At 41.7% G+C, this 243835-nt stretch overlaps 4 protein-coding genes across 12 annotated transcripts; all 4 read right to left on the minus strand.

Moving 5' to 3' along the window:
• Positions 1-48525: 48525 nt before the first annotated feature.
• LOC129710820 (rab effector Noc2-like) lies at positions 48526-154879 on the minus strand. Of its 4 annotated transcripts, none has more exons than XM_055658076.1 (9): positions 154635-154879; positions 126165-126253; positions 123848-123991; positions 118428-118557; positions 94951-95037; positions 77901-78072; positions 53327-53440; positions 51991-52101; positions 48526-49222 (listed from the first exon to the last, which is right to left on the minus strand). In XM_055658076.1, the coding sequence occupies exons 2-9, from the start codon at positions 126239-126241 to the stop codon at positions 49218-49220; spliced, it is 840 nt and encodes a 279-aa protein (XP_055514051.1). In that variant the 5' UTR covers positions 126242-126253; positions 154635-154879; the 3' UTR covers positions 48526-49217. The 4 variants fall into 4 exon arrangements, with proteins under 4 accessions (XP_055514051.1, XP_055514049.1, XP_055514052.1 ...); XM_055658074.1 differs by lacking the exon at positions 154635-154879 and adding an exon at positions 154313-154530; XM_055658077.1 differs by lacking the exon at positions 154635-154879 and adding an exon at positions 128358-128490.
• A 2603-nt stretch (positions 154880-157482) lies between these two features.
• On the minus strand, positions 157483-178512 carry tmem248 (transmembrane protein 248). 3 transcript variants are annotated; one of them, XM_055658080.1, is made up of 8 exons: positions 178238-178512; positions 176288-176391; positions 171094-171270; positions 169467-169752; positions 166890-167040; positions 163427-163610; positions 160708-160949; positions 157483-159533 (listed from the first exon to the last, which is right to left on the minus strand). In XM_055658080.1, the coding sequence occupies exons 3-7, from the start codon at positions 171250-171252 to the stop codon at positions 160722-160724; spliced, it is 1008 nt and encodes a 335-aa protein (XP_055514055.1). In that variant the 5' UTR covers positions 171253-171270; positions 176288-176391; positions 178238-178512; the 3' UTR covers positions 157483-159533; positions 160708-160721. The 3 variants fall into 3 exon arrangements, with proteins under 3 accessions (XP_055514055.1, XP_055514056.1, XP_055514054.1); XM_055658081.1 differs by lacking the exon at positions 176288-176391 and having other exon boundaries at positions 160806-160949; XM_055658079.1 differs by lacking the exon at positions 176288-176391.
• An 8660-nt stretch (positions 178513-187172) lies between these two features.
• On the minus strand, positions 187173-217346 carry rabgef1 (RAB guanine nucleotide exchange factor (GEF) 1). 3 transcript variants are annotated; one of them, XM_055658084.1, is made up of 11 exons: positions 217205-217326; positions 213178-213276; positions 211347-211529; positions 210078-210235; positions 201648-201817; positions 200139-200226; positions 197043-197175; positions 195985-196076; positions 194068-194324; positions 192819-193258; positions 187173-188139 (listed from the first exon to the last, which is right to left on the minus strand). In XM_055658084.1, the coding sequence occupies exons 3-10, from the start codon at positions 211523-211525 to the stop codon at positions 192860-192862; spliced, it is 1476 nt and encodes a 491-aa protein (XP_055514059.1). In that variant the 5' UTR covers positions 211526-211529; positions 213178-213276; positions 217205-217326; the 3' UTR covers positions 187173-188139; positions 192819-192859. The 3 variants fall into 3 exon arrangements, with proteins under 3 accessions (XP_055514059.1, XP_055514058.1, XP_055514057.1); XM_055658083.1 differs by lacking the exon at positions 213178-213276 and having other exon boundaries at positions 217205-217346; XM_055658082.1 differs by lacking the exons at positions 213178-213276; positions 217205-217326 and having other exon boundaries at positions 201648-201814.
• A 6298-nt stretch (positions 217347-223644) lies between these two features.
• Positions 223645-238149, minus strand: kctd7 (potassium channel tetramerization domain containing 7). 2 transcript variants are annotated; one of them, XM_055658087.1, is made up of 5 exons: positions 237520-237649; positions 232743-232799; positions 230912-231081; positions 229904-230082; positions 223645-225548 (listed from the first exon to the last, which is right to left on the minus strand). In XM_055658087.1, the coding sequence occupies exons 3-5, from the start codon at positions 231046-231048 to the stop codon at positions 225172-225174; spliced, it is 693 nt and encodes a 230-aa protein (XP_055514062.1). In that variant the 5' UTR covers positions 231049-231081; positions 232743-232799; positions 237520-237649; the 3' UTR covers positions 223645-225171. The 2 variants fall into 2 exon arrangements, with proteins under 2 accessions (XP_055514062.1, XP_055514061.1); XM_055658086.1 differs by lacking the exon at positions 232743-232799 and having other exon boundaries at positions 237520-238149.
• Between the last annotated feature and the right edge of the window lie 5686 nt (positions 238150-243835).

Genomic DNA, 243835 nt, shown 5'->3' on the forward strand with positions numbered 1-243835 from the left:
TTCCGCTCTGTATCACTAAACTAAACTGATAAGTGCAGTTCGAAGATGCTGCAATATGCTTGCTCTGCCATTTAATGCAGGGGAACCAAGGGAAACAATTCCCAATTTTGAGATATTATTTAGCATTAGCTCCACATCAATATGGTGGAAATCCAATTTCCAGTCAATTACCTGGTCACAATCAACTCCTTTTTGTGGAAGCTTGCTCAGCAAAAACTGTCTTCTTCAATACAATTCAAAAGGTACCTCAAATAAAAACACTTCTCCACATCCCAATGTTATGCCAAGGCTGTAGACAATAGGTGCAGGAGTAGGCCATTCAGCCCTTTGAGCCAGCACCACCATTCAATGTGATCATGGCTGATCATCCAGAATCAGTACCCCGTTCCTGCCTTATCCCCATATCCCTTAACTCCGCTATCTAACCATATTCTCCACATTCACTCTATCCAAGCCTTCACTATTCTGTACGTTTCGATGAGGTCTGCCCGTCATTCTTCTGAACACCAGCGAGTACAGGCCCAGCGCTGTCAAATATCGTATGTTAACCTATTAATTCCTGGGCTTCCATGTTGTATGAATCTGTGGCTCTAACACAGGTCGCCCTGGTTCATTTTGATTTTCGGGGATGATCAATAATCTCTCAGCGATTTGCTAACAAAATTTTAATAGCAAGTGAAGGAAGGTGTGGAAGGATTCATGCCTCAACTTTAACAAGAATGTTGCTTAATATTTAGAGGACAGCGTCCCTGAATCTGAAGGTGTTTGTTTTCACACTTCTGTAGTCCCTACCATCCACCTCATTGGTACCCTCGAACTATCCTTGATCGGACTTTGCTGGCTTTACCTTGCACTAAACGTGATTCCCTTATCATGTATCTATACACTGTAAATGGATCGATAGTAATCATGTATTGTCTTTCTGCTGACTGGATAGCACGCGACAAAGGCTTTTCACTGTACCTCGGTACACGTGACAATAATAAACCTAAACACTGGTGTAGCTGAGACCTGTTGGCCAGTGTGGGCAAGTTGGGCCAAAGGGCCTGTTTCCACACTGTATCGCTCTATATATGAAGTGTTGTGTCTTGAATTTACACTGAGCTTCACTGGAACAATGTCAGAGGTTTAAATGGATTCTCTCAAATTACCAGTAACACGGGTAATGAGTGGCTCACCCTTAGTGAATATATCAGATTTATATAACTTCTCTTTTAAAAAAAAAGAATCACTTTCAGTTACTCCATAGATGCTGCCTCACCCGCTGAGTTTCCCCAGCAATTTTGTCTACCTTCGATTTTCCTTCTTAAATTTTCAGTTATTTAGTTGGATTCACATTATCGAAGGACTTCACAGCCAGTTTAATGTTTTTTTAACGTGTGTCACTTTGATCCCACTACCAGCAAAGTGATAACTAATTATAAAGTCAATTTTGGTGGTAATAATAAAAGATAAATATTCACCAGGCTCTTACATTCCTTCATACAGAAATATCATGCAGGGGTTTGCATGCAATTTAATTTTTAAAAAGTAATTAGGTTTAGGTGCATTATTTTCACGTGTACTGAGGTACAGTGAAAAGCTTTGTTTTTCATGCTATCCACACAGATCAGATATGCCACACATCAATACAATCTGTTCTTCTTCTTCTTGCATATGCATGCACAGCCTAAAGCTGTATGACAACTTGTTCTATTTGATCTTATTTGATTGTGCACGCCGGGTTGATTGCATTTGTCGATCCAGGGCGGACCACGTGAAGGTTGCAATCTCCCACCCCACAATCAGTTCAAACTCAAGTACAATAGGTAGAGTAAAGGGGATGATACAGCGTGCAGACTATATATCAGCTTGCAGTGCATCAGTTCCTGACACAAAGTCCAACGTCCTCAAGGAGGTAGTTGCCAGAATATTTACATTTGGTAGAAAATCCATGGATTGGTAACAAAATGAATGAAAATACTTGAATTTTAAAAGACCGTGTCAATGATTGTAATTATTCATTACACAATAATACTTTGGACAGGCTTTGTGGAGAAGCAGGAAGTGGTACAGGCTTAACTACAAGAGACCCACAAGGTCTCCTCTGTTGCAACTTCCCCGTTGCAATGAAATTTGCAGGGACTGCACGGAAGTTATTGTCCATCTATCGAACATAGAAATGAACAGCACAGGAACAGGCCTTTTGGCCATGATGTCTATGTCAAAATAAATGAATCTCGTCTGCCTGCACCAGATCCAGACTCCTCCATGCCCTGCATGTGCCTATCCAAAAGCCTCTTAAATACCATTTATTGGACATGCATTTTCTGAGATGTAATCATAAATTGGATTGGTAGTGACCGGGGGAGAAATAACTCTTTTTACGAACATATAGTTTTCTTTTTCTCTCAGGCTCCTAATTGGTGCATGTGACAACAAATGTGGTCTTGAACTTGACTTTATAGATACAGTGCAGAAACAGGCCCTTCAGCCCACCGAGTCCACACCGAACAGCAATCAATCCGTTCTATTCACAATTTTAATTAGTTCTTTCAAAGTTTGATTTTCCTCCCACTAATTTTGTTATCTTCAACTGCAGAAGGATGAATACTTTGTATCACCAAGAAATTTCATTGCTATGACTAGATGCATGTTGTGTGTCAAGGTATTTGTTATCAGCCAAAAAGGCCTTGGGAAGGGGAAAGAGAAATGATTGTAACAGCCTGACAAAACCCTGTCAGCAAAGCTTGAAAGAATTGGACTACATTGTGAAGTGAAGTGTCAGCCTGGAAGGGGGGTATTGTTAAAATGGCAATGAGGCATTGACGTGTATTGTCGACTGGATTCCAACGCATCAAGGGCGGTGAAAGGAAAATACATCTCCGAGTTTCACTTCAAATCTCAAGGTTCCAGAAACACATGTTTTGCTAATAATTGTCAGGTCAGGGTTGAATTTAATTATTTTTGCAAGGACACTTTGCTTGAACGGGGAATAGTGCAGTCAAATTACAGCTTTTAGTCCTACACATTTTCTCATCATCCAATCGTTGTATCATTCAGAAAATTATATAGGACGGGCGCAGGTCATTTGTTTTCTGAAATAGTTACCCATCTAGTCCCACGCAATTGCCCTTCACTCATTTCCTTAATTCCCCCTTTTTTTCCCCAATGTTTATCAATGTGCTTTTTAAAAGCCACCATAAATTCTGCTTCCATCGCCATGCCGCTTCTGGTCTTCATTTACTGTCAACCTTTTAGTGGTTAAGTCAGAAGGGAATCGATGAGAATATACAGAGATTTTTTTTTTAAAAACAGGATGGACGTATGGTTAGTGTAAAAGGGCGGTAAATCATTGCTGTCGATTCCTTGGACAGAGAGTCTGTCTCCATAATTAATCTCCCATGACTCTATGAGCCTAATGAGAAGAAGAACAAGGCCGGCCTGCCAGAGGACTCAAGATTATGTAAAGGATTGATAGCAAGAATGTAGAGAAGAATATCTCGGGCTGTGCAGTGGCATAGCAATAGAGGTGCTGCACTTACAGCGCCAGAGACCCGGGTTGCAGGGAGATGGTTCGATCTTGACTACGGGTGCTGTCTGTACAGAGTTCGTACCATCTCCCTGCAACCGCGTGGGTAATTCTCCGGGTGCTCCGGTTTCTTCCCGCACTCCAAAGACGTACAGGTTTGTAGGTTAATTGACATCGGTAAAATTGTAAATTGTCCCCGGTGTGTAGGATAGTGTCGGTGTAGGTGGCAATCGCTTGATGGGCCGAAGGGCCTGTTTCCGCGCTGTATCTTTAAAGTAAAACTCCAATAAAGTAAGTATAAATATATTTCTATTTTTAGATGGGTCAATCATCGGGAACCACATATGCAGGGTAATTGCTGGTAAAATGTATACAAAATTCAGAAGAAATCAGTTTGGTTCAGTTTCTTGTCACGTGTACTGAGGTACAGTGAAAAGCTTTTGTTGCGTGCTGACCAGCCAGCGGAAAGACAATACGTGATTACATCTGGGCCATCCACAGTGTACAGATGCATGATAAGGGAATAACGTGTAGGAAAGAACTGCTGATGCTGGTTTAAATCGAAGGAATGGGTGACGTTTCGGGTCGCGACCCTACTTCAGATAACATTTAGTGCAAGGTAAAGCCAGTAAAGTCCGATCAAAGATCGTCCGAAAATAGTTCAGGGCCGCTCTTTGGTTGTGGCTGGATGGTTCAGTTGCCTGCTAACAGCCGGTCTCCTCTCCATCCACAAATCCAACCTCCGCAGTTTTGGGGACAGAGCCTTCTCCAGGGCAGCTCCCAGCCTCTGGAATTCCCTCCCCCAACTGATCCACAATTCCGTGTCCCTCACCATCATCCAGTCCCACCTCAAGACCCATCTCTTCACCTCTGCCTATCCTTCGCCCCACGTCCCCCTCCCTTTTCATCTGTGCTTGAATTGCCTCATATTGTGTTTTGAATTGAATTCTGTCTTTAATTTGTGTACTAGTCATGTCTCTACTATTTATTTCATTCCGCATACATGTTTTTCCCTCCCTAGCTCTCTCTTGAAAGTATCTAGAGAACCGGCCTCCACCGCCCTCTGAGGCTGAGAATTGTGAGTCTGTGGAATTCGCTGCCTCAGAGGGCGGTGGATGCCGGTTCTCTGGATTCTTTCAAGAGAGAGCTAGATAAGGCTCTTAAATATAGTGGAGCCAGGGGATATGGGGAGAAGGCAGGAAGGGGGTACTGATTAGGGATGATCAGTCATGATCACATTGAATGGCGATGCTGGTTCGAAGGGCCGAATGGCCTACTCCTGCACCTATTGTCTATTGTCTATAAGGCATTTAAAGATATATTACTAACACATAGTTAAATGAGATTAGAGTGGGCAAAAAGGTTAGCATGGGAATGTTGGGCTGATGGCCCATTTCGTTGCTATACAAATCTATGACTATGACATTCATCTTGCTGGCTGGATATTTTGTACGATTCTGAGCACAATATTGTTCTAATGTGGCTCCTTTCCCAGAATGTAACACCACAGGTGATATACAGCATCTGTGAGCAAGACAAGAGATCTACAAACAATCAATCAGACTTTATTTCCCTGTGCATGAGAGTATGGCACTGCAGGAAAGGTTGGCGTCTATTACTAGTCCCTGATTGCCCTTGAGACCGAATGGAATGCCAAGCATTTGTGGGGGCAATCAAGAGTCATATTCATAAGTTCAGAAGTTCTAGAAGCAGAATAAGGCCATTCGGCCCATCAAGTCTACTCCACCATTCAATGGCTGATCTATCTCTCCCTCTCAACCTCATTCTCCTGCCTTCTCCCAATAAACCCTGGCACCCATACTAATCAAGAATCTGTCAATCTCCGCCTTAAACACATCCATTGACTTGGCCTCCACAGCCGTCTGTGGCAATGAATTCCACAGATTCACCACCCCCTGACTAAAGAAATTCCTTCTCATCTCCTTTCTGAAGGTATGTACTTTTATTCTGAGGCTCTGGCTTCTGGTCCTAGACTCCCCCACTAGTGGAAGCATGCTCTCCACATTCACTCGATCCAGGCCTTTCCTTACCTAAAGATCATCAGAGAACCACACCAATTTTACATTAATACGATCACAGTCACAATTTAATTTAGTTTGGAGATGCAGTATGCCCTTCGGACCAGTATGTCCAAGTCAACCATCATCAATCACCTCTTCACACTAATATCCTATGTTATCCCACTTTCTCATCCACTGCACAATAGGGGCAATTGACAGAGGCCAATGAACCTACAAACCCCCGGGTCTTTGAGATGTGGGAGGAAACCGGAGCACCCAGCAGAGTCCCCCGTGGTCAAACAGCGAAAATGCAATTCTCAAGGTCACAATGCAATTGATTGCAATGACTGATCCTGGGCTTTTGATGAAAGGTTCATTTAATTAACTTATTACTAACCTTGCCGCCGACACACTGGAACCCAGCACAGCAACATAACTTAGATGTCACCTCAGCACACACGTTTGCAGAATCTTCATTAAGCAAAGCAATATCCAAACCAAAATATGTAATGCAAAAAGTCCAATTTAAAGTATGTACAGAAAATAATGATTGGCACCTGCAGATGGAATCGCATGAAATATAATGTTTGGAAAAAGTACCAAAAAAATCAATTTTCATTTCCAAAAAACACATTAACATCCGGATTTTTAAGTCACATTTTCAGGGCTAACAGGGTATTTGCTTGACACTAAAAATAGACCATTGCCTGAATGCTCTGCCATCCCTACACCTCACCAGCATCTTTAATGTGAATTCCGTGTATGTACCCCAGCTTTCTGACCTGATAGCAACTCCGGAGCTCAGCTGCAGAGAGTCTCACTGTGCTATGCACAGGGTCACGTGTTACCTCAGATTGCAACTCCTGAATTTAGCTCTGCATGTGCCCACCACAGAGACCGCCGCTTGGTTTTGTTCAATAGGATGGAAAGTTCATAAGTTCACAAGTGATTGGAGCAGATTTGGACCATTCGGCCCATCAAGTCTACTCCATCATTCAATCATAGCTGATCTATCTCTCTCCCTCCTAACCTCATTCTCCTGCCTTCTCCCCATTTTCCCGGACACCCATACTAATCAAGAATCTGTGTATCTCTGGCTTTAAAATATCCATTGACGGCCTCCACAGCCTTCTGTGGCAAAGAATTCCACTGATTCACCACCCTCAAGAAATTCCTCCTCATCTTCTTCCTAAAGGAACCTCCTTTAATTCTGAGGCTTGTACTCTGGTCCTAGACTCTCTCACTAGTGGAAACATCCTCTCCACATCCACTCTATCCAGGTCTTTCACTATTCGTTAAGTTTCAATGAGTTTCCCCCTCATCCTTCTAAACTCCAGCATGCACAGGCCCAGTGCCTTCAAACGCTCATCATATGTTAACCCACTCATTCCTGGGATCGTTCTCATAAACCACCTCTTGAGCCTTTTCCAGCGCCAGCACATTCCTCCTCGCATATGGGGCCCAGAATTGCTCACAATACTCCAATTCTGGCATGACTAGTGCCTAACAGAGCCTCAGAAGTGCTGTTAGCCCCACCACCATAGAAACATAGAAACATAGAAAATAGGTGCAGGAGTAGGCCATTTGGCCCTTTGAGCCTGCACCGCCATTCAATATGATCATGGCTGATCATCCAACTCAGTATCCTGTACCTGCCTTCTCTCCATACCCCCTGATCCCTTTAGCCACAAGGGCCACATCTAACTCCCTCTTAAATATAGCCAATCAACTGTGGCCTCAACTACCTTCTGTGGGAGAGAATTCCAGAGATTCATCACTCTCTGTGTGAAAAATGTTTTCCTCATCTCGGTCCTAAAAGATTTCTTAAACTGTGACCCCTTGTCCTGGACTTCCCCAACATCGGGAACAATCTTCCTGCATCTAGCCTGTATGACTACCGTTTCCATACCTTTCAATACCAAAAGTGGCTGATAGGTAGCCATCTTCTACTGTTGGGGTATAAACCTCAAGCACACAATCTGGCCAAGAGCATCAAGGATAAATTAGATTCACCAGCGATAAGGTAAGCCATCAGACATTGTCTCTACTACTGCCATTGAAAAGAATGGCTCAAAGCAAATGCTTTAGCCACTAAAGATCAGTCAAGCACACAAATCAAATCCTGCAGCAAGAAAACCTTTTCGACTCCAAATTACATGCAATTTTATACCTACATTCCAAGTTTCAATTTCAAATGAAAATGAAGTTACACGCAGGCAGATTGTCATAGTAATTGTTAAGTCAATATCACAAAGCTGGGAACAGACAAATTGGATGGTTTCAAGGCACATAAATATAATTTACGATTGTTTTCTGATGCTGTGCATTAGGGCACAGACATCTCGGCAACAGCGATTGACTGAGCTAAACATGCTGTGATAACATTATTAATATAAGACAAATAGAGGTAACCCCATACCACAAACCAAATCCCAAATGGACACATTAAAATGGACTAACTTCGATGGAATAGGAATGGAGGCATATCAACTTTTGACCAGGGGAAGAAGAATAATATGTCAAATGATTCTATCGTGAAAAGTATCTCCAATGGTATACTGAGTAAATTAGTTTTTACTGTACTTGTGGAAGATGCTCCCAATCAAAATGGATCTGCTCCCATCTCTGGGTGTGATACGTCTGGCTTTTCCCTGGTTCCCTTCAGCCCCTAGACTGCCTCTAGGGTCAGCACAGCGGTAGAGTTGTGGTCCTACAGCACTTGCAGCGGCAGAGACCCGGGTTCGATCCTGACTACGGGTGCTGTCTGTACAGAGTTTGTACGTTCTCCCCATGACCGGGGAGGTTTTCTCCGAGATCTTCGCTTTCCTCCCACACTCCAAAGACGTACAGGTATGTAGTTAAATTGGCTTGGTATAAATGTAAATTGTCCCTAATGTGTGTAGGATAGTGTTAATGTGCGGGGATCGCTCGTCGGTTAGGACTCGATGAGCTGAAGGGCCTGTTTCCGCGCTGCATCTCTAAATTAAACTATGCTGTTTGAACCAGGCACCTTTTCCAAATCAACATTGGGAATATTGGAGCTGTCATTTTAAGACCCTTTCACAAACTCTATTGACATGGTGCTGTTTCATCCCTTTCCTCGTCCTTGGGTTCGGATAATTCACCAAACACAGAGTGCTGGAGCAACTCAGCGGGTCAGGCAGCATCTGTGGAGGAAATGAACAGGCGATGCTTCAGTTCGGGACCCTTCGAGTCGCCCTCTGCCATCGAGCAAAAGAAATGTGAAAATGAACACCTCCAGATTCAGAGACAGTTTCTTCCCAGCTGTTATCAGGCAACTGAATCATCCCACCACAACCAGAGAGCAGTGCTGAACTACTATCTACCTCATTGGTGACCCTCGAACTATCCTTGTTCGGACTTAGCTGACTTTACCTTGCACTAAATGTTATTCCCTTATCTGTAATGGCTCGATTGTAACCATGTATTGTCTTTCTACTGACTGGGTAGCACGCAACAAAAGCTATTCACTGTACCTCGGTACATGGGACAATAAACTAAAATGAACTGATTCTTCAGTATAACCTGTCTGAAGAAGAGCACCAACCTGAAATGTCCATTCCCTCCACAGATACTGTCTGACCTGTCGAGTTCCTCCAGCACTGTTTTTTACTCAATACCCTATAATACTTTGATACCTTGCCTAGAACAACTTAAAGCCGCGGTCTCCGGTGAGGAAGAGCCGATCCTGGACAGACTCTGGACTCTGGTCCTGTCCACGGGGGGGGAAATGGAGGAGGACTGGCCAAATTTTTGTGCCTTCCACCACAGTGATGAATGCTGTGGTGGATGTTTGTGTTACATTTTTTATTGTGGTTGTGTGTTCTTTATTATTGTATCGCTGCTGACAACCCAAAATTCCACCAGCCTGGCTGTGTGGTCATTAAAATACAATACATTACAATACAATACACACCTACATTGTTTCATGGTATTACCTCTTTTAATGCATAGATTCTGATGATGTTTTCTTTCATTTTCAAACAAAGCTAATGAAATAAATGCAACATATTGTTTGTAATTTAAAGGAAATTTAAAAAAAAGCAACTTCAAGAGATCTCACGAAGCAGGTGAGGCAGATTGTGTCAAAACATGAAATTTGCTATTTGAATACATTCATAAAATGCAATATTTACTTCTCATCAATAACCATTTTTTTATGCACAATATAATAAATGTTACTTATTCAAGTCAACCGTGTGAGTGCATTCTCAACTTTCACCTGAAGAATCTGTTGTCAGTGCACAATTAATTTTCGGAACAGCTTTAGCATTGTGCCGAGGGAAGTAAATAAATGTAGCAATCCACAGAAAAGTGTCTGTGTAAATTAGGAGAATTCATTGCAGCCACTTGAAAAATATTCTCAAATACCAAATCCCCACTTAACGAAAACACATTTAATATTGCTCATTACCGTCTGCGATAATGAACCAAAGTTCAGTCATTCTGAACTTTGTGAACTTATATCCAGTGGCTTTTGTCATTGGATAAAAGTTCAGAAAGAGAAAATTGGAGTCATTATCTCTGAAATAACAACGACACTCATCTGCCTTCATTGGGAACGAGACCACTGAACTGTTACCGTGCAGTCAGACTTCAGAGTTAAATAACTCACAAGACAGCTTCCTCTCTCATGAGACTTCTAACAATTTCGAGGATATTTATACATCTGAACGATAGACCATTTTTATCTCTGTTTCAATTGCTTTCACCTTTATAAAGTCACTGTCACTCTCAGGCATATTTTGCAGCAAAAATTGGCATCGCCTTAACATGTTACTCCTTCTCCGGATGAGAAATTAATTTTTCCATACAGGGCAACCAGGTTTTAAAAAAAAACCTGAATTACACTCTTCAACCTGTGTGTTGTAGACAAAGGGCTTTTGTCTTCATATAAAACATGTCTCCATCCAAAATTGATAGCAGTCTTCGGGATCCATCATAAATTGAAGATGAATAATGACTATGCTGTCTGAACTTTAAAGTCTTTGTGTCTCTTCGTAGGCAGGAACAGGATACTGAGTTCGATGATCAACCATGATCATATTGATTGGCGGTGCAGGCTCGAAGGGCCGAATGGCCTACTCCTGCACCTATTTTCTATGTTTCTATGTTTCTAAACCCAAAAAATGAGAATTATTTAAAAAAATTGTGATTGCAATTAATTGCAGGGATCGCTGGTCGGCGCAGACACGGTGGGCCAGAGAGCTGGTTTCCGAGCTGCATCTCTAAACTAAACTAAATTTTAAAACCCTGAGAAACAGATCTTTATGTAGTTTCTAACTCAATTACATCAAAATTGGTCCTGGCACGAAGGCGTTTCTTTCTGTAAAATTCAATTTTGTAAGAATGTGTAGAAGGAACTTCAATATTCAAAAACCATTAGTTCTCTCACTGGCATGATTAATATAAAAGCAAAAGCAAGATTCAATTCAGCTGTGAACAGGAATAAAAATAGTCTGCAATAAAGCCAAGGATGAATGGTTAATTGACAGACTTGATTGAAAGATACAGTATGGAAACGTGACTTTTGGCCAACCGAGTCCACGGCAACCATCAATCACCTGTTCACACTAGTTCCATGTTATCCCACTTTCTCATCCGCTCCCGACACACGAGAGAAATTTACGGAGGCCAATTAACCTACACGCCCGCATGTCTGTGGGATCTGGGAGGAAACCGGAGCACGTGCGGAAAACCATGCTTCATGCAAACTCCACAAAGAAAGCACCTGATGTCAGGATCGAATCAGAGCCTCTGGCGCGCTGAGGCAGCTGCTCTATCAGCTACGCCACTGTGCTGCGTTGAAGGACGTAAATGATAATGAATACTCATAATTATCAAGTATTTTGATAAAGGAAACAAAGTTATGAAGCAGTGCAAGGAGATTGAAGCATAAGATTACAGAGACATCACAGATCTATGGCTGGTTTCATTAATAGCCAGTTTAAAATATTTTATGACAGACATACTAGGCATGTAATATATAATTATTTTCCATCTGCAGTTAACAATTGTTTATAGGTTTTATGAGGAATCCTTTCAATCCAAATAGAATGGTAATTACATAGTTTAAAGGATGTATGATATGCCCACCTTACTTGGAGTGATAAATTCAGGTCAGGATCACAGCTTCAGTCTTGGATCACAGGACCGGTCCTAAGTGCCATTATTTATGCCTCAAGTCTAAATGATCCAACCACCATTAAAAAGAGAGCATCAGAATTACAGCCAAGGGAAAGATATGCTGGAGTATTGAATGTGACCTGCTGTTTTTTCCTGCACTATTACAAAAAGGTAATGATCTTGAAAAGGTGATGGATGCAGTCTTGTGTATGTTCTTGAAAAGGAAAAGTTTGTAATGCTGAGCGAATATGAGATTTGGGCAAAATGAATGGATCTTTCAAAAGACGGTGCAGGTACAAAGGACAGCCGGGTCTCATCCTGCATACACAATGCTATACATAGCTGTCTTACTTTATTTTGCCGGTTTTTCACTCTTATGATGCTGCTTGTTGCATTTAGAAATTCGTCCAAAGTCTTGTTTGTTAACAGATTTTCTCTAAAATGAAGGCAAACTCTATTTTCCCCAATAGGGTGCCAGAGATAGTGGGTTCGATCCTGACTATGGGTGCTGTCTGTATGGAGTTCGCACGTTCTCCCCGTGACCTGCGTTGGGTTTCTCCGGGATCTCCGGTTTCCTCCCACACTCCAAAGATATACAGGTTTGTAGGTTAATTGGCTTGGTAAAATTAGAAATTGACCCTAGTGGGTGTAGGATAGTGTCAGTGTGTGAGGATCACGGACCGGGTGGGCCAAAGGGCTTGTTTCCGCTCTGTATCTCTAAACTAAGAAAACTAAACTAATGAAGATTCTTGTTTTTACTGCTTTGGTGGAGTGGAAAAAATGAGACGAATGCAGGCAACCTGGGAATTTCAGCTCATTAGATACCACCTCTGAGGATGCAACCTTCCCTGCAAACACGGAACCACAAAGATTAACTTTTAATTCAGATAAATGCAGGGCATTTCATTTAGGGTGCGTCAAACCAGGAGATAAACAGGAAATGTTAGGTTCCTGAGGAGTGTTGTAGAATAAAGAGAATGAGGGGACCCAGGTACATAGTTTCATGAATGTGCTGCTGACACAGATAGGTGGGATGGTGAAGAAGGCATTAGGCTTAATTCCTTTAACGGCCAGTGTAATGAGGACACGGGTTGGGACTTGATGTTACAGTTGTACAAGACGACTACAAGCCCACATTTGGAGTAGGAAAGAACTGCAGATGCTGGTTTAAACTGAAGATAGGCACAAACAGCTGGAGTAACTCAGCGGGACAGGCAGCATCTCTGGAGAGATGGAATGGGCGAGGTTTCGGGTCGAGACCCTTCTTCAGACCCTGTCGTTCTTCCTTTCACTCACACACCCATAATCCATTGTCTGAAGAAGGGTCTCGACCCGAAACGTCACCCATTCCTTCTCTGCAGAGATGCTGCCTGTCCCGCTAAGTTACTCCAGCTTTTTGTGCCTATCTGTCCAACATTTGGAGTGCTGTGGACAAAAGTAATGACCACGTTATGGGCTTCTACTTCGTCTTGCATATGGAGTGCACAGCCTAAAGTTGTAGGACAACTTGTTCTATTTGAGCTTATTTGATTGTGTACGCCAGGTTGATTGCATTCGTCGAAACAGGGCGGACCTCGTGAAGGTTGCAATCTCCCACCGCACGTTATGGACTAATCAAGGGCAGGTGCGACTAGTGTAGATGGGGCATCTTGGTCAGCATAGGCCAGTTGGGCCGAATGGCCTTTTTCCATGCTGTATGAACCTATCCTCTGACTTTATAACTTGTCCACTTGTTCGGCTTGATTGTACTCATGTGGAAAATTATCTGATTTGATTGGTTGACAAGCAAACCAAAGCTTTTCACTGTACCTTGACAAATCTAGATGTATGTAGGAGAACACAATCTTACATGGATTTCTCCCCACTTTGGTTGGTCGGTGAATCTATTGTGGGCACAAGGAACTGCAGATGCTGGTTTACAAAAAAAGACACAACATGCTGGAGTAACTCAGCGGGTAAATCTACTGCTGAGTTTGGCACAGGTCCAGCAGACTCATTTCAATTAGAAAAACCACTGCAGGCAGAAGTACAAACTAATTTTGTTCTTCTACTTAATGGAATTATTTAAATGTGTTTAATTGTTTTCTAGCGTTTAAGTGTTTTACCTGCTTTTGTTTTCAGCTTTCGATAATCTTAAAAAATAATATTTCTCAATGGTTTTGACATGAGATTGGGAACAGGGTTGAATCAGTCCGCTCAGAGACCAGCGCAGTTCTGTAGCTGGAGTCTGTCAGCTTCATGTGGAAAAGCCCCAGACTCTGTGCTAGGCTTCACTGGAGCCGGATTGCCAGCAGAACTCTGTCACAAGCATTCTTCACTCTCGTTGAAAATGCACTTTGAGGGAATGGCAACCAGCAGGTGTGGCCAGTTTGCCAGTTAGTGCAAGGCCCACCTGCTACTGTCCTCCATACACGAGGGGTCATTTACAATTATACCAAGCCTATTAACCTACTAACCTGTACGTCTTTGGAGCGTGGGAGGAAACCAGAGAAACCCCACACAAGGTCACAGGCAGAAAGTCCAAACTTCGTACAGACAGCACCCGTAGTCAGGATCGAACCCAGGTCTCTGGTGCTGTAAGTCAACAACTATACCGCCTTTATTTGGCGTATTGCACACCCCGTTACAGGAAGGATGTGGGGCCTTTGGGGAGGGTGCAGAGAAGGTTTAGCAGAATGGTTGACACAAAATGCTGGAGTAACTCAACGGGTCAGGCGGCATCTCTGGATAGAAGGAATGGCTGACGTTCCAGGTCGAGATCCTTCTCCAGACTGATTCCTGGATTAAAGGGTAGTAGCTACTTGGATTGTCTTCTCTGGAACGCCTGAGGTTGCAGAGAGAGCTGACAGAAGATGTATAAGTTTGAGAGGCATAAATAGGCGAGGCAGTCAGAAACTATTTTCCAGGATGGAAATATCAAATGTTGGCAGGCATACATACCGTAGCTTTAAGGTGAGTGGTGCAAAGCTTAAAGGAGATGTGCAGAACAAGTCTTTTTTTTACACAGAGGATGATGAGTGCCTGGAATGCATTGCTGAGGGTTGTGGTGGAGACTGACACAAAAGTGGTATTTAAGAGACTTTTGGATAAGCACATGGATATGCAGGGAGTGGAGGGATATAGATTATGTGCAGAATACATAAGTGTTGGTCTCAGCAATACATTCAGCACAGACAGAGATAGATAGATTGTTGGTTAATACAGATGTCAGGGGTTATGGGGAGAAGGCAGGAGCATGGGGCTAGGAGGGAAATATAGATCAGCCATGATTGAATGGCAGAGTAGACCAGATGGGCCAAATGGACTAATTCTACTCCTATCACTTATGGCCTGATGACATTGTGGGCAGTTCCTAGGCTGTGCTGTTCTATGTTCTATTCTGAACTTGTGAAGCCATACACTGCCTGCACAGAGGGTTAGGAAGTTGCTACTCTCAACCTAGGCTGAATCTTTCTTCACTGCTTGCATTGGCATCTCTATTGCCATCTGTTTTCATGTTGCATTCCTCATCCAACTCTACCTAGTTGCAGTTGAGTGTCATTTCCATGCATCTTCCTGAAGCACGTGTCCCATTTGCCACAAGTTCACAAGTCGTAGGAGCAGATTTAGGCCATTCGGGCCCATCAAGTCTACACCGCCACTCAATCATGGCTGATCTATCTTTTCTTCTCAACCCCATTCTCCTGCCTTCCCCCCATAACCCCCGACACCCATACCAATCACAAATCTGTCAATCACCGCCATATAAATATCCATTGACTTGGCCTTCAAAGCCTTCTGTGGCATTGAATTCCACCCATTCACCACCCTCTAACTAAAGAAATTCCTCCTCATCTCCTTTCTGAAAGTACGTCTTTTTATTCTGAGGCCATGGCCTCTGGTCCTGGACTCTCGCAATAGTAGAAACATCCTCTCCACATCCACTCTATCCAAGCCTTTCACTGTTAGGTACATTCCAAAGAGGTGTCCCCTCATCCTTCTGCTAAAGTTTCTTCTGCCCTTGGACGAGCACCATTGTAGTCTTGTACACCACTCTCCTATGTAATTTCCTCTGCCATGCTGCAGTTCCTAATGCCCCTGTCCCACTTAGGAAACCTGAACGGAAACCTCTGGATACTTTGTGCCCCACCCAAGGTTTCCGTGCGGTTCCCAGAGGTTCCCGTCAATCTCATCACCTGCTTCCACTACCTGCAACCTCTGGCAACCACCTGCAACCTCCGGGAACCGCACGGAAACCTTGGGTGGGGCGCAAAGTCTCCAGAGGTTTCCGTTCAGGTTTCCTAAGTGGGACAGGGACATTACTTCCTCTGCCAACGTTTATTGCTTATGAAATAAACACCCTGTCCCACTTTACAATGTTAAAACAAAGTTTTCTAACAGGGGTCAATGGGCAGTGGGTGAAGAGGTGGTAAAATGCCGTACAAAAATGGAACAAATAAATTGTTACAGTGCGGTTTCTGGATTCATACATCTCCAGATTAATTATTTGTCTTTTTGTCAAATTTTAGAAACTTATCGGTTTTCCAGCAATATATCAGGCGTGTAAGGTGAGGGGGGGAAAGATTTAATAGGAACCTGAGGGGTAGCTTTATTTTGTTACACCAAGGGTTGTGAATGTATGGAACAAGCTGTCAGTCGAGGCAGGGAAAATCGCAATGTTTAAGAAACATTTAGACTGGCACATGGATAGGTTAGGTTTAGAGGGATATGGGCCAAACGCAGGCAGGTGGCACTAGTTTAGATGGGGCATGCTGGCCGGCGTGGGCAAGTTGGGCCAAAGGGCCTGTTTCCACGCTGTATGACTCTATGACTATCACAAAATCTAAATGTTTAACATTGTAATTGACAATTCCACTGATACACATACTGAAAAACTTAGCTCATAGATGTTTTGAAAATGAACACAGTAATGGGCCTGTCCCACTTAGGCGACTTTTTCGGCAACTGCCGGCACCCGTCATAGGTCGCCAAACATTTTCAACATGTTGAAACTTCAGCAGGGACCAGAAAGACGCTACGACTCTTTAGGAGACTGAGGAGACGACTCACGACCATACAGGCGACACCTTGGCGACATGCCGCGGGGTGAAGCCTGTACTGGCGTGAGTAGTCGCCCAAAGAGTCGTATATTGGTCTGATCGCTGCTGGATTTTCAACATGTTGAAAATTTTCGGCGACCTGCTGTGACTATGACGGGTGCCGGCTAGTCGCCGAAAAAAAATCGCGTAAGTGGGACAAACAAAATTCTAAAAATGTCAGGAAAATATAGGCAAAAGCATGAGGAGAAATATTATACCTTAACATGTACATAGATATTTAAGTGTACGGTGTAGGTTCCAATGCAGCTACTTTTATTTCAAAAGAATTGCACCAAATTTCCATTCAGGTCCCAAAGGCAACTTGATTAGAGAATAATTGATTAGCAGTTTCCACGCTGGAGTATCAGGTGGTTTGTTTTGAAATTCTGTGCTATTTAATCCTGACATGTAGGTTTTTCAAACAATTAGACACTCCAATACTTTCAAGGAAATTACTAATTAAGGCAGGTTACACAGAAAAGCTGGAGAAACTCAGCGGGTGCAGCAGCATCTATGGAGCGAAGGAAATAGGCAACGTTTCGGGCCGAAACCCTTTCTGTGTAACCTTCGATTCTCCAGCATCTGCAGTTCCCTCTTAAATACTAATTAAGGCAAATGGGTTTTGAAAACAAAATCCCTGTACGTGGTGACGTTCTTTTGACTAGTGGAATCACTGGTATATTGAGAAATCTATTTGATTGTAACATTGGTGAACAAAATATACAGAGATAGACAAAAATGCTGGAGAAACTCAGTGGGTGAGGCAGCATCTATGGAGCGAAGGAAATAGGCAACATTTCGGGCTGAAGGAAATAGGCAACGTTTCGGGCCGAAACCAAGGGTTTCGGCCCGAAACGTTGTCTATTTCCTTCGCTCCATAGATGCTGCCTCACCCGCTGAGTTTCTCCAGCATTTTTGTCTACCTTCAATTTTCCAGCATCTGCAGTTCCTTCTTAAAGATATACAAAGAAAATCAAATCAGATAAAGACTCAAATGAAGTGCATCTAACTCCTAACACTGCCCCACTGCTGTCCAGTTTTTGATGTTGGTTTAGTTTAGTTCAGAGATACAGGCGCAGGAACAGGCCCTTCGGCCCACCCGAGTCCATGCCGACCAGCGATCCCCGCACACTAACACTATCCTACACACACTAGGGACAATTTACATTTATACCAAGCAATTAACCTACAAACCTGTACGTCCTTGGAGTGTGGGAGGAAACCGAAGATTTCTGAGAAAACCCACGCAGGTCACGGGGAGAAACGTACAAACTCTGTACCGACAAGCACCCGTAGCCAGGATCGAACCCGGGTCTCTGGTGCTGTAAGGCAGTAGCTCTACCTCTGCCCCATGGTGGTGGATTGTAATCGTGACTGGAAAAACACAGTGTTCCTTACTCACTTAAATTTAAATTCATTTTCAAAAATTGCCAGTGCCCTCAATCTCTTGGGGTTAATCCTGTTATAATACTGCAATCTCATTGAAAAGGAACGAAAGGTTTCTGTTCAGAGATTTGTTAAAGTACTAACAAGAAATGTTAGCAAAACATCTTCTTCCACCCTAAAACTCAATAGCCAATGCCATAAACCAAAAAAGTACACCACCCACAAGAGATATTGAAATTAATATTGAAAATACATTTGATATCAATAGAGAACCACAAACCAGTGGCCTCTCATTCCATTTACTAACCAAGTGGCTAACGATGGCTAACCGAATTTCTGTTCTGTCTAAGAACAGAAATCCTTATGCCCCCTTACGTTTTGGGGCATAAGGATTTCTGTTGTTAGGAGTTAGATGCACTTGATTTGAGTCTTTATCTGATTTGATTTTCTTTGTATATCTTTAAGAAGGAACTGCAGATGCTGGAAAATCGAAGGTAGACAAAAATGCTGAACGATGGCTGCCTCGCCAACGGTCTGTCTTGCCTTTTTCCTTCTTTGTTGTTTTTAGTTTGTTGTCTAATGTGGGCTTTGGTGTACCTTTAGTTTTGCATTATGTGGGGGGTGGTGGGGGAAACTTTTTTTTTAATCTCTTTCCTCGACGGAGATGCAACTTCATTTCGTGTCGTATCTCTGTCTGCACTGCGGCCTAACGTTGAGGAGTTGGCGGCCTCTTGCTGGGGACCGGCTTTGGGAGCTGGAGCCTGCGGACTCGACATCGTGGGACTCGCGGTCCCTTTGTTAGGGGTCGGCTTCGGGAGCTCCAAGCCGCAGGAGCTCCGACCACCCCGATCGTGGGAGCTTCGATCGCCGACTGCGGGAACTTCAATCTCCCCGACTGCAGATGGCTCGATTGCCCCAACGGCGGGAGAAGAAGGAAGAATATAAGACTTTATTGCCTTCCATCACTGTGCACTGTGGTGGATGTTTATGTTAAATTTTATGTAGTTCTGCGTCTTGTTGCTTTTTCTTATAATGACTGAAAATGGCAAATCAAATTTTTTGTATGTTCTTCGTACATACTTGGCTAATAAATGTCCTTGTAATCATTGCAATCCTTGTAACAATTACACCCAAACTACACTGACCTCTTGTCCGTAATCACCTGAAATGAAACAGCTTCAACACTTCCATTTCCTCTTCAATTATATTGATTCCTCAAACATCGCTTGAGATCTGCTTTTTCCAATGAAGTTGGCACATCTAAATCTCACAAGATAATTACTCTCTCCTTGCAGTCGACTTTAATTTACTCCCAATTATTTAATTAAAATCACTTGGATTTTCAAGATGAAAAAAAAACTGAGTAGTTTTAAAAAAAAAAGATTTTAACCTTTAAAATTCCAATTCGTTTATTTGAGAGTCAGGATGATGGCCCAACCAAGTCATTTAACTGAGGACCTTGAAGGCAATGGAAACTCGGCACTCTATCCGTTGTACAGAAATTGAGAAACTAGACTATTAACAGCTTCCATCTCTATTCCACCTGGAAAGCTTCTAGCATTCAAAATTACAAGTAGTATACTCAAGAGATACTTGCCACCTCTCCAGACCTTTGGAAGAATGCTCAACAACACAATACTATAATACCCAAGAGAGCTCTGGAGAACACCCGATTAGTCCCACTGAAAAAACATGAGAACGCAAGAAAGAACAAAGGAGTTGTGGGTCATTCAGCCCCATAGGTCTGCTCCATCATGGCTAATTTTCTATCTCATATCTAAATGCCATTTTCCAATCCTATCCCCATATCTCTTCGAGGTAGACGAAAATGCGGGAGAAACCCAGCGGGTGAGGCAGCATCTATGGAGCGAAGGAAATAGGTGACGTTTCGGGTCGAGACCAAGGGTCTCGACCCGAAACGTCGCCTATTTCCTTCGCTCCATAGATGCTGCCTCACTGAGTTTCTCCAGTATTTTTATCTACCTTCGATTGTCCAGCATCTGCAGTTCCTTCTTATAAACCCATATCTCTTGGTATCTTTGATATCCTTTGCTGGCAATTGATGACGGGGTCTCTACAACCCTCTAGTGTAGAGAATTCCAAACATTTGCTGGCCTACAAATGAAGACAATTATTATAATTTTGGTTCTTTATTTGGAGACAGTGAGCCCTAATTCTGGATACCTGAACCAAGGCAGGGTTATGGTCTGAGTGCAGGTAGATGGGACAATGTGAAAATAAGTGTTCGGCATGGACTTGTAGGGCCGAGATGGCCTGTTTCCGTGCTGTAATTGTTATATGGTTATATAGTTAAGGGAAACATCCTCTGCAATTTTATCTTATGAATCCTGTAAGTATTTTGCATGATTCATGAAGCTCAGCAACAACAATGATTCATTTTGTAATCTAGATTGGGGATACTGGGATCACACTCCACCATCAAACACCATCCTGACTTGTTCTTTCCCTGGAGCCTTGGAAAGAATTTTCCGATACGATCTACCTCTTTGATGCCCCCTCGGACTATCCTGGATCGAACCTTGCTGGCTTTACCTTGCACTAAACGTTATTCCCTTATCACATATCACTGCAAATGGATCGATTGTAATCATGTATTGTCTTTCTGCTGACTGGTTAGCACGCAACAAAAGCTTTTCACTGTACCTCGGTACACGTGACAATAAACTAAACCGAACTTCAAATATTTAACCAATTACTTTTTTGAAAGTCATCGCTGGATCTGCTTGTGTTGCCCTTTCATGCAACAAATTTTAAATCGTACAACTCAATGTGCAAAAGCAATTTTTTCAGTTCCTCTGGAACATTTTGTCAATCATAATTAATGTGCAATCTGCAAGCACAGATTCATCTGCTACTGAAAACAGTTTCCTCCTATTTATTTTTACAAAACCATTCATGGTTTTGCAGACTCCTATCAATTCCCCCCCTAATCTTCTCTACTCTCCAGAAATAAGAGATCCCTCTTCACTGGTACCATTCTAATAAATCTGATCTGCACCATCACTATGACCTTGACATCTTTCCCAGGGTGCAGGGCCCAATATTAAAGACACCGAGGCCTAAACAATACTTTAGACAAGTGAAGCAGACCCTTTATTTTGGACATGTGTGCTTTTAATCATAGATCCAAAAGAACTGTAGATTTGCTAAAGGATTTTCATTGCTATCTTCAAAAGCCCCTTAAGAACCAATTTTGTTCTTTAAAGACTGCAGTTTATATCACCCCTTTTCATTCTTCCACAAAATGAAATCACAGAAGATTTACGACAAAAGAGGAGGCCATTTTGCGCAGGCCGTCGCTGCTAGTCAGGAAAAAAAGCATTTGCGCAGCCTAACCCAACCCCCATGAAGCAAGCGGGAAACAAATGTCAACTGCAACTGCTGGACATCGAAAATAAAAACAGTAAACGCATGAAATATTCAGCAGAACAGGCAGCACCTGTGGGAAAAGAAACAGCGTTAATGTTTCAGTTTGAAGTCTCTTCCACTGACAAAGAGTCTTCCATCTGAAAAATTAGCAGGTTTGCTTGAAACTTATGGGTATTGATGTGTTACTCTGAAGGATCTGTGGACTTACAGGTCAAAACCCCACATTTTTACCACATCTCACAATATCCTCCTCCATATTTCTCTGCCTTGAGGAACGTCCCGAACTGCTCTCTATCTCTTAGTCTAATTTTGTTCAGTTTCGTTTAGAGATACAGTGCGGAAACAGGCCCCCACAGAGTCCATACCGACCAGCGATCCTCGCACATTAACACAGCAGGGACAATTTGACACTTACCAAGTATACAAACCCAAGCCAATTAACCTGCAAACCTGTACGTCTTTGGAGTGTAGGAGCAAACTGAAGACCTAGGAGAAAGCCCACGTGGTCACGGGGAGAATGTGCAAACTCCGTACAGACAGCACCCGTAGTCGGGATCGAACCCGGGTCTCCGGCGCTGCAAGAGCTGTAAGGCAACAACTCCACCGCTGCTCCACCACGCCGCCCTTCGTCTCTGGATAAATTCTATCTGCCACTTTCCTGTGCAGGAATTTCCTGCAGTCTACAGCTTTACCCAGTTAACCACACGGCCAGTTTATTCTCGTTTGCAAATTTCTTTCTCACATTTCCTTCACTCGTGCTTAAATTAGTATATGTTGCAAAGTATATAGGATGGAGTACTGAGGCCTCATAGAACCATCCAAGTAGCTGTCTTCCAGTTACTAAAAGCAGTTCTCATGCCCCTGTCCCACTGAAAGAGGTAATTCAAGACTTCTTCCGAGTTTTCCCCTGATTCGAACTCGGAGAATGTCCGTAGCGGGTCCGTAGGAGTTCGTGGATGCCTCGTAGCGGCTCGTACGAGTAACGGTGGGTACTCGGGACATCCGGTTACTCGTGATGTTTTTTCATCCCTGCATAAAATGTCCACGAGTAAAAAAAATACTAGTGATGAAAAAAATGGTTACATTTTTATACCGACCGTTAGCATTACGAGCCGCTGCGAGACATCCACAAACTCATCCGGGCATTCTCCGAGTTCGAATCCGGGGAAAACGCAGGAGAATTACCTCGTACAGTGGGACAGGGGCTTTAACCTCCTGTCACTGAGCCAATTTTGGTTCTAATTTTCACAGAGTTGTGAGTCTGTGGAATTCTCTGCCTCAGAGGGCGGTGGAGGCCGGTTCTCTGGATACTTTCAAGAGAGAGCTTGACAGGGCTCTTTAAGATAGCAGAGTCAGAGGATATGGGAAGAAGGCAGGAACGGGGTACTGATTGGGGATGATCAGCCATGATCACATTGAATGGTGGTGCTGGCTCGAAGGGCCGAATGGCCTACTCCTGCACCTATTGTCTATTTGTCACTCTCAATTTTAATCAAGTGGAACCTTGTCAAAGGCCTGGCCAAAATCCATGAAGACCACAACAAACTGTCCACAACCATCCACCCTATCATTTGCACAAAAATCGGTCAAGTTAGTCTGACTCAACATTTCCTTAACAAAGAAGTATTGATCATTCTCAATCAATTTGTGCCTTTCCAAAAGAAGGATTATCTTGTTCTAAGAATTGATTACAACAATTAGTCCACCAACAAAGTTAAACTGACTGGCCTTTGATTACTTAAATTATGCCTTAATTAAATCCTCCCTTTATTTAATGAACGTATAACTTTAACAATCCCTCAAACTACTCTTGTACCTCGGATATAATTATATTGATGGTCAGATCCTCCAAAATCTCCTCCCTTGCTTCTTTTTATCAGCTTAGAATATACAACCTGGCAATTTATCTATTTCAAATATGCTAAAGCCTTCAATACTCCTATTCAGTTTATCTCATCCAAAACAGCAAAACCTTGGCCCTTTAACAACAATGGCATTTATTTCATAAAGTCAGCTGTAAAGTACGAATTCAAACCGTGCCTGAAACCTGTGCTCAGTCCTGATGTCGGATACTGTCTGTGGGGTGTTTGCAAGTTCTCCCCGCGACCACATGGGTTTGCTCCAGGTTTCCTCTGCTTTCCTCCCACACCCCAGAGATGTTGGCCTCTGTAAGTTGCCCTTGGTGTGTCTGGAGTGGGGGCAAAAGTGGGATAACATAGAACTAGTGTGAACAGGTGACCAATGTTCAGTATAGACCCAGTGAAAAAAACCTGTATCTATGCTGGCTTGAGACCCGAAATGTCATCTATCCATGTTTTCCAGAGGTGCAGCCTGACCTGCTGAGTTACTCCAGCACTTTGTGTCCTTTTGTGTATTAACCAGCATCTGTTGCTCCTTGCTTCTATGAAAACTGCACCCTTGTGCTACGCAGAGAGACCAAAAGGTAAACTAACCACCACCCACTTAACTATGTTCTTGATCTTTATATATTTTGTTAATTTGCTGATTTTCTTTCACTTTATCTCACGGTATGTGTCTCATGTCTTTGCTTTCTTAATTTCTCTTTTAATTTCACCTTTTATTTTCTGTACTCTGCTATGCTTTCTGAAGTATCGAAATACTGAGTCTTTTACTCAAGGCAGGAGAATCAAGAACCAGAGGACATGGGTTTAAGGTGAGAGGGGAACAATTTAATAGAATCCTGAGGGGCAATTTTTTCACTCAAACAGTAGTGGGTATATGGACCTGAGCTGCCAGAGGAGGTAGTTGAGGTAGCTACAATAACAACATTTAAAAGACACTTGGATAGGTACATGTTTAAGAAAGAACAGATGCTGGAAAAATTGAAGGTAGACAAAAATGCTGGAGAAACTCAGCGGGTGAGGCAGCAGCTATGGAGCGAAGGAAATAGGTGACGTTTCGGGTCGAGACCGATGTGGGGGGGGGCAGGATGAAGAAAGGAAGATGCGGAGACAGTAGGCTGTGGGAGAGCTGGGAAGGGGAGGGGGGGGGGGGGGGGGGGGGGGCATAGGTACATGAATAGTCGAGGTTTAGAGGGATATGGACCAAATGCAGGAAAATGGAGCCAGCTGAGATCGGTATTGGTGAGTTGGGCCAAAGGGCCTGTTTCTATGCTAGACAGGGGCTGGCAGGATAGGTGAGGGGTGGGGGGAAGGATGGGCCGGTGGAAGCAGGTAGGTGGTGGGAGGGGATAGAGTAGGAGGCGGAGGAACTGGCAGACAGCAGCTGGCGATGATGATAGGTGAAAACAGATATGGAGAAGAGAAAAATAAGAATGTAAAGAAAAGGGCAGAGAACAAGGTACGAGAAGTGGAGGAAGAGGCTGAGGCAGGAAGGTGATGAGCAGAGACACAAGTCACTGCAGATGCTGAATTCTGTTATAGACTTTCTCCAGCAGATTGCTTTTTTTTTTTTAAAGCACCATCTGCAAATCTCTGCAATCTGCAATCTCTTGTGTCTCCAAGAATGAAACATGATGACTTAAATCTCTGCAGCTTCAGCCCTTGGGATCCTCACCTCCACATTATTGGAGTGGCTGAATTCTTTAACGTGAAGACTGGCAACCTCTTAAATGTCTCATCTTGATCTATTATAATCGCACAGCAAGGAGCAGCGGAGTTGCTGTAACGGGACATCGGGCATATATCGCAAGGCCAGGACCACCCCTGCCCAGTTCCATCGCCGGGGAAACGGCCCTTTATGGCCAAGTTAAGACTCTTAACATTTTGTGTTACATTTTGGACTTGAGGTGTACAAGATGCCACCCAAAACCTGGGGACTCGTGCATATGGTCTCAGTGTGGTCTACTAGCTCACACTCTTATATTTAGTAGGTACACAAAATTGCTGGAGAAACTCAGCGGGTGCAGCAGCATCTATGGAGCGAAGGAAATAGGCAACTTATATTTAGTATGATTGTGTTAATGTCACTAAACTGTGAGCAAAAAAAAAGAAATTTAGTGTACATGTGAGGTACACATGATAATAAGGCGCCATTGAACATCTATTATCCTATCTAATGGCGCTACTGGTTCTGTCTTTACCGACTCGCTGCATTGACAACGTTCTCTTATCTAGTTAAAGATTTAAATTACTCAATTAGAATGCCATGCACAATCTATATTGCCTTTTAGGTCTTTAATTAGTCTAATCCTCCCTTGATAATGCATTTGTTATTTATGCGTGACTCTGGCATTCTCATTTCCACCTTTGAACCACAAGAATTATTGTGCCCTGAAGACTATTCACTCATCACTTTCACATGTGTAAGTCTTAAAAAGCCGAGCTCAATCCTGGGAAAATATTTAATGAGTTGCTTTTAATAGTTAATTTAATAGTCTGTTTCAATAGCTTTCAAACTGTGAATCATCTCACCTATCAACAACATTGCACAGGTTGGGGGTCTAATTTATTCTGATCTTTAACTTAATTTAAGGTTAATTTTGAAACAATGACATTCAATTCCGTAATTAGAACATAAGTCAAAAAAAATGCTCACCCCCGGATGTGCAGGGAGGGGCTGCAGATGCTGGTTTAAACCGAAGATAGACACAAAAAGCTGAAATAACGCAGCGGGTCAGACATCATCTCTGGAGAAAAGGAGTAGGTGACGTTTATGGTCGGGACCCTTCTTCAGACCTCACACCTATATCTGTATCTCTCAACACCTATAATTTTCTTTTCTCTTGGTTCGGCTTGCAAAGTTTCTCCTCGTAAATGTGAGCCCAATTTCCCACAATCTTCTCTTTTCTGAACTATCACCACCATAAAAACAGAAAAATAGGTGCAGGAGTAGGCCATTCGGCCCTTCGAGCCAGCACCACCAGTCAATATAATCATGGGTGATCATCCAAAATCAGTACCCCATTGCTGGGTTTTTTCCCCCATATCCCTTGATTCCTTTAGCCCTAAGAGCTAAATGTAAGTCCTTCTGTGGCAGGGAATTCCACGGATTCACAACTCTCTGGATGAAAAAGTTTTTCCTCATCTCAGTCCTAAATGGCCTACCCCTCATTCATAAACTGTGACCCCTGGTTCTGGACTCCCCCAACACTCAGAGCATTTTTCCTGCATCTAGCCTGTCCAATCCTTTAAGAATGGATATGTTTCTATAAGACTTCCTCTCATCCTTCTAAATTCCAGTGAATACAAGCCCAGTCAACCCGTTCTTTCATCACATGGGTCAACACATTGAATTTAATTGAATTCCTTTATTGTCATTCAGACCTTACGGTCTGAACGAAATTTCGTGCCTGCAGTCATACATACAATAATACAATAATAAACAACAATAAACACAAATTAACATCCACCACAGTGAGTCCTCCAAACACCTCCTCACTGTGGTGGAGGCAAAAATCTTAGGGCTGCAGTCTCTTCCCTCCTCTTCTCCCTCTGCACTGAGGCGATTCCCCACCGGGCGATGGTACAAACAGTCCCGCGGCTCACCGAACCCCGCGAGCGGGCCGGTTCAAACACCGCGGCCCGGGGTGGTCGAAGCCGCTGCACCTCCAGTCCAGCACACGCAGCCGCCGGCCTGCGGCTGAACCCAGGACTCTGGACACCGCCGTCAGAACGTGATTGTCCTTGCCAATCACTACACTATTCCAAATGTCACCCCACCAACAATCTATACAGGTCAAAATGAAATAGTCTTAAAAGAGTCCAAAGCCTTTGAGAGAGTTTCTAGACTTGACTAACTTTGTTGATAGCAGCTTCAAAATGTCTGTGCTAAAATCCATTTCCCTTTCGACTTTTCCAAATTAGCAACCTTTCATCATTGACTTGGTGCTGATTACAGTTTCAAATTAATTCGAAGCTTACTCATTGATAGATGTTTTTAAAAAATGAGTGCAGGGACAGAAATAACTGCATTAGATAGAATAGATGGAAGTGGAGGGATTCGATCAGTCTAAGATCACGTTCCACCCTTCCTTCCTCATCCAATGTGTTGTTCTTCACCCTTTCTTTCTCATATGTTTATCCTTTCTTTCCCGGTACATTTATTATAAAATCATCACTCAACCACAACCGTAACTAACTCACTGTATGTCATGTTGTCACTTGCGGGCGGAGCACCAAGGCAAATTCCTTGTATGTGAATACTTGGCCAATAAACCTATTCATTCATTCAAAAGCCATAAATTGTAAATAACCATTAGCTTCGAGATACAGCGCTGAAACAGGCCCTTCGGCACATCGAGTCCCGACTGACCAGCGATCCCCGCACAATAACACTATCCTACACACACTCGGGACAAGCCAATTAACCTACATCAATCTGTACGACTTTGGAGTGTGGAGATAACAGTAAAATTAGCATGGCTGTATTGCAACTCAAATCTCAATGTACCTTAGTTGGTACATGTCACAATAAACTGACCTTTAAACCTTGGACCTTGAACCCACGCAAGTCATGGGGAGAACGTACAATCCCCCTACAGACAAGCACCCGTCGTCAGGATCGAACCCAGGTCTCTTGCGCTGAAGGCAGCAACTCTACCGCTGCTCCACCATGCCACCCCTAGCTCTTGGAGAACACTTTGTGGGTGGGGTTTGCAAGGCTAAATGACTCTTTTACTTTTTGGGATGATTGCATCAAGGTGGTAGGTTCTGTTTAGTTTACTGTCACGTGTACCGAGGTACAGTGAAAAGCTTTTGTTGCGTGCTATCCAGTCAGCAGAAAGACTATACATGATTACAATCAAGCCATTTGCAGCGTATAGATACAAAGTCCGATCAAGGGTAGTCCGAGGGTCACCAAACAGGTAGCTCAACACGGCTCTCTGGTTGTGTCACCTGGACCAACATAAAACATAGAGGAATACAGCACAAGAACCTCAACCCTTTGGCTCACAAAGTCTGTGCCGACCATGATACCAAGATAATCTCTCATCTTCCTGCACATAATTCATATCCCTTCATTCACTGCATATCCATATGCCTATCCAAACGTCTCTTAAATGCCACTATGTATCTGCCTCATCCACCAACCCCCACACTCACCACCCTGTGTAGAAAAGTTGCCCCACACATCTCCTTTAGACTTCACCCCTCTCACACTTTCCAAATGGGATGTCATTGGTACATTTAATATTTACTCATAAGAGAACACCTGAGAGGGAAGGGATGGTGTGGGATTAAATAAGGGGTTTATTTTCACAGAATGAGATGGAGGTAAACCCTTGACCTAACCACACCCCATTTTATTTTAATTCACTGTATGCTTTTTTGGTGACCACCTTACAATGATGGCATCTTAGACACAAAATGCTGGAGTAACTCAGCGGGACAAGCAGCATCTCTGGAGAGAAGGAATGGGTGACGTTTCGGGTCGAACCCCTTCTTCAGACTGGGCGGTACAGAGATAAAATGAAGTCAGAGACAGTAAGACTATTGTATTGTACTTCCGGTGGCGCTGGTGCCAGCAGCCTCCACCTACAGCCCGGTATCTTTTTGTTTTTTTTGTTTATTTAGTTATGAAAAAGTGTATTTTTGTGTTTTTATGTGGGGGAAGAGGGCACGGTGCGGGGGATACCGTCCTTCAGCCGCTTCCTGGTGAGGACGCGACTATTATTCGAGTAGCGTCCTCGCCCCCCCCCCTCCCCCCACAGCGGCCTACCTGCCTGGATTGGCGCGGCCTTTCCTGCCGGGATCGACCGGAGCTCCAGCAGCGGCGGGACAGCGTTGAAACATCGCGGGGCTGGCGATGCCTTACCGGGGATCGCCGTCTGGAGCCCGGAGTGCTGGATCTGCTGCACCAACATCATGGAGCTGCGGTTTGCGGAGCTCCCAACGCGGGCGGCGCTGATGGACAGCGCGGGGACCTGCGACTCTGCCCGGCTCGGCCTGCGGACTCAGGAGCTGCAGACTCCGGGAGCGGGAGGCGGCTGATCAGAAGGTCCGGGCCGCTGAGGAGGAGGCTGCTCACCGTCGGGGTTCGGCGTCGGCGTCCCACCAGCCCGGCGTGAGGGCCTGAACATCGGGCCACCCGGGGCGGTGGGCTGGCACTATGGTGCCATCCTCACCTTGGTACCATTTATGTTATGTTGTGTCGTGGACTTCTGTATTTGTGCTTTTTTTACATTTTAATTCAATTTCAATTTTATTTTTAATATGTTTTATTATTTATTTATTATTTATTTTTATTATTTCTTTGTGATTTTTTTTATGATACTGCCTGTAAGGGAAATTCATTTCATTGTCTCAAATTGAGACAATGACAATAAATTTGAATACAATACAATACAATACAATACAATTCAACTGGTAGAAGAACTGGGAAGGGGGAGGGGATGGAGAGAGAGGGAAAACTAAGGTTACTTGAAATTAATGTTCCAGAACTTGTTGAGGTGGAGGCGGAGGGGAACAAAAGTGAGGCCTCTGCTGAGGACAGACCGTTCTGTATCAGAAAGGGTGAGGTCAGAGGGATGGCGAAGACACAACAAGGGTGGGGATTGAGGTTGGATGGCCTCTAACTTTGTTCTCAACTGCAAGTTCAAAGTGGGTCGCTTCAAGGTTTAATTTTAGAATTCATTATATCACTAATTAAACCTGCTGAATATATCTACAGAGAAATCAAAGTGCTTTACCACTTGAAAACGTACAAGATAATTTACTTTACAAGTGTCAGAAGAGATTTGCCATGTCAGTTTCCAAAGCAAATCTCTTAAATAGCCTCCTGCTGTGAACCAATAATTATAGGAATATATCCATTGACTTGGCCTCCACAGCCTTCGGCAGCAATGAATTCCACTGATGCACCACCCTCTGACTAAAGAGATTCCTAGTCATCTCTTTTCTAAAGGTACGCCCTTTTATTCTGAGGCCGCTGGTCTTAAACTCTCCCAACATCCCCTCCACATCTACTCTATCCAGGCCTTTCGCTTTTCGGTAAGTTTCAATGAGGACCCATATAACCATATAACAATTACAGCACAGAAACAGGCCATCTCGGCCCTTCTAGTCCGTGCCGAACACGTATTCTCCCCTAGTCCCATACACCTGCGTTCAGACCATAACCCTCCATTCCTTTCCCATCCATATACCTATCCAATTTATTTTTAAATGATAAAAACGAACCTGCCTTCACCACTTCTACTGGAAGTTCATTCCACACAGCTACCACTCTCTGAGTAAAGAAGTTCCCCTTCATGTTGCCCGTAAACTTTTGTCAAATCAGACTCCCACTCATCCTTCAAAACTCCAGCGAGTGCAGGCTCTTTGCTGTCAAAGGCTCGTTATATGTTAACCCAATCATTCCTGGGATCATTCTCGTAAAACTCCTCTCCAATGCCAGCATTTGTTACCACATCACAGCCAAAGGTGTTCTAGGCATAAACACAAGGGGAAAACTGGATGTTGAGATATGTGTCACCATTCCGGGGGTCAAAGACTTGAAACCAATACATCTACTGTAAAGATGGGAATCCAATAAAAGTAATTTCAAAGGCTTCATCGGTGTAAAACTCTGCATTTAATTTATCTCTTGATATCTTTTTACATGAAGATTTTAATTATTATTAATTATTAATTTTTTGCAAGATTTCCTTTTCTAACTTTGTAAATTGATTTGTTTGTCGTTCTTGAACAAAGCATTTGTAAAGTGTAATAAACAGTAACCGCAGAAATGACCAACAACAACCCATTGCATTTTTCCTCCAATAGTATAGAGCCTTTGTTAGGATTCTTTTGAAGTACGATGCTCATTTTTCAAGACTTAAGACTTAAGCACGTTCAACAAAATAGATTCAACAGGGCAGGAAGAGCCTGATTGAATAATTTTTTTAATTTTTTTTTAATTGAATAATTGATTCATATTTCCTGAAGTTCTGAAATATTTATGGGTGTTCTAATTAAAGGACTTAGTACATATAAAAATATAGTAGCGTCGGTAGAAAGAAATCATCTCGCAATTATTCGGTGGATGAAGTGATGGGGAATGAGGGGTAAGTGGGTGGGAGATGGAGATAGAGAGACACTGTTCAAGATGGATAGGTGCAGTGGATATCCTGAATAAGGCCATTTCATTTTCAAACGCTGAATCAGGACATTTTGAAGTGAAATACGTAGGTAATGGAAATCTGGAATTGCACACAACACTTTTGGAAAAAGAAAACAATAGATGCCTGAGGCTGAGGAGAGACCCGATAGAAGTTTATACAATTATGAGGCATAGATAGGGTGGACAGTTTGGAACTTTTTCCCAGAGTAGATATGTCAAAGACCAGAGATCTTTAAGGTGAGAGGGGCAAGTTTTTAAAGAAGATTTGCATTTTTATACACATAGATTTCAGTCTGAAGAAGGGTCTCAACCCGATAACGTCACCTATTCCCTTTCTCCAGAGACGTTGCCTGACCCTCTGAGTTACTCCAGCATTTTGCATCTATATTTGGTGTAAACCAGCATCTGCAGTTCCTACCGGCACAAGATTCTCGTTGTGATGTCTTTGAGATCAACATGTTCGAGGAAAACCATGATTGCTTTTAAATGGTGAGGGGGGCATTGCAAATAAAAATGTTTGCTTGACTGCAGCACAGTGCATGGTTGTGTCATAAATTAACTGATGTAACAACTGCCGTGTTATTGTGACAATGAATGACCTTCAACGTGAAATGATCCCTCCCTTGGAAGCTTCTATGCTGATTGATTTCCTCTCCCCAAACCAACATAACAATCTGTGACAGAGGGACTGAGGCCTACGAATAAGGTTGCCTGGTGAAACAACTTTCCACGCTGTAGAGATACAGTGCGGAAACAGGCCCTTCGGCCCACACCGACCAGCGATCCCCGCACTATCCTACACACACTAGGGACAATTTATATTCATACCAAGCCAATTAACCTTCAAAGCTGTACGCCTTTGGAGTGTGGGAGGAAACCAACAATCTCGGAGCAAACCCACATGGTCACGGGGAGATTGTAGAAACTACATACAGACAGCACCCGTAGTCGGGATCGAACCCGGATCTCTGGCGCAGGTAGTGCTTTAAGGCAGCAACTCTACCGCTGCTTCACTGTGCCGCCCTTGAACTGCTCAGTGCCAGACATTTTCTAGCAGCTCCTCTTTACTTTAAACCAAAAGTAATTTATTCAACTATTTACAATAATATGCACAATAATAAATGATTCAAAACAAAACCCACCACCATAGTACAAGTAAAACAAATATTCTTAAATTACCAAATTACCTATTGAGGATGTCTCCCACCCGCCCGCGGTGCCCAGCGGTCCAGGAACTCCTCCTGGGTGCCCGCGGACAGCGCGTATCCCTCTATAACACCCCCAGGCACGGACGTAATCCCCAGAAAAGGGGGCGGGCAGCCGGCTCGGGCAGAGTCCTCTTCTGCCTGCCGCTGTGACTCGCTGATGGCCAGCTTGGCCAGGCCCAGGAGAAACCCACCAAGACATCTTCAGCCTCACCCTCTCCCCTATGCACAGGGAGTCCAAAGATGTGAAGTGCAGCCAGAAGGCAAGGAGCAGCCCCTTTCAGTGAGCAGCTCCTCTTTATGGAGGCGAATGGCTGCGTGAGTCAGAAGTGATTGCCGGAGCAGGATAGTGTTGACACTGCAGTGACCACACACAATTGTAGTGAGCAGTAAGGATTGTGACGTGACTGACACTGAAACATTATCAGCTGAGTTTAGTTTATTGTCGCGTGCAGCGAGGTACAGTGAAAAGCATTTGTCGCATGGTAACCAGTCAACGGAAAGACAATACATAGAAACATAGAAACATAGAAATTAGGTGCAGGAGTAGGCCATTCGGCCCTTCGAGCCTGCACCGCCATTTAATATGATCATGGCTGATCATCCAACTCAGTATCCCGTACCTGCCTTTTCTCCATACCCTCTGATCCCCTTGGCCATAAGGGCCACATCTAACTCCCTCTTAAATATAGCCAATGAACTGGCCTCAACTACCCTCTGTGGCAGAGAGTTCCAGAGATTCACCACTCTCTGTGTGAAAAAAGTTCTCCTCATCTCGGTTTTAAAGGATTTCCCCCTTATCCTTAAGCTGTGACCCCTTGTCCTGGACTTCCCCAACATCGGAAACAATCTTCCTGCATCTAGCCTGTCCAACCCCTTAAGAATTTTGTAAGTTTCTATAAGATCCCCTCTCAATCTCCTAAACTCTAGAGAGTATAAACCAATTCTATCCAGTCTTTCTTCATAAGACAGTCCTGACATCCCAGGAATCAGTCTGGTGAACCTTCTCTGCACTCCCTCTATGGCAATAATGTCCTTCCTCAGATTTGGAGACCAAAACTGCACGCAATACTCCAGGTGTGGTCTCACCAAGACCCTATACAACTGCAGTAGAACCTCCCTGCTCCTATACTCAAATCCTCTTGCTATGAAAGCCAACATTACATGAATACATGATTACAATCGAGCCATTCACAATGTATAGATACTTGATAAGGGAATAACGTTTTGGTGCAAGGTAAAGCCAGCAAAGACCATTCACAGATAGTCCGAAGGTCACCAATGAGGTAGGTAGTGAAGTAGACAGTGAACATCAATGAGGTGGAGTGTTGACATCAGTTCTTCCCCTTTGTACATCGTCAAATGGTTCAATACCTTGAATTCAGCCACACTTTAATTTAGTTTATTGACAAATGTATCGAGGTACAGTGAAAAGCTTTTTGTTACATGCTAACCAGCCGGTAGAAAGGCTATACTGGATTACAATCGAGCCACAGTGTACAGATAAATAGAATATTGTTTATTGCAAGATAAAGTCCAGTAAAGTCTGATTAAAGATGGGCCTGAGGTAGATAGTAGCTCAGGACCGCTCCCTAGTTGTTGATATGTTGGTTCCATTGCCGGATAACAGCTGGGAAGAAACTGTCCCTGAATCTGGAGGTGTACGTTTCCACACTTTAAGAACGTAGAACGCAGCACAGAAACAGGCGCTTTGGCCCACAATGTTCCAGCCAAACATAATGAAGAATTTCATGAAGAATTTCTCATGAATAAAGGTGCATTGTCTTCAAATGTTAGCTCCTCGCTGAATCTTCCTTCCACAAAATCACTCATTTATTGCGCTGGGTGTTGTTGCCAAGTATTTCTGCGTAACTGCTGAATGACCAGACCCAGTGTTGAACTGTACACTAAAGTGTTCCAGCTCTTGGTCGCTATCTACACCTGCAGTGTGGCGTTTCTCTGAGAATATTCCATTTTGTGGAGAGGTCAGAATGCCATCCATGAGGTTGCCTTAATCAGGACATACTGAGATGCTGCACCAAGTCATTGAAGAAATCAGAACAGGATCCATTCACTGACACCATGTGGTCTTTGGTTTTAGTTTTTACAGAGATACACAGGACCTTCGGCCCACCGAGTCCGTGCCGACCAGCGATCACCCCATACACTAACACTATCCTACACACCAAGGACAACTTACAATGTTAACAAAACCAATTGACCTACAAACCTGTACGTCTTTGGAGTGTGGGAGGAAAACTGAGCATCTAGAGAAAACCAACGCAGTCACAGTGAGACCGTACCAACCCAGGTTTCTGATACTGCGAGGCAGCAACTCTACCGCTGCACCACTGTGCCACCAGTCATTGCCAGTGGATCTGAAAACCAATGTATCATCTGGGATCATTCAATGGTTTATTGGTGGATTATAATGGTGATAACAGATGAAATGTGAGGGTTTGCATTGGAAACTCTGTGCAGTATGTTTAGTAGAAGTGTCTCTCAAAAAGAGAATCACTTAGTTTGCCTGAACATCTTAACTGGAACGTGGGGCTACTGGCATTGAGCATACGTATCCCTTGGTAGCTTTCATTGTCCTCCACCCCTCTTGCTCCTGCTGGTCTTCTGCATCTGCTTCCAGACTCTGGTTGACTGACCCCTCACTGTTATTTCTCAGGCATCAGATGTTCTCCACACTGTGCTGCGTTGTACCTGTGCCAGTACATGTGGAATGCCAGAAATGCCAAAAAAATCTCACTGGTCTTGACGGTAGACACAAAATGCTGGAGTGACTCAGGGGGTGAGGCAGCATCTACGGAGAGAAGGAATGGGTGACGCGTTTTGCGTCTACCTTCGATTTCACACAGCATCTGCAGTTCTTTCCCACACATTACTGATCGTGACGATGTTCTCCCCATTGTACGGCGCTGTGCAGCCTGTACCTCGTGGCTGTGAGGATTCAGCGTCTGTTGGAGGAAGCAGAATCTTCTACAGGAGACTACCGCCATTGCCCACCACTGTCCTCAAACCAGCATGGCTCGAGTTGTATCTCGCTCATCTGGAACGCCAGGAGTACAGACACATGAGAAAAACCACGTCAGTATTTGGTGTCCTTTACCCCTTGGAACAGTGTTGTCCACACAAAAAACATGGTGAATGGTGTTGGCTCTCTCCGAATAAAGGAGTCCTTAGAATTACCAGAAGACATCATGATCTGGACATGTTAATTAAGAAATCCGGATCCCTTCCAGGAATCTGAGGGCTGCCAGTACTTGTGGAATGCCAGAAATCCCAGCAAATCTTACTGATCTTGACACCACTTATCCCTCGTTAAATTAGAAACGTCATTGATCCATATGTTCAAGACCCTGGATGCAGCATCGGGCAGCAAACGGAGAAGCAAGCCAACAAACAGTAGTGGCTCTCTGGAATGATCGAGGGGCCGGGAAGATAAGTGTTACATCCCCTTCACATTGGGTGTTCACGTCGCGGCCCTGTTTCCATCAATCTTTCCACTACCAGGCACAAGAAGTACAAGAAAGACACCATTGTATGCAGATGCCGAGAGATGTGTTCAGCTCTGGCTGAATAACATCTAATCTTGTGTGTGGACTCGATAAGAAGAAGAAGATCTTCAGAGAGTAATCCAAGCTTGAGAGTGTGGCTGAAAATAATGCCATGCCTCTGTAACAACAGCCTTCGAAAACCTGAGCCTGTGAAAACATCGCTGGTCGGAGAGGACCAGATACAATGTCACCTCTTGGAAGATCTTCTGCCTGCAGGCCTTTCCCCATGGACATTTCCATGTCTTCAGCACGGTGGTCTCGGACGCTCTCTCAGTTGTCTGCAATGGACATTCCAATCCTCCATTGATTAAATGCTACCAGTGGTGACAACACAAGGACATCCACTGAATGTGGCGCTCAGCAACTACCTGCTGGAACAACCTTGCTTGGATGCTACGGCACAATTCTACGACATTAAGAGTTGTTTGTGTGGTCTGTCGTCAATTCCAAACTAGCCTTGAGGACGTCCAATGCCAGCAGGATGTCCTTTTAAACGGCTCCACAGACGGCTGTGGGGCCCAAGTCAATGGATATTTTGAAGTTGGAGATTGACAGATTTGTGATTAGTACGGGTGTCAGGGGTAATGGAGTGAAGGCAGGAGAATAGGGTTGAGATGGAAAGATAGATCAGCCAGGATTGAATGGCGGAGCACACTTGATAGACCGAATGGCCTTATTCTGCTCCGAGCTAGAACTTATGAATGTTTAAACTAAGAATACGGCAGTAGTATTGTTTGATTTGCTGAGACTATTCTAATGCAGCTCCAGTTTATGTTCGTATGGGCTCAAGTGTACTTTACATGATTAATGTTATTTGGTTGCACCGAGTTGCTGTGATTTCACCAAGGAATGATTGCTGATATGATTTGCTCTGGGTAAAATCACCTTGGATCACACAACATTGCAAGAGGATCCAATTTCCAGAATTGTAGAGGGCACTGAGATCAGATTATCCAGAGCAGAATTCATGGAGTTAAAGTATAGATCAGAATGGGGACTATTAGGGAATAAATTACATACTCCTGTTACTGTACAACTGGAATAAGACTCGAGCACATTTTTCATTCAGGACTGTGCTCGCCACTGATCTCTAGAAGTTTGCAAACAAAGACTTTATGGCATGGATTTTCTCTTTTCTAACTTTACTTGATGTCAGGCTCCCTGTTCAACATGAACTCTGGTGGCTGGATACAACGCTGCCATCAAATAGGTTGAGTGGATACACACAACAAAGAATTCTGGCTGACAGCAAAAGAAGACAGAAGAGAGCAGGGCACCATGTTATAGGAAAGATATTGTCAAGCTTGAAAGGGTTCAGAGAAGATGTACAAGGATGACGCCAGGACTAGAAGGTTGGAGCTATAGATCGGGTAGATGCACAGAGTCTCTTGCCAAGAGGGGAATCGAGGACCAGAGGACATAGGTTCCAGGTGAAGGGGAAAAGATTTAATAGGAATCTGAAGGGTAACTTTTTCCACACAAAGGATGGTGGGTGTGTGGAACAAGCTGCCAGAGGAGGTAGTTGAGACTGGGACTATCCCAATGTTTAAGAAACAGTTAAGGCCCTGTCCCACAATACAAGTTTACCCAAGAGCTCTCCCGAGTTTAAAAAAAAAAAAATCAAACTCGTGGTAAGTGTGTAGAATGTACGTAGCGGGTACGTTGGAGCTCGTGGATGTCTCATAGCGGCTCGTAACGCTAACGGCAGGTACTAGGGAAACGCGGAAACTCGTGAAGTTTTTTCGACAGTGTGAAAAATTTCCAAGAGTAAAAAAATACTCGTGATGAAGTATCACAGTTTGATTTTTTTTTTTAACTCGGGACAGCTCTTGGGTAAACTCGCCTCGTGAGACAGGGGCTTTAGACAGGTGCATGGATAGGACAAGTTTGGAGGGATATGGACCAAGCGCAGGCAGGTGGGACTAGTGTAGCTGGGAAATGTTGGTCGGTATGGGCAAGTTGGGCCGAAGGGCCTGTTTCCACACAGTATCACTCCATGCCCATAAAAGAGTTACCCACACACAAAATAACAATGAAAAGTCTTTGTTTCACTCCCCCTGCAGATGCTGCCCAAACAGCTGAATATTTCCTGCATTTTAAGCTTTTATTTCAAATTTACAGTATGTAGTGAGTTAGGGTTTTTTTGCATTAAACACCAACCAACATATTTTTTAAAGCATTTTGACAGAGAAAAGTATGAAAAATAAACATGCATTGATTAAAGTAGAAGATGAAGTAACAAATCTGTTTTAAATTATTTTGTTTCAGTGTGTTAAAAATCAAAGGAACTTTGAAATAAATATTCCAAATGAATTAGATTCTAATCATGCATTGGATTGTCAGGAATTAAAAGATTATTCAACAATACTTACACCAAATAAAATCGTTGCACCTTATTCAACGAGAACTGCTGACAATTTTTCCAGTATTACATCCACAAATTCTGGGCTGCAGATTAGTTTCAATCTCTGATGTGGAAAAGAGAGCGGACTACCGTACATATTTTCAACTCAGCTGCAAGACAACAAAAATTCTCCACATCGCCAAAATCCTCAGTGAAATTCAGGTTGATACAATAAAATTTATATGTTGTCATTGGAACCTCAGAGGTTCAAACTAAATTTTGTTTCTGCAGTCATACAAACAAGTAGAAGAACCAAGACACAACACAATTTACACAAACATCCATCACAGCGAATCTCCTCCCCACTGTGATGGAAGGCAAAGTCTTATCTCTCCCCTCCACTCCCCATTCTCCTCCCGATGTCCGAGTCAAAGCCCCCGGCGGGCGATGGTAAATAAGTTCCGCGGCCATTAAAGCCGCGCCGGGCGATGCAAGGCCACGCTCCGGGTCTTGATGTTGGAGCCCCCGGCGGGCGCTAGATCTACGCGGCTGTGAATGGAATTTGTTCTCATGGTTTGAGGTTTGTGTCTGCAGATGGTGTTTGAATCATCGAATCAGCAGGGCTGTTATCTCTGATATGCACTGTAGACTAGCTGTGTGTGTCAAACACTGTGTTGAGCACATTTCACACATGGCGCTTGCAATGAATTTGGAAATGTTCCTTGTGTAGAAGTGCTATCCCGGCATCATGGAAAAGGCTTGGGGAAAAGACTTTAATGGATGTGATCAAAAATTATTTTAAAAAATAAGTGTGCCACATATGCAATGCACAATAACTTGAGCAACCCACTGTTTAATGCCGTGACTGTAGCATTATGTAACGGCAACAATTTCTCTTGTTTTCCCCCCCAAGTTGTCAATTTTGAACCAGTTGGAGAATATGTGGTCTGAAGAAAGGTCTCGACCCAAATCGTCACCCATTCCTTCTCTCCAGAGATGTTGCCTGTCCCGCGGAGTTACTCCAGCATTTTGTGTCTGTCTTCGGGCAATATGCTTATTTATCTGTTGTGCTGCTGCAAGTAAGAATTTCATTGTTCTGTTTCTGGAGTGACATATGACAGTAAAACACTCCTGGCTGTTGAATATCCCAACACAATCTGTTGGGAGTTCAAGACTTTTTTTTTTTTTCTCCATTCAAAGAAAGGTAGTAAACCTCTGCCAACGAAAGTGGCCTCAAAGGTTATTTTGATTTATTGCTGGCTAAATCTCCAAAGGCAAGAAATAATCTCATATATTTTGCTGCATGTTAATGGCTTTGTGGGTGACCATGATGTTCTTTACAAGTGTCCTAAACAACTGTTGTATCGTTTCTCTATGTCACTTCGCATGGTATCAGGTTATGTACTGATCTTGTCTGAAGAAGGGTCTCGACCCAAAACGTCACCCATTCCTTCTCTCCAGAGATGCTGTCTGTCCCGTTGAGTTAGTCCAGCTTTTTGTGTCTATCTTTTGTGTACTGATCTTTATTGATTTATTCCTAGTTCTTGAAGCTGCTGTCCGTGGTCCCATCACCCTGCTCTTTGGGCAGCGTTATTGATGGACTTGATTAGTACGAGTATCAGGGGTTAGGGGGGGAGAAGGCAGGAGAATGAGGTTGAGAGGGAGAGATAGATCAGCCATGATTGAATGGTGGAGTAGACTCGATAGGCCGAATACCTAATTCTGCTCCACAGTTCCACGGGTACTTAACAAATGTATGCTGCAATAATGGAAGAGGTAGTTGAGTATTCCCAATGGCTTCAGAATGGACTATACATGCTGGTGGAGTGCAGCATCCACCAAAGGCATCTTCCTTTGTGCAGGTTGGAATTAAGAGTATCATGGAAACTGTGTAGGCCTCCAAGCAGGTGGCCCTGCCAGTGGGTTCGCAGGGGAGTCTCAGGAATAAATGATACATTTTACTACTTTGCACTCTGATTAGTTGCTAAACTGAATTCTGTTGTACCTGTACTCGTATTTGTGCAATGACAATACATTTGAATCTAATCGAATCTAATCGAATCATACTTCTTGTGGATTGTGGAAACGTGTAATGCCAGTAAACCACCACCCTCCCTCCCCCCCCCTTGCCCACTCTGCCTTCTCTGTGGAATGAGAAAAGAAGATGAACTTTTCTCTCCTCTGTGTGCAAGTAGAGATACAACAGATGGCAGTAGCAGACGTAGTCTGGAATTACTCTGAGAGTGACAATGCCGTTAGCCATGGAGCCTAGATATATGTGTAAGGCAGTTTATAGGCGATGGGTGGGGTAGTCATTCTACGCGGGGTGCTTGGAACGCGCTGCCAGGGGCGGTGGTGGGGGCAATACGAAAGTAGCGTTTAAGAAGCTTTTAGATCGGGACATGGATATACAGCGAATGGAGGAACATGGGTCATATGCAAGAGATTAGTATATTTTGGCACAGCACAGACATTGTGGGCAGAAGGGTCTGTTCCTGAGCCATGTTCCACTTCCAGTACTACAAGACCACCAGTTACAAACATCAGGGAAGACAAAGACTGCAAAATGGAGTGCAGTTCGTTTAAACATCAGAGTTTCCGGGAAAATTGAGATGTTCTTGGTATATAGTTCAGTTTTATCTATGATCAATCATCTATGTTTAGATTATTGTCACGTGTACCGGGGTACAGTGAAAAGCTTTTGTTGCGTGCTAGCCAGTCAGCGGAAAGACAATACATGATTACAACCGAGCCATTCACAGTGGACAGATACATGATAAGGGAATAATGTAAGGGGAAAATAATTTTTGATTTTCAGATAGACACAAAATGCTGGTGTAAAGGGTCAGCAGCGTGAAGTTCCTAGGACTCCACCTGTCTGATGACCTGACGTCCACGACCAACACCACAGCACCGGTCAAGAGAGCCCAGCAGCGACTACACCCTCTCCGAAGACTACGGAAAGCAGGTCCCCCCACTACACACCTACGGACTTTTTATAGGGGGACAATCGAGAGCACATTAACCTACGGCATCACTTCCTGGTTTGGGAGCTGCAAGACGTACGAACGGCACCAACTAGACAGGATTGTGAAGACTGCCAGCAGGATTATTGGTGCTCCACTCCCCTTCCTGCTGGACATATACAGGAAGAGATGTATCAGCAGAGCCATCTCCATCATCAAAGACCCCTACCACCCATCGCATCACATATTCTCCATCCTGCCATCTGGGAAGAGGTACAGGAGCATTAGCTGCAAAACCAGCAGGATGCTCCTCAGCTTCTTCCCGCAGGCTATAAGACTGATAAACGGACTTTGCCCCCTGCCAAAGTATTGTGCACCAACCACCAACCTGGACACACTGCAGCAGAGCCACTGTCGTGCCACTGCCGATCGGAACGCCTGTTGATGTTTAGTAGAGAGTAGAGTGTTTAATTTGTTCATGATATATGTATTTTTATTTCTATTTATTTTTTACTGCACACTGAATGGACACTGGTTGAGCAACGGTTTTTTGTTTCCTCTGTTTATGCGAGTACTCAGGAAAATGACAATAAAGATATACTATACTATACTATACTATACTAACTCAGCGGGACAGGCAGCATCTCTGTACTGAAGGAATGGGTGATGTTTCGGGTCGAGACTCTTCTTCAGACAGTGACGTCAAACTGGTGATAAATATGTGATATTGCGTGACAAATGGCATCAATTGGTGACATTGCACAAAAAAAAGTGCTGAGACTAATGAAAATCTTGCATAATTTTCCATTGGGAGCTAAACATTCCAGAAATTGTTCCACATTAATCTACCCGGGTTAGGCTGATTTTCATATTACTTTAGTTCAGTGATACAGAGCGGAAACAGGCCCTTTGGCCCACAGTCCACGCTAACCAACGATCACCCCGCACACCAGCACTATCCAACACACACGAGGGACAATTTACAATTTTACTGAAGCCAATTAACCTACAAACCTGTATCTCTTTGGAGTGTGGGAGAAAACCGGAGCAAACCCACGCAGGTCACGGGGAGAACGTACAAACTACGCACAGACAGCACCCGGAGTTAGGATCGAACCCGGGTCCCAGAGACTCCAACTCCGGTTGCTGTCTGTACGTAGTTTGCACGTTCTGCTGCTGCGCCACTGTGCCGCCCTTATGAAGACACAAATTGGGAGCAAGACCCCCTGCAAGCCTGTTCTGCCCTTTAATAAAATCGTGGCTGATTTCCAACTGCACTTTGCCATTTTGTTTTAAGCTGTACAAATAAAGTTCCTGGGGCCCAATGGGTTACGCACATGCCAATTCTACTTCCATTCTGTTAGAATTTATAAGTTCAAGACCTGAATAAATTGCCCCAGGCAACAAAGTTATGATTGCACTGCCCAATCAAATTCTATATTTACACATACTATTAAAGTGATGGAAGCATCTCCCTGGTAAGTCATTACATTTGTGTCACGTAAAGGACCATTATGCAGTTTTGTGCTATCTTTCCAATTAATAATTGAATCACAGCATTAAGTTATACGTGTCTGCAACAATCACCAGTTCAGATTACTACATATATATCAGTGTTTATTTTTGAAAGGATTCTTATAATTCAGTATTAAAATAATAAACCATGGTTGATGAGAGGATTGGGAAGCTGGTCCTTTATTGATCTGTATAGAAATTGGATCTATGATGTATAGAGCTTAGAAGATGAGTAGTGACTTAATCGAAACATTCAAGAGCCTGAGTATTGATGTTAAGATGTTTCCACAAGATCTTGAACGTGGAGACAGAGTTGCAATATTAGGGGCAATCAGTAGTGTATCAGAATCTCTGCTCGTAGAGGATTAATTTAGTCGAGTATAATTTATTGTCACGAGTACCGAGGTACAGTGAAAAGCTTTTGCTGCGTGCTAACCACTCAACAGAACGACAATACATGATTACAATTGAGCCATCCTCAGCGAACAAATACATGATACAGGGAATAACGTGAATAATGCTTAGTGTGAGATGAACTCCAGCAAAGTTCAATCAAAGATAGTCTAATGACCCTACCCCACTTAGGAAACCTGAACGGAAACTTCTGGAGACTTTGCGCCCCACCCAAGGTTTCCATCCGGTTCCCGGAGGTTTTTGTCAGTCTCCCTACCTGCTTCCACTACCTGCAACCTCCGGCAACCACCTGCAACCTCCGGGAACCACACGGAAACCTTGGGGGGGGCGCAAAGTCTCCAGAGGTTTCAGTTCAGGTTTCCTAAGTGGGACAGGGGCATAAGGATCACCAATGCGGTAGAGTGTAGCTCAGTTGTCGGTAGGATGGTTCAGTTGTCTGATAACAGCTGGGTGGTGAATCTCAGAAATGTCTCTGCCCCACTAGGATGTGAGGCTATTCAGAGATGAAGTAAATAAACCCTTTGAAAGATCAGGATAATGAACTCACGGGAGAACTGGCGCAGAAAAAGGAGATGGTATTGTTATTTTATTGAAAAGCGGGGCAGTCTCAATGGACAGAGAGAACTACTGAACGACTCCAATCCTGCCCTCTGATATTCTTATCTTTATTGCACCTCCTTGCATTAATTTCAATGGAGGTGACACTACAATTAAAAACTTCCAATTCAGTTTTGCAAAGAAACTAATCTCGATTTATTCAACCACTTTATGCCTCCCATGTATACGTGACAAAACCAGGCTAGTTCTACTACATAAAATCATACTAAAGTGATAGAAACATAGAAACATAGAAAATAGATGCAGGAGTAGGCCATTCAGCCCTTCGAGCCTGCACCACCATTCCATATGATCATGGCTGATCATCCAACTCAGTATCCTGTACCTGCCCTCTCTCCATACCCCCTGATCCCTTTAGCCACAAGGGCCACATCTAACTCCCTCTTAAATATAGCCAATGAACTGGCCTCAACTACCTTCTGTGGCAGAGAGTTCCAGAGACTCACCACTCTCTGTGTGAAAAATGTTTTTCTCATCCCGGTCCTAAAGGATTTCCCCTTTATCCTTAAACTGTGACCCCTTGGCCTGGACTTCCCCAACATCGGGAACAATCTTCCTGCATCTAGCCTGTCCAACCCATTAAGAATTTTATAGCAGCAGAATTAGGCCATTCGGCCCATCAAGTCTACTCCACCATTTAATCATGGCTGATCTATCCTTTCCTCTCAACCCCATTCACCTGCCTTCTCCCCATAACCCCTGACAAACGTACTAATCAAGAATCTATCTATCTCTGCCTTAAAAATACCAATTGACATGGCCTCCACAGCCTTCTGTGGCAATGAATTCCACGGATTCACCACCCTCTGACTAAAGAAATTCCTCCTCATCTCCTTCCCAAAGGAACGTCCTTTTGTTCTGAGGCTACGACCTCTGGTCCTAGACTCTTCCCACTAGTGGAAACATCCTCCCCACGTCCACCTCAGAATTACACTAGGCATTTTCTCTCTTTCAGAATGATTTTCAAACTACATTTAAATGCCAGATCTGATTGGTAATCATCAGACTCCAGATAATGTTTAGATTTCTGCACACTTGAAGGAAAATGTCAGGGATCTTATCTTTGGGCACCTAATTTGTTTTAAAATACAGCTTTTCATTAAGCAGAAGCCAGGCTTGATGTGACCACGTAGCTGGCTGCTCAGCATTCCACTCTAAATTAGCTGTAATGGTGGCTTGATTGAAGCTAACCAGTTCGAAGACTCATAAGGCTTACTGCAGCAAATGATGTATTAACTTAATGACAAGTGCATTTGCAAAATGTTCTTCATCAAAGAAAAAAAATCAATGTTTACAGTTACAGGAAATTCCCCACAACAGGGACAGGGGCTGTACGTATAACTAAGTTATTGCCAGTCATTCATGTTGAGATCACATTTGTTTGTGCTTTTATGCCAATGATTTATGAATGCAAATGTATTGGGGTCTATTCAGATTTAATTTCTCCTGTTGCACATTAAAGAACTGGCAGGCATTTTGCTCCCAAGTGTAGAGTAAAAACTCACCTTGTTTAGCATCGATGTGATTGATCGTGGTACTGGTGTGTTATTCAAAATGTTCTTATTGTTGCCGAGCATTTGACTTCACTTAGCATCATTAGAATGTTCCACCCTAATGCTTCAGCACTTGCAATGAACAATGCATCTGTAAAGTAAATCTTTTAATAGTTCAAGTTTATTTGTAGAAGGAAACATACAGGTTACTATTTATTACTGTGTTGCAATTAGTCTGAAGAATGGTCGCAACCTGAAGCATCACCAATTCCTTCTCTCCAAAGATGCTGCCTGTCCCGCTGAGTTACTCCAGAACAACAGACAGCCAACCATGTCATCTCTGGGTGCCCGCTCTACCACCCACCAAATGGAGCTCAGAGCCTGGCAGACATTGACGCAGAGACAACAACCTGGCTGCTCAACACCCGGCTTGAGATCTAACTATTCCTTTTGGTTTATGTTTCATTTACAAGAAGAAGACTCCAGCACCTCGTGTGTCTATCTTCGGTGTAAACCAGCACCTGCAGTTCTCTCCTACACACTGAACTAGTTAAGCTGCCCTCAAGGAATCCAATCAACTCAACATCATCTTCCTGTACAAATGGGTTGAGTACGAGGAATTCAGATGAAATATGGGCAAAATAAGCTTCAGAGGTTTTGAACTGCAGCAAAACTTCACCTCAGTTATTTTTCAATGAAAGTAACATTTCCCAGTCTGAAGAAGTCTCGGCCCGAAACGTCACTCATTCCTTCTCCCCAGCGATGCTGCCTGTCCCGCTGAGTTACTCCAGCATTCTGTGTCTGCATTCAACCGCTTGAAAAATTAATAAAATATATGCTGGTAATTATCACTGATCACCAACATTCCAGAAACCAATTATTTCAAAATGCAAGCTCTCATTATAATTACAAAAAAGAGATCTGATGGATTTGATTGTTTGCGCTGTTGATTACTGTTACAATAATCTTTGAGTTACAAGTCGAAGGAAGCTATGTCATGTATCTTCTGCTGTCATAGATGAAAACTTATTTTCTTTTACCCAATTCACTGCAATGGTTTGATTCTTCCGATCATTATATATCTATCTCCTTTGTTTTTCAATTGTATTGTCAATGACCAATCTCTCTCTCTTTATTTGGATTCTCAATGTTTAGGGACATCTCTAGAATATAACCATATAACCATATAACAATTACAGCACGGAAAACAAGCCATCTCGACCCTTCAAGTCCGTGCCGAACACGTATTCTCCCCTAGTCCCATATACCTGCGCTCAGACCATACCCCTCCATTCCTTTCCCGTCCATATAACTATCCAATTTATTTTTAAATGAATATCTCCTGTGAACCATCTGCGCTCCAACAATCTATCAACAACCCGGAAGTCTCTTTTCCTTGAATTATTCCAAAATTTTCAAACACATTAAACGTATTAAACAACATACTCCAGTTAAGGCCAAATCACTATCTAAAAGGGGATTGGCACAACATTCTTGTTTCTGTATTCTGTAGAACACGTCTACTTATAAAGATCAACATGCCATTTCCTCGTGTGTCGGAAGTGCAGATGCTGGTTTACATCGAAGATTGACACAAAAAGCTGGAATAACTCAGTGGGTCAGACAGCATCTCAAGAGAAAAGGTATAGGTGACGTTTCGGGTCGAGACCCGTCTTCAGACCATTCTTTTCAGACTTCAATCCTTTTCTCCAGAGATGCCGTCTCTCCTGCTGAATTGCTCCTGCCTTTTGTGTCAACTTCATCTCCTTAAACTGTCTTCCACATACAAAGGCATTGTCCATACATTCCTGGGTCATCCCACTTCTGACCACCCTTTAGAATTTCATCCTTGGTCGTACAACCTTCCTTTCAAAAAATCCACTTTATGTATCTCAGCTTTAAATTTAATCTCCCATCTTCCTCCACATTTTCTATATATTCAAGCTTTGTGCCATCTGTATATTATGAAAATGTTCCTGAGCATCCAACTTCAAGTTTAAAGCATTAACATGCATCAGCAAAAGCAGCAGAACTAGTAGTAATGCCTGCAGGGCATTATAGCACATTTGCCCCAAGTCCATGAAGCAATCAAACTGCACCACCCTCCTTATGCCAATTCCATTTCGTTTTTTTTCACTGCCCTTTTTATTCCGTGGATTCCAACTATGTTGAGATGTCTTTTTTGTTCTATCGTCCACGAACCCGAGGAGGTTGTGAGGATGTTGCAGCCAATAATTTCAATTCTTAGAGTAGTAGACGTTGTCCAACAACTTGGGATGCATTCCAAGTTATCCGGTACACCCCCTCTATCCTACATTCCCTCATTCGCTGTAAAAAGCCAAAAACTTAATGAAATCAAATCTAATCCTAATCAGACATAAATGTATATAAATGTGTATCCATTATTAAGGAATCATACAAAAAACTATCTTAACAAACTTCCGAATCTAATATGAATTCTTTAGGGTGTGCAGCAGTGCAGCTGATAGAGCACCAGAGACCCAGGTTCGATCCTGACCTCAGGTGCTGTCTGTGTGGAGTTTGCACGATCTCCCTATGACCACGTGGGTTTCCTCCAGGTGCTACGGCTTCCTCCCACATCCCAAAGACGTGCGGGTTTGTAGGTTAATTGGCCTCCGTAAAATTGCCCCTGGTGCGTAGGAGATGGATGTGAAAGTGAGATAGAACTATTGGGAACAGGTGATCGAAGTTTGGCGCAGACACGATGGGCCGAAGGGCCCGTTTTCATGCTGTATCTCTAAACTAAACTAATTATAAATCAGAAATGTTTAAAAGGAAAGGAAACCAAAGGGAGTAAACAGAAGCACCACATGCGAAGTGAATATAATACTTTTTAAACATTTATTTCGACAACTTCACATCATGAAATAGTTTATTTGAGCATAACAGGGAGCAATTAGAACATTAGGGTTCAACCATAAATTACCATAGTATTGCAAGCTAACAAATACAATTACAAATACAACACCATCCAGCCACAAGTTAGATTTTAGCTCCTCCACCATCCCTTCTTAGTGAAGTACAGAATATAAAACTAACCCCATTTCGCATTTAGTCACAAAAATGATTATCTGCACAAAATCACCCACCAATTATTCATTTTGACACTCAATGGCTATTCCATAAACCTATGGTCTTTGTGATCTCAGTGACAGGTAGCAGCCAAACCTTCGCGACAACAAGGACTTTTGCTTTTAATGATGGTCTGAAAACAATGTGTAAGCTTGGATATCTCATGAATATAGTAGAATAAGTCATCGGAACATGCGAGATTAAGCTACGAATTATGACAGCACAGATTTTTCCACATATCCAACCAAACATCCAATACACATTCCAGAGTTAAAACTGCCTGGTAAAAAAAAAAAAATATATGGACTATAGGACTTGTTAGGTATGTCTTTTATTTGAATGGCACCGGAATCCACAGCTCCAGCCCGGATGTCTTGGGAAGGGGAAATGGGCAATCCTTGGATGATAGAGACCAGGAGCATGCCTGGACCCTGTACCCACTCACTGTCAACCTGTAGCAGACATAAAGAGATGGAATTTAAAACAATTTACAGAGCAGACAATACACCCAACAATTTAAGATGCATCGGGTCAACTCACTGCTGAAGGACCACTCACAGAAAATAAACTTCTATTTTGAAACATTACACTTGATCCTAAAAGGACGAAAACTGTGGATTCATGGAACTGGAAAGACAATTTGCAGCATCCAACACAGTAATTGCACAATGGCACAGCAGTAGAGTTGCTGCCTTAAAGAGACCCGGGTTCAATCCTGTCTGTACGGAATTTGTACGTTCGTCCGTGACCACGTGGGTTTTCTCCGGGAGCTCTGGTTTCCTCCCACACTCCAAAGACGTACAGGTTTGTAGGTAAATTGGCTTTGGTAAGAATTGTAAATTGTGCCTTGTGTGTAGGATAGTGTTACGCTACAGGGATCACTGGCATGAACTCAATGGGCCCAAGGGCCTGTTGCCACACTGTATCTCCAAACTAAACTCATAAGATTTTAATTCATCATTTAAAACAAAACTCTCATTGGAGGTTAGTAATATTCAGAGCACCATTTTAATTTAATTACTCATCTTATCAGAATGACAACATTGCAACATGCTACTTGGCCCAAATAAGTTGGTGATGGCCACATTTACGATCCCTTTATCTTTTTTTGCTGTGAAGGCAAACTTTCCGATTGGAATAAAGAGAGAATTTTACTCGTATTTGACAATGGTTCCTAACTAAAACTGTACACAGGCATTTTTCACGGCACTGCTAACAAACATATTAAACTCCACATTGCAATATATACAAAGTCAGAGCTTATAATTAACATTTAAATAGCAACACTAATAATGGTTGTCATGTTGTTTTGTCAGTGACTGTAAATTGCATCATTATTGCCATGGTGAGAGAAACTCGAAAATATCCACAACAAACCAACATGGAAGTTACCGGCACTAATTGCATTTTTTAAACAAAGATATACAAAGGTGGTTCTGACAGGAACAGCAATCAAAAAGAAATGTCATATTTTTGCCTTCCGAAGTCATGAAAAATGACTGTATGATGAAAATTACTGCACAAAGGGGAAAAAAAATTAACACCAGCCTGAACCAAAACACAGATATGCACTACACAGATTTACACTGCACCAACCAGATATCTCTGCAGCCCCACAAGGAAATAATGGAATTATTCTCAACACCAATATGTTGATTACAAACTGATTTGTTGCACAGAGACATTTGTTAATAAAAAAACTAATTTTATTCCAGATTAAGTTACATGACAGACTTTTCCAGAGTGTTTATGGTAAACGTGAACATCTGTAATTGAGCTTGATTGGCGTGGAATGTTTATTAAATTTTTTATGCATAAAATATGGAGAATTCTGGATAACAACTTTTATCAATAAAGGTGTAACATCAATTACTTAAACAATTTGAGAGAATCTTTTTCCATGTGCAAATTTCTAAAAAACAAATGCATTAGGAACTTTCTATGAAGACAAACATTTTTGATTGCAAAGCAATAGAAAAGTGAAGTTGGAGAATTTTCTGATTCTCATACCAAAGATTTCATGTAAATCTGTGCTCATTTTCCACAGAAACATTTTTTTCTCATAACCAATCAACTGCTTAAAAGATATTTTCCCTTTTCATTCAACATAAGCAATCAAACTTAGAACATTCACAAAGTTAACCAAACGATTGCCAGATACTGTTTAAACATAGCAATAATAATAATAATAATAATAATAATAATAATATATTTTATTGTCATTGCACATAAGTGCAACGAGATTTGGGTTTGCCGCTTCCATCCGATGTCATTACTTAAATAACTAATAAAATTTAGATTTAGATACCCCGAGAACATGGTTTGTAAAAAGAACATTTCAACAGTAAAACAGACAAGATATATACAGCTGTATAATCATGCTTGAAACCATGTAATGGCATCAAACTACTATGTTTGATTTTGTCTTCAAACACGAGACAAATCTGCACGTTAATGTGTGTGTGTGTGTGTGTGTGTGTGTGTGTGTGTGTGTGTGTGTTTAGTGAGTGAGTGAGTATGTGTGTGTGTGTGTGTTTATGTGAGTGAGTGAGTGAGTGTGTGTGTGTGTGTGTGTGTGTGTGTGTTTATGTGAGTGTGAGTGAGTGAGTGTGTGTGTGTGTGTGTGTGTGTGTGTTTATGTGAGTGAGTGAGTGTGTGTGTGTGTGTGAGTGAGTGAGTGTGTGTGTGTGTGTGTGCGTGTGTGCGCGTGAACAAGCAGCATTCTGATAGATGAGTGTTGGTTTCAGTGGAAGAAAGCCCTTACTCATCTATACTTTGATAATCCCCATGTCTTCAACTTATTTGTTCAGCTGGTGTTATATTATTGTTTAATTAAATCGTTTTTTTAAAACATATTACCCACATGATGCCGTTCAATATCATAGATGGCAACATACGCTCCTTGATAGAACTTAACTACATTCCACAACTTTAATAAGCCGACTGTGTATGTACAAACTAAATCATCAAACTCCCAGGATTACTCTGGCCTTTGCTCCATTGTTACTCAGGATCAGGCACGGAAATCACTATCAAAACATGGAGGGGACCGGGGGACACAATTTCTTGGCCGCCGCGCATGCATGCGCATACTCACACTCACACGTACAAGGCTTTGGAGGCTGTAGCCGTGGGCCCTATGGATGGTAATTTAGTGACGGGTGCCAGCAGTCGCCAAAATGAATTAGAGAAACCTGAAAGGTAACTTTGTGGTACTAACCTAGTGATTTCTTGCCAAAACCAATCTTATTGTCAGCACTTAAACCTCTTCCACGCTCAGTACGGAGGTTGGATGGATCTGCAACTGAGGGGCTGGCCAGATGATGGCTACCTGTAATATTATCAGTGGATCCATGGTTAACATGTGTAACACACTGCAGGACTGTTTACAGAAAATATAAATAGTAATTTAAAGCAATAAAATAAAATTTCAGCAGCCCAGTGTCCAATGGACTTTTTACCTGTACAGCATATGTTGTGCATGTAAACAGGAAATGCTAGAAATACCTATCAGGTTTGACAAGGCCTGTCCAAAGAGATACAGGATTTATGTTTCAAATCCATAGCCTTCTATCACCTGAAATGTCAATTCTGTTTCTTACGCCAGATGCACCTGGCCAGCTGAGTATTTACAGGATTACTATATTTACTTCAAATTGCCACTTTTGTACTTTTATTTTAGTGTGCAGACTGACTGAGGCACTCAACACTTCCGGGCTTTATAGTCCCTCCGGAAGGGGTGTGGCCTTCAGGAGAGAGAATCTCAACATTTTTTAAACACTAATAACTCTTTTATTTTTCATTGATGGGAAAAATTGTCTTGCGCAGCGTAGTGGGACTCTGAGTAAGATGGCCAAAAATCACAGCCGTAATTGGCGGCGCTTTTTCTAAAATCAATATACAGACCAACAGGAAGTGGTCAAGATCAGACTTTTAGCAATATAGATATCAATTGATCCCATGGAATGATGGCCCAGAGCTTGTTTCAATGGCCGAGAGCTTGTTTAAATACCCTGGTTATTTATTCAGTACCTTCTCAGTTCCAGTATCAGCATTGGAAGTCTCGTTAGTGCTTCTATATCCTTTTAAGAAGATGGAGACTGACCTGCACACCATATTCTAAGTGTGATCTACTCAACTGTGTTTTGTACCAATGAATATTTATGGAGAACACTCAATATGAATATAACAAATGGCTCTCTAGGCACTCTCACATTTTATCTTACAAATGTATCCATTCTTGGAAAAGTAATCTCCATGGACCAAGTTACCCTTACTTTCTTTTCCGTTATATGCAAAGTGGAATACATTGAATGCAAAGTGCGGGTCTGGCTCCAATGAAATAGTTTAATCATTTAACTCTTCAGTTAATTGCTGATCCTTATATCAGTGGATCTATGATGGAGTCAAGTTGTTTGTTCGTTTTGTCGTTTGTACTTAACAGTGTATAATTAACTAAAGGGCAACCATTTGTCAAAAGGGTTTTCTATTGAGGCACGCCTTTTTTAATACAAACTGCTCGGAATAAAAGACTATTGTGCCTTTCGGTTTCCTACCCAATTCATCCTTTTGTTTTCTTCCCTTGTAATTTGTCGAGTTGCTCGTGGAATCTTTACCATCTTGACTCGATGAACTGCAATCAGACTCACTTTCACTGTCACTGGAAACAACTAAAACAGAAGCAAAAGATTAATGGCGTTTCCAAATGAGCTTAACATATTTTTGCAATAAAATTGTAATGCAGCAGAAATTCAAGTGAAGAGTTTAGGATTATAATGAAGGGAGGTGCTGTGGCTGAAGTGTGAAGCATGCATTAACTAAATGCTCCAGCACAGTATTGTTCAGTTAGAGAGTGCCTTCTCCACACATTGTATTGATTGATTGATTGATTGATTGATTGATTGATTGAATGAAAGATACAGCATGGATACAGCCCTTCAGTTCAGCGGGTCTACACTGACCATCGATCACCCAGTTCTATGTTATCCCCACTCCTTACACGCCATGAGCAATTTGCAGAGGCCAATTGGCCCATAAACCAGCACATCCTTAGGTTGTGGGAAGAAACCGGACCACCCGGAGGAAACCCACGTGATGACAGGGAGTTGTTTAAGAAGGAACTGCAGATACTGGAAAATCGAAGGTAGACAAAAATGTTGGAGAAACTCAGCGGGTGAGGCAGCATCTATGGAGCGAAGGAGAATGGCAACGTTTCAGGTCGAAACCCTTCTTCAGACATGTCGACACACAGACAGCAAGCACCCGAGATCAGGATCGCGCCTGGGTCTCTGGTACAATTTACAATTTTACCGAAGCCAATTAATCTACAAAACTGTATGTCTCTGGTCCTGGGCAGCAGCTCTGCCACCTCACATACTTCAAGACAGTGCAAATCGAGTCTACGTTGCCACTAACACAACTGATTGATTGATTGACGAGTCTACGTTGCCACTAACACAACAGATTTTACCCCTCAACTCCATTCTCCTGCCTTCTCCCTGGATCCTACAGCAAACTGCTGATTTGGAAAGGGCTATCTTTTTTCACACAACAGCAAAACAAACCTCAATAATAAGTAACAGTTCCCTATATATTTTTGTTATCACAAAAACTATTTTAACTGGCCAAGTCAATGGATATTTTTAAGGCAGAGATAGATAGATTATTGATTGGTACGGGTGTCAGGGGTCATGGGGAGAAGGCAGGAGAATAAGGTTTGGAGGGAGAGATAGATCAGCCATGATTGAATGGCGGAGTAGGCTTGATGGGCCGAATGGCCTAATTCTGCTCCTATCACTTACGACCTTATGAACTTAACATGCTGCTGAACAGCTATTAAGATGTCCAGCATAATAACACGAATAAAATTTAAAAGACAAATAAATGGTTTTGGTTCTGTGTAGCTGACCAATGTACTCATCGTTTATTCAGATTGCTTACTGCCAGGCGATGCAGTATCATTCCATTAAAACCAATGGAATATTATACTTTATCAATTTCCTTTCAAACCCTTTTACAATAGTTTTCAAGCAGTTACAATTGACAATACAATTCTCATTTATTTATACAATGCCAGTCTGCATGTAATTCTGAAACAAAAAGGCCTGAATTTTTATGTGAAATACAAGATGTTGATAGCATAAGTGAAATAATAGTTTATACTTTGTATTCTTACAAATGATCAAGATATCAAATTATGTTTGCACAATTTGGCGCCATATAATTTGGTTGCAGGCTCAATCCACCATTACAGACACAGCCGCAAAATATCTTTGCTTTGGTCGGACCATTTGTGTTAATTGTGGAACCTTTTTATTGACAAGCAAGTGCGATATGGTGGCGCAGTGGTAGAGTTGCTGCCTTAGAGCTCCAGAGATCCGGTTCGATCCTGTCTGTATGGAGTTTGTATGTTTTCCCCGTTTTCCCCGTGACCTGCGTGGGTTTTCCCCGGGAGCTCCGGTTTCCTCCCACATTGCAAAGACGTACAGGTTTGTAGATTAATTGGCTTTGGTAAAATTGTAAACTGTTCCAGAGAATCGCTGGTCAGCATGGACTCGACGGGCCGTAGGGCCTGTTTCCGCGCTGTATTTGAGGAAGGACAATCTTGCTATTGAGGGAGTGCAGCGTAGGTTAACAAGGTTAATTCCCGGGATGGCGGGACTGCCATATGATGAAAGAATGGAGCGACTGGGCTTGTGTTTACTGGAATTTAGAAGGATGAGAGGGATTCTTACAGAAACATATAAAATTATTAAGGGATTGGACATGTTGGATGTGGAATCCTCTGCCTCAGAGGGCGGTGGAGGCTGGTTCTCTGGATACTTTCAAGAGAGAGCTAAATAGGGCTCTTAAAGATAGCGGAGTCAGGGGATATGGGGAGAAGGCAGGAACGGGGTACTGATTGTGGATGATCAGCCATGATTACATTGAATGGCGGTGCTGGCTCGAAGGGACGAATGGCTCCTGCACCTATTGTATCTAAACTAAACTAAACTAACCAATGATGTCTTCAGTATGATTAGCTGTGTGGTGCAAGACCAGAAGCTATTGACAACTTAATTCATTGCCTGCTCTCCAGTTCACATGACCACAGAAAGAACTACTATTCCCATAAGGTCTTGTATGAACCTCCACATTGCACAATATTTCTCTTTAGCTGAGGCAGAGAAAGGGATCAATAACAGTGACAAGCTCTCATATATTTTTCATGCAAAAATGAATATTTCAATGTTTAAAGTAGTAACATGTATTAATACTGACAGGCAAGAATCGATTTTCATACCATTTTATGAAATAATCAGGCATTTGAAAAACATGACATTTTTTAGCATGTAATTATCAGTTAATGCACGATTAAATCTACAAATTACAGTGACAGGTCATTGGTCATTAATTTTGTTTTATTGTTAAGGACACGCAAACAGTCCCAAAGCTACGGTTTAACAATTTCCACCTGATCCAAGACCTTTGCACGGTGAGTGACCCGGTCGATATTAGGGAAATTAAAATCTCCCAGTAAAATCACCCTACAAATTTTACAACTATCTGTGATCTCCCTGCACATCTGTTCCAATTCCCGCTCATTATTGGGAGTGCCTTTAACACAGTCTCATGAAAGTGATGGCTTACCGCTTTAGAACAGAGCCGAGGAAACACTTTTTCCACACAGAGAGTTGCGAGTCTGTGGAATTCTCTGCCTCAGAGGGCGGTGGAGGACGGTTCTCTGGATGCTTTCAAAAGAGAGCTAGATAGGGCTCTTAAAGATAGCGGAGTCAGGGGATATGGGGAGAAGGCAGGAACGGGGTACTGATTGTGGATGATCGGCCATGATCACATTGAATGGCGGTGCTGGCTCGAAGGGCCGAATGGCCTACTCCTGCACCTATTGTCTATTGTCTATCACCCCATTCTTGTTTCTGTTCCACCCATATATCCATACCGAAAGATCTCCCAAGAATATTCTCTATACTTTCACATCTTCCCGCTGCTGCTCTGCTCATAAAGTCACAGAATGATACATTGTGGAAACAATGCCATTCAGCCCAACTTGCCCACACCGGCCAACATGTCCCAACTACACTAATCCCACCTGCCCACATTTGCCTCGCATCTCTCCAAACCTGTCCTATCCATGTACCTGTCTAACTGTTTCTTAAACACTGGGACAGTCCTTGCATCAGCTACCTCCTCTGGCAGCTTGTTCCATACACCCACCACCCTTGTGTGAAAATGTTACCCATCAGATTCCCATCAAATTGTTTTCACTTCACCTTAAACCTATTTCCTCTGGTCTTTAAATAACCTACTCTGGGCAAGAGACTCGGTGCATCTACCCGATCTATTCCTCTCATGATTTTATACACCTCTATAAGATCACCGCTTGTCCTCCTGCACTCCAAAGAATAGAGTCCCAGCCTACTCAACCTCTCCCTATAGCTCAGACCCTCCAGTCCTGGCAACATCCTAGTAAATCTTCTCTGCCTTACAGCGCCAGAGACCCGGGCTCGATCCTGACTACGGGAGTTGTCTGTACGGAGTTTGTATGTTCCCCCCATATCCTGCGTGGGTTTTCTCCGAGAGTTCAGGGTTTCTTCCCACACTCCGAAGAGCATACATAATAATCTGTGGGCTAACAGGCCCTTTGTCCTGAGTCCGCGGACCAACAAAAATTCATACCGTTGTCCATATTTTTGTACAGTACACAGAATAGAACCCAATTAACCTGTTACGTCTTGTGTGGGATCGCAGGTCCACAGCGTACAGACTCGTGACAACACCCGAAGGGCACCCAAATTTCCACGCAACACTGTATCACTCTAATAACTAAAAAACTAAAATTTTTTCTGATGTTCACTACAATGTTCATCCCTCTAAAAGTCATCTGCAACATGGTCATTTCCCTCATTCCCAGAAAGCCAGTACAAACATTTGCACACACTTTTCTTAAAGACTAATAGGTAGACAAAAAAAGCTGGAGAAACTCAGCGGGTAAGGCAGCATCCATGGAGCGAAGGAACAGGCGACGTTTCGGGTCGAGACCAAGTTAGCTGCCAAAAAGAAAAACCTGCTAACATTGCACCCGTAGTCGGGATCGAACCCGCATCACTGGCGCTACAAGTGCTGTAAGGCAGCAACTATCCCGCTGCGCAACCGTGCCGCACCAGTCCAAGACTAGTATCGCTATCTGCTGCAAGTTGAATCACCAGCTCTAACTCTCTGGTCGCTTGAGACAACGTCTGGCATTTCCGACACAGATGGTGCCCGGTCCCACCCTCCAGCACTTTGTGTTTACAGCAGTTCCATGCGTCTAGACGCGTACTTCAGCTTCTCAGTCCCAAATCCTCTCCCCATTCACTAATCAACTGTGATCAATAACACACCACATCCACATGCCCACACAACTTCTTTACAGTCTCATGGTCATTAGAGCTTCTGTGGTACATATTGCACCATGGGCTGATTTTACTATTTTTTCAATAATGATAGAAACATAGAAAATAAGTGTAGGCCATTCAGCACTTCGATCCAGCATCGAGAATCAATATGATTATGGCTAATCATCTCACTGAGTTTATGTCCACCATTTATTCTTATATTCTCCTAAAACCCTATAAACCTCTCCAATAATATTTGTTTATTCATTCTTCATTCTCCAGGTATTCATTTCCTGTTATTTATCATCATTTGAGAAGAACTCGTCAAGTAACTCACCTAATGGATATCACTCCAAGGATATCACTCCAACAAAGATCATAAAAACTTGCATCAACATTGCTCTAAGTCACAGCGAGAAATTGCAAAGTTGGTTGAGGTGAGCCAAGCTTCTGCATCCAGGATACAGAAATAGAAAACACCATAGAAAGCATTTTATCAAGATGCTTCATAGCTTGGTTTAGGAACAGCTCCAACCAAGACCGCATGAAATTGCAGCGAATTGTGCATGCAGCCCAGACCATCACACAAACCAACCTCCCTTCCATTGACTCCAGCTATACCTCATGCTGCCTCGGGCAAAGCCAGCAGCATAATCAAGGATGAGCTACACCCTGGCCACTCCCTTTTTTCCACCTCTCATCAGGCAAAAGATATAGAAGTGTGAAAACGCACACCACCAGATTCAGAGACAATTTCGTCCCAGCTGTTATCAGGCAACTGAACCATCCAACCACAACCAGAGAGCAGAGCTGAACTATTATCCACCGCATTGGTGACCTTGGACTATCCTTAATCGGACTTTGCTGGGTCTACCTGACACTAACTGTTATTTCCTTATCATGTATCTGTACACTGTAAATGGCTCGATTGTAATCATGCATTGTCTTTCCGCTGAGTCGCAACAAAAGCTTTTCACTGTTTCTCGGTACATGTGACAATAAACTAAACTGCAAAAGGACTGTCAAGCAAGGGTCCAAAACCGGATCGCTATCTCCCAAGAGGATGGACACGTGTGGCCGCAAAATAAAGACGACTCCAAGAGATGAGGCCTTGCTGATTTGGGAAAGTAAGGAGGATCTGAGAAAGACGAGCAATGCCCTGAAGTCTCAATAAGTTCAAGCACTGTACGCCATGCCTTTATTGAAGCTGGTCTTATAGTCAGAAGACCTGGGGGGGGGGGATAAAACCACCTAACTGCTGCAATGAAGAAGAAACAATACCAGTGGGTCTTGTAATATAAAGATTGGACATGTGAACACTGGGGTAAGGTGATGAAAGCCATTTAGAAACATAAAAACATAGAAAATAGGTGCAGGAGTAGGCCATTCGGCCCTTCGAGCCTGCACCGCCATTCAATATGATCATGGCTGATCATCCAACTCAGTATCCCATACCTGCCTTCTCTCCGTACCCCCCGATCCCCCTAGCCACAAGGGCCACATCCAACTCCCTCTTAAATATAGCCAATGAGCTGGCCACAACTACCCTCTGTGGCAGAGAGTTCCAGAGATTCACCACTCTCTGTGTGAAAAATGTTCTTTTCATCTCGGTCTTAAAGGATTTCCCCCTTATCCTTAAGCTGTGACCCCTTGTCCTGGACTTCCCCAACATCGGGAACAATCTTCCTGCATCTAGCCTGTCCAACCCCTTAAGAATTTTGTAGGTTTCTATAAGATCCCCCCTCAATCTCCTATATTCTAGCGAGTATAAGCCGAGTCTATCCAGTCTTTCTACATATGAAAGTCCTGACATCCCAGGAATCAGTCTGGTGAACCTTCTCTGCACTCCCTCTATGGCAAAAATATCCTTCCTCAGATTTGGAGACCAAAACTGTACGCAATACTCCAGGTGTGGTCTCACCAAGACCCTGTACAACTGCAGTAGAACCTCCCTGCTCCTATACTCAAATCCTTTTGCTATGAAAGCTAACATACCATATGCTTTCTTCACTGAATTTCTGGGTTGTGGGCCAACATAGCCAACATGCTCGGAGATCAGTTGGAGGGCCGGTGTGAAAATGTCACATCGACCCCTTCATCTAACATCCTGAGAAGAAGATGTTCTGAGATTGCTTCATCCGTGACGGTTTTGGTCTGCTGCACCGAGTTGACGGAATGATGAGATCAGTGCAACACATCGTTGCATTGCAGAGAAGAGCAGAGTCGGAGATGGGGATGAGTTTTCCAGATGGATTCGGGCTATTCCAGCAAGACCTTGCACCGTCCTCACATCAAAGATAGTGACCCAATTGTCAAGCAGAAGGTGATCTGTCTTGGACTGACCCGGTAACTGTCCCGACCCAAATCCGACTGAGCACTTGTGGTCAATCAATAAGGAGAGCCTGAAAGGAAAGGGCTGTACCATAAGAAATTCAAAGAGGCCATTATACAGCTGTGGTAGAGAGATTAATAAAATCCTCAGAGACGGTCAGAATCTAGCTGATTCCATGCCAAATCATGTCAAAGACTTGATCAAGAACCATAGTGGACATATAATGTGCTAAAGACATAATGGCATGGTGATAATGAATAACAGGTAGCTCTGTGACATATATATTGACTTGTTATATCCGGTTGATTGAATTCATTTGCACAAGGATGTAATAAAAGCAAATGCAGCAGGTAATTCACCCAACAGGATCCGAGAAATAGTTTATGCGCTCATGATTTAAATGACACTGCATATTGCTTGGGACGATATAAATAATTCATCCCTCAGTATGATGCATTGTGTGCAGTTTCACACATGAAACGATTAACGATCTGCTCAATACTAATGAAGACTTTCATTATTTTTGAAGACCAGGGCAGCACGGTGGTGCAGCAGTAGAGTTGCTGCCTTACAGCACTTGGAGCACCGGAGACCCAGGTTCAATCCCGACTACGGGTGCTGTCTGTACAGCGTTTGTACGTTCTCCCCGTGGGTTTTCTCCGAGATCTTCGGTTTCCTCCCACACTCCAAAGGCGTACAAGCATGTAGGGTAAATTGGCTTGGTACAAGCGTAAAATTGTCCTTAAGAGTTGTGTAGTACAGCTTTAATGAGCGAGGATCGCTGGTCGGTGCGGACTTGGTGGGCCGAAGGGCCTGTTTCCACGCTGTATCTCTAAACTAACAAGTGCCTCTCCGTCAACTGCAGAGAGTTGTAATTCTTTGTGGAAATATTGTTTGGAGGAACTCAGCGGGACAGGCAGCATCTCTGGAGAGAAGGAACGGGTGACGTTTCGGGTCGAGACCCTTCTTCAGATATAGTCTGGGTATATCGTTCTGAATCACTAGGGTTATTAAAATGCACAGGTTACATGGAATGTATAACGTTAATTATTGCGTTTATTGGTGGGCACAGTGTGCCTATTGATTATATATTATTCATTCCACCGAAATTTTACAATATACTTTAAATAATTCAATCTGTTTTTAACACTAAACTATGGGCCAAAATAATCACCTCCAGATTTCACACAGTGTCTTCTTTCAGCTTCCACAACAAGTTTTACACGTGTATCATGAGCACCACTATAAATACACATACAAATTATCCGCAAATCCGTTAATCTTCACTAGGCATGAGTTTGAGAGAAAGAACTGGCTTGTACCTTCCTGCTGGATAGCATACAATGTATGTCTGAATGTTGTGGGTCTGTACTCGCTGGAGTGTAGAAGAATGAGGGAGGAATTCATTGAAACCTACAGAAGAATGAAAGGCCTAGATAGAGTGGATGTGGAGAGGATGACTCCATTATTGGGAGAGTCTAAGTCCATAGAGCACAGCCTCGGAATAAAAGGTCGTATCCTCTAGAATGGAGATGAGGAAGATTTTTTTTTAGCCAGAGGGTCGTGAAACTGTGGAATTCGTTGCACTAATAGTTGAGTTGGCCAAGTCATTGGGTATTTTTAAAGCAGATATTGATAGGTCCTTGATTAGTCAGGGTGTCGAAAGTTAAGGGGAGAAAGCAGGAGAATGAGAGGGAAAGATAGATCAGCCAAGATTGAATGGTGGAGCAGACTTGATGGGCCAAATGGCCTAATTCTGCTATGTCTAGTGGATTCCTCATGCTACATTCAATTTCCAACTTGTAAACGTTAATGGTGTCATTTTAATCGTCGCCAGTTGCGAAAAATAAGCTGCATTTTTAAGGCCTTGTTTAATCCTTCACAAAATGCAGAAATTTGGATTTATGCTTTTAACATAAGACATAGAACCGTACAACACAAGAACAGACCCATAATGTCTGTGCCGAACAAGATGCCAAGACCATCACGTGTTCCACGGGAAAATCATTTTCAGGGGATCATGTTCCTCCTCGTGACTACTCACCAGCAGCCTCTAAAAATGATCCAACTATCATAAAAAAACAATTTACACCAGAACTCTGCTATCATGAAGACATCAATGCTGGGGAGCCTGCGGGGATGGTAGGAATGTCTGTGCTGTTATGGAATCCTGCAAGCTGAAGAATTATCATGACTCCCCGGGATAGTTCATATTCTATTCGGCATACTTCAGCAATCATAAGAGCTCTTTCAAAATTGTATTAATTTACAAGGTGTCTGTTCCTAAATGGACCAGTCACTGCCGGTAAAAGGCATTTACTAAAAGCATTATCTTGTGAGTGACAAATTGGAGTTGTAATGTCTGGTAAATGTACTTCCACTTCAGTTTCTGTCAAGGTCATTGCATTAGGAGGGGAAATTGGTGCAAGTGAATCAGTCAAATGGGCAAACTGAGCATGGAGGAATTTGCTCATTAATGCCTTAATGTTAAGGTCCATCGACCCCAGGTTCACCTCAGGGGAGCGACCACTTTGAGTGTCACGCTGTGTCATAAAATAGCAAAGGATCTGCATACTTTAAAGAAATAGGCAAGAGTACCCTGCAATGAATGCTATGTTTGGAGAAGCTCTGCTCTATCTGGGTAAGAATAAATTTACTCAAACAAGCACAACCAAACAACAAACATAAAACATCGTCCCAAAGCATTTCCAGATTACGGAGAACCATCCCAATTTCAACTTTGATGTAAAAAACACACAAAGCGTTGGTGTAACTCATCAGGTCAGGCAGCACCACTGGAGAACATGGATAGGGTCAGACTCCTTCAGAATAGCATCTACAGTCCCTTTTGTCACCAGCATCTGCAGTTCCTTGTGTCTACATTAAACTATGAAGAGGAGGTTTTGGAGAAATAAGAATGGGAATGGGATAAAAAGGATGGGTGATGTTTTGGGTTGGAACCCTTCTTCAGACTGAAAGCGGGGGGGGGGCTGGAGGTAGGAAAAGTTCTTCCAAGCCCCAGTTCCCTCCCTCCACTTTCAGTCTGAAGAAGGGTTATGTCGCGAAACATCATCGATCCTTTTATTGTCAAGAGATGGTGCCCGTCCCTCTGAATTACCAGCACTGTATCTCTATCTTCGCTATAAACAGATCTGATTCTCAAAAACTCGTGATTCATAAGGTTAATGGCCCAGAATTTGCAGCAAAAAAATTGCAAAGTTCTGAAGTTGAAGTAAGCTGCTGGCAATAATTTTCCGATATTGGTTTCTGATAAAGGAGACCATTTTGATTAAAAAATGGCTGCAAGGATCAAAGGTGGTTTATTTTCATTTATTCCAATGTATATTTGTGTGTGCTGTGAAGTCAAATTCCACTGTGCCTTAATTGGTGCATGTGGCACTAAATGTGAACTTGTGTGTAAATGTCAAGTGTCATAATTTTTAATAATCATCGATGTTTTTCTATTTTAAGTTTAAATCATTTTCAACATCTTTTGAATGGTTCTGAATTCTAGACCCCCCCCCAATTCCAACACTTCATGTAGAATCAAGGAACTGCAATGCTGATTACAAAGAAAAGATACAATGTGCAACGTACGAGGCAACTCAGCAGGACAGGCAGCATCTCTGGACAACAAGGATAGGTGATGTTTTGGTTCGGGACCCTTTTTCAGTCTGAAAAACGTGAGTCTGGAGAAGAGTCCTGGCCTGAAACGTCACCTATCCATGTTCTCCAGAGATGTGGCCTCACCAGCTGGGTTCTTCCACCACTTTGTATCCTTTTCCGTAATACAGCCCCTACAGTTCCTCGTTTCTACATTTTGTCTGCTCCATTGCAAAATCTCCTCAATGTATGCCCACTTAGAAACATAGAAAATAGGTGCAGGGGTAGGCCATTTGGCCCATCGAGCCTGCACCGCCATTCAATATGATCATGGCAGATCATCCAACTCAGTATCCTGTACCTGCCCTCTCTCCATACCCCCTGATCCCTTTAGCCACAAGGGCCACATCTAACTCCCTCTTAAATATAGCCAATGAACTGGCCTCAACTACATTCTGTGGCAGAGAGTTCCAGAGATTCACCACTCTCTGTGTGTAAAATGTTTTTCTCATCTCGGTCCTAAAGGATTTCCCCTTTATCCTTAAACTGTGACCCCCTTGTCCTGGACTTCCCCAACATCGGGAACAATCTTCCTGCATCTAGCCTGTCCAACCCCTTAAGAATTTTTTGAAGACGTTCTCCTCCTCTCTCCGACAGAAGATCTGCTGGACCCTCTCTCAATGTTCCCCCTCTGTGATTCCTGCTACTCTCAGAGTCTGAACAAAGGGTCCCAACCCAAAACGTCACCTATCCCTGTTCTCCAGAGATGAACACTTTCACACAGTCTGTCTTAGCCTACGTGATCTCCCAGTTGCCAAAAACTGTAATTCCCATTCCAATTCCCATTCCAACATTTCAGTCTTGGGCTTCCTCCACTGTCAGACTGAGGCCAAACGTAAATTGGAGGAACAGCACCTTATATTTTGCTTGGTCAGCTAACAACCTGGCGGTATGAATATTGAATTATCTAACCACGTAACCCTTGCATTCCCTCTTTCCATCCTTCCCCCACCCTAGTCGTCCAACGAGTTTCACTGTCAACCTGCTCAGTTCACACTCTGTATCCTCTTGTTATCACCTTCTCCACGGCCAACAATGAACCGCTCCTTGATCATCTTGCTGGCTTTGATTGGCTCTTTGTCACACCTTTCATTCATTTGTTCTTTGTGCCTTTTCATATCTCTAGTTTCCATCTACCCAGACTCGCAGTTTGAGGAAGGGTCCCGACCCGAAACGTCACCTCATTCGTTTTCTCCAAAGATGCTGCCTGACCCGTTGAGCTACTCCAGCAAACATAATGCTCACATTTATTTCAAGTGGGCTTGTATACAAAAACAGCGATGTAATGTTGAGGCTCTATAAGGCACTGGTAAGGAATACTGTGACCAATTTTGGGCACCATATCTGAGGAAGGATGGTGTTGGCTCTGGAGAGGGTCCAGAGGAGGTTTACAAGAATGATCCCAGGAATGAGTGGGTTAACCTATGCTGAGCGTTTGTCGGACACTGGGCCTGTACTCACTGGAGTTTAGAAGAATGAGGGGGGACCTCTTCGAAACATACAGAATAGTGAAAGGCTTGGATAGAGTGGATGTGGAGAAGATGCTTCCATTAGTGGGAGAGTGTAAGACTAGATGCCATGGCCTCAGAATTAAAGCACATTCTTTTCGGAAGGAGATGAGGAGAAAAGTCTTTAGTCAGAGGGTAGTGGAATTCTTTGCCATAGAAGGCTGTGGAAGCCTTGTGTTTATAGATTCTTGATTAGTATAATGATAGATTCCTGATTAGTACAGGTGTCAGGGGTTATGGGGAGAAGGCAGGAGAATGGGGCTAGGAGTGAGAGATAGATCAGCCATGATTGAATGGCGGAGTAGACCTGATGGGCCGAATGGCCTAATTCTACTCCTCCTGACCTGATGACTATGACCACTTTGTGTCTAACACCTCATGTGATGACTTTCCATCATGAATGCCCCAGTAAATTGCTTGACCGCAGTACAGCTGACGGAACTGCCTTCTATCTACCCATGGGAAATGCAAGAGGCTTGCGACATTCATTCCTTTTATAAGCAACATTCTAGACGGAATCCAGAACAATAAAGTGTGAGAATGCTTCTAAAAAATCTCTTATAAAGATTCAGGAATCAAATATCACAGATTGATCCTGACAAACACTTCATCAGAAATACAATCTCAGAATCAATTCCAATCTTTGCCAACATAAAAAATGTATGAATTGAACTTAAGGCATCACCGTTGAATCTGAAACGATAGATTTCGATGATATTTGGCCGCAAAAAAATGAATGATTCAAAGGATAAAATTTAACAGGACTGATTTATTCAAAAACCAAACACTAAAGAAGTTGTGTGAATTACATGTTGGTAACAAAACCTTTTGCTGTCACTGTTGTGGCTCAGCATTGCTCACCTGGTAATACTTCAAGTTATGGTTCAAGTGCCAAATCACTGAGCATAAAAATCGAGGCTGACATGCCAGTGCTATGCTGTCAATGTGCTACACTGTTCGAGATGCAGTCATACAAGAGAGAGATTAGCCCAACCCTGGGATGCTCTTCTAATTAAACATAAATGCATCATTTTGAAGGGAAGTTGAGAATTTTCCCAGTGTCTTGCCTAATACTTATTTAAATATTGATCTTATATAGGAGTGTATAACATCATGAGGGGAATGAATAGATCAGGGAGACAGATGCAGAGAGCCTCTTGCCCAGAGTAGAGGGAATCAAAAAACACAGGTTTAAGGTGAAGGGGGAAAGATTTAACAGGAATCTGAGGGGTAGCTTTTTCACACAATGGATGGTGGGTGTATGGAACGAGCTGCCAGAGGAGGTGGTTGAGGCAGGGACTATTGCACCATTTAAGAAACAATTGGACAGGTACATGCATAGGACTGGTAAGAGGAATAAGGGCCAAATGCAGGCAGGTAGGACCAGTGTAGATGGGACCTGTGGTCGGTGTGGGCAAGTTAAGCCGAGGGCCTGTTTCCACGCTGGATGACTCCATTGCTAAAATCAGATTAATTGATAAATTGTTACATCACTATTTGCCGCCACATTTTCTTAAAAGTAACTACATTTCAAAAACATTTTTATTGGCTATCAAATGCCGGGTAATCCTAGGATCATGAAAGATACTGCAGGAAAATGAACGTACAAATTTAAGGCCACTCAATCCTTCAAACCTGCTGCAATATTTAATAACATCATGGCTGATTTGTTTACAAACTCAACACTGCATTTTCGTCCATCCTTGGTGACTTTCACCCACCACTTCTGAATTTACTTTAGAGATACTGTGCGTGGAAAACAGGTCCTTTGGCCCACCAAGTCCGCGATGACCAGCAACCACCCCGCCACCAGCACTATTCAACACACCAAGGACAATTTACATTTACAGAAGCCGGTAAACCTACAAACCTGTATGGCTTTGGAGTGTTGGAGGAAACCCATGCAGGTCACGGGGAGAACTTACAAACTCCGTACAGACAACACCCATAGTCAGGATTGAACACGGGTCTCTGCCGCTGTAAGGCAAGTTTCAACAACTAAGTTACAGAGATAGGTTGAATAAGTTAGGTCTTTATTCTCTGGAGCGCAGAAGGTTAAGGGGGGACCTGATAGAGGTCTTTAAACTGATGAGAGGGATAGACAGAGTTGATGTGGACAAGCTTTTCCCTTTGAGAATAGGGAAGATTCAAACAAGAGGACATGACTTCAGAATTAAGGGACAGAAGTTTAGGGGTAATATGAGGGGGAACTTCTTTACGCAGAGAGTGGTGGCGGTGTGGAATGAGCTCCCAGTGGAAGTGGTGGAGGCAGGTTCATTGGTATCATTTAAAAATAAATTGGATAGGCATATGGATGAGAAGGGAATGGAGGGTTATGGTATGAGTGCAGGCAGGTGGGACTAAGGGGAAAAAAAAAATTTGTTCGGCATGGACTTGTAGGGCCGAGATGGCCTGTTTCCGTGCTGTAATTGTTATATGGTTATATGGTTATAAGCCAGCAAATATAGCCAGCGCCACCATGCCACCCCCAACTTACAAATAGTCAAAGGCTCAACTTCCACCAGCCTTTCAGCAAGAGTCCAAAAGACTCATTGTGCATTAAGAGAAAGACACTTCATATATGTCTTAAACGGATCATTGATTACTTTAAACAGTCATTTCTATTTACAGATTCTCCCACTGATTCAAAGCGACTGATTAAATTCATCTTGTTTTCCATTATTAATTCCACAGACTTCTATAGATGCGCCGTAGAAAGTAATTTTGTCGGGATGCATCACAGCATGGTTTGGGAACAGCTCCATCCAAGACTGCAAGATATCGCAGAGAATTGTGGACGCAGCCCAGGCCATCACACAAACCAACCCTCCCTTCCATTGACTCCATCTACACTTCATGCTGCCTCAGCAAAGCCACCGACACAATCCAGGTCAAGTCACACCCTGGCCACTCCCTCTTCTCTCCTCTTCCATTGGGCAAAAGGTGTAGAAGTGTGAAAAGACACACCTCTAGATTGAGGGAAAGTTTATCAGGCAACTGAACCATCCAACCAACAACTAGAGAGCAGTCCTGAGCTACTGTCCATCGCAGTGGAGACTCTCAGACTATCTTCGATCAGACTTTACTGGACTTTATCTTGCACTAAACGTTATTCCCTTTATCATGCATCTGTACACTGTGGACGGCTCGATTGTAATCATGTATTGTCTTTCCACAAATTGGTTAGCACGCAACAAAAGCTTTTCACTGTACCTCACTACATGCAACAATTAACCAAACTAAACTAAGACTTATTTTCTAGAGGAACAATGCTCAAACTGTTAACTTTTTTTAAGTGCCTTTGGAAACTCACTATCAGTCTTCACATTTCTGACTAGCTTTATTTCTAACCCAATTTTCCTTCACATAGCCATTATCATTAACATGTTAGGCTATTCCCTTGATGTGTCTCTTTCTTATTGGAATTAATCTATTCTGTGTATTCCAAAAGATTTTACCAGTATATACATTGTTTAAATTCCCCCATTATTTATTTCTGCTGCACTTCTCTGACAACATCCAGTTATTCCAGCCTTTGTCATACTGTGTGGTTACTGTTTGGTGACCTACACATCACCACCACTCCCACAAGTGACTTCTTGCCTTTCTTACTTCTCATCTCCATTCAAGTCAAGTCAAGTCAAGTTTATTTGTCACATACACATACGAGATGTGCAGTGAAATGAAAGTGGCAATGCTCGCGACTTTTGTGCAAAAGACAAACAACAAAAAAACCAAACAAATTATAAACACAATCATAACACACATATTCTTTTACATAATAAATAATGGAAGGAAAAATGTTCTGTAGAGTTAGTCCCTGGTGAGATAGGCGTTTAGTCCGAATTGCTTCTGGGAAGAAACTCCTTCTCAACCTCTCCGTTCTCACCGCATGGCAGCGGAGGCGTTTGCTTGACCGTAGCAGCTGGAACAGTCCGTTGCAGGGGTGGAAGGGGTCTCCCATGATTTTATTAAACCATTCAAACCTCATAGATCAGCCATGATTGTTGAACGGCGGAGTAGACTTGATGGGCCGAATGGCCCTAATTCTATTCCTATTCCTTATGACTTTATGCTCAAACAAACTTCAAACCAGTAAAAGAATACTATTGCATTCTGGAATCGGTACATTTTATTACAGTGTAGGTGAATAGTGCACCACTGTTTGAAAGTGTTATCTTTTAACATCAAAGTACTTTCATTTGTTTTCAATTATTATATTTTTCTAACAGCTCGCAGAAGAGAAAACGACACAAAAACATCTGCAATATTGTTGGCTTCTCCACTGATCTGACTTTGATTTTTTTTTTACAGCAGAGATTGGGTAAACGCAGTCTTACGCTCAGAGTAGGGGAAATAGAGAACCAGAAGACACAGGTTGAAGGTGAGAGGGGAGAGATTTAAAAGAAGCCCGTGGGGTAACCTTTTTTTTTTACACAGAAAGTGCTGGGTGTATGGAACGAACTGCTGGAGGAGGTAGTTGAGGCAGGTACTATAGCAATGTTTAAGAAACATTTAGGTGCATAGATTAGATAGGTTTTTAGGGATATGGGCCAAACACAGGTATGTGGATTATGTGGATGGGGCATGTTGGTCAGCATGGACAAGTTGGGCTGAAGGGCCTGTTTCCACGCTATATGGCTCTATAACTTTCTAAAGGCATGAGTGGTCTGGTGAAAGTCTGGTGAAAATCGTTACAGTCAGTCACAGTGTTAAATAATGTCCTCAAAACATGAATTTGAAACACAACTCAGCTGCAATAATCGAATGTGGTTACTTCATTCAAAACACAATATTTTTTGGGAGCTTTACATGATTAGGGTTTAGAAATTTACATGAATCTAGAAAAGGTTTAAATATTGACCAAGATAATCTCACACAAAAATTAATATGTCAAATCAAAATACTTGACTAAAATATGGATCCCCCACTGGGTTTTCATGATAGCTGCAGGCTTGATTGATCAGCTGGGTAATTTAATTCAATGGAACAAGTAAAGATTAGTGAGGTAAAATCCCCCAATATTTGATGTTCTTCATAACAGCGAGAGGAAAACCTTTAACATTTGCATGAGAAATTAATTAACTGAAATTCATCACTTGATTTATAACAACGCACAGTAATTTGGCACTAGATTATGTGTATAATTTACTGGTATTAATATATTCATAAAAGGGCTTTTGATTTTGTAGATAATACAGAGTTGTGTACACTCAGACCCTGAGGTTGTGTCCTTAGATTAATAATCCAGCAGGTAATATCACTGCAGGTAGAGTGCAGTGATATTAATCATATCATCGGCTAGAATATTCTGCATGCAGTCAGCATCATTAATAATCCCCCCCAGTTTACAAATGCACAACTTATATAAAACCCACACACATGAACAAAAGAATGAATGATACTTTGCACACATGTGACAAGTCACAGTGATATTCTTTGATACCCAATGTATGCATAGAGTTGTCACATAAAGGGCACCAACAAAATCAAGTCAAGTCAAGTCAAGTTTCATTCGTCACTTGCACATAAAGTGCAGTGAAATAAACTTGCCAACAGTGGTACGATAAAAAAAAAAAGAACACACAATATACAATAAAAATTTAACACAAACATCCACCACAGCATTCATCACTTTTGTGGAAGGCACAAAAATTGGCCAGTCCTCCTCCATTTTCCCCCGTGGTCGGCACCTAAACCCTCCGCAGTCGTTGCTGCGGGTGTCCAGAGTTACAAATTTACAAAGTATTCAATTTTGGTGCCCAAATGGCTTCCTCCTGCTTCTATTTTCTATGTTTCTATCAGAGACTGCACAACATCAAATTTAAAACCAACTTTATATCATCTCTGGGCTGGGAATGGTAAATGGAGTTTAATTCAGATAAATGCAGGGTGTTACTTTATGGAAAGCCAAACCAGGGCAAGATTTTCACAGTGAAATATAGGGCCCTGGGGAGTGTTGGAGAACACAGAGACTTATGAAAACTGTATTTGGTTCCCCCTTTGAATGGTGTCACAGGTGGACAGGGTGGTGAAGAGAACTTCCTTCGTCGGTCGGGCATTGAGTGTAGGAGTAGCGATGTAATGTTGGAACAAACTACCAGAGGAAATTATTCAGGCAGGTGCGATAACAATATTTAACAGACAGTTTGACAGGTATGTGGATGAGGAAAGGTTTAGAAGGACATGGGTCAAATGCAGGTAAATGGGCCTAGCTTAGAAAGGCATCATGGTTGGTATGGACAAGATAGGTCAACGGGAGTCTGTTTCCCTGTAGTATGACTCTATAACCATCCATCAAGAGCATTCACTCAAATAACTTTGAAACAATTACAATTAATGATGATTGATCATTACAATCATAATTTATTCAAAAATATTCTTATTAATGCCAGAGTAAAGAAGTCAGTACAAAATATGTGGCTAACTAAACAATACGCATTTGTAATTTAAATCACAAGGTCACAAGTGATAGGAGCAGAATTAGGCCATTCGGCCCACCAAGTGTATCCCACCATTCAATCATGGCTGATCTATCTCTCCATCCTAACCCCATTGGCCTGCCTTTTCCCCATAACCGCTGACACCGTACTAATCAAGAATCTATCCATCTCCGAGTTAAAAATATCCATTGACTTGGCCTTCACAGCCTTCGTTGGCAAAGAATTCCACAGATTCACCACCCTCTGACTAAAGAAATTCTTTCTCATGTACTGCATTTCCTAAAGGAACATCCTCTAATTCTGAGGCCATGATCTCTAGTCCAAGGCTCTCCCACTAGTGGAAACATCCTCTCCTCATTCACACTATCCAAGCATTTCACTATTCGGAACATTTCAATGAGGTCCTCCCTCATTCTTCTAAACTCCAGCGAGTGCAGGCCCACTGCCGTCAAACGCTCTTCATCCCATCATCTTCCCATTCCTGTTATAGCCAGTTACAAAGCGTAACTCCTGTGAGAGAATTTCAAAACCTTTCATGCACAGCAAAATGTCAATGTGCCTCAAACGATAACAGGTTCTTTTTCAGCTTAAACATTGCAACATCAACTTTCAACCAGAACCAGTACATGAATCCAACAAGAACTCGTACTCTCAGCTTCTGCTGAGTGTTCTCTCCCACGCACGGCCACCGCACATCCACAGCGCTGTGCGTTCCCTGTTCCTCTCCCCAAATACGTGTCTTGGGGTTCATCTGCTGATGGTTTTCCAATGCATTCCATTCTGCCACCTCATTCTTTCCACATTTCTGCTTACCTAGCTGCACCGCGACAAGGTGACAAGTATTGGGAACTGTTCAATATGCTCTTTAGGGTGGTATGGGGGCGCAGCGGTAGAGTTACTGCCTAACAGCGCCAGAGACCCGGGTTCGATCCTGACCACGGGTGCGCGTCTGTACGGAGTTTGTATGTTCTCCGCGTGACCTGCGGGGGTTTTCTCCACGGTCTTCGATTTCCTTCTATGGTGATAATTTGATCACAAACACAACAGAAATGATCCAAGTGTGCTGCTAATAGCAAATTGGAGCACACAGTGGAAGGGATGCAAGACAAAAAGGCAGCTTGGGAAAGTCAGCAGATGCAACAGTGCAGAGAAATGTAATGTTAAAAAAATATTTTTGCAAACAAGGCAGTGAAAAAAACTGTATCGTAAATTGTAATATTACTGAAGCTGTGAAAGAAGATGTGCAGGTGGATGGATCTTATGCCTGTTACTTCAAAGCGTGGGATTCTGAGCTTTGTTGAAGATAGTGAGTATAAAAGTAAAGCTAAATTTGAGCCTTACGTTTAAAGTATACGTGTAGATCCTGGCTCCTTGTTCAACAATATGACATTTGGAAATGCATGGCTGTGAATACTACCAGGGGGGAAAAAATGGCTTTTCTTCACTGAAACCTGGGAAGTGCAGCAAAGTATTTTCAAAGTTCTTCAAAAAAATGTTAAGAACTGATCGCAATGTTGACCTAAAATGCCCTGCAGAAAACTCTGAGGATTTAATAAAATGCCAACTTGGAGCCCTAGCTAATGTTACTCACCACTGACATCAACACTAACACAGTTCAAATCCTCCCACCTAACAGAGTTTGCAATGTGACCAAGTCCAGAAAATACCTCTTTAAACAGGAGGCATTACTGAAAAAAAGCGTTACCTCTCAATTTCTCTTTATCATTCGACTCTGAGCAATTTTACCGTCAGCTCTCCCTGACATTTTAGAAGAGCTTTTGATTTTTATAGTGTGTCATGAACTCTTGTCATTGATGATTAATTATGGCGAGAGAAGTGTCAATGTGAACAACAGCCTCGGAAGGAAAATGTTTCCTTCAAAACAGCAGATGAAATTGCTTTCATCCTGCACTTCCACTGTCCCTTATCTCAAAACTGCCAAGCCACTGATTTATGGAACATCAAGATGCGTGAAGCTACGCACCCTGCCATCTCAGCAAACAACCAAACCACATTGTCAGCAAAACTGTACCATAACAAATCAAACTGTGGCACAGTGGTAGAGTTGCTGCCTTATGCCCCTGTCCCACTTAGGAAACCTGAACGGGAACCTCTGGAGACTTTGCGCCCCACCCAAGCTTTCCGTGCAGTTCCCGGAGGTTGCAGGTGGTTGCAGGTAGTGGAAGCAGGTAGTGGAGACTGACAAAAACCTCCTGACTACGGGCACTGTCTGTACAGAGTTTACACCTTTCTCCGTGACCTGCGTGGGTTTTCTCCGAGATCTTCGGTTTCCTCCCACAATCCAAAGACGTACAGTTTGTAGGTTAATTGGCTTGGTAAATTAAAAAAATATCCCTAGTGTGTGTAGAATAGTGTTAATGTGTGGGGATTGCTAGCGAGGCAGCATCTATGGAGCGAAGGAAATAGGCAACATTTCGGGTCGAAACCCTTGCATGTTGAAGTATGAGGTCCTAATATCTTCACTTAGTCCCACACTCAACAGTGGAAATAATCTCAAAAACCATTGCAATAATTTATCCTCTACAAGCTTCAGCCAATAGTCTCTTACTGATTCAGTGGCAGTGACTGATTCAGTCGCAGTGGTAGAGTTGCTGCCTCACAGCGCCAGAGACCCGGGCTCGATCCAGACTACGGGTGCTTGCCTGTACAGAGTTTATACGTTCCCACCGTGACCTGCGTGGGTTTTCCCCGAGATCTTCGGTTTCCTCCCACACTCCACAGACGTACAGGTTTGTAGGTTAATTGGTTTGGTGTTTAATGTAAATTGTCCCTAGTGTAGTAGGATAGTGTTAGTGTACGGGGATCGCTGGTCGGTGCGACTCGGTGGGCCTGTACCCACACTGTATCTCTAAACTAAACTAAACTATTAAAAACGCAAAGATGACTTAATATAAACTTTTACAAACTATGAGTAGGCAGGAGAGACGAAATGTGAGAAACAGTGTTTCCACTTGAGGGACAATCAATAATTAAAGGGTAATCATTGTAGATAGTTACGCAAATGCACCATCTTTAGCTGTGGTAAATCTGGGCTGCCTGCAAAGTCGTGTGCCCAACGCATCACCTCAGTTAAAGCATGAATCGCTGATTTCCTCGCACCCAGTGCTGGGACCAGTCGCAAAACAGGGGGTCAGACATGCAGCTCATTGCACACTTGCCTTCACCAGTCACAATCTCGTTAAATGTCACTCTCACCTCCTTCTTACCTCCTGCCACTTGTTCCTTACACTTAACTCCCCCATCTGTTCCTGAATTTACAAGTGAAGTTGTATTTAAGGTAAAGAGCTGGTCCAAGAAATCCAAGGCCCATGGAACAAACAACAACCCTGGCAGATTCAGAACTAGTTCAGATGAGTGCGGTGTAGAGCATAGTGTCGTGATGCAGCGTGAAAACAGGCCCAACAGCCCACCAAGTCCGCACCGATCAGCGATCACTCGTACACTAGTTTAATTCAGACGTAAGGGACAATTTACAGAAATCAATTAACCTGTAAATCTGCACGTCTTAGGAATGTGGGGAAAAACGTAGCACCCGTAGAAAACCCACGTGGTCATAGGGAGAGTGTGTAAACTCCATACAGACAACACTCAGTCAGGCTCAAACCCAGTTCTCTGCCACTGTAAAGCAGCAATTCTACCGATGGGCCACATGATGTACTCCATAAAATAGAAACTCAGCCTTTAATTCGACCATCTAGTGGGCACAGAAGTCATTTTTCACATTACTACTAAACTGAGAATAGTCACTGGCATGAAACAAAAACTATTATTTTAAGTCATGACAACACACACATTGAGGCAGTACAACAACATAAATCACCCGTTTCATTGCACCAAGAATGTATGCATCTCTCTCCACCGATAAATACATTTCATACATTTATCGCAACTTCACTTTATTTAGATGCCAAAGTGGGTCACAGGCATACTCTCAAACGTAATAACTAATCACACGAGTTCCCTATTCAGGTAGTTCATTCAAACTAATGGTTTCACCCCTTACCCGACTGCTTATTTCCCATGTGTCCCTGTGCCCACGCAGTTTCAAAAAGCCCAAATCCTTCTTAACCTAGCATCGATAATTTTGAGTAGGAAGGAACTGCAGATGCTTTTTTACACCAAAGATAGACACAAAATGCTATAGTAAATCAGAGAGTCAGGCAGCATCTCTGGAGAAAAGGAATAGGTGATGTTTCGGGTCGAGACTCTTCTTCAGACAGAGAGTCAGGTGAGAGGGAAAAGGCATGCATTTGCCTAATTCTCCACGAGTCTTTAAGTATAGGCATGGTGGCGCAGCAGTAGAGTTGCTGCCTTACAGTGCCAGAAACACGGGTTCGATCCTGACTACAGATGCTGTCTGTACAGAGGTTGTCCATTCTCCCTGCGACCGTGTGGGTTTCCTCCAGGTGCTCCGGTTTCATCCCACACTCCAAAGACGTGCGGGTTTGTAGGTTAATTTGCTTCTGTAAATTGTACCTAGAGTGTAGGATAGAACTAGTGTACGGGTGAACGTTGGTTGGTGTGGACTCGGTGGGCTGTTTCCGCGCTGTATCTCTAAAACTAAGGAGGAGTAAGCAACTCTTTACATTCACCCCGTACTATTACTGGGGAATCAGTGATCTGGGAGCTCACCACTGATTGAAATTAAGATGATCCCACGAAAAATGTAATATTCATCGACAATTAACCTGGGTCTGTGGCGCTGCAAGGCAGCAATTCCTGCCGCACCACCGTACCACCCAAAATTTGTTTGAGGACAAAATTATTGGTTGCTTTGACAAGAGCTGGAATGAGTACGGTATCTGCATCAAGGGGTTACACAGAGGAATCAAAGGCAAATAAATCATGAGGATAATAAGATCACGGTAGTTGCAGATTTCATCGGGGGAGAAAGCCAACCATTTTTTTAAAAAGGTAATTTACGATTCGAAGTTTGTCCACTGTTGCCCAGTTGATGAGATAAAGGATATCACATAAAAGATGGAACTACACATCAAAAGTGATGGGAGATTATTTAAACCCGTGTACGTGAAGAGTGATCATTTCGGGTTTACTAGAAGATAAATGATGGTCTTAATTCTAGGCTGAAAAAGATAACTTGTTTCTGGGTGGTGGATATTAAAGAATGACGGGGTAGGAAATATCGATGCTTGCATGTTAAAGTGATAACGAATGTTCTCAGACACTGGAGCAGGTTGAAACAAAGGATATTTGGAGTAGGATATTTTTCAATTGACACCAACCTGCCTGCAGAAAAGTGAAAAAAACCCCAGAAGAGGTATACAGGAATAATTCCACAGGAATTAGTGGTTAGTTAGCATATGATGAGCATATGATGAGCATATGATGAGCATTTGACAGCACTAGGCCTCAACTCGCTGGAGTTTAGAAGGTTGAGGGGGGACCTCATTGAAACTTACAGAATATTGAATGGCATAGATAGAGTGGATGTGGAAAGGATGTTTCCACTGGTGGGAGAGTCTAGGACCAGAGGTCATAGCCTCGGAATTAGAGGGCGCTCTTTTAGAAAGGAGGTGAGGAGGAACTTCTTTAACAGAGGGTAGTTAATCTATGGAACTCATTGCCACAGAGGGTGGTGGAGGCCAAGTCAGTGGATAGTTTTAAGGCAGAGATAGACAAATTCTTGATTAGAACGGGTGTTATGGGGGAGAAGGCAGGAAAATGGGATGAGGAGGCAGAGATTGGCCATGAGTGAATGGCGGCGAGGACTCGATGGGCCGAATGGTCGAATTCTACTCTCATAACTTGTGAACACCAAAATAACTAACCTCTTCCTCTTGCCCAGCTGTACGAGCGGTTGACAATGACACTTCTCCCATGTTGCAAGGTTTCCAATCGAAGGGGCCGTAAATGTAGCTCACTGTTTCCAGCAGAGCCTTTGGATGGTAGGATGTATTTCGGCAATCCCTTGTAAAACCAAGCACCAGATCTCTTCCAAATCTGCAAAACATGATTACAATTTTTTTTTTTTTTAATTAGCTCTGTGCCAAAGTTCTATTGTTAAACATAATATAATTGCAAATAGTTGTGAAGCGTGTATAGGGATTTTCCATGAAATTGGTTATATTAAACATTTTTAATTAAACTTCCATCAATCTGTAAAATGTGCAAATCCACCACTAATTGTGGAAATTGTTCCCAGGGTGGACAAGTCTAAAAGTAGGTGAGAATGGAGCAGTGGAACACCGTTTTCTACACAGAAGATGGTGCATATGGGGAACAAGTAGTCAGCGGAAGTGGTAGAGACAGGTAATAACTACAACATTTAAAAGACAATTGGATAGGCACATGAATAGGAGAGGTTTGGAGGAAAATGGCCCAAGCACAGGAAAGTGGGACAAACTCAGTCAGACAACTTGTTCAGGAAAGAACTGCAGATGCTGGAAAAATCGAAGGTAGACAAAAATGCTGGAGAAACTCAGTGGGTGCGACAGCATCTATGGAGCAAAGGAATAGGTCGAGACCCGAAACGTCATCTATTCCTTCGCTCCATAGATGCTGACTCGCCCGCTGAGTTTCTCCAGCATTTTTGTCGACAGTCAGATAACCTGGTTGGCATGGACATGTAGGGCCAAAGGGTCTGTTTCCATGCCAAGCAAGGTCTGTATAGCTCCGTGATTGTAATACTCAGTAAATAACATTTGGAAGCTCAGTAGGATTATAGAAAAAAAGATGAAAAAAAGCTGATGCATTAGATATAGTTTTGGAAGAAACAAAGAAAGAATTGTCAGCAGTGATGCTAACTACTGGGATGACTGAAATCTGTTTGTTCTTTGACCGTGTTTTTTTTAAAACATGTGACTATCTTCTTTTGGAACTACATCCAAAAAATCCTCTGATGTAATGATACGGTTAAGAGGGCTTGATAGAGCAAGCAGATCTGTCCCTGTCTGTCATTCCCAGATAGTCATACAGCACAGAAAGAGGCCATTCAGCCCAACTTGTCCACACCACTGATGCCCCATCTAAACTAGTCCCGTTTGCCCCATATCCCTCTAAATCTTCCCTGTCCATATACCTATCTCAATGTCTAAGCTGTGATAGTACCCGCCTCAACTACCTACACTGGCAGCTTGTTCCATATACTCCCCACCCTTTGAGTGAAAATATTGCCCTTCAGGTTTCTCTTAAATCGGCACTGCTGAGATTCGAACTCAGTTTACTAGACAGGCGCTTTAACCAACTAAGCCACAGCACCAGCTGATGTCTATATAGATGATGGCTATGGGGAAGTCCCATTATAACCATGAGTATACAAAGAGCATACTAAATATAGGAGGTGAACAGATGAACAATGTAAATCCATGGAATCATTCATCTGATTTCTGGTGGTTCTATGACTGTACAATTAGGGGGCGGACGGCGGAACAGAGGCGGAGTTGCTGCCTTGCAGCGTTGACAGCGGCAGATACACGGGTTCGTTCCCGAACAACGAGTGCTGCCTGTACGTAGTTTGTACGTTCTCCCCATGACCAACGTGGGTTTTCTCCAAGATCTTCGGTTTCCTCCCACACTCCAAAGACGTACAAGGTTATTGATGGGGGACGATCAGCCATGATCACAATAAATGGCGGTGCTGGCTCGAAGGGCCAAATGGCCTCCTCCTGCACCTATTTTCTATGTTTGTAGGTTAATTGCCTTGGTATAATTGTAAAATTGTCCCTACTGTGTGTAGGATAGTGTTAACGTGTGGGGATTGCTGGTTGGTGCAGACTCGATAAGCCGAAGGGCCTGTTTCTGCACCGTTCCTTTAAACTAAACTAAAGGGAACTGGGTCAAGTACTTTTCCCAAAGCAATTATCTTTTTCAAAAATTGCAATTCTCTAAAAAAATAGTCCTATAAACCTTCCTATTTACTTACTTAGAGGGAAGACTTAGAAGCAGAACACAGTATTTAATCATAATAACAAATACAAGTGATACACAAATGTGGAGAAAACTATTTATTTCAAGGTTGTGATCCCCAAGTAAATAAAAACAAACGATCAAGTTGCTTGCTTGAAAGTGATAAAACTTACAAAGGCATTTAAAATGAAAATTCAAGTTTGGAAAATAACGTTCCTGTTATTTCTTTGGAGGATATCCTTTAAAGCATATTTCCCACAAAGAAATTTCCAATTCAACAAGCCTTGCTTGCCAGTGTTACAGTCCAAGATTGGATACAGTGATGGTCAATAGTCCTCACAATGCCAGAGGCCCAGGTTCGATCCTGACCTCGGGTGCTGTCTGTGGGCAGTTTGCACGTTCTCCCTGTGACCGCGTGGGTATCCTCCAAGTGCTCCAGTTTCCTCCCACATTCCAAAGATGTGCAGATTCGCAGGTTAGTTTTCCACTATAAAATTGCCCCTGGTGTGCAAGGAGTGGATACGAAAACGGGATGACATGGTACTTGCCTGAACGGGTGATCGATGAAAGCGTGGACTCCAGGACACGTTCACACATCCTGTGGTTCTTTCACTGGTTGGGAATAACTCAACTCCTCTCTGCACAACGGGTATTAGTTCTCCAGTGCAATAAAATGTCTGTGAGTGAACCCTGCCAACTGGCACAATCCAGGCTGCACAAGTTCGCACTAAAGGATGCACTAAAGCTTGATGCAGCCAACACAAAGGATTTGTCCCCCCTGTAACAACCTCTGAAACATTTGATGAGTATATTGTTCAAAAAGGACACATAGCAAGGGTGCTCAGCAAGTGGAATGTACTGATTTGATCGACACGATGAATATATTGATTCTATGAATGCAAAGAAAGAAATGAACTGATTGTATTGTGTTCCCTGTATATATTTTCAGGAGTAAGCGTTATTTTGAAGTAAAAAATTCAAGTTATATTAAATATTACCAGGTGTAGGTCGTTGCTGATTCCATCCCATTAAGTCAAGGCCATTATATATTGTCGTTGACAAGGTGGTGGTCACTGCAAGACCATATGACATCGGAGCAGAATTAGGCTATTCAGCCCATCGAGTCTGCTTCTTGATTAATAAGGGCATAAGGTTACATGGGGAAGGTAGTGGTGAGCCACCTTCTTGAATCACTGCTGTCCTTCTGGTGACAATATTTCCATGGCATTGCAGGTAGTGAATATCAGGATTTAGACCACTTTCAACCATTAGGGAGAGTGACCAAAACCTCCGGTGGTGGGCAAGGTCACTAGAGCTTGCTGTTTAGGTCTAAGTGGGACATGGGCTTTAGGAGACCTAAACAGCAACCTCTGGTGACCTTGCCCACCACCCAAGGTTTCCATGAGGTCACCGGAGGTTTTGGTCACTCTCCCTAATAGTCAAAAGTGGTTTCCACGTGGTGGAGGCTTCATCTAGGTTGCTGCTATTTTTTCATCATGTTTAAAACCGGGCTCGACTAAAAATAGGTTGCCGTTTTAAAAATCGATTATTTTTTAGTCACATGTCGTCAAAGCCGGTTTTCTTCACAGTCGAGGAAGGTTTTCAACATATGCGTGGGAGGGGGTAGGAGGCTGCAGGTCACCTCGACCTTGATTTTTTTTTTGGGTGGCGGGCAAGGTCATCAGAGGTTGCTGTTTAGGTCTCCTAAGTGGGACAGGGGCATTAGGAAGTCTTCTTCCCTCAATCCATACTGAACATTCCCACCTATCCACGAGGGTGGGGTCACGATAGTTAGCCAATCGGTTGCGTTTACAGTACTTACTGCCCATGCAAGCCCACAGTGATTCAGCGCACACGTTATTGTTGCCATTACATGCAAGTGCATAAACTCACGATTGACTTGAGATGACAGTCTCTCTAGTGAAACATCACAAAGTCAAATGCAGTCAACGTCACCACCCATTTCTGCATTATAGCCAAGGCCAGCAGATGTATTCGCTTGGATTGACAAAAAACACCCCACAGCGGCTTATGCTCTACAAAAATCATTTACATTCTGGCCAAACACTCTTGTGGAACATCTTCACTCAGCAGATGATAGCTAAACCCTTATTGCCTTGTGGTGAGTAGTATGACTGCCTTGGAAAAGACAACCTGATGCAAAGCCAATCTGTCACTCATATCTATTCTCCAGACAGTGTGATTGGAACTTGCAATGAATAAATTAGCTGCTATATTTCTCTTGATAACAACAGTGATGACACTTCAAACTAACAACAACCTGTTTGCAAATCCAATAAAAGCTAAAGGGAGTTATTGATGAGTGCGTTGATATAAGCGAGTTCACATTTTCCTGCATGTATCAGAATCAAACGATACCTGAAAGTGATGTTACCATATGTCATTGCACATTTTATATCAAACATTCAAACAATCACTTCCAAGTCAATCTCAGAATTGGGGCTTGGGATGTGGCAGTGCAATCATAGCTTGTTGTCATCATCCTACAAATAGAGCGGCTGGGTGGCGCAGCGGTAGAGTTGCTGCCTTACAGCACCAGCGACCCGGGTTCGATCCTGACTCTGGGTGCTGTCTCCACGGAGTTTGTTCGTTCTCCCCATGACCTGCGTGGGTTCTTTCCGGGTGCTCCGGTTTCCTCCCACACTTAAAAGATTTAATAGGAATCCGAGGGGTCACCTTTTCCACACAAAGGGTGATGTGGGTATGGAACAAGCTGCCAGAGCAGGTACGTGAGGCAGGGGCTATCCCAACATTTAAGAAGCAGTTAGACAAGTACATGGATAGGACAGGTTTGGAAGGATATGGGCCAAACGCTGGAAGGTGGGACTAGTGTAGCTGGGACATTATATCCGCTGTGGGCAAGTTGGACCGAAGGGTCTGTTTCCACCCTGTATATCATTCCATGACTCTACCAATAAAAGATGAGCAATGTGGGATTCAGCTGATCCTGATATTTTAGTTTTAGTTTAGTTTAGAGGTACAGCGCGGAAACAGGCCCTTCGGCCCACCGAGTCCACGCCGACCAGCGATCTCCATGCAATACCCTACACACACTACGGATAATTTACAATTTTTTTTAACCAAAATCAAAATAACCTACACGCCTTTGGACTGTGGGAGGAAACCGGAGCACCCGGGGAAAACCCACGCAGGTCACGAGGAGAACGTGCGAACTCTGTACAGGCAAGCACCCGTAGTCAGGATCGAACCCGGGTCTCTGGCGTTGTGAGGCAGCAACTCTACCGCTGCGCCACCAGAAGTTCATCCCCACACTAGTGGGGTAATAAACTGCATCAACAAATGGTAAATCTTTCGGGGGGGGGAGGGGGAAGGCTGCAGAATATGTGGAGGTGCTGGGAGGAGGGCGAAAGTTTGTCCGACATTGCAGCATTCGTCTTTAAAGCCAGAATCGCAGAGCAGAAACATCAAGATGAAGATGTGACTTCACGGGGAAACAAGAAAAGGACACTGTGATATTGATGTACGTCTGGTGATAACTAAAAAAGCAGAACGATGTGAAAGGAATTGGTTCAAGGGTTGAGTGGCAAACGTTTAATTCCCCCAAAATTGTACTCCAGTGCAGAAAGATCTCAATTAATTCATAAGGTCAGTAACTCTGATGGCATTAAATAGGAATGCATCTATCTTTCACACATTCAAACAGTAGAGCTCTACTTACTTTATTTCTGTACAAACAAAATCTTGGTTCTTCACCATATGGGGAGAAAGCAATTGTTGTTAACAAATTAACAACACGATGATCATATTATCCTTCACACCTCATGCCTAATTATGGACGAAGAATGGTTCTTATCTGCTAATCCAAGATTCACCGTGATGCTCTGCAAATGGCTACATGGCTATTTTGCTTTATAAACTGTACATCATAAAACATGAAGATAAAAACCCCCAAAATATTACACAAGATAGCCAATCTGATTTCAATAAAACAACTCAACCATATTTTTAAACCAGGAAACATAATACCACTACTGCCACCAAGTGGTTCCATGTTGAGTTCAACAAAATCTGGATACAATTGCATGTGTAGTAGAATATTTGGGATGTTTCAATATTTATTGGAACGCCTTTAATACTTTAACTTGTGAAAAATAAATTACATGGGCTTAATTTTCAGCCAAGCAGAATTTCATCCCAGTGTGCTGATTATATGCCTTCATCTCTGATCCTTTCAGAAAATGTCAGGAAAAAGACCCCTGTACAATATGCAATAAACTGAAGACACATTTGCTGTTAAAATTGGATTCTAAAATATTGGGATCCTGAATAGTGCTGATCCGCACATTTCAATGAAAACAATTTGGCTTCAGGCTCCAAGTTCAAGATCACAATACGTTTTGTTTAATTCAGCATATGGACTCGGCCCAGAAACAAGACCTTTGGTCCACCGGGTCCACGCAAACCATCGATCAACCATTCACGCTAACTCTAGGTTATTCCACTCTTCCATCCAATCCCAACACATTAGGAGCATTTTAGCAGAGGCTAATTAACCTACCAACCTGCAGGACTTTTGGGATGTGGAAGGAAAACAGAGCACTGGGAGGAAACCCACATGGTCACTGTAAGAACGTGCATACTCCACACAGACAGCACCAAATGCCAGGATTAAACCCGGGTCTCTGGCGCTGTGAGGCAGCAGCTCCACCTGCTGCACCACTGCTAGAAAGGAAAATGTGTCTACTTGTTAAAGTAAATTCTCTTTTCCATGAAAACGGCTTAAGTATGACCAAAACATTCAAATAATTAAACCCTGGTGGAGTTGCACGGTGGCGCAGCGGTAGAGTTGCTACCTTTCGGCGGCAAGAGACCCGGGTTCGATCCTGACTACGGATGCTGTCTGTATGGAGTTTGTACGTTCTCTCTGTGACCACGTGGGTTTTCCCCCCCGAGTGCTCTGGTTCCCTCCCACACTCCAAAGACGTACATTGTTCCCAGTGTGTAGGATAGTGCTAGTGTACGGGGTGATCGCTGGTTGGCGCGGACTCGGTGGGCCCAAAACACCCATTTGGCCTTGTTGCGTGTGGGTATACCGTCTTCATAATGTAAGTCAACAGACAAAAATATCTGATAATAATGCCTCATCTTAAAAAAAAATAATAATTCTGTTGACTGAATACATTAGTGAACTCACCAATGTAAACAAATGAACCATTAATTTACACCTCGTCACTCCTACGTATCTCAGAGAACTTGACAACCAACACTTTTTCTTATCGAAAGGATTCGTTGCTGTTGGCAAGCATTCAGCAGTTGCTCACAGAGGGGGCATGAAAATCAAGAATTTGTGTACAAACGAGATTATTTAGTAAATTCTTCTCAGATTAATAGCAAAGATCCTTTTACAACAAATCAGATCAAACAGACGGGACAAGAATGCAATGTCTCATCTGAAAGACTTCAGCACTGGTAATGTAACACTCCTTCAATAATGCAGTGAAATGTCAGCTTAAATTATACACTCAAACCCTGGTACTGGGGTGGAAGTCACAATTCACTCATTCACAGGTGCCATCGATGCCCACTGAGCTAAATTGAGCAGGCAATTTTCCAACCCAACAAAGACCCTTTCTGTTGGAATCTGCTGTTGAAAATCATTCAGGTTTAAATTTCTGAAGTCAGAAAATCCCCTTCCTGTTTCAACAGATTTCAATAACATAAATGCTTACACCAATTTAAAACAGCAGTTAATTACTCGTTTCAATTTCCTGGGTGTACTTTGAATTAGCTAAATTACACATTGGGGTACAATGTACTGGGGATGCAGTGCAAACTAATATGTTTAAATCAGAAAATCACATTATTCCACATTCAGCTCTAAAAATAGAGAATATGGTGAACAGCACCGGGGCGGCACGGTGGTGCGGCGATAGATTTACCGCCTTCCAGCGCCAGAGACCCGGGTATGATCCTGACTACGGGTGCTTGTCTGTGCAGAGTTTGTACATTCTCCCTGTCACCTGCGTGGGTTTTCTCAGAGATCTTCAGTTTCCTCCCACACTCCAAAGACAGAGAGTGGTGGATCTGTGGAATTCTCTGCCACAGAAGGTAGCTGAGGCCACAGTTCAATGGCTATATATAAGAGGGAGTTTGATTGTGGCCCTTGTGGCTAAAGGGATCAGGGGGTATGGAGAGAAGGCAGGTACAGGATACTGAGTTGGATGATCAGCCATGATCATATTGAATGGCAGTGCAGGCTCGAAGGGCCGAATGGCCTACTCCTGCACCTATTTTCCATGTTTCTATGTTACAGGTATGTAGGTTAATTGGCTTGGTATAAATGTAACATTGTCCCTAGTGTATGTAGGGTAATGTTAATGTGCGGGGTTTGCTGGTCGGTGCGGACTCGATGGGCCGAAGGGCCTGTTTCCACGCTGTATCATTAAGCTAGACAAAGCACATGAGAGAACATACACACTCCATGCAGATGGCACCCATAATCAGGATCGAACCCTGATCTCTGGTGCTGTAAGGCAACAACTTTACCGCTTTGCCACCATGCCGCCCTTGTGAAACCCTGCAAGTTCAGGGACAGCATGCTCCTCAAAGGGTGAAAGGCAAGGACAGCATGTCCGGGGACTCTAGATGTCAACAAATATTGAGAGTCTGATGAAGAGAAAGGTAGTGGATGGAAGGTATGGAGTACGGAAGATGCCTTTCAGAACTGTGGAGTATGTAGCAGTGGTGCTTAAGAAAGAAACTAGAAGAGCAAAGATCGGCCATGAAATACAACAGGTATTTAAGATTAAGGTAATTCCCAAGGCGTGATGGAAGTACATTTAGAGCAAGGAAAGTGGAAGGATAGTAAAAGGTAAATGCACATAGAACCACAAGAAGTGGGGGAGGTCTGCGATGAACAATTAATTTCCATCTTCACCAAGAATGACTTCGTAGTTGGAGATTTCAGCAAGAGAGATGTTGACACGTTGAAAGGAGGTGAGGAGGAACTTCTTTAGTCAGAGGGTAGTTAATCTGTGGAACTCGTTTCCACAGAGGGCTGTGGAGGCCAAGTCAGCGGATATTTTTCAGGCAGCGATAGACAAGTTCTTGATTCGAACGGGTGTCAAGGGTTGGGGGGAGAAGGTAGGAAAATGGGATTAGGAGGCAGAGATCAGCCATGATTGAATGGTGGAGTAGTCTCGATGGGCCGAATGGCCTACTCCTACACCCATAATGTGAACTTGTGACATTTCAGAGCATGGTGTCATTAAAAATGAAGCAGTATCAGATGTCTTCGCAGAAAAAAGGTGAATAAGTCCCCAAGGCCTATGAGATATATTCCAGGCTGCAATGGGAAGCAGAGGTGGAGATATCTGGAGCACTGATGGAGATTGTTAAATCTCTATTGGACACTGGTGAGGTACAAAAAGACTGGAGGACACCAAATGTAGTTCCTTTATTCAAGTAGGACACGGGGGTAAACCAGGCAATTATACGTCAGTGCGTCGTATGTCAGTAGTATGGAAGCTACTGGAAAAATGTCTGAGGCAGAATCAATCTCTCAAAGTATACAGCTGGATATGTTTGGATATGGATCAGCTGCAAAAATGGGCAAAGAAATGGCAGATGGAGTTAAGTGATGCACTTTGGGATGTCAAATTTAAGGGGAAAATATACCATTAATGGTATGACACTTAACAGAATTGGTATACAGAGGGATCTGCAGTTATGGAGTTGGGATCCAAGTCCATAACTCCCTGAAAGTCCAACACAAGTAGATTGAGTGGTAAAGAAAGCATATGGTATGCCAATGTAGATACTGACTAAAATGCCTGCAGTCTTCTTCAGAATGTCACACTGCAAAATGACAAGTACATCCCCAATAACATTTATGTTTAAGTTCTTCCAGTTCAGGGCTGGAAACTCCATTGTGCATGCTAACCTAGGAGAAATGGTAATGAAGAAATTGATATCACGATATGCAATTGTTGGCTCATTAAAATGAAGCAGGAACCGCGGAACATGGGAGCATTCCCCTGTGAATTCATTTAGCAGTGTACAGATTGATTGTGGTCTCAGGTTTTGTGAAGAGCAAAGATGCACCAATTGAGAGGCAGGTCAGTCAGCTCTATTGATTTCCCTTCATATTCCCATCATCTGTCCTGCCCAATGGAGAGAAGGAATGGGTGACGTTTCCGGTCGAGACCCAAAGGGGGGGAATTTATCACAGTTGCCGTCTCAAAAAGGCTGGCAGTATCATCAAAGACCTACACCATCCTGGACACACACTGATCTCCCTGCTACCTTCAGGTAGAAGGTACAGGAGCCTGAAGTGCAACAACCAGGTTCAGGAATAGCTACTTCCCCACAGCCATCAGGCTATTAAACCTGGCTCGAACAAAACTCTGATTATTAATAACCCATTATCTGTTATTTGCACTTTATCAGTTTATTTATTCATGTGTGCATATATTTATATTATGGTATATGGACACACTGAACTGTTTTGTAGTAAATGCCTACTATGTTCTGTGTGCTGAAGCAAAGCAAGAATTTCATTGTCCCATCAGGGACACAAGACAATAAACTCACTTGAACTTGAACGTGAACTGTCCCGCTGAGTTGCTCCAGCATTTTGCGTCGATCTTCGATTTAAACCAGCATCTGCAGTTCCTTCCCACACACTGGGTGATGACATTTGATGCATTTCAAATTATCATTTAGCAGAATAACACTCTTCCACCCTCCATGATCTCCCTCCCAAGTGTGCCTTTTTATGAAGAAACTTGAAATGTAGCCAAAGACGAGGTTTCCATTCAAATAAGGAAAACTGATAGAGTACGGTGCAGCTCTGTTCTCGGAAGCAGTAATTCTACTCCACGCTGCTATTTCATTATCACTTTACTTTGTGACAAATTTAGGCACGTTGATTGAAATGCAAATTTGCTGAGAAACTCCAAGAGAATTTTAATTACAGTGATACCATCACTAAATATATGTGAAGTGCAGCAATTCACTAAAGTTGTTTCCCAACTCTTTCAGCTTTAATGAAATTAAATACATTATAAAATTGATTATTTTTATAAAATCCGGAACAATAACCGACAAAAAAACACTAAAACAAATTGCGTACAATCCGATTTACAAACAACCCGAAATGTGTTTGTGCCTGTATGTAAAATATCAGTGAATTTGGGATTGGGATCTGATTATCAACTGTGGATTTAAAGAAACCGGAGCTTCCAGGAGAAAACCCATGGAGGTCATAGGGAGAATGAACAAACTCCAAGCACCCGTAATCAGGATCGAACCTGGGTCTACAGCGCTGCCTCTGGTGCTGTAAGGCAGCAACTCTACCGCTGCGCCACTGTGCTGCTCACTTGCCCAGCAATAACTACTTCTTTATCTCCTGATTGGAGAGAGAGGCGCGAAGAGGATTATAGGAAAACGACAGAGAAAAGACAAAAAGAGATCGGCACCAGAAAGAAAGATTAAGGAAAAAAGGATTATTGATTGAATTGATTGAAAGGTACAGCATTGAAACAGGCCCTTCTGCACACTGAGTCCACACTGACCATCGATCAAGTATTCATGTCAGTTCTATGTTATCCCACTTCCTTATCCACTCCTTACACACTAGTTCAATTAACCTACAAAGATGCATGTCTTAAAACCGAGCAGCCAGAGGAAACCCCCATGGACATATGGAGAACGTGCAAACTCCACACAAATGGCAGCCGAGGTCAGAATCAAACCCAGGTCTCTGGCTCTGAGGCAGCAGCTCTACCAGCTGCTCTATTGTGCCTTCCTTGTTAACATTTAACTGTGTGTAGACAAGGGAAAGTCCCGGTAGCTCTGCAGATAAATCTCACGAAATAGACGCTAGATATTGTTCATAGTCCCCAAAGAGTTGCCCTTGTTTGTTTGCCGAAGGAACAATTTTGCAAGTGCATTATTTTATTCCAGCCTCTTCGCTTTCTTCGTAACTTGGTGCTTCAAAGCAGACACAATCACTCTGGATTTAGATCAGTCTAATAAGTTAATGGCCGATCTGATGTATTTGTGCGATCTGTACTGCTATGCCACTGTGGTTGTTTTCAAACTTGCAATTATTGCTTTCCAGCAATGGGTCAAGGTACAACTTTGCAGCTGCAAAGCTGCAGGTACTTTTCCAATCCAGTTTGAGCTGTTTTAGATAGTGCCTCCCTATTTTGCAGAGATGTTTCCAATGTCTGGCAACTTAATAGGCAGTTGTACTCTCTTCAGATTCAGATTCAATTTTAATTGTCATTGTCAGTGTACAGTACAGAGACAACGAAATGCATTCAGACCCATGGGCAGCAATCCGGGGGGAGGGGGGGGGGGGGGGGGGGGGGGGGGGGGGGGCCTCCAAAGCCTCCGAAGTCGAGTCGCAGCCACAGCGCCACCGCAGCCTCCTAAGTCAGCCAGCTCCATGATGGTACGCCCACAGGTTCTGCCACCGGAGCCATCAAGGAAGATTCCAGTTGGAGGCCGCCAGCTCCTAGAATCTAGCAGCCCGGGACTAGCTGTCGTTCCCAGGTTGGCTCGCTTGCCCCGGGACTGGCTGTAGCGCCCAGGTCACGAAAACCAATTGAAAAAAAATCGTGGGACATAGATAGCCGATGTCCTAGATGTCAGGCCGCATTGTGCCCCCCCCCCAATGTTATAAAAACCTCTACTTTCAGTTGCATTGCATGGTCCACTCCCTTTCCCCTCATTCTTGAAATACATCACCAGGGAAGGTTTTCAGTTAATTTGTGCTTCCTTTCGATGTTTTCTGGCTGAATTTGCTACAGCCCTGGACTCGTTAACAAAGTTTCTGTGGCAGCAGCAATTTGCATGTTAATATGGAGACAAAAGAAACTGTAGATGCCAGAATATTAAGTAAAACATAAAGTGCTGGAGGAACTCGGCAGGTCAGGCAGCATCTGTGGAGGGAATGGACAGATGATGTTCCTAGTCAGGACCCTTCTTTAAGATCAGGTCTGAAGAAGGATCTGACCCAAAACATCATCCTCCCATTCCCTTCACAGACGCTGTCGGACCTGCTGAGTTTCTCCAGAACTTTGTAGTTCGTACGTAAATACTCCAGTTGTTATTGATGTTGCTCAATTAACTCCAATGGATGAGCCACGTTGTGGGGAGGGAGATTGCAACCTTCACGTGGTCCACCCTGTTTCAACGAATGCAATCAACTTGGCGTGTACAAACAGAAGATCAAACAGAACAAGTTGTCTTACAACTTTAAGCTGTGCAAGCCATACGCAAGAAGAAGAAGCCACCACGTGTGACCGTGGACCCCATCATGAAAATTTCAGCCACCCTAGAACCCTCAGAAGTGGATTGAAAGCAAATCAATCACCATAAGGGGCAGCAGGGTGGCACAGTTGTACACCAGGGGAGCTGCTGCCTTACAGCGCCAGAGACCAGGGTTCAATCTTAACTACAGATGCTGTCTGTACAGAGTTTGTACATTCACATGCATCCCTGTGACCATGTGAGGTTTTTTTTCCCAGGTGATCTGGTTTCCTCCCGCAGGTTTGTAGGTTAACTGGCTTCCTTTTGATGGTTTCTGGCTGAATTTGCTACAGCCCTGGACTCGTCATCAAAGTTTCTGTGGCAGCAACAATTTGCATGTTAATATGGAGACAAAAGAAACTGCAGATGCCAGAATCTTAAGTAAAACATAAAGTGCTGGAGATTTCACTGCACATCTCGTATGTGTATGTGACGAATAAACATGACTTGACTGGACTTCACTTCTGCAAATTGTCCCCAGTGTGTACAATAGAACTAGTGTGTGGATTATCACTGGTTATTGCAGACTCAGTGGACCAAAGGTCCTGTTTCCACACCTATCTCCGAACTAAACTAATATCTGAACAAGAGATGAGAGCTTGAACTTCTGAAGCTTCTGTACATCCAGATTCATTGTTGCAACGTAAATGAAAGTGTATTGTAAATATTTATTTACAGTTAATACGTAACATCATTTATTATTCATCCAAACTGAAACTTAATCCCCACCTAAAACATTAACTCTAATTCACTCTGCACAGATGCTGACAGCACCCTTGAACATTTCAAATTTCTGGTTATACTTTGCTGCTAATTACTAGATTTAAATGGACATTAGTGGAATGGGCAATTAACATGCAAATCTAGCAAATTTGTGAAATTCACAGGGTGGTTACCATTTTGACAAAGCTACAGCAGAGCAAAGCTAACCTCCCATCTCACAGCAATTCACTATTCACAGGGTAGCTTTTCTGAAGCACAAAATTCTTGTCTACTTGTGCATTAACAATCACCATGCACCATTCCAACTGCGCAATACGCTCAACAAAAATCTGGCTCTGTGCGATTTGACTCATTAATAAACGCTGCTGGAGCTTGGTGCAAAGTCTGCACTGTGGTTTGAGTACAAAGTATAATAGATTTGTATTGTGCTTGAACCATGTGTGGAGAAATAGTTCATGCAAGAATATCGATGCCTGCGCACTTTATTTTGTAAGAGTCAGCCAAAACTATAATAGACATTTTTTTTTTTTGACTTAATTCAGTTCCTGGAAAATTGCTGTTTTACCCAGTAATGTTCTTATAAGTCCTTCTTAATACTGCTGATGAGGAAAGCTTTTTTTTCAGCACAGGATTTTATGGCAGTGGAAGGTGCTATGTGGGCATAAACTAGAAGATGGTTTAGGCCGGCAGCAAATGAAAGCAACTGTTGGGCAGTGTGAGCCAAAGGGCCCGTTTCCTCATTGTATACTCTATGACTCTAGAAGGTCGTTGTTCTTCTTCTTCTAGTGAATGAAACATAAACCAAAGAAATAGTTATATCTCAAGCCAGGTGTTGAGCAGCCAGGTTGTTGTCTCTGCGTCTCTTCACCAGATAAAAGCTGTCCAGCGTCTGACCTCCCCAGAGGAGCATGGGTGAAGCTCAACAGACGTGGTACTGGAGTTGGGCGTTTCAATGCCAGCGTGTGGAGATGGGGCCCAGCCTGTGAATGCGGAGCAGAACAACAGACAGCCAACCATGTCATCTCTGAGTGCCCGCTCTACCACCCACCAAATGGAGCTGTGTCAGGGCCTGGCAGACATTGACGCCAACAGAGACAACAACCTGGCTGCTCAACACCCGGCTTGAGATCTAACTATTCCTTTGGTTTATGTTTCATTCGCAAGAAGTAGGCAACAAATAGAAGCAACTGATGTGGACAAGTTGGGCCAAAGTGCCTGTTTCCACACTGTAAGACTTGATGACTCTATGACTCTGATGTAAGAAATACAAGTGAAGTCTCTCATTCGCTAAACCGATCAAAATAAATGTGGAGGAAGGAACTGCAGATGCTGGTTTACACCAAAGAAAGATACAAAATGCTGGAGTAGCTCAGTGGGACAGGCAGCATCTCTGGAGAGAAAGAATGGAGATGCTGCCTGTCCCGCTGAACAGTTTGTGTCTAAAATAAATATGCAGTTGGAACATGAGATCTGGGCTGCATTCATAAACCAACAGGTAAAAGACAAAAGTCCCATTTTACTGAATGAGGGTGAAGAAGTCTGAAGAAAGGTCCCGACCCAAAACGGCACCTATACGTTTTCCCCAGAGATGCTGCCCACACAGAGGGCATCTCCAGAGAAAATGTATAGGTGACGTTTACTGAGTTACTGCGGCAGTCTGTGGCTTTGGAGAAAAGGAATAGATAACGTTTTGGATCGAGACTCTTCTTCAGACTGAAGAAGGGTCTCGACCCGAAAGGTCACTCATTCCTTCTCTCCAGAGATGCTGAGTACTCCAGCATTTTGTGCCTACCTTCGATTTAAACCTGCATCTGCAGTTCTTTCCTACCTATCAATATTATCAATGTTGGGTTCAGAAAGATTTGGGCTTTTTTAAGTTGTGTAGATGCAGGAATGCATGGAAAATAAGCTTTCAGATGAGTTCTTCCAGCTTTTTGTGATTAATATTTCTCTCTTCCCCTGACATTAGAGATTGTTCCTTATAGAGAAAAAAAACATGCAAAAAAAACCCCAAAAGAATTTATAACTGAAACTTTCATAAAATTAGGGAATATCTCTACACATTTGTCATGATGAATTTTATCAGTTTCTGATGGTGACAGAAATAATTCAATACTGATTACCAAGATTAGTTTTCAACATTTTATTTTGTTGGGAGCATATTGCCAAGTGACAGAGATGAAAAATAAAAATTGATTTTTCTTTGCATTTAATTTTTAATATGGATTTACAATGTATTAGTTCCACAAGTTGAGCGTAATAATTAGTAAGTGAAAATACTTCTGGAAGCATAACTAGAAATGAACTGCCTTTGTGATTAAACTTATCTAACATTTTAGGATTCACATGAACTGGCGCGAGCTTATACAGAGCCACATAAAAAATCATACTGCTATCACACTGCTTTAGGATATATGAAAATAATAAATACTTGAATGCATTTCAATAAAATGTATCATTCTTTAAAAAATGTAACATTAAAGAGATATCTTAATAATTATTCTTACTAAAGTGAATATTAACCATTTGCAAAAGTTTGCTGCCTAGAAATTAATTTGCACACAAGGCTACAGTGCAAAAATATGCCCTTCGGCCCACCGAGTCCGCAACGACCAGCGATCCCCGCACATTAACACGATCCCACACCCACAATACAAAATTTTACAATTTATACTTATACTAAGCCAATTAACCTCACAAACCTGACCGTCTTTGGAGTGTGGGAGGAAACCAAAGATCTCGAAGAAAACCCTCGCGGTCACGGGGAGAACGTACAAACTCCGTAGAGACAGCACCTGCAGTCGGGATCGAAGCCGGGTCTCGAACGCCGCAAGTGCTGCACGGCAGCGACTCTACCGCTGCGCCACCGTGCCGCATATCTTGTACATAAAGTTTAGTTATAAAGAAGGACAACTAAACTGCACAACATTCACAACTGCTGTAACTTACCTCTCTTCCCTCGCTGCATATTTTGCAAAGCCAAACGGGTTTCCGCTTGTTCCCAAGTGTTTCTATTCCACACTTTATGCAGACTTTCTGCAAGACAAAAACAAAATCAGCACGTTAGTTATCAAACTAATAATGAACCATCCTGCAACATCCACAGGCACTGACAGTTACTTTATTCACAAAGAAACGTTCATTTATGCTCGTCCCATTATGTTCAGCTCCTTTATAAACATATATTTTTTAAATTGGTCCTTTTTTTTTTAAATTCTCTATCATTTCAGAGGCTGTGGGGAATGCTAATATAAGTTTATACAATTATTAGAGGCATAGATAGGGTAGATAGTCAGAATCTTTTTCCAAAGGATGGAAATGTTAAAGAGTAGAGGACACAGCTTTATGGAAAACAATGAAGAAGTTGTGGGGCAAGCTTAGTTTTACACAGGTGACTGGAACGCGCTGTCAATGGTGGTGGCGTAGGTAGATACGATAGTGATGTTTAACAGGCTTTGGATATGCAGGGAATGGAGAGATATGGATCATGCACGGGCAGGGAACATTAGTTTAATTTGGCATCATGTTCAACATGGACATTGTGGGCCGAAGGGCCTGTTCCTGTACTATTCTATGGTCTACCTCCAAGTTCTCCCATGATTTTTGCACAAAAATGATCCTCTCTCCATCACTGCCTCATCACAACCCTCCGCAATAATAATAATAAAAATAATAATAGGTTAAATATTTTATCGTAACTGTACGATATCAGGTATTACTGTAATGCATCATTTCTGTAGGGCAAAATGATCATAGAATCAAAGACCATAACATCCACCGTTTATTCCCTCCACAGATGCTGCCTGACCTGCTGAGTTCCTCCAGCACTTTAAGTATTGCAACTACCTAAGCGGTTACTAAAAACTGTTACTGTTGCAAATCTTGTAAATGCCAGCTTCATAGCAGCTTAAGTAAATGTTGGAAAGCAGTTTACAAACCAAGCCATTTGGTTATTTCACCAGATCAATTAATTTAATTTTTATTTTCCTCTTCCTAGTGAAAGAACAAATTAAATTTCTTCGACTCCGTGACCAAAGAGAGCTCACATTTAAAAAAATGCAAAAGGCTCATGAAAATAATCTGCAATGCGAGATATCTTTTGAGGGAGTACAGTATTTCAGTGATTGATCCATATTATAGTTTGATGGCATTCTCAACAGATATTTCAAATTCCGAGCACATTTTCAATTATCATTTGCAACATCAAACACAGAGTCTCAAAAACCTTTTAAATCCAGAAGCTAATTTCTTCTTCAATTATAAAGCCTTTGTTAACTGTTCCATAAGATGCCAAATAATTCTGGTCTTACTTTTCGTTCAATGGAAATGTAATTATTTCTGTTGATACTATACAATCCCATTTTCCTTTAGATTTGTAAGCAAAGTTTAAATTAACAAAAATTATATTTAGCATATCCAAATCATTAATTAAACTTCCATCACCTATTGAGACTTCACAAAGGCTGTTTACCATTTTGTTGGAGTTTATCACACACACACACACACACACACACACTGCAGCAGAAGCACAGTGGAGCAGCTTGTAGAACTGCTGACTCACAGCGCCAGACACCTGGGTTCAATCCCGACCATGGGTGCTGTCTGTGTGGAGTTTGCACGCTCTCCTTGTGACCGCATGGGTTTCCTCCAGGTGCTTCGGCTTTGTCTCGCATTCCAAAGACGTGCGGATTTATCGGCTAATTGGCCTCTGCCAATTGCTCTCAGTGTGTAGAGAGCTTGATGCAAAACTAGGATAACATAGAACTAGTGTAAACGGGCGATCGATGGTCGGCCTGGACTCAGTGGGCTGAAGGGTCTGTTTTCATCCTGTATGTCTCTAAAAATAACACGTGCCAACCCCATTCACCTTCTTCAACTTCTTTGCTTTCAACAACTTATCCAATGAATTCTTAAATATTTTCTTTGGTCCTGTGCTGTGGTAGGTTTCAACTTCACGATGGCACAGCGGTAGAGTTGCTGCCTGACAGCGCCAGAGACCCGGGTTCGATCCCGACTACAGGTGCTGTCTGTACACTCTCCCTGTGACCGCGTGGGTTTTCTCCAGATGCTCTGGTTTACTCCCACACCCTAAGGACGTGCAGGTTTGTAGGTTAATTGGCTTCTGTAAATTGTCCCTAGTGTGGAGGATAGTGCTTGTGTGGGGCGATTGCTGGGTCGGCACGGACTTAATGGGCCGAAGGGCCTGTTTTCACGCTGTATCTCTAATGTTTTACAGTCATGCGGTGTAGTCGCATAACTGCACAATCTTGGCACAGCTGCGGAATCCAACCAAGCAAGAAGCAAAACTTAACAAGAACTAAAACTATATATATTTTAAACTAAAACAAGGATGTATGGCAGCCATTAAGGGGTGGACAAATTCTGCTATGGCTGAAAGAATGAGGATCCCACCAGCCCTTCCCGGCACTTTTCTAACTAGCTATCACAACTCAATAACAAGTTTGAGGAGTTTACAGCAAGTGACAGCCGTGTTCTTTGGTTCACTGAAACACGTCTTGGATCTGACTCACCTGACCCTGCTGTACAACTTGACAGTTTCTCCATCTATTGTAGACAGCACAGATTCCTCATGCAGGGGGAAAGGTGGTGGTGGTGGTGTCTGTTTTTTTCTGCAAAGTTTAATGGTGCACTGATGCGACTGAGTTCAATTCTACTCCCCTGACCTGCAGTCCCTTTCATCACCGAGGGAATTCATCTCCACAACCTGTCAATGGTCTTCAAGCCACCCCAAGCCAATGCCAAGGTGGGTTTATACTTGATCATCAACTCTCTTGAGACAGCAAGGTGATATAGAGTTAGGTCATCATCGCCAGAGACTTCAATCATGCTAACAGGAACATACTGACCAGCGGGATGCTAACATGCTGGTCCACTTCTGCGCCACCACCAAGTACGTCTATTGTTTCATCATTTCAGCCAACATGGTCATCAGTCGGTGCTGCTCCTGCCAGTTTGCAAGACAGAGACTGAAGCACAAAAGCTTCAATGACAAGAACAACTCAGCAGTGGTTTAAGGAGGCTGTGAACGGACTTCTGAACTGTTTTTCCTTTTAGTGAGATACAGCAGGGCGACACGATGGTGCAGCGGTAGAGTTGCTGCCTTACAGCACCAGAGAGCTGGGATCGATGTTGGCTAAGGGTGCTGTCTGAACGGAGTTTGTACGTTCCCCCCTCCCGTGGCCACACGAGGTTTCTCCAAGAACTTCAGTTTCCTCCAACACTCCAAAGATGTACAGGTTTGTAGGTTAATTGGCTTATAGGTTAATTATATATATATATGTAAAAATTGTTCCTAGTGTGGGATTGCGCTAATGTGTGGGGATCGCTGGTTGGTGTGGACTTGGTGGGCCAAAGGGCACGTTTCCACACTATCTCTAAACGAAAGTACAGCATGGAAACAGACCCTTCGGCACACCAAGTCCACACCCATCATCAATCACCTGTTCAAACGTTCACTGTTATCCCTCTTTCTCGTCCACTCTCGAGACAACACACAGACCAATGAACCTACAAATAGGTCTTTGGGAAGAAACTAGAGCACCTGGAGGAAACCCACAGGGTCACAGGGAGAACATGCTAACTCCACACAGAGGTCAGGATCAATCCCTGATCCCTGACGTAGAGGCAGCAGCTCTACCAGCTGTACCACTACGAGTCAGTGTCGAGTCGGTGCTGAAGTAGCCCCTGGTTTCATCAAGAAATGGGTTGTCGACTGTGTTCCAAGAAATACAATAAGGGTCGGTCTTAAACAGAAATCTCAGCTGAACGGGGAGATTCAATTTTCTGCTAAAGTGCAGATCAAAGGCTTTCAAGATGAAAAACACCGGACTGTACAAGGCGGCCTAGGCTAATCTTCACTAGATGATCAGGGATGGCCAGAGGGAATCCCATAACAAGCAGGAGCTTCATTTCAATCCAGCAGATGCCAGAAGAGTGTGGCATGGATCGAACACCATCATACAACACAAGCCAAACTCAGAGGTAATCTCTGGCAACGATGCATCTCTACTGAAGATGTATAAATGGTGTACAGACATCCAAATGCTTTCTTGTTTAAACCTAACACTTCTATTAGATCTTCCATTTTATCACCCTTTCAAAATCTCTGCCTCACAACACCAAGAAAGATAAACCAAAATGTTTTAATTTTATTATTAAAGCAATATAATCTTAAATTACAATTACCACAATTAAATTGTAACCATTTTAGATCACAGTGCAGTGGTTTGTTCTCCTCTAGTTGCTGATGTTGGGACAGTTGACAGTGATCAGCTGGGACAAATCCAGCCCACATCGCGATCATTCCCCACAGGTAATGGCCTAACTCCACACAGAAAGCATCCGAGGTGAGGATTGAACCCACATCTCTGTCGCTGCAAGGCAGTGACTCTGTGGAGCTGCACAACTATGTTCTTTAAAATCAAGGCAATACTGTAGAACACAGGGATCAGGGTGTCAAGCCCATCATTGTATTCTGTTGACAAGATTTTTTTAAAACGCAGCATGCAGAGACACTACCTCACAGTGCCAGAGCCATGGGTTCAATCCTGACCTCTCATGCTGTCCGTGTGGAGTTTGCAGGTTCTCCCTGTGACCACATTTTCATTTTCATAGGGTGCTTAGTTTTCGTACAGCTATGCGGGTTGGTAGGTTAATTGGACCCTGCAAGTATGTAGGGAGTGATAGAATGTGGGAGGAATTGATAACAATATGGAGAGAATAAAATGGAGTGCGTGGGAAGGAACTGCAGATGTTGGTTTAAGTCGAAGATAGACACAAAATGCTGGATTAACTGGATGGTTGATGGCCAGCATGGACTAGATGGGCCAAAAGTTCCCGTTTCTATGCTGTTTCTCTCTCCAACAAAACAATTGCCACAACTCCATTTATTGGTACATAACAACCTGTATCTTTTCATTTTGCTCCTTTATTCACAGATGGATGAATGAATAGCAACTGCCAAATATAAATATAAAATGGAATGAAATGTTGCACCAGTGTATTATTTGATACACATATAACTTGAAGCAATCACACAATGATGCTTAGACTGATAGTTTGTGGCAGCTCCATTACTTAGTCCATCAGTACTCTGTATAAGTGCATTTATAAAGTAATAGTTGCAGGGTACCTTGTGGGAGGCTGCTATTAATCTCTTAGTTTGGTATATAACAACCAAAGCAGCAGAAATATTTGTTCATAAGTTCATGGAATAGAATTAGGCCATTCAGCCCATCAAGAGCAATCATGGCTGATCTATCTCTCTCTTTCAACCCCATTCTCCTGCCTTCTCCCCATAATCCCCGACACCCGTACCAATCAAGAATCTGTCAATCTCCGCCTTGAACAACACTATTGATTTGGCCTGCACAGCCGTCTGTGGCAGATTCTCCATTCCTCCAACTAAAGAAATTCTTCCTCATCCCCTTTCAAAATGAACGTACTTTTATTCTTAGGCTGTGGTCTCTGGTCCTAGACTCTCCCACTAGTGGAAACATCCTCTCCACATCCACTCTATCCAGGCCTTTTATTATTCTGTAAGTTTCAATGAAGTGCCCCCTCATCCTTCTAAACTCCAGCGAGTACATGCCTAGTGCTGTCAAAGGCTCATTATATGTTAACACAATCATTCCTGGGATCATTCTCGTAAACCTCCTCGGGACCCTCTCCAACCTTCCTTCCGCAGATTTTCTACATTGGATAAACATAATTCTTTTGTGGGAAACTAAAAGAATCTGAACTTAGGAGGCATGGTCTCAGAAAAAAAGTCAACTATTTGGTGCATTGTATACAGTTTTGGTCACAATGTTAGAAGAAGGACATTGTTAAGCTGGAAAGAGTGCAGAGAAGATTTTCAAGGATATTATCAGAACTTGAGGATCTGAGCTATATGGAGAGGTTGGGCAGGGTGGACCTTATTCCTTGGAGCGCAGAAGGAAGAGGGGTGAGATTATAGAGGTGTATAAGATCGTGAGGGGTAGATGCACTGAGTCTTTTACCCAGAGTAGGGGAAATCAAGAATCAGAGGGCATAGGTTTAAGGTGAGAGGGGAAAGATTTAAATAGGAATCTGAGGGACAACTTTTCTATGGGTGGGTATATGGAGCGAGCTGCCAGAATAGTGCAGGGAGGTACTATAACAGCATCTAATAGACATTTGGACAGAAAAATGTCCAAATTTAAACATTTATATAGGAAATGTTTAGAGGGATATGCGGCAAACGTGGCCAGGTGGTTCTGTTGTGGTTGGGGCATCTTGGATCGAATGGGCGAGTTGAGCCAAAGTGCCCCGTTTCCATGTTGGGTAACTATTTAAGATTGAAATGCAGAGAAATTTCTAATTGTCAGAATCTTTTACCCAAGGTGGCTTATCGATGCTCTGCCATTTAAAAGCAAAATTAAAAGATCTTTGGCATTAAATGAAAGTGGAAAATGTTTCGTTTCGAGATACAGCCTGGAAACAGGCCCTTCAGCCCACCGCATGCATCCTCATCGACCGTCAATCAGCTGTTACTAGCTCCATCCTACACACTAGGGACAATTTACAGAAACAAAATAACCTACAAACCTGCACGTCTTTGGGACATTGGGGGAAACCGGAGCACCCGGAGAAAACTCACGCAGACAGAACCTACAAACTCCGCTGCACCCCATAGTCGGGATTGAACCCGGGTCTCTGGTGCTGTAAGGCAGCAACTCTACGATTGCGCCACTATGTAGAATTAACCATGGTCAGCGATTTCATCGGTGACAATGCACGCAGGTGCAGCAAACCGAAACATCTTAAAAAGTTTTAAAAAACTAGGTTGATGTACAGCAGCCAACTCAGGTGAACTTTTATAAGCATACCTACAAGCGCTGTCCAAGGTCCTGTTGAACAACAAAATAAACTCATTGGGCCCAAGGGCCGCAACCTGTTTTTATTTCTACTCACAATACGCTATAACATTATTTATCCCAGGAGGGAAATCGATAAAGTTCTATTGCATTGTAAATAGAAATAAAAACTTTTTTACAACTTTTTGATATTTTCCAATGATCTTCACTCATTTTCCAATAAAAAGAAAACAAATGCATTAATGGAGGTGACATCTTTAATGATAAATATAACATTTTTTTTTTTTTTTTAAACCGAGGGAAATTTGTTCTTGAACCAAATATTAAAATTTATTTATCATTCAGTCACATTAATTTCACGCTAATGCTAGATTCCATACACACATGAAAAGATACGGATATTACCACAGGGTAAGGCGCTTCAATGACTCAACACTGATAAATATTATGGCTCTAAAACTGAAAGTCTGGATTGAATTTAGTTTGAGAAAGTTTAATAACTTCCAACACAAAACTGGCCAGTGGATGAATACTGCTCTGCCATCTGCTGGAGGGGAACAATATTTAATCAAAAAACCATCAACGAGTTGCAAATTAGTAGTCGTTTAAAAAAGAATTTTTTTTTTAAAGTGTTTAAGGATTTTCAATTCTGCTTAGATAAATTGCTGGAGGCGTTGATACATGATCATTGTGTCTCCAACCAAACGGCCCCTTTAGATCTAGATAACGGTCATACAACACAACCACTCATAAAAAATTCTCAGAAGTTTAAAGAGATTTGGCACATCTGCCAATACTCGAACAAACTTCTACAGTTGTTGTGTAGAAAGTATCCCGGCTGGTTGCATCGTGGCCTGGTACGGCAATTCCAATGCACTGGACCGCAAGAGGCTGCAGAGAGAGTTGGACCCGGTCCAGTCCATCACAGGCACAGCCTTCCTTCTCATTGTCAGCACCTGCACCAGGCAGATGTTTTAAGTTGGCGGCATATATCATCAATGATCATCTTCATCTCGCTGCTACTGTGGGGGAGGAGCTACAGACCCTGAAGTTCCAAACAACAATGTTTAGGAACAGCTACTTTTCTACAGCCATCACGTTCTTGAACCAACCTAATCCCATTTCAGCGACAGAATGACAAGACCCAACTCCTGCACTTCCATATCTTGCGTTTGTTTCTGATTGTGTTGGTGCACCATTGTCTTGTTTTGCAAACTATTTATTTTCCTTGTCTTGTATAATTTATGATGTGTTCATAAGTTCATACGTTGTAGGAGCAGAATTAGGCCATTCGATCCATCAAGTCTACCCCACCATTCAATCATGGCTGAACTAACTTTCCCTCTCAACCCCATTCTCCTGCCTTCTCCCCACAACCCTCGACATCCTTACTAATCAAGAACCTACCAATTTCTACCTTAAAAACAATCACTGCCTCCACAGCCTTGAATGAATTCCACAGATTCAGCCCCTTCTGACTAACAAATTCCCTCCTCATCTCCTTTCTAAAGGTACATCCTTTTATTCTGGTTCTGGACTCTCCCACTGGTGGAAACTAGTGTCGGGCTCTATATGTCAGTGGTGCCGCTGCAAGCATGTTTTTCATTGTTCCTGTGCTTCACTGTTAGGGTGCACATGGCAATAAACTTGAGTGCCTAATTGTCAAATGATCAGACCCCTCATCACCTGATGGTTAACCACTGCCCAAAAATACTTTTACCCAATTCTCGCCAATATTTTGACAACTAAAAACAAAAAATAAAAATAAGGAAAAGGGATAACGGATGACGAATAACTAGGAGTGCGGGCGCGCCCTGAAGGTGGTCACAGGGAGATTGGGTGGTCAAAAAAGTTTCTTGGCACATTAGCCTTCATCAGCCAGAGTATTGAGTTTAGAAAGTGGGAGGTCATGTTGCAGTTGTATAAGATGTTGGTGAGGCCACGTTTAGAGTATGGTGTTCAATTCCGTGCACCATGTTATAGGAAAGACGGTGTCAAGCTGGAAAGGGTACAGAGAAGATTTACGAGGATGTTGCCGGGAGCTATAAGCGTTGATCGGCTGGAATTCTATACCTTGGAGCGCAGGAGGATGAGGGGTGATCTTATAGAGGTGTATAAGATCATGAGAGGAATAGATCGGGTAGAGTCTCTTGTCCAGTGTGGGGGAATCGAGGACCAGAGGACATAGGTTTAAGGTGAAAGGGAAAAGATTTAATAGGAATCTGAGGGGTAATTTTTCACACAAAGAGTGGTGGGTGTATGGAACAAGATGCCAGAGGAGGCAATTGAGACAGGGACTATCCCAACATTCAAGAAGCAGTTGGACAGGTACATGGATAGGACAGGTTTGGAGGGATATGGACCAAATTCTGCCAGGTAGGGACTTGTGTAGCTGGGACATGTTGGCTAGTGTGGGAAACTTGGGCCAAAGAGCCTGTTTCCATACTGTATCACTCTATGTCTCTATGATAAACATTTTTTTTTTTTTTTTTTAATTTTTTATAAATGCTCTCATAAGTTTGTTCCTTTCCTGCAAATTTAATATTTCCTAAAGATTTAATATTTCATTCCTGGAAACTCCCTGATACTCCTGATATATTAGCAACCCTTGCATGCACCCACGCACACATTGCACATACATACAGAACCGATCTTATTTTGTCTGAATAGCATTCAGCAAGTTCTGGAAGAATCCTTTTCCTAAATAACAGTGCCCCAAAAACATCCAAGTTGTCTCTTAAAAATAATAGCAGCTGGGCAGGCCGCTTGCCAAATCTTTGTTGCAGAACCATACTGGCAGCATCCAATTCAACAGAGACCAGGCATTCCTTATAATAATACAAACAAATACTCATTGTCAGCCAATTGTATATTGCTTCCCAGGGAATTATTAAGATCAAATCAAAATATGGTGAAACGAAGCCAGTGTTTTCCATTCAAAACGTTATGTCCTGGCGAGAGTAATTCTGAATTGTGCCTGAAAAATCAATTATGATTGCAAAAAAGTACCATGAATTAAAAGGAGGAACTTTTACTTCATGAACGAGTTAAGCAATCACACTAAATACAAGTATTTTACAGCTTTATTATTATTTATGCGTAGCTCTGGGCAAAATATTGGTCACAATATAATCTTAAATTGAGATTCATTCGTTTATAATAAATTGCAAGAAAACTGTTTTACGATAAGTGCAATAATTATAGATAGAATTACAGACAAAAAGATGTCTTTTTTTTTACATTACCTTATTCTATCTGTATTTTTGTTCGCACATCACTGCAATGTTAAAACTCTAATAATCTAATCATATTTAATTGACCATCAGAATCCATAGGGATCTCCATTTCCTAAATAACTTCAACAGGAGGACAACAAACCCTCAGGGAAATGAGTAAACAGCCTCTGTAAACCTCAACTGCCTGTTGCCATGACTGCAGTTTTTCCACTGAAGTCAAGATGAGATTCTGCAATAACCTGCACATAACTTCGGAACCATGTAATCACACTATTTAGTTGGAATTAAGCTGTGTGTTGAAACTACCTCTGCAGTGTTATGAGCCAATGTAATCGTGTGCAAAAGTGCTTTCCACTTTCCCCATAATTTAGTTCAGTTCAAAGATACAGCGGAGAAACAGGCCGCTCCCTCGACCCACGGTCCCCGCACACAAGCGCTATCCTACACACTTGGGACAATTTACAATCTTTACCGAAAGCGATTAACCTACAAAGCTGTACGTCTTTGGAGTGTGGGAGGAAACCGGAGCGCCCAGGGAAAATCCACGTCAGTCACGGGGGGGGGGAAAGCGTACAAACTCCGCGCACACAGCATCCGTAATCTGGATCGAAGGCAGCAACTCTACCGCTGCACCACTGTGCTGCAAATCTATAGGAAAAAAAAAGTTATGTGTCCCAACCCACTACAGTTTTAGGCAGCAAATTTAAATAAAAACTAAAGGTCTGCACCATTATCATTCACATCACATTTGAATGCAGATGCTTCACACTGCTGTGAATTGTAGTTGGTGAAACCTTTGTTGAGCGATTAACATTCTGTTTGCATCCAGAGGATCAGCAGAGGTTGCTGTAAAATGCCAGTCATTAATTCCTTTTCCCTTCAAATCACATTCAGCTATTGAACCTTCCTTTGGCCCCATGATACACAGAATAATTTAATGCTTAAGAACATCTGGTCACCTGCACATGATTATGGCATATTACATAGACTTGTAGAGCCAAAGCATTCTAATACCATCTCTCCTTTAGACTTCGAACATCACCCAGCCAACAATTTACAATATTTCCAAAACAGCCAAGGAGTGAAAACAGCCACATGACCAAAATCTGTTGGCAAGCTTTTGCCCTAAAATGGTAATAACTCTGTTTGTCTTTCCACAAATATTACCCGACATGCCGTTGAGTGTTTCCACCATTTATAGTTTTCATTACAAAGAGACTTTGATGAATTTAACGGACAGAGGTAAAAAAAAAAAGTGGAAATTATTTCATGATTAACATCTCTAATTGGCAGCATGTTCCAATAGACAATAGGTACAGGTGTAGGCCATTCGGCCCCTCGAGCCAGCACCGCCATTCAATGTGATCATGGCTGATCATCCCCAATCAGTACCCCCTTCCTGCCTTCTCCTCATATCCCCTGACTCGACTATCTTTAAGAGCCCTATCTAGCTCTGTCTTGTTTGCACAATCTGAATGATACACCACTCTGAAAGTAAGCATTTCAAGTCAAAAGAAAGTCTTGATACGTGCATCGGGGCAAGTACAATAAAATTCTTGCTTGCTGCAGTTTTACTGGTAGATTACATGTAACAATGCACGAAATAAACATACAATAAAATATCAGCTATACTAGGGAAACCACATCATAAAAGTGCGAGTCAGAACATGTAGTCGGACCAGGTTCATTCACATTGTTCACTTTAAAGAAGCACACACTGCTCTGAACATTAGATAGATACAAAATGCTGGAGTAACCCAGCAGGACAGGCAGCATCTCTGGAGAGATGGAAAGGGTGACATTTCGGGTTGAGACCCTTCTTCCGAAGAAGGGTCTCTACCCTGTAACGTCACCCATTCCTTCTCTCCAGAGATGTTGTCTGTCCGGCTGAGTTACTCCAGCATTTTGTGTCCATCCTCAGCTTAAACCGGCATCTGCAGTTCCTTCCTACTGCTCTGAACGATAGTGCGTCAGGAGTCTGAGAGACTCGGCAGCCTTCTGCTTTTATTGCTTCTATTATTAACACAAATGAAAGCAACAATATTGTACGTGCCCTATTTTCACTAAAGTTATTAGCAGCTGGATAACATCTAATTTTTTGTAGCCCAATATCATTACTGGGTAATGGAAAACCTGACTGCAGCTGAACAAGATATTTATCTGTTAATTTCACTGTATTGATTAATGGCATCCTATTCTGTGTTTCAGATGCATAATATCCCATTAAAATGACTCAACACTGCCCTTTATTGTTGACATTATGAGCGTGAAGCAATATCTGAATGGCTTGCATAAATGTATGAAACAACAATTGAACTAACACTCTGGAGAAGCCCGAGCTACTTGCTTGAAAGCTCTCCAATTTATTTCCCCTTAACTCTGCAAATTCATCTTCTCATCCTCTGCCAATTGTCTTTTGAAATTCCCAATATAAAATCTGCTTCAACCACCTTTTTATATAAAGTTATTCATATATTTCATTATTAAACTATCTCACCAACCTTCTCCACCACGTACGTTTGTGACTATGCATTCCCAACTACATCTACTCTCTGCCTCAGAAACATAGCATTTGATTAAATGTCTTTCCATGTTGTTGAGGCAACATTAAGACGCATATAATCTAAATGGTGTGATTGCATATAATCATAAGTAGAAACACTTGCATGGAAACAGAGCACAGAAGAATCATATTCATCCACCATGGATGGAACAAGAGCTTTTAACCGTATCTCCATTCATGTGAAAATAAATAAGCAATGCCATCTTTGAAAGAGTTATCACACGGATCAGCCACCAAGCACGACACCTGGAGGCTGCAGCGAATCGTCCGATCGGCAGAGAAGGTTATTGGCTGCAACCTTCCCTCCATTGATGAACTGCACACTGCAAGGACCAGGAAGCGAGCGGGCAAGATCATCTCTGACCCCTCTCACCCTGGCCACAAACTCTTTGAATCACTTCCCTCTGGAAGGCGTCTCCGGACTGTCAAAGCTGCCACAGCCAGACATAAAAACAGTTTTTATCCACGAGTAGTTGCTCTACTCAACAGCCAAAAATCTGTAGCCTCCCTTTGGTATTTTGTTGGTTCACATACTTGGTCAATGGTGTTTTATCATTAATGTTTCATTATTATGAATGTTTAGTGTTTTCTGAGTCATTCGTAACTGTCACTGTATGTCATGTTGTTAATTGTGGGTGGAGCACCAAGGCAAATTCCTTGTATGTGAATACTTGACCAATAAACTTACTTACTTGCATTAGTCCCATGTTTTTGTGTAAGCTCTTCATTCCCAAGCATTCATCCAACACTTCTCAAAACAAAAATTGAAACTAGTATCTGCAAATTATTATTACCGGTAGGTAAAGACAGATAATCCAAGAGCACCTCCTTCACCTCCCCTCTGCAACTTCAGCCAAACATTCTAACTTTAGGATTCTTTGCTGTTGGCCTAAACCAGGGGAATTTTACTGCACTGTCACCTTGAAGATCTCAATGCTTTGGTGTCAAAGTGAACAATCTAAGCACCCCACCACTTCTCAGCCCTGACAACAAACTGATAAATATCTATACCTCCTCCCTCAACTCAGACCAAAGAGATAGAAACATAGAAAATAGGTGCAGGAGTAGGCCATTCGGCCCTTTGAGCCTGCACCGCCATCCAACTCAGTATCCTGTACCTGCCTTCTCTCCATACCCCCTGATCCCTTTAGCCACAAGGGCCACATCTAACTCCCTCTTAAATATAGTCAATGAACTGGCCTCAACTACCTCCTGTGGCAGAGAATTCCAGAGATTCACCACTCTCTGTGTGGAAAATGTTTTCCTCATCTCGGTCCTAAAAGATTTCCCCCTTATCCTTAAACTGTGACCCCTTGTTCTGGACTTCCCCAACATCGGGAACAATCTTCCTGCATCTAGCCTGTCCAACCCCTTAAAAATTTTGTAAGTTTCTATAAGATACCCCATCAATCGTCTAAATTCTAGCGAGTACAAACCGAGTCTATCCAGTCTTTCTTCACATGAAAGTCCTGACATCCCAGGAATCAGTCTGGTGAACCTTCTCTGTACTCCCTCTATGGCAAGAATGTCTTTCCTCCGATTAGGAGACCAAAACTGTACGCAATACTCCAGGTTTGGTCTCACCAAGACCCTGCCCAACTGCAGTAGAACCTCCATGCTCCTATACTCAAATCCTTTTGCTATGAATGCTAACATACCATTCGCATTCTTCACTGCCTGCTGCACCTGCATGCCTACTTTCAATGACTGGTGTACCATGACACCCAGGTCTCGTTGCATCTCTCCTTTCCTAATCGGCCACCATTCAGATTATAGTCTACTTTCCTGTTTTTGACCCCGATATTCTTTTCAGATGCCTATACTAGCTCCCTTGACTCCGTCCAAGGACCCCGACAGTCTTTTCAGGTGAGGCAGAGGTTCACTTGCACCTCCTCCAACATCATCTATTGTATCCGCAGTTCCAGGTGTCGACTCCTACAAATCAGTGGGACCAAGCGTAGGCTCGGCAATTGTTTCGCTGAACATTTCCGCTCAGTCTGCCTAAACATAGAAACATAGAAAATAGGTGCAGGAGGAGGCCATTCAGCCCTTCGAGCCAGCACCGTCATTCATTGTGATCATCGCTGATCGTCCCCAATCAATAATCCGTGCCTGCCTTCTCCCCATATCCCTCGGTTCCACCAGCCCCTAGAGCTCTATCTAACTCTCTTAAATCCATCCAGTGATTTGGCCTCCACTGCCCTCTGTGGCAGGGAATTCCACAAATTCACCTCCTCCATTGTCAGAGTGAGGCCCAGCACAAACTTCATTTCACTGGGCAGCTTACATCCCAGCAGTATGAATATTGACTTCTCTAACTTCAAGTAACCCTTGCTTTCCCTCTCTCTCCATCCCTCCCCTTTCCCAGTGCTCCGTCCAGTCTGCCTGTCCCTGATTACATTTTATCTCTGTTTGCTTTGTTGTTACCTTCTCCTAGTTAACCATGATCTATTCTACATTTTCCTTGATCTCCATCCCCTTTGATGTCTTTATCACACCTTACACTTCCTTATCTTTGTATCTCCCCCTCCCCTGACTCCCAGTCTGAAGAAGGGTCTCGGCACAAAACGTCACCCATTCCTTCTCTCCAGAGATACTGCCTGTCCTGCTGAGTTACTCCAGCATTTGGTGTCGAACTGATAAATATTTCCTGAATGTAGAAACAAAGAAATCCAAATGCTGGTTAATACAGAAAAGCACACAACTTGTTGGAGCAACCCAGCAAGTCAGGCAGCATTTCCGGGGAACAAGGATAACATAGAAACATAGAAAATAGGTGCAGGAGGAGGCCATTCAGCCCTTCGATCCAGCACTGCCAATCATTGTGATCATGGCTGATCGTCCCCAATCAATAACCCGTGCCTGCCTTCTCCCCATATCTCTTGATTCCACCAGCCCCTAGAGCTCTATCTAACTCTCTCTTAAATCCATCCAGTGATTTGGCCTCCACTGCCCTCTGTGGCAGGGAATTCCACAAATTCACAACTCGCTGGGTGAAAATGTTTTTTCTCACCTCAGTCTTAAATGGCCTCCCCTTTATTCTAAGACTGTGGCCCCTGGTTCTGGACTCGCCCAACATTGGGACCATTTTTCCTGCATCTAGCTTGTCCAGTCCTTTTATAATTTATATATGTTTCAGGTCGAGACCCTTCTTCAGATCACTTGAACTTTTTCTAAAGTCACTGTGTTGCGATGTGTATCCCGTGCTTGTCCATTTCACCATGCAGAGCATCTTACTACATTGCCAGGTTTAGTAACATCTGCAAACCTTAAGACAGTACTTTTGAGCCAGCTTGGAGTCATTTCTACTAAACAAGCAGAACAATGTCTAAATACTAATGCCTGGAACAGCCCACTGCTCACTACTCTCCAATCAAATAAATCATTCAGGTTTAATCTCTGCCACCTATCCTTTAGCCAGATAATTCAAAACTTTTTGAATGTCTGCAAGTATCCAAGCGGCGGCACCACTTTCATTAATCCTCTCCGTTTCACCTTCAAAAGAATAGTCGGGTCTGTCAGACAATTCCATGCCGATTTAAACTTGTTAGTGCCCAACAATCCAAACCTCAATTAATGTTCTGCTGCGACTGTCATCTGAATAGCTCCACATTATCTGCTTAAACATTCATAAAAAACTGAACACTTTTCTATAATTTAGTCCCATCACTCATCTTTGTCACTTCATGATTTTTCCCAAGCTGTTCCAGACTCGCCAATCCTCCGGCCTCCTGTGATGTGCAATTTCTATTTATTTATAAGCACTAAACATAGTTAATAACTCTCTCAAGTCATAACATTTTTGTTCTTAAATAAAGCAATAGCACATATACAAAGCAGATTTGTATTCCAAGTAATGTGATTAGGGTTTGTTATACTCAACACAGAAATTTATCTCAACAAATTAGCAAATGCTTGCCCATGTATCATTCTGACAACTTAATAATCCAGCAGCATCATAAATCCTCTTTGCTGTTTCAAAAGTGAAAAGAGCCAAATTTACTGGTTTAATTTGTGTAAGCTTGAAGGCGTTGAACTCTGCTTAATCCAAATCAAAAATGCAACAAAAATAAAAAATCAGTATGGATGAAACATAGGAAAGGCTTCAATAATGTCACAGAAAATCTCTCAATTAGGGAACACAATCCCCTTAAAAGCCAACTAGAAATAAACAAATTGAATCCATATCTCCCAATACAATATTGTGGTGAGCCTAGCTTTAAAATTCTGAATTTGCTAAGAATTAGTCCAAAGATTACGTCTCAAAATCATATCAAAAATATTTTTTTCCTGATAGAAGGGAACAAAACATTATAAGATTTGGGCCAGAGCTTACCTATGTTATCTGCACAATATCATACAATCGCTTGCATATTTAGGGTGATAATGCTGTTAATAGATTTTGAGCAAAGATTCACCATAATAAACTAGCTTGCCCAGAAAGATGCCCGACTATTTCATAGATAACTGATATAATTTATAGAATCCTGATGTCTGTACCCCCAAGTAGACATATTAAGGAATGTTTGTGAGATCTCATCAGTCATTCTGATAATGTAATTAGACAACTTTTTTATTTTTATTTTTTATAAACATAAAAAAACTGTACTACTAAAAATGAATGAAGGATGTTGACAGGGATGGGAAAGTTATGTTTAATGTGGTCTTAGCTCACCACAGGCCAGTATAACATCTGTCAGTCATGCCAGTCACTGGTTGATGAAGTAAATCCAAGCTGAAACTCATGAATTGGCTGTCAAGTGGTTGTGTCCCGATGTTACCAATCTAATTTACAAGCTAAATTGAACGCAGACTGTCTGCACTCTTTGGACCAGTTTGAGCTGTCAGTTCAGTTCTGTAAAGCTGCCAGACTTGGACATCATTCTCGGCCAAAACATTAATAATCAAAGCAGTGTGTGCATCAAGAAACAAAGAGGAATTCCTCACTGACAAAACAAAGCTTTTTATATTCTGCGCAAAAATTCACCATTTCTACTGCTAACCACTCTCTGCCTCCAAAACCCAACCCAAACTGCGTCCCATATCCCTTTATAGATTAAAAAGATCTAATACAGGGTGGCACGGTGGCAGATTTGCTGCCTTACAGCACCAGACACCCGGGTTCAATCCTGAATACGGGCGCTGTCTATACAGAGTTTGTACTTTCTCCCCGTGACCTGCGTGGGTTTTCTCCGGGATCTCCGGTTTCCTCCCACATTCCAAAGACATACAGGTTTGTAGGTTAATTGTCTTGGTATAATTGCAAATTGTCCCTAGTGTGTGTAGGATAGTGTGTGAGTACAGGGATCACAAGTCGGCGCAGACTCTGCGAGTCGAAGGGTCTGTATCTCTAAACCAAACTAAATACCCATCCCCAAAATAAATCCCATAATTTGAACTTGTTTCCATGAGACCTCAATCTGAACACAAGGTGCCAGCGAGTTTGTTGTGAAAGTCCAATCTTTACTTCCCAACTTTGCAAATTCCTCTTCCCAAGTTAATCCTTTCATTTCTTTTTTCTACCTATTTTTGCACCAATTATGTATTTCAATTGGCTGAATAAGATGATAGTTATGCATCCACCACCGGCTCTCATCTCTTTCCCATTCTGTTTTTTGCACCGGCCTCTCCTGCTATCCTCCAGCTTTTGTGTTAACTTGCCTGTCACCCAGTTCTGATGTTGATGGATCATCGGCCTGAAAGATCTTTTTTTTTCTCCTGCCCGCAGGGTGTTTCCAGTATTTGGTTCCAAGTTCATATTTAAAACATCCACTGTATTTCGCTTTGGTCGCGAGTGATCAGTTATTTCCATCCATTTGCTTGTGTTTTATTCAATATTAAAAAGATGATTTGATTTCTTGCATCCTTTTTTGATGACAAGTTCAAACCCAAAACTAATAAGCTCCTTTACTACTCTTTTGGTCTACCTTCGATGTATTTCCAATATTTTGTTTATTTTAGCACTTGTATTTCTCAGCGATTTCCTTTTACTCAAATTTCCTTTCGCAAAAAAAGTTTTAAATGCATTGTCAAAATCTTAATTGCCATCTCAAAAGGGCACCAAATATTTACTTTAGAAAATAATCAAATTACCGTCAACAGCTCATATGATAAGAAAAGGAAATGTATTTCGCAAACCAATTATTTCACACAAACCAACTAGTGTGCATTTCAAACCACTGCCAAACTAGAACTGAACAATAAATATGGCCATCAAAGCTTTTCATGATTGGTAATGGTGAACTTAAATTCAAAGATTTGAAATTCTTTCCCACCCACTAGAAAAAATAAAATATCTTACAGTACCATGGTGCTTTTTACACCCTCAGCACCTCACAAAGAGTTTCTCAACCAAGGAATTTTGAATGTCTATGAAAGCAAAGGCAGTAACGATACGGAAGGAAGGCACTTTTTGGACAGAAAAGAACGTGGAGGAGAGATCTAGAACAGCCAAACCAAACAGATCAGCATCACATTCATTCAAGAAATAAAACCAAATTAAATTTAGCCAAACCTGAAATTGCAGGGATTTAATTATTTATTTATTTTTAAAACAAAGAACAAAAGGCCTTTCTGGCAAAGTTAAGACTGTAATAGTCTTCACAACTCTGAGGGTACAAGATGGCACCAGAAACACGGTGACCACTGTGTACGGCCACAGTGTAATCCACTATTCTTAAACTTTTGTACTTGTATAATGTTGCCTCTTGTATAGTAAGATTTGTACTGAACTGTGCAAAAACAGAATTTCACTGGGCCTAGATATATAATATACCATTGAAAGAATGTGTGGGGAAAAAAAGGTAGTATTGTTATCATGTAAAAATAAACACATTACGTGTAAGTTGATGAGCATCTGGTTTCACATCGATAAGCATAGCAGTAATATTGTGTTAATGCCACAATAAAATCAGCAATGAGAAACGGATTTTATATCGCAGGGTAATACTTTTTTGTTGTATTCATTTTTTCCAGAATCTGGGCCTCGGATACCTCCAGATTCACAGACAGTTTCTTCCCATCTGCTATCAGGGCACTGAACTGCCCTCTCACCAACTTGATAGTGGTTCTGACCTCCCATCTAACTCATTGAAGACCTTCAAACTATCTTTAAATCAGCCTTTGCCTTGCACTAAATGTTAAACCCTTTATCCTGTACACTGTGGACAGCTGGAATTCATGTATATTCTTCTCTCTAGAGATGCTACCTAATACATTCAAGTGCCTATTTATCTTTAGTTAATCATCTCTGTTAAAAGGGTAGGAAGGAACTGCAGATGCTGGTTTAAACCAAAGATAGATACAAAATGCTGGAGTAACTCAGCGAGACAGGCAGCATCTCTGGAGAGAAGGAATGGCTGACGTTTCAGGTCGAGACCCTTCTTCAGACTAACACAAAACGCCACCCATTGCTGATGTACAAGAGTCCACAACTTGAACAATGGATACAGCAGATGAGGTTGGAGGAGGTGCAAGTGAACCTCTGCCTAACCTGAAAGGACTGTCTGGGTCCGTGGACAGATTAGAGGGAGCAGATATAGTGACAGGTGTTGCATCTCCTGCGTTTGCAGTGGAATGTACTTGGAGATGCCAGCTGTAGGTACTCGGGGCTAGTTTTTTTTACTCGTAGACATTTTTCAACATGCTGAAAAAACGTCCCGACTTACCCGATGCCCCGAGTACCTACGGCTGGCATTACGAGCCACTACGAAATATCTACGGACTCCTACGAACATTCTCCGAGTTTGAATCAAGGGGAAAACTCGGGAGAATTCGTGAGTAACTCGGGAAAGTGTGACAGGGCCTTAACTCGGTAGATGTGACAATAGAAGAGAGGAAACAACAAAAATCATAGAATGGGGAAATAGAAACAAAACGCCATACTCCAGGAGCCAATATCTTCATTATTTCCAATAACCTGACTCAATACAATCCAAAGATGACCTGAAAATGAGATCCAACTACATTTCTTGCATCAGATGTTAAATACTGACAATTTAAGGCGTTTCATTTCCACTTAATAGTCTCCACTTTAATAATCTTCTCAGCACAGGAAGTAAACATCTGGTCTGGTTCATCACTGTAGCGATCAACAATATCAAATTAGATCTAAACAGACGATGGACTATGAACAAGCTCAGCTCATGCTCGGCATGGGAGAAAGAAAATGTAATCATCTCCAGCAAGAAGAGAAGAATGTTATTATGCTAGTGGAAATCCAACTGTGAGAAAACAAAACCAGTATCTTTATTAATCCACAGGTGCCGAAAATCAATTACTAAGGTAACTTGAAGATAAAACAAAACATAAAATAATATCACATGATCTTTGTACAAAAGGCAATGAAGGGAACACAGACTAGGTTTAGTTTCAAATTCTAGATAGACTTGTTATTATATCAGACCATTTCTGGGCAGACTAGTTGGAACATGACATTAAACATTTAAAAAAACATTTGACTTTGTTTTTACAAAAGAAACTAAATTTTTGGGTGATGACTTTGATCAACTGAGTTTTAGTTTGCGATACTAGAAAGATTGCACATTAAGCTGAAATCATTTTTTTGTAATCTATGATGCAGAAATGTAAACCACTTGTGGATGTATTAGTGGGGCAGTAGAGAGGTGCAGTGGGGGCAGTTGGTAGACTTGCTGCCTAACAACGCCAGAGGCCCGGGTTCGATCCTGACCTCGGGGGCTGTCTGTGTGGAGTTTGCATGTTCTCCCTGTGACCATGTGGGTTTCTTCCAGGTGCTCCAGTTTCCTCCCACATCACAGCAATGTGCAGATTTCTGGGCAGTAATGCCTTGTAGTAAATGCCTACTATGTTCTGTGTGCTGAAGCAAAGCACGAATTTCATTGTCCTATACAGGGACACATGACAATAAACTCACTTGAACTTGAACTTGAGATTTGTAGGTGAATTGACTCGTGTAAATTGCCTCTAGTGTGTTGGGAGTGGATGTGAAAGTGGGATAACATAGAACTGGTGTGAACAAGTGATCGAAGATCGACGTGGGCTCGGTGGGCTGAAGGGTCTGTTTCCACACTGCATGTTTTAATTATCTGCTGGTGACGGCTCAGACTCATTCTAGCAGGTAATGTTGTCACAGATTGCAGCATTTACATTACCAGCTCCAGTTAAAATTGGTTCTTCTAAAGAAACTTATGTCCTTCATTATCCAAACTGGGAGCGCATCATGCAGGCTTCAGGAATGTGGCGGTAACTGAAGGATCAGCACTTCACACAGCTTCTCCCAAAGCCAGCACTTTGTAGAATCTTTCCGTGATATTCCCTTCACCGATTGCAGCCTCTTCATCAGGAATTCACTTGTGAGCTGCACACTGGGATTGCTGGTCCGGAGAGAGCCTCCATTCCCCACTAGTTTGGAGAAGTTATGGCACAAGTAACAAACAAGCCACTTTATTGTGTGGCAACAAAGAGCTGCAGTTGCTGGTTGATACACAAAAAGGTCACAAGGTGCAGGAGACATAACTCATGTCAGGCAGCGTCTCTGTACAACATGGATGTTTCAGGTTGGGACCCTTCTCAGACTGATTGTGGGTGAATGGGGTGGTGGAATAATCAGTCCGAAGAAGGGACCCGACCAAAAATGTCAGGGTTAAGTGGAGACTATTAAATACCATTTGACTTCTGATACAAGAAATGTGGCTGGATACTATTTTCAGGTCATCTTCAAGAAAACCTAAAGCTAAAAGGTTTATGTGCAAGTGTATGTGGGCCAATAGGAACACAGCTATTTTAACACAGTTTCCCACAAATATACAGATCTGAATGAGTATCAGCGTTGCATCGATCCTGTGATACAGATTTCTTCCAAAATTCTCCAACCACCACCGGCAGTGGTAGAGTTTCCGCCTTACAGCGCCAGAGAACCAGGTTCGATCCTGACTACAGGTTCTGTGTGTGTATGGAGTTTGTACGTTCTCCCTGTGACCGCGTTGGGTTTTATCCGGGTGCTCCAGTCTTCTCCCACATTCCAAAGACGTGTAGATTTGTAGGTTAATTGGCTTCTGTAAATTGTTCCCAGTGTGTAGCATAGAACTAGTGTAAGGGTGATCGTTGGTCAGCGCCGCCTCAGTGGGCTAAAGGGCCCGTTTCCATGCTTTATCTCTAAACTAAACAGTGCGGGACAACATGCACCGTGTGACTCAAGGCTGTATTAACTGCGGACTGACAACAGGAAAGCATCTGATGCCCAGCTATTAGTCTTGCATGGAAGTGTATAGGTCTATTTCCCAATGGGTGCTATGCAACCGTCGCAAGTTTTACATGCAATTTGGGCGAAAACAATGTGTGATAATGGTACATGCATTTTACCAGTGAAATAACTCATTCTATCTGGACTCATTTCATGCAGTCAATGCCAACTACGTTCTGTTGTGCTGAAGCAAAGCAAGAATTTCATCGTCCTATCAGGGACACATGACAATAAACTTACTTGAACTTGAAAGTTCAAAATCGATTACAATGTTTTAAACAAATTTCATTCGAATGTTTAAGTTAGGATAGAATAAGTGAAAAAGGTAAAGACTGCTCAAAGCAAAAGTATTGTAGTTTAGCAAAATACAGCATGGAAACAGGCCCTTCGGCCCACTGGGCCCTCGCCAACCATCAATTACTTACGTAAGTGAGAGATTGTACAAGGTGCCTATTACACGATAGATACACGATATTACACAATGTTAGATTCAGGGAGAGTCCGTATTATCTAAATACTCTCAAAACCGTCCATTACAAATATCTTACCCTCCTGCAGTCTTGACAGAAGACAGATGTCGATCCCATGAATCCCAGCAACTCCCCACATAACAAGCACTGGGACTGGCCGTTTCCAATCACATTCTTCTTCATATTTTCTAAGCGTTCAACTAGGCGACTGAATCAAGAAGAAAGTTATTTAATTATGAAGCATAATGACGGTTCATCAGTAAAAAAAACATTGATATTTGAGATTACAAATTAAACTGTGCTTTATCACGTAAAGTTGTGTACAATGAACTCTACCACAGTGGTAGTTGCTGCCTCACAGCGCCAGAGACCCGGGTACGATCCTGACTACGGGTGTTTGTCTGTACGGAGTTTATATGTTCTCTCCGTGACCTGCGTGGATTTTCTCCGGGAGCTCTGGTTAGCTCCCACACTCCAAAGATGTAGAGGTTCGTGGGTAAATTGGCTTGGTTTCATTGTAAATTGCCCCTTGTGTGCATAGGATGGAGTTAGTGTGCGGGGATCGCTGGTCAGCCCGGACTCGGTGGGCCGAAGGGCCTGTTTCCGCGCTGTATCTCTACACTAAACTAAATGAAGCTTTCTCAAGCACTCAAAATCTGGGCCATGGAAATCCTTGTAGCCAACAAGATAGAGTGGATAGTTTACAGATATTATGGGCCATAAGTAAGTGAAAGAAAATGCACGCATCGTTGTCAACTTCCTCTTAGCCAACAATGATCCATTCTACATTTCCATGATCAACTTCCACTTTGATCTGACATTTTTTACACCTTACACTTCCATATCTCTATGTCTCCCTCTCCCCTGATTCTCAGTCTGAAGAAGGGTCTCGATCCAAAAAGTCACCCATTCCTTCTCTCCGGAGATGCTGGACCAAAGATAGACACCTAATTCTGGAGTAACTCAGCGGGACAGGCAGCATCTTCAACATCTGCAGTTCCTTCCTACACAAACCAAAAATAACTTGTGAATGCTTGTTCACAGAAACAATCAAGACTAAGTGGAAATGCTACTGATTTGTGGAATGGAGGCTGGAAAGGTATCAGAACCTAGTTCCGCTGTGTTAACAATATTACTTTAAACTTCACCCATGTTTTGGTGGGCAAACGATGGCCATGGCAGATCTTCTATCACTTCCTAGATGAAGTGGCTTATTAGTAAAAACTCATGGCTTTTCAGGGAATTATGGCCATTGTGGAGTGGAGCTCCTGTGTGAATTTACTTGTAAGGCTCCAAAACGTATGCAGAGATGATTGAACTAAAAGGTAAGAGGGGTTTAGGACAGTTTTTAAAAAAATTTAAAAAAATTAAAAAATGTAATAAAAAATAAAAATATATATATATTTTATTTTTTAAATAAATCGCATTCAATCAAGCACATCCTGTAATTGGAATAGGGTTTATATGCGTTAACATAAGATTCAGCCAGTCCATGTTGGCAGAATAGACAAATCAGAACTACAGCGCTCTTAACCATTTGCCGGCAGTCATCAGAACAATATCCAAAGTTTCAAGTTCACAAGTTTGTTAAAACTGATTACCTAATGAGGATTCATCAGTATATGGACTCATGGAAATGCAGATGCTGGAATCTTGTGTAGTACTCAAAGTCTGAAGAAGGGTCCTGACTAAGGGGCTCTTCCAGAGATGCTACCTGACCCACTGAGTTTAATTTAGAGATACAATAGAACTTAATTTATCACAGGAGGGAAATGAATCTGCCAACAGTCATAAAACAAAATACATGAAGCATGAAATTAAAGTGACGAGTGGAAATGTTGGGTGTGTGCAAACATTGGGGTGGGGGGTCAGTCTACCCCATGACAGAAGGCAGAGGAGTTGTACAGTTTGACAGCCACAGGGAAGGAGGGTCTCCCGTGGTTGTCAATGTTCTGTGCTGCATCTTGGTGGAACCAGTCTGTTGCTGAAGGTACTCCTCAGATGGACCAGTGTGTAATCGAGGGGGTGAGCTGTGTTGTCCAAGATGCTCCGCAGTTTGAGGAGCATCCTCCCCTCCAACTCCGCCCCAGGATGGAGCCAGCCTTCTGATGAGCTGTCTCCCCGTCCACGTCCTTCGCCCTGCTGCCTCATCACACAACAGCGAAGAAGATGGCTGCACTGGCTACCACCGATAGGTAGAACATTTGCAGCATCTCACTGCTGACGTTGAAGGAGCGGAGCCTTCTCAAAACGCTGACCAGTAATCACCTGTACACTAGTTCCATGTTGGCCCAGTTTCACATGCTGCACATTAGGAGCAATTTGCAGAAGCCAATAAAACCTTCTAGCCTGCATGTCTTTGGAATATGGGAGGAAACCGGAGAAAACTTACACGGTTACAGAGAGAACGTACAAACTCGGTACAGAGAGGACCATGAGACAGGATCGAACCTGGATCTCTGGAGCTGTGAGGCAGTAACTCTACTGCTGCACCTCTTTCTAACACGGTGCTCTACAAAGGATTAATCTCCAAATGTCAGGCAAATAAATGTACTGCTCCGATTATAAATCCCCTGATTATGGTAAATCTGTCATTCCAATCAGCAGAACGTATTAGCAGAAGATGATTCAGAATGCATTACATGAAAAGATGAATGGTAATTTGTCGACTGCAAATAGGTGGAATTGCGATATAATCCAATTTGACGTCGTATTTTAAAGCATTCTAATAACAACACCTTATTAAAATACCCAGACAATCAACATTTGCAATGATAGGCTCAAGGATGGCAACCATAAAAACCTAATTTTAAAAAATCCTGCCTCATTGTCTACGTCATCACATGGCCAATGACAGTCAGAATTTACAACAAGTCTGCACAACCAGTTAATGTTCTACAAATGTTATTAGTGTGCGATAAATATTACTTCAACTTTAATTGAATTAATTTATGAAATCAATACTTGATGTTTGGAAGTTGGCCAGTTCATATCAAGGCTTCTAAACTTCATTAACACTAGACCATAACTTTCCACGAAGCAACACGATAACTCAAATGCTACGAATCAAAAAAAAATACAATCTTAATATCTGGAAGGATTCTTTCCACAGCCTCCAAGGGACCTGGGGTTGACACAGTGGCGCAGCGGTAGAGTTGCTGCCTTACAGCGCCAGAGACCCGGGTTCGATCCCGACTACAGGTGTTGTCCGAATGGAATCTGTACGTTATCCCAGTGACCTGTGTAGGTCGCCTCCCACACTCCAAAGACGTACAGGTTTGTAGGTTAATTGGCTTGGTATAATTGTAAATTGTCCCTAGAGTGTGTGTGTGTGTGGGTGTAGGATAGTGTTAGAGTGCAGGGATCACTGTCTTCAATTTGTTATTATGGATATATTTATTGACGATGCGCGGGAACTCTCAGTGAGCAAGATGCCTGAAGGCCTTGATAGAGTGGATGTGGAAAGAATGCTTCCACTAGACACTGATCACGCTGCACCGGCACCAGACCCTGACCTTGACACCGGGGTGATTCACCCCCCCCCCCCGACCCCCACATGGGGGTGATTCCCCCCCCCCCCCCCCACACCGGGGTGAATCATCCCCGGACCCCCACATTATTTCACTGTGCCGAGGATCAGAGAGAAGAGAGGAGGGGGGCGTGGGGAAGAGGAGAGGGGTGGGAATGCATACATACATATATATATACACACACACACATATACATACACACACACACACACATACATATATATATACACACACACATATATATATATACACACACATACATATATATATACACACACACACATACGTATATATACACACACACACACATATATATACATACACTATATATATATATATATATATATACACACATATGTATATATATATATATGTATATATACTCACACATATTTATATATACACACACACACACAGCCTCATTTGGCCACTGTAAATTGACCATGGTGCACTGGAAATGCAGGGAGGATAAAATAGAATTGTTATAAACAGTCTGATCACATGGACTCAGTGGGTTAAAGGACCTGCTTTCATGCAGTTCGACTCCATTATGTTACTATTGTTTCTACATCACTTTTCCACCAGGTGGTGCCATGATTCCAGATTTGAGATGAATCGTGTCATTTGCTTCGATGCTGCAAAAGATTATTGTTGTGCTTTATCACTTTCATTCCCAGAGTTATCTTGATAAATCATTATGCTTTTTGCACCAGTATTTAGAAATATCAGTACCATGGTATGTTAGTACTTGCTAGAATTTAGAAGATTGAGGGGGGTTCTCATAGAAACCTATAAAATTCTTAAGGGGTTGGACAGGCTAGATGCAGGAAGATTTTTCCCGATGTTGGGGAAGTCCAGAACAAGGGGTCACAGTTTAAGGATAAGGGGGAAATCTTTTAGGACCGAGATGAGGAAAACATTTTTCACACAGAGAGTGGTGAATCTCTAGAATTCTCTGCCACAGAAGGTAGTTGAGGCCAGTTCATCGGCTATATTTAAAAGGGAGTTAGATGTGGCCCTTGTGGCTAAAGGGATCAGGGGGTATGGAGAGAAGCCAGGGATGGGATACCGAGTTGAATGATCAGCCATGATCATATTGAATGGCGGTGCAGGCTCGAAGGCCTACTCCTGCACCTATTTTCTATGTTAGTAGAAAAGGTCATCTGGATAAAATGTTGATTTTACAATTTCTCATAGTTTCAGGTAGCACATCAAATGATTGTTTAGATTAGTTTAGAGGTACAGCATGGAACCAGGCCCTTCAGTACCAAGTCGAGGACAACCACTGATCACACTAATTCTATAAGCCGGCACAGTTGCTCCCTCGCAGAGCCAGAAATCCGGTTTGGATCTTGACTCCGGGGGCTGCTCTGTACGGAGTTCGTGCGTTCTCCCTGTGGCCTGCGTGGGTTTTCTCCAGGTGGTCCAGTTTCCTCCCACACTGGCGCTGTAAAGCATTAGCTCTACCGCTACGCCACCGTGCTACCATTGATTAACGTTTTATATTTTGACCCAGTATTTCTTCCATTCAACCTACACCCACAATTGGCTTCAGCTATTCGTGTGTTGTCAAACACATTTATGTCCCTGTCCCACTTAGGAAACCTGAACGGAAACCTCTGGAGACTTTGCGCCCCACCTAAGGTTTCCGTGCGGTTCCCGGAGGTTTTTGCCAGTCTCCCTACCTGCTTCCACTACCTGCAACCTCCGGCAACCACCTGCAACCTCCGGAACCGCATAGAAACCTTGGGTGGGGCGCAAAGTCTCCAGAGGTTTCCGTTCAGGTTTCCTAAGTGGGACAGGGGCATTAGTGTTCAGAGTGCGCCTGGGAATGAAAGCAGCAGAGAACTCTTCCACAAACAGTTTTCGGACCTGGAAATGAACCTCTTGCTGCTTCTACCAGAGTCAAAGACCTGTGTAAAGATTTACAAGACACATTGCGGATTTTGGCAAAACGGTTTGACGCACCCAATGCGGTTTTGTTCGATCAGCTCCAGCCTCTCGGCTCTCTGGATCACATCCAGGATCAATTCAATCTCAGGTTTAGAGAGCATCTGATCTTGTCGCTGTTTGGTAGACTCATTTGTATGCACCGACCAGCCAGTTTTGAGCCTATTGTAAAAAGAACATACAGATTCAGTTCAATTTAGTTTATTGTCACGTGTACCAAGATATTTAAAAAGCTTTTGTTGCGTGCTAACCAGTCAGCGGAAAGACAATACACAATTACAATCGAGCCATTTACAATGTAGATACATGAAAGGGAATAACGTTTAGTGCAAGATAAAGCCAGGAAAGTCCAAACAAGTGTGTAGGAGGGAACTGCAGATGCTGGTTTAACCCGAAGATTGACACAAAATGCTGGAATAACTCAGCAGGACAGGCAGCAACTCTGGAGAGTCTGAAGTAGGGTCTCGTCCCAAAACGTCACCCATTCCTTCTCTCCAGAGATGCTGCCTGTCCGGCTGAGTTACTCCAGCATTTTGTGTCTATTCACAAGTATTCTTTGTATCTCTGTGGAATATAGACTAAAGTCCAAACAAGGATAATCTGAGGATCACCAATGAGGTAGATAGTAGTTCAGCAGTGCTCTCCAGCTGTGGTACGGTGATTTAGTTGCCTGATAACAGCTGGAAAGCAAGTGGCCTAAGTAAATACATACGTTTTTTAAATTTCCCCCACAGAGACACATGCGCACACACATCATCATCAATTTGAAGAATATGAAAATCTAAATAATTTACATACCAAGTCACAATAGCAACCAAATCACGTATTGTAAATAAACAGTTAAGTACCTGGCCCTTGAACAATGCTCTTCCAACATCAAATGACGAGGTTTATAAAACATGGTTAGATTCACATCATTGTTACAGCACAGAGGCCATTCAGCCCTTTGTGCCAATGCTGCCTAATGCCATAATGGCATTATGGAACTAGTGCTAACATCATGCTAGATGCTCAAGCCTGATTCACACTAGCGTCTGAAGAAGGGTCTCCACCCGATACGTCACCCATTCCTTCTCTCCAGAGATGCTGCCTGTCCCGCTGAGTTACTCCAGCATTGTGCGTCCATCTTCGGTGTAAACCCGCATCTGCAGCCTTCCTTCACACTGGGAAGTACCTGGTCTAATCACCTGATTGTAGCCAAACATCCTGCAAATCATCATTATTGTCGATTGTTCCGGGTTTAAAAAAAATCAATTCTCAATCACATAATGCCGCAAAAGGTGTCAAATACTGGCCTCCTTGGCCACAGTCCTTTCATCACGCAAGCTGCAGTGACAAAGGGAATATGCTATCTTGGGAATTTGCATTGAAGGGGGATAAGGACCTTGGCGTTAAGGCGGTCAGCTGTGAAGTGTTTTGTCAGCTTCTATTATCAGTCTCAAAAGATGTTGTATCACCAGAGCATTAATGGGTCAATTCATGCCCACAGAGCATTTGTGGGTTAATTGGCCTCAGTAAATTGCCCCCTGGTGCGTGGAGAGTGGGTGCAAAAGTAGGATCATGTAGAACTAGTTTGACCGATGGGACCCGGAGACTCGATGGACTATGAAGAGTCTGAAGAGAGGGCTCTGAACCAAAACGTCACCTGTTCCTTTTCTCCAGAGATGCTGCCTGACCCGTTGTGTTGCCCCAGTACTTGGTGTCCACCCTGAGTTTAAACAGTGTGCGGAAACCAGAGCGGACATTTTGCATGGGTCATAAGGTCATGTCATAAGTGATAGGAGCAGAATTAGGCCATTCGGCCCATCAAGTCTACTCCGCCATTCAATCATGGCTGATCTATCTCTCCCTCCTAACCCCATTCTCCTGCCTTCTCCCCATCACCTCTGACACCTGCACTAATCAAGAATCTACCCATCTCTCTCTGCCTTAAATATCCACTAACTTGGTCTCCACAGCCTTCTGTGGCAAAGAATTCCACAGATTAACCCCCCCCCTCTGACTAAAGAAGTTTCTCCTCATCTCCTTCCTAAAAGAACGTCCTTTAATTCTGAGGCTATGACCTCTAGTCCTAGACTCCCCCCCCATCCCACCCCACCCCCCCTCTCATTCTTCTAAACTCCAGCAAGTACAGACCCAGTGCCGAAAAACACTCACATAGGTTAACCTACTTATTCCTGGTAGACAAAATTGCTGGAGAAACTCAGCGGGTACGGCAGCATCTATGGAGTGAAGGAAATATGCAACGTTTCGGGCCGAAACCCTTCTTCAGAGAATATTGTGATTTTGTTTTTAATATTTAAAATGTCAAATGATCATTTTTGTAAATACTCACTTTGCTCGAAGTGCAAGTTGCCTGTCATTGGGACAAACCCACGGATCTTCTGTACTTCCAAATATCGTGTCAGCCATAGTGTCTGCCTGCTGCGGAATGTCAGGAAGGAAAAGAAAAAGGTCAATACTTTCTTTAGTTTAGAGATACAGCGTGGGAAACAGGCCCTTCAGCCCACCGGGTCCGCGCCGACCAGCAATCCCCCGCATATTAACACGACCCGACACACGCCGAGGACAGTTTATATTTTCACCAAGCCTATAAACCTGTACATCTTTGGAGTGCGGGAGGAAACCGGAGCACCTGGAGAAAACCCACGTGGTCTAAGGGGGAGAGCATACAAACTCCATACAGACAGCACCCGTAGCCAGGATCGAACCCGGGTCTCTGGCGCTGTAAGACAACAACTCAATCGCTGCCCTACGGTGCCGTACAAACTTGTGCCAATTGTTGGACCACGCACTCGTTAGCTGAGGGAGGACAAGAAACAGCGTAACAAAGTCTTTACTCATAGAATCACAACTTACAAAATGCCCAGTTCCCCCATCGCAATCTATGGCTGGGTTCAGTCCAACAAAGCAAGACAGACCACCAAAGATGATGGCAGAGGTGAGAGGGCATGTCCTCAACATTGACTCCAGACCCCGTGGAGTCTTACGGCATCAGGTGAAACTTGGGCAAGGAGATCTCCTGATTATCACACAGAGCCCTCCCTCTGCTAACGATTGCGTGCTGCCTCCATCATATTGAACAACATTTGGAAGAAGCACCAAGAGTAGCAAGGATGCAGAAGGCGCTACAGTTCAATACCTATCACCAAGAGGGGCTCGATTGTAATCCTGTCTTGTCTCTCCACTGTTAGACACAATAAAATTAAACCATCATATGAAGTTCCTCCCTACACATTTTGTCTCTCCCGCTGACTGGTTAGCAGGCAACAAACACTAGTCACTGCAACTCGGTACATGTGACAATAAACAAAATATTTTAACACCAGAATAAGCAGAGCTGGCCGATTCCTGATGGACGTGGTTGCCAACCTGGGTCCACAGCAGGTAGTGGGTGAACCAACATGATGGATGAACATACTTGATCACATCCACATCGATCTAACTGTGGCAGATGGATTTATTCACAAATAGGTGACTACCATATAATATTTATCGAGACAAAGTCAAATCTGCATACCAACTCCATCTATCATATTAAATAATGACACACTCAGACCTGACCTGGTGACTAGTGCCAGTAATCTGCTTAGATCCCCCATTAAAGACAAAAGAAGGGGAGACTAGGTGGTTGCAAGACAATGAATGATGCTCTAAACATTGATAAAGCACAAAAAACATTCATTTGTTTTGTGCACGAAGGAACTGCAGATGCTGGTTTAAACCGAAGATAGGCACAAAAAGCTGGAGTAACTCAGTGGGGACAGGCAGCATCTCTGGAGAGAAGGAACGGGTGACGTTTAGGGTCGAGACCCTCCATTTGTTTCATTTGTCACACCAGCAGAACCCTCAATAGTTTTATCGCAAACTCCCAGAGCAAACTATTGATCTGCTGGACAAAGTATAAGTTTCCGATGAATAGAGGGAGCAATCAATTCTTTAACGATTAATAGCGTTGTTATCATCAGTGGTTACTATAGGAACCACCTTTCTCCGATGCACTCTACTAATGGGCATTACATACTGATCTCTGACAAAAGACTCGGGATTGTGTTACAAACACTTCTATTGTACAGAGACGATGTACAAGTATACAAATTATAGATTCCAAAAAAAAACACTTTGCAAAATATTTAAGCCTGATTGGTTTCAAATAATAAGAACTGACAGTGTAAAATATCACATTTGCTGGTACATTAGAGCTGGTACATTTTTTCCTTCTTTTCTGCGAAAATATCACAAGAGATCACCATAGAAACACAATTACACAATGCTGTTGCTAACCTGGAAATATTCATGCCACTTTGTTGAGCAAACATAGCACTAAAGGTCAACGCATCTCCCTCGTTGAAGGAATATTCTGCCATGAAGTGTTTACAGGATAATGGAGTGTTCTACATTTTAAAAATTGAATATACATTCACAACTGGGATAATCAATTAATCACCATTATCACATTGATTATTACAACCGAAAATCAACGAGTTCATTTTTATCAAGCATCAATAGGGGAAAAAAAAATACATACCGAGATTTTTTACGTTATTGAAGAACAATATCTACCGCATTATTTTCTCCACACCAACACATCTCGCTTCACCCTTGCCCCTGATATAGCTCGTGTTCAGAATCCAGGATCCAGAATCATGAGAGTGAAGGCAATACCGCATTGAGCCAGTGTCTCCTACCAGCCCTGCTATCTAAGTACAAGCACTTTGCTCTGACCTGCAGCCGTGAATTCTTCTTAACGGCAGGAGCCAGGGGAGAAGAGGCAAAGAAAGAGGCTGGAGGGGAGCTGGAGTCCAGGGGGTGGGAGAGTGCTTATTGGAAATGGTGAGCCGGGGTAGACCGATTTGATCCAGACTCTGTAACCCCAAAGAGAGCTCAGACCCTTGGTACACCCCCTGCCTTCTATTCCCTCTCTCTTCCTGTCCTTTGTTCCAGCCAATTCTCAATGCCTCAACACCCCTCCCCCCTCTTTCTCCTTGACCCTTCCTAGTTGTTCCATTCTCTCTCTTCCCTCCCCCCTCACTCTTTCCCTGCTCCTTCAACAGTGGAATCAGACAGAAACTGGACCTTTCATCGCCCTTCATCCATCGAAACTTGGAATTATGACAGTGTTGTGACTCTTCAGCCCACCATGAAGGGGTCTAAAGTTCACCCCATTGAATTTGCCTATCAATAATCAGAATTATGCATCAATTAAGGACATTTACAAATCTGTTCTTCAGAGTCCCATTATAATTATATTTAATTCAACGGTACTTCCTTCTAGGCATCAATAAGGAAACCTCAAAGCAACAGCTTCCCTTATTAGACAGTTCTATCCACATACAACTCTTCCAAAATACATTTTCCATGTCAAGTGATATAAAATGATAAGACATAAATTCAGTAATCCTGCATGATAACTCTACTTCAACCACTACTGTGTTCCTGCTCTCCCTAGATGCTCTCACCCGCTGAGTTTCTCCAGCATTTTTTGTCTACCTTCGATTTTTCCAGCATCTGCAGTTCTTTCTTAAACACTGTATTTAGTAAGTATTGTGTGTTGAAAGTCACTCAATACCAAATTTTAAAGCATGTCTAATGGAAAGAGCAGGTGGTGATATGCTTGGAAACAAACAAATTATTTGCAGGAAGCGATCGGAAACTATTTTATTAATCTCAAAGCAAATCATTAATATTTTGTATCTGAGCAACTCATTATTCACTTATAGTGAATAATGCACTGATATTTATTGATACATAAATAATTATTAAATAAACTGCAAAAGAAAAAATATTTGCTTTAACAAATCCCATTTATGATGTTATGCCTCAAAAGCTGGCTACATTTGCCTGCATAGATATCAGATACATCATGACATTTGTGTGAATTTGTTTTCTCTAAGATTAGGGTGTGGTTTCGTAATAGTATATCCGATCATTAGTCAATCCTTATAAACGCAGCCCAGACCGTCACACAAACCAGCCTCTCTTCTATTGACTCCATTTATACCTCACTCTGCCTCGGCAAAGCCAGCAGCATCATCAAAGACGAGTCTCACCCCGGCCACTCCCTCTTCTCTACTCTCCCATCAGGCAAAAGGTACAGAAGTGTGAAAACGCACACCTCCAGATTCAGGAACAGTTTCTTCCTAGCTATTATCATGCAACCAAATCATCTTACCACAACCAGAGAGCGGTCCTGAACTACTATCTACCTCTTTGGTGACCCTGGGACTATCCTTGATCGGGCTTTGCAGGCTTTACCTTGCACTAAACATTCTTCCCTTATCATGTATCTATACACTGTAAATGGATCGATTGTAATCATGTACTGTCTTTCTGCTGACTGGTTAGCACGCAACAAAAGCTTTTCATTGTACTTCAGTACACGTGACAATAAACTAAACTGAAAGTAAAACACAAAATTAATTGTGATGCAACCCTGAGACTGGACTGAGATACGTGATCAACTGCAAAAAGAATGAACATATTTATGAATCAAATCTTTAAGAGAACATATTTATGAATCAAATCTTCTTTTCGTAATCCTCACGTGGAATAAATTTAGGAGTTGGGGTTGATCAAAAATAGGAGATTAATTTTAAAATAGTCACGCTTAGCTCCACGTTCCCAACCATGCTCCATTCAACAATATCCAAATTTACATCAATACCAAATCTCCCTGCGAAAACTATCCTACCACATTTTATAATGATCAAAATTGCATGCAATAGACATGCCGATACCCGATAGTTCTGTCAGTCAACTTCACTTTGGACACACACACACACACACACGCACGCCCGGAGAGAAGGAATGGGTGACGTTTCAGTTTGAGACCCTTCGTCAGACTAGTCAGCCGAAAGGGAACTGGAGATATAGCCGATGACGTAGAGAGATACAGAACAATGAATGAAACATATCCAAAAAAGAAACTAGTACAACTTGGGTGGGAGAGGGAATGCAAGGGTTACTTGAAGTTAGATAAATCAATATTCAAACCAATATTGCACAAGTGAAATATGAGGCGTTGTTCCTCCAATTTGCGTTTATCCTCACTCTGACAATGGAGGAGACCAAGGACAGAAAGGTCAGTTTGGGAATGGGAAGGAGAAGAAAAGTGTTTAGCAACCGGGAGATCAGGTAGGTCCAGGCGGACTGAGCAAAGGTGTTCAGTGAAACAATATTCATTTCCAACTCGGAGGGGGTCAGGGCCAAAGGGAAGGGCAGGGTTAGGTAAGGATCAGAGCAATTAAATAGGCTGTGATTCTGTTGGTCAATGGAGCAGAATGGTTCAGTTAATCGAATCCAAGGGAACAAACAAGTCAAGGATGAAGAGATGAAGTGGTGCAATTTGGAGCTGCAGGATATCATTTGTGAAGATTGATGAGGCATCAAGACCAATAACAGTAGTTTAAATGGGAGGAAGAAAGTATTTAGAATGAGCAAACAGTTTATAAAATCAATAAACCTACAGCAGCACGGTGGCACAGCGGTAGAGTTGCTGTCTGACAGTGCCAGAGACCCGGGTTTGATCCTGACTATGGGTGACGTCTGTATGGAGTTTGTACATTCTCCCTGTGACTGCAAGGGGGTTTTTTCGGTTTCCTCCCACACTCCAAAGATGTACAGGTTTATAGGTTAATTGGCTTGGTATAAATATAAAATTGTATAAATGCAAATTGTCCGTAATGTGTGTATGATAGTGTTAATGTACGGGGATTACTAGTCGATGCGGACGGACTCAGTGGGCCGAAGGGCCTCTATCCACACTGTATCTCCAAACCTCACCTGATATTACATCTCTGTTACAGCCCGAGACTGCAAGACATGGCGAAGTTGTGGATGTAGCCCAGTCCACAATGAAGACCAGACTTGTCACCATTGACTCTATCTACACTTCACGACATGTCGCAAAAGCAGAAAACATAATGAGAGACTGGCCCCACCCCTGCCCTTCATTCTTCTCCCTGCTCCTGTCCGGCAAAAGGTACAGATGCTTGAAAGTGCGCACCACCAGATTCCGGAATAGCTTCTTCCCCTCCGTTATCTTGCTTCCGAATGGTCCTTTCATAAGCTAGAGTACGACCTGATCACCTCTACCCAATTGTGGACATTTGTCTTTGTCTCTGGAACTTATGCATTACAAGGATGAGACTTATATTCTGCACTCTGCATCTTCCCCTTTGCTCTACTGTCCTGGAGATTGACAATTATATTTATGGATTTAGTTTAGTTTAGAGATACAGCGCGGAAACAGGCTCTTCGGCCCACCGGGTCCGCGCCGACCAGCGATCCCCGCACATTAACATTATCCTACACCCACTAGGGACCAAGCCAATTAACCTACAAACCTGTACATATTGTACAGCTATAATAATATATATAATAATATAATAAGGGTCTCGACCCGAAACGTCAACTATTCCTCCACTCCATAGATGCTGCCTCACCCGCTGATTTTCTCCAGCATTTTTGTCTACCTGCGATTTTTCCAGCATCTGCAGTTCGTTTTTAAACGTATAGTATAACTGATCTGTTTGGATACTATGCAAAACAAAATTTTTCACTGTACCTCGATACATGTGACAATTATAAACCTAAACATTAATGTTGCCTCTCCTTATTCAAAATCAAGCGAAATACGAGGTGCTGTTCCTCCAATTTGCATTTGGCTTTTCGTGCTACAGGGGTCTGGCCACCTGTGGAAAAGATTATTACGGGACCCTAAAGTCTCCAGTTTAAGATTCATGACAGCTTTTAAATACCTTTTTAAAATGCCTCTGCTATCTGTCAACGCAGTAAGAACAAGCAAGGGTTGATGGCTTTTGAAGATCATTGGCTTTAAAGTAAGTTAATTTACTTGGTCGGTGCACTGAATTTAGAATAGAATTCTCAACCTTAATCGACGTGTCATTAATGTTATGTCTGTGCAGCATACTATTGGATTTGAATCCTGAATCCATCGTTAAATGTGAAGCATTTGATTTTTTCAACATAACAGAATATAATGCAGATTGGCAACAGAGAATAAGTGGACCGCAACAGGGAGAGAGAAAGGCTGACGTGTGTTTATTTAGCACCCATCATTACACTGGTATTCATCTGGAAAAGTATAACCACAGCCTCACTATTAATATTTATGTAGAGGTATCTGAAAACAGGATGGATGAATGTTAAGTGCATTAAGTGATGCATGATATTCGACAGCATAATCTAGAAACCCAATCGTTAGTTATGCAATTGGTCTATTTAAAATAGAAACAGAAAATGCTGGAAACTTTAGGTCATGCTGCATCTGGAGAGAGTGAAGCGGAGATAATATTTCAGGAGAACGCATCCGTATTATTGCTATTATAACAGTACGATTATTGTTCTTGGTTAAATTGTACTGCTTGTGGAAAAGGAAATATTTAAGACAGCACTCAGGCGCAGTAATATGATTGGGAGATTAGACTTCCATTCGAGTAAGTTTGAAGAAGGATCTCAACCCAAAACGTCATTTATTCCTTCTCTTCAGAAATGCTGCCTGGCCCGCTGAGTTACTTCAGCTTTCTGTGCCTAGCATGTTTGAACTTGCCAAGTGGATGAATAGAGCTGTCAATGTGTAAAAGACAGTAGAGACAAAGCCCTGGCCAAAACTATGTTTTAAGTTAGTTGCACTTGGGAAATTCATCCAAGTTAAATTTGAGTTTAAAATATTCTACCCAACTGAATTGAAATAATGAAAACATAATTCCACAAAGCTGCAATTATCTCCAGTTTATTGCCAATCATCGTCATCATTATTCAGGGCACAGGATGAACAGAGAACGGTGTCTGTTATACCGCAAAACATTAGCATGGACAAGATGAAATTACGGAGACTGAGGAAATGAACTGCGGATGTGGACTCACAGGTTTTTTTTATTAATTTGACCTCAAAGTAGCTTCTGCTGTCTGGATACAGGCATGATTCTATAGATTACACCATAATGTTAAAGGGAGCACAGCAGTACTGAACAGGGATTTTTTTTAAATATTTTTAAAAGGGGAAAACAATAACGGCAATTTTTATTTTACTTAAACTAAAAATGTCAATATGTTACCATACTCATTCAGAACATCAAAAGCTGCAGTAGAAGGGTTTATGCTTTTGTCATGTCTTACCTTTTCATTGTGGAATTGAGCAAAAAACAATCACTACTCCAATAATGCAAAAACCCACGCACGTTGGCTTAGGCTTACAAAATGTAGCATTCTGACTTTGGCAGAAAGTGAACATGCAAGGGAATTACTTAAAGTGATGTAAATAAACTTGTCAGCAAAGTGGAATCCTAGGGGGCATATAAAGAATGCAAAACACTGAACATAGCTTTCACCAATGGTGTCTGGAAAAAACTACATTTCTAGAGAATTCACAGATAATTTAAAATAACTTCCAAACGGGTACCGATATCAGTTTCTTTATTTGAGATGTTGGCATTTCAGCTCAAAGCAGAATGGGCAATCGGGCATGCTGCCTTCCAATGTAATATTGATGTAGGACTCTATTTCACGTAAAAAACTGCTACACCATTCCAAGAAATTGTTCCTTGCCATCTCAGCAGAAACAAATTGCATTACTCACCCACTTAATTTCAGATCCCAGTCAATAACCATTAGCAACCTAACCACAGAACAATTATTTTGCAGTCATTAACTATTCCTATCAACATCTTGGTTCATCCGTTCATTAGAAAATAACTACCTCAATTACTATTGTTCTCAACTTCAAGATTTGAATAATTTAACTTTACTTGAACAAGAACACAGATCTTGTGCAAAGGTTTGTCACATTTTCTCATTATCTAACATTCTCGCAACGGAGAAAGCGTCAATCCTTTAAGAGGCGTCAAAAAATGTTCATTGGGCATAACATTGGTATTGGGCATAACATTTCCTCCACCCTGATCCTCAATACTGATGCTCACAGTAGAGTCCCATTTCTATGTGGCTAAGTTTAGCACCAAGTTGATCATTTCTGACAAAGTGCATCACTTCACACTTAAATTTATTTAAACTATTTATTTATGCATCATCCTAGAGATGCTGTCTGACCCGTTGAGTTAATCCAGCTTTTTGTGACTATCTTCAGTTTTAACCAGCACCTGCAGTTTCTTCCTGCACGTTGAAATTTTAATGTCTTTTTGCTGCTAGACGTGCCGAGTTACTCCAGCATTTTGTATCCAGCATGGGGTGAACATAACCCTGTCCTCACAATTGAACTGCCGTAGAGATGGTCGAGTCCATTCACATTGATGCAATGACCAAGAAAGTGCATCAGAGTATTTGCTTTCGGAGGCATCTGAGAAGATGCACAAGGATTCACCCAAACTTCAATAGATGCTCTATAGATAGCATTCTGACCAGATGCATCTCAGCCTGGTGCGGCAACCGCTCTGCTTTTGACTGCCTTAACATAGAGAGTAATGAACATTGTCCAGTCCATCACAGACGAGTCACTTCCTTCCATCATGTCCATCTCCATGTGTGGGACAGAACTGCAGATGCTGGTTTACACCGAAGATAGACACAAAATGCTGGAGTAACTCAGCGGGACAGGCAGCATCTCTGGATAGAAGGAATGGGTGACGATTCGGGCCGAGACCATTCTTCAGACTGAGAATCACAGGGCAGGGAGACTCAGAGATAAGGAAGGGTAAGGTGTGAAAACAAATCCTCAAAAGGGATGTGGAGTAAGGAAAAAAGGTAGGTTTGGTGCATTGCCTCAAGAGAACAGAAAGTTTTTTTAAATGTCCCTTTTCACTCTTGCATCATCTGGGAGGAGATGCAGGAGCTTGAACGCCTGGCTGTCCAAACTCAAGAACATCTGCTTCCCCACGACTGTTAAATTCATGAAACAATCATCTCTTTCACACCCACTTCCCAAAGATACTGAACATATCCTGACTTGTGAAACGGCCTCACTTTATTACACTTGAGTTTTTTGCACTACTTCAGATTGCACTACAATTTTTGCACCATTCTGTCGTTTCTCATTAATCATTGTGCATAGAGTTATATTTATCATTACAATGTACACTGTGGACTCAAAGTTTTGTGCAAACAGAATTTCATTGCATACTGGTGTAAACGACAACAAATTAATCTGAATCTACATCTAAAGTTTTAACCTGCAGATACAGACTGATCAGAACAAGGTGCAACATTTCCAGTTTACAGGGCACTTTATACATTTATTTCAGATTTACAAAGGTAAATGGATTTCTGATAACATACAATAACATTTGTGCAAAGTTAATATGTTTACCATGATATTATTTAAGATTTATTGACAGAAACTAGATAATTCTATGTTAAGGACAAATCAATTTCTCATCCCTCACTAGAAATTAAGGAAAATAAAGCGTGACATTTTATTCTAAATCAAGTTTGCCAAATTCGGCAAAGCGTATCCCTTTTCCTCAGCCTCTCTCCAATTGAACAGAGCAGTACAAATCAGATCCAGTTGTTTTAACAGATCCTTAGCAACAAAAGCAAATATTCACTCTGTTTCCATAGCAATTAATCAACTACCTAAGATAAAGCAAAGGGCAAACAGTTACAACACCATGTTGTGGAAACTCCAGCCAGGAAAAGTCAAAATATTGCAAAATCATCAATTTTCCAAGGCTGGCACATCTTATTGTTCATTTCTAATTCAAGTGTCATACGTTGATTTTGAAAGCACAGAATTGCGTTTTCTCCCCCTCAATCTTTGTTGTATCAAAATATAAAAATAATACATCTTTGTCAAATTTACCCTATTTAGAAGATTTATAAAAATCATTAAAATGGAACGGTCTAATATAGCTAATAGATGAGAAACCAAGCAGTAGCAAATCTATAAAATTAAACCTATAGCCATTTTTACTCAATAAGTCTGTGCATGGCAGGAAGTATACACCACGTTTCCAGGCATGTACTGGCTCACTCACCAAATACATCTACATCCACAACATTACATCTCTGCCCCCATCTCATCTCTTTTCTACAGCTAAGAGCTACATCCATTATTTTACTTCTGGGTGCTGGAACCTGCAGCAAAACCAAAGTGCAGGCGGAACTCAGCGGGTCAGGCAGCATCTGAGGTACGGACAGGCAACGTTTCAGTTCGGGATCCACCTTCGGACCGACTGAAGTAGTGGGGAGAAAGCTAGAAACGAGAGGTAGGGGTTGGCCAATCCAGCAAGTGATAGGTGGGTGCAGGTGAAGGGGGTTTGATTGGGTGGAGTAAGTGAGGTAGGGTGAAGCTGAAAAGTAGGAATTTCATATTTCTGTTTCTGAACATAGGGCAAGGAAACATTCTTGACGACCATCCCAAGAATATTTGAAGTTCTAGGAATACAGGTGGCAGTTTTACTAAATATGTTGCATGTAGTAAAAAGCATCAAGGGAAATATTGGCCTCATGGTAGGATTGTTATTGCCGGCTATTTTTGGGAGATGAAGGAATTCATGCGATGTATTCTTCAAATATCATTATTTTGATATATAGAAGAGTTTTTATTGATTGCTCTTTTTAATTATTTAGAACCAAGAAATCACTGCAAACAGTGCACTGTCTTTAAGAAACTGTTGAACTATTGATTGTATAACTAATAATAACAATGTGCAACAAATACATAGAGCTGCAAATAATGCTCAGAATTTTTATTTTTTTTAATTCTGGAAATGTGGCTGGAGACAAATGATAATTTTAGTTGATTACAGAAATTTCACAAACCTTCCTGAACACATATTGGAAGGAATGTTTAATTCAGTCCAGGAAACATCTGCTTCCACAGCATCCTGCTGTCTGAATATTTTGGGGCCCGCTATTGGCTTTACATTGACTGTGTTGAAACAAAACTGCTATAATTATCACAGAAACACAAAAAGTTGCTCAATCAGAAGTGTTTGGTTGGAAATTAAACTTTTGGGCAATCTTGGAGCAGTCAATCTTCTTGTTCAGGAGTCTCATGTGATGTGTAGGAAAGAACTGCAGATGCTGGTTTAAATCGAAGGTAGATACAAAATGCTGGAGTAACTCAGCGGGGAATAGGCAGCATCTCTGGAGAGAAGGAACAGGTGACGTCTCGGGTCGAGACCCTTCTTCTTGGGATGTCTTGTCTTCACTCCGGTTTTGTGGGTTCCGAGGTGGTTAAAGAAGCCAATGTGGAGACTTCGGACACTTCAGCACACATGGCAGCAGGGGACTCAGTGGGAGTGGATGGACAGCTTAAAGTGGTGCACTCTTTCTGCATCTTGTGTATCTGATGCCATTCCGAATGTCCATTTCCCTCTGTTTGGCCACTCCCCAGATATTCACAAGAGTCAGTAGGGATGTTTCTTTTCTTTTCCCCCAATGAGGCTTTGAGCATGGCATCAATCTAGTAACCTCTTCCCATGACAGAGCTTGGATTAGAATATTTGCTTCAGGAGTCTGATGTACGGCTTGTGAGAGACGCCATCTGCCCATTAGAGGTGATAGGGCATAACTGGGTCTTCAATGCTGACTATTTTTGCCTGACGTTGGTTCGTATATCCTTCCAACTAATCAAACGATTTTACAGAGATAGTGTTGATGGTAACTCTGAAGTGTCTACAGTAGTAGCTCACATCTCAAAAACACATAGGAAAGGAGAGATCACTGCTGCATAATAGACCAAGAGTTTTGTGTCAAGTTTGACGTCTACATTTTAGTTTATTGTCACGTGTGATTTGCTTAATATGCGTACCAATATGCATCAACTAGCAACAACCTAAAAATTACAAGAAACTTCGTTTTAGGATGCAGCATTTTAGTTTATTGTACAGTGAAAAGCTTTTGTTGCGTGCTATCCAGTCAGTGGAAAGATAATACATGATTACAATCGAGCCATTTACTTGATCATCAAACACTCTTTTTCGCAACTAAAAAAAAGGGGCCACTGTGTATAGCACAAGGGATATAGATATGCATCATCTCCACATGCATATCTGAGTTTGAACGCAAGCTCAAATGTCATATATCTGCAGGCTCTCAGTGCTTTTTACTGATTTTGAAAATGCTATACAACAAGGATATGCCGCAGTCTCTGCCTGAACACCAACCCAGTGTCCATGTGTAGTGATACCCATCGCATGGGAGTCACTCAGTCTGTGCGGACAATCGCAGGGAGGCGAGGAGGAGAGTGGGTGCAGCCATGCACAACCAAGAATGTGACACCATCCCCACTGCGGCCCACTTTCCATGCTTCAGAGCAGCAAGGAAACGACAGCTGTGACCTCTGCAGGCAGTTGGTAGAGTGTTACAGCCCATCAACCCAACTTGCCCATGCCAACCAAGCTGCCCCATCTATACTCCCACCTGCCCGTGTTTAGTCCATATCCTTCTAAACCTTCCCTGTCCATGCTAGTATCCATCATCAGAAAATGGCCAGGTTGCATTTTAACAAAATAATCAGGATGAAAATCACCCTCATCATTCATCAAGGGTAAATTTTGGAAATACACTTGCATTTACCTTCATCGCTGTGCATATGCATAACCCTCATCACCCACCTCATCCCAAACCTGGTACAATTTTTTAAAAATCGCATTTTATAAATGGAAGACTTAGGGCTATGTAACAACTGACTTTTTTTTTTTAATGTGAAAGGCACAACTTGAGGAACGAATGAATTTGGGCAAATTATTGCAAAAGCTTTCCACAAGTGACATATGACTAAATGTCAATTCTTATTATTACTGCATCATACAACTGCCACTGTGATGGAAGGTGAACATGGACTTTCATTTGACATTTACTTCCCACTCAATTGTTTCTATGTTTAGTACAAAAACAGACATAGCATGAATAACAAAAAGTGATTTGGAACCACAGATTTGCTTAATATGTGTACCAATATGCATCAACTAGCAACAACCTAAAAATTACAAGAAACTTAGTTTTAGGATGCAGCATGGAAACAGGCCCTTCAGCAGACCGAATCCACAACGACCATTGATCACCCGTTCACACTAGTTCTAGGTTATTCCACTTTCCTATCCATTCCCGACACAATAAAGGCAATCTACAGAGGCCAACTAGCCGACAAAACCCACACGTCTTTGGGATGTGGGAAGAAACCGGAGCACCCAGAGGAAACCCACTCAGTCACAAGGAGAATGTGCAAACTCCACACAGACAGCACCCGAGGTTAAGATCGAACCCAGATCTCTGGTGATGCGAGGCGATGCCAGATCTATAGGGTGATGCGATTTGGCAGCTTGTGTTCACCACTGTACCGTCTGGAAGTCCTGATGGCAGGAAGTAGAATGCTTGGTCTCCTCCCCTTCCTTAAAAACTCAAATCCCCCCGCCCTCGGGACTGTACCTTTTTTGGTACATGTGACATCATTAAATTGAACGTCGCCTTAAATTGAATCTTGCTGAAATCAGAGGACTGTACCTTAATTGGTACATGTGACAATTAAATTGAACCTTAAATTGAATCTTGGAAATCAGAGGAAAATATGTAGAGAAAGAATATTGGATGTCCACCTCCAGTTTAAATTCCATTTGGAATATTTTGGAGGGCCAAGAAACCAAGAATCCCAGCTTGTGCAATATGAGGAAAATAGGTTCCAATAAGAAATTCCAAACCATGTAATGCACCAGTTTTATCTACAGATATATGTCACAAGTGTGGGTATTAATAGAGATATCACAGAAACATAACAAATTAACATGGTCCTAATAGATTTTAATTCTCGCGGATTGGGTCAAGTAAAGGTGCCACTAATCTTCAGGCAGTTGCGTTTCAGGGCAGTGGTCTTAATGATACTTTTTGAAACCAAAAGAGAGAACAAGCTATGTTAGATTAATGATGAATAATGGTCTTGATGATATGTTCTGGAACCAAAAATAAAAGAACAAGCCTTATTAGGTTAACTATGACAAACAAAGCAGAAATATTAATTCACAATCAGACAGCAAGAGAATTTTGATGAAAGCAATGATAACTTTGCTACCATGCTTGAGAAGGAGAAGGAAGAGTCATAGAAACATAGAAATTAGGTGCAGGAGTAGGCCATTCGGCCCTTCGAGCCTGCACCGCCATTCAATATGGTCATGGCTGATCATCCAACTCAATATCCCGTACCTGCCTTCTCTCCATACCCTCTGATCCCCTTAGCCACAAGGGCCACATCTAACTCCCTCTTAAATATAGCCAATGAACTGGCCTCGACTACCCTCTGCGGCAGAGAGTTCCAGAGATTCACCACTCTCTGTGTGAAAAAAGTTCTTCTCATCTCGGTTTTAAAGGATTTCCCCCTTATCCTTAAGCTGTGACCCCTTGTCCTGGCCTTCCCCAATATCGGGAGCAATCTTCCTGCATCTAGCCTGTCCAACCCCTTAAGAATTTAGTCTCACAATAAATTCACCAAATTTTCCATGGATGAGAAATTAATTAATTGTGGTGAACTGTGCCAACTGCTAAAAGATGAACCAAGAGAGAGGCAGCGGGTGCTATTCAAAAGGAATACATTTAATGATACAGAACTACAAGGCAAAAACTCCCTTTGGTTTCCTCCTTTGTCAGAGAGAGGCTAAACGCAAATTGGAGGAGTCACCCACTCCTTCTCTCAAGAGATGCTGCCTGTCACTCCAGCTTTTTGTATCTATCTTCGGTTTAAACCAGCATCTGCAGTTCCTTCTTAAGGGTCTGTCCCACTTTCACGACCTAATTCACGACCTCTGCCGAGTTTGCCCTCGACTCATACTCGTAGAGAGGTCGTAGGTAGGTCGTAGAAGGCCACGATGCTAGTCGTAGGTACTCGAGGCATCAAGTAGGTCGGGGCGTTTTTCTAGCCTGATTAAAAATGTCCACAAGTACAAAAGGTCGTGAATTAGGTTGTGAAAGTGGGACAGGCCCTTTACACAAACTCCCTTTGAAAGTTTGGCAAACAAACAATAACAAATGTTTGAAACTGTATCAAACTAATGCACACATTAAAGTGGAAATCCAACAGACTGGAAAATGCGACAGGAAAGCATTCACTCCGAGAGAGTAAGGTGCAAAAATCAATGCTTGACAGAGAAAAGGTAATATCAAAAACGTGTTTTTAGCAACGAATATTGTTGTCCTAGTTTGTTTGATAGATTTTAAGCATTGGCTCATTCATTCGTGGATTTCTGAGCTTTGTTTCTGTGATTGGGAAGTTAATTTGTGTTCTCCATGAACGCTTAATACAGAACACATGTTGTTCATAATTCAATGTCTAAATGCATTCCTTGTGAACCAGATGAGGGAAGCCTGCAACCAATACTCATCACTCATGTTCCTCATTGTCCCAGGTTTGTCTGGATCTTTATGGTTGATTCTGCCGGCTGAGAATATCCTTGAGTAGGTTCATGGATAAGTTGCACACAGTAACAGAGGTGTGGACAGGCAAGATCAAGACCTTGGATGCACAAGGAACTGCAGATGCTGGTCAACACACAAAAGGGTACAAGGAGTAGCTCAGCAGGCCAGGCAGCCTCTGTCCATGTTCTCCAGAGATGCTTCCTGACCTGCTCAGTTACTCCAGCAAAGTGTCCTTTTGCAGACGCAGAAATCTTGAGTAAAACACAAAGTGATGGAGTCACTTGGCATCCCTTCTCCTTTAGAACCTTTGATAGGTGACAAAGCTCTGCCATCTATAAATAAAATATAAAACTGTTTCTCCCAGGAGACAACACAGAGTGCAGGAGAAACATAGAAAATAGGTGCAGGAGTAGGCCATTCGGCCCTTCGAGCCTGCACCGCCATTCAATATGATCATGGCTGATCATCCAACTCAGTATCCTGTACCCGCCTTCTCTCCATACCCCCTGAACCCTTTAGCCACAAGGGCCACATCTAACTCCCTCTTAAATATAGCCAATGAACTAGCCTCAACTACCCTCTGTGGCAGAGGCACAGAACTCAGCAGAAGTGACTCATGCTTTGAATCGGCGCCCTTCTTCAGACTGCAAGCGGTGCGGGGGGGGGGTGGGTGAAAGAGAGGAATGGCAAGACAAATCCTGGCGAGTAATAGGCGGACACAGGTGAGGGGGGTTATTTGATAATAACAGGTTGGACTGAGGCCAGAGACAAAAATTACAGAAGGTGCGAGACAAAAGATTTGAAGAATTACGATTTATGAAGCGAGAGGAAGGAAACCTTCACCCACCAGTGCTCCAAATATCCCGGATAGATTAAAACATCAATTGAAACAAGTAATTAAAATATAACTACTGTACCTGAAACATTAATAAGTGAATAAAATAAAGAAAGCACAAATAGCCTCTGAAAAAGCTTTGTACCTTCAATGAAATCACTCCTGTAGGATAAGACCAGAAGACATAGGAGCAGAATTAGACCATTCAAGTGTCTACTCTGACATTCAACAACAGCTGATCTACATTTCCCTCTCAACCCCATTCTCCTGCCTATTCCCCCTAACCTTTGACACACTTCCAAATCAAGAACCTAACAATCTTCGCCTTGAAAACACCCAATGTCTTGACCTCCACAGCCGTCTGTGGCAATGAATTCCACAGATTCACCACCCTCTGGCTAAAAAAAAAAAAAATTCATCCTCAACTCCATTCTTAATATTCATTCTTTTACTCTGAGGTTGTGCCCTCTGGTTCTAGACACTCCCATTATTGGAAACATTCTTTCCACGTTGACAAGTGGCATACATGTTACGTTAAGTCTGCATTACTTCCTTCCACTTACACCGAACCTGCCATCTCAACAATAATTCTGGCGAACCTCCAATGCATCTCTATATTGCAAATGTGATCTTCCTGAGTAAGGGAGACCAGATTTGTACACAACGTTCTAGATGGGCTTGCACCAGTGCTTTTGATAATTGGAGCAATTCATTTTTGATGTTATGTTCAAACCCTCTTGCAATAAAGGTCAACATACCATTTGCATTCCTATTTACTTGCTGAACCTGCATGTTAACTTTCAGTGATTGATGTACAAGTCATTCTACTCATTCAATCTTTCACCATTTTAAAAAAAGGTATTGGTTTGTTCTTCCTCTTATTATTATTATTACTATTATGTACATAAGTTATAGAAGCAGAATTAGGTCATTCAGCCCAACACGTCTACTCTACCATTCAATCATGGCTGATCTATCTTTCCCTCTCAACCATATTCTCCTGCCTTCTCCCCATAACCCCTGACACCCGCACAAATCAAGAATCATTATACTTATTATCACATGTACCGAGATACAGTAGAAAAACACTAGTTTTGCATGCCATCCTGCCAAATAAGAGTTCAATCAAACCGTACACAAGTACAACAGATAGTGCAAATAAGAGACAGGAAACAGTACAGAATATTGTATTAAAGTTAGGGACAAAATCAAATCATATGGCTGCAAGGATGTCGATTGGGAGGTCAGGAAACATCCGTAGCTTACGAGAGGTCCGTTCAAGAATCTGTAAACAGTGAGAAAGTATCTGTTGGTCAATCTGGTGGTCTGAGCTTTCAAGCTCTTGTGTCTTCTGCCCAATGGGAGAGGTGAGAAGAGGGCATGATCAAGGTGCAAGAGGTCCTTGTGTATGTTGGCAGCACTCCCAAGGCAACATAAGGTGTAGTCAGAATCAATGGGAGGGGAGGCTGGTTGCATGATGGACTGGACTGTATCTATAACTCTCTGCAATATCTTATGGTCTTGGGCAGAGCAGTTGTTGCACCAAGTTGTAGTGCATCCGAATAGGATGCTTTCCATGGTGCATCTTTGAAATTGGCAAGAGATATTGGAAACATGCCAAATTTCCTAATCTTCTGAGGAAGTAGAGGTGACGGTGTGCTTTTTGGTCATGGAATCAATGTGGTTGGACTAGGACAGACTGTTGTTGATAATTAAGCTTAGGAACATTATCGGGTAGCGCAGCGGTAGAGTTGCTGCCTTACAGCGCCGGAGACCTGGTTCCACCCTGACCACGGGTGCTGTCTGTACAGAGTTTGTATTCCCCCCCTTGGGTTTTCTCTGAGATCTTCCGTTTCCTCCCACACTCCAAAGGCGTACAGATTTGTAGGTATATTGGCTATGTACAAGTGTAAATTATCCCTGGTGTGTGTAGGATAGTGTTAATGTGCAGGGATTGCTGGTCAGTGTGGACTTGGTGGGCTGAAGGGCCCCGTTTCCACGCTGCTCTAATGAAGCTCCAAGCCATCTCCACTTTAGCACCATTGATGCAAACTGGGGCGTGCACAACACCCTCTTTCCTAAAGTGGATCACTAGCATTTTGTTGACATTCAAGGAGAGGTTGTTGTCTTGATACCATATTATCAAGTTCTCTATCGCCTTCCTGTACCCCATCTCATCATTATGTGACATGCAGCCCACTACTGTGGTATCATCTGCAAAATTGTAAATTGAGTTATATCAGGAGTTGCGAGTGTATGGGAAATACAGCAATGGCTGGTAACAAATCCTTGCAGAGAACCAGTGTTGAGTATTATCATGAAGGATGTTTCGTCACCCATTCTTATTCATTGCAGTCTATGATTCTAGTTGGAATTAAAATGTTTTGAGTGTTGCTTATTTACTTGGCCTTTCTGTAAATACATCACACCCCCCCTCCCCCCTCCCCCAACAATCACAACCAGCAGAGACTGGCCCCAGATTCCTACTCTGTTTTCCCTGCTTCGAATCAATTCGCAATCCACACTAGTAAATAACCCCCAATTAAAAAGCACTCCCATTTTTTAACAATCCCTAGTGTGGTTGCCCAATCAAAGTTATAAAACTCCAAATACTCTACATGAGTTTGCTTTATTCTTCCTGTCAGCTACAACCTTAAATTCCAACACGTTTGTCTAACACAATTATTCTTTCAGAAATCATGTTGACTGGCCATTGTGTAACCAATCTGGAAAGACTTGTTGGACAAGAACTATTTGGTTCCAACATTTCTTGGTGAAAGAAAGAAGGAAAAAAAAATGTGAATACATCTCCAATCTATTGATAACGGTTGAAAATATATGTGGCCAGCTGAGACCACCGGCTCAAACTATGATTTCTGCAGCCAAATGTATTTACAATACTTTCGACATTGACCTTGAGGGGAAAATCTGGAAGACTTCTTTCAACAATATTGACATCTCAGTGAACTTCCCAGAGACATAATCAGAAATAGAGTATGCTGAGCTGGAGGAAGAATGCTGGGAAAAATGACTAAAAAGCTTCGTACAAGACACAAGTTGAAGGACTAGAGAGGTTTAGATAAGAAGTTCTAGATGTACAAGGTTACCCAAGACTCTGTAATGATGCAGCTACCAATGGCAGAATGGAAGGATTAAAGCAATATAGAAAATACCAGAGTCAGACTAAGAAAAATCTTAGAGACACAAGCATCCGTAGATGCTGGAACCTTGCATAGAACTCAAAGTAGTGGAGTAACTCAGTGGATCAGGCAGTATCTCTGGAGGACATTAATAGGTGACAGTTTGGGTTGAGTTCGGAATAGCAATATTGCTAACAGCATCACAGACTATTACATATAAACTGACCCCAAATGATATTTATAATAATCTCTACAGAAGCTCCATCTGGATGTCAGTTACAGGGGTCAACTATTCTACTACTGAGGTTCAGAGCCTGAATTTAAGTGTTATTAATTAGAGCTGGCTCAGAATGACTCTCTCCCAAATTCCAATCTAGGAAAATGCTGATATAAAAAGAGCCACACTTTGTACATGCACATTTTATAAATGTTGTTTAGTATTCAGAAAGAGTTGCCATTCTGGGAAGCAGAAGGTCTCATTATATTCATCACTCGTGCTTAATAGCACATAATGTCGCGGTTACCCGTTAAAATGAGTCAGCCACAAACCCAGATGTAGAATTTACAATAATATGCCTTGTTGAAGTTGTTTTTGTTTTAGTTAATTAGTGTAACACATTTAACACAATAACACTGACGGCACACGGACATCACAATATTTTTTGCTGCAAGAAATTAGCCAAATGAATATCCAAATAACATAAGCAATCAAAAGCTATTCTGGATATTTACAACAGGTTGGTTTAGTAATTCTGGGTTATATCCTTCTAGATTCAAGACCCATTGCAGATTTGAATATGTAGTACTTCAGTCAACAGAAGCGATTTGAATGTACAGCATTTCAGTTAATGAAGTGCTTGACTAATCTTCTGGAATTTTTTTGAGGATGTGACAAGTAAAATGGATGAAGGGGTGCCAGTGGATGTAGTGTATCTAGACTTTCAAAAAGCCTTTGATCAGGTCCCCCACGGGAGACTGGTGGCTAAAATTAGAGCATATGGTATTGGGGGTAGGGTGTTGACATGGATGGAAAATTGGTTGGCAGACAGGAAGTAAAGAGTAGGAGTGAACGGGTCCTTTTCAGAATGGCCTGTGTGGCTGTATGGTAATTTGAGTTTATACCTTAATTGGTACACGTGACGATAAACAGACCTTTGAACCCTTTACACCGTTGGGTCGTAACTGCGCAAGTGAAATACGAGGTGCTGTTCCTTCAGTTTGCATGTGGCCTCACTCTGCCAATGAAGGAGGCCCAGAACAGTATCGGCATGGGAAGGGGAGTTGAAGTTGTTAGTAACCGGGAGATCCAGTTGGCCTTGATGGACCGAGCTCAAGTCTTTATCAAAACGGAATCAACGTTGGTGCATCAAAAAGAGAAAAGCCTGCACAAAATGGCCTGCACGAACTATGCTAGCCAGAAGAATGACAAGTTGTACAATAAATCACGTCATTATTTTCAAATTTTACTTTTAATTTCTTCATACATATGGGAAAGTATTAATTGTTTCCTCAAGATTACAAATGTAAACATTGGAACCAAACGCAGGATTAAATAAATGGTGCTTAAAGTTCTCCACTTGCTGGATATTTAAGCAATGTGGCAAGTATGTAGAGAAGTCGACATGAAATGCATTTGGATTATGTTCCTAGATTAGGCTCTTAAGAGGAACAGTGGTTTAAGATGGAAAATAAAGCATTATCCATCAGAGTATGAATGCGTAAGGCATCAGGCTGCAGAAGTGTCTCATCCCAAAACGTCACCTATCCATGTTCTCCAGAGATGCTCCCAGTTCTGCTGAGGTACTTGAGTCTTTTTCTTGTAAGCAAGCACGCAGCTGCAGTTTCTTGTTTCTATATAATGTTTAAGGCATGTTTTATTTTATAAATCCTCAATTCTCCATCGATGAGATAAATTGCTCGTGTCATTGGTGGCGAGAATGTTTAGGATTCAAACTCTCACCCTCGATTTTCTTAAGATATGCAAACGACTCAAAAGTGGGTGTGGAAGACCAATTTCAAAATGTGCAAACCGCACAAGAGCACAGAGAAACACAAAAAGATTGGTGCGAGGCGTTCAAGAGAATGCAGATAGATGGACATGGAAGGTGAAATTCAATGCAGAAAAATGCATGCAATTATATTTTGATAGGCATATTGATAGGCATAATGCAAAAATGTCCCACAGATCACTCAGTTCCCATAAAGAGAGGATGGGAACTGAGGGATGTATGGGCAATATTTGCATTAAATCACAAGACACTATTAAAAAGCAGCTTCCAAGTCCAATGGCTTTAGTTATTGCACAAAGCGCTTCGCCAGTATCAAAACTCTGTTAATAATATCACATTTTACCTATAAAATCCCATGCGGTCGTTTGAGGTTTACAACTTGCACTTAAACCTCCTGGCCCTGCTTCCGGCACCTTGAGGGTAAATAATAAAAGAATGTGCGTGGGGGAATAAAACTGCTAGAAATTAAAATGAACTGCAAATGCAGGTTTAAACCGAAGAAAGACGCAAAATGCTGAACTAAGTCAGCGGGACAGGCAGCATCTCTGGGGAGAAGGAATGGGTGGCATTTCGGATCGAGACCATTTTTCAGAAATAACTTACTGAACCAAAGAAAAGGCCACATGATCAGCGCATGTGTCAAGAAATGCACTTTGAAAAATTTAAAAAATCAACAAGTTTCTTTTGCATTATGTTATTTTTTAAATCAATTTATATTAATTTTTCCCCCACTTTAATTCTGAAAGACCAATTAAATTTTTGGATAGTGATGCGACTCCTGTAAAGGCAAATTTCCATCGTCGAATGGCTTTTACATGTGCCTCATCTGCATTCAACCCCAGAGATCTCCAAGAGAACTCCCTCAGTATAATATTTTCTGAAAGTGAAGTAACAGGAGCTTCCAAAAAGTCTTCTTAGATTTGAAAGAGAAATATTCTCAGTTCCAACGATACCCATCTCATCTTACAACAATGTTGAACACTTTTGGAATTGTTGTTGGGACTCCTCTACACGGTCAACATATGGTGCAAATAATCCGCCAGCTACAAATAAATACACACAACAACAAGTGCCTACGGGAAAGCTGTGGATCGCTGCAATCATAGCATGTTACTTTACGAAAACTCACTTAGCAATGACTTTGAGGAAGAAGTGGGTTCCAGGAAAGCAATAAAGGCTATTTTACCATTAGAATAATTGGATGATAACAGCAATAGAGTACAAAACATCTTTGTTAAAAGCAAAATGCGATCAATAACTCTGGAGGAACTCTACTTGATAATGGCTAATTTTTCACTGTTACCATGGCATTTTTAATCGTCTCTTTTGCCCCATCCATCAGTTTAATTAAGGCATCACACCTCAACCAGTTCTACAATAGTTGGGTTCATAATCTTTTGAGCCCTTTACAATAGTATTCTTTTTTATGTGGATAATGTAAATAAACATTTCTCATGTTTGGAAAATTCTGGAGAGTAGTGCACTTTATATTAACATAATGACACTAAATTCTTTAAAATTAATGGCAATTACTATAAGTATGTTTAACAATGGACAAAATGTATACAATCCACAACACACAAGGACACACAAAATAGGAACCTAAAGCAGGCTACAGGGTCTCTCCAAACTATGATATTCAATAAAACCTTAGTTGATCTGATCCTTGGCTCCAAAAGTTCATTCTTGATACCTTTTGATTGCCCTGTATATTAAAATTGTTTCTTCAGAAAAACTCCAGTAATCCAACTTGGTAGTACCAGAAGAAGTCTGAAGAACTGGGTCTCGACCCGAAACGTCACCCATTCCTTCTCTCCAGAGATTCTGCCTGTTCCGCTGAGTTACTGCAACATATTGTATCTAGCTTTGATTTAAACCAGCATCTGCAGTTCCTTCCAACACATTGGTCATACCAGATCAAGGGTCAAGAGAATGACGAGTGTTTTATTGTCATATGACTAGATCACATCCCGGATTAACAAGTGCACCAGATGATAAACTTTCAGGAGTTCTGCAACATCTCACATCTGACGAAAATAATTCCGAATTCTCAAACTTTGCAGCATGTTGGGAGAAGAAATCCCTTCTCACCTCAATTATGTGTCATCCCCATATCTAGAGACAATACCTCCTAGTTTTGGAACACCAGGGAAACAAACTCACAGCATCCACCCTGTCAAAATCTGTTGGAATTTGTTTCAATTAGATCATTTCCCCTTGTTTTAAACTCCAAAGAACACAGGCATACTTTGCTCAACTTTATCTCCTTGGACAGCCACCTCAACCCAAAACTAACCTTCATGGCACTACTTCTAAGCCAAAAATATCTTTGTTGGTTAACTAAAACGAAAGCTGTGTGCAATACCCCAGTCAACCCCTATTGTGGTAATTTCCTTTGCAATTAAGGTCAACATTTCATTTGTGTTTTTAATTACTTCCTCTGCCTGCATGCTAATTTCATTTTTTGCATGCAGGCAGATTTCATTTTTTCATGCTAATTTCATTTTTTGTACAAGGATACCGAGATAATTTCTGAATATCAATATTTATAGGATATGTCAGTTCATAATCCAACGTGTTTGTCTAGAACATTTTTCACTTAAAAATTCCTCACTCAATCGTGCCCCTTAATTATCTATTACTTTGTGCAATTTCAGTTGCTTCTGCCGTGAAGAGTCACAAAACATTAATTTACGATACTGCCACTTCCAAGTGCCCAAATATTAATTCACTGATTCCATAGAACCAATTGTTATTAGTGTTCCTCTTTCTTATTATTTACCTGTAATACTTCCTTTATTAGTTTCTTATATTCCATTGTCACCTCCTTTATCATTTTTTTTAATACACAAAGACATACAAATTATTCCATTTAATGCAAAAGGATTTAGAAATCTCTACCTTCGAACGCTGTACCTAAAAACAGTAAAATTCCATTAATCCAGCATGTTTGGGATATCGATGGTGCCAGACCACAGATTTCCTGGACTATTGGATGTTATTCCAATTAAAACCCCAACACGCTTTTAACTTTTTTAGGATGTTGCACAGTAGTATACATTTTCCTGAATGAACTCATCAAGGGAGCACATGAAACACATGAAACGGGACCCTGGTGAGATTCAAGGGAACGCAGTAAACAAAACCCAGTGAGTTTAAAGGAAGCACAGGAAATGTCAGGTAGGTGACCCAGATAATGAACTATTGTGATTTCTAAATAATTAGTTAGCGATTTATCAGAGTTTGCCTGTATCCTTCTGACATTTGCCTTTTGTTTAATCGACTGTATTTGTCAAGGGATAAAAACACTAAAGCCAAAACCAAATCACATGAATTTCTTCTTTATCTGCTATCTTTGTAACCTCGTCAGCACCATTTGTAGCGATTATTTGCATACCTCGGGTGTGCAAGCAAAGAATTTCACTGTGCCTTGTCAAATGTGACAATAAAGTATTCCATTGCATAGCTACCCAACCACAGATTTGCAATTCCTTCCGATGGACAACATTATCACCTGCAGATTTTGCATATTAGTGTCATGTTGTTCATTGCAGCTAATGGGTCTGGCACTTACATAAGATAATGGGTATTTACACATTCAGCTCAAGATTGCTGTCATTAATCATCTGACCTTTGGCAAATTTCTTCTCCAGAATAACACTTGCTCCCAACCTGCAGCACGGCTAGAATTAAGATGTCATTGCAATTATGGAAATGTGGTCGAGAGAAGGGCAGGACTGGCAGCTTCATGTTCCGGATTATATAAGTTTCAGATGTGACACAGAGGAGCGGAAAAGAAAACGAGGAGTTACACCGCTGATTATCATAAGACATGACACCCAAATTAGACCATTTGGCCCAATGAGTCTGTCTCGCCATTCAATCATGACCCATCTATTTTTTTCCCTCTCAATCCTTCACCTGCCTTTCCCCCCCTGTTACCTTTGGTACCTTTACTCATCAAGAACCTATCAATCTCAGTTTTAATAGAGTCCTATGAGGAACAATCAAGTCAGGGGTGGTTCATTGTCATTTGCACCAAGAATGGAACATTTAATGTTTTACTTGCTGCAGTTTTACAGGCCCAATAACACAGCGAATAAATATGCAATAAACAATAATACAGCAGCAATACGAGCTAACTAGACCATAATGGTGTATACTCAACTTTTCTTTGAGAGGAAATAGGGCAGGTGGTGGAGGGAGCATTTGATGTTCGGGAAGGAACTGCAGCTGCTGGTTTAAACCGAAGATGGACACAAAATGCTGGAGTATCTCAGTGGGACAGGCAGCATCTCTCGAAAGAAGGAATGGGTGATGTTTCGGGTCGAGACCCTTCTTCAGACTAGTCAGGGGAAAGGGAAAATGAGAGATATAGATGATGATGTAGAGAGATAAAGAACAATGAATGAAAGATATGCAAAAAAGATACGATGATAAAAAGAGGCCATTGTTAGCTGGTTGTTGGGTGAAAATGGGAAGCTGGTGTGACTTGGGTGGGGGAGGGATATATAGAGAGAGAGAGGGAATACCGGGGTTACTTGGAGTTAGAGAAATCAATATTCATACCGCTGGGCTGTAAGCTGCCCAAGTGAAATACGAGATGCTGTTCCTCCAATTTACGTTTAGCCTCACTCTAACAATGGAGAAGACCCAGGATGGAAAGGTCAGTGTGGGAATGGGAAGGCGAATTAAAGTGTTTAGCAACCGGGAGAGCAGGTAGGTTCAGATGGGCTGAGCGAAGGTGTTCAGCCTGAACCTGCAGGTGTCATATGTGATAGGAGCAGAATTAGGCCATTCGGCCTGTCGTCTACTGTTCCATTACATCATGGCTGATCTCCCTCTCCCTCCTAACCCCATTCTCCCCATTTTGGGTTCAACGTCCATAATTCTGCAAGTTAAGGTAATTGAAAGTTTAAGAAGTGTTTGTGTTCTTGAAACACACTCATTGGAGTCATACTCAGGTGATGATGGTTTGTTTCAGCCAGTTAGATCAAATGGCGACAAAGCATCCATGGTCATTGAACCTAGAACCAGCAGGGCTTCAGTTCAGTTTAGTCTATTGTCACGAGTACCGAGGTACAGTGAAAAGCTTTTTGTTGCATGCTAACCAGTCAGCAGAAAGACAATACATGATTACAATCAAACCATATACAGTGCATAGATACATGATAAGGGAATAACATTAAGTGCAAGGTAAAGCCAGCAAGCAAGGATAGTCCGAGGGGCATCAAAGAGGTAGATGGGGTAGGATGATTCAGTTGCCTGACAACAGGCAAACCAGGCTTAAACCAGAGACATTAGAGAAGGGTCCCAACCCAAAAGGTCACCTATTCTTTTTCTCCAAAGATGCTGCCCGACCCGCTGAGTTACTCCACTTTGTCTATCTTTTCTCTCCTGATAGTATTGAGCATTAAAAAGGAGCAGCTTCCGTTTAGAAAAGAAATCTATTTTGAAATGTCATATTTACAATCTGGAATAACGTTCAGAACACCAAACCCTCTGCTTCCTCCCACATCCACAACTCTGAGTAGCTGTTCAAAGGCCATAAGACAATTTGCAAAGCGAAACATTGAAATCAGGAAATACCAGCTTGTGCGTGATCATGTTATTAACCCTGGTCATAATCAATGCCAGAGCATTTGAGATGTAGAATCGCTGAAACACAAAAGCAACCGGTTGCCACAGGGACCAGAGGGAGATAAGAATCTTGCAATCAACATCAAACGCTCATGAAATACACTGTATTTGGGAGTTGCACGCAGTGCACGGGAAGGGTATTTACAATCTGGCATTGGAAGGAAAAAAGTACAAAGAAAAAAGTTAAACAAGAAGAGCAGGAAGGCGCCCAGTTGATAAATGTACAATCACAGTGGGGGAAATATGTTCAGTTCTGCTATTTAAACCGTCCAGGCAGCAAGATGCGATTTACAACGAGGGTGGCTGGAAAGCAAGTCTACTAGAACACCGGCCCGCCATCGGGACCCGTCTCGCAGAGCTGAGTTCACTGCTCTGAACTATTGACAGGCCTCTTGTGGGAAGAGCCGGAGCAGGCAGGCAGGCCGGCGGTGACTCCCGGGATACCGGACACCGTGCCGGCCACAACTCCCACCCCAACCCGCAGTCCAGTGCAAGGGAGACACAGACACGACAAACACCCACACCGGCCACTTACCGGACACAGGGTGGCGGAGCCGGGGCGGGACGAGATGACACGTCTCCCTTATGTTGGATAGTCTCTCCCTCTCTGAGCCCGGGGAGGGTTCTCTGACTGCTGAGCTGAGACGAGAGTTGAGCAAGGGAGAGCCGAGGGGGTGGAAGGAAGGGTGGGGTCGCGACCGCCCGGTAAATGATCCGAACTCTCTCTGTCTGTCTGTCTGTCTGAGAGAGAGAGAGAGTGTTTGACTGGGAGGATGCATCATCCCCGGTGGGGGTGGGAGCGGCCACGGACGGAGGCGTCAGATCCACCCCGCGAACTTTATCCCGGCGCCACTCACCTGCCGCCACCACCATCACACTTGTAAACCGTCCAGCACCCGCGGTTCCTTCCTGCACTGCTGTTAAAGTTGCCGGACTGTACTGTTGCTGTGTTTGCAAATGTTTATAGCAACCTGGCTAAACCTCCCTGCAAATACTGGTCCAGGCTGCAAGATTCATTGTGTTCCCCGCGCTAGTTCTGCGCCGTATAAAACACGCGGGTTTTATTTATTTATTTGCATTTGTTTTTTTCGTTCTTAATGTAAAACATTGTAATGTTTCTCTGGGGTTTCTGCAAATGGTTGTTGTTGTTATTGGTGTTACCGCCCAGGAGCCTCGCGTGCGTCATCTGCCGTTCTCCTCCCATTAGTGCAGCCGGCCAGGTGTGTTGGCCTCACCTGGGGCGGGAGCAGGTGAGCTCACCTGGGGGAACGCTCAAAAGGAGAGCAGACCACGCAGCTCTCCCTCCCGGGGGAGACTGTTTCTCTTCAAAGGGGCATCGAGGAAAAAAGGGCCGAGAGTTTCAGAATAGAGGGGTGCCCATTTAGGATGCGGGTGGGGAGGAATGGGGTGCAGATGACACAAAGCTGGGTGGCAGTGTGAACTGTGAGGAGGGTGCTGGGTGAGTGGGCAGATGCAGTTTAATGTGAATAAAAGTGAGGTTATCCACTTTGTTGGGGCATTGTTCATCAGTCATCTGTACAACTGCAGGACCTCTTTGCTCCTATACTCAACCCCTCTTGTTATGAAGGCCAACATGCCATTTGCTTTCTTCACTGCCTGCTGCACCTGCATGCCTACTTTCAGTGATTGATGAACAAGGACCCCTAGATCCAGTTGTACTTCCCCTTTTCCCAATTTGACACCATTTAGATAATAATCTGCCTTCCTGTTTTTACCACCAAAGTGGATAATCTCGCATTACATTAAACTGCATCTGCCCACTCACCCAACCTGTCCAAGTCACCCTGCATCTTCAGAGCACCCTCATCACAGTTCACACTGCCACCCAGCTTTGTGTCATCTGCAAATTTGCTAATGTTACTTTTAATCCCTTCATCTAAATCATTAATATATATTGTAAATAGCTGCAGTCCCAGCACCAAGCCTTGCGATACCCCACTAGTCACTGCCTGCCATTCTGAAAGGGACCTGCTAATCACTGCTTTGTTTCCTGTCTGCCAACCAATTGTCTATCCATGTCAGCACCCTACCCCCAATACCATGTGCTTTAATTTTGCCCACTAATTTCCTATGTGGGGCCTTATCAAATGCTTTCTTGGCTCTCCCTTGTCCATTTTTCTGGTTACATCCTCAAATTCCAGAAGATTAATCAAGCATGATTTCCCCTTCGTAAATCCATGCTGACTCGGCCCGATCCTGTTACTGCCATCCAAATGTGCTGCTATTTCATCTTTTATAATTGACCAGCATCTTCCCCACAACCAGGCTAACTGGTCTACAATTCCCAGCTTTCTCTCTCCCGCGTTTCTTAAAAGTGGGATAACATTAGCTACCCTCCAATCCACAGGAACTGATCCTGAATCTATAGAACATTGGAAAATGATCACCAATGTGTCCACGATTTCTAGAGCCACTTCCTCAAGTACCATGGGATGCAGACCATCAGGCCCTGGGGATTTATCAGCCTTCAGTCCTATCAGTCTACCCAGCACCATTTCCTGCCTAATGTGAATTTCCTTCAGTTCCTCCGTCACCCGAGATCCTCTGGCCACTAATACATCAGGGAGATTGTTTGTGTCCTCCTTAGTGAAGACGGATCCAAAGTACCTGTTCAAATTGTCTGCCATTTCCTTGTTCCCCATAATAAATTTGCTCTTTTCAGTTTTCAAGGGTCCAATTTTGGTCTTAACTAATTTTCTCCTCTTCACATGCCTAAAGAAGCTTTTTTACGGTCCTCCTCTATATTCTTGGCCTGTTTCTGTGCAACATCTCTTTATTTTTAAAAAAAACTTGGAAGAGGACTGAGTGCCCTCTATCACTGCTCTCTGTCTTATTGCAGCTGCTATCCCCTCAACCCCCCCCCCCCCCCCCCCCCCTCCCTCCCCACACTTTTTTTTTCTTCTTTTTTTTCTCGTTTTGTTTATCTTATCGTATTTGTGTGGATGTGTACGTATGTGAGTGTTGTTTGTCCCAGTTTGGTCCCGACCTGATTCGGGTGGATCGAGGGTGGGTAAGGGTAAGGGTTTTGAGGGTCGTTTACATACTGTTGTATAATTATGTCCTGACTATCACTGTCTGCTATCATTGTATGTATGCAAATTGCTGTGAAATTCAAAATTCAAATAAAAAGATTTAAATTAAAAAACAAAACTGCTGCTCCTACTACTGCCACACGGCACCAGAGACTTGGGTTTGATTCTAACCTTGGGTGCTGTGTGGGTTTTGCATGGTCTTGATTTTCCCCAGGTATACATTCTGTAATCCCACTTTTGCAACCACTCTCTTCACTTTGAACAATTTACTGATTATTAACCTACAAACCCACGCTCAGAAACAATCCCGGGTCTCTGGCATGCGAGGCATCGGGTCTACCATGTTGCACCTGTCATACTTGCCAAATATTCAGTATAAATTCTGTTGTTGTGGTTTGCCATCAGTGGGAACGCTTTAATGCGATGGGTTGCTCAGTCAGATTGATGATTTCATTACAATTGGTTGCCAAGGAATCTCTTCAAGTTGACGCCTCTCAGCAAATGATGTTGGAAGAGATGACTGAATCTTTGGAAGGCTGCCTCTTCTCGGTCAGCAGCAAGCACCAACTTACTTCACAAAGCAACAACATACAAACAGATGCATTATATTTGTCTCCGGATTAAGAAGTCCAATTAAGGAAAATACAACACGTAATTATTGGATTCTTTTATTCAGCAAAAGCAAATGCAAATCTTACCAAAAGCACAGTAATTCCAGAAATGAGAAAGATTGTCATAAAATAAATGTGCTATGATTACATTCATGCAACAAATAATACACGTCACAAAGCTTTTCCTTCCTAAACAAACTACAGGGTATCCTAACTAGTGCTCAGGCACTTTGCCAATGAACTGAGATTTGAGGCCACATAGCGACTGTTAAAAAATTACACTTACATAGGCAATCAATCTTAGTTTAAGCAATAGCTCTTAATCAGCACATCCCTAAATTTGAATCAGAAGGCATCAAAAAACAAAGTAAGTCACCTCCAAAGTAAGATGTGCCACATGTACGACATGGAGTATCTATCATGCCAACCTGAAGCATCAGTCAAGGCTGGTGGACTAAAATGTATTTTAAATTCACTAATTTATGCCTGCATACTTTGCATGCATTCCCGGGATATTGTGTTCCTTTCTACAAGGTAACCTCAGGTGATTAACTATTTGATCCCTGCATACTTACACACTAACACAACCAAACGTACACCCATCTAAAAAAATTGTCTGACAAAAAAAAAAGATTTTCCAAACTAATCCAAACATCGGTAAGTCTGAAATAGAGATTCATAGAAACTTGCTTGGAGAATAATATAATGTCCAAAAAGTGCACAATGACACAGACTTGTTCACACGTTTTAAATGAAAAACTTTCTCACTCATATCTGGATCCATAGAGTTATCAATGGCTGAACAAACAATCCACTTGGGTCAGGTTCAGTGCATCAAGTAACATGGGCTCATTTCAAAACTTAATGAATGGCAGGAAGGAACTATATGAAACTAAGCCAATAACCAAGCCAAGTCGGTGCTGTTTATTCACATTTCACCTGCGACTTACCAGATTACATTGTGTTCTAATTATTTTTTTAGAAACTCGGGAGTTTAAAAGACTGAGAATCTGCAAAACCAATTTCAGAAATCTGTTACCGATATTTATTGTGTGCCAAGTTCAGGTGCAACTGGGATCACATAGGTTATTTTATTCCTGGGGCTGAAGCCATATTTTTTGTGACTATTATTTGGAACATCTTGCTTCAAATAAATCAATAACCTCCATTTAAGCAATGTGAATTCAAATAAAAAGTTGTGTATTGGAGGGGGACATTAATGATTTTGCAACATTTACAGACAAGAAGACATAAAGGCCAATAGAAAAAGGTAATTAAGGCAATTTTGTGGATCATTTTGCTGACGGTACTATACATGCGATACATTTTGACTAGATGATGGTCGGAAACAAAACTGTGCACGCACACTTGCAAGCCATACATAGTCCACAGCCAGTGCTGGGCAATTCTAAGCAAGCAATTTTGTTGGACAGCAGTATTGTAAAATACACACCATATTCTGTATCCCTTTCCTGCAAGCTCAAGCAGTACCAAAATGCATTTATATTATACATTAATCTTCAAATTTCCAAAAGATGATGACTTTTCTGTCAAGCATTAACAAGAGATAATTGTGCTGAACCACATATACACATCAACTCCAAATACTCAACAGACCATTGGTGTCAGAAATGCAGTATTTACCACTACACCACATATTTCCAACATATTATTTACATATTTGATAAAACCTTAGTGAAAGTATTCTTGCAAATCAAAGCCTCAAAAGGGTTTAGTAAGTTTTAACAGGGAAAAAAAAAATTGCTTCTGATTGCGTGGTTAATCTACACGAACCTCATTTCTATACACCCACATGGTCTGGCAGCAGACAAACTTTTGATTTATTTTGTTGTAAAATAAAACTGCAGTTAGCTTGTGGCGGAAGTGCATTGATGGATTTCTTTTGGATATATCCTTACAAATATGTACAAAGTAAGTACAGGCACTTAAAACGTCTTTGGTTGGAATAAACCAACTTTGCAGGATACTGCATTCAAAGCGTCAATACCCATTCTCTTGGGCTTAACGTGCAAATGCTACAACCTGTCCATTTTCCAAAAATGAAGCTGTTTCATGCTTCTGATAGTGCAACCTGAAAATAAAATAAAAAAATAATTTGCAATGGTGAAAACACCACAAATTAGAAAAATAGATCAGCAGCAATTCATTGTGAGGTCAGTTTCTATCAGTTTTTATCATTAAATGCCACCCATTACTCCAGGGTAATTTGTGTTCAATTAGAGTAAGCACGAGTAATGCTCCTGACTACACACATTCTTGGTTAGAAATTAAGCCCCAATTTATGTTCAAATTTGGCTATCAAAGTCCAGTACAGACAGTGGAACAATTAAGCAATATATCATATTAACATTTTCAGTATATCAATATTTAATCATTTTGAATTTTAAATAATACTATGAAACTTGGGGACTTCTGGTGTTCAATGTATACGTTGAACAAATAATCCGTTATATATACTTTATAGTTAGATAATTTAAATATCAGCTCAAATGAGTACATTTATACTCTAGGCAGAGACATTTAACTAACGAGTCATACAGCGTGGAACAGACCTTTCGGCCCACTTTGCCCACGCTGGCCAACATGCCCCATCTAAACTGATCCCACTTGCCTGCTTTTGGCCCATAACCCTCATATCCTCAGCCCATCTGCCCAACCGAACAAGATCCTGGTGTCATCTTTGACAACCATCTTCACTATCTACATCTCCCACATTAGTGTCATCTGCAAACTTGCTAATCATGCCATGTACATTCTCATCCAAATCATTGACGTAGATAACAAACAGCTATGGCCCCAACACTCGAGGCGCACCACTAGTCACAGGCCTCCAGTCCGAGAAGCAACCTTCCACCATTACCCTCTGCTTCCTTCCATGAAGCCAATTTTCTATCCATCCAGCTATCTTTCCCATGCAAGCTAACCTTCCAGAGCAGCCTACCCCATGCGGAACCTTGTTGAATACCTTACTGAAATCCACATATACAACATCTACAGCTCTGCCGTCATAGATCTTTTTGGTCGCATCTTCAAAATACTCAATCAGGCTCGAGAGACGCGACCTCCCATGTACAAAACCATGTTGACTATCCCTAATCAGCCCTTACCTATCTAAATACATGTATATCTTATAACTTGGAATACTCTCTAGTATCTTTTAAGTTGAAAAGTCTGTAGTGTTGATCCAGGTAAATGCTACAATATACCATTTTAAATTAGGAAAATGAGAATAATTTAATACTCACAATTATGTACTGCATTAGTGTCTGTATTTAATAGGCATCACGATCAGAGTACAATTTTTCTTTAAATCAGTCCGAGTCACAGAAAAAGAAGAAGTTACCTTTTCTGGACAGAATTCACTATTGTTTTGCCGCACCTTCCCTGGTCGCCCTTTGATGACAGCATAGCAGAATATTGTAATTACCATTACAAACAGAAAATAACTGGTATGCATCAAATGTAAATTAATGAGTGAACGGTCATCCTGTAAATAAAATCAATACAATAATCATTTTTAAGATCAAAATTAATACAAAATCACAAAGGTATATTTTTCATTTTCTGTGTCCTCTGGTTTTCTGATATTTAAGTAATTTTGCTTTATTGGATGCTCCAGTTCATATTTAACTGTGGTTTTCACAAAAGTGAACCACTGAATGATATAACACAGAGGAATTTGGTCAATCATGGAAGAACTGCTATTAGAATTAAACTCGCCTAATATTTCCCCCATATCCCTGCAATTTAGTTCTTCAAGTGGTTTAATCAATTCCCTTTTGAAAGTGTTCTTGGAATCTTCTGACCTCACCCTTTCAGGCAGTCTATTATCACAACCCTTGGATTTTCTGACAGCCTGAAGGAGGGTCCCAACCCTGAAACATCATCTATCTACTGCCTGACCCTCTGGGTTCCTCCAGCTTTCCAGTTTTTTGTTTTTTTTAAACTTAAAAGTCCAGCATCTGCAGTCCCTTGTGTGTAAATAAACATGTGTCACCAGGTTAATAAACCCTTGACCATTGTAAATTAGCACATAAACTCAGTTTGTACACCATTGAACTTTGCCTTACATAGAATACACGTTTCTTTAATAGCTCAATTAATATCCAATCTCTCACTGCACAGAATTTTATCTCCGATGCCGCAGAGAAAACCATCCAAAGTTTGCCCAAAGTCTACCTTCTAGTCCAGACAGCATTATGATAAACTATTCCACCACCTCTCCAAAGTCTCAACATTCTTCCTGTAAAGGGGTGACCAGAACTGTACACAATACTCCCAATGTGGCCTAACAAAAGTCCTATAAAGTTCCAACATGACGTCCTCACTCCTATACTCAATGCCCGACCAATGAAGGCAAGCATACCATACACTTCTCTACTACTCTATCTACTCGTGTTGCCACTTTCAGAACGCTGTAAACTCAGACCCCGAGACCTCTCTGTACTTCAATACTGTTAAGGATTTTGACATTACGTGTATCATTTTTCCTTGCATTTGTCCTCCCGAAGAGCAATACCATACTTGCTCAGATTAAACTCCATACAGATTTATTTTAATTAACTAACTCTATTCTAACTAAGATCTAAAACTATGATCTAAACTAGTACGTAGATAACCTACCAGTGCAATATTTATGATCTCAGCCGATAATGTTTCTAATTTATCGACTGTTCTTAGAACCCTTATGAGACCTGATGAGTGGGTATAATTTAAAACAGTTCTCCTGCTCAGAGGAATATGATCTTGGGCAATTTCTGTGGACAGGATTTTATATGGTACAGCCTCAAGGGTGTCAGACTAGAGTGCTTTATCCTGTAGTAATAAATAACTTTGGGGCTCCCTCACTCATTAGCCAAGAATCAACATTCATACTCATCTACCTTGCTTTAACTTTCCTTCAAAAAAAGCTCAATCTTTTTTTTTGTTCTTTACAAGAGTCACAAGGATTGAGCAAATTAAAAAACGACTACATAAGCAAATGCTGTCATGTGGACAGAGCCATTCTAGTTTCATACTGGAGAATATAATGCCATCAATACACTCCAACCATGAATCCATTACTCTGACCAGAGGTTGAGGTATAACCATTTAAGTTACGCTGTGCCATGTGAAAATGCACGTTGCTACAAAATGGTACCGCTAATTGACATTATTGTATCTCAACATCAATTACCGAAAAACCTGATATGATGCAGATGGACTCAATAAATTTGATTGGTATTCTTAGAACTCTTACTGCCAAGTTAATTCTATTACTCATAGAGTGGTGCATTTAATGGAAATTTATTATACATGAAAAAGGTCAATTTATATCACGTAGCCCACTGAGACCAGACTCAACTGCTGCAATAACAACATGATATATATATATATATTTTGAGTATGAAGGAACTGCAGATGCTGGTTTACACCAACGATAGACACAAAATGCTGGAGTATCTCGGCGGGACAGGCAGCATCTCTAGAGAGAAGCAATGGGTGACGTTTCAGATCGAGTCTGAAGGGTCTCAACACAAAACGTGACCCATTCCTTCTCTCCAGAGATGCTGCCTGTCCCGCCGAGTTACTCCAGCTTTTTGATACATGTCATATTAAGTACAATTACCCATGTCTGCAAGAATAAATAAGGTTGGAACAGCTAATAAACTGTGAAGGGGCAAGTATTCAACAGAATCTGATACGATAAACTAGAAACATCACATTTCCAGTCTACTGATTAGCCTTGGTCCAGTGGTCAAGTAGTGTAGCCAATTTACAATTTACCAAAAACTGCAACTTATAATAAGATAGACTATTTTTTAATTCACACAATACTGAAAGGTAAAATTAAACATTGAATTTCACGTAACATTAATGTATAAAAAGTTTGAGTCATCGTAGCCCCAAAAAGGAAAAAATAACAGATGTAGAACAAAATTAGAAACTTTAGTTTTACAAACAAAGAGCGTGATGATTACTTACATCTGGCACGATGACCGTTAGTTTAGGATTGAGTGCATGATAAACTTTCCCGATTGCTCCTTTGTAACACCAAAATGGATTGTATTCTTGCGAGTATTTTGTATTTGCATCTCTCGCAGTGGTGAAGATCTTGTACAAGACGGTGGCATTACTGTAAGTTTCAGGAATGCAATGTGGAGGTTGGCTATGAAACACAATTGACTTATTATTTTATTGTTCTATCTGCTTTGAACACCAACCATTCATCACCTTGATGTTTCTGTCATATTTCCAGACAACATCGGAGGAGAATATTCACCAATTAAAGCCCGTCCCACTTACGTGTCCTTGGCACGCAAATTACGCGACCTCGTCGTCGCGTTGAGGGGCATGGGCATCGTGTGGGCGCGCGGGGCCTGTCCCACTGAGAAGCGCAGAGGGGTAGGGAGTATTGCGCGGCGCTCCGGGATTTTGTACCAAACTAAATCTTCGCTCGCCACCGGCCTCTCGCGTAACTAACGGCCAAAGTGGGACAGGCCCAAGACCCTGGCGCGACGCAACGTCTCACCTCCAACAGCAGCAGAAGCAGGCAAACGATCGCCGAGCTCAGCCTGGGGCTCACGGCCGTTGCGGATTGGGATCCGCCCCCACTTCTACTCCCAGAGCGGGGCCAAGAAAATTGAAGATAGACACAAAATGCTGGAGTAACTCAGCAGGACCAGCAGCATCTCTGGAGAAGGAATGGATGACGTTTCGGGTCAAGAGCCTTCTTTCAGACTGAAGAAGAGTCTCGAACTGAAAAATCATCCATTCCTTCTCTCCAGAGATGCTGCCGGTCCCGCTGAGTTACTCCTGCATTTTGTGTCCATCTTCAAATGACGTCACGGACTCCAGACGGCTGTGCGGGTGCATGAAGACGCGGGCGAATCTCGCGGGACCGTCACGCCTCAACGCGACCACGAGGTCGCGTAATTAGCGTGCCAAGGACACGTAAGTGGGACAGGAGCTTTAGTCTGTACTGAATCTTCAAGCAATCTCATCACTTCCTACATCTTGCGTAAGACGGAAATGCAGATGCTGGTTTACACCGAAGATAGACACAAAATGCTGGAGTAACTTCCCACATCTTTCCCTGCAACCAATTCCTTCGCACATGCCCATTAGAACTCTCTCACTCACCTATCATCTTGGGGCAATTTACAGTAGTCAATTAATTAAACAAGCTAGAATATCAACGCACCCAGGGGAAATCCACACTGTCACGTGGAGAGCATGTAATTCCATACGGACAGAGGTCAGAATCGTATCCAGGTCATTGGAGCAATAAGACAGGTGTGCTACTTACAACACCACCGTGACACCCTGTACTGCATCACTCAATTTGCACTCTTTGGATTATGCCAAAAAAGGCAAAAGTTTCAAATCAAGTATCCATTTAAAATTGTGATATTACCTAGATTATAATCACTTTTGATACTTGAAACTGAGTTTTCTAACAACCATATCACAATCACTGCTGGCTTTTAGTTCTGAACGATAATCCTTCTCCATCCTGCCTAAATCTTCTGAACCCTTTCAAGCTTGAAACCATCTTTCCTATAAAATGGTGACCAAATCTGAACAAAATATTTTAAATGTGGCCTCACCAACGTTTTATATAATGAACAAACAACTAATAAGCTCAGAGAACTTAACTGATTTACCGATGACGTTGATCACAGGCTGTTGGTTCATAATGGACAAGCGCTTAAGGAGATTTGCTTTGGAAACTGTCAAGGCAATTTCTACTGGTATAACAAAATGTTCTCAACTAATGCAATAGCCATTTCTAGTTAATCAAAACAACAACGCTTTCTTCTCTACCTAAATACAACCAGAATTCCCATGCCTATAGATCGTCAATTCACAGGGGCACAGCTGTTGAGAGAAAAAACCCGCGTAGGAACAGTTCTCCACACGCATACTGGAGGATCAGCACTTCACAGGTAGCTTGCAACCTAAAAGTATGAACATTGAATTCTCAAATTTCAGGTAACTAACCAACAAACAGCCACCACCCCCCCCCCCCCCCCCTTCAAGTAACCCTTGCTTTTCCTCTCTTTCCATCCCCCCCCATTCCCAGTTCTCCGACCAGTCTTACCGTCTTCGACCACATTTTATCTGTTTGCTTTGTTGTTACCTTCTCTCTGCAAACAATGATCTATTCTACATTTTTTTTGATCTCCATTCCCTTTGCCCCGTTTTTACAGGTTCACATTTCCTTATCTATCTATCTCCCTCCCCCCTGACATCAGTCTGAAGAAGGGTCTTGACCCGAAACGTCCCATTCCTTCTCTCCAGCGATGCTGTCTGTCTCGCTGAGTGACTCCTGCATTTTGCATCTATATACTTAGATGCATTATATTTTTAATTAACTCCTTTCCTCAATCTTTCCTCCTCCATTTCTGAAGATACAAGGCCACTGATAAATTCAGTTTCAGGAATAATGGGCATTCTCAAGTATCTCAATCAAGTGTATTATTTTTCAGAAAATCGCAGAGAATTTTGGGGAGCTGATCAAGCATGGAAGTAGATAAAAGAAAAGTCACCACTGGGCCCATTTTTGTCCATCCATTCAATCCACATATGTATGAGAGTGGTCAGGAACAGAAACTGGTTCCATTTTCTTGGTAGTCTAAAGTTCACCCATTATTGCACACCTGCAACAAGCAAGGTTTTTATTTCGTGACTCAACCATGTATTGAAAATCTAATTTTCTCGCTATTCCAATGGGCAGAGAATTGCTTTCAAACTAATGTCTGATGGCTGCTGTAAGAATTGTCAACTCCACTGTAGTTTGAGAGTCTGCCCTATCCAAAAACAATAGCTTAGCAAGCAGAATTTGAATTTCATCATGGAATACAGTAGACTGCCAAAGTTTTAGACACAATTCAGGCAATTTCATTTATTTCCCCTCACCCCACCAAAGAGTCTGAATTAAGTATGGATAAATTCAATAAAATCTGTCATCTGCCACTGGAGAGTCTCAAAATAATAATAATAAATTTTATTTATGGGCGCCTTTCAAGAGTCTCAAGGACACCTTACAAAATTTAGCAAATAGAGTAAAAACATGTAAGCGGAATGAAATAAATAGTAAAGACATCACCAGTACACAAATTAAAGACGGAATTCAATCCAAAGACAAAAATCAAAAACACAATATGAAGAGAGAGCAGCGGCAGCTAAAGCGCGCCAGCGTACACTCTCCCTTCCGGCAGCCATCTTGGACACAGAATAAAATAATCATTTACACACAAAAAAACATCCCCCCACAATGGTTACCACTGTGGGGGAAGGCACAATGTCCAATCCCCAAAAGTTCATACTGTAGCTCGTGTATAATATTTTAAGATTATTACAAGGTAATTCATGTGTTTAAAAAATTGAAAACATGATTTCTCTAGATCTATTTGATAAAAATCCATCAGAGAGCAATACTCACACAGTGACAGGGAAAACATTAGTTGCTGCAGTGATGGTCATACAAGTGGTGTAAACCATCTGCTCACAGTGACTGTGGAGAATACATTCATCTGCGTTCCAGGAAGTTGGTAAGGTAAATGTAATATTCATTTCTTCATGTGCTTCTCGTCCTACAAGATAACCACAACACAACACATTATTTTATGAATACTCAAAAGCCTGCCACGGAGCAGCTAATTTTGAAGTAAAGAACATGATCTTGATTAAAATTAATTTATACATGTTGAAATGTATTTAATGCTTGTAATGTTTATTAAAAAGATTGGTACCTCTATTTTGCACGACATTGACCAACATATGCTAGGGAAGGGGTAAATATACTATTTGTATACTTTATGGGTGCAACATGTAACAAAATGTACCAGAAGAATGAAACTGATGTGTATTAATTCACATGATTGAAATAAAATCAGTAATTAATTGTTCAGGAATACAAATCACTTGATACACTTTCAAAACATGCTTAAGCTCCAGACCACAAAGTAGAAATATTTTCAGGGTATTTTATTCAATTTGTTTCCCTCGATTTCATTTGAATTGAATCGAGTTGAATAAATGTTATTCGACAAATGTGTATACATACAAGGAATTTGCCTTGGTGCTTTGCTCGCAAGTAACAACGCGATATGCAGTAGACAATTAAAAATAAAACATTATTGTTTTATGCAAGACATATACAAGATGCAAGACAACATGCAAGACAAATTGTGGAGAAAAGCTAAATTATTTCTAGCAATTTGGGGATTTCTACCTAAAACTACACAAACTGCAACCAATTGTGTCGACTGGCCAACATTCACTGGCATAGTGGAGTGGACAACAAAAGAGGAGTTGAAGGCAATATTCATCAGCCACGATCAGGGAGGCACGGTGGCACACCGGAAAAGTTGCTGCCTTACAGTGCCAGAGATCCTGGTTTGATCCCGACTATGGGTGCGATCTGTACGGAGTTTGAACGTTCTCCCCCTGATTGCATGGGTTTTCCCTGGGAGCTCTGGTTTCCTCCCTCACTCCAAAGACGTACAGGTTTGCAGGCTAATTGGCTTGGTAACATTGTAAATGGTCCCTAGTGTGTGTAGGGCAGTGTTGAAGTGCGAGGATCGCTGGTGCGGACTGGTTGGGCCGAAGGGCCTGTTTCAGCTCTGTATCTCTAAACTAAACCTTTGCCTCCACCCCATCACAGGCAATCTCCTGCAACATACAAGATCCTAAGGAGAACACAAGAGACTGCAGATCTTGAGCAAAGTACAAAATATTGGAAGAACTCAGCCTCTCGGGTAGAGTCAGTGGAGGGAAATAGACAAGACAATGTTTCGGGGCGGAACCCTTTTTCGGAAGTTGGGACCCAAAACATTTCTGCCCAAGATCCTAAAGGAGCTTGCCAGAGTCGATGGTGAAATGGTTCTCTAGTGGGAGGGTCACAAATAAGGGGACATAGGTACAAAATAAGGGGCTGATCATATCAAACTGAGGAGCATGGAAACTTCACCGAGGTTAGTGAATCCCTGGAATTCTCTGTCCAAAAGTGGGGGAGTCAAGATCATCAGATATGCATTAGGTGGAGATAGGTAATTATTTGAAATATCATGGAACTAAGGGTAATGGTAATCTGCACAGTTGAGTAGACAACAGAAGAGGAGTTGGTCAATATACATCAGCCACAATCTCGTGAATATCTGCTACCCGATCTCAAACATATTTTGAAATAAACTAGTCTCAATTCTTAAAATCAATTCAGAAAACATTGATATCTACAACACCACTAGCGGCATCTTTCGTTCACTTTTAGAAGGCAAAACAAAGTCTTATTTATTCAGAAAATTAAAAAGTATCTCAATTGCGTTTTCTGATAAGAGATCTAAACCGCTGAAAATGTCGTACAAAATCGTAAGTCACTCACTTTGGTCTTACAGGTGGGATCTCTGAAACAAAACTCAATTTTATAATCTTAAGATCATTTAGTTTATATATGAAATGGTAATAAATGATACGCTATAGGACATTAAGTCATGGGGCAGCACAATGGTGCGGCAGTAGAGTTGCTGCCTTACAGCACCAGAGACCCGGGTTTGATCCTGTCTACAACGGGTGTTTGTGTGTTCTCCCTGTGACCATGTGTGTTTTTTCTGGTTGCTCTGGTTCCTCTCACAGTCCAAAGACATATAGGTTTGTATGTTAATTGGCTTCGGTAAAATTGTAAATTGTCCCTGGTGTGTAAGATAGTGCTAGTTTACAGGGTGATCACCAGTTGACGAAGACTCGGTTGGCTATCTAAAGTCTTTTTGTTTGTGGAAATTCAATTCCATGAGAATCATGCAAATCAACAATTACAGTATAATTAAAAGTTAAAAAAAAACATCTGTTTGCTAAGCATAAAGGAGGCAGAATTTAAAAATGTCATTATAAATTAAGTCAACATTAATACGTCTGCAAGTAATATTAGGCAATAGATATGAAATGATATAAAAGGCAATCACAAGATTAAACAATGGATCATTAACACAGACAAAGATCCTGCTGATTTCAGTGCTTTTACCTGACAATCCGATTTGATGTCCAAAGATCGTTGCGCTAAGATGTGTAATATTGCGTGAGTAGCCACCAAACGGTTTTAAAGGATCCAGTGTGAGCGTTATTGTAACAGAAATGTTTATTGGTCCAGGATCTTCCAGAAGTTGTGGAGATTGAGTGGAGCTTCGCATTTGCCCACTTGTTACTGTGCTCTCCGGGGTGAAGGTTTCATTGATGAGGTGCTTTAATGTTTCATTCTCAGATATACACAAGTCCAGATCATTAAACTTCAACAAAAATGTGTTCCAGTCCTAACAGGAAACAAAACCATGCTTAAGTGTTTGATGTTTCATCTTTAAACATAAACCTTAATAACAATCATTATCCTGGCATAAATCAAACTAATTATGACCTATTTTTATTGGCCACCTGCCACTGTGAAGTGACTCATTGCCACTGGAGCTTCCTCATATCCAACTTCCCAGCACAAAGGGGGCTGGGGCTCAGTTGCAGAGTAAGCAGACAGAAGGTAGACACAAAAACCTGGTGTAGTTGACGTTTTAAGTCAAGATCCTTTCTAAACAGACAGATTTCTTGAAGTAAGGGAGAGAGATGCACTTCCTTTGAATGTTCCAACTAATGATCCAAGGATGCCGTTAAAAAAAATAGAACATCACAGATCTGCAATTAACCTGCTGTAGTGTCCTAGGAGGCATCACATAAGCATTATCAGTCAAAATTGGGCAGTGCTATGGAGATATTATGGCAGATGATTGCAAATTTGGGCCCCATATCTGAGGAAGGATGTACTGACTCTGGAGAGGGTCCAGAGGAGGTTCACAAGAATGATTCCAGGAATGAGTGGGTTAGTATACGATGAGCATTTGATAGCATTGGGCCTCTACTCGCTGGAGTTTAGAAGGTTAAGGCGGGACCTCATTAACACTTACAGAATAATGAAAGGCATTGATAGAGTGAATCCAGTGGTGGGAGAGTCTAAGACCCGAGGTCATAGCCTCAGAATTAAAGGGTGTGTTCACATGGTCATAAGTGATAGGAGCTGAATTAGGCCATTCGGCCCATCACGTCTACTCCACCATTAAATCATGGCTGATGTACCTCTCCCTTCTAACCCCATTCTCCTGCCTTCTCCCCATAACCCCTGACACCCGTACTAATCAAGAATCTATCTATCTGCATTAAAAAATATCCATTGACTTAGCCTCTACAGCATTCTGTGGAAAAGACCCTCTGACTAAAGATATTCCTCATCATCCCCTTCCTAATTCGGAGGCTATGACCTCTAGTCCTAGACTCTCCCACTAGTGGAAACACCCTCTCCACATCCACTCTATCCAAGCCTTTCACTATTCAGTACGCTTCAATGAGGTCACCCCTCATTCTTCTAACCTTCTAAGTCTTAGCATGAAAACAGGGACAGATTGCTTACACGTACAAAAGCAAGTTTGAGAGCCTAACCTTGCTTTACTCCAGCTTCCAGCCCATATAAATTAACCTTGGAGTAAAGTTACACTCTAATCTAGTCTATGAATTGTTGGTAGCAATCTTGTAAAAATTAAACATGGCAGGAGCTTTTTTTTTATTAAATTCACTTCCAACCAATAAATGAGAGAATAGAAGAGAAACGATACCTCGGTCATTTCTGGAGACTTGATCTGTTTTATTTTAAAGAAGTATCCCAATGTCAGGAAAGCTATGGCCATGGCACTGACACTAATCATAAACACCACCAGGGGAGGACGGCTGCTGATGTACACCTTCAGATTCTCCAGTGGATGGACTGTCAGCATGGTTCCAGTTAAGTAAACCTACAAAAGAGAAGGTTTGTTAAACTCACAACAAGAATTGATGTTATCCACTGCCTTAAGTGGAAGGGAACGTGAGATATACTAAAATTCATGATTTTGTACGTCGGTTTTAAAAGCTGGTCAGGTTTATTTAGGGAGAGACAATGAGATCATGCTGAATGAAAATTGAGGCTGAGTATAGGTTTGGAAAATAAGCAGCAGATAAACTTTTAGGTACTTGATAGAACAGCGGAAATATTTTTGGAATGCATGCTGCGTTCAGTGACAATGTTGATAAATATTCAATTTTGATTCACAAAATAATTTAGAACGAAGTTAAAATCCAAATATCCAATGTACAGCTCTTTTAAAGTGTGGAAGAGCTGACCAGAAATAAAGCTGTCATCCAAATAATTTTTATTTCAATTAATACTCTAAAATTAAAATGCACATTCCCACAAGCAAGCAATCCTGCAGATAGTAGTTCATGAAATACATCTTTTAAAAATGCAAATTGACAAATCATTTCTTACTACATGGCTACTTTCTTGAGACAATCACTTCACAAAAATGTACAAAAATGTAATTTACCTTTCTGAATGCAATAACTTTAAACTGCTTCAAGCAAGTTAATTACCTTTTATTCCAGTTTTACTTCTTGGTGTTTGCACACCAAGGAAAAATTCTTAATTTCCAGATGGAATAAAAAATAGCTCAGTAGATCAATACTGAGCCGAGGAGGGAAAAAAACAGGCAGCTTTAATCCACCCAAAGGAATCAACCACAAAACTTTAGGGGGATATTTCTGTGCAACATTATTTTCCTTAATTGACTCTTGCCACAGAATTACGTATATCCTTTACCTGGTATTCTGAACTGAATACAAAACAGGAACTCAAAAACAGGATATGCGGATACAATGCAACATGATAGGTGCTTGCAGAAGGTAATTATTGAAATGTAAATATGCCGTGCAGATGGTGTACAAGCCCTTTACATATTTGCTTTGTGTTATTTTCTTGGGCAGAATACACAAGTATTACCAAATAAGTTGAATTACAGGATACAAATTTACACCTAATGAATTTATGTGAATAAAATAAACACAGAGTATACAGAAAACAGAAGTGGTTGTGCAAGTTCAATCGCAGACTGCTGGTTCACAGACCACTTAAGGAGGGTTCACTTTGGTAAATGACAAGGCAATCTCTTCCATTGAGCGCTGTACTCTATCAAACAATGTTCTAGTTAATTAAAACAACAACCATTTCTCTACAGCTTACAAAACAAACCAGAATTCCCTTGTCTATAGAGCATGCACCCAGAGGAGCATTACTGTTGAGAAAAACTTCCTACAGCATCACGTCTCTATTTATAAAATGGGAATCAAACTCGTACAGCACAGAAATAGGCCCTTCAGCCCAACTTGCCCATGCCCGACTAAGGTGCCCCATCTACAGTAGTCCCACCTTCTCGTGTTTGGCCCATATCCCTCTAAACCTTTGCTATTCGTGTATCTGTCCAAATGCTGTTATAGTTCTTGCCTTAACTACCTCCTCTGGCAGCTCATTCCATATAGCCACTACCCTGTGTGTGAAAAAGATTCCTATTAAATGTTTCCCCTCTCACCTTAAACCTATATCCCCTGGTTCTTGATTCCCTACTCTGGGTAACAGACTCTGTGCATTCACTCTAACAGCTCTCCACCTGATCTTACACACCTCTATAAGTTCACCCCCATCCTTCTGTGCTCAAAGAGGTATAGTACCAGCATGCCCTATAGATCAGGCCCTCATGTCCTGGCAACATCCTTGTAAATATTCGCTGCACTCTTTCCAGCTTAACAACATCCTTCCTAGAACAGTTTGACAAAAAATTGAACATAATACTCCAAATGCTGTCTCACCAACGTCTTGCACACCTGCAACTTAACATCTCGACTTCTGTACGCAATACCCTGCCAGATGAAGGCCAATGTACAAAAGCTTTCTTGACCACCCTACCTGTAGAGCCACTTTCAAGAAACTACGTACCCACACTCATTGATCCCTCTGCTCCACAACACTCCCGAGGGCCCTGCCATTCACTGTGTAGGTCTGCCCTAGTTAAACTTCCAAAAATGCAACGCCTCTCACGTATCTGCATTAAACTCCATTAGCCATTCTTTAGCCCACTTGCCCAACTGATCAAGATCCTGCTGTAATCTTTGTTAACCATCTTTGCTATCTATGACACCACAAACTTCAATGTCATCTGCAAATTTATTAATTATACCTTCGACATTCTCATCTAAATCGTTGTTAAAACCACAAACAACAATGGGCCCAGCACTGATTCAAGGCACACGACTAGTGACAGGCCTCCAGTATGAAAAATAACCATCCATCATTACCCTCTCCTTCCTTACATGATGCCAATTCGCTATCCAGTCAGCTAGCTCTCCCTAGATCCCATGCGATCTAACATTCCAGAGAAGCCTACCATACATAACCTTACCAACAGCCTTTATGAAGTTCAAATAGACAATGTCTATAACTTTTTTGTTACTTCTTCAAAAAACTCAGATTCATAAGACTTGGTCTCCAACGTACCCATGGTCTCCATGCTGTCTATCCCTAATCAGCCTCTCTATCCAAATCCATGCCTCGCCTCTCAGAATACTCTTCAGTAACTTGCTTACAGTTCCCAGGCTTTTCCTTGCAGCCCATCATAAACAGAGGCACAACATTAGCCACCCTCTAGTCTTCCGGTACTTCACCAGTGTCCTATGTTGATTCATATATCTCAGCCAGGGTGTCTCAATTTCTTCTTTGGCTTCCCACAGTGTTGTCAGATATATCTGATCAGGATGGATACAATTGGGAAAATAGAGTTCATATTAGGAAATTGCAATATGGACAGTTTTCTTGGAACGTAATCGCTCTTTAATGCAGGAAGACACTGGAATTGCCAAACATACTCCTGCTCAGAATCCAATCTAGATTCACAGCAATACACCTAGTCAACATCGCAGACAGGAAAAGAAACTTGCCAAAATGAGCTTAGTGCATTACAGTTCAGTACTGACTTGGCCCAGTCCCATTTGAGCCTTTAGAACTACGTGAACATCTAGTTTCCCTACCTGTTGAGAAGGGAGTTCCTCAGATTGATTCTGACACGGTTGAATTGACGCAAGGCTGGAGATTAAGTAGATCAGGTTTGTACTAGAGTTTGTACATACAAAAAGTGACCTCATTGAAATGTACAATATTCTTCAGGGGCTTGAGAATAGATATGCTCCTATTAATCAAATGTATGGAGTCATACCATTCAGGATAGAGATGAGGAGAAATGTCTCCACATAGAGGGTCACCAATCTTCAGAATTTACTACTTAATAGGATTATGAAGGCTCAATAACTATATACCAGGCAGAGATTGACAGATTTGTACAAACAAAATGAATCAAGGGATATGGAATTATTACAAGAGAATATGTAAAAAAAAAATTAAATCACTCGTGATCTTATTGAAAAATGCAATAGACACAAGGGTATGAATGTGCTACTGTTTAAGAAGGAACTGGAGATGCTGGAAAATCAAAGGTAGGCAAAAATGCTGGAGGAACTCAGCATAAGAGGCAGCATCTATGGAGCGAAGGAAATAGGCGACGTTTCGGGTCGAGAGCCTTCTTCAGACTACTGTTGTTCTAATGTACTACTGTTGTTCTTTTTCTCATATTCTAAGACAGACCTGAACTCATGGGATCGCTCTCTCTCAGCCGGTTCCTAAATTTACTGTTTACATATTTCATTATTATAACTCCTTCCACATTCCCACATTCCATAAGAAAACAACTGTAACGCATCCATCTTTGGCCGATTAACTTTGTTCCAATGACATCCAATGTAAACTTAACACCGAGCATTTTATTCGAGAGCTGTAGACATCAGTTTACAAAAAAGAGCAAAATGTTGGAGTAATTCAGCAGGTCAGGCAGCATCTCTGGAGAAGAAGGGTCTCGACACGAAACGTCACCCATTCCTTCTCTCCAGAGATGCTGCCTGTCCCGCTAAGTTACTCCAGCATTTTGAGTCTGTCTTCAGTTTAAACCAGCATCTGCAGTTCTTTCCTACACACATGATAAACATCGGTAGGTCTGGAAGAACTCTCATACAATTATAGCCTCATCCACATCCACAATTGTAATCATTCCACGAATGAAAACTTTGTTTTCAGTTCTTTGGCCAAAAATTCCTCCCAAACAGTTATTTCTCAACTCTTACCACTTTGATAGAAACATATTAAAATCAATGAATCATTATAAAACTAATAAGAAACTGAAGTTATGGAAATATTTCATGGCTTGTTACTCAGCAGCATTAAAAATAAATGATAATGCTTTTAACAACTCTGAAAGGAAATGAACAGTGAATAGTTGTTTATAATGATTCATGAATTGGTATTATGGGAGAACGTGTCAATTTATTAGTGAAAGACCAATGTGGAACATTCCAAGGCATCATCCTCATCATAATCCTCCGTCAATTTTTCCACCTCCAACGGGATCCCATCACTACTCACATCTTCCCATCTCCACCCCTTTCCACAGAGACCAGTCCCTCGAGACACAACTCCCTGGTTCACTCATCCCTTCTCACCCAAACCACCCCCTCCCCAGGTACCTTCCCCTGCAGCCACAGGAGATGCAACACCTGTCCTTATACCTCCACTCTCAATTCCATCCAGGGTCACCTGGCAGTCCTTTCAGGTGAGGCAGAGGTTCACTTGTACTTCCTCCAACTTCATCTACTGTAACCATTGTTGTCAGTGTGTGTGCTCCTATATATTCGCGAGATCAGCGCAGACTGGGCAATCATTACACTGAACACTTACGGTCAGTCCGGGCTTGGCCTGTGCGATCTCCCGATTGACATATTTTAAGTCCCCTTCCCATACTGACCTATCTGCATCACCTCTTCCCCAGCCAACAATGGGCTGTTCTGGGTTCCACATTCCTTGATCATCTGTTACCGGCGATTTGTTCTGCCTTTTCCTACCTTCAGTTCCCTCCCTTCTACTTCCAGTCTGAAGAAGGGTTCCGACCCGAAAGGTCACCCATCCTTTTCTCCAGAGATGCTGCCTGACCTGCTGTGTTGTAGGTCTGGAATCAAATTATAGGGAGTAGTAAAAGGAGCTTTCTTTCTCTAAAGGGCATAAGTGAACATTTTGGTTTTTAACAACCAGAGTTTACAAAAGTTCCCATTACTGACACTAAGACTGAATTCTAGACTAATACCTGTTCCTATATTGAACTAGTTTTACATTCAGGTATTGAGATAGAATTTGAACACGTAGAAACAAAGAACTATAGATACTGGTTTACAAAAGAGAGTAAAAGTACTGGAGTAACTGGTTTACTCCAGAGTAACTGGTTTACAAAAGAGAATAAAAGTACTGGAGTAACTCAGCGGGTCAGGCAGCATCTCTGGAGAACATGTACAGGTGATGTTTCGAGTCAGAACCCTTCTTCAGACTGATGCATCTGGATTAGTTAATCAGGAGAGAACATTATGTGATTGAATCACTGAACAACTGATTCTATGGATAACTTTAAACAAGCTTGCAATAGGTCGTTGATAATGAAGCGATGGTGAGAAAGAAAAAGACAAATATGTCAAACTAAGCCTAACTACTCTTTCAAACAAAACAGCACCGATATAAAGTGTGTAGGAAGGAAATGCAGAGGCTGGTTTACACCAATTATAGACACAAAATGTTGGAGCAACTCAGCGGGTCAGGCAGCATCTCTGGAGAAAAGGAATGGGTTATGTTTGAGTCTGGACCCTTCTTCAGTCTGAAGAAGGGTGTCAGCCCGAAACGTCACGCATTCCGCCTCTCCAGAGATGCTGTCTGTCCTGCTGAGTTACATTTTGTGTCTACCGCCAGTATAAAAACTTAAATGGTCTATTCTTTTAGGTCACCTGCACGATTGAGGCATCAGCCACATAACTAAGAATAGAATCAATAATAACATTTCCAAGTCACAGAGCATGGATGGTATCGATTACATAACATTGTTATAACAGATAGTTCAAAATTCTGCGATGCAATCTCCTTACGTCACAGTAGATATTTAAACAATTCATTAAGTTAATTCTGACACACAAAATTAACCTTATAATTTAAGGTGAGGGGGAAAGATTTAATATGAACCTGAGGGGTCACTTTTTTTTATACAAAGGGTGGCAGGCATTTGGAACGAGCTGCTAGAGGAGGTAGTGGCAGGTACTATCGCAACTTTTAAGAAACATTTAGACAGGTACATTGATAGGATAGGTTTAGAGGGAAATGGGGCAAACGCAGGCAGGTGGCACTAGTGTAGATGGGACAAGTTGGTTGGTGTGGGCAAGGGCCTGTTTCCACGCCGTATGACTCTATAATGTTACATTACCCTGCAGCAAGTTAAAATCTAAAGCACTGCAAAACTCTTTGTAGATGTTTATGTTGGATGTGTATTGGGAACAGCAGGAAAGCCCTCGTTCCCTGAGCTCCAGGTACAAAACAAGGAACAAACAGCGAGGAGTAAACAGGGCGGAGCGAGACACATATGTGGAGATGATTTCAGTGGAGCAGGAGCAGGTAGAAACAATGGGTTTGTAAAATATGTGGAGATGATTTCAGGATAATATGTGGAGGAAAGAGAAATATGTGTACGAAGGAACTGCAGATGCTGGTTTACACCGAAGACACAGAATGCTGGAGTAACTCAGTGGGTCAGGCAGCATCTCTGGAGAGGAGTGGGTGACATTCCGGGTCGAGACCCAAACACAAATATGTCAATATGTCCCGCTGACGGCATTTTGTGTCTATGTTGTGGGTCCCACCCCTACATGAAGGGTTTAACAGGTCGCGGCCTACTCCGAACTTGGCAGCAGCGCAGCCTGCGCCTTTCCTGGAGCCCGGGCCCGGTCCCGTCGCTTGGCAGCGGGTTGGGGGGAGGGACTCACCATCCTCAGGCCGTGGCCGAGCCTCCTGAGCCGGCGGTGCTGTCGAGGCGGCGAGGGGAGGGAAGCGGCGGCGCTGGGCTGGGCTGCGCTGCGGGCCGCCTCTCGGCATCTCTCAGGCCGCCGCCACCATCATCATCATCATCACCACCGGGGGGGCGGCCGGCGGGCGGCTCGGCATGGCGGGGTCAGGGGGCAGGGGGGCCGCCTACAGTCGACGGGGAAGGTGAAGGAAGGAGGAGGGTGATGAAGCCGCTCAGTGTCCGCCCGTCCCGTCCCGCTTCCGCCCGTGACTAGGCCGACGCTGCCTGCGTTGATCACACGCACAACGCACAACATCAAAACCTCCCCAAACTACACTCACTGGGTGAGAACACAATTATTATACATTGCAAGTGTTTCATTGCCATTTGTCCCACACAGCACAATCATATTCTTACATGCAACAGCACAACAGAATATGTAAACTCTGTAAACAATTTAATATATATAGATAGATAGATAGCCTTTTATTGTCATTCAGACCGAAGTTACAGCAGTCATACATATAATACCATACAATAAAACAACAATAAACACATATTAACATCCACCACAGTGAGTCCACCCAGCATCTCCTCACTGTGATGGAGGCAAAAGTCTTTGGTCTGCAGTCTCTTCCCTCCTCTTCTCCCTCTGCGCTGGGGCGATACCCCCCCCCCGCGATGTTAAGAACAGTCCCGCGGCTCAAACACGTTGAAGCTGCCGCCCAGCAGTCCTGCAGACGCAGCCGCTGGCCCGCGGCCGAACCCCGGACTCAGGCCACCACCGCCAGAACACCGTCCCAGCCATATATATATTATAAATACAATATATTTAATCTGTAAACAATATACAAGATTCAAGAGAGTTTATTGTCATGTGTCCCAGATAGGACAATGAAATTCTTGCTTTGCTTCAGCATAACAGAATATTGTTGATTCTTTGGAGACCAGGTTTGCAGAGACTAAAGGTGGCATATAACGATGCCATGAGAACACTGCTAAGGAAACCTAGATGGTGTAGTGCCAGTAATATGTTTGTGGCTGCACGAGTCAGTACTTTAGAAGCTATCCTAAGAAATCACATGTATAAATTCACTTGCAGGATAAATGACTCTAAAAATGTAATTATTGTGGCCTTGTCAAACATAAGGGTTAGCACTACACGCTACGAATCCCAGCTGTGGAGACACTGGTATGTTGTCTCGTTGTAGGACATTGATCATTCTTTTAATCTGGATTTTGAACTTATGTATTGTGTTTTTAAATATATATAATTTATGATGCTTTTATAAAGGATATACTAAGATTTTATATGTACTTTATGATATTTTTTAATATGCAATGCATTTTTTAATGTAATGTTGCCCCTTGTCTGGACCTCCAGTCCGTAATAAAGTTTATTGTTATTAGTATTAATATTGTAAGCATAAATAAATACAGAACAGATCAGTGTGTCCATATACCATTGAATATATATATATATATATACACACACATAAATAAGCATATAAAGTGCAATAGGCTATTAAAGTTCAGATTTTTGTTTGTTGAGTTTAATAGTCTGATGGCTGTGGGGAAGGAGCTGTTCCTGAACCTGGATGTTGCAGATTTCAGGCTCCTGTACCTTCTACCTGAAGGCAGCGGAGAGATGAGTGTGTGGCCAGGATGGTGTGGGTCCTTGATGATGCTGCCAGCCTTTTTGAGGCAGCGACTGCGGTAGATCCCCTAGATGATAGGGAGGTATATATATACACCCACACACATATACATACATCACCAGAGATAGTGCCTATCCCACTGAGTTACTCCAGCATTTTGTGTCTACATACACATCCATACTCATAAAAAGTCAAAACCAATGCACCAAGTCTATGTAGTTGAGAGCTTAGACACAACATGCTAGAGAAACTCAACGGGACTGGCAGCATTTCTGGATAGAAGGAATTGGTGATGTTTAAGGTCAAGACCTTCTTCAGACACTTATTTGGCATGTAGTGTTTAATAGCCCAATGGCTATGGTGTATAAACTGTTTCTAAACCTGCACGTTACAGTTTTCAGGATTCTAGATATTCTTCCCGATGGCAAGAGTGAAATGAGTGTGTGGCCAGGGTGGTGTGGGTCTCTGATGATGCTGGCTGCCTTTTTGAGGCAGTGACTCCAGTAAATCCCTTCGATGTTGGGCTGGGCAGCGTTCACAACTTTTTGCAGTCTTCTTCACTCCTGCGTATTCAAGTTGCTGAACCAGGCTGTGATGCAACCAGTCAATATTCTGTCCACTCTACACCTGCAGAAGTTCATCTCTGACATACTGAATTGTGGAAAGATTATTCAAACAGAATCTCCGCAGTCTTCTGATGAAATGAGACGTTGATGGACTTTCTTTATAATTGCATCTGTGTACTTGGTCCAGGAAAGATCATCGAAAATATGCACTCCCAGGAATTTGAAGCTTTTGATTCCCCACCATCGCCATGCCGATATAGACAGGTTTGTGGGTCCTCATCCTTCCTCGTCCAAAGTCCACACTCAGTTTCTTGGTCTTACTGACATTGAGTGCCAGGTTGTTGTGCTGGCACCATTTGCTCAGTCGATCGATCTCACTTCTATACTCTGACTCATCATTATCTGTAATTCGTCCAACAACGGTGGTGTCGTCAGCGAACGTGAAGATGGAGTTTGCACTGTGTCCGGCTACACGGCCGTGAGTATAGAGTGAGTAGAGCAGGGGGCTGAGCACACAGCCTTGAGGTGCTCCCGTACTGATGGTTATTGTGGAAAAAGAATCTGAGGGGGTAACTTTATCACGCAAAGGGTGGTCGGTGTATGGAACAAGCTGCCAGTGGAGGTAGTTAAGGCATGGACTATCACAATGTTTAAGAAACATGTAAACAGGTACATAGATATGACAGGTTTAGAGGGATAAGGGCCAAACGCAGGTAGGTGGAACTAGTGTAGATGGGACATTTTGGCCGGTGTGGACAAGTTGGACCTAAGGGCCTGTTCTCAGGCCGTATGACTCTATGACTCCAAATGTTGCTGCCAATTCGAACAGATTGTGACCTGTCGATGAAACCCATCTCTAATTGAAGCTTGATATATTAATATTTCATTATGTTTAATGCTGCTGCAAAATTTTAATAAATGTCCCGCTCTTGCTCATAAAACTGTACATGGATTTCATTTAAAATATTTTGTGGTTTAAAATATTTGCTTTTTTTTGTGTCTCTGAATGTTTTAAATAGATTTACAAACAGCCTTACTCTTCTTAAAAAAATAAATATTTTTTACTATTTGGCTTCTACTTTAAATGCCTCAATGATGACATCCCAGGTGGCTCCTAGAGTCACACAGTGTTTGGAACAGGCCCTTCAGCCCAAATTGCCCACACCGTCCAACATGTCCCATCTACATTAGCCCCACTTGCCTGTGTTTGACCCATATCCCTCTAAACTTGTCCTATCCATGTACCCGTATCATATCACGACATTTATCTTCTTAAATGTCGTGATAGTTCCTGCCTCAGCTATCTTCTGGCAACTCGTTCCATTCACCCACCACCATTTGTGTGAACATGTTACCCCTCCAATCCCTATAAAATATTTCTCATTTAACCTTATGCTCTCTAGTCCTCTAATTCCCCACTCCAGGCAAGAGACTCTGCGCATTTAACCGATCTCATGATTTTGTACACCTAATACTCCTGATAATTCAATCGTCTCTTTCCTCACAACTTGAACACCTGATGATGGGACTTAGTCCCAGAGGCTCTTCCCCATGCTGCCCAGCAACATGATTATTTTTCTGGGCAACCTGGATTGGAGACAGCATTAAGGTGCAGTCTAACACTGCATGTTCCTTTCTAAAAGCTTCTTAAATGCCACTATCATATCTGCTACCATTTGTGGCAGCGTGTTTCAGACACTGACCAGTCTCTATGTAAAAAACCTACCCCATGCATATCCTTGAAATGTAATCATATCCTCTGAAATATATTTCACTTTTTTCTGCTATGCTATTCAAGATCATAAGGGCATTGATCATAGTTAGTCTTCGTTAGATCAAAATGTTTAGTAATGAGTCTGCCCACACAGGCTTGCTTCAGACTCAAACTCAAATTTTTGAGCACCTATTTACATTGTGTTAATACAGGGGCTTCCCAGGGTGTATATGCCAGACTTATGAAAATCTGACTTTCACAAATCCTCCCATCCATTTTTAAAGCATGTTTCAATGTGTAGGGCAGTGGTGGAGCGCACAGCGCCAGAGACCACGGTTCGATCCTGACTATTGATGCTGCCTGTGTGGAGTTTGTATGCTCTCCCTCTGACCACATGGGTTTTATCTAGTTTCCTCCCACATTCCAAAGACATTCAGGGTTGTAGGTTAAATAGCTTCTGTAAATTGCCCCGAGTGTATAGGATGCAAAAGTGGGATAACATAGAACTGGTGTGCGTGTGATCGATGGTTGACGTGGATTCAGTGGACCGAAGGGCCTGTTTACGCACTGGATCTCTAAACTAAAACTTATATAGTAGTACAAAACATACAACCAACAGTGCAGCACAGGTACAGGCCCTTCGGCCCACAACGTCTGTGTCAAACATGATTTCACGCTAAACCAATCTCATCTGCCTGCATATGATGCATATCCCTCCATTCCCTGCATATCTCTGTGGCCAACACGTTTTGTGTGATATTACACTCTTGCATGGTATATCATCACCTCTACCGTGACATGTATGTTTATTAATCATGCTTAACTAATGGATAACACAAGAGAATAAATTAGAACATTCATTCGTTTAGATTTAGTGCTTGATTATTATATCACAAGGTAGGTAATGTGTCCCCAACCTTGGGTGTGTTGGTGTAAAAAAGTTGTTGATAAAAAGTAGCTAAGTTTGAATTAATATGCATACTGCCACCTTTTGTATAAAATAGGAACTGCATGTGCCTATCTAAAAGCCTCTTTAATGCCTCTACTATGGTATCTGCAACCAACACCACCAGTCCCAGAGGGTTCAAGACACCCACCACTCTCTATGTAAAAATCTTGTTCCACACATCTCCTTTAAACCTTCCCCCTCTGACATTAAAGCTCTGCCTTTTATGCTTGGATATTGCCGCCCTGGGACCATTGTGATTGTCTCCCCTATCTATGCCTTCCACAATTTTATATCCTTCTATTAGGTTTCCCCTTTCCGATGCTCCAGAGAAAACAATCCATGTTTGTCCGACCTGGCCTTACAGCTAATACCCTCTTATGCAGGTAGCATTCTGGTAGACACAAAGTGATAGAGTAACTCTGTGTCTCCAGTCGGTAGCCCTAGTCCTATAAAGCTGCAGCATGACTGCCAGACTCTTATACTTAATACCCGACCGATGAAGGCAGGTGTACCATACATCTTTTTATCCACTTCATCTACTCGTGCTGCCACATTCAGGGAGATATGGACTTGCACCAAAAGATCTCTGTGTACATCAATGCTGTTAAGGGTCTTCCCATGAACTGTATACTTCACCCTTACATTTGACCTCCCAAAGTGCAACACCTCACAATTGCTCAGATTAAACTCCATCTGCCATTTCTCTGCCCATACCAGTAACTGATCTATAGCTCACTGTGTCCTTTAACAACCTTCCTCACTGTCCACATCTCTGCCAAATTTGGTGTCATCTGCAAACTTCACCTGTCCCACCCCTTCCCCTCATCTCTTTCTACCAGCTATATCTCCCCTCTACTCCATCAGTCAGAAGAAAGATATTGCCAATTTGTTTCAATAAAGCTATAGTGCAGACATTTATCAGCTGTAACCTGTCAAAAAAGTCCAGCAAGATGATGGAAGATGCACTTGACAGTGCTTTCAATAACCTACTCACAATTGCTATCCTAAGATTTCACTAAGTCCACACGGACCCAAACACCATTACAGTGTTTGTACAAACATCGACAAAGGAGCTGAATTTCAAAGGTGAAGTGAGAGTTCTTGCAATGACATCAAGGTGGCATTTTACTGAATGTGCAATGAAGGCTATCCTGTTAATAGCTCTGTGTAATTTTTCTACATTATTTCTACATCATTGCTGGATTCAAACTGTATTTTTTTCCCAATGGAACACAACTATTAACAAGGATAGACATAAAGTGCTGGAGTAATTCAGCGGGTCAGGCAACATCTCTGGAGACAAAAGGGTTGGGTGATGTTACGGGTCGATACCCTTCTGCAGATCCGATCTGAAACATCAGCCACCCTTTTTCTCCAGAGATGCTGCCTGACCCACTGAGTTACTCCAGCACTTTGTGTCTATCTTTGGTATAAGCCCGCACCTGCAGTTCTTTGGTTCTACATATTAACTGAAGGACAAGGGAGCTTTAAAAATGAAAATGTTCAGAATTTTCTACATAAATATGCCCTTCAGGATTTCCCTTCCTGAATTTATTTTCCAACGTTTGACAGATGTAGCATATATATCTCACTAAATATGCAAAAGCCCACTTTGCTGCTCAATGGGGCTCTCTTTGGAAGATTGTCTCATCGTATGTCATTTTCCCATGGTGTCTGGTATGGTTCTGCCAACCTGATTGTTAAAAGGCATCTACTGTCCCTGGGAACATGCAGATAAAGTAGAAATGATAGTAAAGAACCCGTTACATAAAGAGGTTGAAGATGATATCTTATTTAGTGCAGCAGACCAAGATCATTTAACTGAATTGTTCAAGGTGAAACGGGAGTGTTTATAAAATACACCCCAGAAATTACAATTGACAGGCAATTTAAATAAAAGGGGCATGTTAAATAAAAATGAGAAATCCAGTATATATTTTCCTCAGCAGCGTAACAGCAAGAGATATTGAATAATCATGTTATATGAGCAGAATTAGGCCATTCGGCCCATCATGTCTACTCCGCCCGTCAATCAAGGCTGATCAAACTTTCCCTCCAAACCCCATTCTCCTGCCTTCGCCCCATAACCCCAGACACCGGTATTAATCAAGAATCTGTCTATCTCTGCTTTAAAAATATCCATTGACTTGGCCTCCACAGCCGTCTGTGCCAAAGTATTCCACAGATTCGCCACCCTCTGACTAAATAATAATGATGAGACAGAGTACAGAAAGGAGATCGTTTCGAGTGCAATAAATTGGAGAGGTTTGTGGACGTAGTCCTGACCATCCCATAAACCAACCTTCCTTCTACTGACTCCATCTACACTTCACGCTGTCTCAGCAAAGCCGCCAGCATAATCTAGAACCTGTCCCACGCAAGTAACTCCCTCTTCACCCCTCTCCCATCGGGCAAGATGTACATAAGTTTGAAAATGCCTACCTCCAGATTTAGGCACACCAGCTGTTATCAGGCAACTGAAGGTCCACTCGTTAGATAGATTCAACCGAATAAGGCAGCAAAGTTGTTGGCAAATAACTTAAGAAATATTTTCTTATTTCCAAACCTAAATCATAAATTTAGATGCAACCTCGTGGATTTAGGAATTTAAAAAAAACTAAACTACAATGTTACCTTTAATTAGTAGACAACTGGTACAATCGTGTAAACTGCTCTGATGTTAAGGCAATAGAAAGTTTAGCTGTTAAAACAAAGTTAAAGGAAATAGCATGGATTTTAAGTTATTAAGATAACTACAGGATTTGGATCTTGACTAGGTTTAGGTTTATTATTGTCACGCATACCAAGGTACGGTGAAAAGCTTTATTTTAGTTTTTTAGTTTAGAGATACAGTGCAGAAACAGGCCCTTCGGCTCACTGAGTCCATGCCGACCGGCAATTTCCGCACATTAACTCTATCCCACACACACACTCTAGGGACAATTCACGTCTCTACCAAGCCAATTAATCTACAAACCTGTACGTATTTGGATTGTGGGAGGAAACCGAAGATCTCGGAGAAAACCCGCGCACGTCACGGGGAGAAAGTACAAACTCAATAGATACAGCACCTGCAGTCTGGATCGAACCCGGGTCACCGGCGCTGCAAGTGCTGTAAAGTAGCAACTTTACTGCTGTGCCACCGTGCTGCCCTATTTTGCAATATCAAGTCCTATAAGCCCAACTGTGCGAACATGAAGCTCATTCTCGTGACAACTTTAACTAAAAGAGTTTTAAGAACTCATATGGGGCATATGCAAAGCACCTCATCTTGTGAGATTGATTGAGGGGATCACTTTGGGAAAGTGTACTGGGAAATGTAAGCTTGAATGCATTAGAAGTTGTGAACTTTCAAGGATATTGATATCAAAAAACAATTGTGGTCATTACAGGCAATAGACCCGATTGTTAATTCAAGATTGAGGGAAGGGCTGGCTCACTGCGCCAGAGACTTGAGTTTGATCTTGACCTTGGGTACAGTCGACACAACCGATAGACAGCAGATTAGTAAACTGATTGGCCTCCAAATATGCCCCTAATGTGTGGGGAGTAGATGCCCCTGTGTATGGAGACAATGGTTATTTTAATTTGTAGTGATTCTTTTATCGAACTAGTGTGAGCAGTCAGCAGCGTGGCGCAGCGGTAGAGCTGCTGCCTTATGGCGCCAGAGACCCAGGTTCAATCCTGTCTACGGGTGCTGTCTGTACGGAGGTTATCAGTTCTCCCTGTGACCGCGTGGGTTTTCTCCTGGTGCTCTGGTTTGCCCCCTCACACCAAAGACATACAAGTTTGTAGGTTAATTGGCTTCGGTAAAAAATGGTAAATTGACCCAAGATTGTAGGATAGTGTTAGTGTACGGGGTGATCGCTGGGTGACGCAGATTCGGTGGGCTGAAGGAACTATTTCCGCACTGTATCTCTAAAGTATAAAGGTGATCAATGGTCGGCCTAGACTCAGTGGACCGCAGGACCTAATTCTGTGCTGCAAACTAAAACTAAGATGAATGATATGCTGTACAAAGTCACGTGCATTTCTCAAACATCTTTTAATATTTTGCTCAGGAAATGCCATATTATTTTGAACAGGATCCAAAGATTACATTGTACCCAACATTTCCACAATTACATAAAACCAAAGTTATTATACATATTAAAATCAAAGTGCAGTCTGTAGTATATAATCATTTAAGCAAATGTCATTGCTTAATCATTCAAAACTCATTTAGACACCAAAAGTGAATTCACCACAGAGTCATACGGTTAATGCAGCTACACTTATACAAGGTGTAATTAAAATAAAGAGCATGTTCAATATGATGACAAGATATTCCTATTCACATCATTGACTTTTACTATACAATAAAAATCCGCAGAAACAATACAAACTTCAATTGTACCAGTTTACCAGTTTTTAAAGATTCTTCTTTGATAAACCGAGGAATTAATTTGTTTTCAATCTCCTCATTCAAGCCATTGAACAACTAAGTCAACTTCACTTTGGAGTGTTGGATGAACCAGAGGCCAAATTGTGAATGTAAACATTTCCTGGTTCCCTCTGTGCTATCTACTCTCTGTTCAATACATGCAGTATATTAGCTCACCGGAAGAGAGTATTGCAGTCTTGTTAAAACATTAGCTGACATGCCAGCAAGTTTAAATAATTCTAACCATTGCAATTTGTTTCAATACCTCCTGATTGATTCGCACAGGTGAAAAAGTGAGTGTTACAATTGCAGGCGTCTCCAGTTCTGTATTAATGTAGAAGAGGCATCTTCCCATCATTTTTTGTGACCATTTGTGACCTTTTTAAGTGACCTAATGCTTACCTTTCTACCTCCTTTCCACTAAAATTAAACTCAATCTCAAGTCATTGAAAGCTTTAAATGTCGTTCCACTGAGGGGAAATATGCCCAGCAACATGGGTTTATGATAAATTATTTCTTTCTTGTGAAATCAAAGGTAGCCAAAACCAAAATTATTAATTCGCTCCAAAATTCTGAAAAATAAATGAAATTCATATTTATGTTAGAATGCAAACTTTATCCATATTTAGATTATTTATGCATTGTGCACGTTAAAAATAAATTCAAAGGATTTCAAGAACAGTCCATTTCATGATTTTCAACTTGAATATTTCTGGCATGCATTCCAATTGCAGTCCCATGCAGGCAGCATGGACCAAGTGAATCACCAAGAAATGCTTCTGCAATAAGTGCACATCTTTTTGCTCCAAACCGATCGTTGTATATTTAGTTGGGGACCAAATTTAGATGATTTAAAACTAATTTACCACTTTTTAACTATTCAATAGTCAGACATTCAGATACAGCCCCTTGCTTCAGATTCAGACTCAGATTCAATTTTAATTGTCATTGTCAGTGTACAGTAGAGACAACGAAATGCATTTAGCATCTCCCTTGAAGAGCGACATAGCAAACGATTTGAATAAAAAAATAATAAGTGTCCGGGGGGGGGAGGGGGGGGGGATGGTGATTGGCAGTCACCGAGGTACGTTGTTGAGTACAGTGACAGCCGCCGGAAAGATGTTTGATGTGGGGAAATAAAATAATGCGTGGGCAGGTGGGACGTGTGTAGATGGGGTATCGTGGTCAGCATGGGCAAGTTGGGCCGAGGGGCCTGTTTCCATACTGCATGATTCTCTATGACTTCACAAACCAAGAGCATTGTCCTTTACTTTCACAAGCTTAAACTTCAAGAGCTCAAAATAAATAGTTTGATTAATTACTCCAATCAAGCTGTGTACATGGTAGTTACTCTGCCTGATCTGATAAATGTCCTGGTCTCACACTAGACCATTCTTATATTGATTTTAATGCTTAGGCAGCCAAGTTAGTAAAGTCTAATGCAATTCAGTAGTTAGTTTACTGAATTATTTAAAGCATGCACAATAGTATGAACATGTCTTGACAAATCAATAAAATTAGGGTTTATGATGTGTTAAATTCTATACAACCCATTAGAAATACCGTACCCTCAATAATGTTTGGGACAAAGACCCATCATTTATTTATTTGCCTCTGTACTCCACAATATGAGATTTGTAATAGAGAAAAATCACATGTGGTTAAAGTGCACATTGTCAGATTTTATTCAAGGCCATTTTATACATTTGTTTCACCATGTAGAAATTACAGCTGTGTTTATACATAGTACCCCCCATTTCAGGGCACCATAATGTTTAGGACACATGGCTAAACAGGCGTTTGTAGTTGCTCAGGTGTGTTTAAATGCCTCCTTAATGCAGGTATAAGAGAGCTCTCAGCACCTAGTCTTTCCTCCAGTCTTTCCATCATCTTTGGAAACTTTTATTGCTGTTTATCAACACGAGGACCAAAGTTGTGCCAATGAAAGTCAAAGAAGTCAGACTGAGAAACAAGAATAAAACAGTTAGAGACATCAGCCAAACCTTAGGCTTACCAAAATCAACTGTTTGGAACATCATTAAGAAGAAAGAGAGCACTGGTGAGCTTACTAATCGTAAAGGAACTGGCAGGCCAAGGAAGACCTCCACAGCTGACGACAGAAGAATTCTCTCTATAATAGAAAAATCCCCAAACACTTGTCCGACAGAACAGAAACACTCTTCAGGAGTCAGGTGTGGATTTGCCAATGACCACTGTCCGCAGAAGACTTTATGAACAGAAATACAGAGGCTACACAGCAAGATGCAAACCACTGGTTAGCCGCAAAAATTGGATAGCCAGGTTAGTTTGCCAAGTACTTAAAAGAGCAACCACAATTCTGGAAACAGGTCTTGTGGACAGATGAGACGAAGATTAACCTATATTAGAGTGATGGCAAGAGCAAAGTATGGAGGAGACAAATAACTGCCCAAGATCCAAAGCATACCACCTCATCTGTGAAACACGGTGGTGGGGATGTTATGGCGTGGGCATGTATGACTGCTGAAGGTACTGGCTCACTTATCTTCATTGATGATACAACTGCTGATGGTAGTAGCATAATGAATTCTGAAGTTTATAAACATATCCTATCTGCTCAAGTTCAAACAAATGTCTCAAAACTCATTGGCCGGTGGTTCATTCTACAGCAAGACAATGATCCCAAACATGATCCTAAAGCAACAAAGGAGTTTTTCCAAGCTAAAAAATGGTCACTTCACGAGCGGCCAAGTCAATCACCCGATCTGAACCCAATTGGGCATGGCTTTTATATGCTGAAGAAGAAACCGAAGGGGGTTAGCCCCCAAAACAAGCATAAGCTAAAGATGGCTGCAATGCAGGCCTGGCAGAGCATCACCAGAGAAGACACCCAACAACTGGTGATATACATGAATTGCAGACTTCAAGCAGTCATTGCATGCAAGGGATATGCAACAAAATACTAAACATGACTACTTTCATTTCAATTACATTGCTATGTGTCAAACATTATGGTGCCCTGAAATGGGGGGGGGGGGGGGAAATGTAAAAACACTGCTGTAATTTTTATACATTTCCAAAATGTATAAAAATGGCCTCTTTTTTTTTTAATCTCACAATGTGCACTTTAACCACATGTGTTTTTTTCTATTACAAATCTCAAATTGTGGAGTAGAGGCAAATAAATAAATGACGGGTCTTTGCCCCAAACATTATGGAGGGCTGTAGTTTGCTTTCACAGCAGTTCTTATTTCCTGCAACATTTAAAAAACATCTTATTTGTTTATGTATGACTTTTAACAGGAAGAATGGACTAATTGCATTAAGCGATTTTGTGCACCCACTAACATAACACAGTGCACTAATTAGTGCAATTGCATACAATAGTGCTTAACCTACTTTACAAGGATTCACAAAAAACACATCTTAAATACAAAATGAACTTTCTTTAAAATGTTTGTACAGCTACACTGATTTCTCTGAAGGAGGAAAGAAAATAGACAAGGTTGCTTTGGTTTTTGACAAGAATATTATCTGCATGCTTGACAAGGCAGACAAGAAACTCAGGAAGGAATTTTAATAAAATGTACAAATAACCAGTACATGAAAGTTAGATGAAGTGTTGTGAACAATTATAACTGTCACAAATTCAAGTGTACCAATCTATAGTAATTCACAAAGGTGGCAAGTTTGTGTGCTTTAAGAATCCATATGTTATTTGTCAGCAAAGGGAGCCAGATAGTCACAAATACACTTATCAATAGTTTGAAAATTGGTTGGCGTGTTGCCTCCTTTGGGCAGAGTACTGAAGCCAACTGTGAAGTTCTAAACTACTTCAAGTTACAGCAACCAACTCAACTCAAGACTGGAAAAGAAAATAGAAGGACATATTTCAATGATGCGTTTTATACCCTTCGAGCAAATGAAGTTTTGAACTGCCAAAGGAATCGCCCTATTTATGTAATGCAAATCTAGCTTAACCACTGCCAGTAGAGATGCAATCTCAGAATAGTTCTTGTTAAGTCGTTAATTGTAGAGTCATAAAATTAATGTGATGGAACAATTCATTAGCTGCCCATATATTTTACATTTGAATGCAAGACATTCTGAATGCAAGACATTCTGAATGGTAAATAGCAAGTGCCATTAACATTAAGCGTATTAACACATACAGTAAGTGTGTGTTTGCTTCTTCAAACATTTGAGCTGGGGTTAAAAAAACAAGTACACACAAGCATTCGGATGATTTAAATCAGTTTTCCAAATTATGAAAAAGGTTATGTAATTAAAAGAATTTAGCAACCAAAAATAGTTAGGGCATATTCAAAGTTAAAATAATAGCATATATTTTGTCAAGATCTGATTGTTGTTTGAATTTCAATCTCTTTCAGCCACATTGAGGATAAATAGTTGCAGATGGCCCATTTACTAACTGAATACCTAACTACAAGTATAAGATTTACAAAGTGGTTCTACCGGGTCACATCAGAATAACCTCTCACCAAGTCATCCGTATATCATTGCTTAAATTTTAAAAATAGAGGACGGTAAAAGGGCATTTGGCCAATGTGATAATTCAGTTTTAATTATTTAATACTAGAGGGGAAAAATGAACTCCTAAAAACGTTGTCATTACTCCTTTAAAGTTTTGATGGTGCTCTGGGAAACCTGTATGACCAAATTATCTATCTAAGCCGCAATGGATAAAATAAAAATTCATCTATACTGCAATGGGTAAAATCTTGTAACAAATCTATGTCCAAGATAAGACAGCCAAAATAGTAATGCTACTGGTTTTTAATATATAATTACAATCTGTAAACTGTGAGAGCACTGAAAATCTGGTGAAAATCTCAACCACATTATTAAACAGAATTTCACTTCTTCAGATACTTTAAACAAGAATCCCTGAATATAATTATTCTCAATGAAGGCATTAAGAAAATAATGTTGCAGAGAACATCGAAAGTATAAAACATAGTTTCTAGTTTTAAAAGAAGGAACAAACTAAATACTCCAGTAACTGGGTATTAGAAATAATTACACGGTGCTGAAAATGTTCAGCTAGTAAGTAGTACAAGTTGCAAACTCCACGGGTGCTATCTGACTGGCTGCATGTTTGCAGCATTTTCCGTTCATATTTTACTTCAAAAGTACCGATTACAATTTTTGGAACTACAGTATTTTGTAAAAAAAACAGCTCAAGCATTGACATAGAAAGACATTTAAGTTCCAAATTCTCAGCCGATATGTAGTTTACAAATGAACAAACCTTAACACAGAGTTTGCTCGTCTTTAAGAGTTTTAATTCTTTCAGCCAAGAAACATCTGCGGCTGGATTGGTGGCGGAAGCTTGTCGTTCTCTACATTGTCAGAATCAATTGCCACCACTGACTGGCCCTTGGGTTTGATATCAAGTGGGTATTTCTCAATAATATCTTCAACCTCTTTGGTCACACCTTCGCTCCAGTCAATTAAGTCTTTTTCAAGCTGCTTGGCCGTTGAAATTATTCTTTGCTGCCTATCATTCAACTGTGAAATAAGATTTAAGTTCTTGTACATTTGTTTCATTCCTGCGCACTCTTCAGGAGACCATTCCTCAGAGTCATGCTTCTTAGGTGATGATTGGCCAGACATGTAACGATCAAAGTCTTCTTCCGTTAAATTCAAAGACTGAGCATCCAGCTTTTCAATGAAGGCAACTGCACAACACTGCAACCAAGAAGGACATTTCAAAATTATCAGTACTATTGTATAGTTATTTCATTGTCTGTAAAAGCTCATGTTAAAACCCATTAAGTAATACTTAAACAATGTCAATAAATGTAAATACTGAAGTATTCAAACTAATAATTAATTACAGCCAGATTTCTACCTCAAATGCATTTGATGCACTGGTACATTCACAAACATCGTAAAAATGTTCATCATAAACTTATTATTCTCAACATTTCTTAACCCATTTTTTTTAGCTGATAATGAGGTTTACTCCTACACTTAAAGAACTAGTACATGAAACTCAGATGCTATTATTACTGAGAATCAGAGCAGGAACCAAGGATTAGAATGCATATCACATGAACCCTCTCTTTAAAACTGATTTACAACGGCACACGGCTACCAACGGATCAGAAGGTAAGCACAATTTACATTCTGATCCTCAATCATCCATTTAGAATGCAGAGACATACCAAATTTCATATCTTATTTACACGTCCATTATTATTATTGAACAGTTACATTGGAGAGCTATAGTTTTATATGTACAAACTGCTAAAGATTCATTTTACCCAAGATGCACAGATCACCAAATAACTGCTCAAATACATAATAACCTTTCATTTTACTTGTACATATTTAAATATAAGCAACTCCGTACAGACAGCACCCAGACTACGGGTCTCTGGCACTGCAAGGCAGCAACTCTACCGCTAGGCCACTGTACCGCCCTAACTTAGCCTTGAATATAGTCCAACATGCTGGCTGCTTTAAAAGCATTTTAAATTTATCACAACACTTACTAAATTTGTGAAGTAATACCCATCTTCACCAGTCATCAGTCGGCTTGGATTGCAGAATCGTGTAATATACTGGATGTTTGACTGTAAGCGAGGAGGATTCGCCTTTAACACAATGTAGATTAGTGTGGGTAGGAAGTCATCTGCAGAAGCAGGTTCATTCTTTGTGATCTTTATGGCATTGAAAATCTGTTTGCTGCATTTAGTGATGCAGGTCAACTTTTCACGTGGAACACGCCTTGAATCCATTTCAATTACAGCTGTATGAAAATTCAGAAAATCACATTTACAATATCAAGGTATCATAACTTTACTTTCTACCATTAAAAAAAAAAGCTAACTTAATGTATACACACACGTTCAAAGATTTGCTGCTGTCAAATCTCACACAATGGCTTGGATTTTGCCATCCTGAGTGAAGCCATGAAGTGCTGACATTAAAGAAAAGTTCTAAAAATACAAGATGCTGTAGGTTTAACGTCTGATAACCACTGCTGTCCGGGTATCAACTTTAAGAGAACTCTTGTATCAAGCAGGTGAACCAGCCACATTGAAAACGACGACATAAAAAGCATTTATATTTTACTTTTTTTTTTAGAACAGTTTGCAGAGCACTGAAACATAAAATTGCATTTAAGATAACTGAAATATGAAAAATAAAAAGCCTAAAATGCATTGAAAGGTGAAATCATTGTCTGGAAGAATGACAATTCAAAGATGTATTCCTCCCACCAATAGCATGGCCCGGGCCAATGCTAGGTGCAACACTTAACACAGATAAAGTATAACATGCTTCTAGTTATCACATGAATCCACAATATTTAAGCTGATCAGAGATATTCCCTTTGTTTTAACCACCCCTTCCCCATCTTCTCCACAACTTAAAATACACTTGTTTTCCAGTCCTGATGAAGGGTCCCCTTTTTCCTTTTGTTCTGCTTACAGAAGAGGATTCAAATAACTTCCCCAGTTGCAATAGAAACCAGATTCTGATGAAAAGGATGACTTCTAAGAAATTAGTACGAGGAGTGGCAAGATAAATTAATGGGATTGAAAGCCAACAAATCCCTTGGAATTGAAATTTTGCATTCAAGAATAATAAAGGAGGGAGTGTTGATAATAGCAAATGCATTGGTTGTTATCTACCAAAATTGTCTAGATTATAGAACAATGCCAAATGTAACTCCACGATTAAAAGAGATTAAAAAAAAAAGGAAAACTACAGACCAGCTAGCCCAAATGTACAATGTAAAATAGGAAGTTTGAAATTGTAACATGACAGTTAAATAATATATCAACAGGAACAGATAAAGCCTGTGTTTGTTTATGAAGGGAAATTGCGTTTGACAAACCTACAGTGGTTTTGTTTTTGAGGATGTAACTGGTAGAATAGATATGAGAACATATGGGTTTGGTGTATTTCCTTTTTCAGAAGGTTTTTGATAAAGCTCCTGATAAGAATTTAGTTTGTAAAAAATATAAACATATGGAATTGGAGGTGATGTCCTGGACTGGATTGAAACAACAAACAGTTAAAATAAATGAGACTTTCTTGGGATACCAAGAATTCAGTGTTCATTGTATGGATAGTTTTTTAAGGAATGCAACTGTTCTGTACTACAGGTAACTGTAGATAGATGTTTAGACAAAAATGGCATCAAGGAATACAATGAGAAAGCAGTTATATGGTATTGTGGCTGGAAGATCAGCCATGAGCAAAATTGAAATGCCAAACGGTCAATTCATGCCACTATTTTCTATTTGTCAATGTTGGATTCTGATACCAAAAGAAAAAAACAACAAACGTATATTGGTTTTGATGTAGGTTTAAACAATTTAATTTTGTAAAGCAAGTTCCAATAATCCTGAAAGAATTTTTACAGGCATTAATCACAATTTAAAAAAATCTACAACACTAACCAGTGATTGCTCTGACAACTAATTCGTAAACCTCATGGATTTCCTCATTTACTGGAACACACAGCATTTCAAGTGTCACCCAATGCAATGCCCTGGAGTAAAAAAAGTTGTCAGCTTAGAATTACAGAACCTTACATATATAAGGTCTAGGAGCAGAATTAGGCATTTGGCCCATCAAGTCTACACCGCCATTCAATCATGGCTGATCTATCTCTTCCTCTCAACCCTATTCTCCTGCTTTCTCTCCAATAACCTTTGCCCTACCAAATGTCCTCCTAAGGATGTCAGAGACTTGAATTCTGAAAATTTTTGGATAATCCTTTACTGAAGTTACTCAGGGCTGCCGACTATACTCCAACTAACTATCTCTTCAAGACCTTGAAAAATATGAGGAGGAATTCTTTAGTCAGAGGGTGGTGAATCTGTGGAATTCATCGCCACAGATTCACTGTGGAGGCTAAGTCAATGGATATTTTTAAGGCGGAGATTGACAGATTCTTGATTAGTAAGGGTGTAAAAGGTTATGGGGAGAATAGGGTTGATAAGAAAAGTTAGATCAGCCATGACTGAATGGTGGAGTGAACTTGATGGGCCAAATAGCCTAACACTGCTCTTATAACTCCTGCGAATGTTATAGATTGGATCACACTGGAATAAAATGAGAGAATCAGGGTGATGGCCACTGATTTCTTAGCAACAAATGTTCTGCAATATTATGGGACTGACACAAGGAGAAACTTAAAATATTTATGTTTTTCAGCCACAAAAGTGGAGATTCTGGAGGTTACTTTCAATGAGATATATTACATAGTAACTTGAACAAGACTTAACTTTAAGTGTACTATGCGATACAAGCTCAAAATAGCAAAAGGTAATTTTCAGACACATCTGTAAGTATTTTAACACAACATTTGATTAATATTTGAAATGGTTTTCAGAGTAAAGATTTGGAGCCAAAATTCCTGATGCATTTATTTAATTTTTAAATGCTACCCCTCCCAAGAGTTTTATCTCGAGCGTTACTCGAAAAAAAATCCAACTGAAGGAAATATTCTCACCGAATTCGTTTCTGAACTGCAAGATCTTTCTTCTCGTCGTCAGTAGTCTCTGGGCAAAACACAGTTTTGTAGAGTCGTGTCATGATATAGTTTTCAATCTGGTCCATGATCTTTTCTATCCCTTCAGGAGAACCTAAAATATCAATTGTTAATTTTATAAGAACATCCAGAGAGCAAAGTATTTTTGTTTTAATCATGAGAAAAATGGAGGTCACAGAAAGTATTAGAAAGATAAATTATTTAAATGTGAATGTTTTGCATATAAAAATTAAAGCACATCCTGTGATTTTGCTGCAAGTATCGACAAAATAATTGTTGCACACATTTAAAATAATCATTTTGCATTTTTAGGCTGAACACTTAAGAAACAGCGTATCTAAATCCTTCTACTTAAAAATCAATCATCAACCGACACACTGCGAAGAAATCATCGATAATCATTACCTATTTTGAAATAAGAGCAGATAGTAGAATTAAGGAATAAAATTTCACCTGCCAAAGTGGAAGGATGAAACTGAAATTTAGAGGATCTTAGGCAAAGATATCAGATGCATTTTGATTTTGTTTTTCAAATATTGAAATAATCACACTGTCTCAGGATAAATTAGTTTTTCCTTGTATGCTCTCCACAGGTTTACTACCTGGGATACAAATCCACAGATGCAACATCCCATGAAGTCTCAAAAATAATTATGATTCATAAAGAAAGAGTCAATCTGCATTAACCAAGCAATCCAAGCTATGGGGGATAGAGATCACTTAACTGCACTCTTGTTCAGCATTGCAATACCTTTCTAGATGTGACCAAATGATACGATCAATGAATAGTTACCCCTTACATCGGAAAACAATGAGACCACATGTAAATCTCTTGTGCAGTTACCACATGCTGTTACCACTCCAGCTGTGTTCATTTAAGAGACAAAGTATCAAAACTGAAATATTCCGGTTTAAAAATTCAACAATCAGCCAGATAAAATCTGTCAGAATTACTTTTTGTTGTAAGGACAGAATTAATACGCAAATTCTATTTTATTTTTTTAAATGACAAAAGAATTTTGAAGACAGCGCAGAAACACTTGAAAAGTATGAAGGGGACAAGTTGAAAAGGCTGTTAAAAATGAATATCGGTTTTACTAACAGAGTAATATAGTGCAGGTAATGAAAACCTAGTCAACTAAATGTTCGATATCTGCTAGAGAGTGAAACAAAAAGGTAGCAAGTCTAGACATTTGGCCTTTCATGCCTGCTCTGGCATTGAAAGAGATACGGCCGACCTTTTAACTCAGTGCCAGTTACCAGCACTAACCCCATATTTCTGGTCTCCTTAAATGTTTGAAGAAAAAATCCACCGGTCTTGAGCCTCCATAGACTTCTTGAAGAGGTTTGTATGCAACACTGAACGAAGATGCAGCTGTGAGATCTCTAGCTATCTCACCTTAGATCACTTGGTTAATGGAGATAGGTTTTGTTGGCTTGTGAATCACGACTGCCTTTTCCTGTCCTGTTGAAATAATGTGTGCTTGTGTATGCATAAGGCGGTAAATTTATTGGATGGGTTACAAGGGCAATTAGGTATAGAATTCCAATGATTCACTATCTTATGGAAGAAGAAATTTCTTTATTCCATCCAGAATGGTCAACCCTTTATTTTGAGACACCCACTCCCCCAATTCAGGATAACCTACTGTGTGAAATATTGGCTCCTCAATTAGTCCAGAGTATGTTTCAACACAGGCAGTGACTACCTGTCACTTTTGACTCTCTCAATTTCATTAAACAAATCCAGGTTTGGCAGCTCGCATATTACACATGTTTAAGTTATGCGTTTTTAAAAAACCTGCTCATTCACTTAATAATAAAGCTTGGTTTACACTCTGGCACTCTTGGAATAACACACTCAAATTTGCCGTTGACAGTGTAGTCGTATATAGGTTTAATTTACTAGTTTTTAAAAGTACGTGCTACTTTTCCAGCATGTAACCACTACGTAAAATGAAAGGTGCCTGTATTTGCAATTGACAGGCCGACTGAAATGTAATCACCCCAAGCAACAAAGGTTATAAACTAATAGGCAGTCCATTCTGCTGGTGAAAGGGTTGAGTAGTCAGAAAAGGTAAAATTACAACCAGAGATATGAAATTTAAAAAGAAAATTGAAACCATGATGGATTGGAACAATATACAATTCTGTCGTTAGGAATAGTCTAAATCAAGTTAGAAATTGTTTTTGAAAAGTTACAATAGGTGCAGGAGTAGGCCATACGACCCTTCATGGCTGATCATCCCCAATTAGTATCCCGTTCCTGCCTTCTCCCCATATCCCCCGACTCCACTATTTTTAAGAGCCCCATCTAGCTCTCTCTTGAAAGCATCCAGGGAACCTGCTTCCACTGCCGTCTGAGGCAGAGAATTCCACAGACTCACCACCCTCTGTGAGAAAAAGTGTTTCCTCGTCTCCGTTCTAAATGGCTTACTCCTTATTCTTAAACTGTGGCCCTTGGTTCTGGACTTCCCCAACATCGGGAACATGTATCCTGCCTCTAGCGTGTCCAAACCCTGAAGACTCTTATATGTTTCAATGAGACCTCCTCTCATCCTTCTAAATTCCAGTGTGTACAAGCCCAGCTGCTCCATTCTCTCAGCATATGACAGTCCCTCCATCCCGGGAATTAACCTTGTAAACCTACGCTGCAATCCCTCAATAACAAGAATGTCCTTCCTCAAATTAGGGGACCAAAACTGCACACAATACTCCAGGTGTGGTCTCACTAGGGCTCTGTTCACCTGCAGAAGGACCTCTTTGCTCCTATATTCGATTCCTCTTGTTATAAAGGCGAACATGCCATTCGCTTTCTTCACTGCCTGCTGTACCTGCATGCTTACTTTCATAGACTGATGTACAAGGACCCCCAGATCCTGTTGTACTTCCCCTTTTCCCAACTTGACGCCATTTAGATAGTAATCTGCCTTCCTGTTTTTGCTACCAAAGTGGATAACCTCACATTTATCCGCATTAAACTTCATCTGCCATGCACCTACAAGTTAATCTTATGTGAGTTACTTCATTAAAAAAATTCCGTCCTAAGCAAGGTACCTTTAAAACTGGAGTGTGACTGCAATCGGTCGACCATGTTTTGATAGAAGTCCTGGACATACTCCGACTGCTCCTCAATGTTCAATTCCTGAGAAAAGTTGTAATGCAACAAATTCAGTTCAAGACCAGCAGCAAGTGTAGATTTGATTTATTTTGTTGTTGCAACAAAATCCGACAATAGGATTTAAAAAAAAATGTTTTAATTGCATTTCCGTAGTGTTTTATCTGTGGTAAAACATCCTAAACATCCATTGCTGAGGCAATGATACAATCAAAATGTCGGAGGAAAACTTGGGATTATAGCCAAAAGGCATAGACACGGTTCTGAGATATTTTACAGGGAATGGAAACATTTCCAAAACATTGGGAGCCAGTTAGTGTGAAATCAGGGTGACTGAAAGTGGAGCGAAGCGAAGGAGACAAAAGCCTGAGTGTGAATGGTTTTTGCCAATATGCAAGACTGTTTATGAAGCAGGACAGCAGTGTTATTGTGGTAGAGTTGATGCCTTACAGCGTCAGAGACCCGGGTTTGATTCTGATCTCGGGTGTTTCTGCACGGAGTTTGTACATTCACCCCATGAACGTTTCCTCCCACACTCCAAAGACGTACAGGTTTGTTAGTTAATTGGTTTTGGTAAAAAATAGTGTTAGTGTACGGGGTGATCACTGGTCAATATAAAGGGCATGGAGGGGGACTATTATTTTTTTTCTTCTTAATTTAATTACTATTTTGCCAGTCAATTGAGTAAATGGCTTGCGCTAAATGTTAGGCAGCTCCTGTTTCAAAAGTGTGTATTTGTTAACTAGTGCAACTAGTCCTGCACCTCCTCGTAGTTTGAACCCGAGTCAGGAATTCACACAATATCCTGATATCTTAATCCTTTGGCTCTATCACAAATTTACTAACTGAGACATGGTAGCCACTGCTGACATCATCGTGAGAACAAAATCCTGCCTGAAAGGACATTGTAGCTGAGATTCACTAAAATGAAACTAAACTTGAAAGACTTTCATTGTGAGCAGAGACTACACAGCTCTTTTCATTACTGCAGTTAACTACAGACAGATTTTGACCAAGTAATTTGGCTGGCAAATTAGAAACAAGACCTGATAAGACCTTCAAAAAATTAAGGAGTAGCAGAAATATACTTTATGCAGAGTCTATAGAAGACATAACTCGCAACATTTAGAACAGAAAGCAGGACAAACTTCTTCACGTAGGTCTACAAGACCTTACTGGAGTATGATAGTAATTTCCAGCGATAATAGTTAAGATAGAAAATATGCCAATGTTTAACTCAAAGGGAAACTTAATAGAACATTTGCTTTTGTAAATATTACCAGACATAAATATGATGGGTCAATTTTAATTAAAAACTATGAATATTTCAAGTGTCAGGTTTATCTTTAGGTCTCAATGCATTGTGCAACTTTCAAATGTATAGAGATTTTTTTAAATCTCTCGTCCTCAGTTGGGCATAACTGCAACAAACTTCTTTCAAATCTTACCTTTTTATGCTGCATAGCTTCAATAAATCCCCTACATTGTTTCAGTATATCTTGCCCAGGCCTGCGGAAGCCCTTGAGGAAGTCAATAAAGTCCTTGGAAGCTCGTTCTGTCTCAAGGCTGGCCTGCCTATTTATGGAGGGACTTGAGGCTTTGACTTCCTGGCTGTCTGCTATTTTGATACAATTATAGAAATAAAAAAGTTAGCATTCAAAGAGCTTCATCACAACTGCTTGATCACATAGCATTTGGTTTGAGAAGGCCAGGATTGGCGTACTGCGCATGTTGTTCCATTGTTTAAAAAGGGTTCTAAGAGTAAACCTAGCAATTATAGACCTGTTAGTTTGACTTCAGTGGTGGGCAAATTAATGGAAAAGATACTTAGAGATAATATATATAAGCATCTGGATAAACAGGGTCTGATTAGGAACAGTCAACATGGATTTGTGCCTGGAAGGTCATGTTTGACTAATCTTCTTGAATTTTTTGAAGAGGTTACTAGGGAAATTGACGAGGGTAAAGCAGTGAATGTTGTCAATATGGACTTTAGTAAGGCCTTTGACAAGGTTCCTCATGGAAGGTTGGTTAAAAAGGTTCAACTGTTGGGTATAAATGCAGGAGTAGCAAGATGGATTCAACAGTGGCTGAATGGGAGAAGCCAGAGGGTAATGGTGGATGGTTGTTTGTCGGGTTGGAGGCAGGTGACTAGTGGGGTGCCTCAGGGATCTGTGTTGGGTCCTTTGTTGTTTGTCATGTACATCAATGATCTGGATGAAGGTGTGGTAAATTGGATTAGTAAGTATGCAGATGATACCAAGATAGGGGGTGTTGTGGATAATGAAGAGAATTTCCAGTCTACAGAGTGATGTAGGCCATTTGGAAGAATGGGCTGAAAGATGGCAGATGGAGTTTAATGCTGATAAATGTGAGGTGCTACGCCTTGGCAGGACAAATCAAAATAGGACATACATGGTAAATGGTAGGGAATTGAAGAATGCAGTTGAACAGAGGGATCTGGGCATAACCGTGCATAGTTCCTTGAAGGTGGAATCTCATATAGACAGGGTGGTAAAGAAAGCTTTTGGTGTGCTAACCTTTATAAATCAGAGCATTGAGTATAGAAGCTGGGAAGTAATGTTAAAATTGTACAAGGCATTGGTGAGACCAAATCTGGAGTATGGAGTACAATTCTGGTTGCCCAATTATAGGAAGGATGTCAACAAAATACAGAAAGTACAGAAGAGATTTACTAGAATGTTGCCTGGGTTTCAACAACTAAGTTACAGAGAAAGGTTGAATAAGTTAGGTCTTTATTCTCTGGAGCGCAGAAGGTTAAGGGGGGACTTGATAGAGGTCTTTAAAATGATGAGAGGGATAGACAGAGTTGATGTGGACAAGCTTTTCCCTTTGAGAATAGGGAAGATTCAAACAAGAGGACATGATTTCAGAATTAAGGGACAGAAGGGGTAACATGAGGGGGAACTTCTTTACTCAGAGAGTGGTAGCGGTGTGGAATGAGCTTCCAGTGGAAGTGGTGGAGGCAGGTTCGTTGGTATCATTTAAAAATAAATTGGATAGGCATATGGATGAGAAGGGAATGGAGGGTTATGGTATGAGTGCAGGCAGGTGGGACTAAGGGAAAATAATTGTTCGGCACGGACTTGTAGGGCCGAGATGGCGTGTTTCAGTGCTGTAATTGTTATATGGTTAAGGCGCAATGAAATCATGACAAGTACTTCATTGCATCAATTTCGAAGGCACCAGAAGTCGTAATTTTTTTCGCTTGCCTTCATGTTGGCACCAAAATCACAGCAACAGCACATGCAGAGGTCATATGTAGCAAAATCCTTAAAACAAGAGCCTATTTATTGTGATCCATCTCTTCATACATGTAAAATAGCATACAGTGGAATGACCTTTTAATGATTATATTCATCCTCCAGTATCACCAACTGCAATTTCTATTCTATTTTGCAAATGAAAATAAAATGCAATACTAATAAACAAAATCATCGCAACTATAATTAAAAAGTAACATGCCAAATATTCTATGTAGGCAATTATATCTATAAGCTGAAACATTCCATACTACATATTTATCATTAAATTTGATCATTCAAAGTTAGAAAAACGCTCTATTAACTGGCCTAAACTATAACAAGCTTACTACAAGAGATGATTACTACTGAAACTAATTTCAAAGAGCTCAGAACTGTTATTAATTTACATATTTCAGAAACTGAATAAAATTGCCAGTGATTTAGCTGAAAGGAACAACTCAACATATTAAGATAGATTTTAAATTGGTCAGATTTTAATTCTCATCTGATATAAATGGTAACAGGATAAAAGTAATCGCTGTTGATTATTATGGTAGATTGAAAAGATAGGGAACCAAACTATAACTCTAACATCCTCATTAATAATACTCCAACTAAAAATAAAGTTTTATATTGCTTATAGTAACAAACAATTAGGATACTGCAGATAGTTCTATTAGGAATCAGTGACGTGCATCTGTTTGAACTGCAATAACTCATAGATATCCTCACAAGAGGTGGATGTCAAAGATTTATTGACATTCAGGAAACAGAATCAGTCAGTTGTCTCTGCCTCCGGTGTCCCCAAGGAGTCTAGCTGAATCACAAACTCAGATTCAAACTCGGGTCAAACCAGACCAGGATCTGATAACCAGTTGGTTTCAATATGAATTAAGGAGCAAAGAATTAGGAGACAGAAAGTAGAATTACATGATTTTGAAACTAACAAAACATACATTTATGTTTTTAGCTGTGAATTTTTGATAATGCCAGGGCTTTTTTTTAAATTAACTTATAAAAACTAAATTTCAGCTTTAATAGCCTGCAAAGTTCCACAGTAGATTTGCTGTCAGCAAAAGGGCCATCTCACTATGCTGCTAGTAAACCAACACTGACCACGCAGCTGGATTCCAGTATATTAAGGATTATCCAGATCAGGTCATGGGACGAGGATTCATGGTGAGGTCAGGACAGAATGAGGACAGTTTTCTGGGTGGAAGGATTACGCCAGAAATTATTTCAACATATAGTGAGATTCAGCTGCTATTATCATATATTTTTCCTACACAAGGTTTCTTCTGCTTATTCACATATTTTCATGGTTCCTTGTTTATATTCTTGAAGGAAAATGAAACTAATTGGTCTTCCCACCACAAGAATCATAGGGGGTATTAAAATCCTGAAGTTTAAGTCAGGTTAATATTCATCAATGTGAAAAACAAGATAATAGAAATATGTTTGTTTTATGCAATGTGCTGAAGATTTTGAACTATTTTGGAGACTCATAAGTATATAAAAAACATTTACAGAGATTGTGTTAAGAAATAAAGTGATATAATTAGATAATGTAGGCACAACCACATGTGTATAAAAATCATCCTAACCTGATGAAGATACTATTTGTTCCATGGTGAATAAGAACATGTTCTAGAGGGTATTACAACTGTTTGGTATTTATTCACTTTTTGGAATCTGGACTTTAGGAAAAGGCCATCCCAAAATGCCCTCTTTTCCAGAGCCAACCTTTTGAAATTTCAAAAGGTTGGCTCTGAAAAAGAGGGCATTTTGGGATGGCCTTTTCCTAAAGTCCAGATTCCAAAAAGTGAATAAATACCAAACAGTTGTAATACCCTCTAGAACATGTTCTTATTCACCATGGAACAAATAGTATCTTCATCAGGTTAGGATGATTGTTCTTCTGAAGATATTTCAACCACATGGTTGGTTATAGGGTCCTAAGATTTAGATTCAGCCATGATGAAGAATATATTTCCAAGTCAGGGCAGCATTCAGCAACTGGCTGAAAAGGTGTCAGGAGGCGAGTCACTCACTACAGAATACCCAGCCTCCGAAACGGCCATGAGGAATTCCTACAGAGGTCTTCTGAGGCTGGGATGACTGACCTATGGGACAGGATGTACAGGATGTGATTCCAACAATTGGACTGTTTTCCTAACAGTGCCCATTAAATTCACCAATACCAAAGTATATGCTGACGGCAGTTGCATTTACTTCACCTTCGACCTATGTTGAACCAAGGGTCTGATGAGCTCTGAGGTGATAGGTCCTGTCAAATTGGACACGTATTGTTAAGTGCCATTTGACAGCACTGGTTTATTAACTAATGCTGGAGGTTGCAGAGAAACCCGATAGAAGTATATAAAATTATGAGAGACATGGTTAGGGTAGAGTCAAAATATTTATCCGAGGATAGAAAAATAAACATCAGAGAGCATAGCATTAAGGTGAGAGGAGATGTGCATGGTAAATTTTGTTTTCACGCAGAGGGTGGTGAGTGCCTGGTGGTGGTTGAAGTAGATACATTAGTGACATTTAAAAGACTTGGGGAGAGGCATATAGATATGCAAGGTATGGAGTCCCGACATCGGAGCTTCGATCATCCCGACGAGAGGGCCTGTACAATCGGGCCGTCCGTAGTGGCGACTGCGGAAGGTCAAGGCCCCAAACACGGGTGAACAAAAAGGAGGAAGAGTGACTGGACTTGATTGCCTTCCATCACAGTGATCACTGTGGTGGATGTTTATGTTAAGTTCTATCATTCGTTTTAATTGCGTTGTATTCTTTTAATTGTATGGCTGCATGGTAACGCAAATATCACTGTACCTTAATTGGTACACGTGACAATAAATGTGAATCTGAAGTGATGCCATTGGCATCATGTTCAGCACAGACATTGTGGACCGAAGGGGTTGTTCTTGTGCTGTTCTATGACTCCAACCTCTTTCACAGAATTATAACTCAAAAACATAGTTCTGAATGTTCTGTAACAATTTTGAGCTCAATGATGAACAGATTGGTACCCACCTTGCCATTTGGCAGCAAACACTGTAGTAAAATGAGGGTAAGTAATTATCAAATAAGCACAGAGCACATTAAAAACTGACATATTCCCCCAAATACAAATATGAAACAAATACAAAATGATTACAAGATGTTATTTTTGTTTTCCACCATAATTACAGCAGTAACAGCAGCAAGTAACCAATATTATAAATCAGATCTAGTTTTTGTAGGCGTCAAAATGCATTTTCATACATTTATCATTTCACACCTCACAAATGCAATATGGCCTAAACATACCACTTGCACCAATGATATTTCCCTATGCCTGAAACATCTTTCAGCTGTTCTGAATGACATAAAGGGATGGCTTACTTCTTGTGGGACTGAGAGAGGCCTGGCACTGCTTTCACCTGGGCCAGGTTCAAATCAGAGGGCAAAAGACTGCCTCAAACAAGAAACCACAAGTATATTTTACTTTCGAAAATGTACACCACTTATCTTTAACCCCCAACTATAGATATATGGATTTCCCCCTTCCACTCCGATGCAAGCAACACCAGATGCAGTGAATTGTAATCACTTTACTCCCTTCTAACTTTATGATAAAAAGGTCAGTTTATTCATGTCTGCAACACTTGCAAGTTATTTATTTAATCCCAATTATTGCTGCCCCCTCTTCTGCCCAATCACCCCACCTGCACAAGCAGAAACGTCAATAGTACCTTATGGTTACCACTGACGTTTCGGTCCACATGACCAGTTTGGTAGTGGGGAGAGCAACCAGTTTAGACAGGTGCTGTTAAGAATAAACACATAAGTATGTCACATTGCTCCAATGAACTGGTCAAGTAACAAACTGATAAATGCATCTGAGCTAGTATTAATTTTACCTGCATTTTCTGCAAATCAATGTTTAATACAAAAATCTGAATTGTCCTCTAATAAGCCAATTTTATAATTGTTGAAAGGTTGAATCCAATTGCAAATATTACCTTTTTGTTATTTTTAGGAACAAAAGCTAATGGCACATAAGCGTTACAGTATACAAGCACCTACGTACTTTTATGATATGGATTATATATTTTAAAGTCAAAATATACTGAAACAGTATAGTAACCTTAGCATCATTTTCAGAAGGAACTTTGATTCAGCTAGTTAGATAATATATACATATTTTATATTAAACATCTTTCAAAATAAGTATAGCAGAGGTTAGTTTTTTTTAATGGCCACAGTTGTAAAGGTTTTTTTTTTAATTGAAAAAAAATCACTGGTAGTAATTTGCTTGGTAATTTGCTCCATGGATACAATTCATGGAAGAAATTATTGATTTTTAAAATATAAGCAGATCCTTTACTATCCCAATTCCCTACCTTGTGAAAATCAACGCTGAAATATCAGTGGATAAATCTGACATTACTGAATACACATCAATGGCCTTACAGTCTGGCACCAAGTGGCAGAATTTCAAAAAACAAGCTCCCGAGGAAGGTCGGGAGAAATTTCTTCAAAAGATACTTGAAGCGTGAACCCATTTCATCTTCTAACAGCAATCATCAAGGATTCAGAAAATTGAGGTTGCTACACACGTACAGACTTTTACTGAGTGTGCAGCAGAAAATCATTAACAAGTCATATTGCATGTTTTGCTGAAATCTCAGCATTCAGATGCAAAAAAAAGGTATAATGCAAGAAATATTTTAGTTTCAGCTTTTTAAAAGTTTGGTTTCAATTTTTAATATTGTTTATGTAACAATATAAAAAATAATTTCAGCTTTTTAAAAGTTTGGTTTCAATTTTTAATATTGTTTATGTAACAATATAAAAAATTAAAACCAAACTTTTAAAAAGCTGAAATTATTTTTCACATAGCAGAATTTTAAGAAATGTCATTCCCTGATTAAAAAACTTGCATGCTATTTATTGAATTACAGCGTTTGATTTTAATGATTAAAAACAAATTGAATGATCAACAACTATGGGCAGTAAAAGTAACCCCCAGTTACCCAGGTTTAGGTAACGTATAATACCAGCCAGTTCCGGCAGACAGCTTGGAGGCTGTGCTGCATTACCTTCTGTAGGAGAAGCCAGCTCCCAAGGTGGACTAAACATCTCCTTCAAATCCCTAAAAATGTTATCCGCTTTGCATTCCCTCCCACCTATTCCTTGTTTAAGAGCTTTGTCTTGATTCACTAAACACAGAAGGAAAACAAAAGACAGCAGGAGCTAGGAGAAAAGCAGCATGAATGGAGAGAAAAAAACCAAACTGAATGTATCATTATTTGGACCAGTCGAGAAACAGTACAGATAAAGATAATTGGATACGGTCAATCAATAACGTTAAGTCAAATGAGAGAAAAACACTGAAGTGTATGAAATGGAGCAATATTGTTTCCTCTGTTTATGCTACTGTTGATTATAGCTTTAGAAATATGCAGCATGTATACAAGATTTAAGGAAAGGGCAATATTGCAGTTTGGAGACAGATACGTGGGTCTAAATACAAATAACAATTATGGAGGCTTAAAGATTTCTGAACTGCTCCAAAGCCCACTGTGCTCCTAGATGCGAGTGGGTTTCCATATAACTTCCAACAGCACAGTGCTGATAGGCTAGAAGCTCTGAGGGGTTTTCTAACTTACACCTTTTTTTTTTTTGATTAAAAGAACTAAGAATCCAAAAAGAAAATACACAGAGTATGATTAAAAAAAAAGTAAATATTCACAGATTTCTAGGTATTTCATTCTCCGGGCAAGAGACTCGGTACGTTTACCTGATCTATTCCTCTCATGATTTTGTATACCTCTATAAGATCATCCTCCTGCGCTCCAGGAAATAAAGTAGTTGCCTGCCCAACCTCCCTATTTCACTGCACCCCCCCCCCCCCCCCCATCTGATCCCACCTCTCTTCCAGCTTTCTCCCCCACCCCCCCCCCCACCCCACTCTGTCCGAAGGAGGGTCCCAACCCAAAACTTTATCCATGTTTTCCAGAGATGATGCCTGATCCGCAGTTACCCCGGCACTCTGTGGCTTTTTAAGTAAACCAGCATTTGCAGTTCCTTGTGTCTGCATCGAGACATGAAATGTCATCAACCTGAGAATGAATGTTCCTCTTAATTGCTAATTTTTTCTAACATTTTCATTTCGTAATTACATTCAAAGTGGTTGATCGCAGCAAGTCTAAATTGCAGAAACATATAATCTGGCCCAGTTGCTCGATGATTTTATATATTTTTTCACAGGAATCTCCTTTTCTCAGAGTTCTATTTTATTACCATGTTGTTTTACAGAACCAGTTCAGTAGAGGCTTTGTTCAAAAATAAGATCTTATAAATCAGTTGGATTCGCACTGAAACAAAAGTGAATGGTTTTCCCTTCCTTATGGAGCCACAAGATCAACCCATAGTTTTGAAATATAGAAAATAGAATATCACAATTACACAACTGTGATTTTAATATTAGCATCAATTTCTTTATAGCAGAAATTAAATTCTGAAATAGTTTGTAAATTCAAGACCGAAATGCTGAACCATTACTTCTGTGCAAAATAAAGGATTAAAACATTTATTCAGCTAAGTAGTATTCACCTTTTTTTGGTGCAGCCCTGGATGAGGGGCTGAAGAACTTTTTGACAGTCTGGACTTTCCTTTTAGTCTCATTTGTTTTTTTCTCCTCAAACTTAGAGAAAGTTAGCGACGGAGCCCCCTGACTGCTGGCGTATGCAGCTTCTTCCTCCCGCTGTAAACTGTGGATGAAACCATAGGGGATTATTCTATTCAACACAGACAGACAAAATAATCAGTAAGGACAGAATAAAACCCATTGTTTGGGTAAAATAAGGGAGATTTCAGTTGCTCTGCAACTTTTAGTTTAGTTTTCTTCCTGCACCAGACATTGTTGCACTTGTGAAAGCAATCAAAAAGATTCATTTCACATTTGATTAAACAAAGCTTTGTTCAGTCATTTTATAAATTATGTAAGGCAGAATTGTCTTTATGTGCATTCACTGATACTCCCAACAAAGTGAAAAAGGGGGAAGATATTCACCGTACTGAATAACGGAGAGAAAGGTAGAGAAGATGAAACTGATGATTGTTTATTTGTTTATTGTCTGCCCAATCTAAATGAGTGGCCCGAGGGATAAAGTAAGAAAATTCTCAAAAGGCGGTCCCCAAAGGAATAAAGAAGTCGGCCACAGTTTCAAAGGTTATACCACCACACCATGGATGGAATTGCACAGATAATTAAAAGTATGCCCAGGGATAAGCCACATGAGAGGAAAATGTATCATCCCCAAAAACATCTCTAATAAGGCCAAGATGCCAACTATATCACAAAAGAGGGGAAACTATAGGGTTGTTATTGCCTGACCTGTTGGTTGTAAGATTTGAGAGTCTATTATCAAGGATCAGGTTTCCGAGTACTTAGAAGCACATGCTAAAAAAGGCCTAAGTCAGCATGATTTTGTGAAGGGGAGATCTCGCGTAACAAATCTATTGGAATTCGTTGAGGAAGTAAGTAGTAGGATAGAGAAAGGAGAGTCAATGGATGTTGTTTTCTTGAATATTCAGATGGCCTTAGATAAAGTGGCACATGCGTGGCTGCTAAACAAGATGAAAGCTCACCGTATTAGAAGGATGATACTAGCACGGAGAGAAGGTTGGCTGAATGTCAGAGGGCAAAGATTTGGAATAAAGAGAGCATTTTCGGATTGGCTGCCAGTGACTAGTGGTGGGCTGCAGGAGTCGTGTTGGGTCCACCACTCTTCAAGTTGCTTGGTTAAAAAAGATCTGTATGTATATTATCAGTCTGCAAACATGCATTCCAAGCACAAAATGATCAAATCTGAGTATTACCGTTCTGCAAGCTCCCAATCTTCTTGTATTTGGCGCTGTCTCGCTTTACTGTACTCTTCTCTCCAGCACTTGGAACAGAATCCTTGCCAGGCAGGATTTCCATAGTAACCACAACCTTTCTTACATAGTAGCTCTGATTGGTCCACATGGATTCCTCTACGCTCCGATTTCAAACTCATTTTTCTATTGGGAGACAAACAAGATTTTGGTAAAGTTAAATTGTGGCTTAAATCTTGAAAGGAAAATGATCCAGTCATGCATAAAATAGCAACAGAAATCCGGTTTAAAAAAAATAAAAAATTTATGCAAACTTCCTCTCTATTAAATTAATATTGTGAATTGTTTGACTGCAAAATAATTTTAATGTGGTAAGTGATAAACTTGGTTTAATTTGTTCAGAGAAAATTCAAATAGTCCCCCCTCATCACTGCTGTAGTAAGCTAGCAACAAAATATTCATCGAGTATGCACCACTAGCACTCAGACTCTTAAGGTTGATATCTGGGTCATCGCTAACATAGATTATCAAACTGATCTACTGGAGAAATTTAATTTTAGATCTTTCAATAACCACTGTATACCAGATACAACTGTAATGGTGGATATGTTAAATTAATTTGGGTTAATTCATGACACTCCTCGCACAAATTATTCAAACTATTCCCAGCATCTGAAAAGCAATTCTATTTATTTATGTTGATGTAGATATTACAGTGTAAATAGCCTTCAAGGATAACTGGTGATGGTGAAGGTTATTTGACCCATCTTAATTCACCAATCAATGGTGATTTATCATGGCTTCCACCTCCCACCCACTACTATTATTCTGGTGAAAAAACAAGAGGAGGTAAAGCAAAATGGAAAAACATTCATGATGTAGCTCAGGTCTGGGACAAGATCTGATGCATACAAGATAAATACTTCCCAGGCCACATTGACAATAGGAAATAGATAAAAGGCCATTCAGCCCCTCGAGCCAGCATCGCCATTTAATGTGATCATGGCTGATCATTCACAATCAGTACCCCGTTCCTGCCTTCTCCCCATATCCCTTGACTCCGCTATCTGAAATGAAAAAGGTTATTTATTCTAACATGTCTCCTTTTGATTTGGAATATTCCAATATATTCAAATGCATTCCCACCCACTGTTAATATGTAAATAAAACTAAATGTGACACAAAATGCTTAATGCTCTCATGATAGTCTTGAGCATAAGTGTAAAAGTTCAAATTAGCTCTTCAAAGCTGTGGGCAAACTCAGATGCAAACGGTAACGTACAATTACACGCAAAAAGATGATTAAAGAAACATGCCCAGAATCCCTCACCCGATCTATGTTAAAAAAAAAAGAGAAGCTCATATATTCTTTTAAATTGATCAAGCAGTAATGGCTTGTGTGATCTTTGGTTTCCTATCCAATTTTCCTGCCCAGATTGCGAACTGTGGTTACAAAGCAGGACTCTCACCATGAGGGGATTGTAGCGTCAAGTCATGCTCCTGAGAAAAGTATAATCATTTGAATTTATGGTACAGTATTTAGTACTAACGGAACGGTTGCTTGTCAGAGATGCCACCTTTCAAGTGGAACATTAAATTGAATCTTTATCCGTAATCTTGGGCAGATTTAAAAATAACATGAATCAAAAATAACCCAGTTATTCCCACGGTTCTGTCTGATGTTCATCCATTAATCAACATAATTTAAACAGATTGTCTTGTCATTTTCAGATTCATGTGGAGGCTATTTACAAAATGACAGCTAAACGTCCTACATTGACTGCATTCAATTTTTAAAAAGTGCAATGGCCACAATGGTAGATCAGGATTACACCTTCAGTTTATGAGAGGTCCATTCAATAGTGTGATAACAGCAGGGAAGGAGCTGTTCCAAATCTGGTGGTGCGTGCTTTCAAGCTTTTGTATCTTCTGCCTGACAGGAAATGGGTGAAGAGACAACTAAATGAAATATAAGTAATGCCAATACCAAAGAAAAGGCAAAGCAGAAAATACAGTTTAGTTTATTGTCACATTTACCGAGGTACAGTAAAAATCTTTTATTGCATGCTAAAATAAATAGAAATTTGAGGAAAGCTCTGTTAAGTTCCTTTTCTTTTAAAGCAGTTATGAGTTATTCATCATGAGCCTTTGTGTGTTTAATGACTCACACACTCAATCATGTGATAAAATTCTTCAGTGATCACAAAACATTGGAATTTTGTAAAAGCTGTATCACATCCAGCAATAAAATCTCAAAGAGCAGCAACTTTACTTATCAACATCTAATATGTCTATAGATTTATTCATAAAGGCTTCTAATGCTACCATCACTTTTCACAATAATTTTATGAAATTCCACCATTAAAAAATCTTAAATCTCAACCCAGAAGTATATTTCTACTTAACTCTCCAAGTCTATCCCCAAATTCAGTGATTCAAATTTAATTATCCCCATTTGATTCTCTCCTCTTCATTTTACTGGACATTTGATGCTAAGTTTGGGAACCAAAAATGGGCCAAATACTCCAAGTTAATAACGTTATTAAACCTCATCCTATATTCAATGGGAGTTAGGTGGGAAAAGTTACAATTGAGTGAAAACAAAATCCTTAAGTGAATCCAGATTTGCACAATTTGGATATTCAGCCACAGGATAAGCTGAAAACTGATATCAAATAAGCTAGTGACTCACTGTCTGATACGTATTTACTCCATTGCAGACATTGTCTATGGAACCGATGCAGTATAATGCTGAGAACTATATTTTAAAGTATCTTCCCCTTTGCTCTATCTATTATACTTGAGTTTAACTTAAATTGTATTTATGTTTGGTATATCTGAGCAGTTTGGATTGTATGCGAAACAAAGCTTTTCACTGTACCTCAGTACACGCGACAATAATACACCTATACCTATCAATGATATGCAAAGATAGAGGCCAATCTAATCCCATTGATTATCTGCCAACTGTGTTAGATTAAATTTGCCCTGCATCAAGGTGATTCATTTCTGAAAATATTTTCCAGGGGCCCACATTTATGAAGGCAGCTGAGCGAATTCCAGCAAATCTGTGAAAATGTAAAGAATCCTGTCCGCGATAAAGTGAGCAGTAAAGAAAGCAAATCAATTTTTCCTGTAGTTTTTCTTAAATAGGTCAATAACAGCACCCATGTTTCTATGTTTCACATCAAGGCAAAAGATGTTATAGAAATTTATAATCACGAAAGAGCGGTGGGTTTTTGTAACTCCACCTAAAAAGGTAATTGAGCAAAATTTAGACAGTTACTTATTGTATTCTATAAGCGCATGTATTGGTCTATATTAACCAAGATAAACCTGAAATCTGCAACAATAAAATAAAACTGAAATGCTTGTTGGAATTGTGAAAGCATTATGAAGATGTTTATGGCCTTGCCATCAAAACATTTAAACATCAGCATTACATAATGCCAGAGAGATCTCAGCATTTTCCTTCACAAAAGCACTAGACCAGAAGCAACATCTTCACTGTGGAAAAAGAAAGCAGGAAGGTTCCAATTTTATGGATAAGATCTACAGTCCAAAAATGTAAACAATAAATCAGTCATCTGACCACATATTACATGTAGATAGCAGATTAATGTTGAATGTCAAGATAAAAATAGACTGATAAAGTTGCATGTGACCCAACATTCATTTTAGATCTGTCATAAGCAGTAACGATTTTCTTGGCTCTTCTATTAAAATGCTGACATTTATCAAATGACATTTACAATTATGCCATTGATCAACTAATCAAGTATGATTTGTCACAATATCAAAGGAGTGACAGCCAACTACCAGAGTCCCCTTGTTTCCATTCATGATAACTATCTGGCTATCTTTATCTGCAAACGTAATCCAATCCTTCTTACCACCAGTTTCGTTTCATTTTCTGGGACATGTCTCTGGCTCACGTTAAAATATAAATGTAGTTACATTTCTGTAGCCAGATCCTGTGATAGTGGTGTCAAAGGCAGTCAATTTTACTATAACCTGCTACTATGATTTAGATTTGTTTCACTTTGTTTGGATCGATGCTGCAATAAAATCCGAGGATAAGTGATCCAGGCAAAATCCAAACTGAATATCAGGAGGCAAGCGTTGCTGAATAAACTCCCACATTATAGTTCATCTTGTACCTTGAACTACTCACTTAACCTGTTTCTATTCTTCTCATTCTCTTCACAATTCATATTGACATCATACTTTATAGAGTCAATTAATTTAATGTATGCTTCATCGCCTATTTAAATCATTAATAATGATAATTAACTGTAGGAACCACAGCAGTGACCCCTCCGGCACCCTGCTAATAACATGCTGCCAATCTGATGAAGACCCATTTATCACCATGCTCATTCTTGCATATCAGAGCATGGTTTTGCACTAACTTTTCCCAAGTTCTATAAGTAACCCAAAATATTCACCTATTAATCACTACACAAACCCTGTCAGACCTTCCAATATCTCCTACTTCAGATGTCCAGACCTGCAATGTGTTTGAAACATTTTCTTATCAACTGATATACTCATATATCATAACCTCAAACAAAAATCCTTATTATTAGCAATTAACTTGGCAGCATTAGAACAATACTCAAAAAATTGTTTAAAAAAACAGGGTAGAGAAGTGTACAGTATTTTTAAACTGTAAACTTCGCACGAGAAGCAGGCAGGCAGCATTAGAAATAAAAAAGTGAGAAAAACGGACAACACTACAGAAATATCATAAAGTGTTTCACAATGTTTTTATAAACTGAGGAAGAAAGAAGTTATATGCAATATTTTCACCTAAAGTGGAACAAATAGCATCTACATACAGACTGCTTTCATAACTTTGAAACATTAAAAAAAGTGCTTCGCCATTTACTCTTGAAGTGTCGCCTCGGCTGCAATACAGGGAAAAGCAACATCCAGTTTGAGACACAAAAAACGGCAGTAATGAGAATACAACCAAATGATGTTATTCGGACAACATTGGCTAAACTGCACTTAATCACCAGAATAATTTCTCAATTCAAACAGTGTATGTAGTCTTCAGAAAACAGAACAGTTTAATGCTTCATTCCAGAATACAGCACTCAACTGGTACTTCAGATGAATGTGAACCTGGATTACTAACCCATGGTGGACAAAAATGCTGGAGAAACTCAGTGGGTGAGGCAGCATCTATGGAGCGAAGGAAATATGCAACGTTTCGGGCAGAAACCCATTTTCAGACATGATATTTTTTGATATTCTACTAACCCATGATATTTTTTGACAAAGTCAGAGCACAACAATGTACGATGACCTTCCATCGAACTTGGGATAACACCTGAGGATAATAGCGTATTTACACAATAAAAGTGCCACTGGATTTCCCAGAACTTGCTCTTCCGTCTCCATGCACCTGTATTATTAGCGTGGGAAAGACAGGGGGAATGGGGGCGTGGGTCAGGAGGGTACCTCTCAGACAGGGGTAAGATGGCACCCCTATCTTTCCTACCCGCTTCCAGTGGGACCTTTCGCTCCACGTCTAGCTCTCACTGTTTACCAGCCAACCAGCCCAAGGGCGGATCCGGCTTTCACGGCACACCCTCCCCGCAGAGCCAGCGACAGAAACAGAAACAAACACTGCTGGGTGCCAGGTCCCAAGCTGGCAATGCCCGGGCCCTGGGCTCCTCCCTGCCCGGGGCCTAGCCCTAGTCTCCCCACTGCTAGACGCCCGGGCCCTGGGGTTTGATTGCCCGGGTCTACCCGCTGCCCCCGCCCCCCCCATAGTGCCAGGCCCTGGGCCTGTCAGTCGGCGACACTCCCGCCTCACAGCGACGCTGCCCATCCATCCATACATCAATCACCTGGAGAACTCGCCGCGCCCGGCCCGTCCCGTCCCGTCCGCTCGCACCTCGGCCGTCAGATCAGATCGATCAATCGATCGACCCCCCGCTGTCTCGTCTCGTCCCGTCTCCTTCAACTGCCGCTCGGCTCCGCCCGCCGTCCCCCGTCGGCAACCCGCCCGGCGTCATGGCGTCACCGCGGTACACGCACAGAGCGGCGCAGTGACGCAACGTTGTTGTTGCTGCTGCTGCCGCCTCTCCCAGGGCGCGAGATCACGTGTTGTGGCGCAGTGGCCATTGGGAGTTGTAGTCCAACATATCCAAAGTGGCTAAGAAGGAACCAAAGATTATAGAGGAGCTCCTCTAGGATCTTTGGAAGGAACTGCAGATGCTGGAAAATCGAAGGTAGACAAAAATGCTGGAGAAACTCAGCGAGTGCAGCAGCATCTATGGAGCGAAGGAAATAGAAGTCTGAAGAAGGGTTTCGGCCCGAAACGTTGCCTATTTCCTTCGCTCCATAGATGCTGCTGCACCCGCTGAGTTTCTCCAGCATTTTTGTGTATCCAAAGTGGCGTTGCTTCGAGAGTCCAGAGTGCAGGGGTGGGGGGGGGCGGCGCGGCCTTTTGAATGAATCCAAATTATGTAGACAAATCCCTTTATTTCTATTAATATGTTTTTGTTCATCTTTTATTATTTTTATTTTAAATTTAAAATGAACCTATTTAAAACACCAAAGAGTAAAAGAAGATTCAACGAAATAAACCTCCCTGACTGACGGCCACAATTAAAGCATTAGTAAGTCATGAGGGCTATTTTAACAAAATATTGTACATTTTGAAGTATATCTAATTGCAATTTCTTGGATGCAGCCTTATTAGATTACAGCTAACTTAATGCGGCATTCCGACCTGAAAAGGTTCCCCACCCCTGGTCCAGAGTAAAGATACCAGAGCAAGAGGCCCAGAGTGTTTTATTGTCACATGTCCCAGATGGAACAATGAAATTCGTACTTGCAGCAGCACAACGGAATATGTAAACATGGTACTCTGTAAACAATATAATAAACGAGAATAAAAGTTAAGTATGTGTATGTATATATATATATATTTATAAACACACATACATATGCATAAAAACAATACAGACAACAGACAATAATAGTGCAAAACGACAAAACCAAGTAAGTCTACGTAGTTCAGAGCATATTTGGACTTCACTACATTGTCTGTAACTCGTTATCACTAGCCCACGGCCAACAATGGACAGTTTCCTTCATCATAGTTCGTTTTTTGCATATCTTTAATTCATTTGTTTAATATCTATCTATATCGCCATCTGTATCTTTTGCCTGAAGGGTCTTGACCCGAAACGTCAGGCAGCATCCCTGGGGAAAAGGAATAGGTGACGTTTCTGGATGAGACCCTTCTTCAGACTGATATCCATCTGTACAACACCTGTACACTGTGCACTCCACATTCCAACCACATGCTGCGCAAGAACATTTTCCCTTATACCATAGTAATAAGGCGTAGGGGAAAAGTTTAATGAAGATGTACGGGGCAAGTATTTTACACAGGGTGGTGTTGGCCTGGAATGTATTGCCAGAGGTGATGGTGGGGGCAGGTACAATAGGAGCATTTAAGAGGCTTTTAGATCTGCACATGGAGATGCAGGAGAGGGATATGGATTACATGCAGGCAGATGAGATCAGTTCAGCTCAGCACCATGTTCAAGCCCTGCACTAGTACAATACGTAAAAGAGTGGAGCGATTGTATTGGATGACTGTAGCTGCTCACCTGGGACCAGCGTGTAAAGAATCACTAAGCTCTAATGCCATCTTACTGTACCCAGACCCCTCATCATTTTTTTATACGTATCAATGTTTTCTCTTCTCTAATGAAACGGTCCCAGCCTCTCTAATCTATCCCAGTTACTCTGGTCCCTCAATCCAGGAACTATTTTTGTTATTTGTTCTGGACCTTTCTAACGCCAAGAATGTGTCGTTGTTATATAAAGTTTGGAAGAAAGGATCTAACCGGAAATGTCACCAATCCATGTTCTCCAGAGATGTTGCCTGACCTGCTGAGTTACTCCAGCACTTTGTGCTTTTTTTTGTAACTAAACATCTGCAGTTCCTTGAATCTCTATTTTCAGTAAAGGTTCATTGTTGATTACCCGATTTTAAACTCCATGTACCTATTGATAAAACCCAGAATTATGTAAGCCTTCTGAACTCCAGCGAGTACAGGCCCAGTGCTGTTAAAAGCTCATCATATGTTAACCTACTCATTCCTGGGAACATTCTTGTAAACCTCCTCTGGACCCTCTCCAGCGCCAGCACTTCCTTCCTTGGATGTGGGGCCCAAATCTGTTCACAGTACTCTAAATGCGGCCTGAACAGAGCCTTACAGAGCCTCAGCATTACATCTCTGATTTTGTATTCCATGACTCCGATCAAGCCATTACAGTGTATAGATACATGATATGGGAATAACGTTTAGTGCAAGACGTTCAGTGCAAGGTTAAGTTGCTGTTTTGTAAGTATTTTACACTGACAGCTTCATGTACTTCCTTCTCTTCCTGAGATTTTGTCTGAGAACCAGGAAGTTTCCATTGGGTAACTGCAGTTGAGCCAATATACTATTGCGTAAATTGCTCTGCATTTACACATAATATCACAAGACCAAATTATATATATAGTTATATTTGACCTTGAATACCCAGCATTACGAAACTGATGTCGCATAAATTACGATAAGGGTCGTCACATTACATATTTTCTAGACCAGAAAGCTCTTTCAAGACAGAATCATCCTGTAGGTTTTACATTGTCACCATTATACTATTGGAATGGATACTGAGCGGCGAAGTTTAATTATGTACGAGCTAATCACAATCATGATAGATAAATTGCAGGTCCCCAGCCAATATTCCGGCACCTCCTTTGATCAGGACAAAATTTTGAGAGAGCACTTGAAATCCCTCCCAGAAGTCCCCCCTCCCCAGAAAATGTGGTGCCTAGGCCGGGTGAGGCGGCCGATCCCGACCTCATCGGGACCTCCGCGGCCGATTGGCGGGTCGAATTTGTTGCCTTCGGCCGGGGTTCTGGAACTCTGGCCTGGCTGAAGCCAGTGGATCCGTTCCTGTAGCCGACTTCTGAGGCTGACATTGTACCTCAGCCCCCTGGCAGCCAATGCAGACCGTTCTGGCACTGTTCCATTCCTCTCAGAGGCTGTGTCCTCTGTTGGTCCAGCAAAACGGATAATCCGGCAAGGCTCGAGAACCAAGGGTGCTGTAAAATCAGTGGTCGAACTCTACCAAGAAGTTTCATGTTCAGAATCTTTTTGTCGTGAAGTTTGATTTCACCACAGATGGGAAATAAACGAACGGCAATGAATCATTGACCACACAGCACAGAAGGCCATTCTGCCTATCATGTCTGTTGTGGCTGTTTAGTCAGTTCTAATCCACTTCTCTTTAATTACCCTGTAATTCATTTTTCTTCAAATTTATGTGCGTAGATAATTCCAAAATGATTATGTAAAGAATTTGTTTGGGCAAAAGCGCTATGTAATCATTTAACTCTGTCCCCTACTAAATGCCTTTTTAGGCTAGGTCAATTGAATATTTTAGGCAAGGGCATTTGGAGTTGGAACCAAGATAGTTAATGAAGTCACATATCGGCCATCTTATTAACTGGCAGAACAGAGTTGATGGGCTTGTGTAGGAAGGAACTGCAGATGCTGGTTTACACTGAAGACAGACACAGAATGCTGGAGTAACTCAGTGGGATAGGCAGCATCTCTGCATAGAAGGAATGGTCAGCGGTCTGAAGAAGGGTCTCAACCCGAAATGTCACCCATTCCTTCTATCCGGAGATGCTGCCTGTCCCGCCGAGTTACTCTAGCATTTTGTGTCTATATTCAGAGTTTATGGGCTTGACTTCTTACTTCTATTCCAATATTAAAGTGCCTGTTCATCCACGTTTGTTGTAGTAGATAAAGTGTTTTAACCTGCTGTGCCACGAAGTACGAGTCTTATGGCATTAAGTACTTTATTTTGTTAGAGCTAAGAAATTGTAAGTGGGATATTACACTCATAAAGACACCAATGAATTTGAGAAAAAGTAGAACCACCAATATACTTTTTCAGAAAAAATGCAAAAACTAAATGTTTATTATAAGGTATTTTAATTTATCCCAGGAACCAGTTTTGTAATTTCTTTCTGGACCCTACATCTCCTTGGTCTAAGTTGTAAATTGGGAGAGTAATAGTGTTGAGGGTTGAGAAGTACAAACTCCATACAGACAGCACCTATAATCAGGATCGAACCCGGGTCCCTGGCGCTGTAAGCAGCAACTCTACTGCTGCACCACCTTGCCGCCCGAGGAGAAAGTAATCTGAACATAGATACAGCATGGAAACAAGCCCATGGGCCGAACCCGTCAATGCCGACCAAGATGCCCCATCTAAGCAAGTCCTGCCTTTGGCCTTTGGCCCATATCCCTCTTTACCTTTCCTAGTGATGTACCTGTAATAAAATAATGAATAAAAGTTGGCTAAATTCAATGGAATGAGAGTAGCTCTGTCCCAAGTAAATTGGAACCAAAAGTTGACAGGCAAAACTGGAATGTAAAAAGGACTACTCTATACTTCATACCCCAGTTTCCCCTCTCACCTCTCAGTCTGAAGAAGGGTCCCACCCGAAACGTCACCTATTTCTTTTCTCCAGAGATGCTGCCTGACCCACTAGGTTACTCCTGCATTGTGTGTCTACCTTATCTGTAAGAAAGAACTGGTTCAAGTACAGTTGAATGACATTCCCATCAAGAGAGCAAACAAATCCATGGCCAGAGTGAGTTCCACCGTAAATTGGAGGAGCAGCACCTCATATTTTGCTTGGGTAGTTTACACCCCAGCGGTATGAACATTGACTTCTCCAATTTCAGGTAGTCCTTGCTTTCTCCCTCTTTCCCCTCCCCTTCCCAGTTCTCCCTCAGCCCACTGTCTCCGCCTCTTCCTTTCTTCTTCCCACCCCCACATCAGTCTGAAGAAGGGTCTCAACCCGAAACGTCACCTATTCCATCACTCCATAGATGCTGCCTCACCCGCTGAGTTTCTCCAGCATTCTTGTCTACTTTCGATTTTTCCAATATCTGCAGTTCCTTCTTAAACAAATCCAGAATATCTCTGGATGATGAAAGTGATGCAGAAGTAATCAATGACTGAGAAGAATTTTCACAGATAACCAGCCCTGATAAAGCGCAATTTTCAAACGTTATTTTATTTCCACTTACTTCAATTTTAAATATTTTACAAAGGACGAAACAAATGTTGCAACACATATATAAGATTAAATAGCAGCTGAAACATAAATAAACATTTAAAAAATAAAATTAATTTAAAAGTCTAAAATCTAATTAAATATTTGAGAGGATGAAAATCCATATAAATAAATTTGGATTTTTCAAGACCAAAATTTGCTACACAGTAGTAATGGATTTGTATACAACAACAAAAATGTAGACATCTTCCACCAAAGAACAACTCTTGTAGGGCATTATACTTTGAGTATAGCTCTTAAAATTTTAAATGTTTCCTCAGTTTATCAATCTACCTTGTTTTGGAGTGGAGTAGATTGGAAAACAATAGACGGAGAAGTAGCAATCACTGGCAGCAGCTTCAGGATTTTCATGTAAAAAACAACATTTTCAAAGAATATGGACAAGAAATGCTGAACATTTCAGAGACACAATAATGGCAATAGCCAGGCCGAGCCTAAAGTTACATTTTAAATATGTGCAAAGATCGGCCATCATTCAAAAGCTCTCTCAGCCCTTTAAGAAATGTTTACCATCTGCAGTACCAGAGTTATAGAGTCAAATTCATAACACACATGTACAGGCCCTTCGTCCCAACTCATCCATGCTGACCAAGTTATATAGTTGAGCTTGTCCCATTTTCCTGCATTTGGCCTATCTCACTTTACACTCTCCTATCCATGTACCTACCAAGAATAAAGGGGAGGCCATTTAAAACTGAGATGAGAAAAAAAAAAATTTTTCACCCAGAGTTGTGAATTTGTGGAATTCTCTCCCACAGAAGGCAGTAGAGGCCAATTCATTGGATGAATTTAAAAGAGAGTTAGATAGAGCTCTTGGGGTATGGGAGAAGGCAGGCACGGGTTACTGATTGTGGATGAGCAGCCATGATCACGATGAATGGCTGTACTGGTTCGAAGGGCTGAATGGCCTCCTATTTTCTATTTTTCTCTGTTTGAATCTCTATTAAACTTCACCGTTGAACCCTCCTTTGCAACTCCCTCAGAGAATTCCAACTTCTAGCAAGGAAACCCCACACTGATACCTTAGTTTTTAATTATTTAATATGATTGAAGTTAATTGTGCATTTCGTTGTCTCTGTGCTGTACACTGACAATGACAATAAATTGAATCATTTCATTTTTTTTCATTTTTTTTTTGTGGGGGAAAAATATTAGGTCATCACTCCAGCACGAAATTTGAACAGGGTTCAAGTGGACAACAGCTTGTAAAGAAATCAACATCTCCATGACTTTATTGATATTATGAAATCTAGGCTAACACTACAGAGTAATATTGAGGAAATCCTGCAGAATGGAAGTGCGGGCATTTAGACGAGATATTATACTGAGCCCACATGAAAAAGCACACATCTAGATTCGGGAACAGTTTCTTCCCAGCTATTATCAGGCAACTGAACCGCCCTCTCACCAACTAGAGGGCGGCCCTGACCTCCCATCCACCTCATTGGTGATCTCCGACTATCTTTAATCAGACTCTATCTTGCACTAAACGTTATTCCCCTTATTCCGTATCTGTAGACTGTGGATGGCTCTATTGTAGGAAACATGTTCCCAATGTTGGGGGAGTCCAGAATCCAGGGGCCATGGTTTAAGAATAAGGGGCAAACCATTTAGAACGGAGGTAAGGAAACACTTTTTCACACAAAGAGTTGCGAGTGAGGAATTCTCTGCCTCAGAGGGCGGTGGAGGCCGGTTCTCTGGATACTTTCAAGAGAGAGTTAGATAGAGCTCTTCAAGATAGCGGAGTCAAGGAATATGGGGAGAAGGCAGGAACGGGGTACTGATTGCGGATGATCACATATGATCACATTGAAAGGCGGTGCTGGATCGAAGGGCCGAATGGCCTTCTCCTGCACCTATTGTCTATTGTAATAATGTGTTGTCTTTTTGTTGATTGGGTAGCATGCAACAAAAAGCTTTTCACTGTACCTCAGTACATGTGACAATAATAAGCTAAACTAACCAAACTAAATCTGTTCTCCTATGTGGATGTGAAAGGACACATTGAAGGAGACAACCAACATATATTCTAGCTAACATTTATGCCTTGATTAATGTCACAAAACAGATCACTTGGTCATTATCATTTTACCTTTTGTGGGACCCTGTTGTTCACAAACAGACAAGACATTTTCGCACTTTGCAACAGTGGCCACATATCAAAAAGATTACATTAGCATTAATGTGCTTCGGAACATCCTGAGTTTATGGAAGGCACTATATATATATTTATATATCCCTTGCATTTTTTATACCATCACATTATACCGTCACACTGTACTTGCATGGGAAAATGAGGAAACGATTGAACTGCATAATATACTAATCGGAGAGATTTTTGTGAAGTATGTCTGCATTTCGAGGCTTTCAAAAAGACACCTTGATCATGCAAACAATTCAGGTTAAGGCATTAGTAGATCTGAACCGTTGGCACAAAAAATGGCCACAGTATATTAACACTCCAGTTTGCAAATAACCTAATCACATCCACCTCGTTACAAGACACATTCCTGGCTGCAGAACACGTCGAGAAATTGGATTGCCGAGTTTTGCCGGTGCCTTCAGCGTTAACTTTCAAAGTTCATCTTCTTATAACATTTTATCAGATAATTAAGGAAGCTCAGAATAATCACAACATTTCCGTTACCACCAAGTAATCTTGAACTCATAGATGGGGCGTTTACAGTAGTAATAGTTTATGAGGTGCTTGTCACACACGCCTATGCACTGGTGGTCCACTGTAATGCCTCTGTCTGCCAAGTCAGTCACGATGCAGTGAAGAAGGTCATAGACATCGGCGATCGCTTCCCATGGACCAAAGGATACATCAACTTCACAATGATGCTCAAAGAGTTTTGTCTCATTCTCACTTCTGTCAAAGCGCAGCGAGTTGTACAGTGGCCGTTCATATGGAGTCACCGGCATCTCCTCCTTATACACACAAATCTTCAATTTTGCAAACCTTGCCTTTCGTTGAATTGCTCTCTGTTTTGCAATTTCAATTATCCGCTCCAAATTTTCTGTAGAGGGGAAACCAAAAATTTAAAGAGGAAAATAGCGGTGCTTATGAAACTCAATGTATTTGCTTTATTCACTACGATATTTTATGAAACACAGAAAGTAGAAACTTTCATTTATAATTCCCATAGCTTGATTAGTACAGGTGTCAGAGTTTATGGGGAGAAGGCAGGAGAATGGGGTTAGGGGGCAGAGATAGATCAGCCATGATTAAATGGCGGCATAGACTTGATGGGCCGAATGGCCTAACTCTACTCCTATTCCTTATGACCTTATAAGCTGTGGTTAAGTGTGGAGAAACGAGGAATCTAATGAACTGCATAATTTACCAGTAAGAGAGATGGTTAAGTATAACTGCATTTTTAGGCTTCACAAAGGCATCTTGCTTAAGCAAACAAACCAGGTTAAGGGGCTAATAAATTTGGCCTGACACAAGAATGTACTTTGTGGAATGAACACTTATATGCAAACATTTGTGCTGCCTGACATCCCTTCTTACAGATTACTTTACACCAAACTCCAGACTATTAACTAGATGGTTATCATGTCGTTTTTTTCAAGACTACAAATCAATAAACCCCAAAATTAATGTTTCACACTGCAAATCATATGTTTCATTGATCACAGGTCCATTTTCTTATAGATTTACAGTTTTTTTTACTAGCTCAGAGACTTAAAAACCAACAGGGGTGGTGGAGGAGGCTGATACAATAGTGGCATGTAAGAGTCTTTTAGACAAACACAAGGATATGCAGGGAATGGTGGGATATAAATCATGTGCAGCTAAATGAGATGAGTTTATTTTAGCATTGTATTCAGTACAAACATTGTGGGCCAAAGAGCCGGATCTTGTGCTGCCCTGTTATATATTTTCAAAAACAGCAGTCCGGATATAAAAGGTTAACTTGTGTTAAATGAAATGAAAGTTAAAATGACTCAATCAATCAATCAATCAAGCACTCCTCCATTTCCCCCCCCCCCCCCCCCCCCCCCCCCCCGTGGACAGGACCACGCTTTGCAAGTTATAGGCTGTTGAGAAGTGGGAAAAAGTTGAGAAAAGTTTGAAACAGAGCAGATGATATTTCAACTTGCAATTGCCACCACCTGAACACCCCACATGAATGCAGAACTCCCAGATATGTTGGGCACAATTCACTAGCAATTTACCAACCGCTCTTTTGTACTGGAGCGCTGTGTGGGAAATACAAGATAATTCATTTCACTGGAAAGGAACTGCTCCAAGACAGTAAATCAACACTGGACAAGTTAGATTTTTTGAACAAATTGCATTTATTTAAATGCTTTAGTTAATTAATTTAGACGTTAAATAAAATATTTTATTATAAAAACATATATTTTCTTGATTAGTGCGGGTGTCAGGGGTTATGGGGAGAAGGCAGGAGAATGGTGTTGAGAGGGAAAGATAGATCAGCCATGATTGAATGGTGGGGTAGACTTGATGGGCCAAATGGCCTAGTTCTGCTCCTATAACTTGTGAACCTATGATCTTAATCATTTTGAAATATATTTAATGGAATGTTTAATAATCTTTAAATGTTTTTAAGTATCGGGAATATTAAGAGACATTCCAAGTAGGACAGCTGGTTAAGCCATTGGTTGTGGTCTAGTAAATTGCCAATGTTTTATTGAGGAGACACATTAGGCTTCCGAGGCTACAGTAATGTTCTTTTCTGGGCTGCCTTGCTTTGTCCCCTCCCACACACGTGCGCCCACAACCGCTTTCTCTCCCCACGTACTCCAACAGAGCCATTTAGGATTGGGACAACATTGGAGAGTGGGTTCACAGCAGTCGATCATCAACAATCAAGTTCATAGTAACTATGTACATCAGCAAAGAGCTCGGCCCCAAAAGCAAGTCTGGATAAAAATACTCAGAGGTTAACAATAAACACATTCACACCCTATTCCCATCTCGAATGGCTATTCATGTTAATAATTAAAATGACCTGGAAAACTCATCTTGTATAAATGAAGAACTGATGAGCCGCTGACTAGTTCGAATAGTGTGGCTTGGATAGAGTGGATGAGGAGAGGATGTTTCCACTAGTAGGAGAGTACGAGAGCCCAGGACCAGAGGTCATAGCCTCAGAATAAAAGGATGTTCCTTTAGAAAGGAGATGAGGAGGAATTTCTTTCGTCAGAGGGTGGTAAATCTGTAGAATTCATTGGCACAGAAAGCTGTGGAGGCCAAGTCGATGGATATTTTTAAGGCACAGATAGATAGATTCTTGATTAGTACACGTGTCAGGGGTTATGGTGAGATGACAGGAGAATGGGGTTAAGAGGGAAAGATAGATCAGCCATAATTGAATGATGGAGTAGACTTGATGGGCCGAATGGCCTAATTCTGCTCCGATCAGTTATGAACTTACGTCTATTGTACAATCTAGTTCATTCAACTTAAATATTCTATCTGATGTGATCCTCACATCACTGGAGTAAACCAAGATGGATTAAAAATGAAATGTTATTGTAGTCCTCTATTCAGCATTAATTTCCTAATATTCTGCATCACAAAGAAGCAGGAGCTGATTTTCTATTCATGATCCTCCACTAATTGGAAAAGCAGCTGGTCATGACCATAGCATTAAAAACCGCACAGGATGCCTCAAAGAGCAGCAACACATTGAAAAGAATGTGTGTGCAGATGAACGGAAGCTGTCTATTTTTATTGGTGGGAGATGTTAGTGCCAAGATCTCAAAAAAGAAAGGAAAATGGAAAAAATACCTTTTGAAAATGAATTATAAACCTTTGAAATTAACATTGTTTAAACTATTTTGTTCTTAAGTCTTAAAAGATATTTTTAAAAGTTTTTAATACATATCATGCTAACCTTCAGATTAAAACTGCAAATCTAAGAAATTGGATCTGTGGCCAATAAAAGTGATACCTATCACGGGTCTGTAACAATAATGGAAACATAACTAAGTATTGAGTCAAATTCTTGCGTGTTTATTACTATCTTTGCAGCATACCCTTTAGTATGTTTTCATTAAATCCAGTTTTAAATGGTTGTGCAAGTTAAAACTGTGTGGACAAGACGCCTAAATACTCGGTCTGAAGAAAGGTCCCAACCCGAAATGTCACCATCCATATTCTCCAGAGATACTGTCTGAGTTACACCAGTACTTTGTGTCCTTGCCTGCACACATTAACAAGAGTACTGAGACCAGACTCGTAGGAATTAAGTTACAGAATCAATAGTCATTATATACTCTAAATTACTGTGATTTCACACGCCTAATGTAATTTATGTCATTATTCCTGGTCTTCTGTGACTCATGTGGTAAAGTTCAGAAGTAAATCAAGAAAATTCTACATCTCTTTGATCTCAGTATTAAAACTGAGAACGGTGCAACATTGGAACGGACTATTTGGCACAAGATGTCTTCACTGACCATGATACCAAATTAAACTAACCCCATCTGCCTGCACTGTTCACTGTTATATTTGCTTCCAGCCGTCCCACCCCATCCAACAACATGTTGCAGACACCCACGACCTGCCCTGTAAAGATATGCCTCCCTGAAACGTTCTCACCTTAAAGCAATGCCCTCTAGTCTTTGACATTTCCAACCTGGGCAAAAGCTGTTGACTGTCTACCCTATCTATGCCTTCCATCATTTTATAAACTTCCATCAGATCACCCACCAACCGAAGACACTCCAGAGAAGGGGCGGCACGGTGGCGCAGCGGTAGAGCTGCTGCCTTACAGCGCCAGAGACGCAGGTTTGATCCTGACTACGGACGCTGTCGGCACGGAGCTTGTGCATTCTCCCTTTGACCGCGTGGGTTTTCTCAGAGTTTCCTCCCACACTCAAAAGGCGTGCGGGTGTGTAGGTTAATCAGCCCCGGTAAATTGTCCCTCGCGTGTAGGATAGACCCAGGGTACGGGTGATTGGCGTGGTCGTCGTGGCTTCAGTCGGCCGAAGGGCCTGTTTCCAAGTTGTATTTCTAAACGAAACTAACCCAATCTACATTTGTAGCTAATACCCCCTAATCCGGGCACCATCACCGTGAACATTTCCTGCACCCTCTCCAAAGCTTCCACATCCTTCCTGCAGTGTTACGACCAGAACTGCACGCGATACTCCAAACGTGGCCTGACCAAAGTTTTATACAAATGCAACATCATTGCCTGAATTTTATACCTGGAGTAGTTTAAACTAGAGCTTGGACATTGATGCTGTTAAGGGCCCATTTCTGACTGATGAAGGCAAGTGTGCTGCACACACAAGTTCAAATTAGATCTCATTAGAGTCCAAATAAATCCCGCTGGACTCTTCGTCATTAACGGTTTTCACCAATAAAAAGTTTTCACCAATAAAACATTACCTTTGTAATAAGGCAGTAAGTCCAAAAATGCCTTCCTGACTTTTTCACTAGCCAAGGGTTGCAGCTCATCCAGACACTCCAGCAATGGTCCAATGGAATAATACTGTGCCTCTTTGTAAACAGTTCTCACTCGCTCACGAGGGGGCAAGTCATCACTCCGTAAAAAATTAAGAATGTCTCTGAAAGGAGAAAGATGGTACATACAGTTTAACTTTAGATTAATACTCTTTATGGTAATGTAATTATTAGTGCATGACCCGGGTAGACGAATATTTATAAAGTTGATTAATAAAAATCTGCTGCATATATTACAACACCTCCTCCACTCACTTTTGAACACTGGTGTTAAATTTGGTCAAGATAATCTTTCTACAAGTACTTCTCCAATTACGTTTGAATCTTGTTTCACCCAAGCCTGGTAGCACAAGTCAAGGATATAAATAAATGGATTTAACAAAACAATACGTTTTGCCTCTTTCTTCAAGCATAAAAGCCCTGTCCCACGGTAAGAGTTCATTCCAAGAGCTCTCCCGAGTTTGCCCTGATTCGAACTCGGAGATTTACGGTAATGGCCACTCGTCGTTTTACGGATGTCGGATGAAACTGGAACACCTGGAAGAAGCCAATGAAGTCACAGGAAGAACGTGCAAACTCCGCACAAACAGCATCCAAGGTCGGAATCGAATCCAGATTAACCTCAAGAGGTCCTAGTTATATTTGATGATAAAGCGAGAATCTTAAAGATTCTGTTTATCTCCAATACAGTTTATTTGTTTATGGCACATGGATATGAGAGAGTAAGAGGGTGATGGGCCAAAGACGAGCAAATGGAACTGGTGTAGATGGGGCATATTGGCTGACAAGGGCAAGTTGGGCCAAAGGACCTGTTTCCGAGCTCTATGAATCTATTTGTATCCGGTATTTTTAGCTTGAATATCGGAGCACTTTTACAGCAGATGTTGACTGTCGAAAACAAGATAATTTAAGAACAATGATATAATTACCCACCCAAAGTATGTACCATCTCTATCAATAAAGAATCGGCCCTCTGAATCCGTGGGAATATGATGACGGCCACTAAACATAGCAGCTAGCATAGTGTCTTCATAGCGCCTCAATGTGGAGAGTCTTGTAGTAAAATACATGCCTCCTACATTCAGTGGTACAACCTCTGGGAACTGCAGAAGCAAAGAGCAAAACGTATAGAAAACACTTTAGAAATCTTTGATAGGTTTAACTCGATTATCGTCACGTGTACCGAGGTACAGTGAAAAGCTTTTTTTGCATGCGATCCAATCAAATCAGTTAATTAATACAATCAAGCCAAACACAAGTACGTAGATAAAGCAAAGGGAAAGATGCAGAGATGCAGAATATAGTTCTCAACGTTATAACGCAATAGTTCCAGAGACAAAGACGTACAGGTATGTATGTAAATTGGCTTGATAAATGTAAAAATTGTCCCTGGTGTGTGTAGGATGGTGTTCAACATGTGGGGATCGCTGGTCGGCACAGACCCGATGGGCCGAAGGGCCTGTTTCCGTGCTGTATGTCTAAACTAAACTAAGTCCAATGTCTGCAATGAGGCAGGAGAACCGGACTGTACCCTAATTTATGGAAGGACTGTTCAGAAGCCTGACAACAGAAGGGAAGACAAAAGTGCTGGAGAAACTCAGCGGGTGAGGCAGCATCTATGGAGCGAAGGAAATAGGCAACGTTTCGGGCCGAATCCCTTCTTCAGACCCTTCCAGCATCTGCAGTTCCTTCTTGAACAGAAGGGAAGAAGCTATTTTACTTTTGAAATCTCTACAAGCACTGATAGTTATCTTCTTTTATTGATTACTATTGTAATTACCTCGAAAATTAACATAACTTGATTATTAGCTGGGAGAGCAGCAAATATACATTCAACGATTCTGGATTTTATTCTACATTCAAATTAACATTCCCTCTGTGCATTTTGCAATATTATGTAGTTCACTGTTCTACGCCAGCTTCCGAAATATAATCCAATAATATTGTAACTCTCAGAGGAAAATTTGTACAATAAGACTAATATTAATTTGAGCATTTCTTTCTCACTAAAAAGCAAATACACATAACAAAATGTTACCTCAGTGCTCAGTTTGTATCGGACGTCTCAGCAGGACTGACGGGGAAAATACCATCAGGTTAAAAAATAGTCCGCATGTATTTAAACTTGCTGGAAGAAACCATTCAGAGGTGCTTACAAATACATAGCAATGTCACCCAAATTGGAGTAAGGTTATCTATACTTATTTCAAAGCAATATGTGTCCACATACCAAGCATAAGAACACAGAACACTACTGCACAGAAACAGGCCCTTCAGCCCACAATATCTCTGCCAAACATGATGCCAAGGCCAACTCTTATCTGCCTGCACATAATCCATATCTAACCATTCCCTGCATAGCCATGTGGTCCCTTAAAAGTCTCTTAAATGCCACTATCGTATCTGCCTCCCCCACCAACCCCGATAGCACATTCCAGGCACTCACCAACTTACGTGCAAAAATATACATGTAATTTTCCGCACATCTTTCCTTTAAACTTTGTTCCTCTCACCTAAAGAATGTCCTCTGATATTTGATATTTCCACCATGGGAAAAGGTTCTGACCATCTACCTTGTCTATGCCTCTCATAATTTTCTACGCGTAGAGTGCGAATGAATAACTAAAAAATAAAGTAGAACCGAAACAATGAAAGTCAATTGGAGAGAAACGGCATGGTGGCGTAGTGGTAGAGTTGCTGCCTTACAGCGCCAGAGACCCTGGTTCAATCCTGACTACCGGTGCTGACTGTGTGGAGTTTGTACCTTCTTCCCATGAAACCGTGTGGGTTTTCTTCAGGATCTCCAGTTTCCTTCCACATTCTAAAGACCAAAAGATTTGAAGGTTAATTGGCTTGGAAAAATTGTAAATTGTCCCTAGTGTGTAGGATAGTGCTAGTGCGTGGGGGTCGCTGGTCAGCTTGGACTTGGTGGGCCGAAGGACCTATTTCCATGCTGTATCTCTAAACTAAACTAAACAACAGAAATGTTCTGATTAATTTTCAGGATTCTTGGCTTTCAAACCTATTTTGGATGGTAGGGGATGAAGAGGACAAAAAGGAAATGGAAGGAGAGCAATTGTAAAAAAAAAACATTCCACCAGCTAGTCTGAAGCCAACTAACTTGACTGGTATGAAATCAATTCCAATACCAATACACGATGATATCAGTTCCCATCACACCTTACATGGTACTTCTCTGACATTGATTGGCCCATCCGATGAGCTTTACACAAGAGGTCCACACTGAGAAAAAAGCCAAAGAAGACCAGCTCATTGTAATCAGGAAGTCCAGAGGCCACGCAATCCACATTAACGGGACGGAGGTGGAACGTGTTTCTACTTCAGGTTCCTGGGAGTCAAAATCTCCGATGTGGACCCACACCTCTACATCAAATAACCCTGAGGAGACTGAAGAATTTTCTCAAGTGACTTTGCCTCGAGAGCATCCCCAATGCTCACAGTATGGTATGGCAACTGCTCTGTCTCCGACGGAGGTCTGCTGACTCATTGATGTCCAAAGCAAGCGCTGTCTGCGGAGGGCGCTCAGCACAGGACTGACCTTGCATCCAGGAGGCGCTATGCCGAACCAGCAGGTCGAGGAACTTTCCGGCGGCTGTCACGCTACTAAACAATGTACCTCGGTGACTGCCAATTGACACTTATTATTTCAAATCGTTTGCTATGTCGCTCTTCAGGGAGATGCTAAATGCATTTCATAACTGCATGAGAAATTGAATCTGAATCAGACATTGACCATCCGGCCTGAGATAAAAGCCAAAGGAAAATCAAAATCCCAAATCAAACATAAATATGAAACTATGTCAACATCAATAACCCTTGCGAATTTTCCAAGTGACTTTGCCTGCCCCCATGCTCTTATAACTGACGGAGGTCTGCTGACTCATGATGGAGGAGGCCACAGATGACCTTGCAGAATAACCTCGGGCTGCCCTGGTGTGGATTGCTAACCTTAGAGTGTCATAAAGCAGAGAAACAGACCCTCCGGCCCAACTCAACCATGCCAACCAAGATATCCTAGTTAAGCTAGTCCCTTTGCTCACGTTTGGCCCATATTCTTTCCTATCCATATATCTGTCCACATGTCTTTTCAATGGTGCTATTGTACCTGCCTCAGCTACATCCTCTGACAGCTTTTTTCCATCTATGCACCTTTAAACACAAGTATCCAAACCATCTGGAATATTGCCTTAGTTTTCTCTCTCCATTATCATGGCCTGATCTGTTGGCCACATGAGATTGCAACGTATTACCTCCCTTTGTCTCTAACATCTCTCTCTAATTACCACCATTAATTCTTCCTTCCCCATGCAAACATGGATCACCCTGACAGATATCACCTCTGCCCCCTCTATTTCTATCCCCATCTTCTCCGCACCACCATTCATTTGTTTGTGTCTCTTTCCCAATTTGGGAAAGACCTGTTATGGTCATTGTTTCTCTTTCCACAGATGCTGCCTGAATTTCCTGTTATGGTTGGTACTACTTATTTTCCAATAATAACCTGGATAGGAGAGGTTTAAAGAGATGTAGGATCATGTGATAGGAGCAGAATTAGGCCATTCGGCCCATCAAGTCCACTCAACCATTCAATCATGGCTGATCTATCTCTCCACTCTAACCCCATTCTCCTGCCTTCTCCCCATAACCTCTGACACCCGTAATAATCAAGAATCTATCTATCTCTGCCTTAAATATATCCCCTCGGTGCAGGATCTTGATCGCCCCGACAAGGAGGCCCACCACCGACAACGGGTGTCAACATCGTCCCGTCAACGGAACGCTCGAGGCCCCCGACCGCGGGAGAACAAAGAAGGGAAGAGATTGAACTTTTTTTTCACCTTCCATCACAGTGAGGTATGTGGACGAGTCACTGTGGTGGATGCTCATGTTAAAAAATGTGTTTTGTGTGTTCTGTTGCTTTTTATTAGTATGACTGTATGGCAAAACAAATTCCTCATATGTTGCAAAATATATTCATACTTTATTAGCCAAGTATGATTATGATTATAATTCTATATCTGCCTTAAATATATCCACAGACCTGGCCTCCACAGCCTTCTGTGGCAAAGAATTCCACAGATTCACCCCCCTCTGACTAAAGTTATGGGCGGGTGTGAGACAAGTGCAGATGGGACATCTTGGTCAGTATGGGCAAGGTGGGCCGAAGTGCCAGTTACCAAGTTGTATGACTCTGTAACGTGATCTTCAGCAACAGAGCGGAGTGCAAATCTTTCTTAACATTAAGTGGCTTTCACTCCAACCGAGGTTGACAGGTGCCATCTACATTTTGCAGTTTTGTTCAAGTTTTGCAGTTTTGCTCAATTTTTTGCAAATCTTTGCAGAGTTTTGCAAATCTTATTGGGTCAATATTAATATTGTTGCATTTTCCTGCCATACCATGAAATGACTATTTTCTAGAAAGAAAAAGGTGCACTTATGTTATGCCACACATTACACACTCAAGTTGAAGCAAAGCACTTTGCAACAGATAAAGCACTGTACTCCTAAACTATTGTCAATATCATGCAGGAAACGATTAAATGCAGCTATTAAAGATGATAACCACACAATTTATTTATGTGTAGGAAGGAACTGCAGATGCTGGTTTATACCGGAGATAGACAAAAAAAAATGCTGCAGCAATTCAACGAGTTAGACAGCATCTTCGGAGCAAAAGAATAGGTGATGTTTCGGGTCAGAATCCCTCTCTAGACTGCAAGATGGAGAAGGCCAGAACAAAACAGGACTAGCAACAGACAACAGGGTGGGGGGGGAGAATGAAATGCAGGAGTCACTTGAAATGAGAGGAATCAATGTTCATACTGTTGGGTTTTGAGCTGGCCAAGCAACATTTATTTATACATCTTACATTTATACAACTTATTGATGTGGATTGAGAGACAAATATCGACTGGTAAGTAGGATTATTTCTCTCTTTCTCCTTCGTTGTACCAGGGCAGTGTTTACCTATATCCCAGTGTACCTGCCCACCAGCCACTTATCCCCCACCTCACCTTAAAAGAGACACAAGGAGCTGGAGTATCTCAGTGGGTCAGGCAGCATCTCTGGAGAACATATCCTGCGTGACTTGCAGTGTTACTCCTGCACTTTTGTGTCCTTTTGTGTAAACCAGCATCTGCAGTGCCTTGTTTCCATCTCTCCTTAACCAGCTGCGATACTGAACGGCAGTATCTGTTTGCTGAATCTGAATGATACTGAATGCTTGTTCCCTTGTCTATGGAGCGAGGGTTAGTTACACCCACACCTCCACTTAGAAAAGCTGAGAGTTCTTCCTGACTCGAATTTCACACTGACAACATGTTCGAAGGATAGAGACACAAGAAACTGCAGATGCTGGAATCTTGACCAAAATACAAAGTGTTGGAGGAGCACAGTGGGTCGCGCAGCATCTGTGGAGGGAATGGATAGGGTGACGTTTTTGGCAGGGAACCCTTTAAAACAAAGTTCTCCACAGCCAACAACGAACCATTGTGGACTCCACCTTTCCTTGGTCATCGGTGCTGGCTCCGATTTGTTCTGTACCTTTTCATACCTATCGTTTTACTTATTCCCACGACTCTCAGTCTCAAGAAGGGTCTCGACCCGAAATGTCACCTATTCCTTTTCTGCAGAGATGCTGCCTGACTCGCTGAATTACTCGAGCATTTTGTGTCTATCTTCAGGATCAGTAAAGAATGTAAAACGGACAGCAATTAGCAGTCACACTTGTCACACGGCACAGATAATACAATAGACACACAATGCTGGAGTAACTCAGCGGGACAGGCAGCATCTCTGGAGAGAAGGAATGGGTGATGTTTCAGGTTGAGACCCTTCTTCAGACCGAATCAGTGGAGAGGGTGGCACAGAGACAAGGAAGTGTAAGGTGTTAAAACGACACAACTGGGATGGAGATCAAGGAAAAAGTAGAATGGATCATTGTTAGCTTGAAGGTAACAACAAAACAGATAGAGATAAAATGGGTTACTTGAAGTGAATATTCGTACCATATGTCATAACTGACATCCAGTAAACCAATTTCAGGTCACCCTCGATTTGGGGATTGACAGTCGGTACATCCAACGGGAAGGCGGCATCGCATAGCTCCTTTGGTTATAAGACAGGGAAGTGGGTCAGTAAATAACGGGGATGGATGCTACAACCTGTTAATGTGGGGCGTTTGTTTTTTTTATCAATAGTGCCGGGGTCCATGCTGGGCGAGTCGGAATTACACGAAAGGGATGCACTGACCGGGGAATCGTGGAATGCGGACAATTGGAGCCATCGAAAATGGACACAAAATGCTGGAGTAACTCAGCGAGACTAGGCAGCAGCATCTCTGGAGAGAAGGAATGTCTGAAGAATGGTCTCGACCCATTCATTCTCTCCAGAGATCCTGCCTGTATCGATGTGTTACTCGAGCGTTTTTGTGTCCATCTTCCGTGCAAACCAGCATCTGCAGTTCCTTCCCGCACAGCTAGAAGCATCAGCAGGTCGTACAATGTACCAGCCGTCCTTACCTTTTGCATAATCAGTGTGTTGAGAGCTGGCTTCCTCACGTCGTCTTCTGGTTCCGAACCCGACATTGTATCATCTGATTGCTGGTTTCCCTTGGGTCCTGAAATAACCACCATCACTCTCGCCTTGTGCAATGTAAAAAGGGCTACTGTTGCAATTTCTTTTTTTTTTTAAAGAGCCAAAAGTTGCTTCTTAATGCCAGCAGCAGCTCATCTTGTCTTGCCCTGCCCAACCCCCCTCTCTATCTGCATCGTCGGCCGGTGCCAGATTCCAAGCGCCTGGGCTATTTTTCTGCTGTGTGTAGTCAGTCACTCAGAGAGCGGTTGCATTCCTGCAATTAGGTGGGCTAACCCGCTGGTTGTGCGGCGCGCAGCCGCAAGCGGGCAGTTTCTTAGCATTTCACAGCCTGTTATATTTCATCCGCTGCTCTGGACACAACCTTAAAGCTACAGTGTATCACGGGCAAAGCGGCGTTGCAATGTATGGGGTGTGGCGAAGACGCCCATCTTAAATAAGGGAAGGGATTTCACGCCAGTGGGCCACATGAGTGGCGAGGGTGTGGGGTGAAATTGCGATTTGGGTAGTGAATTCAGTAAATTCAGTATTGAATGTATGTTTATAGCCTCCCAGAATGTCGGATGGAGGATTTTTTTGCACGGTACATGTATTGTGTACAAGAAGGAACTGCAGATGCTGGAAAATCGAAGGTACACAAAAATGCTGGAGAAACTCAGCGGGTGCAGCAGCATCTATGGAGCGAAGGAAATAGGTGACGTTTCGGGCCGAAACCCTTCTTCAGACTGATCATGTATTGTGTATATTTATTACTTGAATAAAGTCTATTTTGAAATTAAAACATTTTAGTCACAGCATGCGTGCAGCGGTTGCAATTATTTAATGAAAAGGAAGGAACTGCAGATGCTGGTTTAAATCGGAGATAGACACAAAAAGCTGGAGTAACTCTGGAGAAATGTCACCTTATTCCCTTTCTCCAGAGATGCTGTCTAATGTTGTGTCTACCGTAGGTTATAGGAGCAGATTTAGGTCATTTGGCCCATCAAGTCAGTCAGTCAGTTAATTTTATTTGTATAGCTCATTTATAAACAACTCACGTTGACCAAAGTGCTGTACATTAGTGCAGATACTAAAGTGCTACGTATAATGGTACACAGACCTAACAACACATACCTAAACTGTTTACGGCGTCCCCTCATAGGGACTCAAAAACGCTAGGGAGTAGAAATAGGTTTTGAGCCAACTCCGCCATTCAATCATGGCTGATGTATCTTTCCCTCTCAACCCCATTTACTTACGAGGTACAGCGTGGAAACAGGCCCATCGGCCCACGCCGACCAACGATTACCCTATACACTAGCACGATCTTGCACACTAGGGACAGTTTACTATTTTGCCAACGCCAGTTAATCCACAATCCTGTTCGTCTTTGGAGTGTGGTAGAAAACCAGAGCACCAGGAGAGAGCAGGGAGAACGTACAAACTTCATACAGACAGCACCCGTAGTCATAACCCGGGTCCCTGGTGCTGTAAGGCAGCAACTCTACTGTTACACCACCATACATTGAATGTAAAATATCCAAGGTCGCCCAATTTCTCACATTAACCCTCCCCCTCCTCCCCGTCTTCAGAATCTGCAACTCTTCAAACCTGTCTCACACCTTCTGCTCTTATCTCTGGCCTTTGTTCCAACCATAGGCCTATCAAACCCCCTCTCGCCTCTGTCCACCTGTTACCTGGAGATAAAAGATACACACAAAGTGCTGGAGTAACTCAGCAGGTCAGGCAGCATCTCTGGAGGAAAAGAATTAGTGAGTTTGTGTCAGGATCCTTCTTAGAATTCCAACTATTACCTGCCAGGCTCTGTCCTGTCTCTCCCCTTTTCCAACTTTCTTCTCCCCCCCCCTCCCCACAATGTCTGGAGAAGGTCCGAAAAGTCACTTATCTATGTTCTCCAGAGGTGCTGTCTGACCTGCTGAGTTACTCCAGCATTTAGTGTCCTTTTGTGTATGAACCAGCATCAGAGGGGAGACCTCATCGAAACTTACCAAATAGTGAAAGGCCTGGATAGAGTGGATGTGGAGAGGATTTTTTTTCACTAGTGGCAGAGTCTAGGACCAGAGGGCACAGCTGCAGAATAAAAGGACGTAACTGTAGAAAGGATATGAGGAGGAATTTCTTTAGTTAGAAGGTGGAGAATCTGTAGAATTCATTGTCACATATGGCTGTGGAGGCCAATTGGGTATTTTTAGTGGAGATTGACAGATTCTTTATTAGTATGGCGGTCAAATGTAATGGGGAGACGGCAGGAGAATGAGGTTGAGAGCAAAAGATAGATCAACCATGACTGGTTGGTGGTGTAGACTCAATGGGCCGAATAGTTAATTCTGCTCCTAATGAACTTATCTGCAGTTCTTTGTTTCTACAACTTATATTTCTGCTTGGATAGAGTGTCAGGAGAAATGAAACCAGACAGGAAATAATGCTGAGGTCGACACCAGGTTTAAGAGCTGGAATAGCTGACTGCATATTTTTTTATGTTATTTTTGTCAGGCTCTACATTTTCAGTTCCATTCCGTTGGAAGTCTGGCTGACTCCGTACATTTCCTCTCGCACTCCCAGATTTCCTCTACTCTTCCAATATCAGCTGTGACTCGGTGGTGCCCCAGTAATGCATTCCACATCCTCACCATTTACAGTGGGAAATGGTGGTTGTCCCCCTGCTAATTGAACTGATTGTATGCCTTGTAGTTGCCTTCCCCTCAGCCAACAATGAACCATTCTATGTTTCCTTGATCAACATCTGCTTTGATCTGTCTTGTTCACACCTTACCCTTCCATATCTCCAGTTTCCCGTGCACCTGATTCTTAGACTGAAGAAAGGTCTCGATTCGAAACATCACCCATTCCTTCTCTCCAGAGATGCTGAATGTCCCGCTGAGTTACTCCAGCATTTTGTGTCTATCTTCGGGAGAAACCCAATTTCTTATATGCAAAATAAAAGACACAAGTGTGGAGTAACTCAGCAGGTCAGAGAGCATCCTTAGAGAACATGGATAGGTGACGTTTCAGGTTGGAATCCGAAGATCCAAATAACGAAAACCTCCGAATAGCGACATTTTTTCAGTCCTTGAAAAAAGGTCCTTGAAAACGTTCACCGAGGGCAGCCCGCAGAGGTGACAGAGGAACCTCCGGTCGGTCCTCGAAGAAAGGGGAACTAAATCCCCATCCATAAAAGAGAAGGTGAGGGTATATTGCGCGGGGGGGTTAATAATTGACAATATGCTGCTGTCTGCCCGCTGAGTTAAAAAAGTTCCCACGGTAGACTCACAATACACAGTGTGAGTCTTGCGTGGGAACTTTTTTAACTCAGCGGGCAGGGAGCTGCAGATTGTTTTCAGTTTCACCCCACCTACACCCCTCTTTCCCGGCCAAAATCCCCGCTCTTCACCGGCGTGGGGGCTTTGCACTGTCTTCACGTCGGCAATGCCATGTCCCCAAGGACACCGCGGCACAGTGACCCACAGCCAGCAGCAGGTCAGCCCCGTTCCAACTCCAGTGGAAAACTGCAAACTAGCGGGAGACATCGGGACCACCAGGAGCCGCTCCCCGATGGGCCGCTACGGCGACAAGTGGCAGTTCGCCCACAGCCCGACTGTGTCGGGACACCGAGCCCACTGCAAGCACGGGTCCCAGATCAGCAACTCCTGACTGATGGTGCGCAAGGGCTTCTTGTTCTTGAGGTGCAACTCTGTGGGCGTGGAGTCGCCGTTTGCACTGTTTGTCGCCCCCTGCTCTCACCGAGGGCGGCCCGCTGTGACCTCCGGTCTGCATCGACGAAGGGGTTTCCATTCAAGTGCTCTGCTTTCACCTGGCCCGCAGAGGTGACCGGAAAGAAAGGGGTGTGGATGCGGGAGGGTCGCCTACCTGGAAGAAGGTTAATTGGCCTTTGTAAAATTTGCCCCTAGTGTGTAGGGAGTGGAGGTAGTACTTTAGCAAGAGTGCCTTATCGCTTTTGGAGTCACATTCACCAATTATGAAAGTGGAAAATGTAGAACTAGTGTGAATCGCGACCTTGCGGATATTAGCCGAGCACTCTACCACTGAGCCAGCCATTCAAATCTACGCTAAAAAATTTCCATTCCGAAGACCGACAAATTCCAAATTACGAAAAGTGTCTGGTCCCAAGGCTGTCGGATAAAAGGTTGTGCACCTGTAGTACTTCTTCGAATTGCATGCCTTATGCGCTTTTTGTTGTTTTCAAAATCATCTTCATTGTGTATATGCCCCAAGGCGGCACAGTGATGCAGCTGGTGGATCTGTTGCTTTAATGTGTCAGAGACCCGGGTTCGATCCTGACTATGGGTCATGTCTACGTGGAGTTTGCACGCTCTCCCTGTGACTGCGTGGGTTTCCTTCAGGTGCTCTGCTTTCCTCCCATATCCTAAAGACGTGTGGATGCGTAGGTTAATTGGCCTTTGTAAAATTGCCCCTAGTGTGTAGGGAGTGGATATGAAAGTGGAAAATGTAGAACTAGTGTGAATGGGTGATCACTGATCAGCGTGGTATTAGTGGGCCGAAGGGCCTGTTTCCAATCTTCATATCTATACTAATTATCTTAAATGCCTCTGTCAGATCATCACTCAACCTTCTATGCCCAAGGGAGAATAATCCCAGTTTCCTCAGTCCACCACATCACGTCTCAGAGATCACTCTAGCAAATCTCTTCTGTTACACTCTCAGCTCACAACAGCATTCCTAATCAATACACAACATTCTGGAGGAACTCAGCGGGTCAGGCAGCATCTGTGGAGGGAATGGACAGGCCACAGCTCATGGGACTGGTGCAGGGTGAGCGGAGGGCTGCGCATTCAGAAGGCGTGAGACTGGTGGAAGTATGTTTCTCTGATTGGGGGCCTGTGAGCAGTGATGTTAACTTTACTTTAGACTTTAGAGATACAGCGTGGAAACAGGCGCTTCGACCCACTGAGTCTACGCTGACCAACGATTACCCCGTACACTAGCACTATCCTACGCACTAGGGACAATTGACAATTGAACAAAGCCAATTAACCTACAAACCTGTACGTCTGTGGGAAGAAACAGGAGCATATGGAGAAAACCCACGTGGCCAAAGGGAGAACATTCAAACTATGTACAGGCAGCACCCGTGGTCAGGATCGAACCAGGGCCTCTGGCGCTGTAAGACATCAACTTTACCGCTGCACCACTGTGCTGCCCTGGATGTTCTGCAAGTATCAGTGCTGGCACTTCAATCAGTCTGAAGAAGGGTCCCGACCTGAAATGTCGTTGTCCATTCCCTCCACAGCTGCTGCCTGACCCGCGGAGTTCCTCCGACACTTTGTGTTACATGGTTCATCGAACAGCACCTGTGGGGTGGGGGAAGGAATGGTTAACATTTCAGGTTGAAAACTTCTGCATTGCATTTTATAATGCGTCATCGTGACCTCCTGGCAGTTCAACTCTTTGCCTCAATGTCTAAAGACAATGATAATCTTGCCTGTTTTAACCATTTTCTCAAACTTTTTATGCTCATCCAGCCAAAGAGAATACATGGCACTTTCCAAAGAAGAGTTAAAAGTAATTCCATATCCTGTCCAATATTTGTATCTCAACCAATTCTTAACATAAATAATTTATTTTATTATTGTTTATGAGAGTTTGTTGTACACAAAAGGAGTAACTCAGACTGAAGAAGAGTCCCAACCCAAAACGTCACCTATCTGTGTTCTCCAAAGATTCTGCCTCAACCGCTGGGTTACTCCAGCACTTTTTTGTGTAAACCAGCATCTGCAGTTCCTTATTTCTACATTTGTTGTGCACAATTTTGTTACTGCATGTTCCTATACTGCAACAGACTAAACCTGAGCATGTTATTGTCAATAAAGCTTTGAACTAGTGAAAGTCAATGTATACTCTATAGATAACCTTATATAATCATCCTTCCCTTCATTCAGTTTTTATTAATTTGATGTGCAGCAAGGAACTGCAAATGCTGGTTAGAACCGAAGATAGACACAAAAAGCTGGAGTAACTCAGTGGAACAGGCAGCTTCTCTGGTGAGAAGGAAAGAGTGACGTCTCGGGTCGAGATCTTTCTTCAGACATCATATTTTCATTTATCTTAATATGCCTGCTATTATTTAATTTCTAATTTAAGTGTCGTGGAAGCTTTACACATTAGTGTCAGCACTGTGGTGCAGCAGTTAGAGCGGCTGCCTCACAACACCAGAGACCTGAGTTCAATCCTGACCTCAGGAGCTATCTTTGTGTAGTTCTCTGG

Source organism: Leucoraja erinacea, chromosome 28 (genome assembly GCF_028641065.1).
Source record: "Leucoraja erinacea ecotype New England chromosome 28, Leri_hhj_1, whole genome shotgun sequence".
In the NCBI taxonomy this organism is placed as follows: domain Eukaryota; kingdom Metazoa; phylum Chordata; class Chondrichthyes; order Rajiformes; family Rajidae; genus Leucoraja; species Leucoraja erinaceus.

Coding starts and splice junctions, on each gene's coding strand:
- LOC129710820 (XM_055658076.1), bottom strand. CDS start 126,241: ATGGCTGACACGATATTTGGAAGTACAGAAGATCCGTGGGTTTGTCCC. Junction 78,073..94,950: donor TATGCAGCGAGGGAAGAGAG/GTAAGTTACAGC, acceptor CATGTTTTGCAG/ATTTGGAAGAGATCTGGTGC. Junction 52,102..53,326: donor AAAACAAAAGGATGAATTGG/GTAGGAAACCGA, acceptor ATAATATTACAG/GTAGCCATCATCTGGCCAGC.
- tmem248 (XM_055658079.1), bottom strand. Junction 169,753..171,093: donor AGTCTCCAGAAATGACCGAG/GTATCGTTTCTC, acceptor GTTTCCTGTTAG/GACTGGAACACATTTTTGTT. Junction 167,041..169,466: donor ACATCAAATCGGATTGTCAG/GTAAAAGCACTG, acceptor GTTATCTTGTAG/GACGAGAAGCACATGAAGAA.
- rabgef1 (XM_055658083.1), bottom strand. CDS start 211,525: ATGAGTTTGAAATCGGAGCGTAGAGGAATCCATGTGGACCAATCAGAG. Junction 200,227..201,647: donor AAGCTATGCAGCATAAAAAG/GTAAGATTTGAA, acceptor AACTTTTCTCAG/GAATTGAACATTGAGGAGCA. Junction 194,325..195,984: donor AGTTGTCAGAGCAATCACTG/GTTAGTGTTGTA, acceptor ATTTTCATACAG/CTGTAATTGAAATGGATTCA.
- kctd7 (XM_055658086.1), bottom strand. CDS start 237,633: ATGGTGGTTATTTCAGGACCCAAGGGAAACCAGCAATCAGATGATACA. Junction 231,082..237,519: donor ACACACTGATTATGCAAAAG/GTAAGGACGGCT, acceptor TTGCTTCTGCAG/TTCCCAGAGGTTGTACCACT. Junction 230,083..230,911: donor AGAGATGGTACATACTTTGG/GTGGGTAATTAT, acceptor TTCTCCTTTCAG/AGACATTCTTAATTTTTTAC.